The sequence below is a fragment of the Syngnathus typhle genome, linkage group LG16 (genome assembly GCF_033458585.1).
Source record: "Syngnathus typhle isolate RoL2023-S1 ecotype Sweden linkage group LG16, RoL_Styp_1.0, whole genome shotgun sequence".
Taxonomy (NCBI): domain Eukaryota; kingdom Metazoa; phylum Chordata; class Actinopteri; order Syngnathiformes; family Syngnathidae; genus Syngnathus; species Syngnathus typhle.
In genome coordinates, this window is record NC_083753.1 from 10,744,649 (window position 1) to 11,014,913 (window position 270,265).

General features: G+C 42.1%; 34 protein-coding genes across 60 annotated transcripts; 16 read left to right on the forward strand and 18 right to left on the reverse strand.

Moving 5' to 3' along the window:
- Positions 1-2,960: 2,960 nt before the first annotated feature.
- LOC133169682 (intraflagellar transport protein 43 homolog A) lies at positions 2,961-15,148 on the reverse strand. 2 transcript variants are annotated; one of them, XM_061302076.1, is made up of 10 exons: positions 14,912-15,148; positions 14,307-14,375; positions 11,515-11,585; positions 9,835-9,870; positions 9,211-9,257; positions 6,250-6,322; positions 5,583-5,658; positions 4,926-4,988; positions 4,596-4,727; positions 2,961-3,131 (listed from the first exon to the last, which is right to left on the reverse strand). In XM_061302076.1, exons 1-9 carry the CDS (start codon positions 14,954-14,956, stop codon positions 4,599-4,601), a joined length of 609 nt encoding a protein of 202 aa, XP_061158060.1. In that variant the 5' UTR covers positions 14,957-15,148; the 3' UTR covers positions 2,961-3,131; positions 4,596-4,598. The 2 variants fall into 2 exon arrangements, with proteins under 2 accessions (XP_061158060.1, XP_061158059.1); XM_061302075.1 differs by lacking the exon at positions 2,961-3,131 and having other exon boundaries at positions 4,479-4,727.
- Positions 15,149-15,928: 780 nt separating this feature from the next.
- On the forward strand, positions 15,929-26,376 carry tgfb3 (transforming growth factor, beta 3). The gene is made up of 7 exons (XM_061301761.1): positions 15,929-16,644; positions 20,799-20,962; positions 22,474-22,603; positions 22,735-22,842; positions 23,686-23,842; positions 24,632-24,785; positions 25,152-26,376. Exons 1-7 carry the CDS (start codon positions 16,299-16,301, stop codon positions 25,308-25,310), a joined length of 1,218 nt encoding a protein of 405 aa, XP_061157745.1. The 5' UTR covers positions 15,929-16,298; the 3' UTR covers positions 25,311-26,376.
- An 83-nt stretch (positions 26,377-26,459) lies between these two features.
- On the reverse strand, positions 26,460-65,194 carry ttll5 (tubulin tyrosine ligase-like family, member 5). Of its 4 annotated transcripts, XM_061301751.1 has the most exons (31): positions 64,918-65,193; positions 64,458-64,576; positions 63,253-63,359; positions 62,814-62,896; positions 62,034-62,140; positions 61,787-61,917; positions 61,479-61,561; positions 60,245-60,314; positions 60,073-60,157; positions 59,279-59,380; positions 59,125-59,216; positions 58,946-59,053; positions 51,358-51,439; positions 51,164-51,225; positions 48,965-49,056; positions 47,964-48,056; positions 47,764-47,855; positions 47,308-47,370; positions 46,619-46,767; positions 46,123-46,378; positions 45,452-45,569; positions 44,918-45,064; positions 44,737-44,825; positions 44,485-44,633; positions 43,711-44,214; positions 43,463-43,644; positions 41,958-42,088; positions 37,291-37,483; positions 34,556-34,737; positions 31,507-31,589; positions 26,460-27,598 (listed from the first exon to the last, which is right to left on the reverse strand). In XM_061301751.1, exons 2-31 carry the CDS (start codon positions 64,514-64,516, stop codon positions 27,552-27,554), a joined length of 3,741 nt encoding a protein of 1,246 aa, XP_061157735.1. In that variant the 5' UTR covers positions 64,517-64,576; positions 64,918-65,193; the 3' UTR covers positions 26,460-27,551. The 4 variants fall into 4 exon arrangements, 3 of the variants coding, with proteins under 3 accessions (XP_061157735.1, XP_061157737.1, XP_061157738.1); XM_061301753.1 differs by lacking the exons at positions 64,458-64,576; positions 64,918-65,193 and having other exon boundaries at positions 62,034-62,100; positions 63,253-63,294; XR_009718419.1 differs by lacking the exons at positions 26,460-27,598; positions 31,507-31,589; positions 34,556-34,737 and adding an exon at positions 37,774-37,829 and having other exon boundaries at positions 37,345-37,483; positions 64,918-65,194.
- A 152-nt stretch (positions 65,195-65,346) lies between these two features.
- Positions 65,347-67,211, forward strand: erg28 (ergosterol biosynthesis 28 homolog). 3 transcript variants are annotated; one of them, XM_061301767.1, is made up of 5 exons: positions 65,347-65,554; positions 65,638-65,781; positions 66,215-66,305; positions 66,393-66,511; positions 66,599-67,211. In XM_061301767.1, the coding sequence occupies exons 2-5, from the start codon at positions 65,649-65,651 to the stop codon at positions 66,685-66,687; spliced, it is 432 nt and encodes a 143-aa protein (XP_061157751.1). In that variant the 5' UTR covers positions 65,347-65,554; positions 65,638-65,648; the 3' UTR covers positions 66,688-67,211. The 3 variants fall into 3 exon arrangements, with proteins under 3 accessions (XP_061157751.1, XP_061157752.1, XP_061157749.1); XM_061301768.1 differs by having other exon boundaries at positions 65,644-65,781; positions 66,644-67,211; XM_061301765.1 differs by having other exon boundaries at positions 65,349-65,554; positions 65,644-65,781.
- flvcr2a (FLVCR choline and putative heme transporter 2a) lies at positions 66,925-77,760 on the reverse strand. 6 transcript variants are annotated; one of them, XM_061301758.1, is made up of 12 exons: positions 75,184-75,269; positions 72,723-73,373; positions 72,154-72,295; positions 71,511-71,651; positions 71,286-71,353; positions 70,957-71,060; positions 69,744-69,854; positions 69,446-69,551; positions 69,271-69,382; positions 69,027-69,091; positions 68,058-68,178; positions 66,925-67,832 (listed from the first exon to the last, which is right to left on the reverse strand). In XM_061301758.1, exons 2-11 carry the CDS (start codon positions 73,335-73,337, stop codon positions 68,104-68,106), a joined length of 1,539 nt encoding a protein of 512 aa, XP_061157742.1. In that variant the 5' UTR covers positions 73,338-73,373; positions 75,184-75,269; the 3' UTR covers positions 66,925-67,832; positions 68,058-68,103. The 6 variants fall into 6 exon arrangements, with proteins under 6 accessions (XP_061157742.1, XP_061157741.1, XP_061157743.1 ...); XM_061301757.1 differs by having other exon boundaries at positions 68,058-68,190; XM_061301759.1 differs by lacking the exon at positions 68,058-68,178.
- Positions 77,761-77,910: 150 nt separating this feature from the next.
- On the reverse strand, positions 77,911-81,097 carry LOC133169511 (jun dimerization protein 2-like). 3 transcript variants are annotated; one of them, XM_061301763.1, is made up of 4 exons: positions 80,927-81,097; positions 79,479-79,654; positions 79,154-79,258; positions 77,911-78,700 (listed from the first exon to the last, which is right to left on the reverse strand). In XM_061301763.1, the coding sequence occupies exons 1-4, from the start codon at positions 81,039-81,041 to the stop codon at positions 78,509-78,511; spliced, it is 588 nt and encodes a 195-aa protein (XP_061157747.1). In that variant the 5' UTR covers positions 81,042-81,097; the 3' UTR covers positions 77,911-78,508. The 3 variants fall into 3 exon arrangements, with proteins under 3 accessions (XP_061157747.1, XP_061157746.1, XP_061157748.1); XM_061301762.1 differs by having other exon boundaries at positions 79,479-79,675; positions 80,927-81,092; XM_061301764.1 differs by having other exon boundaries at positions 79,479-79,714; positions 80,927-81,059.
- A 200-nt stretch (positions 81,098-81,297) lies between these two features.
- On the reverse strand, positions 81,298-84,017 carry fosaa (v-fos FBJ murine osteosarcoma viral oncogene homolog Aa). Its single transcript, XM_061301769.1, has 4 exons — positions 83,798-84,017; positions 83,004-83,219; positions 82,632-82,739; positions 81,298-82,558 (listed from the first exon to the last, which is right to left on the reverse strand). The coding sequence occupies exons 1-4, from the start codon at positions 83,948-83,950 to the stop codon at positions 81,884-81,886; spliced, it is 1,152 nt and encodes a 383-aa protein (XP_061157753.1). The 5' UTR covers positions 83,951-84,017; the 3' UTR covers positions 81,298-81,883.
- A 578-nt stretch (positions 84,018-84,595) lies between these two features.
- On the reverse strand, positions 84,596-90,409 carry mlh3 (mutL homolog 3 (E. coli)). Its single transcript, XM_061301585.1, has 12 exons — positions 87,973-90,409; positions 87,623-87,724; positions 87,455-87,534; positions 87,278-87,382; positions 86,899-86,968; positions 86,747-86,815; positions 86,568-86,676; positions 86,189-86,348; positions 86,047-86,070; positions 85,520-85,598; positions 85,293-85,444; positions 84,596-85,193 (listed from the first exon to the last, which is right to left on the reverse strand). The coding sequence occupies exons 1-12, from the start codon at positions 90,173-90,175 to the stop codon at positions 85,122-85,124; spliced, it is 3,225 nt and encodes a 1,074-aa protein (XP_061157569.1). The 5' UTR covers positions 90,176-90,409; the 3' UTR covers positions 84,596-85,121.
- A 77-nt stretch (positions 90,410-90,486) lies between these two features.
- Positions 90,487-91,559, reverse strand: acyp1 (acylphosphatase 1, erythrocyte (common) type). 2 transcript variants are annotated; one of them, XM_061301586.1, is made up of 3 exons: positions 91,475-91,559; positions 91,230-91,311; positions 90,487-90,844 (listed from the first exon to the last, which is right to left on the reverse strand). In XM_061301586.1, the coding sequence occupies exons 2-3, from the start codon at positions 91,308-91,310 to the stop codon at positions 90,629-90,631; spliced, it is 297 nt and encodes a 98-aa protein (XP_061157570.1). In that variant the 5' UTR covers position 91,311; positions 91,475-91,559; the 3' UTR covers positions 90,487-90,628. The 2 variants fall into 2 exon arrangements, with proteins under 2 accessions (XP_061157570.1, XP_061157571.1); XM_061301587.1 differs by having other exon boundaries at positions 91,424-91,558.
- A 127-nt stretch (positions 91,560-91,686) lies between these two features.
- On the reverse strand, positions 91,687-98,597 carry LOC133169465 (serine/threonine-protein kinase Nek9). Of its 2 annotated transcripts, none has more exons than XM_061301701.1 (23): positions 98,142-98,597; positions 97,605-97,782; positions 97,485-97,540; positions 97,302-97,372; positions 97,133-97,238; positions 96,881-97,012; positions 96,678-96,788; positions 96,519-96,583; positions 96,333-96,383; positions 96,065-96,257; positions 95,715-95,859; positions 95,441-95,641; positions 95,274-95,320; positions 95,036-95,197; positions 94,846-94,954; positions 94,613-94,774; positions 94,375-94,542; positions 94,238-94,291; positions 93,962-94,149; positions 93,711-93,869; positions 93,302-93,406; positions 93,178-93,231; positions 91,687-93,033 (listed from the first exon to the last, which is right to left on the reverse strand). In XM_061301701.1, exons 1-23 carry the CDS (start codon positions 98,325-98,327, stop codon positions 92,851-92,853), a joined length of 2,886 nt encoding a protein of 961 aa, XP_061157685.1. In that variant the 5' UTR covers positions 98,328-98,597; the 3' UTR covers positions 91,687-92,850. The 2 variants fall into 2 exon arrangements, with proteins under 2 accessions (XP_061157685.1, XP_061157684.1); XM_061301700.1 differs by having other exon boundaries at positions 94,232-94,291; positions 98,142-98,596.
- Positions 98,598-100,276: 1,679 nt separating this feature from the next.
- On the forward strand, positions 100,277-101,680 carry LOC133169456 (CD209 antigen-like protein E). 2 transcript variants are annotated; one of them, XM_061301685.1, is made up of 6 exons: positions 100,277-100,417; positions 100,487-100,588; positions 100,690-100,953; positions 101,020-101,183; positions 101,258-101,394; positions 101,462-101,680. In XM_061301685.1, exons 1-6 carry the CDS (start codon positions 100,321-100,323, stop codon positions 101,619-101,621), a joined length of 924 nt encoding a protein of 307 aa, XP_061157669.1. In that variant the 5' UTR covers positions 100,277-100,320; the 3' UTR covers positions 101,622-101,680. The 2 variants fall into 2 exon arrangements, with proteins under 2 accessions (XP_061157669.1, XP_061157671.1); XM_061301687.1 differs by having other exon boundaries at positions 100,294-100,417; positions 100,490-100,588.
- A 144-nt stretch (positions 101,681-101,824) lies between these two features.
- Positions 101,825-103,850, forward strand: LOC133169685 (C-type lectin domain family 4 member M-like). Its single transcript, XM_061302081.1, has 6 exons — positions 101,825-101,933; positions 102,039-102,155; positions 102,515-102,766; positions 102,849-103,012; positions 103,115-103,251; positions 103,582-103,850. The coding sequence occupies exons 1-6, from the start codon at positions 101,828-101,830 to the stop codon at positions 103,721-103,723; spliced, it is 918 nt and encodes a 305-aa protein (XP_061158065.1). The 5' UTR covers positions 101,825-101,827; the 3' UTR covers positions 103,724-103,850.
- Positions 103,724-107,050, reverse strand: ttc8 (tetratricopeptide repeat domain 8). Its single transcript, XM_061302079.1, has 14 exons — positions 106,853-107,050; positions 106,407-106,527; positions 106,278-106,341; positions 106,047-106,206; positions 105,876-105,965; positions 105,754-105,798; positions 105,582-105,667; positions 105,379-105,466; positions 105,173-105,283; positions 104,967-105,106; positions 104,713-104,887; positions 104,519-104,641; positions 104,346-104,429; positions 103,724-104,220 (listed from the first exon to the last, which is right to left on the reverse strand). The coding sequence occupies exons 1-14, from the start codon at positions 106,964-106,966 to the stop codon at positions 104,104-104,106; spliced, it is 1,518 nt and encodes a 505-aa protein (XP_061158063.1). The 5' UTR covers positions 106,967-107,050; the 3' UTR covers positions 103,724-104,103.
- A 611-nt stretch (positions 107,051-107,661) lies between these two features.
- On the forward strand, positions 107,662-132,142 carry eml5 (EMAP like 5). Of its 2 annotated transcripts, XM_061301785.1 has the most exons (44): positions 107,662-108,188; positions 112,632-112,791; positions 114,162-114,260; positions 114,574-114,642; positions 117,352-117,537; positions 117,908-118,043; positions 118,540-118,741; positions 118,850-118,987; positions 119,077-119,333; positions 119,409-119,621; positions 119,687-119,854; positions 120,251-120,357; positions 120,421-120,539; positions 120,617-120,803; positions 120,895-121,000; positions 121,478-121,571; positions 122,883-122,983; positions 123,080-123,273; positions 123,416-123,527; positions 123,636-123,763; positions 124,459-124,600; positions 124,679-124,831; positions 124,898-125,029; positions 125,120-125,208; positions 125,609-125,785; positions 125,855-126,056; positions 126,127-126,253; positions 126,425-126,439; positions 126,915-126,923; positions 127,032-127,110; positions 127,317-127,446; positions 127,514-127,612; positions 127,783-127,803; positions 127,879-128,052; positions 128,124-128,332; positions 128,509-128,666; positions 128,738-128,852; positions 128,930-129,118; positions 129,305-129,477; positions 129,543-129,705; positions 129,789-129,892; positions 130,080-130,233; positions 130,315-130,415; positions 130,500-132,142. In XM_061301785.1, exons 1-44 carry the CDS (start codon positions 107,992-107,994, stop codon positions 130,534-130,536), a joined length of 5,925 nt encoding a protein of 1,974 aa, XP_061157769.1. In that variant the 5' UTR covers positions 107,662-107,991; the 3' UTR covers positions 130,537-132,142. The 2 variants fall into 2 exon arrangements, 1 of the variants encoding a protein (XP_061157769.1); XR_009718420.1 differs by lacking the exons at positions 126,915-126,923; positions 127,514-127,612; positions 127,783-127,803; ... (9 more) ...; positions 130,315-130,415; positions 130,500-132,142 and adding an exon at positions 126,804-126,848 and having other exon boundaries at positions 127,317-127,338.
- A 208-nt stretch (positions 132,143-132,350) lies between these two features.
- isca2 (iron-sulfur cluster assembly 2) lies at positions 132,351-133,506 on the reverse strand. Its single transcript, XM_061301786.1, has 4 exons — positions 133,399-133,506; positions 133,077-133,230; positions 132,875-132,990; positions 132,351-132,801 (listed from the first exon to the last, which is right to left on the reverse strand). Exons 1-4 carry the CDS (start codon positions 133,458-133,460, stop codon positions 132,627-132,629), a joined length of 507 nt encoding a protein of 168 aa, XP_061157770.1. The 5' UTR covers positions 133,461-133,506; the 3' UTR covers positions 132,351-132,626.
- A 369-nt stretch (positions 133,507-133,875) lies between these two features.
- On the forward strand, positions 133,876-135,947 carry LOC133169039 (NPC intracellular cholesterol transporter 2-like). The gene is made up of 5 exons (XM_061300865.1): positions 133,876-134,008; positions 134,247-134,336; positions 134,847-134,954; positions 135,024-135,196; positions 135,523-135,947. Exons 2-5 carry the CDS (start codon positions 134,258-134,260, stop codon positions 135,604-135,606), a joined length of 444 nt encoding a protein of 147 aa, XP_061156849.1. The 5' UTR covers positions 133,876-134,008; positions 134,247-134,257; the 3' UTR covers positions 135,607-135,947.
- A 48-nt stretch (positions 135,948-135,995) lies between these two features.
- On the reverse strand, positions 135,996-138,326 carry gskip (gsk3b interacting protein). Its single transcript, XM_061300866.1, has 4 exons — positions 138,071-138,326; positions 137,356-137,486; positions 137,023-137,268; positions 135,996-136,862 (listed from the first exon to the last, which is right to left on the reverse strand). The coding sequence occupies exons 3-4, from the start codon at positions 137,263-137,265 to the stop codon at positions 136,704-136,706; spliced, it is 402 nt and encodes a 133-aa protein (XP_061156850.1). The 5' UTR covers positions 137,266-137,268; positions 137,356-137,486; positions 138,071-138,326; the 3' UTR covers positions 135,996-136,703.
- Positions 138,327-138,460: 134 nt separating this feature from the next.
- Positions 138,461-150,723, forward strand: atg2b (autophagy related 2B). 3 transcript variants are annotated; one of them, XM_061300861.1, is made up of 43 exons: positions 138,461-138,562; positions 139,073-139,465; positions 139,548-139,710; positions 139,802-139,954; positions 140,047-140,149; positions 140,558-140,705; positions 140,789-140,968; positions 141,085-141,181; positions 141,271-141,435; positions 141,532-141,683; positions 141,784-141,886; positions 142,005-142,248; positions 142,429-142,591; positions 142,683-142,775; positions 142,874-143,062; positions 143,210-143,483; positions 143,563-143,671; positions 143,739-143,937; positions 144,016-144,158; positions 144,309-144,466; positions 144,583-144,758; positions 144,842-144,992; positions 145,061-145,263; positions 145,454-145,534; positions 145,615-145,721; positions 145,785-145,877; positions 145,946-146,016; positions 146,090-146,166; positions 146,234-146,404; positions 146,492-146,624; positions 146,701-146,900; positions 146,984-147,213; positions 147,303-147,420; positions 147,529-147,720; positions 147,803-147,904; positions 147,971-148,049; positions 148,133-148,340; positions 148,427-148,496; positions 148,577-148,659; positions 148,883-149,004; positions 149,150-149,304; positions 149,586-149,735; positions 149,805-150,723. In XM_061300861.1, the coding sequence occupies exons 2-43, from the start codon at positions 139,304-139,306 to the stop codon at positions 150,033-150,035; spliced, it is 6,201 nt and encodes a 2,066-aa protein (XP_061156845.1). In that variant the 5' UTR covers positions 138,461-138,562; positions 139,073-139,303; the 3' UTR covers positions 150,036-150,723. The 3 variants fall into 3 exon arrangements, with proteins under 3 accessions (XP_061156845.1, XP_061156846.1, XP_061156847.1); XM_061300862.1 differs by having other exon boundaries at positions 146,764-146,900; XM_061300863.1 differs by lacking the exon at positions 142,683-142,775.
- Positions 150,724-151,012: 289 nt separating this feature from the next.
- On the forward strand, positions 151,013-154,167 carry tmed8 (transmembrane p24 trafficking protein 8). Its single transcript, XM_061300864.1, has 6 exons — positions 151,013-151,173; positions 151,475-151,586; positions 152,087-152,168; positions 152,247-152,337; positions 152,627-152,920; positions 153,195-154,167. Exons 2-6 carry the CDS (start codon positions 151,477-151,479, stop codon positions 153,410-153,412), a joined length of 795 nt encoding a protein of 264 aa, XP_061156848.1. The 5' UTR covers positions 151,013-151,173; positions 151,475-151,476; the 3' UTR covers positions 153,413-154,167.
- A 548-nt stretch (positions 154,168-154,715) lies between these two features.
- zgc:163014 (uncharacterized protein LOC100038766 homolog) lies at positions 154,716-158,256 on the forward strand. 4 transcript variants are annotated; one of them, XM_061301486.1, is made up of 13 exons: positions 154,716-154,838; positions 154,916-155,083; positions 155,159-155,264; positions 155,737-155,856; positions 155,930-156,037; positions 156,118-156,286; positions 156,346-156,474; positions 156,565-156,752; positions 156,816-157,012; positions 157,102-157,193; positions 157,290-157,344; positions 157,419-157,516; positions 157,629-158,256. In XM_061301486.1, the coding sequence occupies exons 1-13, from the start codon at positions 154,777-154,779 to the stop codon at positions 157,838-157,840; spliced, it is 1,704 nt and encodes a 567-aa protein (XP_061157470.1). In that variant the 5' UTR covers positions 154,716-154,776; the 3' UTR covers positions 157,841-158,256. The 4 variants fall into 4 exon arrangements, with proteins under 4 accessions (XP_061157470.1, XP_061157472.1, XP_061157471.1 ...); XM_061301488.1 differs by having other exon boundaries at positions 154,725-154,838; positions 154,971-155,083; XM_061301487.1 differs by having other exon boundaries at positions 154,745-154,838; positions 157,445-157,516; positions 157,629-157,769.
- Positions 158,208-159,923, reverse strand: gstz1 (glutathione S-transferase zeta 1). 2 transcript variants are annotated; one of them, XM_061301494.1, is made up of 9 exons: positions 159,758-159,923; positions 159,403-159,454; positions 159,261-159,328; positions 159,109-159,189; positions 158,905-159,030; positions 158,757-158,832; positions 158,628-158,680; positions 158,494-158,543; positions 158,208-158,385 (listed from the first exon to the last, which is right to left on the reverse strand). In XM_061301494.1, exons 1-9 carry the CDS (start codon positions 159,785-159,787, stop codon positions 158,259-158,261), a joined length of 663 nt encoding a protein of 220 aa, XP_061157478.1. In that variant the 5' UTR covers positions 159,788-159,923; the 3' UTR covers positions 158,208-158,258. The 2 variants fall into 2 exon arrangements, with proteins under 2 accessions (XP_061157478.1, XP_061157479.1); XM_061301495.1 differs by lacking the exon at positions 159,758-159,923 and adding an exon at positions 159,544-159,709.
- An 8-nt stretch (positions 159,924-159,931) lies between these two features.
- On the forward strand, positions 159,932-164,322 carry aldh6a1 (aldehyde dehydrogenase 6 family, member A1). Its single transcript, XM_061301491.1, has 12 exons — positions 159,932-160,217; positions 160,396-160,440; positions 160,531-160,605; positions 160,801-160,962; positions 161,030-161,108; positions 161,590-161,892; positions 162,043-162,164; positions 162,504-162,693; positions 162,948-163,129; positions 163,196-163,375; positions 163,962-164,060; positions 164,132-164,322. The coding sequence occupies exons 1-12, from the start codon at positions 160,179-160,181 to the stop codon at positions 164,234-164,236; spliced, it is 1,581 nt and encodes a 526-aa protein (XP_061157475.1). The 5' UTR covers positions 159,932-160,178; the 3' UTR covers positions 164,237-164,322.
- An 83-nt stretch (positions 164,323-164,405) lies between these two features.
- On the reverse strand, positions 164,406-174,867 carry LOC133169358 (basal body-orientation factor 1-like). Its single transcript, XM_061301490.1, has 12 exons — positions 171,112-174,867; positions 170,415-170,601; positions 170,090-170,342; positions 169,959-170,024; positions 167,907-168,050; positions 167,755-167,835; positions 167,553-167,623; positions 166,760-166,904; positions 165,800-166,281; positions 165,635-165,739; positions 165,095-165,142; positions 164,406-164,907 (listed from the first exon to the last, which is right to left on the reverse strand). Exons 2-12 carry the CDS (start codon positions 170,456-170,458, stop codon positions 164,811-164,813), a joined length of 1,536 nt encoding a protein of 511 aa, XP_061157474.1. The 5' UTR covers positions 170,459-170,601; positions 171,112-174,867; the 3' UTR covers positions 164,406-164,810.
- Positions 174,868-174,928: 61 nt separating this feature from the next.
- entpd5a (ectonucleoside triphosphate diphosphohydrolase 5a) lies at positions 174,929-181,090 on the forward strand. Its single transcript, XM_061301492.1, has 13 exons — positions 174,929-175,455; positions 175,719-175,798; positions 176,965-177,108; positions 177,387-177,462; positions 177,577-177,612; positions 177,968-178,056; positions 178,143-178,222; positions 178,309-178,370; positions 178,453-178,554; positions 178,950-179,093; positions 179,175-179,231; positions 179,730-179,845; positions 179,918-181,090. The coding sequence occupies exons 1-13, from the start codon at positions 175,023-175,025 to the stop codon at positions 179,999-180,001; spliced, it is 1,503 nt and encodes a 500-aa protein (XP_061157476.1). The 5' UTR covers positions 174,929-175,022; the 3' UTR covers positions 180,002-181,090.
- A 2,072-nt stretch (positions 181,091-183,162) lies between these two features.
- Positions 183,163-190,249, reverse strand: coq6 (coenzyme Q6 monooxygenase). Its single transcript, XM_061301707.1, has 12 exons — positions 189,850-190,249; positions 189,611-189,745; positions 189,203-189,261; positions 187,439-187,565; positions 186,390-186,520; positions 186,209-186,316; positions 186,066-186,128; positions 185,879-185,986; positions 185,143-185,345; positions 184,287-184,402; positions 183,832-183,998; positions 183,163-183,308 (listed from the first exon to the last, which is right to left on the reverse strand). The coding sequence occupies exons 1-12, from the start codon at positions 190,049-190,051 to the stop codon at positions 183,279-183,281; spliced, it is 1,449 nt and encodes a 482-aa protein (XP_061157691.1). The 5' UTR covers positions 190,052-190,249; the 3' UTR covers positions 183,163-183,278.
- Positions 190,250-190,312: 63 nt separating this feature from the next.
- On the forward strand, positions 190,313-194,137 carry fam161b (FAM161 centrosomal protein B). Its single transcript, XM_061301708.1, has 9 exons — positions 190,313-190,492; positions 190,830-191,047; positions 191,172-191,578; positions 191,749-192,047; positions 192,524-192,642; positions 192,816-192,983; positions 193,054-193,153; positions 193,225-193,351; positions 193,585-194,137. Exons 2-9 carry the CDS (start codon positions 190,860-190,862, stop codon positions 193,596-193,598), a joined length of 1,422 nt encoding a protein of 473 aa, XP_061157692.1. The 5' UTR covers positions 190,313-190,492; positions 190,830-190,859; the 3' UTR covers positions 193,599-194,137.
- Positions 193,588-198,473, forward strand: ngb (neuroglobin). Its single transcript, XM_061301709.1, has 5 exons — positions 193,588-193,671; positions 195,330-195,550; positions 196,506-196,614; positions 196,768-196,887; positions 196,955-198,473. The coding sequence occupies exons 2-5, from the start codon at positions 195,453-195,455 to the stop codon at positions 197,105-197,107; spliced, it is 480 nt and encodes a 159-aa protein (XP_061157693.1). The 5' UTR covers positions 193,588-193,671; positions 195,330-195,452; the 3' UTR covers positions 197,108-198,473.
- A 2,413-nt stretch (positions 198,474-200,886) lies between these two features.
- Positions 200,887-216,686, reverse strand: tmem63c (transmembrane protein 63C). Its single transcript, XM_061301356.1, has 23 exons — positions 216,587-216,686; positions 211,727-211,946; positions 210,122-210,201; positions 209,635-209,722; positions 209,489-209,526; positions 208,736-208,878; positions 207,933-207,984; positions 207,733-207,841; positions 207,505-207,578; positions 207,311-207,391; positions 207,126-207,246; positions 206,860-206,993; positions 206,654-206,776; positions 205,872-206,025; positions 205,694-205,800; positions 204,886-204,972; positions 204,749-204,814; positions 204,492-204,654; positions 204,300-204,405; positions 203,763-203,930; positions 203,581-203,693; positions 203,439-203,513; positions 200,887-202,794 (listed from the first exon to the last, which is right to left on the reverse strand). The coding sequence occupies exons 2-23, from the start codon at positions 211,928-211,930 to the stop codon at positions 202,564-202,566; spliced, it is 2,517 nt and encodes an 838-aa protein (XP_061157340.1). The 5' UTR covers positions 211,931-211,946; positions 216,587-216,686; the 3' UTR covers positions 200,887-202,563.
- Positions 216,687-218,008: 1,322 nt separating this feature from the next.
- On the forward strand, positions 218,009-218,998 carry zdhhc22 (zinc finger DHHC-type palmitoyltransferase 22). The gene is made up of 2 exons (XM_061302074.1): positions 218,009-218,564; positions 218,638-218,998. Exons 1-2 carry the CDS (start codon positions 218,009-218,011, stop codon positions 218,907-218,909), a joined length of 828 nt encoding a protein of 275 aa, XP_061158058.1. The 3' UTR covers positions 218,910-218,998.
- Positions 218,999-220,360: 1,362 nt separating this feature from the next.
- cipca (CLOCK-interacting pacemaker a) lies at positions 220,361-223,814 on the reverse strand. 2 transcript variants are annotated; one of them, XM_061302073.1, is made up of 4 exons: positions 223,616-223,814; positions 222,856-222,973; positions 222,198-222,367; positions 220,361-221,611 (listed from the first exon to the last, which is right to left on the reverse strand). In XM_061302073.1, exons 2-4 carry the CDS (start codon positions 222,959-222,961, stop codon positions 220,883-220,885), a joined length of 1,005 nt encoding a protein of 334 aa, XP_061158057.1. In that variant the 5' UTR covers positions 222,962-222,973; positions 223,616-223,814; the 3' UTR covers positions 220,361-220,882. The 2 variants fall into 2 exon arrangements, with proteins under 2 accessions (XP_061158057.1, XP_061158055.1); XM_061302071.1 differs by having other exon boundaries at positions 223,635-223,813.
- Positions 223,815-224,217: 403 nt separating this feature from the next.
- Positions 224,218-231,355, reverse strand: pgfb (placental growth factor b). Of its 2 annotated transcripts, none has more exons than XM_061302066.1 (7): positions 230,928-231,355; positions 226,153-226,189; positions 225,295-225,503; positions 225,147-225,226; positions 224,883-224,912; positions 224,729-224,791; positions 224,218-224,652 (listed from the first exon to the last, which is right to left on the reverse strand). In XM_061302066.1, exons 1-7 carry the CDS (start codon positions 230,994-230,996, stop codon positions 224,631-224,633), a joined length of 510 nt encoding a protein of 169 aa, XP_061158050.1. In that variant the 5' UTR covers positions 230,997-231,355; the 3' UTR covers positions 224,218-224,630. The 2 variants fall into 2 exon arrangements, with proteins under 2 accessions (XP_061158050.1, XP_061158051.1); XM_061302067.1 differs by having other exon boundaries at positions 225,295-225,500; positions 230,928-231,348.
- Positions 231,356-245,018: 13,663 nt separating this feature from the next.
- On the forward strand, positions 245,019-255,510 carry slc35f4 (solute carrier family 35 member F4). Of its 2 annotated transcripts, none has more exons than XM_061301093.1 (7): positions 245,019-245,259; positions 252,210-252,510; positions 252,574-252,793; positions 252,868-252,993; positions 253,057-253,249; positions 253,396-253,485; positions 253,812-255,510. In XM_061301093.1, the coding sequence occupies exons 1-7, from the start codon at positions 245,019-245,021 to the stop codon at positions 254,051-254,053; spliced, it is 1,413 nt and encodes a 470-aa protein (XP_061157077.1). In that variant the 3' UTR covers positions 254,054-255,510. The 2 variants fall into 2 exon arrangements, with proteins under 2 accessions (XP_061157077.1, XP_061157076.1); XM_061301092.1 differs by lacking the exon at positions 245,019-245,259 and adding an exon at positions 250,179-250,599.
- Positions 255,511-257,475: 1,965 nt separating this feature from the next.
- ap5m1 (adaptor related protein complex 5 subunit mu 1) lies at positions 257,476-260,056 on the reverse strand. The gene is made up of 8 exons (XM_061301091.1): positions 259,791-260,056; positions 258,884-259,541; positions 258,592-258,819; positions 258,373-258,512; positions 258,142-258,227; positions 257,959-258,071; positions 257,795-257,891; positions 257,476-257,721 (listed from the first exon to the last, which is right to left on the reverse strand). Exons 1-8 carry the CDS (start codon positions 259,856-259,858, stop codon positions 257,645-257,647), a joined length of 1,467 nt encoding a protein of 488 aa, XP_061157075.1. The 5' UTR covers positions 259,859-260,056; the 3' UTR covers positions 257,476-257,644.
- exoc5 (exocyst complex component 5) lies at positions 260,031-267,281 on the forward strand. The gene is made up of 18 exons (XM_061301090.1): positions 260,031-260,248; positions 260,537-260,631; positions 261,451-261,598; positions 261,693-261,887; positions 262,963-263,027; positions 263,391-263,419; positions 263,503-263,612; positions 263,728-263,772; positions 263,850-263,990; positions 264,076-264,158; positions 264,221-264,430; positions 264,495-264,642; positions 264,751-264,859; positions 265,031-265,151; positions 265,393-265,479; positions 265,557-265,665; positions 265,745-265,960; positions 266,190-267,281. The coding sequence occupies exons 1-18, from the start codon at positions 260,222-260,224 to the stop codon at positions 266,376-266,378; spliced, it is 2,127 nt and encodes a 708-aa protein (XP_061157074.1). The 5' UTR covers positions 260,031-260,221; the 3' UTR covers positions 266,379-267,281.
- The last annotated feature ends 2,984 nt before the right edge of the window (positions 267,282-270,265 follow it).

The following is a 270,265-nucleotide window of genomic DNA, read 5'->3' on the forward strand; positions in this document are numbered from 1 at the left end:
AATCGACTCATTGTGTCCTGATTTGGCAAATAAATCACTCTGGAGGCGGCTGACTCCCCCCCCCCCCCCCCTCTCTCGTCCTCCGCTCTCACCCCACCTCACTCTTCTGTCTTTCCCTGCCCTCTCGTCTTTTTCCTTGTCCAGAGGTTCAGTGACAACGTTTTCAGGCGTGCTATTCATTGGAGCTGACAGTCTGAGCAACGTCGGACTCCCCTTTTTTTCTTTTTCATTCCTCCTCCTTTTTTATTCCCCCTGAAGAATGAAGAATAATTTAGCGGCTAAGGCAAGGCAGGCATGTGGGTGTCCTTGTCCTACAAGGTTAGGAATGTATTCCATCTGAGCAAGAAAGGAGAGAATTAAAATAAATGATGGCCAGATATTTATTGTGAGTTTGTAGATGAGAGCGAGTCATTGTTGGGGACCGGCAAGGCCTGAGTAAGCTGAGTGACTCTTCTACTGCCTAATTCAATGTCAGTCATGAAATGCATTTTGATATGACGTTTATTTATACCGTATTTCAATGCATGCATTAGCTTCTTCAAATGGGATAAGAAGGACTATTCAATTATCCAAATAACCTGGAATTTGTATAGTTATAGGTCAGTGATGGTCAATTTAAAAATGCTGAAGGGCACCACGATTTTTCATCAGTGCTACTGGGGGGCTCTGATCCCTACTTTTCTCTGGGGGGACTAACAGGAACCATGAGTAACATTCAAATCATATTTTGCAACTTTAGTATGTGTGTGGATAGGTCATTCGTGTCTGCTTACACGCCTGTCCAGCTGGTCGATGACGTCTGATGTGCCGCTCGCTGGTAAACCACGGCAAGACCCCCGTGGCAGAGTCGCAGATGCCCGGCAACTCTTCTCCCCAGGCAGGCCGCAGAGGCTGTGGCAAGCCCTTGGCAGATGGAGCCTCCAGCAAGTCTCGTCTCCTGCAAAACAGTAAAAAAAAATCTGCGAGAGAGATGAAGGCGACGAGACCGGGCCTTGCCTCAGCCCATCACAGATGCCAGGAGAAGAGAAGGCAGGGATTTTGTCGAGGCCCCCTGCGGGGCGGGTCCAGTTGGAACAGGTGCAGTGTCGTCTCCCTCGGTCGCTTTGTCAGCACCTCAGTGGTGGAGCGCGTCCTCTCTTCCTGTCCCGGCTCCTTCTCATTCACACACTTGAGAGGTGTTGTGGGACTACTTCCAGCTTCTCCTGAAAGCCAGACAAATATCTGTCTATGCATCCTCATTTCTCCACGCCAAAATCTCAACCCCCCTCTGCGTGGCGTTGTGTTATTCCTTTAACATAAAAAAAAATAATATTCAAGCAGAAGTGAGAGTTGCTGACCTTCACAGGTCAAACAGTTGAGTTGTGTTGGCCTCCTCTGCCTCGCCGAGATACAAGGTCCACGTTGTGTGATGGAAAGCGTTTAAGACAGGCGGCGAGGCCCGACGGGCCACCTTGACCTCTCCACGCTCGGAGGACCTTGGTGAGCCCTGTCCCGTTGGCCCCGGAAAGCCCACCCTCGCACCCCCCTAACCATTTTCTACCACCTCTGAGTTATTATCATAATTTCCCAGAGAGTCATTGCAGGGCTTCCACTAGCAGGGCGAGGCATCTGTGTTTTACAGAATGTTTGGTGTTTTATTGCCTTTATGTCACTCCTAGGCCAGAGCAAAGGGGCCCTCCAATGATAAGAAAAGCAGCCATGTGAAAAATGAAGGCCCTGGCATACAGGACTGAGAGGTGAAAAGGGAAAATAATAAAATACAAGACAAATGTGGAGCTCGACTGTATTTCATGGTCAAACCTTTGTCTCTGCCGCCACTAAAGGGGAAAGGGTGATTACGTACCGTATTTTCCGCACTATAAGGCGCACCGGATTATAAGGCGCACCTTCAATGAATGGCCCATTTTAAAACTTTGTCTATATATAAGATATATACATTTGGCTGGCGGGCCGGACTTTGGACACGCCTGCTGTAGTGGCTCAATATTGGTCCATATATAAGGCGTACCTGATTATAAGGCGCACTGTCGGCTTTTGAGAAAATTGGAGGTTTTTAGGTGCTCCTTATAGTGTGGAAAATACGGTACTTGAATTCAGCTAATCACTTTTTAACTAAAGAATCCTTTGAGAATCCACCACAAGATTTAAGTTTAAGTCCAAATATATATATATATATATATATATATATATATATATATATATATATATATATATTTTTTTTTATATATATATATATTTTTTTTTTTTTACAGTGTATTATTCTTCCTGATTCAGAAATTTCACTTGTCATCCTAAAGCTTTCATTCTTGTTTTTTTTTTTTTAAGACTACTAATCAGGCCTTCATGACAGACTTGTGTTTTGGCCGGTTCCGAGCGCCTGAGTGATGTCGTGCTGCCCGGGTCACTGACAGCGAACTTGTGACCAGCACGTGGCCTCTGATGGAATAGAAGTGTTCCTAACATTGCACAAGGTTTAGCATGTCTGTCCTCACCCGTCACTCTGTATCCGAGGGGCCCCAACAATCACTAAATCTCCCCATTTTCTTTAATTACAAAAAGAGCATATTGCTTTTGGCCCATATTGAAGGCAGATATTGAGAGCTGATAAGATACATGAACTTCTGTCAACACCGGAGAATATTAAGCAGAGCTCAAAGCATATTAGCTCTATTCTGGCTTTCCAATTAGCACTCAATCTCAAAATATGTGCGTAAAAGCTATAATAAGAGGAAGTAAAACAAATGCGAGTTGTTGTTGGTTTTTTGGGGGGAGGGGTCAGTTCTACCATGTAAGTTTTCTGCAATATGCATGGGAAATTTTATATGGGAATCCAGTTTAATATTGATAAAAGTTTATTTTAAAAACAGGATTCCATTCACACTTGTTTTTCAAAAATTGACAACACACTAGGGTGGATGGAAAAAGATCTCCACACCGGTCTGTGTAGCATCAAGTGATGATCAACATGGCCTCAGTCTCACTTCACCTACAAGTGACACCGTGTTCATCGGAAAGCTTCTGCCATAACTGCCGTCTCCCTCGCAAGAAATATTGTTGTTTTGATGTGATTGAATTCACTGCACCCAGACAAGAGGAGGTCATTCCATGTCCTGCCGCAGCATCCCAATACACTGTAGATAATAAGCAACATGGGGAGAATAAAGGAGAGCATCAGGATGAGAGGTCACTTTGAGAACCTGGATGAGAGCACATGCCAAACAGCATCTCTGCACCCCCCCCCCACCCGCTCACCCCCGTCCTCTTCAACTCTCTAATCCCCTCTCTGATCCAGCGATGTTCGCGGCAGTCATTGGAGGCGTCCCGCGACCACCAGGACCTAATCTGAGCCGTCGCCGCGACCGCGGTCCACCTCTGACAGCAGCGGCCGGCTGCCAGCGTTGGAGTGGCAGGCTTAGCCTTCTCCAGAGAGACAGCTAGAGGTTGTCTCTACATGGATGGGCACTTCGCAGCTCGGCGGGGGCGGGAGGAAGGGGCAACGTAGCAGCTGCTCAGGACATATGGGCAGAATTCATTAAGTCTGGCAAAATGAGCCAATTGTGGAGGTGGCAGGAGTGAACGTTTGTATGTCTAATAGGGAAATACTCGCTGCATTTCAGCTCCAAGTATTCCATAGCGCATAAATATTCAGAGCACAAATATCGCGGTGATAGCTTTATCCTGAGTAGTTAAGATTTGATGAAGCAGATTCAGGCCGAACAAGTGGGCAAAAAAAAAAAAATAAAGAATCTGTTTAGCTGGGCAGTGATTGAGCTGTTAGATGCATAGACTACTTGTCCTTGAGGTGTTTTGCGGTGCATTTTCAAATGTCAGGAGAGCGCTCCGTGTCACAGAAATAAACCTAATCACAATCTGTAAATGTTACAACTGTTTCCCTAATAGACGTGCACCCACGTTGGAGGCCTGCATTGAAATTCACACGCATGAACCAACACCAGACTAAACTGAATGCTGATAGACACGGCCGGCAGTACACAACGCGTTTCATCAATTACACAGAATTCCACACGAACGTGTCGTGGTAAACGATGTCCTTGAACCTTCGCTGTCCTCATTATGTCCTTTTTTTTTTTTTTTTCACTTAAAAGAGCAGTTTGAACAAGAGCCATCTTACATCTGTTCCTGTTTGTCCAATATAAAGGTATAATGTATGCTAATCCACCTGGTGTCAATAAGAAGTGTGTTCAATGCATTTGAGATAATAGTAAAGAAGGGGTTGCTACTATCGAAGAGCTGCAAGATAAAGTCAATGGCGCGGTCAATAACAATAAGGTTGTAGGCCTTAATGAGGAATGTTAATTTGAACACAATCAACTGGATTTCAGCTTAGCTGATTATCAACCTTGGACTTGTATGAGGGTGATGATAATGACGTCTGTACAGAAGACAGGCCCTCAAACGAACTCTTAGCGGAACTCCAAAAACTGTGCTTAAGTCAGTGACAAAAAAGCCAGCAGTGATCACTTTGCGGTGAATTTATGTAGAAAATGCAAGATAAACTGTACAATATGCACAATTTAGGAAATACAGCATAGATTTAGGATCAAAATGGAATTAATGAAATGAACATGATTCACTTGTCAGTTCCCGGCGTCCGGACTTTGTGCATGTTTTGAAGCCTGCTCGTCACTCTCCCCTTGATCCCATTCCATGAGCAGCTCTGAAGACACCTCTGTAAACAGATGATCCCAGTCCCAGAGCACATCTTCCTGCAGAGCCGCCAAAGAAGAATTGGGGCCAGACGGAGGTGTGCCGAGAAAGAGAGAATGAGGAGAATGAGGGGGAGATGAGGCTGTTAATGTACACATCATAAATCTTGATTAGCTGGGAGGGGAGGCAGGGTGGACAAGAGCTGGACGCTTCTTTAGTAGGAGCTCAAAGACGATATTTGCTAAAAATCCACTCACCTCCTTCACCTCCTGCTCCGGTGATAAAACCTTTGTGAGGAGCTTCAAGTCGATCTCTCCATCCTGAAGAAACAGTCCAGTAAAAGGTGCATGGCAAACATGGACTGTATATGTATAGGTATAAATATATGTACTATATGTAATATAGGTATATAAATATATGTATAAGCATATGACCTATATGTACTATATGTATAAGTATATGTATAAATATAGATAACATAAAAGTATAACTATTAATACATGTACAATCATAAGAATAAATATAAGTATATGTGTAAGAATATGTACTATATGTATGATATGAACTATATGTAGTATATGTATAAGTATATGTACTATATATACTATATACTAAGTCTATCTATCTATCTATCTATCTATCTATCTATCTATCTATCTATCTATCTATCTATCTATCTATCTATCTATCTATCTATCTATCTATCTATCTATCTATCTATCTATCTATCTATCTATCTATCTATCTATCTATCTATCTATCTATCTATCTATCTGTGTAAGTACTATAAGTATAACTGTATGTATATAGGAATATGTATATGTATGTATTTGCATAAGTATATGTATATGTACATGTATATGTATGTATATATGTATAGATGTATGTATGAACGTGTATATGTGCTGACTTACGAGAGTCTGGAATGCAGAGTAATATTTCAGATCATTGTCCAGGTCTCTGTAGGTCATTACTCGGTTGACTTGAACGCTAATTACAGGACATAAAAAGAGAAAATCTGGCTGAGAATTCTATTCAATCGACTTTACGCAAAACAAGAGTAAGAAGAACAGGAGAGAAATGTTGAGGTGTGATGACTTCAAGCAAAGAACAAGAGAAAGCAGGAGATGGTTGCCAAGTGGCAAACGGCTGAAAGTGAAACCCAGCTGCTTATCTGCGGGTCGGAATTAAGTGAGGGGGCTCTGAAAGTGGCCGGGGCCTCGCAGCGCATGCCAGTCCTACTTATTGCACATTACACGCTACATTGCCCCTGCAATGAGTTCAATGTGGATATTATCTCGCACAGAGAGCGAGCCCCGGCCTAATAACCTCCACCGCTGTCATAGCCTCGCTACATATTCGACACGTCGGCGTGCATCTCGCCGCCCTGTAAATCAAAGGACTCGTTTGGTAAGGACCCGGGTACCACAGTTGCATAAATCACACCCGAGGGTTATCCCTCCATGGCCGCCAGATCAAGTGACACGCTACGCGCGGAGGGCAGGTGATCATCTCATTGTTCGGAATAAGGCGTTTGACATGTGACCTGTATGCGGACGACGGGGCGCGAACCCGGCCTACCTCGGTGGAGCTGCTACTTGCATGTTGAGATCTTCTTCCTGCACTTCATCCAAATCTGGAATGACTGGAATATCTAGAGACAAGAATATTCAAATGAATACAAATAAATGTATTTGTGTGTGCCAGCGTGGCACTTTGTCCCCCTCCCTCTCTGCCGCGCAGACGAGCGTGCCTGTCACAATAGCCATGCGGCCATGAATATTCAGCAGTTGAGGCGGCAGCTCTTCCCGCTGTGAGAGGGGCTCTGGCCAGGGGCTCCCCAGTAAGCGCCCCCCGCTACCTTAGCATTTGGGCCCTGTCAGCGCTGCCCACCCCTAGGACCCGCGGTGGCCAGTGAGCCGACCTCTGTGTCCACTCTGCCACTCCGACTGGGGCGGGCTCCAGCCACGTGCAAGAGTGTTTGCTGGCGAGCCCATCTGTGTGGGGTCAGATGTCACCGCGAGGCTTGGCAGGGGCTGCGGCGCGGAGAGCCGCCAGCCCGCTGCTCAAACAGTGGGAACCCGCATTAATTGGCAAAACGCAACAGGAGTGAGGATGGCTCCACTCCCAAGAAGGACAAGGCAAACTTTCACAGGCATTGCGCTTCGACGTTTGTTGGAGCAGGAAAAAAATATATATGAAAGGAGATAATGAGACATACGGAAAGACAAGCAGGGAAATGAGCTGTTGTTGAAATGCCTCAGCTTGTATTACCAAAAGGTTAATTTGTTCATTGTTGTCAGAACATACAGTGGCATATCGATTTAGCAAACTAACTGCGCCCATTCAAGCCTTTACGGCAAAGTACTTTCTTTCATGATCTAAAATTACCCATACATGTAAAATGATAATTGCATGCTTCCTTTTTTTCCCACCAGTGTACAACCAAATTTTAAAAAATGCATGTTTACATGTCTCATCAGGAGACGTGTACAAGACTGGGTAAAAAAAATAATTCAGTTCAATTTAAGCTTACAACAATGCAAATATAATGTCCGCGCTTTCCATTAACTCTGCAGCAGCATCTTGTCACAGACTTGAGACAGAGACAAGCGTGAGAGTAACAGTCACATGGTGACAGAGAAATGTTGACTTGGACTGCGCAAAGAGGGCTGTCAGTAATCTCCGGCCGCGGTACGGCAGCCTGAGGGCAAAGTCAATCGATGAGCTAAACGGCAGAAGGAGATGGAAATGCGCATCCTCTGACGTGAGGAAGTATCGTGGCGTGTACGTCAGAACAACTCCGGAAAGTAAACTGGAGTAAGATGGATCACGGGGCCTCCGCTTCAGTTTAGTACTCGAGGACGTGGTGATGAAGTAAAAAAGAGTCAACGTTTTCCATTGTGATTTAAATCTCATCCGTGAATAATTCTAGGGACTCATTTCCCTGTCAACTTATTTTTTTTGTCATTTTGAGAATACTTCCCCCTTTTTTTAATTAAACCCAATTAAAAATGCCAAGCTCGTTTATCCGCTGACAAGATTCATCTGTGTTTCTGATATCCAAATAAATGCAGGCGCGGGTATTTCATATTCATGAGGCCCCAGTGACACTTTGTCCTCTCATTTACAAAGCACAGCGTTCAGCAGAATCCGTCCCCCCTGGACCCCCAATCAAATTTAATGGTCTTAGTGCAATGACATCAAAAAGCCTCGCCATCCGGCACCTTACAAATAACATCCCGGCTTGTCTTTTTGTCCACACCCACTCCGACACCACTTGAGCCTGTTGTCTATGCAAAGTGTGGTCTACGTTGGAAACAGACATTTGGAAATGAGCTGCACGTTCGGTCTCGAGTGGAGGTCAAGCAGGACGAGAGCCCGGGCAAGCTCCATCATGAGGAGCGCTTTCATCTCCGCCGCCCGCCACGCCCACCACCTCGCCTGGACCTCGACAGGCATCACATCAGGGCCCGAGCAGATCCTTTTTACATGATCACCTTCTTGGCTGAAGCATGTAAATATCAAGAGGGGATCATTTACGGCGGTCAGCGACTTTGAACAGCGGGCCTCTTATAACGGACATGTCCAGTCAAAACGATCATCTGAGCGTAAAATTCATTTTGAAAAGGGTTATGGGATGATAATATTCAACATCAGTGAGACATGATGATTGTGTTTGCAGTAGCGCGACTATTTGAAGTGAGCGTCCGGGAGCTTGTGGGGGGTGGTGGAAGGGGTGATGGGAGCTATGACCTGGGCTCCCCTCTTTCTCCCAGCTAGTAGCCAGTGGACACAAGGGATAAGCGTCATGGACATAATCAAGATGGTAGGGGCTATCTCACTACCCCTCGGCACTGTAATTTCCAATGCCCCTGCCTCTGGCTTTCTTCTTCTTTCTGCCGGTCTAAGGGCATGAGAAGTGAAACGCTTCAGTTTGAAAACTGAACCTTTCTCTGGAACCGGTGGTTGGAGACACCAGTGCTCTGAATGCTGCTTTGCTACTTAACTCATATTCAACAAATGAAATATTAATCAGAATGCCGTCAAGTATTATTGTAAAAAAAAAAAAAAAAAAATAGGTTTGACTTTTATTTTGGTCATTTCACACCTCAGCCCAGACATTGTTTTGTTGTGCACAGAATTGGACCCTCAGGTGAGTGTGTCAAAGCAAAAGTGTTCCTCCGAGATCTGTTCATGTGCGTGTGTGTGCGTTGATTAACTGTGTCGCTCTTGGGATTGTGTGTGTGCACCCACTGAATTACCCTCAAGACAATTTGGTGGCAAATCGGGATCTAATTTTTCTTAATGAACATGTTCATGTTTATCAAAAAGGTGAGTGTTGATTTAGAAGGCGTCAGTGGTCAGAGTCAGCGCTCTACATTCAACATAGAATCCAAGGAGAAATGTCGCCCGCTACAATCTTGACGGCCTGCTTATCTGCACTATTGCTCAGAATAAATGTGCCGGGGAGGCACCAGAGGGTTCCTATCTGCCCGTGAGGAGAGACACAAGAGTGGGGGACTGTAAAGGGGCACTTACCTCCATCATCATCTAATCCTTGGGGAGTTTGTGGTCTCAGCCGGCGGCTGTGAAAAGAGAGAGCGTGAGACTATTATTGAATTCTTTGTAAATGCAGCCTAAATAGTGTGCAAAAAAAAAAATGGTTTGAATATTATTTTACTACTAAGACAGAAGCAGTGAGTCATACTTTATTTTCGACTGCTAACTGGGCCAATCTACCTTAAAGCCCTTTTAATAGAAAGCACCAGCTGCCACCATGTCACCAAAATAGATGCCTGCATGTATCCTCTACCTGCTCGCCACATGACCGTGTCTATTCTAGTCACAGCTTCACTGTTATTCCAAGAATAACAGCAGAGCTTGGCTCCTCGCGGCAATAAAAGTGATGACAACTCAGTCATGCTGTGTTGTTGTTTTTTTTCAATCATGTTAAGTGATTGTTCTAGGAAGGTAAGGATTACGTGCAACCAAGGACAATCTCAATGAGCGCCAATTTTCAGTTTACTTAGGGTGGGGGGGGGAAACATTTACATTTCGAGACATATATTTATCCACACGCAAAACTATAACTGTCATTGAATTCAATCGGCAGCTACAAAAGTACTTTGAAGGATGGATGATAATGTGGCTGAGTCAGCTTACTCTTCCAGGTCGTCTGCAGCGGCTCTTCTGGAAGATCTGTGCACATGCGGAAAGCACAATAAATTGTAAGGCACTGTTCATTTAACTAGTGCAATTTTCTCATGTAAAATACCAGTCTTCATGTGTATTTTATGATAGTAATCCGGCTCTCAGCGTGGGCCTTCTTATTGCACACGGTGCGAAAACTAAAAAGTGTTTTAATAACAACTATTATTTTCAACACATGTTGTCGGTTTTAAGACACATTTTTGCAGGGTTTAGTATATCTTCATTAATAAGGATAAAGAAGTCTTGGGAGGGCATGTAAATCCTATTTCACTTTCTAAAATGTTTGTTTGTTTCCTTGGTTACATAGTGCCCCCTATTGGTTGCAAAAATGATCTTCGTCCGGCACAATCTTTCCACTGATGTCGTTTGGAGAATTCCAGATTGCCAACAATTTCAATAGATGTCAAAGTTTGTGATTAATTGTTAAATTATATCATGTTGGTCTTATGTTGTATACAAGTCATGCACTGCAACCTAAATAGAACACACTAAGTGACTTTTAAATAATCTATTGTAAGCATCCAGCAGCCTTTAGGAATTTATTATATGCTACTATTTACCAGCTCTTGTAATTAATCAGTGTGTCTTCTGACATTGCAAAGCCAACAGTGAGGAAGCAGGTGTCCAACCAAGCAGGGCAGTGAGGAGCAGAGAGCCTCGTGTACCTGCCTGCCCTTGGACTGTGTCCTGTCTGGGCGGGGGCGGTTCAGCTTCCACACTTAAGACACATTACTAGCTCCTTGATTAAGACTCATGGAAGGCAAAGCGATAGATAGACATGGTGAAACTGTCTGGAAAAAAGTTGTTAGGGATAAAATATATTGTGACAACCCGGTTTCAAAGGTTCATCAATAAACTGACAGATCATTTAGTGTCAATTAGAAGTGATAGATCGACAAATCCCGGGATTTCTGCGCTGGGATTAGTGGGAGGAGGGCGGCGGTGATTGAGCATGAGGGGTGACATTGTAGGGAAAAGTCCTTGCCGGCTCCAGGGGGGGCCATTACTTACTTTGTTTCACGGAGGATCAATGCACGTGCAAAACCCTTTTACACCTCCTGTGTTTCAATGGCTTTGAAGCTGGGAATCAAGTTGGGGTTAAGAAAAAAAAAAAAAAATCAGAGAAGCGACACGCTTCTGGTAAAAGGTCAAAGGGGTCACGGACTTTGCTGGCCGGCTTGCTTTTACTGACGGCGCAGTAAACGACGGATAACCTCAAATTTGCTGTGTTATTGCTTCCGACAACTCACATGGTAGGAACCCCACCAACATGACACATTAACATAGAGCTTCTGTCCTAAATATTTAATGACTGTCTCCATGTTGTGTTGTGCTCCCCATGTACAGCAGCTCACATGGGGTGATAAAGTGGCGAGAACCTCGGTGATGGAGGAACCGGCTGGCTAACAGTGCCCTCCTGTGGCTGATGTATTGACCATGTCAATTAGCACCTTGCTAGCAGATGAAGACAAATGGACGAAGGCCCGCTCACATAGGCTCACGCTAACCTTGTTGATTCACAGCTCCAGGCCCAAATATGCACTGATAAATAAACTTGTTCCACAGAATCAGAGTCCATTAATAACATGCACAGCTCGCTGCCTTCAGAGAAGCCAATGGAGAAAGACGTACTTGCCAAGACCGGATCCGGAGACTTCTTCTGCCCAGCCGCCTTGCCTCCTGGGTGGTTTGGGAGGAGGTCCCTAGAGGATGAAAATTAAACTTTAAAAACTCCTATTTTAGTTCATTCATAAATATCTCATGTATTCATAGAAGACCTTTAAATAAGCTTAAAAAGATTCAATAAAAATTGATTCATACAGGTCATAGGTCGCATTAAAGGCAGAAAAAAATATGAAATGTTTTATTTACTCTCATAATTGCAAAATAAATGGAATTGGCTGGCGACAACATTTTCTGAATGACCTGCGTGTCCAGACTAAGACCAGCAAAGTTTTCCCAGCAATACCAGTAGAGGGAGAGCTTGTCTGCAAACACAGAATCCAGATGTCCACAAGTGAAACAGAACAGACCTCAAAGCTTAATTGAAATGTTGTTCTGAGGATGCGATAAGCACGACTGCACTCGAATAGTTAAGCTGCATTCATTTAGTTTCCAATAGCCTCATGTCTAAGACGGCAACATATGGAGCACAGAGTGTGGGAACAGCCAAGCACCCTATGTAAGTCTGACCTTAAAATAGATTAACAGGGAAAAAAATGACCTTCTCCCTATCGTTCTTTGATTCTGAAAATAGTAATGCAAGTATGCATCTTGATCCTGAGAGTGGGACCCTGAGAACTGCCCTTGAATGAATGCATTCCTCCCAGCTCACGAGCGGGGGCACGAGACAAATGAATGTGGAAAATAAAAAAAAAGAAGGCCACAACATTTCTCATTACCAAATTGAGTCTGCAGAGGACATGAGGAATTTGTTTCATTTATGATGAAATAGGAGGGGGTTTTTTTTCATAGTTGGCCCTCTTTGCCCAAGCTATTTTTAAATCTGGACGTCATTGTTGGGCGCAGGATGAGGGAGGGAGCCACACCAACGGATATGATCACTTATAGGGAGACTTGGGACTCAACAAGCTCATGTAGTTCTAGACAGATTTTTTTATCTAAATCCAGTGCAATTATAAGACAAACAATTTAAGAAATATTGAAAAATGTATGTCTGCTTTACAAAATGATCTCATCCTGATTTGTGTTTTGTTTTTAATTCTCTTGTAGTAAGAACAAAAGACAATGACATTATTCAAAACTTGTTTAGGCTTTATTATATTTTGTTGTTGTTTTCCAATTACTAAAATGGAAAAAAAACCTAACTCCTGTGTAGTCATTTTCTTAGAGGATGCTTATCAGTAGACACACATTACTTTAAATAAAAAAATAAATAAATAAATACAGAAATAGCATAATACACATTTTCTAATGAATTCTTCGAATGCCCATTAAGGTAAACTATCACCAGATTTGCAGATGAACACCAAGTTTTGTTTGACTTGTAGGTCATATTTTTCCAGAAAACATTGTGTGGACTCCAAATGATTTGCCTTTTGAAGTGTTCTGCATTCCCAACCATTACGTACCTTGAATGGACTGGCTTTCACTCAAAACAAAAATATGTGAATGCCGTCAGCCACATGTTACTGTGCCTCCAATTGCTCATGACCAAATATGTTAGGGCTGTTTTAGAAATTAGCTAAGCCCTCGTGGTTTCTAAATTAGGATTCGGTGATGGTCTCCAGGGCAAGGAACTTGTCGTGTCCAAACCGTATGAGCCCAAAAGGCAGTGGCGTCTTTGTTTAAAAGGATGCCAGGAATGCGACCAATCAGTTGGGTATTTCAGGCGGAAGAGGCCAGGCTTGATAAACGATGACTGTAAATAAACCCACGGCAGGCTGGAAAAATGTATTGCGTTTACTGAGCGGGTCAGAGGGGGCGCGAGAATATCGGTCCCCACGTTGAGGAAGTTGGCCTAATTTGGGAAGATTAGCCTAAAGCGACGGCATTGCTGGGATGTTTCTGCTCGGGGAGTGCTGGCTGCATGACAATTTACCAATGCAAGGGAAGTGACTGAGTCCAAAAATGCCAGCGATGAAGTGATAGGAATTGCTCTCTTCTAACTGTCGGTGCTGCTGTGACTTGTCTTGCATTTTTTTCGTCCTATATTTAGACGCATACTTTTGTATCATTAAATAAAATACTAATGTTCTAAACTGAGACATCCCTGGTAAAATTTTTATAAATTTTGAATCGTCTACTAGTTGATCATTAATGTGTTGCTTGTAAAATCAATGTATTTTTATTCACACAAAATTCTACAGTCCACTAAAATTTAAGTTAGAGACTAAAGATGGTAAGTGGAAAAAATATGTGATTTTTTTGTTGTGAAGTCTGCAGATTTTTTTTTCTTTGCTTTTTCCCCCAATATAGTGTGAGACTTGAAAATAATTCTGGTTCTATGTCTTGAGTCTCGCATTAGAAGATAAACACAAAGATAAACACAAAAAGGGCAATTATTAGCAAAAGGTTTTGGAGCATTTGCTTAAAACATGGCAAATGAAACATTTTAAGCATACAAAAAGGAAACAAATCACTCCATCAAATCTTTATACCATTTACGTCAAGATGGTGTTCAAGTTGCATTCTGCAATTTTAGAAAAGCAAATGAATTTAATAAATGAAAAGATATCAATCAAAACAGGTGAAGTGGGATTAAGATGAACCTTGACTGACACAGTGGTATAAAGATGATTGTGGAGTGTTTGCTACAAAACCACAACATTGTTCATGCAACCTACCTCATCATCATCCTGGATTATTGCATACAATCGAGAGATAATACATTTTGTGGTTACTGCAATAATTACTTCCTGTATAAAATGCAAATAATCTTTATGTATAATGAGATCACATACTTCTCCAGCAGAAGCAGACAAGGAAGACTTCCTGGAGTTGCGGGCATCTCTTCGGCCAGATTTTACAGTCTGTAAGTGACAAAAGAGAACTCAAATTAGTATTGGAAAAAGATGAGGCTAAAAAAAATCCATCAAATAAAACAATTAATGGCTGTGATAATAGAGCTTATTTTTGTTTTTTTGCACGTGTAAATCTGGAATTAGAAGTAATTACTGTATTTGTAAATGCCATTTATGCAGATTCTCAATTTTCTATACAGTTTCACAATTAAAACTTTGAAATCTTCCAACAGCAAGCAAAACAACTTGCAAGTCTCCTGATGCAGATTTCAGTGTTAGCATAGTTATCTTAGCTTTCGTGTCTTTGGCATAAACGCACTTTTCCGGTTGCTGTTTATCATAATAGACAAACAATGTTGCCTCTTGATTATCAGGGGCTGCACCAAATGATGATCGATCTTACTAACATGCAATTGATGACATGCATTTTACCTCAAGCTCTATCTAACGTGGCTAATAGCATTAGCTAAGTCGTAACAGTACTTCGATGTCACAGACGAAAGAAGCCCTCTAAGTTACTTTCCCAACGCCACAGTAACACTCACGTTTTTAACTGGCCCACTTTCACCCAGTTGCACGCCATCGTCCATATCGATCTTGTTTTGGTTTAGTTTAAGCTTCCATCGTCTGCGCCTGGATATCAACAAGCGTCACAGCCGGGCAACAGTCGCCATGGTAACGCACGGAGGGGATCGATATTTGTTGACTGAAATAAAGTGAAAACAGAAAGCAAAAACATTGTTTAGTGTTTCTGACTACCCACTGTTAGCCTTGTTAGTTATTACGACATCAGTTACAATAAAAAAAAATAATAAGAAGAAGAATAAATAACGGTGTCAATATCCACTCTTTTACACTAGATGTCGCTGTTGTAAGTCTTTTGAGTATGCACAAGCTTTTACCAGCATTTAATTGGAGTGTCATACCAGAACCACTTGACAAATGTGCTTTATTTTTTCCACAAAATTTGTTTCTTCTGCTTTTATGTGTACTATTGATTATTTCTTTAGTTGCAAAATTGGGGGTGGTACGATGCACAAAGAAGTGGATTAAAAATCAGGTCAATTGTTCCATGCTATAGCCATCGGCTCAGTTCTTAGGTACAGAGTCATATGAAGGGCTTCCAGTTCCATATACATTTCCTAAGTATAAAACGTGTAGGCTACTTTTAACTCAATAGTATGTTATTAATAATAACAACCACTTATGTGAGGACTTTGAACCTGTTACTGATTTCTCAAAAACAAATAATGATTTAGTATAATAGGAAACAGATATGCAACATTTGACATAGGCAAAACAGCTGTATAAATAACAATGATAATCACATTACTAGAAATATCTACTATAATTTCTAATGCCACTTTTATAATATGCTGGGAGGGGGGGCTACATTAGTAACCACAGGCACCAAATTGGTGACCACTGTATTAAATCAATCTCAAATTGTTTGATTTAAAATGACAGTTTTGAATTAGGGACCGAGACGGACCTGTATGGTCCCAGCTGGGTCTACAATCCGCCCCTCCCTCGGAGACGTCACACTCGGAGAGTATAAAGCGTGTAGAGCGCAGCAGTCGGTGCACTGAGTAGAAGAATAAGTCTGCATGCAGCATTGCCTACCCACCCAAGTGGAAGGATAGAGCGCCGTGCAATGGAGAGAGTCACCCGCGGTGCACAGTGTGCGATGCCCTAAGGGGAATGAAGAGTTGGACCACTAGATTTAATGAAGGCTTGAGATTCTTTTGCACCATGGCAAGGATCTGCACACGCGCAAAGGCGCACTTTGCTAAGATGTCATAGCGCTCAAGATCATGGAACTTCTCCAGGAACCAAACTCACTCACAACGTGAATGAAAAGAGGAAAGGAATTTGCACTCAGCGCGGTTGTTTCGATCTTTTACCTGGGCGGCTGTGAGCAGAGTGTGAACTATGAATCTGGCCAAAGCGCTTCTGTTGCTCCTGCTCTCCTGTTGCGTGACAATGGTGCTGTCGCTCTCCACTTGCACCACCGTGGACATTGACCATATCAAGAAGAAGAGAGTGGAAGCGGTACGGGGACAGATCCTCAGTAAACTCCGATTGACCAGTCCGCCCCAGACGACGGGTCCGAGCCAGGTACCGTTCCAGGTGCTGGCCCTCTACAACAGCACCAGGGAACTCATTGAGGAGCTGGGAAGAGACCGGCAGCAGAGCTGTGGGCAGGATAACACGGAGACCGAGTACTACGCGAAAGAGATTTACAAGTTCAACATGATCAATGGACCGCCTGAAAACAGTAAGTTTACTTTCAATGCGTTGCCAACCATCCATCATTGCCTCTCCAAGACGTCAGCAAAGTGAGCAAACTCCAAGTCACGTGATATCTTTCGCATCCACTGTACCAAACCATTCTAAATAGGATTAAACACAATTAAGTTTATGAATGAAAGTGAATGAGTTGAATAAATGCACATTCCCAATCTTTTCTGATCCATTTACATATTTGAATAGAAAAATATGGTCACAAAAGTTGATCAAGTTAATTGCCATTTTGCAAAAGAGCGTTTTGTTGTTCAAAAACACATTTTGGGGTAGAAATGACTTTTTTGGGTCAAGTTAGAATAATGGGGTAATTTGCCAAAGCAAACGGTTTGGCAATCACTAGTCTAGTAGTTAGCATATTTGACTCACATTTGCAAAGTCTTGTGTTCCAATCTCCTCTCCAGCCCATTTAGGTGGAATGCCTTGGGTCAACAATGACTGAGAAACACCCGTCTATCGTGTATGTGTCCTCCGACCAACAGGTGACCACTAGAGGGTCAACCATGCCTTACGTCCAAAGTCACCTGGGATAAGCTCCAATTGACCCGCGACACAAATCAGGACAAGCACTATAAAAAAAAAAAATGGATGACTGAATGGATGTAGTATTTCTAGGAAACGTGGCAAAAGATTTAGGATGTTTGGAGCTACTGAAAAATTGAGGATAGCCCATAATCCAGCCATCCATAAAGTATTCAGGCAAGAGACAGGGTACCAATGGCCCCTTGTAGGGTTACCTACCTAAGGGTAAATGTTTATTCCTGTAACAAAAAAATATGGCACGTGCATGAAGCCTATCGCTAAGACCTGCAATAAATTAATGCACGTACAAATCTCAGCTACCTCAATAACACTCTCCAGTCATTCGTCATTTGTCAAGCCAGAAGGTATTCATTCAGCAAATAAAAATGTGGCCAGCAAATGAATAATTGTGGACTCAAGTCCATCTTTTCAAATGCTGTCATTTGTTTGAACGTTGATTTTACGCGCGTGCAAAGGGGAGAACAAAGTAAACAGTCTAATTGGAATGAGCGCCATTCCTCATACATACCTCACACCAAAGCCATGGGAACTCCAGCCTAATTCTGACACATTCCTAAAAAAAAAGGGGAAAAAAAAAGGTGTGGGGGGGGGGGGGGGGGGGTGTGACGGGGGGTTCTCAGGCAGTCAGCTTCTACTATCCAATGCCAACTCCAATACCTCATTTCCATTTTCAGACTGCCAGTTTCCTAATATTTTTCATCCTCCTTTATAACTTTCTCACTCTTGTTAACCCATTCATCTTATAGAATTTAGCGGCTGAAGCTATCCTGGTGTTTTTATCCAATTCCCATCCACACTGGTATTTCCTGTGTAAAACCTGCTCCATTTATTGTTCCCGACAGTAGGGAACAAAAGTCAACCCCCAGATGTTTTTTTTTTTAAAGGTGAAGGGTGCTTTCGACCAATTCAGTGCAGATCAACAAGTGTTTACGCTGGGCTGTTGACGTTGAGTAGAACCCACCAACCATTTAAATCCAATTTGGGTCCCACCAAGTCATCCTGACATTCCAAACTTGTAGCTCAGAGGTTTCTTCACTGGTCAGAGGTACAAGCACAGCTCCCAAAACAAACACATGAGGTCTATAAGAAGCAGCTTCTGGACGTGATAATACAAGACATGACCAGCGACATAAAAGCCCAAACTGCGCCAACGGATATTAAATTGCAATTTTCTCCTTTTTTCCATGATATAATTTTCAAGAAAGCCGGACATGTTTGGGCACGTTAGAACATAACGTCTGTCATCTTGATAATTCAGTTCGTTTTCATTCCCGCTGGATATAATGACTTTTACATTCGCTCTCTTTTGGAAGGTGGGACTATGTGGGAATATAGTCAAGTTCTTCACGCCCTTTTAAAAAGTTAAACAGAACCTTTTCTCTCATTCTTCAGGCAACTTTTTCCTCTAGACACGACTACCAATGTCAAATATTTGCTATTTATAAGTAAAAGCTTTAAAAGTCTTATGCAGATGCATCCAGGTTGGCTTCCACATCGTTTTGCCGTTCAAGTATTTTTGAAAAACTTTGACCTGGGTGTGTTGGGTCAGCAAAAGTGGCTTGTTTGGATCTTTTCACAGCGCCTTAATGCGAGTGCATCTGATTTTTTACAACTGGAGGTTGTGTAACAGAGTGGATAATCACATCTGCACTGTCTTTTATGAGGTCAAGGCACTTCAGCAGCTGGCGCGCACCTGCAGCCTCGTGCTTCCTCTTTCCTTTGTTTACCCTTGCAAAGCTCTGGAGAGAATGACATCACAGACAATCCTCCAGGCGACAGGGGAAAAGAGAGGAGATTCCCAAGTTCTTTCCTTCATTCCTTTTGCTTTATCTGATGTCAGACGGAAGGCAGGAAGATCAGGACCAATTTGACCCTAAGACGGCCTTCGTTGCTCATTAAGTAAAACACGTAAACAATTTAAACGGTCGTTGAGCGTTTGAGTTCAACCTGAAGCATCTGCTTTCATTGAATTTACTTGGCTCTTCAATCTTGGAAGTTCCACTGTTAAAATAGTTGATGTGTGATCGTTAGTTCACATAGTTTGCTTCAAAAGATTGTGTCAGCATGTGACTCATTCAAATATTGGGTCATAAAATTAGTAAATACGCTCCATTTTAATTATGTAAGCTATCCCCGCCGTTTGCCAACATGGAACAAATTACCTTTCAGACCTTTGGCAAAAATAAGCCATAATGTGAAATCCACCTAAAACTGTTGCAATGGGAAAAATGAGGTCATCTAAAAGGAAACTAAAGACTTGATTAGAATTTCAAATCTGCTTTTCAAAAAAAAAGGGGGGGCTTTTTGCCTCCAGTGGGGGTTCGAGTGGGACGACTGAGGTGGGGAGGGGTGGAGGCAATGAGTGAGCAGCTACTGAGGTTTCCTCCTTGTAGATTGCGTGGAAACACTGGGCAGATATACGGCCTGGGATGAATGCAGAAAAGGTCAACTATAAATAGGATAACGTTTGTGGAAATATCACATAATGCCTGGGAGGGCGCTGAAGTAGGATTATGGGTCAAATGAAGTAATTGGAGATGTTTGCATGATGACATAAGATACACAGCTGCTCTTATGAGTTTCCATTGTATGAAAACAGCTCGAGGTGGGAATCAGCTGAGGGTGTGATAGCCTCGCTACGGTAAAGCCTCTAATAGAGTTGAAGCTGAGGGTAATAAATTAGCCAGAGCTTGGCAGTAAATGACTGTTTCCACTTGCCTCGTAAAATGTTTGCTATGTGCTTGTTTAGCTCCACACTGCATGCGCCTGACTCGTTAAAATAATAAACTATACGTTAATATAATGAAAAGAAGGGCGAGCCTTGGGTGCAACAGGAAGCTCTTCAGGTGCAAGCACAATGCGGCCATTTATATCCTGCTAAATGTCGCCGTGCTACTTTATCAAATGTGCACGCGTCAGCGTTGTCGAGGTAGTTATAGTCGACTCGGGTTGTTGTCCTGTTTCTGTATCTAGGACCTCATATCCCTGAATGCTTTTTAGGAATATTTGAATTATTGTTTGAGCACCTATTGGGCTCCAAAATTGATGTGGGGGCATTTTAATCTGTTTTTCATTTCATTCTATGGACCTAAAATATATAATTAGGGAGGAAAACTAGATTGGTGAAAGTAGTAAGACTTGTAGTGGAGATTAAAATTTAAATAAAAAAATTAAAATATTTCAAAAAATCTTGCTGCACTAGAGAAAAAAGATGACATTTTTTAGATCAGCATCAAAAATATGTTATAAAGTACATTTGCACAAGACAGTAAAGAAAAAAAAAAAGGGATCAATACCTGAGTGGTGGAAGTGGACAACCCACACGATGCACGGCATTTTCTGGAGGGAAGCCATGCTGCAAAGCTACATCTGAGAAAGTCTCTGAAAAAATGATATAAATCATCACAAGATAAACATGTTCATCCCTGTAAGAATATCTGTGGAAAATAGCTTTTAATAATAATATAGCCAATGAGGTAAGAAGGGAATTTATGTTTCACTGAATTCTGCCAAGAGCAACATTTATCCTTGGGAGTCCCACATAAAAAGCTACCGTTGAGTCATGCTTTTCCATTTTACCTGCAGATGACCTACCCTACTGCCCAAAGGGAATCACCTCTAAGGTGTTCCGCTTCAACGTCTCTACAATGGAGAAGAACTCCACCAACTTGTTCCGGGCCGAGTTTCGAGCCCTGCGGATCCCCAACGGCAGCGCCAAGAAAAACGAGCAGCGGATCGAGCTCTACCAGGTGTGTCAACTTGCTCTCTCTCTCCCTTTGCCACGAGAGCCAACAGTACGAGCTGGCGAGGGGGCGGTGAAAACATTTATATTAGGTCGTCCAACTCCCCCCAGAGTCTTCTCATCTCGAGCACTGATCTTTATTCCGTGTGCTTGTAGACCAAATTAGAGCACATTTGAGAGCCTGCACGTCCATCTTTTGGCAGGATGAAATTACTAATCTTGCTTTTTTTTCCCCCCCCCCAATTGAATATTGGAATCTGTCATTGTTTGATTGACTGACGGCTACAGTTTTTTCCGGACTATAAGGCGCACCGGACCATAAGGCGCACCATTAATGCATCATGTTGGATTTTTAATCCAAATCAAATCATTCTCCATTTTATTTCAACTTCAAATGCAACAAATTACTTTATAATCACAAAATAATGATCCATAGTCATGTTTGATTCATTCAGTGGGCCACTTATGATTGATTTCATGACGTAATGCTTCGCCAGTTTAAATTTAGGAATTTGGTCCATATATAAGGCGCACCGGACTATAAGGCGCACTGTCGGCTTTTGAGAAAATTTTAGGTTTTTAGGTGCGCCTTATAGTCCAGAAAACACAGTAATTATTGTCAGCATTGAAGATATACAGTGTGAATTTTTGATTTGGCAGTCTTAAATTTACATATATGCTGATGTATTTTTTTTAAGTTAGGGTTTGAACATAATTTTATTTATAATGTCTCACTTTTGAATTATGTGGGTGGGTCTGGAACTTATCCCCCCATGATAAACAAAGGTGCATTGTACAAAAGGAGGCATGTTTGTCAAGCATCAAAGATTTTCCTCATTAATCTCCCATGAGAGACTCGGAATAATGATCGGGTTCCTACATTTCCTGCCGGGGAGACAAGTGGGGAGACTGCATCCCGCCTCTAAGGCAGCCGCTGGCCAGCTCTGAATGCAAACTGTCAGAGCGGCAGATTGTTTCCAGGGGCCCGCGAGGAGATAGGGACAGGGTCACCCACCGGGGGAGTAAATAGAGCTTGTCACTCGTTCGGCCACGCAGTCTTCACGCCAGAGCTGGTTGGCAGAAGCCCGATACTGGCAGGACACTTGTTCCCACAGGAAGCAAGATTAGATCCTGACATTGTTCAGGAGCCTAGTTATGCCTCGTGCCTCATGCTAATAACCTCCAAGGTGAAACACAATCCGTTACAGGATGCTGCTCGACCTCTTGATGTGTTCAGATTGCAAAAACAAATTTTGGATTGAGATCTTTGCAGGTGGCAAACCCAAATCCTTCATTTGTCAATTTGGAGATAGCTACCAGGTTCACATTGGCAAAAGGGTAACACGCAGGCATTAACTTGCAAAATGGGGATATCAACGTAGCCAGTCACTTTTTCCATGAAGAGTAGACATTTGGCCCAAGGCATCCCGAAGAGTCTGGCTCAGACAGACACTTCTGCTTTCTCTGAGTGAATTTTGCCTTTATGCAGCTGGGTCACATTTTCATTCTGTCTTGCAGATCCTCCAGAAAGACGACCCTAAAGCCAAGCAGCGTTACATCGGGGGCAAGAACGTTCTGACCAAGGGGATGCCCGAATGGGTCTCTTTTGATGTTACGGAGACAGTGAGGGAGTGGCTCATGTACAGACGTGAGTGTCAATTCTCTCATGCAACCGGATATATTTCATTCAGTGTGTTGTAAACATGACAGTAAATCATAAATCAGTTTATATTGGTGTAAAGTTATGTGGGAACTTATGTTTTCCTCCTTGCCCCTCAGAAACTAATCTTGGCCTGGAGATCAGCGTGCACTGTCCATGTCACACCTTCAAGCCCAACGGGGACATTATTGAGAACGCCAACGAGGTGCTTGAGGTCAAGTTTAAAGGTAAATACCCCAAAAAATCAAATTCGCCACCCAGGGAGATTTTCTACAATTGACAAAGAAAATACACTCGTTTATATTTGTTTTAAGATCAAGATAACAAAGCAGATGGCTTGATTTGTCGAAACATCCATTGTTTGTTGACCTACACTGCGCTAGTGACGAGTACGATGATTTGTTATTATACGAAATGTGACCATTACTTGGTAGTTTTTGTGCGATTGGAACAAAAAGGGCCTCTGTGGTGTTGTCACATATTATAAATTGGATCCATATGTTGCCTTTAAAGAGGGCAGTGGATTGAAAACCATAAATGAAAATTCTACATGCATAAAAAAAAATCTTGTTTCACTCCTCTGACATTCCCTCATCGACGAATGAATGATTGAATACTCATCATTACAGTGTCTTTGATGAAGATAACGTCTCCCGCTCCGCCAAAGAAGGCAAGCCGAGAGCATGGGAATGACATCGATCTGGTATCTCACTTAGTACGAGGGGCCCCCGGGCCCCGGGTCCTGGGAAGGCTCCGGAACGGGCTTGGCCACAAGGAATGTGCTGCCATGGCGCTCAGACATTTGGCCCTAATTAAAGCGGGGCCAACATATCCACCAGCAGCATCTCTCTTGAGATATGTGCTGCTTTAGCCATCAGGCCGAGAGCGGATGAGCAGACAGTGGGAAGAAGGAAGTCGGAGAGCGACTGCTATTGAAGAGGGATGAAAAGTAAAGCCCGGTCCGGACATAACCTGCCTGTAAAAGCCAACGGTTGATTATGAATATCGTTAGTTGTGGCTGGCGTATGTTTTTTTTTCTTTTTGTGTGATCGCCTCGTTCCGTCCCGCAGGTACGGAGCCAGATTTTGACGACATGAGCCGGACTAAGAAACAAAGGGAGCAGCTGTACCCCCATCTCATCCTCATGATGCTGCCCCCACATAGGCTGGATGCGCACTCCTCATCCCGCAGGCGCAAGAGGGCACTTGACACCAATTACTGCTTCAAGTAAGCCACGTTTGCCCACATTGTTGTTTTTTATATTTGAGGGCCAAACTGGAAGATATGAACCTTTAGAGCAGTGGGTCTCAAATTGGGGTCACAGTGGATACTTAGGGATTTAAAAAATGATGCTCCTCTAAGGCATTCAGCAATTACATTTTGGCACTGGTCTTTTATAGAGTGTCGTTCGCTAATATGGTCCGTGCGGGAACTCTGTATGTTACAAAGAAGAACAGAATATAAATACGTTCACTGACACACCCCAAGTATGAACGATTCACACATTCTGGTCAAAATGACGTTTGTTTTTTCCCCCAAAATGGCAGACACGATGCAACAACGATTAAGTCGAAGCATGCACTAGAGCACAAAACACACAATGACATCATTTTAAGCCATTATTCACGTCGCTGTCTCCTGTATACGATAAGCGGCATGTGTGTTATCGCGATCAAATTCTACGAGCTGCGAGCCAACATGCGGGATGGCGGGCAGGAAGGAAGACCTCGCGTGTTAATCAGCGAGACGTGATGACATGATACAAGTCGGGATCTGTCCCTGCAGCTACTAGAAAATGCTCGCCACTCTCACATGCCAAGCATCTCCTCGCCTGCCATATCCTCTTTCGGGCTGACAGACACCTGGGCTCACTGGGAAGGGAAAATAAGGGCACACCTAAGAGTGGAATTTGGGAACTTCTCTCATCTGTGGCAGCAAGGCCACAGGGAGGAAATAGTTGTGCTACATGACCTTGTTGTTAAGAGCGCTAATCTCCTCCTCCCTCCTTGTGTGCAGCAATTACGAGGAGAACTGCTGTGTGCGACCACTTTATATTAATTTCCGCCAAGACTTGGGCTGGAGGTGGATTCATCAGCCTGAGGGTTACTACGCCAATTTCTGCTCTGGTCCTTGTCCTTACTTACGCAGCGCTGACACCACACATAGCACGGTGAGTCATAAAACGGCACAAGCTGGAGGATTTATCAGGGGCCATTTCAGGTTTTAAAAGTCTTTCTGATGACCTATATTTACAACAAAACTATATATGTTACATGAAACTGCGGAAATTATTATAATTTTTTATTATTCTTAACTCACTTCTCAACAGTCAGTGGGTTAATTTTTCACTATGTAATTTCGATTTAAATTTTGCATTGATCAGCATCTCTGGTGAGCTTGTATGATGTATCACATCATCCAAACTAATCCAGAAAATGTTCTATTACATTGCCTATTTGCATACAATAGTTTTGATATGATTTAAAAGGTGGATTCAATTGTATTCTTATCTCTGGCCTGTTCTCTCCACTTAAAGCTGCTGAGCCTCTACAACACCCTGAACCCGGAGGCGTCGGCCTCACCCTGCTGTGTACCCCAGGACCTGGAGCCCCTCACCATCCTCTACTACGTGGGCCGCTCACCTAAAGTGGAGCAGCTGTCCAACATGGTGGTCAAGTCGTGCAAGTGCAGCTAAGAGGCGTCAGGGACCTCAGAGACACCTTCCTGCACTACTCAGGAGCGGTCCAGAGGGATTTGGGGAGCCTCCGTTGCCCCACTACTTCAGTCTTGTCCTAGCTCCATTTCACTATTGAAAGGCCTGCAGACATTGGTAGCATCTGGCCCAGTTTGACTGATGTGGGTGCACTCTCAAACCCAACAGACCTCTTGATGACCACCACCTTTTTTTTTTTTTTTTTTAAACCAACTTTCTTATGTTTTTACTTCATATTCCAGCATTTTTGAACAGCTCGTACCTCAGCGTATTCTCATCCTGTTTTTATGTAAAGAGGAATGGAACAAAAATTGTCTTGGAATGACCACTGCATTCTTAAGGACAAGAGAAGATGGAAAAAAACAAAAAAAAAACTGCCGGAGAAGAGAGACTGAACTCAGCATGACAGGACACATAGGACACGTTTGGATGTCCGAGCTGGAAAGCGATGCTGTGCTACACTGTGTATTTAGGATTAAATGCCGTTAAATAAAAAATGATTTTAGGAAAAAATGTTAAAAATGCTGGAAACCAATCTAGTTAAAGTCGTATTTCAACGGTGATGTTATTACCTCTGCATTGCAACGGGATGGTGATTCTAGGGATTCTTCCAAATGGAAGTGAAGCCCTTCTTTTATATGAGAGCCAGTCATACTTAATCGACTGCAGAGCGGAGGGGTGGGGGGTGACGTGACCAATTCATCAATTATTATTATTGGAATGGCAGAATCTTTGCCTGTATGCTCTGAATTCAATCTTTGATATCAATGTTGCATGGCGGAGGTCTGCATGGATGTCAACAATAACTTGCATCATATTTTTTCTGAAGTCATGATTGAATCAACAGCGTTTGCTTTGAGGCAAACAATCAATCAAATTCCTAACGACTTATAAATATGCCGCTCCCTAATGATGACATTGATGTCACTAAGTGAACGATTTTCAAAAGATCCCAAACTGTAAATTATGTTGTGCTTACTATTGGAAACACCCTTTTTTTCTTTGATGATTAAAATGACAGTTGACTTGAGCTGTTTAGTATTAGGAATGTGGCGTTGTTTTTATTGTTGACTAATTATCCAGCACATTCATTTAAAGGGTATGATAAAGTGCAGCGAGGCTACAAAGAGCTCATCAAATTCCACTTTATTTACATGAAGTGTACATTTTGATATGATCGGCATGTATTTTACTGTCTCCTTTTGCTACTAACAGCATCACAGATTCCCGAAAAGAACAGCTAACATATCCATGCACGATTGTTGTAAACAGTCAGAAATTGAACAGATTGTCTAAAAACTGTGGTAGCGCAGTAGAACATACACATTCAATTTCCTTTCTTGCAATAAAGCATACCTTTACCGTAAAAAAACAAACACGTTTCACGTGACAACAATGCAATGAAAAGTACCAAGATAATCCGACAATCACGATCTGTACAAACTAAACGCAACATATGAGAATGAAAACTCGAGTTTATAATTTAAAGTGATCACAAAAATTCATTACGCTAAATGAATCTACAGCTTTATCAACAAGATGCCCTGAGTTACTTTTCCATGCATCCATTAGGATGCTGAGCTACCTGTGCACAATCAACTTTGATGCTGGAACAATGGCCCAATACTTGGAAAGTTATAACAGCAATAATTTACTTAAAATATCAAACAAGGTCCATCCATAAAAAACATCCACTTGTCAGTTTCAGCAACAGTAGCTATAATTAACCTCATCCATTTGGCCAGAAAGGATTTGGTAACTGTTTGTTTTCATCCTGGACTGGGAAGTCAGTATCTACTGCCAGGAACTTGTCTGCATGCTTACCATTCACGGGATGTCTCCAGTTGATGGTGGTGGCAGGCAGGGCTGGCTTCATGTGCTTGCATACTAAATGCCAGCGAAGCATCTGTTGAAAGCTATCTGCCTGTGAAATCTTTCCGAGGCATCGGTAGCACGGAGAGAATGAAGGGAGGGAAAGTGTTGGCGAAGAGAGTGAACGCAGGCTGGAAAAGGCCATCTGATATTAGGCTGCACGACCAAATCCCAACCTGCGTCAAAGCTGGGAATTCCGATATGCCACGTCTGCGGCAGCACGACGGACAGTCATAAGACCCCGGCGCACTTTTTGCTGTTGTTCTTTCCCAGAATACTCCAGTGTGGTTACATGCAGAGACACCTGTCAGGCCAGCATAGTGGCAGGATGCGCCTCTGGTCACCTTGGTGTCATCTGGGTTCCTGGGCCTGCAGAATTTTGCGGTACACCGAAAGTCCTGCATGGGAAAGAAACAGAAATTCAAATGTACAAGAGAGGCTGCAACAAATTTAATAACCGTCTTTCAATGATATAGCATTTCTTCTTCCTCTGATTGGTTGATCAAGAAAACAGAAGTTACAAATAATCATAACGTGTGGGGGATTACATAAGAGCAAGCCACCTGAGGTGATGCTGAGATAGTGCTTGGAAGCCGTGTCATGACATCATTCCTTCGATGAGCTCACCTTTTTGCTTCTGGTTAAACAGTCAACTGGTTTGGGTTATGATTATTGGAGGGGGCTGACAAATACCTCACTACAATGAAAAACATTAAATGAGTAACTTGCTTTTGGCGACGTGGGGTTGCTGGTAGCTATTTTACTGATTTATTTTTTTAGAATGGTGTCAAATGAGGGTTAGAGGACACCCAAAATGCTTGGGGCCCCCAGAAAGTGTTCACATTACCCTCTCCAGATTGATCCCCATCATCTTACAGACCGTGAAGCAGTAATGTAGTCAAAATATTGAAATGTTAGACATTGCCTGTGGACAGGGGGCAGTCAGAAATTTGAGGCTCTGTCAAATACATCACTTGGGGCCCAACCATTTTAGTACCATCTAGAATTTTTTATTTGTTGGTAGGGCGGGGGGGGATTATTGGCAAGTAAAATAAACAAATTAAATTAAATTGGGGACAATTAAAGTAATGTGATGTCCATGCAGAAAAAGAGAATCATAGTCACAATGTACTTTCAGCCAACATACAAATTAAATATGCAAACATTTACAAGAAGCTGCTGTAGGCCACAACTCACACCCAGATGCTCACAGGCAGTCAAGGCCATGCCCATGTAGGCACAACTCCAGCAAATCCAGATCATTACTGCATTGTGATTCTTCGGATATTTCACCACAATGCTATTTTTTCCTGATTAAATAAATGTAACAAAAATAGTAGCGTACTAAATTGATTTAGTAGCTTGGTCACGGAACAAATTTAACTGTCAAGGTACCACAGTGCTACTTTCTAAAGCGGCTGTCAGTCATTGGCCCTTAGAATCACATTTTTCAACTTTATTGCAGCGCTGCCTGTGGAGTTAAGAGAGCTTTCACAATGATGCTGCACTCCAGAGCCTAGCAAGAGAGGGGGGGGGGGGGTACGATTCCTTTGGATGTGGCCTCATCCTACCTATCATCTGACGTCCAGTAAAAAAAGGCATTCTGAGTACAGTTTGAGCTGCCGTGTGCGTTTGTGCTCCCAAACAGTATTCCCTTTCATTCCCTCTCTGCGCAGTCTGTTTATTTTGGTGCTCGTCTACCCCGCGAGGCCTGACTGAGATGGAAAACTGACTTCCAGGCCGATGACATGACAGCTGGAAGCGGCTTCCTGTAGCTCAGCGAAAGAGATAAAGGAAAAGCATTCGCCTTTCCGTCTCATTCCAGGCACCTCCTTTAATCACGCAAGTTGCACTGAACGTGTCAATGTACATGCTGATGAGACGGATTCGATTGCCAGCCAGCGTCCCAATACCATATCAATAAAAATGAGTGGGATGCAACAAGAATTGGGTAAAAACCAGTCCCTGAAAATTGGCTAATTTCAGCATGACAAAAAAAAGAAGTACATAAAGTATGCTGAAATTTTGATTTGTGGGGTAATTTGATGAAAGCATTACAGATACATTATTAAAACATCCCGGGGGACATTTTTATTCTATTATTCATCTGAATATGTCTCCTTCATTGGATACCTTTGTGGTCTTATGATCAATTTACATTCCAACAACACACCTGCACTGGCAACGCATGCAAGATAAGACGAGTTGAACCAAGTTGAACTCTCCTTCAGGTCAACATGGCTTCCATTCACTGCTTTGGGTTTTTCAGTAGCTTGCACCTGAATGAAGCGATGGCAGCCGGCAACACGCTTCCTTTGCCTGATTCTGATAAAGAGTCCTCGCTCTGACACAATCCGACACTCACTCATTTCCTCCTCAGACTGAAGACAATAAATCTCCTCTCAGTCAGCGGCTGCAGAAGCTTGAGAAAGCTGAAGCGGCGCAGCTAGGCCAAGAAGAGGCCTGTACAACACATGCGACTCATATTTCCCCCCTTCAACTCGACAAAAAAAATAAAAAATAAACAAAAAGCCCGCCTTTGCTTTCATGTCACCAAAATTGACAAGACTAACACACGGGAGAGGCGGTTCGATTGAAGGTGCACAAAAGGAGCGTTGTCTGAGCAAATAGAGGAAGAGATTAGAAGAGTTTACAAGAGAGAGAGATAAAGGGACCGTGTGATTAATGGCGACTGACAGCTGATCACAGAGAATGCTCTCCATTTGCAGTCGCTGTCACACTCAATCAGTGCGGTGCAGTCATCTCACTGCAAAAGGTAAACCGGGCAAGCACAAAGGCTGCGGACCTTCTAATAACACCCTGCCCCCTCCGTCCACGCCTCTTTCCTCCGAAGCACCAAACTGGCTCTCTGTTTCTCTTCTCTTTCATTGTCAATGGATGGAGAGATCTGCGCACTTGCTGGATCATTCTCCCTATTTCTCCTAAGCGGATAATCTTGCTTAGTAAAATAAATAAAATCAACTAAAAGTACTAAAATATAATAATAAAATAAATATTAATTATAATAAAAGGAAGCAGCTCATTGCACATTGTATTTATTCCTGCTGCTTCAGTAACAGTAACATTACTTGCTGAATAATTCTCACCATTTCTCCTAAGCAGATAATCTTGCGTAATAAAATAAATAAAATAATAAATCAAATAAAAGTACTAAAATATAATAATCAAATAAATATTAATAATAATAAAATAAAAGGAAGCAGCCCATTGCACATTGTATTTGTTCCTGCTGCTTCAGTAACAGTAACATCTCATTTGAATTATTTAGGACTGTTTGTGTTCAATTAAAAAAAAAAAAAAAATGGTGATAATTGGCTCTCATTGAAAGCAGAACTTATAAAGTCCGGGTCAAAGGTTTTGGCTGTTTTTCTTTAGGGTTTTACCCTTACGTGTAACATCTCCCTCGTGTGCCCCACAGAATGGAAAAAAAGTGTCTTGTAAAATGCCGAAGCTGCTCCCAACTGATCCAGTTCTAGGAATTGATGAATTTATAAGATGTTTGTTAACCAAGACCAGTTTTCAATACTTTAAGGAAAAGAATGGAAATAAATGTTCTGGTCACAAACACACATTCACAGTGACAGTTACACACATGCACACACACTCCAGACACACAAACTCATTTTTATTTTGTGGGCGGCGCACAGCTAGCGTATTTTTCCGACAGCTCAGTTTGGACGAACGCGGGCTGATCTCTGCTTGGGCTTGACTGTGACACTCAAATGAAGTGATGAATGGTATGATTTGCTAATGTTAATGCTGCGATGGAAAAAGAGCCGTGATCAGACAAACAGATGTGCGGTGCATCGGTGAAAACTGCTTAATATCACCGGTGCTGCAATAACCTCAACACTTCTCCGGGCCGCCGGTTCGTGATGGAAAGAGCGGCTCAGATCCTGAAAGATGACGGGACACACGTGAGTGCAGAAAGCCACAAGTGCAGCACATTAGCCGCAATAAACCCCGGAGCTGGATTTTTTATTCTCTCGGTGCAAGTGAACAAGCTTTTGGCAAACGGAGAGTAAGTGGAACTGGGGGGAGAATTGTCCAACAGATGGGAATGTCCTCTCTCTTTCAAAATGCCATCATTGCTCAGCCTCTTTGATTCATCCTTCAGCCATGACATCACCTCTGCTAAGTTATTCTAATTCATCTAACTGCTTTTACACAACACCGAGGTAAAAATATCCCATTGCGCTTATCGGTCAGCCGTATCCTGGCTGCCATCCTTCACACTGGCAACGGAAATGTGTGTGCACGTGCGGAACCGCAGGATGAGACTCACCTGATTTAGCAGAGATGGCTTCGTAGACCAAATGCTGCCCGTTGGTCAAGCCTCCATATGGCAACATCTGATTGGACGGCTGCCTATAAGGAGGTTAGATGCAAAATAATAAGGACTAAGCATTCAAGATCTTAATTGATACTGAATGGAGTTACTTTTGCATTAATGGCGATATAAGGCTGTTTAATGGTAATAAAGTGGCAACTTATACACACACGGCCATCTGTCTTCCACTGAATAGTGAATATGTGGCCTTTTACATGCTACATTTATATCAAAGCGTTTCACCGAGATCCCTGCAGATTGCAGACATGGCACGAGCTTTTTTCTTTTTCTCCAAAAAATCAAATAGCAAATGCGATAAATCATCGTAAATGTTAGCGAGGCGTGGAGCGGGAGCAGGCATGTCTGTAACTGTATACATTCAGTCTGTTAAGTATTTTTTGTTTGGAGCAGAGAAGGGAGGCGGGCGGGGGGGGGTCAATAAATAAAGCTTAGCAGGTATTAACCTCTCACCTCATGGCAGCCGCATGCCAGAAGAGCATTAACCAGGTAATGAGGGTACACACTGCCTCCTTGTAAGGGGCTGCACAGTTGTTCTTTCATACCATTACACAACCACAAATAGAATTGGCCCACTTTAAGAGTGGCATACTTTGACAGGAAGCAACTCCTTTCATATGGAGAGGCGGGGGGGCGTAGTGACCTCAGGGGGTTTCACATCACTTTGACTACGTGCACACCTTGTAGCACAAACAGGTAACCTGTCAGAATGTTATTCAGACCGACCAAAAGGGGATGGAAGTGAACCATAAACACGTTTTGGGCAGCTTCGGCGTGTATATACGGTATCCTGTGCAACCGTTGCGGCTGATTAATAGGGAGTGAAAGCGGCAGCGAGGTTGACATTAATGGCACTCCTGTAATTGTCACCCTATTAGTAATGCCACACGACAGCCGGCGGTTTCCGTAGCTACAGCTGCGACTCGGCAAAGCGTGCAAACAAAATACCAAACAGGCCCATTTATTTGCGCTACAAATTGCCGCTTTCAAAGACTTCAGTGAAGTCATCCCGCCGTTAAGACCTCGCAGCCGAAGGGGTTGGCAGCTGCGGTACGTTGGTAGGACGGAGAACCTTGCTCAACCCGACGTGATACCAACTTCTGCCGCACACGCGTGTGCCACATGTTGGCAGAAATGTCAAAAGGCGCTCTTCTATTCACAATTTGGGCTACTTTCGGGGAGATTAGATTTTGTTGATTGTAACTTCATCCTCAAGCGGGGGTCATGTGATGGTGCCTTGGGTTCCTCATCCCCGACACCCAACTACTGGGTATCTACATGCCGGAAAAATGGGCGTATTGCATCAGCGAGGGCATCCGGCGTGAATAATAATTAAAAAAAAAAAAAAACATGACTCATTTTGAGCAAATGAATTGCGGCATCTTGACGCAATGGAATAACGTTCGATTTGTCTGCAACCAGTTGAGAGGGCAATTAATTCGAGCCTATCTAGTTTCCTGCATAAATGGGCTGTGTTAAATGCGTAAGTAAACAGGAAAAGAGCCAAATTTGGTTGCGGAATCACGTAGAATCAACTCATTAAACACGATTTGAGTCAAAGGAAAGGGATTTTCTCAACTGCTTTGACAGGTACTTCTCATTTTCTTTTCCCACCCGTCCATTTTCTATCCTTCTTATCTGCACTTTTTCACGATTATGAATGGAGCTCTCGGGACTTGCTCCACATTTATTCAGCCTATCGCTCTAACTGACTACACCTTTGTGCAACAATCCCACAAGTGGAACATTCCTCTGATAAACAGATGAAATGAGCCAGTGTCGCAGTGATCAGTGGCACGTTTGTGCCGTACGGCGCGGCGTGCAGTTCAACTGCCGGTGAGAGGAAGGTGGATAACCTTGAAGTGGATGAATAAACCAAGCACAGTGATTCTATTGTAAATCAGACAGGCTCAGGCGTACACCGGGATGAATATCAGATAACAGAAGGATAGGGTTGCCCCTAAAATGAGCGCTCGAAGGGAAGCAACTTATTATCCCACCGTTCTCTGCAAACAATCATCTCCATTCCCCTGGACAGAGTTGAATTTTCTGTCACTCGTTTCCATTCTCTTTCTTCTTTCATTGTTTCCATCAGTGCTTTTTGGTCCTGAAGCTTCCGTTTTTCCCACACTCTCCCCTGTCACACTGGTCGACCACAAAAATGCAGGACGGAGGAGAGTGTTGGGGAAGGAGAGGGGAGGGGGGGGGGCGTTCTCTGGAATTCCACATGCAGTGGGTAAACACGGCAACTGCCAGGAAGAGACACACACATACACACACTCAGGCGCAAACACGGCACCTAAGCGGCTGCACTACAACCCCCGGGTCGCCCGTTTAACTATTAGCTGGCCGACCCTCGGACAGTCCGAGCAAGGTGTATGAATGGACCACGTCAGCCAACAGAGCACTTCCGTAATATTAACACACTCCCGTCAAGCCTGCTAACATCCACGCTGGATGTAAACATGGAGGAATACATTGTAAAGGGAAAGGAGCACAGCTGGAACTTCACGCACGGATTTTATGAGCGTGATCAAGCCCTCGCACCTGCAGAAAGCATTAAAATAACATCGGAGTCCGATCACAGCGGTTTGCCTTTGTTGTGTAATTTGGCCGGATTCTGTAGTAATAAAGTCATAATGTGAGTTGGGGAACTAGCCGTTAAGCACCGTTTGACTTTTTTCCTTTAATTTTCCCTTCTGTGCTCTTCAGCTTATCTCCAAACCAAACAGGATTTAAACGGTGCTCCGAGCCCAGGCCCTTCCACTGAACCAAGTTGTGTTTATGGTTCAGGCAGAAATCGGGCCCGTGCGGAGGTTGTTTACCGAGGAGGCAGATCCACCCGGCAGCCAAAAAGACGTGGAGCACAGCACACATGTTGGAACTCTCATTAGAATTACATTTGTCCTCTTGAACTCCACGACGCTGGACGTTCTCACGCCAGAAGCAACACGAAGAATCGGACGTATCAAAAGGCGGCGCTTACTTGACGAGGCGTGCTGTTGCCGGTTTCCTGATCGGGCCCTCTCGGGCCTCGCTGGGTGGCTTTGGGGAGAGATCGGGACGATCGCGGGTCTTGATGTGACTGTGATGGGGTGGTCCCGGAAAGCTGGAAGTCTTTGTGGGAACCTTAGCGTGGGGAGTGCTTGTTTCGTCTGAATGTTGATCCTATGGGACGAGAAGTTTAAATTAGATACTCGCCCTCCATTTTGTATACCAATTATACCGCGCAGGAAGGGAGGATCCGAGCAAACCTATACACTTGACTTGATAAGCCTAAAAACCTTTGAGTGAAAGTTGGCAGCCATTATGTAAAATTCATATATGTCACCTTATTTTCCTCTACGTGGAATAAGTAACTGTGAGACTATTTTATCAGACTTCTCTCCGTTCGTATGCAAAGCGAGAGACCCCTGGGCAAGAGTTGAAAGCTAAATTCAAATTTACTCACAGCTATTTCCAAGAATGTGTCCAGCCGTGTGTATGGGGTGTCGAACTACTGCTAGCAGCAGGGAAAAAACTACACTAGATGTTTTGGGAGTCAACCAAGGAGGAACTTACAGGGCGGAGTGATTTTTTTTTCTTTTTTTTTTCAAGTCAGCTCAATATAATGAATGATACCGCTGATGTTACAGTTCAAATTGACGTTATATATTGAAAGAGAGCAAGATTATCTTTTTTTTTTTACTGCAATTGGCTGCACTAAAAAGAAAATTCTTCCCAGTATTTGTTTGCTTAAAAGGAGTACTTCAAAGACTTGGGTGGAAGAGGTTATTTCTGACCTAATATTTTAGAGCTGCACTTCAATCCATCCTTACAGCGTTGGTTGAAGTGTTGCATGAATTCCAGCCCAATCTCAAGTCGGTGTTATTTTCGCTCTAGCTTCATATGGTTACCTAAGATGCTGATGGTCTTCCAGCTTCGCAGTACAGTAAGAGGTTCAAAGCACCGCAAATGGAATTGAGAATATCTGATGTAATTTCTGTGCTGATAAATGAGAATCTGAGTTTCCAGGTTGCATGGCCTATGGCTGCGTTTCAGCGTGAGCAAGGCCAGGAAGGGCACCTTTGTTTGGCTGCCAGGTGGCCCCGGGCCAAGCCCACGGAGGAGCCGCACAGTCTGCACCCAATAAGTGAAACGTGGTGTAGAGACTCGGAACAGCCCCCTTGACTATTTCTCCCTCCCGGAAACCCTACAAATATGGACACTCATGAGAGCCAGGAAGGTGCACTTGGGTAGCCAAATTAAAAAAAAAAAAAGAATGAAGTCATGTAGTTGATGGGATGGTCTTGCACAATATTCCTGGACAGCCCAAGGAAGAAGAATATATTTACCAGGCAGTGAAGAGGTTGTCAAGACTGACTGTCAGGAAGTCGCAGATGGTTCTAATGAACAGGAAATGATTGCGAAGATTTGAGTGAGCGGTATTAAATATGGTGATAAAACTCTCATAACTAGATTCTCTTTTTCTAGCGACTGGTTAGATCCGGCATTTCATTCCTAAGAGCCATTGTCACGATTTTGTGGGCCGTTTTGTTCGGAGGACAAAAATGTAATCGGCTGAAAAGAGAATGATGAAAGAGTGATCCCATTAAAGTGCCCAGCATGGATCTTGTGAAGCAAGCCAAGATAAATGTCACCTACATTGCATGAATTAAGACTCGGCTACGAAAATGAAAAAACAATGAGGTGGGAGAAACGGCATTACTGAGAAGCGCTTGGAAAAAAGTGCTTGCTTCCAGTCATTCCACACCGTAAGCTGTCCCATGGCACCCTCCTGTCTCCACTTCTCTCCATCCCTCGTGTTGACTCCACAAAATCCACTGGAAAATGAATAAATACGCTCCTCCTTGGGATCATCTTTCAGAGCCACTGTGCAGAAACATGGCGGGGAAGACTACGTGTTTTTCCCCCCTCAATAAGTAAAATGTCTCACATCTTCAGAAATGTCAAACACAGGTGGGTAGATTCGGGGAAATTGCTCCGTGGTGACACGACAGTTTCCATGTAGAAAATAACACCTCAGTCACTCATGGGTAGCATTCCTTGATTACTTCAAATACAAGCCTGGCCGTGCAACGCAGCCAAACAATGTCGTTTTGAGTGAGGAGGCACGTTTGGCTCTTCAGGAATGAGCTTCTATGAGGCGGGATGTTCCCACTCAAGACCAAGGGAGATTCTCTGAATAGCTTTGGAAATGCTAACATAAAAGCTTCCCCTTCATGTGGGCGCTTCCTGGACAGCGCGGTGCTTAGGTAAGGTAGTGTTTTTATTTTATTCTTTTTTTGAAACATGAGGGAGTCATAACTCAGCAGTTCACGGGCAAGTCACTGGGATTTCATCGATGCTGACCATTTTGGTCTTAAAGTTAATTCAACATTCATTTGAACAAATTCTGATTTCGTCATTAAAATGAGCATCGATAACTTTGATTTAAAATGCTGATAGCCACCAAATAATAATAAATAAAACTAAATATAATTATAAAAATATAAATGATCTATAAAAATAGAATAATAAAAATATTCTAAAATATTGTATACCAAATGAAATCAGAGAAATATTGTAAGATGATGTATTAGTATGTTTATATTTTATACTATTAATAAAGTCAATTAAAAATATTTCTTTTTTTATCAGTTACGCAGTTTTTTGCTATTACGACATATGCACTATCAATATAGCAAGGGGTTACGATAAAGAGTTCTTTTCTGTACGTACCTGCTGTCCACAATGGCTCTGCTCCAAGAATAGTCGGGGTGGAACTCTTTGAGACTGCAGTTGCTGTGTGGCAAACGGATTCTTTTTTCTCACAGGATGGCAACCCCGCTCAGGATTTGTCACCATCATGGAGCTGAAGCTGCTGTGACTCTGCCTGTCACTGGAAGCCTCTCCACCATTCATCTGACCGTGACTTGAAAGCAAAACAGAAGTCGTTAATTCATTTCAAACTTAATTTCAATCTCAATATTTCACCTAACGTCTGATTACATTTTCTTAATGTTTCCACTATAAATTGCATTGAAAAAGAAAATATGCAAGGGTGAGGCCTAAGAGGATTCTCTCACCTTATTTAAACATTTTAACCTTCCATTAGCTAAAAAAATGATCTAGCAGCTCATATCAGGCTATGAGAGAGATGTGTACAAATCAGAGTCAAAGTCTAGGGCAAAGCTTGTGGCAGCCCGTAGAGCAAAGTGAAACCTTTTGCTTCAGTACTCCCAGAACTTCACGTTCCATTCACGTCACAAAGCCACAACCTGGAAAGAAAACCATTTGACAAGCACCATGAGTTTGTAACTGGATTATCTGTTATTAGAACTAATCTGCCTTCATTTCTTTTCTTTTTAACCACTATTGCAGAATAGAGGAGACCGGCCGCATCCTCAGACACACTTATATTGAATCAATTGCTCCCTTATGACCCAAAGATTCCAGGAGCAATGGAACTAATTTAAGGAAATTTCATTTTACCTCATCTGTGGAACCCACTGGACCATATGTGGATGCACGATGACATCAACACCAAGAAAAAAACAAAAAAAAAACACTATCACTGTCTTTTCGGCCTCTGTGTTTAACCAGTAATGTTTTTATCGAGATAACAGAAGGAAGGGAAAATAATATTATGCTAGTTTAAAATACAAATAGATGTCAAATACACCAAAATATGGAATAATTTGTTTTTAGATTTTGGACAATACTATGCTGCCATTTTGTAGGAAACCATACAAGGCAGGACCTGAAATATAAATCAAGTTCTAGTTCCCTGAATGAGTCGACCACATGCTTGCATTGTGATTCTGTTTTTTATGACAATTTTGAAAAGCCTAATCCATCACAGACAAAACAGCCTGTATGTATGGTGTGCCGCAATACTTTGGGCTGGCTGGCTGGCCCCTGCTAAAAATAATGCCCTAAAGAGCTCTATCGGGAGAAGTGAGGAAAGATTGGACAAAAATAGAGAGTGAAACTAGCCCAGTTGAGGAAATTAGATCCCAAAGGGGTCTTATTGAGAAAAAAAAAAAGTGATTTAGAATTCCCCCAAATTCATTTTTCCACCGGCCAACACACTTTCACAATAGCCACAGTATCTTTAGAAAAAGAAATTCAAGTACAGTAGTTGCATTGATTTTGGAATAACAATGTATGATAGCTATCTTGTGAAATATATTCCTGGCCTTGTGTAGCCAAAAGAAAACAAAACAACCCCCCACCCAAGCATTTCTCAGATCACATAATAGGACCTATTTTTCAACAACGTGTGAACAAACATGTGAAGGTCAATTTGTTTTGTTTTTTCACTCCTGGAAACAAAAGCTTGTCTGTGAACATTTCAAGGTCAGAGGCCAGCGGACAAAACAAGAACCCGTTCTTTGTTTACAGCAGTCCTTTTTTTTTTTTTTTTAACTAGTTAGTTGGACCACAGAGATCTGCAGTGCCACAATTTGACTCCTGACAATTTATCGACGATTAATTTTAGCTGTTTTGTTGAGATCCAAGGATAAAACCAAAGGGAGGGAAAAACAAATGAGTGAAAAGAACAGCTCTTGTAAAATATCCAAGACTTCCTGCCTGACTCCCTGCTGTGCTCACTAAGCTTTACAGTATGCTGATATGACTTCTGGTCAAACAATACAGCAGTGTCAGTCGAGCACATGTGTCGCATCAATCTAACTCAGTGCGAATGTGGGAAAAAAAAAAGGACAATGTGGGATGACGTTGTGCCACGGCATCTCAAAGTTCCGCCCGGACGAGCGGTGGTTTGTTTGAGAAAGCGCATCTTTTATTCATTTAAAAGACAAACTATTATTGACAACAATCATGAAGTGTGGCCCTACATGCATGTAGTAACACGGCACGCTGAATAGCATGAAACCGCCCGCCCTCCTATTACAACATCTGGCTCTAATCAGTCGCGAATAAAAACATCTTCTAAATTCAAAGGCAAGGAAGACATCAAGCCAATTTTGTGGAACTTTTGGTGAAAACGTTGAACTTCTTTGATGGCAGACAGAGTTTTTTTTTTATTAGTCGGGTTTGTTAGTTTAGCCAACTGGCTGATAAAAAATTCTCCGGAATTTCCCGACAATATTCGTCAGAGTCAAACAATAGTGTGACAAAGCAGGCGGACTAAAAATACAGCGTGCGCAAAAAAAACAATAGTTTAGATGTCTGTTTCTGCGGCGAGGGTGCTAATGCAAGCAGAGACGAGCAAATGTGTTAACATTACACAAGGGGACGGCTGACTACAAGCCACTGTTGATTTGATACAACTGTCATCTTACTGGGCAGCCATATTTGTTACATGCGCAAAATACAACTATGCTCAAGCTAGAAATATTGGATGAAATTTATGATCACTGATCAGAGGTCAACCAGCATGTGCCAGGTGAAACACTTGCCGGAAATAATCCTGAAGTGGTTGTAATGGGACAAGCCGTGTTGTTACCAAGCCAGATGCCGATCCGTCCTAAAGAAGCAGCCGCTGTTGAGAAAGCTGATGCAGCATACCTGCTGGATCCTGGCAGTGGTACTTCAAAGAGCCACAACAGCTCTTTGGACCAGATCATAATTCACCCCTGTGGTTGCCTTAAGAGCCAGTGCGCTTAACGGTTTCAGTATGTTTGGCACAAACGGTCGGGTCGAGCGCAGGGGGGAGGGGACTCGGGGAAATTCTGAGCGGCAGGGAGGCAAAATCATCCTAATATCTGGACTAATATCTGATTAAAGCTTGTTCGGATCTATTCATAGCAGGAGGAGGCCAAGGGGACTCGACAACAACGGAGCTTTGTGTGGCAGGCCACTGTACTAGACAAGCAACCTGTGGTGACATTTGAAGTGACCTTTAACAAAAGCACTATATCTGGGTCAAAGACCAACCAATGAACTCAATATATTCCCGAGGATACTTTGAACAGTCTAAGAGGGAAGGCAAGAGTCAAAACAACAATCTCCTTGATTGCCTGGCAGCCACGTGACCCCCTGAGTCACGTCATTAGAGTAGTTTGCTTCGACTGGGGATCAAACCCGGGACATGTAAAGCAGATGTGATGACCACCACTACACAATAAGAGCCCAAGACAGGTTCTCTGCATAGCTTGTCATAAATTAGTGCCGTTTAAATGTATTTCTAAACTTTGACATAGTAAATAATATTAGAGAAACATTCTGAGAAGAATTATAGCTTGCAGGTAAAGGCATCCTTCTAAAAAAATGTTTGTTTTTTTGCCTGGATCCACAGACATCGTAACATCATGCTATCGGCCATAGTAAAAAAAAAAAAGAAACAAACTCATTCATGATTTGTGTGAATAAAACATTTTAAAAGGGAAAAGCCAAACATTCTTGGAATTCCCTCACAGGTCCAAAACTAAGGAAGTGCTGGACAGGAAAAACAATCTGGATAGAGCAACACGATGAGGTCGAAACTCAAGTGATTAATGGTCAACTACTTTACAGGATCAAGTCAATGAAACAGTGAGCATTATGAAATCATGTGTTCACCATTCAAGAAACAGTGGAACATGATGACCTTCTGTCTGTCTGTCTGTCACTATTTAGGAAAATGAAAGGCAGGCGGGCGGGCAGTCTGCTGACTTCCCCCACTTTACGTAATCGTCCAGCAACATTAAAGTGAGACAAAAACACATAAGGATTAAGTGTCAATTCAAAGTGGCCTGCCCAGAGGGCGGTGTCCACTCTACCATCATTATCCTGGCATTTTTCAATCGACAAGTCCATGTAAGACCACTGAGGGAGATTTTAGCTGCTATTGAGTGTGACCAAATATACTCATGGGCTCAAGCGGGCTCCAAGTGTCTGAAGTAAATCACACAAAAATGTCCTCGGGACAGGAATTTGGAGAAAGGGAACAGTATTTGATACCTGAGCAGCTCCATTGAATGCTTTTTCTCGCCGGCGCGGTGGAGTGAAAAAAAGGCAAGCTCTTAAAAAGTTTAACGCTCTAATGCAACACTTTAGAGGCTTTGGGCCTGGGAGACACATTTGGGTTAAATAAAATAAAGAAAACTAAGAACAAGCAAGAAAGTTTTAACACAAAGCACAAATAGATTCATTGTTTAATCTTACTAAGTTTTTCCTACTTTATAAATAGATTTTGCAAGTTGTATTAAACAGGTAGACACGTAGTTCTATTTAAAAATTTAAATTTAACAAGAGTGACTGGGAAAAACGGATGGGGGTGTTCATCCAGTTTGACGGGCAAATTGACAAATCATTTTTAATGGGCATCAAAAGAAGGAATAAATCAGGTGAATATTCCCATCTGTCTTTTTATAATGCAAAAACTGGTAAGGTATGCCATTCATTTTATGTGCAGGCCCATATTTAGTAAATAAGTGTTTGGAGCATTTCTTTGGACTTACTAGGTCTTGTTTCTAAGAGGATCAGTTGAGGAGTGGTCCAGACCAACGGATCCTTGGTTGTTGACAGACGAGGCCGGGATCTTGGCGCTCTCCCCGTTCAACATCCGGCTCGCCAGGTTTAGCCTGGTCAACTGTGGAAGGAAGAGAAGAGCTGGAAAAAATCCGACAACAGGCCATGTAGAATGAATATCCCAACACCTCAAAAAAGTAATTATCATGACTTCCATGAGTCCAAATCTATTCTCAACTCCATCGATGCTGTTTTACAGGACGTTAAAAAACCATGTCATCTTTTCCCTACACCGAGCAATGTGTCACATCACTGCGGAGGTCTTTTGCATCTAGTAATTGGACTAGTTTATTATTGCTCTGCCACTACGGCCGCTCTAGACTTAACATGACGGATTGTCGAGTTAATTACATGAGTAACTTGATGACATTATAGGGTAAGGACACACACAGTGTATTTTCTGTTTCCCATGATAAAAAGGAAGGATCATTGCGGGCCTTATTCCACAAGGATTACCCATCGGATATTTTAAGAATGTTTGACAACAATCTAATTAGCATATTTATCTATTGTTGGGCAAAAGTGTGGTGAATATTTTTTTGAGTGAAACCTTCCATGAGAGCGAGTAATCATTGAGGTTACGCAGTGCAAGCTGGATTTTTTGCTATGTTTACAAAGTTCTTCTTTTGCTTCTGCTAGTGATTTAATGACTTATAATGTCAGCCTTAAAAAAAAAAAAAAAAAAAAGCACACGCAAAACAAATTGCTGCCATGCCCTGGACTCATTTCTCAAAGAGAATACAGTAAACACCTTTTAGATAGTCCGAATAATGTTGAAGGAGCTTAACCGCAGCTTGTGTGGTCTTGTGTCATCCGAAGAAATCCTGACAGAAAACATCCAGTGAAGCAGTAGGAGGAAGAGCAGCCAGAGGTGGTGTGAGCAAAAGCCTGACGGGCTTAACGCACCAAGTGACCAGGATAATGTGGGAGAAGTTAGCGAGGAAGCTTATGCGAAAGCTCGCTTCGTCACATTCCTGTATTTATAAGCATCAATTACCGCAAAATAGCAGCTTGTTGAGTATCAACAGAAATCACTCCCCCATGGTGCATCTGATAATGAGACCTCACACAGAGGCGGGACGTGATGCTCCGTTCAGCCACTTTCAAACCCTGAACCAGAAGCCGCCCCCGCAAAAAAGTCGACAGGCAACCGAGGGGGAGGAAGGTGCGCCGCTCGCGGCTGCAGACCCTCCGGCTCCGACAGGTCTGCTTGAAGAGTGAGCAACTACATGACGCCGGTCAGCAGGGGGTCAGGAAAGAATTAAACATTACCAAAGAGAAATAGAAAATACCTCACAGAGAGAGCACCGCCACATTTGTCTTCCCTTCCATGAAACTTTGTTTATGAACGCAACATTCTTATTTGAACTTTTTCTCGCCCCAGGTGGGACCATTTAGTTTAAAAAAAAAAAAAAAAAGGTGCAAGTGAACTCACATGTCGCGTCAGAAGGTTGATGTGACTGGAGCCGGCAGTGCTGCAAGTGACCTGTTTGTCGGCCAGCTTCTGGAGGGCTGAGATGAAAGCCTGCTGGTTGGACCGGGCCTGGGCGGTAAGAGAGTCCAACTCCCTGAAGCCTCCCTCCGAGTTTGACTTACTGGAACTGGACGTTTTTGACACTGCAATAGAGATAGAAGAAATGCGTGAAGATGTGAAAGTGGACAAAAAGCATATTGAGTGTTTACCTTTTCCTGCAGATGTTGGTCGAGAGAGTTTCTGGTTATATACGTGTACCGCACCGGTGATGGACGAAAATGATCTGGAGCTAGACGGAACCGCTGTAGATGATGGGATCCTCCAGAGAACCTGAGTTGGTTGCCCCGTTGACACAGGGGAAGGGGTGTAAACAGGAGAGTCGCTGAGGGAATCACTTTGACGGGATTGAGACTTTGCCAAGGATTGAGCATAGGATGGAGGCTGAGGGGGAAGCGGCAGCGGTGGAAAACGAGGACGGGACGAAGAGGGGATGGGGGAGCTCTGTTGATGAATATGGCCCATGTCTGAAGTCACGGGAAAGTTCGAGCAGCGTTTGGGATGGATTTTTGCATGTCCAAATCCGGTCAGCTGGCCTTCAGACAAACAAAGCGAGGCTTGACTTTCGCTGGCCTTGCCGTTTATGTCAACGCTGATTTTTCCTGCGGAGGGCGTTGATTCTGACAAGTTGGAATCGTTTTCGGACACAAGCAGAGCTGTTCAAAAGAAGAAAGAAGCCAGAGCTCCTTTATCACCAGTAAGCCATTCCATGGCTCTGACATACATTTGTTTTCTCCAAATGAGATCTACTCCTTTGAAAAGTGACCCTGGCTTCACCCTGGATGACTCAATCGTTTTTCCTTTATTTTGAGGGGTTTACAGCTTGAAACAGCAAAATTCCTGTTTACTGTGCTTGAATGACACAATATTAAACATAAACCAGACCAAGTGTAAGAGAAGCATGAAAAAACATGGATTGGACTCACTTTTGGAAGTCTCACAGTTGCCTGGGTCTTCGGAGGCATGTATTTCATGAAAGGCTTTTTTAACACGCCTGACTTTTGTACCGAGAAAGACGGTGGCTGATTTATTTTTCTGCGTGTAAAACGTCAGTACTTCCTCCAGATCACTTTCACTGTTTCAAAAAAAAAAAAAAAAAAGGGGGGGGGGGGGAGATGTGTTTTGCAGATTGCGATCACTCCTCCGAACAGTGGAAGGCTGCTTCCCATTTGACTAACCTCGCCGTGGTGATGTAGTCATGAAACACGTTGGCGGTAACACACTTCTCCTCTGTACTGTTCTGCTGTTTTTTCATGTGCTCAGTTTCCTGGGAAGATAAGGAAGCATAACAGAACAAAAAAAAAAAAATCACACAATGTCTCTTGTGTTGAGTTAAAACCGCACTTTTGGAATAGGCACCTTTTCGTAACATTGTATAAACTCTCCTAGTTGTTGGGAGAGGATGCGTCTGCGGTCTTGGACTGGTAGCTGGTGACTGGGCAGAACCACCCTAACGTCTTGCTGGAAGTTACTGGCAGCTTTTCTCAGGAAGCGAACTACGAGCTCCTGTGCACAAGCAACACACAAGTATTTGGAATCTATGACTGTCCTAAGTGTGAATACAACATTACGGTTTCACTCTCAAGTCAGTCAGGGAAATCTTTACAAATCGTCCGAACATCACAAAGATGTTCCGAAAAGGTCTGAGGTTGCTGCTGATGAAGATAATGATGATACATGCCATAATTCCAGCACAGCAACATAACTTTCCAATAAGGCCCAATTTTCCTCCATGTCTTCAATTTAACCACAGCCATGGTACAGATGAGTAATAATAAGGGGAAATCTGGCATACAATGTTGATACATCAATAGAAGACAATGTTCCATCTAGCGTAATGTATGGCACGCCTGTTCATTAAGAGAGACTCTGAGATTTTTGGAATAGTTGTACCATTTGGTCATTGTCCTTGTCTTTCCAAGCCGGAATGCCTTCGACCCTGCTCTCTGCCAAAAGTCTTTGTTGAACCCGCTGTAGGTAAGATGAAAATGTCATCCGGGCTTGCACTTTACTGGAGAGAAGAGGAAAAAATGGAAAGAAATCAATCACCCAACGACAGGATTAAATCCATTGTGTAATAATCGTAAAAAAAATAAGGGGACCTCAAATGGCGCCGTGCCAACGTGCGGCCAATTAAAACCATAGAAACATATTAACATGACAGCTAGGTTTAGTGAGTTATTTTAAAATTAAAATATTCAGTATGAATTTTCTGGACCGTTTATCCTCATCAGTCAAGTCACATTTATTTATAACTACAAAACGTCTAACGGCTTTCCCACACTTGACAAATATTCAATTATTAAGTGTTGAAACATAAAATGAAATAGAAAATGGCATAAAACTAAACATTTGTTTGACTTCTACTGTGTCACCAGCTCTGTTCTTTTTCCAGCCCAATCCAAACATAAGCCTGCAGGTAAACACAGTCCCGATTTCTGCCCCTCTCCGTTGGTGGGAGCAAACGTGCCCTCCGTGTCAATTTGCAAGGAGGTTTGCGTGAGAAAATAAAGCGAGGGAGCATGATGAAGGAGCGTGAGCAACCGCCTGGAACGCACACTGACCTGATGTCCCACCCCTGCTGGAGAAAGTGAAGCAGTTTGACATGGGGCCCGCTGTTGCGTGTTGATGCCTGCGAGCTGGACCGAGCGTCGCTGTGAGAGCTCCGCGCTGGTGAAGCCACTTGTTTTCTTTGCTCTGCTACCAAAACTTTGTGTGAGACTGGCTTGAGCACACGTTTCATCTCTTCTCTTTCCTCCCGTACGCAGTCCTCTCCCTCCGGGCTACTGCTCTCCATCGCGGAGGCCTTGGATTCCTTCCCTGAGGTATGCGGCATTTGCAAGGGGGAAGACATATGTCAGTTGCATCATCAAACTTTCTTTTGGCGAAAATACACACGCATACACAGAGTACACTCAAAATAGGCTTTTTTGTTTTTGCTGCAATGACATCAACTCATTCAGAGCCATATTTGGCTAACCTTAGTGTGACACATGGGAGTTTTTTTATTGGAACCAAAAGTGCAGTTTGCCGAGCTGAAGCAGCATACATCGGGCCTACCCCATTTCTTCTTTCCAGCGGCAGAGCGATGACTCAGGTGGTGCCGTCTCCGCTTACGAGCCTCCAGAGACGGCAGCTTCCTCTCGTACTGGACGGCGTGGTAGTCGTCAAGTGTGTCCATCTGCAGCTGCGCATTCCCGTGCGCATTCCTTCGAGACAGAAGAAGACAGGTCAACACAAGCGTGGTGACAACAACAATACCAATGATTTATATGGAAATTAGCATTTCCAAAAAGACCTTGCAGAGAAAACTCGGAGAAGGATTAGTAAGTTGGAGTGTTTTTTCCAGATGTTGACATGACTGACAGTGATGGTCCAAAGGAGAAAGGATAAATGTTAAATAATAACAGTCACTGAAGCATTGGAGCATTGAACGACCTCTAAAAGGGGGACAATGAGATGTCACGAAACAATGCCAATAAGCTAACGCCGTTAATTGAAACAAATTTGTGCATTTTTGTAATACACAATAATAGATGTTGTTTTGCCGTCTTCCCTTGCTCTCCCCCTAACCGATGCCACATAGACAGTGGGCACACTGGAAAAGTTGAGTGTATATCCTCATCTCAGCTGTTCCTCTCACCTACCCAAGTCAAAGACAAAACAAACCCCATGCTGGAATCCAACTGCTTCCATAAACTAAAAGAGAGATCCAGCCCCCTGATCCTGACCACAATGGAAATGCTTACCTTCCATGGAAAAGTCTGTTTGCCAACATTGAGTTCAATGATGTCTTGCACTCCAGATATCCACTGAGAAATGGGAGATAATAAGAACAAACATAAAAAGCTTCAATTTTGTTATTAGGGGCAAATAACTTGGAAGGATGGAAGCAGATGGCGCAAAATACATGCTGCAAAATGGACATGTATTTAATCAAGCAGCAAATCCTCATATGGGAGTATGAAATGTTCGTCTAAAAATGGATTTCCTCGTCTAATAAAGGTTTTGATGGTATTTTAACATAAAGCAGTGACTTGGGTGGATACCTTTTAAAATATTTTGCACCGTCTACTTTAAAGAAGTCATTTGAGCCGACTAATCTGAGCAAAGTATAATAATGAGTAACATAATGGACAGATGGGGATTTTGGAATTATAAATAATCATGCTTTTTTTTTTCTCCCCCATCTTGGCTCAGCTTACCCGTAGAGCGCCCATGTGTCTTCAGTGGGGAATATTCGAATGAAGCCTCCTCTCCTTTCATACTCCTCCCTTGTCCTCCTCAACACTTTGATCTACCACAGTGAAACGAAACAAAACATATGTTTTAAGACGTGCGGGTCTTCCGAAAAGGCTGCCTGAACAAAAGCGTGACACACACATGGCACATAGCGAGACTGTACCTGCTCAGCAGTCAAGTCCAGAATGCTGTCTCCTTCTGGTTTGTTTTTAAAATCCACTGGTTCACTGGGAGTGACGACTGGGGGCCTCTGCCACTACAAAAAAAAGTTCAAATATTAATTGTGCTTTATTGTACATTAAAATGAATATTTTTATTATTTTTATTTAATAATATTTTATTTTAATTTATTATCCAATTTTTTCTTTACATGTAATGATTGACAGCTTTGGCAAGCAATTGAGATTAGGAAAGCGGAACAGCGCCCCAAAGGATTGCATTCAGAGAATGTCATCTAAATATCAACAGGATTACTTTTAATTGATCTGACGTGATCCAAAGGCTGCCAAGAAGTGAAAAGGCCTAAGCGCTCAATAAAAGGCTCAACTGTTGCCCCAGTCAAAGTAAAGGAAGACGACAGGTTCTCTCAAGGCGATTCGACTTCTTCAACTATGACAAGTCTGATTTACAATCAGGCTTGTGGGTTTGTCACAGTGAGCCTATAAAGAAAAGTTCAGAGCTTTTTACCCAAGTGATGCATTGCTGTATTTCAAACATAGACTTATGTCGGCCACTTTGCTAATGTAATGAGAAATCTCCTAAAATACTGCATTAGAAAGCCACGCAGGCCATTTGCCCGTCACGGTGAATAACTGTAAAAGAAATATAATCCAATCAGGAAAAAAGCAAAAGCAATTTCTTACCGGTAATGCAGGAAACATCAGGGAATCGCAAAGGGATAGAAGTGAAAGGGAATTAATATGGATGGGGGAAGGAAAAGAAAATGTCAAGAGGCTGTAAAAGCCTGCTAGGAGGCAACAGGTGGACTAAGTCAGCTATGGAAGGACATCAGCAACAACCCTGACCTTGGCATTTCATCATGGCACCATGAAACCGTTACAGTGTGTCTAAGCACTCACGGGAATAAACTGCTTGCAGTGCTTGACATGACTGGCGAAAGTGAGAGTATGAGTCAGTGCGCTCGTCTGAAATGTGGCTCGGTACCTGTGTTCTTTGGGCTGACTGCTTGAGACTGGGCTCCAGGACGACTCGCTCCGAGCGCGGCTTCCTCATCAGGGGGTTGTGACACACCAAACCTTTAATGAGAAAAAGGACGATTACATAACTGTGACATTGTATCGCAACTATTTGATATTCACTCCTAGGAGATGATGAAAAATTTGCTACATATAATCCAACAGTAAATCTTCCAAGTGAATAAAACCATTTTTATATTATACCACTCAAAGTGTGATTGAAAAAAAAATAATAATAATAGCAACAAAAAAGTTAGATGCAACTCAATGGGATTTCATTTTAGAATAGCAACACACACAAAAACAGAAGCATCTCACTGGTGAGCTATTTTTAGAGCCGGCTACTCATGTGGTCCTCGGGGGGATATTGAACAGACTACTCCTGATAGAATTCAGAGCAATGAGTAGCCTGAAGTAGATCCTACAGGACATTCACACCATAAAATACTGAAGTAACAATTTCCAGTGAATAAAAGCAGTAACTCAGGCGAGAGTTTTCAGCAAATCATTATGAAATAATATTTCTTTTGTCATTTTAAGAGTCTGTGGCAAAGTATGATCTAAATTGTTTTTCAGAGCGAGCAATAACTCTTGACTTGGTGTGGAAGGCGAGAACGACTTCTTGACAGTTTCTAATGATATACTTTTATAATCCCCTTGTGGAGATTTTGTTTAGTGCAGTGATTTTCAACACGGATCTAATTTGAGTGGTTGCGGACAGCTAATAAAAAATGTATTTGCACTCGTATTCTTTCCAAACAGTACTAAATTTCCACATTTGGTAGAACGACTCTGTAAACAAATACAGTGCAGCTCAGCCTCTGGCTAGCGGACATCATAGCTAGCAATATAATTTTATTTTCAGGGGCTATTTTAAAAAAAAATGCTTTATTACTCTTAAATTCTACAAAATCTGAGTATTAGTCCAAATTGATTGGGATTATTTAGTAAATAATAGATGTGCTATGTTTTACAAGCCACCACTGATTTTCACTTGGCTTGGCGAGACGTCGCATTCCAAAGACGCAAGCAAATATGATTCCATCCCTTCATTAATGACCCGATTTCATTGCTTGAAGGCACGGCACGGTTGACTCATACTTTTATATAGGAATGCACAGGCACAAAGACATATTTCCATTTTATATGATTGGGAGAGAACCACAGATGTATTAAACAGATGGGTTTGATTGACACCTAGGCGCTCTGGTAGGTCGGCTCCGGTTATAATCTACAACATTCTCAAAAATGTATATAATGAGCTATCAGACTTTGTCTGTATGTGTTGTGGATGAGGAAAAAAAAACACGCCCGATCAATTATCAGGGGAGGAGATCTCTTGTTCGAACACATTTAAACCTTGTTTACGCCGCTTTGGCTTCAGGCTACTATTTGTTCTGTCTACGTGCTTAAGATTCATTTGACTTTATTGGTAGGCTGATCCAGCTTGTCGGGACACACAATGGGGAGACGATCCATGCATAAGCTCCGCAGAGTGACGATATTTTGAAGTAATTAACCATTTTGGTTATCAGAAGGTCAGAAATGCGTTAGGGCATGTCACATATTGCAGTAGCATTTCATTCCAAAGAAAACTTGCACACCCTAAACAGCAAAGAGTCGACCACAAACAATTCAGCATGACTTCATCTCACAGTGGAGCAACATCAATTTGATGAAGGATTGGCACATTTTACGGGCAATTCATCCAAGTGTCTCCACTGACACTGGCGCCTCAGTGAAGCTAATATTTGTGGTTTTGAGCAAAAAAAAAAGTCTCGACTGGACCGCTATTGATTGATTTGCATGAAATCGCGGGCTTGTCTTACTGAGAGTGACTTATCATCAAGTCATTATCTTTATTTGTGATTTTTTTGACGTGTTTGCTTGCAAGGTTTTGGTTTAAGGCCACAAAAGTGACAAGTTAGCCAACAACACTGCTGTGGCTTTGTGTTCTGTGCTATTTAGCGAATGTAAATAAAGTTCCACGAAAAAACAAATACGCTCCCGAGTAAAAGATGTTGCGAAACAAGTTGTGAGAATTGAATGAGATTGATCATAAACAATCAGCACCATTCTTTTTACTATTTAGATCAATGAGGATTTGTTTGCCAACCGTTTTAGTGGTTTTCAAATAATACGTCAAATGGCTCGAGATTGCACTAACCCACAAGTGAAAGCATGTCTGCAATCATGCTGGCCTTTATCTTCAAATCCAAGGGGGCATCGCTGCAAATAATTAAAAGTTACACAATTAAATTAAGAAGAAAAAAAAAATACACAATCAAAGAACAAACAGACCCTACAAAATCCCACTAACACATCAAGTTCAAGATGCACAATTTGTGAAGTGTCACTCACCAGGCCAAAGATGGCGAAAGGTTCACCTCCAACAACCAGGGTTTTAGATCGGAGTCGATGAGCACGTCAAATCCATAAAGTTCTACAAATCAAAAAAAAAGTCAAACGCTTCAGACCGCACACTTGGAAAGTCCGCAAAAATAAAGCCCAATTGCTTCAAATAAAATTTGAGGAGTATCAAAGTCACAAGCGTTTCCAGAAGTTTATCAGAGCCTCATCATGTGGCATTTGGCAACACTGTCCTTGTCTCTCTGCTATAGATTACATGCATGTTATATACTCCGTCACTCAAAAGAAAAACGTTCATCCAGCGCTACTACTAGAGGCCTTGGCTCTACTACATCAACTAAGTGCATACACATTTCATCAGTCGTTAAATGCTTATGTAAGGCAGGGGATCAAAAACAAACTGTGGTTCGTGAGTAGTTTTGTAGATACAGTCAAAAATGTCCTCATGGCTAGGAACAGTATGTCCGTCTACATGTTGTCAGAACTCATTAACAACAAGAGCAGCGCTCAGAGGAGCTTCACCCCCTCATCATTAAATTTACTATCTTGTCCACTTGGAGAAAGTTCTTGTTTCCCACACTGCAGTGTCCCCATTTGTATGGAACCCTTAAAACATGTGCGGGGAGCGTCACAGTGGACCCAAGCAGGCGATTTTATAGGGTCGACCGAATTATAAGAGAAAGAAAAGAAAAAAAAATGGAACTTCAAAAGAACAGATTGTTTCGAGAACACACTGGTGGTTTCAAAGCGGCCACAACTTGTGTTGTTTGTTCAAGTGTCTTAGGTCAATGCCAGTGTTAAAAAAACAAAATACACAACATACGGAGATTAAAAAGAATGGCCGTGTGTCCCGAAAACATCGTGTATATTAGTGTTGGGGAGAAGAATATTGGTTTGGGAGTCTGGAGAGGCTCATTGGTGGCACCACAGCAATGAGGGGAAAATGGGGGAGGTGTTACACCCCCCGACAAGCTGACTCCATGTGCCACACATTTTTCCCCCAATTAAGAGCAGAAGCCGCGCCTGCCTGCCCGCCGAGCCACTCGCAACCAGACACGTTGATTCTGCCGTTGTTAAACGGGCCTGCCGACGAGCATCTTCAACAAGCCCGTTAAAGAGGGAGGGAACGAGAAAACGGGACAGAGAAAAAGGGATGATGAAGAGTTTTTTTTTATTATTATTATTGGATAGTCACTGCTGGAAACTTTACCACAAGAGACAAAACAAACAAAAAAAAAAATCTCTCCACCCCGGCCACAATTACACAGAGCAACTTCTTCTTGCATCACCGAGTGACAAACGATCAAAGTCCAAATGAACAGCCGTCAGCTTTATTGTGATAGCTGGGCCTGATCTGGATCAACCTGAGTGTCATCCAGGCGGTGAAAACGTGGGCGTGTCTGGCCAAGGCAAAACCAGGAGACAGCGAATCCGACCGCACTCGACACTTAATAAGGGACGTTCAGTGGAACACAGGACCAGTAAGTGGAATGTTTTGTGTGTAACAAAATAGGCCTTTGGCTTGGCTAATCAGATCTTAGTCAAAACATCTCGTAATCAGCATCCCTCAGCGAAAAAAGCCCGTCCATTAATCACACGCCAGTGGTGAGGAGCGTCATGGGTGGCATTTTCCACTCACGACTGACACACACACGCCCCACACGCAGGCGATTGTCAAACGAAAAACCTGTTGTTTTTATTTCGGCCCACATGAAACACCGGAGCGCTATAAAAAGATTTGGTTACACAAGTCTCTTCAAGATGCAGAACAGAAAAAGAAATCCTTTTTCAAAACAGTAAACACTGCACCGAAGCCGTGACTAGACATTAAATTGTCAGGGAGCAATTTGTAGTAAACTAATATTATAATGTTCTTCATAGTCTTCCATGGCTCCTTTCTAGACAAGCTAGGGAATGTGTAAAAAAAAAAAAAAAAGGGGGGGGGGGACAATAAGTGCTTTTATAGGTACCGTCCCTGCCTGTCTCCACACATTTGTATGTATGCATTTGCTCTGATGCTTTCGGCTTAAAAGCATATTAAAGCTGTCAGTTCGCAGATGAATGGTAATGGGGGCTGCCAAGATAGAAAGGAAAGTCAGTTTGAGAGTTTTTTTATTTAAGGATTCTCGAATAGAATTTTTTCAAACACAAGACCCAGACAGGTGGGGCAGAAAACTTTGGGTGAAAACTTGTACCAGTGCCCAAGGCTCTCAATCTATAATGGCTGACAGTCAAACAGCAAATGTATCAAACTTGCATTGACACCGCCTTAATTTGGTGGCCCTTCACTATATTTGAATATCCTACAACAGCAGCCCCCCCAATTTGATCACATTAAGTAGGAAACATAATTCTCTATGCAAGACTGTAACGAATTTAATTGGATTGCTTGAGGGAATCTAAATCAAACAAAATGGCAGTAAACTAAAAAAAGGATATGTCCATCCATGTCTGGGCATTTAAAAAATGTGCGGATGGTCAAAAGATTTTATTCTTTTTTTTCTCGTCTGAAGGGTACATATTATCCTCGCCATTTCTCAATGTGTTCAAAGAACGAGATGTGCAGTTAAAGTTAACTAGCGCTAGGCTAGACTCCCAGCATGCACATAGCTCCTTGTGTAGACTAGAGCGTGATAGTTTGAATAGTGCGACAGTACACATAAACGCACTTTCTACTGGGGTAGTAGACAAATCCAATCACTCCACCCCGACCGGTTTTGCTGAGGAAACGGTGCCGGTTTCAGATAATTCTATACGTGTAACAAATATTTACTATCAGATTCCCACGGTCGTATCAGCCCACCGCGCTAACAAACATTTGAGAGGTGATGTCAGGCTTAGAGAACACAATCTTACTCGCATTTCGTATAAATATCCTTCGATAAATACGCACCCGGATCGACCAATTACACTTAAACTTGGTTTTATGAATATTAGATCGCTTCATACGAAAGCCATTCTCGTTAATGATCTCATCACAGAACATAATCTAAACGCTTTTGGTCTCTGCGAGACCTGGTTAAAACCTAATGAACTGATGCCGCTTAATGAGGCCTCGCCTCCAAATTTTGTGAGCTCGCATGTGGCGCGTCCTCGAAAAAAGGGTGGGGGTGTCGCCCTCATCTCGAATTCCGAGCTTAGTTTTAGGCCTCGTTCGATCAACGTATTTAAAACATTTGAGGTTCTCATTGTCCGATCCACCGCTTTACCGTCATTTTATCTTGTTGTTATTTACCGTCCACCCGGGGCTTACTCTGGCTTCCTGGATGAATTTTCAGAATTTGTGGCTGATCTAGTAACCAATGCGGATAATATAATTATCATGGGCGATTTCAACATCCACATGAATTTACCGTCAGAGCCACTTACTTCGGCGTTTCAGACTTTAACTGATACCTTTGGTTTTACGCAAGCTGTACAGGCAGCAACGCATAAGAATGGAAATACCATAGATCTGGTATTATCCCGAGGACTTGCAACCTCAAATATAGCAGTACTGCCATACACTACTGTTTTGTCTGATCATTACTTAATAAAGTTTGAAATTATAGTTCCTTGTCAAAGACAAGAGAGCAATCAGCATTATAGGAGCCGTCATTTCAACTCTATGACTGCAACTGCGCTATCTGAAATACTGTCGCCGGCAAGCACTAATTTTCTCACATACGCCGACTCTATTGATAATCTTACGAATGAATTCAATGCGACATTGTTAAATGCCATTGACTCTGTGGCGCCGTTACGTCTGAAAACTCGCCGTAGAGTGCCTACTCCATGGTTCACAGATGAAACGCGTACGCTTAAGCAATTATGTAGAAAGCATGAGCGCAGATGGCGTCTAACCAAACTTGAGGTTTTCCATCAGGCATGGCAGGATAGCCTCCTGAAATATAAAGATGCGCTTATCTTAGCAAAAACTCGATATTTTTCGCAAGTTATTAATCTCAATAAAAACAATCCGAAACACCTATTTGATACAGTGGCAAAGCTGACTCTGCGCCAGCCGACCTCCGATAGTTCCTTCCACTCAGCTGACGAGTTCATGAAATTTTTTGCTCAAAAGATTGAATCCATTAGGGATGAGATCAAGAATAGCATTCCAATCGCTCGGTCGAGCACGCCGTTTACCAACGCTGATGATCATGCAACAACCCTCTCAACTTTTAAAAGCGTGTCTCTTGAAAGGCTTACACAAATTGTTAGTGCGGCTAAACAAACAACATGTTTACTCGACCCTCTTCCAGCCAAACTACTTAAAGAATTATTTCAAATTTTAGGACCGTCCGTCTTAAATATAATCAATCTGTCTGTCTCCTCTGGGATAGTGCCAACAGCCTTTAAAACCGCTATCATTAAACCGTTACTTAAGCGACCAAATCTTGACCCGGACTGTCTCAGTAATTATAGGCCAGTTTCAAACCTCCCATTCATAGCAAAACTTCTTGAAAAAGTAGTAGCGCAGCAGCTTATTGATTACATGGTCGCCAATAATCGATACGACACTTTTCAGTCTGGTTTTAGAGCTAATCATTCCACTGAGACAGCACTTGCGAAAGTGACTAATGATCTCCTCGTAGCTATGGATTCAAACATTTCGTCTGTACTGTTACTACTCGATCTTAGTGCTGCCTTCGACACTGTAGACTTCGATATTTTATTAGGGCGTCTTAAAAGTTGTGTTGGTATTTCAGGGTCAGCACTAGGCTGGTTCCATTCCTATCTATCAAACAGGACGCACCGAGTGGTCCATGGCAATGCGTCCTCGGAGCTCTATAATGTTACATGTGGTGTCCCACAGGGATCGGTTCTCGGACCAATTCTTTTTAATATTTATATGATTCCGCTTGGGGACATAATACGTAAATATAATATTAGTTTTCAATGCTATGCGGATGACACCCAATTATATATGCCGTTATCGATGACAGATCCGCGGGATTGTTGTAATCTTGAGAAGTGCCTTGCGGAGATCAAGCAATGGATGTCTCTCAACTTCCTTCGTCTTAACCCAGATAAAACTGAGATGTTGATAATTGGTCCAGCTCGTTATCAACACTTATTCAAGGAAACCGCTATAACTATAGATAACCGTACTATCACTCAAAGCGATACTGTAACTAATCTCGGGGTAATATTTGACCAAACTCTCTCCTTTCAAAAGCACATTAAGAATATAACCAGAATTGCGTTTTTTCACCTTCGTAATATTGCAAAGATTCGTCCGATCCTCTCGACCGGTGATGCGGAAACTATTATACATGCGTTCGTCACGTCGCGCCTGGACTACTGTAATGTACTATTTTCGGGTCTTCCTAAGTCCCGCATCAAAAGTCTACAGTTAGTACAAAATGCCGCTGCAAGGCTGCTCTCTCGGACAAGAAAATTTGATCACATTACCCCAATACTAGCCAACTTACATTGGCTTCCGGTCCATTTAAGATGTGACTTCAAGGTTCTTCTATTAACCTATAAATCGCTGCATGGCTTAGCGCCTTCATATCTCGTCGACCTAGTTGTTCCTTATGTTCCGTCTCGTAACCTTCGTTCGCAAAACGCTACCCTTTTAGCGACACCGAGGGCTAAGAAAATGTCTGCAGGCTCTAGAGCATTTTCTATTCGGGCTCCAGAGCTTTGGAATGCCCTACCAATGGATATTAGGACTGCTACCTCAGTAGAAACATTTAAGACACGTTTAAAGACACATTTCTATGACATGGCCTTTAACTAACCTGTAGTGGCCGATTCGGCTGGAGTTTGTTTTCTCTCCCTCTACACCCCCTCCCTCCCCCCTCCCCGGCCGGGGAGGTGGTTAGGTGGTACCCATGCTGACAGCGGCTATCTGGATTCTCGTGGCCAATTCAGGATAGGGGAACTGCAGCTCAACCTCCTCGAAGAGCACTGCCAGGACAATTGAGGGCTCCTTTCGGCAGCCCTCTGCTGTGACATGGACATCCACTTTTTATTTAATTGATTTTCATGTTGTATCATTTGTGCCCTCTCTGCATCCATTTCAACCTGGTGATCCTGAAAGGGGGATCCTTCCATCTGTGGTCCCTTCTCAAGGTTTCTCATTTTCCCCCTGCTAGGGGTTTTTAAGTTTTTCCTTGCCCTTTTGGGAGCTTAAGATCAGGGGATGCTTTGAGAATAATTGTCAATTTCTGTCTATGTGAAGCCCTTTGAGACTGCTTGTGATTTAGGGCTATACAAATAAACTTGACTTGACTTGACTTGACAGTTCAAGTCGGGAGGGACTTTGCTCGGTCCAAACGCTTTTTGGCTCCGAAACAGGGAGAGTTCTTAAAAGCAAAATGAGGGACTGCGAGAAAAAGGAAACCTCCCTTTCAGTCAGGCATCCCAAAGCGCTGCATCAGCTGGTTGGTATTGTGAATGAAGGCCAGACTGAAGCTCAATAAAGCTAATACCCACATGGTCATCCGTCACACCCTGGCATCTTAACATCAAGTAAAACTGCAGTGGTGTCAAGATGGTGTGATTTTGTACATGTGAAGTGGCCATGTTGGCACGACAGCCCACAACCAGAATGAAGCGGTGGTTATATTATGTCTACAGAAGTCAACTTTGTAACGTCTCTTACTTTCCTAAGAGGGAGACAGCAGTGAGGGGGAGGAGGCGTACTATAAGAAGTAAGAATAAAAAATAAATAAAAAAAGACTTCTGACTAAAAAGATTGATCATCTTTGATCACAAAACAGCAAAGGGTACAGGAAAAGTGACCAGTTAATTATGCAAAGACTCCAACCTCAGTTCTGCTCAGTAACCAAACATCACTGCATCAATACGTGCCTTTACAAAGTCATGTGACTCGTGTAAACAGAAAGCTATCATAAGGCAGCGTTAGGCTATATTACTTTACATAAATAGATTCGACTTTACTCGAGTATTTATTTTTCAGACGACTTTTTACGTTCAGCGGCTACGTTTGGAAACAGATGTACTTTCTACTCCGCACTTTGTCAAAATAAGCTTTTTGTTTTCAAGCTCAGCAGATGACGGCGCAAAGTAGAAAATGGCCTTATTTGAGAAGAAGCATGAAGAATCGTCAGTGGTGAATACAAATGAGAAAAGTCTCATCCGAAAGAATACATAAAAGTACATTTTGAAGTTGTCATTAGCTAATATAGCACATTTCTGTTAGTTGTCGGTTCACAACTTTAGCAAAGCAATGAAGTTAAGAAAAGGGACTATATTTAACAGTCTTTTTTCCAAGTAATCCAAATCGGCAACAATAAAATTAATTTTTATTTTTACATATCGTCAACCACAGAGCATCATTTCCAATATTTTTGGAAGCCAAGTAAAAGCAATTTTTTTTGTATGTTATAAAAACAATTCAAGTAAGCAAAAGGAAAAAGAGCCAATAAAAAGATGGTAAACCGTAAAAAATTGTTTTTTTCTTGTTTTCCAAAAAGACTGAAATATGACTTGGCTGACGATATGTATCTTGTATTTCTGAGTACTTTTGCCACCTATGTACAAAGCCATACTGTGCCAAGTCAAACGTTAGTTGGCATGTGTTCTACTTTCTGCCACTTGCATTTGGAGACACAAAAATGCATACCAAAGCAGTTGGTCTGGTGGGGAACGAAAGTCTTGCAGGCCATGGCGATCTGCATCTGAGCACTGAGCACAGCTTTGATGATCACATCCTCGATCTGTCTCATTAACACTTGGAGATGAAGAGATGATTGGATTCATTGGAAGACTCACAGAGCAAAGACGATAAAAGATGGGACTCACGTCTGGTGTCCTTTCCCTCTTCCCTCAAGTAGCGCAACACCGCACTCATACTCCACTTGTTCCCGTAGTCCTCAACTTCGGGGTCATCACAACTAGAAGTGGAGGCAATGCACTTTGAATGAATGAAGATAAATGAGAATATTGTGATCATTACCTGACGTAGTCGCTGCTTTTTTTGTTCACGCTGTAGTTGGTGAGATGCATGAAGGTGTTCTTGATATTCTTTGCGGTCCTGTCATACTTGACGGTGGCAAATCTGAGCAAATAAAAACAAAAATGGAAGATGCCATTAAAAGAGGAAAAACTCATTGGACTTCTATAAATGATCAACTTCCACTTGACATTCTTGTGTAGTTGTCTGCAAGTGTTTCAGCGGCACAGATGCCACATGTGCAACGATGAGAATTCCTTGGCGCACATTAGGTACCTGAATTCCAACACAACCCAAAGGAATGTCAAGAGATAAAAGTGGGACCAGGAATTTAAGCCCCGTTTATCGCTCACAGTTGTTAATGGAGGCAAAAAACATCTTCTGGTTTGCTGCACATACGAACATAAGTAAAAATAACCTTGGTATCTGTACTTTATCGACTGTGTATTTCTACCTGTACATGATCTGTAACTACACCTGGAAAAAAAATAAAAATAGAAAAGAAATTATTTGCCCCTAATAGCTACATGCACCACCAGTCGCCCATTGTATGATTATATTTTTATACATAGTGTTGAACAATAGAGAACTTTGTTACAAAGTCCAAAACCCACTTCTCACTTGAAGACCAGTTTTGGTCTGGCATGTTTCACCTGCTCTCTGCTGGTCAATGAGGGAATAACAGTTGAGGTTCTTATTAATGGAGAATTCTGAAGCCGTTCAAAATTGAACGAGCGCATATAAAAAGCTAAAAGCAAAACTCATATTTACACAACAAAAGTCTTTAGTGCACTCACCTGGCAAGGCCTTCCTCATACACATAGATGAGAAGTGGATCATAAGACGTGACCAACACATACAAGCGAACGTCAAATTTGAATTCTGTGAAACAAAAATGAAGGCAAATCGTAAATAAACTTGGTCAAATGTGTCAGTGGTGCAAATTGAAAAGGATTGGAAAGAACTTACCATCTATCAGCAGAGGGTTAGGAATATAGCGGGACACCAAAATGTTCTCATCCACTGAAATCTGATTTGGCTGTGGGGGATTAAAGTTATTAGACAAAAATACTCAATAATCCTATTTTGTACAAAACACAGGCTCATCACTCTTGAAAAATATAAAAAGGTACACTATTAGTGTATTGCCTTTGCACCCTACTTGTAAAGTTATGTTTTTCGGAATAATATCTATTTCAACATTGATCATAATGGTGGTAATTAGGACAAAGTATTTTTTGAGGTCGTACTTGTAAAATATTCATGAACCACGCTCCTAAAGTAAACAGATACCAACAAAACACGGAAAGTGACGTGAGGATGGTCGACATGAGTTCAAATTGTCGTTTATGAGTTGGCTAAAAATCTTAAAGTGTGTTTAGCCTCAAATCTGGCTCCAGTTCTGAGAAAACACACAGCAAAAAGTGTACTTACTGTAGATCTTCCATTTCTCCAAACATCACTCTGACATTCTTTTCATAAAAATGCCACAGAAGAAGAAGAATTGTGCAAATGTTTTCAGACAGTGAAAAGTTTGTGGAGTTGCTCCAAAAAGCAAAAGACCTTGAAGTGTGTGATTTACGCCACCAAATTAAGTCATGTTTCAAGTTGGAGTTGATAGCGCTTTCAAAATAAAGTGCACGCCGTCCCTCACACATAACATCTGCTCGGCCAACTGTTGAGTGCTGCGCAACTCACACAGGATTCTCTCTGATAATTAGCTACAAAAGATTAATTACTAGTCGCTCTCACACTATTTGTACACCAGTGAAGAATAATGAGTTACACGTGTCAAAACCATTCATCAATTTTTTTTTTAAACTACTTATCTAGTTGAGAGTTGTAATCTCAGTGCACGTAATCGTCACATGTAAAATGTAAACACCAAAAAAAAGGAACAAAATGTAAAAGTCATTTTTGGACCAGATTAAAAGGAACAAGAAAAAAAAATGACTGTGCATTTATTATTATTTCAGTTCAACTGTCAGCTTCACATTTGGATTTGAAGCACAAATATGAAGAGCCATCATTCTCAAATTCCCACAAGCTTTTCAAAGAGCCAAAAAATGACAGACAAGATTGAATGTTTTCCTTGCCACTGCTTGGAAATAACTTGGAATTCAGAATTGTGTCTATTTTGGAGGACTTTCTTCAATTCAGTGCCATCACAGCAAAAAGAATCCAAATGGAACAATTAACTCACATTGCTGACTAAGTAGATGCCTCGTCCTCTTGAAGATGCAACTGGTTTAATGATCCACGGGCCCCTGTCTTTGGCAAAACAACCTGAGATGCGAGAAAAAAATAGAAGACAATACACGATTAGAAGCATCAGAAAATATTCGTGTGCTCTTACTTTTTGAGGTTTGCACAACGTGAAACGAAAAAAAGAAAAATGCAATGAAATTACTGTTCGATTTACATCACAATGCACTGGACGTCATTGTAATGTGCAGGTGTACCTCATTTTGTGGTTGTCTGGTGTCTATGAAAATAGCACAAGCAACTTACTGCAGAATTCCTGGTATTCCGACGGAAGCACGAAGGTTTGTGGAACTATGTGGAAGTTTTTGAAGCCGTGAGCCTCCTGCATTCGTTGGATGTTTTTATAAAGCCGATCTTTGCGGGTCAGTTCGTGAGATCTGCAAACGGACATGAGGGATAAATAAGGCTCGAGTCGAATTGTGTTCAAATGTGGAGGGTCCTATCTCAAATGATTTGTTTTTAATTTGATTTGAAAGATCAGGATTGAACCCACCTTGGAAAATGGTTGACCTTTTGGAAATCTTGAAGGTTTCGCAGTAAGTAAGGCTTCAGGTGGGATCCTGTCCACATGATGTTAAAGTCATTGCTATCAGATTGAACCTGGATAAAAAAAATACTTGTTTCCAATAAGCAGGATGGAATTAATTTGGGTTAGTGTGCACCTGACTAATGACTGATTTTAGCATAGTGACAAAACTGGACATGACAAAATCTGCTCATGAACGTCAATGTCATGCTGGGTAGGACATAAGACAAAGCCAATGCCGGACAAACACTACAGGCTCTACTGAAATTAGGACAAAATGATTGCTAAATCCCCATACTCATTCTGGTTAATCTGCTTTGCTTGATTCCAGCCATTCATTAGGACGGAGGTTGTGTTCACATGAGTGCTCGGTGTCTAGAGGAGACACATGTTTGTAATAAAGCCTTGTTAAAGTCTGGCTCGGGCCATTCACTGTGGTAGACACTCGTCTGCCTTTGATGATGTCTTTCTGGGAGTCAAGAAGCATTGAAATGAAATAAAAAGAGAATTAATTGTAACTGCTTGGAAGGAGCAATGATGGGGATTGTATGGCCTTGTGAAACCAGATTAATGCTCTTGAGGTAATTTTGCTTCTTTCCGTGCATGTGTTCCCAGGCTTTGACATCGTTATTATTTGGGTGGGGGGCGGGGGGGTCTAGACTACACAGAAGAGGTTCACATAAATAGCATAAATGGTCATTTTGAAGCTAACCTTTTACATTCGCCTCATTTTGTGGAGAATATTACCTCATGGAAACCATGATTGGTCAGGATGCCCCGCACCAGGCGACTCTCTGTTCGCACAATCTTGAAGGCCATGTTGTATCGCTCTTGAAAATGAAACCAAAATTGCACAACTGTAGTTCAACAAGGCCTCAATAAATAATAAAGCTTGGAGGTCATTAGTATGACATCACACAAAGCGTAAATCAAGAGACTTCGGTTAACTAACAGTGGACAAATAATTCTCCTTTTTCAAAAATGCTTTTAGGTGACACCTTATAGTTCCTTCTTCGTTGGTATCGGAAATCTTGTGCGAGTAGTTTACTTAAATTTTGTTTTATGATAGTGGTTAACTTGTATGACTATCAAAATGTTAGTTTACATAAAAATCAACCCAATGTTTGACTCTTATATAATCTCTTTCACAACTAATTCTGAAATCAGTGTAAACTTTTCCAAGTACCTCCGCCTGCGTAGATGGAACCATCCTTTGAAACAATGGCTTCCGGGAAAAACAAGAAGACTGGGATCATCCTGCTGAGGCCAGTCCAGGCAATGCACGGATGGTCTCTAAAAAGAAAAACAACATTTTGATGCCACACAATGGAAGACAGATTTTTTTCATCATCATGACAAGCGCAAAAACCCACGCATACTGTCCTAAAACATGATCCTTCACTATCTGAGTGCACCAGACACAGCTTGCTTATCAAGCTGAAAATATGATAAGACAGCATGTTGATGTGGAAGAACTCAATCAGCCATGGCTCCTCCCGATAAGACTGGGAGGCATGTAAATAATCGCTGCCCCCAGCTTAGGTATCCAGGTTTGATACACTATAGATCAGATATCATCTTCACTTTTGTTTATTTTGGACAAAACCATGATTATGACCAGTGAAATATCATGTGCTAGCGATGTGACTGAAGTCGACGAGTTAAAACATTTCAGACTTGAACACATCCTCATTTTTAGTTGTGTTTATGCTGCAAAGTTTTTGGGTTGCCATGCACACACTTTTAATTCGGTACGTGTGTTCGATTACGCACCTTTTACACTGTTATCAGGAATTAGTATCGGGCCAATACGATCCTGATACCCATTCACCGATACTGACCTTATTTCAAGGTATCGGGTTCTCATGATAGATTCCGATACCAGCCACTGATACTTAAAAGATTTTTTTTATCGTTTTAAAAGGTCTTCTTAATTATCTGGCATTGTCCTAAGTCACACAGATAATATATCCTTCGTGTTCTTCAAAAACAACATTACAGCAGCTGAGTCATTTGTGAGACTCATGTCTGGCTTTGAGTCTTTATTATACTGCTCCCTGATGGCCATGGCCCACATAGCAGATGGAGCACAATGTGGGACTGGAACGAATCAAAGGCATTTCCATTTATTTCAATGCGGGAAATATTTTAAGATATGAGCATGGTCACAAGAAATCAAACTTGCAAGTCAGAGCAAGGTGATTTTCAGGGATATTTTATATTTTATTTATATTTATTTATTTATTTATTTATATTTTATATTCAATTTGTGGACGGACGGTTGGATACATGGCATGCATGGATGCATGGATGCATGGCTGCATAGATGCATAAATGCAAAAATGCATACATGCATAAATACATAAGAGGGACATACGACTAAGAACTCACTCATGTTCATCCTCAGTGGAGGAATCAGAGTCCTCCTTATCCCGAGCAACAGCTGGCATCTCCACAGAGATAGAATTCAAATCCTGCTGGGATCATGTGCCTGTGATTGTAGCTCCCTCCTGAGGCAACCCAAGACAAATACAATATGGGTGAATCATTTCTTTTTTTTTCCATCTTTGATTCCAAAAAGAATGCAACTCCAATAAGAACGAACATGCCATAACAGATGGTTTGTAGATCTATTTGTAAAATGATCTTCCATTTGACGTGAATGGATAACAGTGCCTGTCTTTACAAATAGTAAATCCAGACAGACGCACATATGTTAGCCACGAGAAATTGACAGGCAAGTAAATAAAATCAAAACAGTCGTCGTGTGCAATGCAAAAATTACTGAATGTAAGCTAATACATGCAGCGTGTTGTAGAGGATGGAAAAACCCAGAATACATTCAACTTGCCTTGATTTCAGGTCGGCCGCTCAATGCTAACTAGCGCAGTTGTGCAGGGAGAGTTGATGACAGATCGCTGCTAATCTTCCTTGTTACTACAACAACTTTGTAGCAACACGGCGCATGCGCAATTTCAGATTTCCTGTCGAATTAATTTCTTTCTGCACCATTTTCATAATATTGTGATGCACAATGACGATCCCTTATCCAAATTTCAAAAACAATATCACAAGAAACCACATAGTCGACTAAACCATAATTCAAGACGTCACGGAGAACTATCTTGTTCTTCATAGTAACTCTTTGGTAAAACCCACCAACCCCGCCTCCAACCAACCCCATGAATTCCTTAAATGCGATTGGCTAAAAATAAAAGTGGGCGACACCAAGATGTACAATCTCACCAATCATATCAATGGCACGACTGTCAACAAACATTCTGTCAGCTTTGTCATTGGCTATTACCTGGTCAGTGAGACATGTCACAATATAGTGTTATTTTTCCTTCTGTGGAGCATGTTACATGTTTGATGGACGTCGCTCGGAATTATCACCATTAATGCCATTTGACCTTGTCTATAGAAATAGTTTACGGCAACATTAGACTCTTTTCTCAGAGATCCGTTCTCTCAAAACACTTGACAAGGTAACACATCTTGCAGCCTCTTTGCAACATGACCATATACATGCATTTGTATGGATTCTAAATGCTGTACTCTAATATTGGAGCTACAGGAAAGATGAGTCGCTTCCTAAACGTCCTGCGAAGCTGGCTTGTAATGGTGGCTGTCATCGCGATGGGAAACACCGTGCAGAGCTTCAAAGATCACAGCTTCCTGTCGGAGAAGCTTTACACCGGCACCCCAGAGTTTGGTTAGCAAATTGCATCTCTGTGGTTTTTGTTATTTACTAACCCAAATAAACAGTGTGTAAAAAAACGCAATATAAATTTATTCTAATGTGCATTTTCTAGAGCACAGGTGCCAAACCTAAGGCCCCGGGGGCTAGATCTGGCCCCACACTTCATTCTATGTGACCTGTGGAAATAAACCTTGTTTGTCAGCTTCTATGATCCTTGCTAAAATATTTACCAAAATGTTCCACTTGGGAGTAATGGTGCCAATAGTTTAGTCTCCTTTTTACCATCAACCCTTTTGCTGATGGATTTGAACTAATTCCAGCCTTGGTCAGGTCCACATCTTTATTTCACATATCTTAATCTTTGTAAATAAATAAACTAGCAGGTTCAACAGGGGATCAAATAATTTCTCTCACTGTCACTGTTTACGTCTACACTTTTATTCAGTCAATGGTCTTCAAGCTCGAACATTTGGCATTTGGACGCTGCTGTCATCCATCATTCGCTGTGCCTGTGCCATTGATATTCACAACAGGACGTAAGATGGCTTGTTTATTACGTTTTGCATTTCAGTGCCGAATACGAGTCAACTTCATTAGATTCTCACATTGTGTGTCACTGGCAGGTTGTATCACATCACTTTGTGGACATTTGTCCTTGCGCTGGGTCATTTTCTATCTGAAGCCTTCATTTACAAAACTGCACCTCTCACAATTGGGGTCATGGCACCTCTTATTGTGGCCAGTAAGTATCTTCTGTTGTTCATTATAATTTGTATATATGTTGAACGGGGACTGTAGCATGACGCAATTGTGGCATTTGTTTTTCCAGGTTTCTCAATCATAGCAATGCTGATTGGATTCCAGTGTTTTCCAGAGTCTCCAGAGGAAGTGGGAGCGCAGCGAAAGAAACGGAACTAAATGTCCTCATGTCCAAGGGTCCACTAGACGTGTTTGGATTGATTGTGGTGTGCTGCTTCCCAGATGTTATTTTACAGTATTTCCTACAGTGAATCAATCTTTCTCGGAACTTTACACGTGGATTCTCATGCTTTCGACATGTCTAAGATTGGAAAACATTAGATTTATTCATTTAACAATGGAACAGAAACTCCACTGAGCCCTCTTATTCATGTCATACAAGACACTGGACTCCGGTCAAGTTATATGAGCAAGAATTTATTTCATGTGTTTGAAATACCAAGGAGTGTCAGATCTTCACAGTTTTGTAAAATATCCTAAAATTCCATAAAATGATCAATTATCACCTTAGAGGAATTGCGTATTCTGTAAAAGAGAAACCACAACACAAAAAGCCACAACATGTGCAACAAAACAAATTAATCTCAAACTATGCACATTATGCATTCCTCTGTTGTGACTTTACAAGCAAAGCATATTTTTGATTAATAAAATATTGTTGTTCTTTTCTTGTGCAAAATCAATGATTGGATTCGCCTCCCTCTTCTTCCATATCGACAAAAATATCAGTCTTCAAGTTTCCGTACGCCAAGTCTGGGGACGGACAAAACTGCCCTTCCAAAGTATACATAAGACGCACAGCATCGACTTATTGCAGTCAGTAGAATTCGGAGGTAATACTGCCACGTGATCGGGAATGACTGGCGGAAAACGTTCCAGTTGCCGTGACATGAAAATGAAAAGCTTTTACAAAGCTTTAAAGCAAATACAGTACTAATCCACTGACATAAGTCAGTTACTGTAGCAGTGTTTGTCATAGTTGAACAGTAGTTTGTAAATTTTGAGGTAAGAGGATATGAAAAGGTCACGCTCCATTTGACACTGACAAACTATGAACGGTAAAGACATTTAAGATTCTAAGTGCGTTGTTCTTGTGCATGACTGATTTCTTGTGCTTGTTTTGGGATCCCTGTGTGTGTGTGTGTATAGTGTCCTCGGGGTACAACAGTCGCACTGTTTTACTTGGTCTGTGCAGCGGCCAATCATCCTCACCAAGGCTTTCACAGCGGAATGCATCGCCGCTACTTCTTCATGTATTCCGACTTAGCTTCTTTATGGCTTTCATCCAGAACAGTGGTCATGTCCTGGTAAAACACAAATGAACACCAATCACTATATATTTTGACTAAGGATCTGAGTGAGGCTCTTACTCCAATAATTCCTGAATATGGAACATTAAAAAATAAATAAATCATGTGTATCAAAGAAACTGGACCCAGTCCAACTTGTCTTGTTGTTATTACCGCTGCTTTTTTAAAAATAGCGTCAAAGCGTCAATGTTTTTATTATTTAACAGAACGTGTCCCTACCTGGGTAGGTGTGTGTTTTGTTTTTTAGCGAGCTTGTAAGTTTATGTCAGGACGGCTGCTGCCAGGGGCTGCTGCAAGATGTGCCCCCGTAGTCCTGAACCGATGACTCAGAGCCTGCACGCTGGAATAACAGCTAAGGGGGGTCATGTCTTTGAGAGGGGCCCAAAAAACCCTACATGCAAACCCACTAGCACACAATACAGTCCAGAAACTCCTGCACACCCAAATAACCGTAAGCTGCCTGCTTGTCTACTTAAGTCGTATGAAATGACCTGGATTTGTTTGCTTTGAGAATTCAATCGACTATTTAACAAGCAGGAACTGACAACTCATGTGTGTGAAGGATTGCTGGTACTTGGTTATATTTTTTATTTTTGAGGCATTAGAAAGGAAGGTAGAAGTTGTTTTGATAGCAATCAGTGAGTTGAAATGGTTTAGCAAAATGGTGTCATGAATTTCAAAGGTGATATTGAAAGTTTTATTTGCTGTTTCACTGAAATACTTTAATTGAAATGCATGTTATCCCCTGATAGGGACCAATCAAAAGTCCCCAATTGACACGATTCCTCCAATAAAGTGTTTTTTTTAAAGTCAATTTGTGGAGTTCTCTTAATATATATCACAGTGAAACACAAACCAAAAAAGCTTGCTCCGCATGTTTGCATAGCAGAGAGGACGACTACATTCCTGTTAGCGAGACTTTTCAATATTGAGCTCCCACTTGAAAGTATATCAAGTGCATTCTTGCATGTTTTGATCCAATATTGACATGTTAAGTTAGCTTCCAGGATAAGTAGCAGAGAATGTTTGTTGTGGGCATGCATTCATCTTGAATTTATTCATGCCTGCAGCAGTGCAACGCAGTGTGTGGACTGCAGCCTAAATCAACCAACAGTATTTGTTGCAGAACAAAATAGAGAGACCAATCCTTTCACAGAATTGTGAAGATACCGTTGACGATATACTTACACTGACTGAATGCCCAGTAGCATGTAGGTTGGCATTTTGCCTCCGGAGCTCAGATTTAATGAATCCTGTGATGCAGACAGCAGAATAATGTTTCAAATTGTATGTATGGGTAAGCAGGTGAAAAAAGAGAAATGAATCGGTATTTTAATTCCACCACTAGATGGCAACCTCATCCCTTGGACAATATGGCTAAATTGCCTTGAGAAAAGTGAATGTTGTTCTTTGTTTCAAAATATTTCTTTACCTGTCATTATAGATCCTATCAAAAGAAATATACACAGGAAAATGTTTCCTGCCAAAGTACCCCATCCATCAATAATCTTCCCCTGGGCAATGGTGAAGATGATTCCAAAGATCTGAAATGAATGAAATCAGATTGGTTCCCAGTGTCATATGTGACTGAACTTGTGCCAGCCAACCTGAGCTGAACAGTTGAGAAGACCAGATGAGGTTCCTTCTGATTCAGGGTAGGTGAGCTCTACTGCAAACTCAAAGCCCAAAGGAAGGTATCCAGTCATGAAGAATCTGCAGAAACACATTGATGCTTCAATTAAAATGATCCTGTAAAACTAAAGAATAGGAAAAAACTACACGATTTTTGTGGGGAATCTGAATGAAAATTTATCAAATATAATCAAGTGATTGGGGGAGCTGTAGTCCTCCTTTGTTGTTTGTGCAACTATGTGCGAGATTTTTTGCCGTGTATTGATCACCCACCCTAAAACTCCGGCTGTGAGAAACACCACCCACAGGTGGCCCAGGTTGAGTGTCGAGGCGTATATCAGCATCCCGACCAGGGAAAGCACATACACGGCCAGCGTGGTCTGCCTGATGAGACGGGGCAAGAAAGTGAATGGTGTTTAAAAAGCCAAGGTCCTTTTTTTTTTTCCTTCCTCTAAATCCAGATTAATCAGATTTGACAAAAATGTAGATCTGAGTCTTGTGAGCTGGCTTATATTTTTGAGGCAAAAGCTGCTCAGATGACCTCAATCCTCCAGCATACTTCCGTAAAAACCCGATGACTTTTTAAAAAAATTATATAAAGTCAAAGGTTTCATGTTAACACTTGTAATTTTTACATTATTTATCTACATTTTCAATTCCTTGTGTATCTTGGAAATCTCCCATTGAATAAAAACAAAATCAATCTTATATCAACTTGGATTGTTGAACAATGTTAAAAAATAAATAAATAAAATGAAATTGACCTGTTGTCAAAGCAACGACCATCTGCACAAATAGGATTATTCTGGTCTAGCGGGTTTTTTTTGGTCAACCATGCGTCAAATACTGGCTTTGTTAACACAACGTCATCCTCCGACTCACTCACGCATACTTTAAGACAACAGGCGCGTGTCAACAAGAGCGATCTGGACTAGGCTGCTTGGACAGCTGAGCATCCAATTGGTATGCGAGGAATTACATCAAAAGGATGGCCATCGGTGAATTTGAAGTTTAGCGCAGGAAAGAACAAACCGTGGGATAATACACGATAGGACGACACGAGTCTTGTCTGTCAGTTTACTCATGCAAAGTGGGACATCAGAACAAATACCAAGACGACAGTTCCACTTTGTGCAGACATTTCCAAGCTCAGCTCCGTGTGACCACTTAACATCCGTTGAAAGAGACTACCGCAAATAGCACACAATGTCTTGTTTGTTTGAGCTTCAGGCGAATTCCTGTTTTTTTCATTTGTTTCATTGTTTCATGGCAGCAGCAATTGTTGATTGAGAGCAGTTTCTAGTTGACCTGCGTCAGATCATAACAAAACTATCCGCAGGTAGCAAACTGGAACCCTGCGGAGAAGTGGAACTGCTGCCTTGAAGCATTTTATTATTATTATTAAATAATATTCGATAATGACAAATGTAGAATAGTTAGAATTATTTTTTGTTTTGCAAAGTTGGAAGAAAAAAAAAAATCTTACTTGTAGGTTTTAGTCTTGTCCAGCCAAACTCCACAGATGAGCGATCCCACCATGCCTGCGATGACAATGGTCAGCCCAACCCGACCTGCATTCACCTCCTCACCCTAAGAAGAAAATCATCATCATTGGTAACTGTTTTCAATCTGCATTCACTTGTCTAGGGGGTTTCTGTCAAGGTCATCTTTCTGGCAATTTTATAGGGCAGCAAAAGTCTAAAGCAGAGTATAAAATGTAACAAAGCATGGAAAACAAAACAAAAATAGGAACTAATAGCTTGATCACTATGAAATAAAGCATACTGTATATGAAAGCAGTAGTGTGAGACTTACTGGATAATGTTCAATGATCATTCGGTTCAGAAGTGTGGACACCGCGTAAAAGCAGCCAACATTCAGTCCTGCGAATAAACCACAAAATTACTTTGTACCGACACAACATTCACACTGGGAGACACATTACTTCTTCAGTATAGATCTAAGGATTAAAAGCAGAACTGGGCCAATAATCTTCTTATAAAATTGTCTACATAGTGGTCGTAGTAAATAAGAACCCACCGTAGCTGACCAACAGCAGCATGAAGGGCTTATTGCGCAGCAGCCTCCAAATGGAGGCCAGATAGGAGTAGCTCTCTGGAAGGATGCACCTAGCCTGAGCCTGGGCCTGGGTGGGAGGGAGCTCTGGTTTCTCTTGGAACACTAAGACACAGTGGAGACAGACGAATGAGACACTAATGCCTTAAGATGGAATCAAAAATTACATTATCTGTCAATAAGCATTATCGCCAGGCTTAGTCGATAGACAACTATCACTTCATTTAAACGAGAACACGACCAACAAAATTCTCGAAACAGTTTTGAAACTCAAATAAACAAGATCAGTTGGAGAGGTTTTGCAGTGTTTGCCTGACTGTCACCGACTTTGCAGATCTTCGCTGAGTTCGAGTGGGAAATCGGGTTCTTACAACTATTACATAACTTGAGCCCCTGTTTGTGTTTCACACTGTGTCAGAACATATCCATCAATGCAGGATTCAATTATTACTGGTTGGCTGAGGAGTACCGCGGATCAAATCCAACAGTGTTATTGTACTAAAGGCTTAAGGGGAATACTTTGTTGACATTAATCATTGATATTTACTGGGCAATATATCGTGCCCATCTTGAAGCATTGACCGCGAGTCATCCATTGAGGGCTTACCTATGATCACAAGGATGAAAATGATGGTGGCCACACCGGCACTGATGTAGAACATGATCTTAATGTGGTGTGCCAGCACCTCCACATCGTCGACATTAGGCACGAGAATGGGGGGGATCAGGAAGCCAATAGCGATGCCTATCTGCAGGCGAGAAGCAACACGGATATAAAAAGAAAATCCCAAACATCATATGTGAGCACATTTCTTGTAGCATTACTTATTTGATTAGAGACTGCCAAACATAATGAGTTCATTGTCGAATGCATTCAAATCATCCCAAGTTTCTTTTGGCACGTAGTCTGTTTATGCACTAGATGATCAAAGTCTTTTGGTCGTGTTTGTCTTGCTGGGAGCTTTTCTACTCAGGAGAACATGTAAACTCCACGCCCAAGCTGCAAACAGTAGATTCGCTCTCAACTGTTTTGCACACATTGCTTCCAAACGCAATAAAACACATTTGTTCATTTTAATTTAAAAATATCCACAAATCATAACTGCTGCCACTCTCTATCTCGCACATGACCCATCTGCGTTGATGTTGAAGCCCAACAGGCGAACCTGGACACACCTGGTTTCCCAGAACACCAATGGCGCAGGCCGTGGACACTTCCTGTTGTCCAAACCACACAGAAGCGAGTTTGGATGGGATGCCGAGGATGTAAACAGTGGCCACTGAGCACACAAACTGGCCGAGGAAGGTCATAGGGAACGAGTCGGGGTGAGCCGTGCTCGTTTTGATCCAAGCGCCGATGCAATTCAAAGCGGAGCCCACCACCATGAGTTCTCGGAGGCCTCGGTTGTCCAGCAGCCACATGACGGGCACGATGAGAGGGATGTAGGTCAGGAAATAAATCATCGAGAGCCAGTTGATGGCCTGGTCGCCAATACCGTAAAAGTGCTTGAAGATGTTGCTGATGATGCTGTATTGCAGCCACATCATAGCGTTGCTCATGGAATAGACGCAAAAGATGAAGAGCATGACCCAACGCCGCTTGTACAGTTTGGTCTCCATGAGCGGGAAGAGCTGCGTGTTTTCCTGGATGGAAGAGTCCGTAATGAGGCCGGCGTCACCCGGAGCAAGATGGCGATTGAACCCTCCGAAAGTGCCTCTGTTTTTTTGAGACGGAGAGGATCCATCATGGCTGTCCATCCAGTCATGACGGAGCTCCTCCTGACTTCCCATGTTGCTTCCCCTCCTCTTTCAGGCCTCTGCGTTCAGCTGGAGAGAAAAGCAAACAGTTCTCCTTGGGTGTGTAAACAGAGAGGCCATTTACCTAACGCTCCCAGTCAGCAGGCGCGGCACCTTTTTTCTTAATATAAAAAGAATTAAAATAAACAAGTTGGCCTCAAGCAAACTTGACTGCTGACTTTGAATCGGTGCTGTAATTCTAGGTTGAGTACCTTCTCGCCCAAAGTCAGCTGAGGCTCCGGCTCGCCCACCACCCGGTGAGAACAAGCGAAATTACAGAAGACTACCTGGGTACAAAAGATTTTCCCTCTTTGGTCATGTGAATGATTTCTTTTTATGTGACTCCTATGGCGTAGCTCAAACTCCAACCTTCCAGTTGCATCACTCCCCACACTGGAGGATTTGTCTCGTCTGGGAGTTCAATTTAATTGTGTTGCTAAAGCATAGCGCATGACCCACGCAGATAGAGAATGACCCATACTGCAAGATCATCACAATATGGCCAGTTAGAAAAGTTCAAAGTCTAAAAGTATCTCGTTTCTTGTTCAAGTTTACTGAGGTTTCATTAAGGTCACAGTTAGGATGTGACCAATTTACTGGCCGGGCAATACAATTGATTGAGATTAGTTAAAGATGATTTTCTGGGGATTTAAATTAAGACATTAGAATGTAAAAAAAAAAAAGAAAATGGCATTCAAACATATTCCACCATGAAAAAAAATTCCTGTTTTAAAGTTAACAGTTGCAAAACGGTCAAATGTTCTGCCTGTAATTTAGGGGCACCAAAAATTTTATTTCATTCATTATGTGTTTTATAAAAATAAAAATAAAAAAAAGATTAACCAGTTATCGGAATTTTACTCGGCCAAATACTTTAAAAACGTATATCTGTGTGACGCTAGTCAATGTGATGTAAACTGCAATGATATTTCCACAAGCCCTGAGGTACACCACATTCTATGCTAAACCTAATATTTATTCTGGATTATGCATTACATTTTACAGATGTCATTTATAACGTTCTTGTGTGCTTTTCGGTGCTTTTTTATATGATTGTTTAGCATCCAGGTATTTATTGTCATGTTAGCGAAAACAACTGGGCGTAACGTGTAAATCCAAGTTACATCGCTGTCGTAGAAACGGGACTGCGTCGTAAAACGAGGACCACCTATGACGAGCAAGGGCGAGGCTTCTGGTATGCGAGTTGCACAAATTATGGTAACTGAATAAATTGATGTATCATCATTTGGTACGGACCCAAAAACTATCGATCCATCTAAAAAGCTATTAGGATGAAATTAAGCAAGTATTAAGGCATGCAGATGCAAATGTTCGCTACTATAATGCATGCGATAGTGCAGTGACAATTATTTTATTTTATTTTTATTTGATAAATTGTAGTTTTGTCTAACTGCAGCCACTTTGCTAGTACGATGAGCAAGATTCTTGCGAAAATATTGACACGGTTTCATTCACGTTCACGCAACTAAGCCAGCAGAGAACTGCCGTTAAGTTCAGACTCAAGTTTGACGCGTGATCATTTCTTCGCCGACCAGTCGAGGCTTATTTTTATATTTTATTGCCAGCTCATTCCCTGCGATGAAAATCCGAGTTACTTGGGGTACTTGTCACAAGCGGATTAACTAAAGAACGCTTATTAACACTGTGCAAGCTTTAAAGTTTGCTCTTTAACTTTGAGTTTCAAGTTCAACAGACTGTTACCACCCCAAGATTCCCGAAGAGACAAAAATGCAAGCACGATAAACACAATAAGCACAATGAACCGTGAAGAGTTGCACAAAAAACACTGCAAACGCTCAAAGTATTCGAGTTAACCTACCTGGAACGGACCTTTTGTTTTATTTTCGCCCACTATACTACTGTACTTACTGTACACTAGCGCCGAGTAGGCACAAGATGGCAACCTTGTGCAAACATGAACACGTCATTTCTCATTCGAGCGTCAAACCTGAAAGAATTCTTTTAAACTTCACTGTAATATCAGTTTGTTTGTTTTTTACTATATGTAATTTTTCGTGGCGTTTACGACATAATATTTTTAAAATATCTCTCTAAATCGACTCTTAAAACACAATGGAAGCCCAGTCAGATTACAAATAACTTTATGTACTAATAAAACGGTACTTCCTCTGCCATTTTTGAAATAAAATTATATTTCAGTAGTATTACAGTTACAAAAGAAGTATTACTATTTGTAAATTAGTTGTTAACATCACAGAATGCATGATTTTGTTCTGTAATTGCATAATTTACTATATATTTAATAAACCACCCTAAAAACCCACCTCTTCACATTAGCCTTTCCTAACTGACCCTGCCCTTGGTGTTTCTTTGTTCTTCTTATTTTCTTTTTTTCTTTCTTTTCTTAGTTTTCTTTCCCAATAAAGTTTTTCTTTATCCTCCCTCCTCCCCCAGCCCCCCCCCCCCCACACACACACATGTAAAGCGACTTTGGGTATCTAGAAAAGCGCTATATAAATCCCAGTTATTATTATTATTATTATTAATTTGTTTTGCTTTTACCTGCGCAATCAATTAAAAGAATGCAGTTACAGCCAGGTAAATTACCACCACAATATCCGAATTACACAGTATGTTTACACAATTTAACTTTATATCAAGAATGATTCTAAAATCAGAGGATTCAGGATGCTGAGATTCTGGCCAATAAATATATTTGAACCACAGCAAAAGAGGAATGTAACTGATTTATTAAATTAATTAGATTTAATTATATCTGGGAGTATTTGAGCACCCTAAAAAATATTGGTACATATAAAAGTTGTTTTTGGCAGGTTTTGAAGATCTAAATTTATTTAAGCAAGGTGTTCAAATACAAGAGTGCATTAGAAGAAGGGTAAATTGGGTTTATCAAACAACATGCATGCACGAGAACATGAAAAGAGCATGCAAAGAAAGCCATCAATATAAAAGATCCATGTTCCAAACTGCCCAAATAAAAATTGGGATGTCCATGCAAACAATGCACTTGATCGTTGCTGATGATGTTCTATTGCGGATACATCTGTGCGTTGCAATGCTACATGGACAAGTTTAGAGGTCCAAACTTGAGCTCACCTGATTCCCAAAGACTCCAATGGAGCAGGCAGTGGAGACCTCATCCGCTCCAAACCACACCGAAGCCAAGCGAGAGGGCATCCCGAGGATGAACACCTGAGCCAGGGCGCTGATAAACTGGCCGAGCATGGTGACCCAGAAGAGATCCGGCTGGACACTAGCCACTTTAATCCACGTCCCCACGCAGTTGAGCAAATTGGCCAGCAGTGCCGTGACGCGCAAACCCTTCTGGTCCAGCAGCCAGGTGACGGGGAAGATGAATGGGACGTAGGCGAGCATGTAGATCATGGAAAGCCAGTCCACGGCGAACGCGTCCACCTGGTAGAACTTGACGATGATATTGCTGATGATGCCGTATTGAATCCATTGGTAAGCATTGCTCAGCGAGTAGGCACAAAATAGAAAAACTATCAGCCAGCGCTTTGAGTACACGCGAGTCGTGGGCGCAGCGTCGCTCTCGCCGTTCGGGATGCTGCATGACTGCGATAATTCATTCGGATCTTTCGATTCTACGGGAGTGCCTGCCACCTCAACATTTTTGTCACAAACGTTAATATTAATATCTCCCATGTTGACAGCGCGCAGTATGAACAAGTCAGTCTCCAACCTACACACGTGCCCAACAACTCTCCTGAACCATCTGAGCTCACAGAAGTTCAGCAACTGAGCACAAGACCCGACCTGCTGCTGAGTTTGGAAACCCAAATGAAATCAAAGTAGAAAACGGCATGCATCCTGCAGGCAAGCGTCTTCTCGTGCATGAAAAACACACTTGTGGTGGTGTTGCCCTACCTAGTGGTCAGGTTTGTACAATACAGTTAGATCAACTGACAAAATACCGAAATTTGATCACATTTGACGAACAACTGATAACAAATGTTAAATATGACACACTGTATTTGTGGGGTAGAATAAACGCAGAAATTAGTCTGAGTTAAAGCAGGGGTAGGCAACATATCATCCGCGGGTCATATGTGACGCGCTCCGAACTTTACATAGGCCCGTCAAGCAATTAAATGTTCAAAAATTAAAATGTATTCTTTCTTTCTTTCTGGAAAATAATTGCAGATAATTTTGTTTACAAAACATTTGGTGTTGTTCATGTATTTGAGTCGTTAATTACATAAGACAACTAAATCACAAGAACATAATTTTAGCAAAATAGACCATTTAACAATTTCTTATTTTAACCCAGAGAACTGGTCCATCAGTCTGTTTTAAAAATGAAACGTGATGCTTTAGCACCCAAGTTTGCCCCACCCTTGACTTATTGATGAAAGCACTATTCTAATTTTGAGCCCATTAATGCCATTACATTCTTGTCTCTGTCGCCAATGGTAAATATTTTCAATGGCATGACTGTGCTTACATAAAAAAAAAAAAAAAAAGAATGGAGCGTGTGTGTTTTTCTATCCAGCCACTAGACGGAAGTATTTACTACAATAACACCCTCCAAGCCAATAAATGCTAGTTTTAAAAAAGTATTTCTTAAAGGGATACAAATTGCATTTCACTTACACATCACAAAAAAGTACAAAATTATATATAAAATGGTAACAAGAAGATACATCAACAGTACATATGTACTGTATATTTGATATGCAAAATACATGATATAAATGACGCCTGCGTCAAAATATGGTAAAGAAATCACAAGAAAAGCCACTTAAGTGTATGCCATTAAAGTCGACTCAAAATGTGTCTTTAAAATAATATGTTCTATGCGCCCCCGCTTGTCTAAACACGGCATTCTGATTAATATTGCGTATATTAATCAGTAAAATACACCCATTTTTTTTATCCATTCTGCCAATTGCTGTTGACTGAAAATGACATCACAGGTACTCAGGGCTCAGATCACGACCAATCGCAGCTTACCTGTTTTCTGAGTTTGCCCATGTGACATTGGCGAGGTGAGCAGTAACAGAGGAGTTAAGTCAAATGTCACACCAAAGTTCAATTCACATCTTGCGGTGCGACATCCCAAGGGCTCAGCAGCTCTTCGTCCATCTTACAGCTCAAAGCCGAGTGCTTGTCGTCGTTTTATGTTCGTGCAGGACATGCCTTCACACGGCCTCCGACTGCTGCAGCAGCAGCAGCGGGTTCGCTTCGCTATCGGGCGTCTGGACACTGTCCGTCCGCACGATGCAGGTGGGACGATGGCGGTTAAGCATGTGGATCAGTTGCTGGCGTTCAAGTTTCAGCTCCTCAATCTGAGCTTTCAGATCAGAGTTTAACATTGCTAATCTTTCCGATTCCTGCAGGAGGACAAAGGCAGAGGAAGTTAAAGGGTCAGGGATGACATCATACATACTGCACTTATGAGGTGGCAATACCAAGACAGAGCGACTGGAAAAACAGGGAAATGGCAAGCTGATTTTTTCCACCATCATACCACGGGCTAAATGGTTTACCAGTGAGTATATATACATAGCAACAGGTAATCTGATTAAAAAAAAAAAAATTTAAAAAAAAAAAAAATGTGGAAATTAAGACATGGTTAACACGACTGACACACATATTGTTTTGATGAGCACTGATGTTAGCTCGCAGGCTAGGAAATAATGTTTGCTAAATACAGTGGAGCCTTGAGCTGAATTTATTCCCTGACCACGCTTGCAACTCAAACCACAGAAGTAAGAAATATTCTGAAAATATTTATATGGAGAAGATGGAAAATAAGAATGGAAGGCTGAAAAAAAGGTACCCACTTTTTGTAGATAATCCGTCCTCTCTTTCTTCTTGTTTCGACATCGTGCTGCAGCTACCTTGTTTTTCTCTCGCCTTCGTTTCCTTCTATCATCATCTTCATCTCTCTAAAAAGATAAAAGGTATGTACAAATGTTCATTTTGGACTTGCATTATATATCAAAAGCTGAAACTGCCTGAAAGCACAGAAACTACGGATATTATTAGTATAATAATAGGTTTGCAGCAAGTTAACAAGTGGTTGGCAAGAAAATTATTTGTATCCATACAGTTGACATGCACACACACACACAAACTGAATAAAAACAATATTTATACTCTCTATACCTCTGTTTTGATGACAAGGGGCCTTTTTCCAAAGCTACCGATGAAGTGGAGCGGCGACAACATCGTCTTGAACTCATGAAGCTCACCAAACTTGAGCGTGTCGGTAGCCGGGATGCCAGCCAGAGGGCCCAGACTGGGCAGGGAACCCGCCGTCACCGAGGGATCCGGAATCCGTCCTGGCATGGTAGCACACTCGGCTAAGGAGATGTACAATGGCAGACATACTCAGACGTTGCCTCATTCAAAAAGAAAAAAAAAAGGAAAAACAACTTCAAATAGGTCTTGTGAATTGGAAGTCAGTTTCTTAGAATGTCAATATTTATTTATCTACTTGCGCTCTGTTTCCTGGAACAAATGCAATTTATAAATTCCAAGAAGTTATGTGAATAACATTTGAAATGACCTACTCTAGGTAAATCAACAAATTATTCTTAATTCAAAGCAGGACCAAAATATTTTTTTACCAAGAAAGTCTAATTGATGTTCTTTCTGGACTTCATGTCAGGGGACTGGAACAAAGTGCAATGTAGATAATTTTGTAGCATTTATCAAGAGACTTTTTATGCATTGAAAACGGATATTTCAATATATCTATAGACAAGAGGAAATGTAAGCATGAGGACAATAAGCTGGCAAAAGCAAAGGAAATTCCAAAATCACATGATGCCCCCAAGAAAGAGCTTCCGAGGTCAGCAGTTCGGAAATAGGTAACCTCAGTATGACAAAACAGGAAGAAATAGCTGATCTATTCTTTTGTATTTATGTTACTGTAGCCCTTAAAATTCACCTTTTTAAAATAAATTGTCCAAATCAACCTAATAAAGACAAGCGCATTAGAAAATTGATGAATGGATGAATTATCATTTGCCAATGTGACACCGTTCCAAAATGTCACTAGTTTTTGCAAAATGTTGCTAACAAATTTACAAACAGTAAAAACGTAAACGTTGGCCATAACAAAATTGATCACCAAGCAAATTTGGGGTTATTTTCTGACATACTTACCGTTTTCCATAAGACTGTTTAACATTTAAAGGCAAAACGTGTTTTTTTTTAATGCAAATATTTACTGCAAGTTTGCCTTTTTCTGACTGCACGGAGTTCACCGCTCAAAGTGAAAGCGGAAGTTTTCTTTATGTGGACATATCACCACCCCCGTTGCAAGTTTTGTGCGTTTACGCAACTTTGTTTTCGTAAGAGGCTCCAAGCACCAATCAAAAGTTGCAATGTCGACACTGCCTTTAAAAAAAAATCTGTGCAAAGGGTCCAGAACACATCGCCATGATAATATGTTTGATCGAAAAAAAATCGTTGTTGCGCAACTAGGCAATATTTAAAATTACCATACAGTACTGTAAAATAATGGCAGTCGCGATTGCAAACTCAGAGCAAATGCAAACTTCTTTTTTTTTTAGCAAACAAGTCGTCTTTAAAACATATCTACTAACCTGACTTGGAGCCCTTCTGGAACAAATGTGCTTTCTTCTGGTTGGCCGTGGGTCGAGTGTAAATTTTATAAAGTGGAGACCGTTGCATCAGCCCGACTCTAAACGTGATCCCCATCTGGGAGGATTCGGGAATGCGGAAATGAGGAGGCCGATGCCAGCAACAGGGATGTTTAAAAAAAAGAAAAGAAAAAAAAAGAAAAAGTAGTTGGAGGGGAAGTCACGCTCCTCCTCCAATCAAGCACCGATGAGCCACAAAAGTACTCAGTAATGGGAAATACTTTACTGTACCTATTGCTAGATTTTTCAGATATCTTTATTTGTACAAATTATTTTATCAACACCACTTCAAAAATCAAGTTTTGCACATAAAACTCAGTCAATTTCTTTTTTATTGTTATTCAACAGTATAGATAAGCACTCAATGCTCAATCTCTCCTTTAACAAAATCTGACAGGTAGAAAAATAAATCATAAGTTACATCTCGATAGATATATAGTATATAGCACTGGATGTTTTCATGGAAAACTTTCTCAACAATGAGGTCAAAACCACAATCGGTGACATTGAGGTAAGCATGGATGAAAGTGTTTTGTGTGTGTGAGTACGGCATTAAGAGTAATCAGGACACTAAAACACAAAACCATACAGACACGTTAAATTCCACATTACATCCTAGATCTAGTAACGGATCATATATACTGATAGATATGCTGTACAGTATATAAGTTTTGAAAATGATCTGGAGACTTCTCCGCATGCATTTGAATGGAGAGCTCGCTTCTGTCAAACTGGACGCCGCGCGACATTAGCACACTGTTGGATATGTGTCTTTCTTAAATGTAGTCATCCTCAAAGCCTTACCGCTTACACACGGTTCCACATGTAAGTTGCTCACTTCTGGTCTCCAAAGTCCAGAACCTGCAAGAGAGAGAAACAAGTGACACGCATCACCTCCCTTTATAGGGCCAGCAAAGTTGGAGAGTTGAGATGATCGACAGATTCGGCTTTTCCTCCTCCGCCTCCTCCTTTATGGTTGTCCAGTCCTTCTGTGAGCAAGTCCAACTCGGGACAGGAGAAGGTAAAGACGGACAGATAGCTGCTGCAGGTCGGAGTGGAGGTCACCACGGGAGTACTGAGGGGCTCCAGGTCGCTGGAGACGGACTTGTACAGGGTCTCCCAGTCGGAGACCCCGAGAGAGCCGCTCAAGTCGATGTCCGGAACCGACCGGGCCGTCTCCATGGGTGGCTTATCCCCGAAGGTAGGTAGCATAGCATCCAGAAGCCCCGACTTAATGTCCAGAGAAGGCTCCAGATCGCAGATGCTGATTTCAGCGCTGGCACACAACAGGATGTTGGAGTTCCCTGAGATGGCTACGGACGGATCGTTGGGGACGTCCATGTCTTGAAGCGAAGGAGCTTCCTGCACGCCGTCGTCTGGGACCTGGTCCTCCTCCGGACTTGGTGGGATTTCAAGGGATCCGGCGGAATCCTGGAACACTGACTCCATATCTTCGGACACTTGGCACACGGGTTTATGTGTGGCCAGAATGATTTCCAAACGCTCCTTCTCTTTGAGGAGGTTGGCGATTTCTGTCTCCAGGGATGCTTTTTCCTCCTCCAGCTTGTCCGTCTCCTTTTGGCCATACCACATTCACACTTGAGTGAGTGCGAATGACAGTTGAGTAAACACGTACTTGTTTACTTACAGCTTGCAGCGTATCCGTCAGTTCCCTCCGGCGGTTGCGGCACTTGGCAGCAGCCATTTTATTCCTCTCCCTCCTGATCCTCTTCTTCTCCTCCTCCTCTGGAGACAGCTGGTACAATGAGAAAACAATTGAGTGAGAACCTCCAAGAAACCAGCCACTTTCATCCCCAAAAGTCTGCTCTACATCTCAGTGCCAATTAATGCAGCCTCTGGAGAACGGCACGAAGCATGTTTGGGTAGCCACGTGTCTAAAAATAGACCAATGTTGCAGACTCGCTGTGACCTGAATATAAATGGCGTGCCTATAAGGAAGAGCGTGCACAATGCCGGGCACGAGGAAATGTGCATTGCATGCTGTGAGTTGACCCGATACCTGCTCTGCTTTTGCTTTCCTCGCTGCATTCTTTCCCTTATTCCTGCTCTCTCTTATGGGTGTTGCCTGGCGAGAGCTCTTCGGCTCATTGGCTGGCTCGCAACCTGGAGACGGGGAAACGGATGTGATGATTGTAGGCTGGACCATCCACTGGAAATCAGGGCTGGAGGAGATTGCAGTCACGGTCGGAACAAATAGTGGGTCTTGGCAGATGTCCTGAGGTGGAAAAATAAACGGAAATATTTACCAATTCGATTTTTATTTCATGCCTTGACAGTGTAAGCTGAAAGAAAGTCTGGGGAAGATTTCATTGTCAGTCAGATTTTTTTTTTAGAAGACGACCTGAATGGAAAAATAAATAAATAATCTATAATGAAATCGACCCTCATTTAGAATACATGCTTCAATTGATCTGGCTGTAATTCTGAAGGACTAACTGTTCCTTGACATGCAGCCAAACAGAAATAGCCTTCTCCCCCGATCAATATTTGACTTTATCATTGCCGATGACGTCAGAGCTGACGCAGGGATGCTGTGGAGTCTCCTGAATGGATTTATTTTTTTTCTCAATGAACCTCTGCATCGACGCGCTCGCATCTGGCCCACAGCTTGGGAGCACGCACCAAAATAAAAACAAAAGAAAAGCACGACCCACAATTTGCCACTTCGATCATAGAAAAACAATAGATATAAAAATGTGTCAAAATGATTTAATTAGAATTTGTGCCTCAAACAAAACAGCGACTTAACACGAGCTGCGTGGTAAACGCTCAATCAAATGAGCCATTTAATACCTTTGCGTTGTCCCCCGAGGAAGAGGAGGATGTGGAGGAGGCAGGAGAGTTCGCCCCCTCGGCCGTCTCCTGGCACCTTATCCCGGCGGGAGAGTCCGCCCGGCAGGTGGGGGACTCTACTTCCATGTCTGGCGTATTCTCTTTACGAAGCATCACGAAGACACACCAAAATAGTTGACAATAATTTCAAAAATAAAAAGAGAAAAATGCTTCTTGGGAGCCAGCCGAGGTTCAGTCGTCCAGGTAATAAAGTCTACCTGGTAACTGGACGAGCTGGATGCAAGCCCCTCCTTTAGAGCCCTGCTACAATTTTATGAATGAACCAAGACTGTACCATTGTCAGAGTTGCGGGGGGATTCCGATTGAGAATCAACAAAGGGTCCCGTGTTTTTGACGATGGGGCTTTGTCTCAAGTTTCATCATCATACGTCTGCAATTGGTGATTGATAAGATACGTTAATGCCGATTGTAAACGTAAATGACAGCTTTATATTGGGGGGGGGGGGGGGCGTGCATTATTAATACACACGTGACCATACATTTCTTCAGGAATGTCATTGAGTGCGTTTTGTCATTCCATCCTCACGTTTCCCAGCCATCATTTACAAGACAATTATGGGGGTGGATTATACTGTTTGATAATGGATTCGCTTTGTTGCTTAGTTTCAAAATGAAAAATAACTGAGAGATTGTTTTTGTTTTGAAGTGAGAAGAGAAACGTGCACGAAGGAGTCACGTGAATGGAAGACAGGCGGAGGAGGCGAGCATCCTCCTCCTCCACAAGGACAGACTGCTGAGTTCATTCTCGGTAGACATATTTAATGGTTTTTGGAGGCAAAGTGTGTCGTAAAATAAACAAGGTCATAAAATAAACAAGATCTGCGTGTTTACAAGTAAATAAATGGCCAGTTTACCACAGTGTCTTTATTGTATCATGACCATAAATGGACTATTTCAAATTAAATTGGCCCACCAACATATACAATATTTGGTACGCCATTATATTTTCCGACATTCTGAGATAATTAAAGTTATGAGAAGGGTATTCATTTTTAAAATATGGTTATTACAGTGCAGTGTCATATCCAGATTATTTTAAGAGAGGTGACACTTGGTGACCTTAAGTGCATGCACGTGTATATTCACATGCTCTTAAGACACTCTGTAATTTTGATAAGTTATTGTTTATCATACCATCTTTTGTCAGGGATTCATAAAATGCACAACCTTGCTCAACACACGCAGAATACAATCTATACACACACACACAAATATATACACAAATACATTAGGAAAAAAAATATTTCATGAAGTTGCCACAAAATTACCTATTCCCATAAAGTACCCATGCTTTGTACATTCTTCTTAACTTTCCAAGGTTGGGTTTCTGAGGTTCCTGTGAGGAGGAGGGGGGGGGGGGGGATCAAGAATGCCTAGTCATCGTCAAATGTGTCTGGCGGGCACACTTTTTAAGAGCACTTCTGCAATCCAGTACCTTCTGGTTGGGCTCCAAATGGAGGACATCGACGAGCGGCGCGATGGATGGGCGGCCGTGGGCGCATTGGAAGGGCAGCTGGCAGGACGACAAGGACGCAACCAAGCTTTGGCACTCGTCTCGATTCAGGCTGTCGTTGAATTTGATGGCGCCTGTTGGAATGCGTAGGGCTTTTCCAGTCTGATGCTTGGAGCCAAATGATGATGAAGACGATCATTTAACCTTACCGTGACACGCGAGCGAGGCGAGGACTTTCAGCACCGTAAGTGGTAGGGTTCCTTTCACGCTACCTGTGGAGCGGAGTAACTAACACAAACAATACAATTCAACCTCTTAAAGGTGATAAAAGTCTACACACCCCTGTTTGAATGCCATTTTTTTTTTTTTTTTAAAGATTTGGTACTAACACTGACTACAATTTCAAACTGTTCATAATTCCTTCACGTGTTGGTGAGATTTTATTCCGGTCTGATAAAATCAAGGTTGAACTGAATGGTTATGTCATAATTTTAAATGGTAAGTTTGGCACAAATCTGCTCATCACAAAAAAGAGCAACATGCCTATAGAAAAAAACTGTATTTTCTCCTCAAGGTGAAAGGCATTATGAATAGTTTGAGAAACTATTGAGTGACAGCACAAAACTTTCAGGCATCTAAAAAGAAAAAAGAGCTTCATTTGGAGTAATCAGTTCAACCTTGGGAGGTTCAACAGTCCTTTTAATATTTAAACAAAGTGTGGATGCTTCAATCTTACCTCCATCTGCTCTTGAAGGTAATCCTAAAAACACACACATACACAAACCCTGGTGAGTCATTCATCTGAATGATTTTTCTTCTTTTTTTTTTTTTAACACTCTGGTGTTAAAAAACACAAATGCCAAACACAAATGCCATACCTCAACAACACGCTTGATAACCGACGGTCTCTTCCGCCGAAGCTCATTATTTTCTTTTTCCACGAAACAAACGGGCACCTTGCCTACGAGAACGTGGTCATCATGCCCAAGTGTGAATGTCACTTCCAGGCCCAAGCTCCGCAAATGAACCTGACAAGACCTGGTTGAGAAAACAAACGTTGCCTGTTAACATGTAGCGTTGACCCACATGCCCAGTCGGAGTTGGAAATCAAATACATTTTCTAAATCCCTAACAGAAGGATTTTCTTTTTCGTTTAAATTGAGCTCCCCCTAAGGCCATACTGCCCAGCCCTATGAGGTTGGCATGTGTACCTAATAAAGTGTCCCTTTATTGTGTGGCACCTGTAGAAATATTCACCTGAGCAGCCTTTGTTCCTCTTCTGTCACGCGGATGTTCAGAGGCGGTAAAATTGTGGATGAACACAACCGTCTCTCGCCGGGTGCGTTTGGGTCGCCTTCAAAGGAATCTGAAATGGCAGCGCTGGAGTATCACTTACCTGCCGTATATTGAGCGTAGTATGTTGTCTTGTTCCGTACCTGCTATTAAGTTTTCAAGCCGCACTCTCTCATGTGCAGCGTGCTGGTCCAACAGTACTAAAAGGTTCCCTGAGAGTTCAAACCAAATAAATATGAGAGGAGGAACAATAACAACAAAGAAGCATTAAAAAAGCTAAAATGATCTTCCGTACCTTTGCTTTGCGTATCATCACTTGTATTGATAAGGCACGCAAGAAACTTGTTGTCAACTTGATTGAGTACCTGCAAATGTAAATTAAATTGTTTGCTGGATTATTTAGGGGATGTTACCCAAACCCTCTTTTTTTAAATTAACTTGTAGTTTATTTTAATTGATGTATTTTGATTGAAGAACAACAAAGACCTTCAAGACACCAGAGAACTCTTTTAATTTGTTTTTAAGAATTCAGCCATTTTTTATGCTATTTTATGTCTGTACAGCGACCTTGAGTGCCTTCGAAGGCGCCTTATAAATAAAATGTATTATCATTATAATAAATTGTGGTGGATAAAGTATTTACTTGAGAATACATCCTCAAATTTAGTACCTACCTTCATAGAGTGTATCATGTCTTTGGAGAAGCGGTACGGAAACAGGATGTTGTGGATCTTAACGGCAAGCCCACTAGCTTGTCCCCTTGAGATATCCACTGCGACCTTTGATCACAAGACACCACCGGTATTAAAAATAAAAAGATCCAATGCAATCAGAAATAGACGCCGGCTTACCTCTGGAGGACGCACAAACACGGGGTTGCTCCACTTTGAGTACAAAGACGAGAGCGAGTTGGAGGTCTTGACATTGTCACCTGACAAAAAAAAACAACAACAACAACAAAAGCACACTTATGCAGCACAATACATGAGCACTCTTTCTTTGACTCAGTGGTTCAGTACCTGCGTCATCTGTCCCCGCGATGAGCACTCTTTCACCTCTGGCTTTCGGCAAGAAGGGAAGAACTAGCTCTGCTTGGAACGGGTAACACCTGTATTCCGTCCCTACAGTACCATACAGTAAATACAACAAATAGAAATAAAGATGATTTGAGTTGTTTGAATTTTACTTAACCTGTCAAAAACGGACTTGTATAGGTCATAGGTCACATTAATGGTGGATTTTTTTTTTAACATAAAAAAAAACTCTTATTGGAACAAGGATGTCTAGACTTTTTATATCCTTCATATCTATCTGTCTGGTTTTCTGTCAAACAAGGATACTTTGTACTGGAGCTCCATTAGTGACTCACCCGTTTCAGAGACGACGCTAACAGCCATGTTGGTGATGTCAGATGTGCAGCGGGCTAGCGTTTCTTCCATTGGCGGTTCCTCGTATTTGCTAAGCCCTGTCACTTTGTTGATGTACACCATTTTTCCCATTTGGGTATCAAAGTGACCGAGCCAGTCGGTGGATGTTGCCGTCGTGGTTTCATTACTGGGCTCGGCGGTGGTGTCCACCTCAGGGTCATTGTTAATGCAGTCTTGGGTACTGGTGAGGCCAGAATTATGTGGAGAAGCACAACTTGGTGCTGCTGTGTCTTTTTTTTTCAGGTGGTTAAGTTTTCCCGCTAAAGATAGTTTTTCTGAAGTGCCTTTTTGCTTGGTGTACACCAACTGAGCTGAGCTTTGGGGGCCATCTTGTCTGCATACTTTGGTTTCTTTGACATCGATCTTCAATTGTTGGTTCCGGGAAAGAAAACCATTCTGGGCATCTTCGACTAAGTTTGGCTGACTTATTTGGGCATTAAGCTGGCTCTCAAGCAAGGTAGGATTTTTTTTCACAGATTTTCCATAAATTCTTCTGAACTCATCAAGCGATCCAGACTCCTGAGCCACCACTTTGGGAACTTTGGAGGGGACGGCATCAGAAAAGCTACTTAGTGAAGATGCATCATGCAGTGTGTCAAGGGCGATTTTGTGTCTTGAAGGCTGATGATGAAACTGCGTCCTACTGTTTTGGGGAGCCTCCTGCAGACATTTGTGAATGAATGGAGATAACGCACGAATCTTTCTGTTTGGCTTTTCTTCTCCCCTTTCATCCTGTGGAACAAGAGTTGTTTCACTGTGTGACAAATTAACACCTAGAGTTGTTTGAGATAACCTTATTTCCTTTTCAATGTCCAGAGATTTACTAAACGTGGGCTCCGCTTCCTTGGCAACATCAACAGGGTCGTGTCGAATCTGATCAGCATGTCCTTCATTTTCAGTTTCGAGCACATTGGATGCAATGCGAGTCTCGTGCTTGCGACGGACGGATTGCGACGCCAGTGTCGGGGCCGATGGACAAATGGAGGCGGGATTAACATAGTGGTCAACACGGGTGTCGTCTTGCGCCACGCTATCCACTTTAAACAACCTTGGCGATGCATTGTGCAAGTCATCTTGGAAGAGAACCAAGTTCTCCCTGCAGAGGAAAGCTTTTACGGCCTCTTCGATGCATAGCAAAACACCATCCCAGTCTTTGAACTCAATTAGGGTTTTGGCGGGCTCGAGACTAATATCATACTCCGAATAGGAACATTTAATATTTATTACATATATTCCGTGGAGGTCTTGGCAGCGTTTCTGCTTGGGGCTCCTGACGGCGGACTGTTTTTCTGGGCTGTCATTCCTCTGAGTTGGACTGCTAAGTCTACGTAGAAGCGAGTTCAGCAGCGTGTGTATGCGTGTCTTTAGAAGCAATCTGCCATTTATATACAAGAACTGCAAGCTAGCATTATAGTGGCCCTCTCTGCCAAGGTAACCCATCACTTCAAACTGGGCACGCGCGTGCTGGATCTCTCCCAGTTTCTGAGCTCGAGCCAGGCTGTGGATCTGGATAAACCTGTGGTAGGTGTCTCTGGCTTTGGGCAGCTGCACTATCATGGTGCCCGTGCAGTCATTGCGCAAGGTGAAGGACACAGAGGGATGCATCAGAGACATGGCCTCCACCCGGTGTTTGACCTTCTCACCCTCCAGGACGAGGTCCATCCTTTTCCTGCGCACGGGCGTGTTGTGGAACAAGTTGCAAATGATAACTGTGGTTCCAGCAGTTGGTCGAGTAATGTCCTTTTCGAACACATCCATCGCTTTGCCATCCTTGAACATCTTAACAAGTGTCCTGCCTGCGTTTTTAGTCCGGGATGAGATTTCTACAAGCGTAGCCATGGCAACCACACTTGCGATGGCCTCACCCCTGAAGCCATAGTACCTGAGATCATCCAGGTCACCAAGTGAGTGACATTTGCTTGTGTAATATCTGTTGCCAACACATGCCATGTCCTCTGCGCTCATCCCGGCGCCGTTGTCGATAACCTGCACCTTGAACGCCTCCAGGTCCATCCGGACACCCACACACGTCGCCCCGGCGTCGAGACTGTTGAGGACGAGCTCCTCGACACATTGCTGAAGAGAAGGGACGGCGACACCGGAGCGAAGTTTCACCCGAACGTCTTCAGACAGACATTTAATCATCCCGGTTGCACATTTTCACTTGTTTTCAAACGTGACATTTCGCCGTCGCCATTTAGCTTCCTCTAGTCTATTTAGAGTCCTCTAGTCGTGACCGTGGCGTATTCATGCTGCTGTCAAAAATTGGTAATTAAAAATATAAGAAACCCAAAATATAAACAACTCACGGAAAATGAAACAATGTCAACACCGGAAGCTAAACATTAACCGACTGCCATGCTATTGTGGAAGGAACCAATGGCCTCCCTGTCCTAGCGCGCCACCTACTGCACGGGATGAATAGTTAATTTATATTGAGAAATAAAAAAACAAACTGCGTTTTTTGTTTTATTGATGAAAGCTTTTCCAGATACTGTGGATGTAAGGAATATTCACCTTTTCAATACACGATAGATAATGAATTTCAACAAAGGCCAGACAAAATAAATAACTGTTTGTAGACTAATAATGCGCATGTCATTTTACAATGTCAAAAGATGAGTGTTCAAGACTGACAACTGTTTTCTCATTCTTGAACTCTGCCTTGGTAATCTGTGATTTGGGACTTCCAGTGGATTTGAGCCAATGTTTCATTTCTATCACCTTTTTGCGTGGGCCCTGGATCTGCCCTTGCACAGTTCCCGCACTTGTGTTCTGGACCCAACCTACAAGGCCGAGCTTCTTGCCCTGGGTCTGCAAAGTCCAACAGAAAAAAAGATCATTTGACAGTCAAATAACATGACCACCAACTTTACTACACGCGAAACATTACTTATGAAATGTAAGTAATACTACAATCCTCTTGATGAATGTGATTGTACATAAACAAATGACATCAAATGACTTAAAATCTATGTATTCTTTAAACTTATTTGACAATTTTACATCCACTGTAAATCGTAATGACAGTCAATATTTTTGTCTATATTTTCTTTGAGGTCAGATATTTATATATTTATGTATATGTGCAAATGCGTGAGGTGGGTGGGCGATGGAAACGTGCATTCTTGACGAAACGTGACAATGCATTTGTGAATCTGTCTACAAAATATAAGTGCATAACGCACAAAAAAGGTACCTGTGTATATTTCCGGAAAAACACCCCTTGCACTTTTCCAAACACTTCATAATCCACAGAAATCAATTCTCCGTCTGTCATGCTGCATATAGAAAAACACGACACTGATTGATATTTTAACCATAATACATAGGTTGCAGTGCAGCGACATGTTAGCATGCAATATTGTCTAAAATCTGAACAAATGTCTTTACATGGATAAACACGCAGAATTCGGGTTGCTTTGTTGCTAATTAACTATTCACCTGAAAGTTATTCGAATGGACTGGACGTTAAAAACAATTGAGGAATTTGCGGTGAAATCCACTTCCGGAAGTGACGATTATGACGTCAATCAAAAGCGACGGTATCCTAGCAACAAACGTGTGCACAAGCACGTAGTCGAGACTGAACCGCATTATTTGGTCAAAAACGACGTTTTAATCTCCAGTCTCCAGAAACACACGCAAGGCCCGTGTTTGGTTGAATTATTTTTATGTATTTTACACAGTACATATACTTGAAGACATATGTATACTTTCCGGGACATTTTAAAGCTGTCAAAAAAATATGTCGTAAGACACAAACAGGTTATTTATACAGGTTTTGGTTTCAAAAGCTTAAGACACTGCATTATGCCAAGACAACACATCTTACAGTGGACAGTTAATTGACCAAGTGTACATTAAATATAGATCTCGTGAGTTTATACAAAACAACTGACTAAAGATTGCTGACTATTTCAGGTTGCAAATAAAATGAAAAAAATCTTCCCCTTCTAATAAAACGATTCAAGTGTTTGCGTCATAAATGTGGCAGATTTAGCCAGCCACACAAATGGCTAAGAGAAACTGTCTACAGCTACCTTGTCAGTAGTTTCACCAGATACATAAAAAGAATACATGCACATTTTAAAAAACATATATTTGCATAAGAACTGGGGTTTCAAATATTGCATATTAGTAAGGATAAGGCAATTAAATAGTTTTCTTTAAAACATTCTAATAAATGAACGGAGATGACAGTCTGACAGTGACACACAACTTTGGTAATTTTGTAATGACTTTCAGACTTCTACAATTCTTTTATCTGTTGAGTACGGCATTTTCGCTATTGACAAGCAAACAAGTGCACTCAAGAGTGAGCGCAGTCTTCTGCCAAGGTCCTGTTTCAGGTTCTGCTCTACAAAGTTTTTTTTTCTGCCTAATCATAAACAAACCCACTTAACCGATCTGGCTCATAAGTTTTCTTTTTTGTTCTGCTGAATGATAGCCGCCAACATGCGAGCACTAAAGCCTCAAGGTGACATCACTTTAAGTAAACAACGGTCGCCAGTAAAACGAGGACTCGAGATTCACATTGTGGACGGAATAACACTAAGATTGTCTGACGCCTCATGTTGAACCCAGTCAACGTGTCAGTCTGTAGGAAGCCTGTGTGCAACATTTGCACGAGAACAATTGTGCGTATGCAATAAAATAACACACACTTTGTTAAATACCGTATGTAACAACACGAGAGGCTTGTTAAGGTATGTGAGGCAGTTGTTTTCTATTCTAACATTCACCACCGGCCTGATGAATTCCGAAAATGCAGAGTTTCGTCACATCCCCCATTGAGAAGGGCATTAGCAAGCTGGACCTCATAAGCTGGACCCTGCAGGTCTGCCCCCATGCGGTGTGAACCCAGATGCTCGTGCTGCTCCCCCATCGCCAGGTACGTGACCGTCGCAATGGTTGCCGTTATTGTCACACCTAGTTTCCAGCAGCGATAGCCGGTTGAAAGCTGCCAACAATCTCTCGTTGTCCTTTTGCTGGTCACTGACCTACAACAGTGGTGGGAATAACACATCAACCTTATGATGGTGGTCACATCAGATACTCCCTGACTTCCCGAGACATTTTAGGATGGCTTTTTATTGCAGGCAGCCAAAGGCACATCTATGCTATGATGCAACTTGCAGTCTTACCTGCTTCTCCAGCATCTGGATCCTCTTCTCTTGCTGAGTGACCATCTCTCGCAGCTGTGAAAGAAATTTGATGTGTTAACAAGGCGACTTTGTTAACACACTTTGTCGCGGGCTGGTGCGTTACCTCTGCCACCTCGCTACTTGCTCTGCAGCACGTGATTGAGTCCCCTTGGCTGAAGAGGACGGCCTCCTCGAGGCCGTAAAGTTTGTCATCGCTTGTTCGCGTGCTCTGTGGAAAGAGTCCACCTTGACATTATGACGCCTCAAAAGGGCACACATTTAATTTTGCAGTTTGAGCAGAATAGAGCAACCATTTTTTTTTTTCAATAGGGGGACGTCATCAATGGCACTGGAGGATTTTTCTTGTGGCAAAAGAGCCTGGCTGTCAAGACAGCATTAGAATTTTTGAAATTGCATTTGAAGATTTTTTTTTTTTTTTTAAATGTCTGGCCATCTTCAGACTTTCCTTCAAGTTGGAGATAACAATGACGAACAGTCAAAGAGAGAGTAAAGAACATGGTCATTCGCATTACCGATAGGTCATGCTCACTGCTGACAGCTGCTGCAACAGCCTTCAGGTCCTTCAGCTCATTAGTATACGGCAGAGTGGTACTCTCTGAGAAAGATGGCAGCTCGTCTGGAGGAATATCTGACTCATCAGGTATTGGGATAAACTCCGCATCCTCAAGCTCCTGTAGGAGGCATAATCAGGAATAGATGCTTCATGTGAATTTATGCGAAAGACAAAAAGAAGGGTCACGTACAGTTAGGATTGTGAACAAACCTTTCTCAGCCAGAGAGGACACGAACTGTCTCCAGTCTGATTTGCCATCGACATCATTGGCGTTTCCAAATTGCAAGCATCAAGATCAACCTCCACAGTACCCCCGAGGCCCCTGTCCTGACACTCCGTCTCGGAACCCGGCTCCATTTCCAGATCCACGGTGGCTATGGAACCATCCTGTCCAATCCCTACAATTGACACACAAGCAAACAGTGTTTACCGTATAAGCCTCCACACAACGTTAAAGCGAAAACTAAAAAATCTATTTACCACTACCAATTGACAATCCACTGCTGTTCGAGCGAATGGTCTTGGAGTTGAGCACTTTTTCTGCAAAGAGGCAACAAAAAACATCAGACAGGAAGCTAGCAAAGCCATTGACACCACCAAGGCGATGATCTGAAATGTCGAACCCATGATGATGATGGTATGCCAGTTACGACAAGAAAGGTCTGGCACGTGGTGGAGGGATCCAAAGATGGGCCTCGGCATGGCGGGACAAACCTCTGAACCGAATCCCTTGTCAGCAGGCATTCCGAGTCGCCCGTTTCCTGCATTTCCCCATGCGAAGATCTGATTGTCTACAAAAAAAAAGATGGCAACTCTTCACAAACGTCATGTCGGTAGTATTGTGCAGGTATGTGCTCTTACCTTCCGTTGCTGCGATTGTGAAGCCGTCCCCACAAGAAACTAATTTGACGATCTTTCCCCCAAACGGTCCAACCAGGACTTGCACACCTTGGTGTTTCTTAAAATCTTTGACACCTAGCTGGCCGTACTTGTTACACCCGAATGTGAGGAGGCGACCACGTTCTGTGAAAGCCGTTTTAAGGATGAGCCTTCAACAACGACAGATACAAATTTGTGTTCTTTTGTCACAGTACCGTCAATGGCGGCTGTATGGTTTCTCCCTGGAGCTACAGTATGGATGGCAAAGCGTGACAGCTGCTTTGCCAAAGTCAGTGTTGTGGTATAAGGGATGGCCTGGTAACCCTGAGGTGAGAGTGAAACAAATACGTAGTGCTCTGAACATTATCCTTATCCCAAATAATTGGTTGGATTGCACCCCAGTACCTCTCCAGGGTGGTGTTTGAGACCGGAGAATTCCTGGTTCAGACCTAGCTTGTTGAATTCATTGTTCCCACAAGCTAGAACTTTGCCAGTGTCTGTCAAGAAGAAGGTTCCGTCACTGCTACATGACACAGACGAGATGGTGGCGCCTTTGGGGAGCTCCACCTGAGGAAAACAGATTAAATGTCAACGCATGCCAAAACAGCGATTACAGTCAGGGACTCGCTCGCGCCAGTCTTACTTGCATTGGAGAAGAAAAATCATCCTCACATTCCAAACCTAATCGCCCTATAGATAAGAGAAAGTATTGTATATCAAAGAGGCTTCTGTCGCCATCTAGTGGTTACAATAATAATTACAAAAACACATTTTGATTGGTGGAAATGTAACAGTATCACTGGTCCATACCATACTCTCCACAACCCCAGGAAAAGATGTCTCCACTGTGGGTGAGCACCACCACATGGTTGTCTCCGCAAGAAACCTGACGGACCGGCCGCTCCTCAAAAAACTCCAGAAGCACCGGCTCCAGGATCTGCATGCCCATGACACCCTCCACACCGATGCAGCCATAATAGTCTGAGCCAAACGTGTACATTTGGTCCTCATCTGCAGAAGAGAGCCGGTTATTAAGCAAGTTTGTTCATTTCTAATGCCCCCAACGGGTGGGTCGCGTGCTCACCAGTGATGCAGACAGTGAAGTCAGTACCGCAGGCCACCTGTCGGATGGCCTTTCCCTGCAGCTTCTCAACCCTTTTGGGTTGTCGATAGGAAGCTTGATCTCCATGCCCCAGTTGGCCCACCATCTTGGTGCCGCCTTGAACGTTCTGAGGAGCACATGATTTTAAGGACTTCACCTGAATGAGTGCATCTGCTGTTTTTTTTTTTTTTTTTTTCAGTGCACAATTTCCGTTAGTCCCCCATTGGCGTTTTGCATTATATGTTAGCATTAAGCTAGCAAACGTTCATCGGATGATACAGGTATCGCTTTTTTTTTTTTTTTTTATACAGGGGTTGACTGTTCAAACTTACCGCCCAAGTGTACAGTTCTTTTTCCACCGTCACCACTGCAAAGTGACTCTCTCCAGCACATACATGTTGAGCACCGCTGCCCCCTTTAAAAGTGTCCAGTTTCTGGGGCGTGAACTTGCCTCCGCCCCAGAAATACACCTCCCTTGAGCGTGTGGTCACCACGGCAACAGGGGTCTCGGTGGCTGTACTCAGCCTATAGACGAAGAACAATCAATTGGAAACTCCTAGGATGATGGTTAGGTGATGACGGAAGACAAGATGAGCTTACTTTGGTTTCTTCATTGCAGAATTCAGCAGGGCGACTCGCTCTGCAAGCTCCCTGCCAGAGAGAAAAGTTGTCAGATGTTTGTTGTGCCGTAAACTATGGGCAAACTATACCACAAAAGTTACAATTTGAGAAGAAGGCAAATACTTCTTCAAAGTATTTTTTATATAAAACATAACTCTCACTCACTGTCGGCAACAGGAGAGGACTGGCTGGTCTAGAATCTGCTCAGCTGTTGGTCTCTTTGCAGGATCCTGTCACAGAAAAAAAAAAATAATTGTAACATCCAAGAAAGCGAGGCAGACTTTTTTGTACAGCTAATTTACCATTTTAAGCAAAGCCACTCACTTGATTAAGACACTCGTAAACTAGCTTGATCAATTCAGCTCCATAAACATCCCGGTTCACATCCATAGTCCAGTTTCCCTGAACTATTTTTACACACAGGTTGAGAGCATTCTGCAAAGACACAAATTGCATCACCATCCTGTCAAAAACTAGACATTGGTATTTGTAAAGCGTTTAAATAAGTACATGCACGTGAGTCTTACCGTAGCATCAAATGTTCTTGTAAGAGTTAAGACTTCAGAAAGCACACAGCCCATGGCCCAGATATCAGATTTGAAGTTGTACTTTGCTCCCTGGCACAATTCTGGCGACATATAATATGGAGTTCCCACGCACTGCACATACATATAAGTACATTAGAATTACACGCAAGTCACCCCAACCTTATCTTTTTCGTAAAACTCGTGGATTGTTAATCTCCAAAGAACTATAAATCTAGCGTGATACAAACGCACCGTTTCTGCCATCGAAAACTCTGAGCCGAGTTTTTTGGCAAGACCGTAATCACCGAGCTTGATGAGGTCAGTCTTGGTGAGGAAAATGTTGAGCGTTTTGATATCCCTGCAGGGAAACAAGGGTGATGATGGATCTTAAACAACTCACCGTCTTATTTTAGTATCTCACCTGTGTAAAATGCCAGCTTTGTGAATGTGGGCCACGGCCGAAGCAATCTGGTACAGGTACCAAATAACCACCTGCAGAAAATAGAATGGTAGAGATGAAATGTGTGAGATGCTTTATTTGTATTTGTGTGTGTGTGTGGAGGAGGAGGAGGGGGGATTTTTTTTGTATCTGATCTGCTCTTACCTCCTCATTAAAAAGTTTGCCCTTCTGTTGGACGATTTTGTCATAAAGATTTCCACCTGTGGCGACAACGTTATTTAGCCTTCGGTCAAACTTGGTGTCAATAAAATCAGCATCTCTTACCATTGCAATATTCAAGCTCAATGAGCAGAGTGTTTTTGTCTATGAAGTGATTGAAGTAAGCAATGATGTTGTTGTGCTCCAAGATGGATAGTATCTCGATTTCATTCATGACATCCCTGCGCTCACGTTCAGAGAGAGAGTTCAGGTCCACCTCCTTCCATACAACCAGGGAGTTGTCCTGAGGAACAAAGAGGGAGTTAACTGCAAATAACGCTTATCTCCATGAGCATTTTTTTTTTAATCACATGAGTCACCTGTTAATGTTTAGTTCTTTATTTGCTTTATAATGTGACATCTATCACTTTGTTTTAACAGTACCATTCCTCTTCTATGAGGACAGAACAATAGAAAATAAATTGATTGAAAGCAGGGATGAATATTTACTTTTATCTATTTGATTAGAATCATTTAAGTTTTCCCCTAATTCCATGGAGTCTGGAGGGGGGTATTGTTGCCTAGCAACGTGATGACTATCTTTCCTCCAGACAACAGTTGCTAAGTAAGTAAAGTGGAGTGAAGTAGAGAGGATGAGCTCACCTCGGTTCTTCTGTACAGCGTCGCTTCACCGAACGCCCCCCTCCCGAGGATCCGGATGGGAATGTAATGCAACTTCTCCTCTTCGCCATTAAACGTGGCTGACGTTGACCGCTCGCTCAGCACAGACCCGCTGGCCAAATCGGAACTGAGCGAGTCGAAATGTCGCTCATACTCGGCCAGTGACATTTCTGTGTTAGCCACCAGCTGCACTGATGGGAAAGAACACAAACAGGCCTGACTCGAAAACTCTTTCGGCAGACTCCTTTCCTTAAAGCGTCACCAGTCAGACATGTTTTGCCCACAGAAAATGAAAAGAAACTATTAAATGTGTAGCGACTACAACCGGGGAGCTAATATACCCGCAAAATGCACAATATTGGAGGGGAAATCAACCGAGAAGGCAAAAATGCGTGCAAGTTCTACAAGAGTCAAGCGTCACGAATGAAACAACGAATTCGACCAACTTCATTTCAACTTTCAAAATAAAAGTCTTCCGTTTAACTTGCCTGTTTTTTTATTTTACGACGGAAATAGAGAAACGTATTTCCTGTGAATCCGGTCGCGCATTTGTATAGCGTAGCGCGTGCCAGACTTACAGCGCCACCAATTTTAAATTGTGGTAATGTGTTTTTGAAAGAAGAGGAATGTGTATAGAGCTCACACTTGCTGTCTGAAAGGAAAAAAAAAGTAAAAGTAAAGAAACTCTTTTACTTTGGTACCAATAAAAAATAAAAATAAAAAGAACAGATTCTGAAATGTATTTTGCCAAAAATCTTTTTTGGAGAAGACTCTGCAGACTTTGAATACTCCGTCAATCAACCAATCAATCCATCCATCCATCCATCCATCCATCCATCCATCCATCCATCCATCCATCCATCCATCCATCCATCCATCCATCCATCCATCCATCCATCCATCCATCCATCCATCCATCCATCCATCCATCCATCCATCCATTTTTTTTTTAAATAAAGCCATGTATGGGGAATATCTTGCTTTTCCAAATTTGTCATCATCATCAATAATGTTCCCTGGTTTGTGTTTACTTTTTAAAAATGTTTTGTCATCATCAGCATTGAGTCTATTTTAACAAAGGAAGGAGGAGAACGTTTTCAAATGTAAAAAAAAAAGTGAGGTCTTTTTTTTGGTTCCATTCATCTTAAATCAATGGCAAGTGAAGATTACCAGTAAGTGAATCCAAATATTTACACATCTTGAACCAACTAGTAGACATGTGTCTCGCACAAATCCCATCCTTATCAAGGATATTGAACAAATGCCGAAACAGCTTTCCATGAAGCGGAGGCAAAATATAAGAATGTTTACAACTGGATCATCCTTTTTAGCCCTGATGGAATTTTTTAAAAAATAATTCAGGGTAGCTAAAACATCATGTAAATGTTGCAGTTACACCACACAGTTGTACTTCTTCTTTATTCTGACGTTTTTCATTTTAATAAACGGATGTTATGCAAGAGTCTAGCGTGCTATATTTGCTGATGTGCAATATTAATCTGAATTACACAACAATACCAAAAATACTAAATGAATCATAAGTATTTTTGTCTCTCAATTCTCCCTAAATTTAAAAATACATACACAATACCTTTATTCATCTCTTGAGGCAAATTTCTGAGCCCAAAGCATATTCATAAATTAATTATATATCATACTTTATGCACGGCATTATAATGTTGCCATTTGGACATTATGGCTGGAGAAAAGGTTTGGTTCCCTCATGAAGTCTGCATGTTTCCCTTTCGTGCTTGGATTAGTATCCACTGCACAAATGTGGCCAAATGGATTTGTGAACAAGACCCAAGTCCCAACCACCTTTGACATTACAGTTTTTTAAATATGCAACCTTTACAAAAATCGAAACGTTTTAAAAATAAGGAACCAACTAAAATTAGCACAAATAAATGTTCCCAACATTTTGTGTTTACTGTAACTGTATTACAAAAAAAAAGTAGAGATCACTTAAAGTCTGTCAAAAATGCAAAAATCAAATGGTGCTAACAAAGTGTTTGCAGATTTTGTTCATTTCACCATACAGAAAGTTGATCATGTTTTCTACTGTTGCTTTAATTGAACCTGTGACTCCACAAAAACACACACACACAAAACCTTATCACTGGTTGACCTGATCAATATGCGCCACTAGCACAACCGTACAATGGAGAACATTCAGCCAGAGCAAGTTGAGGAAACTCCAGCGGAGCAAAACATTTCAGAAGCGTTTCGCACTAATCGCGCTCAGAAATTTCATCAAGGTATACATTTTTTTTTCAATTTGCCATGAATCTTTTAGCAAGAGCAAGATTATCACAATGTGTTTATAGCAGGAGCCGGATCTTCGATTCTACACCACAGGGTGACGCTTGTGCTTCTGGGCTTGCTTAACGCAGTTCTACTCATAGTCGCAGTTGTCCTCGCCATTTACTGTGAGTAAAACAACACTTCAGATGGACCTTTGAGGAACACCATGAGTCATCATCAAAAATCCGATCTAGAACAATCTCATTATGTGTTTCGTGAGCCTCAGGTGCCAACGCCAACGAAGGTCACCTCCTGACTCCTCATTCGGCCGTCTCGTCCCTCATCATCGAGCGTAATTATCTCCGCAACCGTAGTTACATCCTCAAAGCGCAGAAGGATGCTGAGGCAGATTTAGTCAGGGAGCAAACCAGCCACATTCAACTCAAACTGCAGCTGAAACAGCAGACCACAATGGCTGACACACTTTGGAGCCAGATTAAAATACTTCATACTGAAAAGGAGCAGCTGGAGGCCACAAGAGCTCTTATTGGTAAGTATCAAACTGTCGTTCAGTATCGAGATCATTGAATTAACCATTTATCTACCCTTGCAACAGAGCAAAACTGCGGTAGATGTCCATCGGGATGGACCCTTCTTAAATCAACCTGCTATTATTTTTCCCTCCCCGAGTCCAACGCCAAAAAAAACTGGCCAGACAGCAGAGCCGACTGCATCGGTCGAGGCGGAGACCTTCTGGTAATCGACAATTTGCAAGAACAGGTAAAAAAAAAAAGAGAGATATCATTTTTAATATTACAATAATAAATGATAATTTAACTCTGGTTGTCTTCCAGGTGCTTATAAGTGAAAATGCTCCAAAGGTAACCAGCAGTTTGGTATGGTGGCAGAATGGCTTCTGGATTGGGTTACGGGATATCGAGTCACAGGGACGATGGACATGGCTAGACAACACGTCTGCCATTGAAACCGGGTGTGCACCTCGTTGATTTATAATGCATTCAATGCAGTTTTGTATTTTAATTGATGATTTACTCCAGGTACTGGAGGAATAACCAGCCAAGCACCACCGGACCTCAGACTGGCAACTGTGCAGTTTTATATTATTTTAGCGACACCAGAAAAACATGGTTCAATGGGAACTGCCAGAACCAACTTTACGGCTGGATATGCGAGATGGTGGCAAAGCCCCCCGAGTAGACGAAACTAAAATTTCAAATGATGTCAAATGTCAATTAAAAATAAATGCATCCATAAAACTTCAGTGTAATCAATCCATCTAGTTTTTTTGATCCACTTAAAAGTCCATGTCCTGTGTTAATATTTACCAAAAGGAAACTTTTCTGTTTGTAATGTTGCGCACACGGGGCAATGTCCTCCCAGATATTCCCGTTCCTGCGGCTCTCATGAGAACAGTCAACATGGAGGAGAGCGCCTATAACAAACTAATACACCAGGAGGACCCGAGCAGGGAAGAACCGCCGCTCCATTCAAACCAGGAGAAACCACAAGGTATATGAAAAGATAAAACACCCATCTATTTCTAGTTCAGTGCTTTAAATGACACAGCAGTGACAGAATTTTTTTTTTTTATGCTTTCTTTGCTTCTCTGTGGAGTTTCTTTTTCAATGGTGAGACCCGCTTCCAGTTGGACCTCTCACAGAGTGCTTGGAATCACGCTGGCTGTGCTTGCCGCTGTTTTGCTAGCAGTGGATATTGGCCTGGGAGTCTATTGTGAGTCCCTATGAACCTGTTCATTTGATTGTAACAACCTGGAGGTAACCAATAAAGGGAGAGCTAAGTAAAAACAGAGCGGTTAAAAGTCATGTGATCAAACTTTCATGAGCAGACCGCGTCGTCCCTTTAGCACTTTTAAGTCTTAACTTATTCGAAGGAGTTGTTTTTACGATCTGTCCAATCTTATTAATTTTGGATTTGCGTCAGATTAGTTGCTCAATTTCAGAGAAAAGGTGAATTTAATAGGAATTTCAATTGTTGTTGTTTTTTTAATTGTTTAATAATAATCAGCCCTAATTAATTTATTGGACACTATGTTTTGTGATTAACTGCAGTTTTTTTTCTATGGTGACAAGACAACAACCTCACGGACGAGTCTTGGGCAGTGATAAGCATCAGCCGCGAGGTGGCCGCGCTGAACACGGCCTACGAGGCCGCCTCAAAAAGACGTGCTGATGCCCAAATGCGTTTGACGCAAGCGATTAGACAGCATCAAGTGATCAAGTGGCAGGTGGAACATCAGACTAAAAGAAGCAGTGACTACAAAAAGCAGGCGGATATAATCCAAACAGCCATTACTGTCTTAAAATCCCACGTACCGATGATAAGTAAGTATGACCTATTTTTTTTTTTTTTTTTTTAAGCGACTCTTCATCACCACAATATAAATGTAATCATATCTTTCTGCAGGGGAGGGATGCAGACACTGTTTACCAGGATGGACTTTAATCAACTCGGCATGTTACTTCCTTAGCCTTTCTGACACACACTTCCGCAGTACATGGCAGGAAGCCAGGGAGTTTTGCAAAAAGCAGGACAGCGACCTTGCTGTGCTCGACAGCTCCGAGAAGCAGGTGAGATAAATGTTTATGCTGTCAGTGCATCAAAGCGACGTTTGTTATTTCTGGGAGTAATAGAAACGTCATGTGTATTTTTAAATGCCATGGCCCTTTCAGCTGACAATAAATCAACTGATAAATCTTCATCAAGACCCGTTGAGATCCATTACCCAAAGCGGCTTCTGGATCGGATTGCGAGATGTAGATACCGAAGGAGTTTGGAAGTGGCTGGATGGAACGAGACTGAATGAAGGGTAATGCTTATGTAATGTGTCCAATCAAAGTCAAAAATCGGGTGACATCGTGCCATTGAATCATGTGACCGTTCGAAGGTGACAGCGTGATTTGAATACAAACGGTGCAGCATAACCGCAGCCCAGTTAAAAATCCAATATTGCCCGTGTGAACGACTTTAAGTTTAAAGCCATTGACTTTAATGAGCTGAAATAAAAATGAATTGTTTTATTAACACAGGATTTAATATCCTCTTATTTAATAGACCTATTCGACCCTAAAATTAAAAGAAAGAATAGCTAGCTATGAAATAATTTTAATGATGAACAATGTGATGTCATTTGTTTCAGCTACTGGGATGATGGCGAGCCCAATAATGCAGGCGATGAGGACTGTGCAGCCACTTACCCCAGGATTAATCCCTTTAAGGGCTGGAATGATGCACCGTGTTCTCACCACCTCAAATGGATTTGTGAAATGTCAGCAAGTTAGTGTGTTTTTCCTCCATCGATTTATCTGTATTTGTTAAGAAGACAGAAAGTCAAACATTTTTACAATTTATCTGATGTATTAATAAACTACAAAAGGAGATCAATCAATAAAATACTTGTCTCTACTACATACACATTGCTTTACATGTTTGTACATTATGTTGCCAGTTGCTTTAAAATACTTTTTTAAAGGAGTTATCCAAGTTATACACAGGGCAGCAACGTTAAATAGTTACAAAAGTCTGAAAATTTCAATTTACAGTTTTGAGCAACAGCCGGTTAATGAATCTTCTGTTTATAACACACATGAAAAAAACATTTTTCAAAACTCAAAACGTTTTGAAGACCCTTTCCATGCAGTATTCAAATCAATCCGACAGATCACAGAGCCGCAAAATGCTGGCGAAGTTGCACCAAGAGCTGCTGAGTGTCGACGTGCTCGGGGAAGGCGTCTTCCGATTTTTGAGCCGCCATGTAGCTGGTCTGAAGGTCTCCGATCTGGACACGCAAAAAAAAAATAATAATCCAGAGTTGTTTTCTGATTTAAAGAAGATTTTTAATAACTTAAATAAATGTCTAAATTTAATTTTTAAATAAATTAAAATATTTTCTAAATAAATTACCTTTTCAGAGAGGATGGACAGATTGTAGTGCGGCTCATACATGTGAGGTGATAATGTGGCGGCCGTCTGCAGGAAGGCTTTCGACTGAAGGATGGTAAAATAATTCAAGTTATTACAATTCTAAACACTTAATTGCTGCTTCATTCAAGAGAGCTGCCTGGGATTCAGTTTACCTGTTCAACACGACCTTTGCGGAGCTCCAGCACTGCAAGGTTGTTGTAGGCTTCAGCATGGTCATTACTGAAAGTCAACGTTAGTTTAAAACATTGGTAGGCCAAAGTCAGGTCTCCTATACCCTGCAAAAACAAAACACTTTGGGTTTACATTTTGGCCATATCCTGTACATTATTTTATCAGTTCCACACACCACGGCGACTTGTCCGATGTTGTACCACACGTCGGCCAGCTCTTCGTCGTTGGCCGCCAGCGCCAAAGCTCGCTCGAAAGACGACAGCGTCATGTCGTACTGCTGCGCGTAGAAGCAGCACAGGCCCAGGTTGTTGTAGAGTTGACAATTATACACCCCCATCTGGAGAAGCCGCCTATGAAACAAACAAGTGGGTCAACTCTATCTTCACCATCATCGTGTAACGTTCACGACGTGAAGATGTTTTATCCGACCTGTAGAAGCGCAGCGCGATCTCCGGTTGATCTGAGTAGAAGTGATTGCTGCCTATACAAGCGATGGCCTCCACGTGCGTGTTGTCCTGCTTCAGGACCTCCTTGTAGTACTCCGTGGCTGACGCCATGTTGTTCATCTCCTGTGACAACACCGTCCGGCCTCATGGAGATGAGTGGACCCTGCGGTTCACGGCGACGAACCGTACCTCGTGTATGCGAGCGATTCCCGTCAGGAGGGTGACCTCGCCGGGAAAGTGGTCCAAGCCATGTTTGAAGAGGTTGAGGGCTGTTATTGGTTGATCCAGGCGCTGATAGAGCTAATGAGGAAATGTAAAAGCACAATTACTGATTCAACTCATTTACATACTTATTAGTTACCCTTGGCTGAGTGTTGCACATGATTTATTTTTACCTTGGCGAGATAGAGGTATGTATCCACCATCTCTTTTTGGGTGAGAGCTGATCGGAACTGTTTTTCCGCCTCTCGGTACAAACCGAGTCTGCAAATGTGAGACGAATTCAAATTTAGATAAGGCAGGATCTACAATTAAGAGCATAAAACACAAAATATTTGAAGTGGCAGCCTCAATAAAAGCAGCAAAGACAAGAACTTGCCTGTAGTAACATTTTCCTAGCTGGACTTTCCACCACCAGTCTTTGAACTGAGCCTGCTCAGTTGCTTGGGCGGCCAAATCTAGTGCCTGTAAAAATAAAAATCATCAAAAATATCAGAAGACAACAATTTGGTTGCTGACCAGTTGACTAGCAGTAAAAGTTCACCACTTACGTTTTTTACATCATTTTCATGATGGAAGATGTACTCAAAGAGTGTCTGAGAAATGGAAATTGAGGTTATTTAAATAATAATAAAAAAGGCTTTTAGGCAAATGTGCGGAATATACATCATACCCTGGACAGATTGGGCTTTTGGGAATACTTTGCCAGATTTAACCTTGACAGGTTTATAAACGGTCCCTCTGGATTGGTTAACATTGAAGCCTACAAAAAAAGTGAAACACAAATATTACAATTTAAAAACCTGCCACCCCCCAATACATCACACGAGTCATGTTAACCCACTGTTCCCAGACGAATGAATCGACCCGAGGCGCTGGTGACGGGCCGAGCCGTACTTGCGGTGCGTGGCATCTTAATGGCCTGCTCCATCGTGCCAGGACGTCCAGACTGCGTGTTGGGCCTCACAAATCCTGTAACTGGACGTCCTGACTGAGTCATAGGTCTAGAGTTTGGTGGAAAAACATTTGATCACATGATATTTATTCATAAGAATCTGATTTGGACTGTTTGTACCTGACAGCAGGTGTTGGACCGCCCCCGTGACTTGTTCCAGGCAGTCTCAGAGAAGTTCCAGGACCTTGAGAGGAGCCAAGTTAACGGAGAATAGTTCCCTGTCAACACAGGCTCTGAGTTGATACGCACGTGCAACCTGAGCAATGGCATTTTCATCCAGCATCATCTCAGCGATCCCTTCTTGATCGACATCAATTTCATCAATGTATACCATCTCTGTAAGAGCTCGTGTTTTTAGGCTCCATGCAGCCTAGGAGAAGAAAAACAAAATCACATGAATACCTCGTTACCAAACACTGATCGGACTGATGCTTTGATAGAAAAGGGATGTTGGTGATGATGATGATGATAAGGTAGACAGTTATTGTTACCTCAGAAACAGAAACAGAGTCCTAAGAGAGCATGCATGGAGGGTAAATATAGAAGTTTGGAGGACAGACATGAATAAAGAAATACGGATTAGGAAAAAAGGTGAAACGTGAACAATGTTGACTAATTAGGCTTTAGTCGCATTTCCTGCAAATTAATAATAGAAGAAAGCAAGTAGGGTTGTGATAGCTAACTGCAACACAGACCTGGTCATATGGGCTGTCTTGCAATATTTTGGAACAAATTTCAGAACACTGCTGCAGTTTTCGCCTCCTGAAGTAACTGCACGCCAGGAACAGAGGGTCCATCGTCACCTCCATTGCTTTAATCGGTCGGTCAGTAGAAATCTGTAAAGCGGTGGGTTTGGAAGGTAGAGGATTATGGCGGATCCAAAGCTTCCTTTGTTGCTACGATACGACTGACACGGGGCGGGTCTTTATGACGTCATTTCCTGTAGAAACTAAGAGAGCATTTATCAGATTTTTTTTGTACTCGAAAGTACATTTTGCCATATATTTATATTTTATAATATATTTGACCGTCTCCCTCTTTTCTCATTACGGTATTAATTTTTGCCTTTCTATGCAAACGAGAAGGGCGTGTCTTAGTTACATTAACCTAAACAGGGATGGCGCTACGCAGGGGGCCAAGGGGGGCTGAATTCCCGTCAGGGATCTGTTTCGCCCCAGTTAAGCACCCCAAGCATTTAATTAGATATTGTAAAACACATTTATTTATTCACATAACATATTCATTTATTTACAATTATTTTGTCATTCATTATTTTATGTGCTCAGAACAATCACTCTTTCCATGTAGTTATAAACAGACTCAGATGGGTAAAATTGGTTGTAGGTGTGCTAACATCTGATTATTATGTGTGTAAATTGTAAACAACAAATAGGATGCAAATAGCGTTGTCCTTGCCTGCTTCTTGTTTGTCTCTTGAACGATTGACAGACCCTGATTGGACAAGAAGCTTGTCCGTTTTCTCTGCAGGCGGAGCTTGTGGAATAACAGCGCAGCTCCATCTTTGTTGGAAAAGGATTTGACAGGAGCTTTGACCTGTGTGGATGAGGAGGATCGCGACACGGAGAGGAACAAGTATGCTCCCACTCCCACTCTCACAAACTCGGCTTTCTAAACTGCTTCTCGAATAGCCAAAGAGTGGTTGCACCCAGTGTGAAGGATTATTGCAACGTGCAAAAATGGCACATTTTACGCTCGCCCCGGACTGGTGAAAAACACCGGGGAACTGATGGGAGCCACGGACTTAAATTAAATCCTCCTCGGTGAATGCCACTGAGAATCTCCTACGTGACAGAAACCGAGACCAAGTGCGGATATGGCTGACAGGACTGCTCCAAACTGCCACCTGAGACTCGAGTGGGTCTACGGATACCGGGGACACCAGTGCCGCAACAACCTCTACTACACAGCCGCCAAGGAGATCGTCTACTTCGTGGCCGGCGTGGGAGTGGTGTACAACACCCGAGAGCACAAGCAGAAATTCTACCTGGGGCACAACGATGACATTATCAGGTAGAGTGCATTTCATGAAAGAGTTGCTTTTTGCATAAAAAAGCTGGCGTCACCTTGCGTAATGCGAGGAGACGTCAAGGTGCAAATAGTAACGTGCGCGTCAATGGGTGGGGGGCTCCGGTGATTTTGCTCAAGGACACTTAAGCACAGCATCCTCTATAATCATCTGTCAAAATCCTTCTGGATGATTCCATCAAATTTAGCTGGATCTGTTCAATAATCTTCCTGCTCTTAAGAGGATGTATTGGTTAAGCAAAATAAATGCATGGAATTTGAATATTTGATAGATGAGTAATATTTGAATTTAATTGTGAAGAATTTGCTCTTCCGATTTTCTCACCATTTCATCTAAAGCAACTGTCAGATGTTTTAATTTGACTTTCAGAACACCCTAGATCTACAGTAGCTTATCTATATCTAGATGTCTATCAATCAATTGAACTTGTAAGCTTGTTCAATTCAATTGTATTTTACATCCACTTTGTCAAAAAGTCATTGTGAACTTATAACACACATTATCCAAATGGTAGGAAAGTGGTTCGATAGGTTGAGGGTTTGACAGGTTTTTTTCTTTTGTTAAATTTGCATGGTCACCCCTTGATTACCCTGAACAAAATAAGGAAAAGCAGTTTGCGATTGGCTGGCAAACAGTCAGTTGCCATAAACTTATTAATTTAGCATTGTTCATCCATCTAAGGTAAAGCTTTTACATTCATTTTAGCCATTATGTCATCAATGAGATTTGGGTGTGGTCATTGAAAATGAATTTCAATAAAACCCTAAGAGGAGCTGTTTCAAAACAATAAAACCAAAAACAAACAAGCACTTGCCCCAAAATACTCATGATTAACAATAAACATCCAATCATTGCATAATTTTTTGATTTACGGTTTTATGGCTTTCAATGGATTGCATAAAAACTGAAGCGAGCCCCTGAGAAAAAGGGCCTGCATTTGTCTTCCACAAACTCGGAGTATGTTGTCATCAAACATTGAGGCACCTGCTTTTTGATCAAATGAAGATAATGCTCCCTGATGATATTCGCGGCTTTCCCAGCATGCCACACGACAATAACATGTGTCCAACGCTCCAGTGCTCGTGTTGATGTACGTGCGTGTTGGCCTGGAGATAACTAGCACTATATACTGTACTCTGTCGTTCCTCAGCTGGGCTCCTGCTCCATTATTCATTGGACTATAGCGATACCAAACGCTTGCTGCCTTGTGGGCGAAGGAACTCACACGGGTGGTGACTGAGTGAAATGTGTGAATTTGCATTGGCGGTAGAAGCAAACATGTTGGACTGGGAAAATAAAAGTTTCTTTATATTACCTCGTATACATAAGTTTACAACATGACTTCAGCATTTAAAATCCCCAAGCATCACAGAAATGACGATTTTAGACGTAAATCAATCTCCTGAAGTTTATTTTCAACATCCTTCTGAAAGTAGGACACAATATAACAATGCCAAAACAAGTGTGTCAAGGACTCGGACTCTGGGAAACAAAAACGACATTCATCAGACTTTTCTTTGCAGGCAAAAAAAGATACATCTCTTCTTTTATTGGTGGATGGGAAACTAAAAGTTTCGTTTAGTGTTGTTTACAAATCTCTTCCCATGCTTTATTTTATTTTATTTTATTTTATTTTATTTTATTTTATTTTATTTTATTTTATTTTATTTTATTTTATTTTATTTTATTTTATTTTATTTTATTTTATTTTATTTTATTTTATTTTATTTTATTTTATTATTACTCATGTGTTTTTGGATGACCCCACCCAAAAATGCCAAATCAAGCATTTCTCCTTCCGTCTTTTGTTTATTTAGTTGTCTCCGGATCAATGAGTTTTCTCCTACTGGTTTTAACTCCTACTTATATATTTTTATTTTAATCTCCCTCTCTCTGTTTTTAGTTTTAAGTACCTAGTGCACAGGCAGGTGTCTCAGATGAAGTTTGGTGGGCAGATGGATTAAAATGTGGAAAAATCCCATACATATCCCCAGAAATGGTTTAATCCTGACCTCCTTTTAAAATCACATGAAGGCAAAAGCAGACAAAGCCAAACATTGCTGGAGAATGTGACTCAGTGTTTTGCTTTCATTTGTGCTTGGATGTCACAAAGTGACAATGTTGTCCTAAAGTGGATCAATAAATAAATGTCTGGGTGATTGATTGTGCCATGTGTCTGTCGGGCTCAGAATCACCTTTCTGTGCACAACTGGAGTGTAATCTTTGATGGTTTTATTGATGCAAGATTTATATGCATATGCAAAGTAGCTGCATGAAACAAAGTAAATCAGAGCTTCAGAACATTTTCCGCTTCAAGCTGTTCCATGGACAGTAGGGACATGAGTAGTCTCATGTTTGGGGGCAAAGGAATGCATTTGCATGCAATTAAAAGTGCTATTTTCTTGTGAGTTTATCCTAACGTACTTTGTAACTTTTAAGGTTGAAGGGAAGGATGCTGCTCTTTTGTTTAGAAACCATTCTCCTCTTAAAAAATAATAACCATTGCCATTAAATATTAAAATATATTAAAATAATGTGTTCCATTGTTTATATTTTCCGATCAAATAAAATAGCAAAGGCGACATGACGAGCCGCTTATGTTCGTTATTCTGCTGAAGTGAGAATGATGCTGAATCGCACTGTTTTTTCTTAGCAATATATTTGGAAAAAAATTAATCAAAACTGGATTTCTTCTTTCAGAGACTCTTCAGGTTCCGTGCTCACCTTTCCCTGATTTTACCGCATCTTATTGTTCCAGTCATTTGTCTCGGTGTCTGAATCTTATTTTTAACAACGTGGCTCCGATTATGTAATTTTATAAAGAAGTGAGCTGAGAAACTATGCCAGGTGGGTTGAGAGGTTCTACAAAGAAGTAAAGAACAAGTGCTGGGTGATAGATCAAATCGCATCATCTCACCCAGCTTTAACCTCTTTGGAATGTTCCACCTCTTTTAATAGAATAGTAAATCAAACAAAAGTGGAATTAAAAATAGCTCATGATGTGAACGATAAAGCGCAAGAGTAGGTTCGGTAAAGATATAAAAAAAAAAAAAATCTTGAGCTGGTTTGTACTGACTATCTACCTCGTCAGCTGTTCTCCCTTGTACATTCTGTCAGGTCTGTTTCTAAATTCGAAACATTCTGTAGGGCTCTTGGCTAAACAGTCATTCTGATTATAATGGATACAGGCCACGAGGAAGAAAGCAAAAGGATGAATTGCCCAGTGAATCTGGAACGTGACCGGCGGCTGTGAAAAGCTTGGGTGGGGCGGGCGGATAAATGGGTGGATGGATGGTGAGAAAGCTTTCTGCAGCATGCTGTTGCTCAGCTGTAGACCAGGAGTGCTTCAAGTTGGGACGATTATGTAAGAGCATATGCCTGGTTACACGAGGACCCCCACCCCCCTGGATACAATTGGCTAGGTGAATGTGATTGTTCAGTATGTTGGACAGCTAAAGCGCTGTGCAAAAAGTCATCACTAGCTTAGTTAGTGGCCAACTTTTCACATCGTCATTGGGTTGAAACTGAAGCCGCACTGCTGTCACTGTGGCATTTTAAATTGTGTTAGCATCAAACTAGCTGAGACTAAGCTATATGTTTGTAAGATGAGTTAGGTATTCGGTTAACTATGCAATTCCTGTAATTCTCTTTATTGTGTGTGTTTTTGTTTTGTTTTGACCACTTCAGGCAAACCGATATTGACTCTTTATGAAGAACTGTTTGTTATCGGCTAAACTGGCCTTCCCTTGCATGTGAAGAGTAAAAATATACATGAAAGAAATAATAGTGATTATATTCAATTACTTTCCATTTAAATTCTCTGGTCTGTCCGTACTTTACATGGATTTTTCTTTTTGATCCAATAATGTCAATGATTTCACCATTAAATTTATAAGGCATGAGCGAGCCTTATTTCAAGGTATCGGCACTTGCGACAAAAATCGATACAGGAATTGGCTGCTCTTTTGTGGCCATTTTACGATCAGAAATAGAACATAAAATTGCCAATAATTTCATGTCATTTTAAGGATAATTACTAATAGGATGGGATAATGGTGGTCCAAGATTTTTTTTTTCTCAGCGCTGTTTTAACAAATGAGACGATATGATTCCTGAGAGTGAAACTGACTGCTTCTCGGCAGTCCCTTTGAACATCCTGCAGGCACACACTAAACTAGGTTATGTATGTATGTGTGTGTGTGCATGTGTGTACGTACACGCACATTTGTGTTAAGTCATCCATGTCACCTCATCAAGCTGCCCCTCTCCTTCGCCGTTCAGCCCCAACACGGCCTTAATGTGTTCATCTCATCATAGTAGTTTCCGCTGGAAGGTGAATCCGTCTCGCAGCACACACAGACAAACAACAAGCACGCAAAATGGCTTTGCTAATTGTTTTGTTTTCTTTTCTCCCAATTTCTTTACAGTTTAGCTCTACATCCCGAGCGTGTGTTGGTGGCCACGGGGCAGGTGGGCAAGGAGCCGTACATCTGCGTGTGGGACTCCTACACTGTGCAGACGGTGTCCATCCTCAAAGATGCCCACAGTCATGGCGTTGCTTGCTTGGCCTTTGACCTGGAAGGACAGGTACAGTTGGGAAATTATTATGACATGAATATATAAAGTAAGATTTCACTTGGATTTGGATTTGTTTTCTATATGATAGATTTATTAGGCAGTTTATAATGGACAAAAATGAAATTAGATTTATTTAAAGTGCTTTTGCCTACTTATGTGCATATAGTTGTGTCAAAATAAGCTCATCGAGCTCTATTGCAGATCAGAAGGTGAAATTGAAGAGGTTTGTCTCTGGACTTGATTTTTTTTCCTGTCAATTTCTGGATTTGAATAGGTGCCAAATGTTTTTAACCTTGGCAGAGGACCGCGCTCTTTTTGTTTTGCTACGGTAGGCTGTCAGAGTGTCAAAAAGGCTGAGCGCAGATAATCTTCGTTGAAGGACGAATCACAACTCATTTTAAATGACAGTGATTACGACTGCAGTTTTGTCTGCAAAGCTGCACTCAAGCATGTTACAATTATGAGACAATGACAAGCGTAATTACACGAAGACCAAAAATAATAGACTTTGCTATAACATTGATTTAACATAAAACAACTATTGAGAAATAAAAGTCTTTTACGCCCTAGGAAACAATTTCATGATTTTTACCTCTACGTGTCTCTCATGCAAACGCTTGTCGTCAAGTTATACCTCCTGCATTTTGCCGTGAGAAATAACCCCATGTTCTTTTCCTGCATGGCTAACTAGCTGTGGATTCAGATATAAAGTGACAGTATTTAAAGCAGGAGGAAGCTGCGTCGCTTCCCGGTGAGGTCCTTTTATTCATCGCTCGGTATTCAAAAGAAGTCAAGACCATCCCGAGGGAACCGGCGTCGCCATTAGCCGGTCCAAATATAAAAGCAATTAAAAAATGTGGACAGACGTCTTCTCAGTGTGGCGCTAACCAGAGGAAACATGAAATGGTTGTTGTGATATTTCTGGAGCCACCAGTAAACTCTTCACCCTGGAGCCTTGCTGGAAAATAGGAATGTCATTTTGAAAATGGTGTGATTGTGTTTGGAATTACACGGCACATGTTTTAAGAGCATGGCTGAAATATTGTTAGTGGATCAAAATGGACATCCCCTGCCATGCAAAGCAGGCAGCGGAGTGTATTTCCATAAGAGCGGGCGGCTATGTTCACTTCTGCTCGGCTGCTCCTGCCTACTCACTCGGTTCACTATAGGAGACTCCTCCAGCAAAAAAAACACTCCAATGAGCTCACTGGAAACGCCAAAGGCCGGACAACTGTTCTGCTCTGCTCTGTTAGCCATTATTATTATTCGCTTTTTTTTATTGTGGCCTGCCATGCCAGAGTGGAGGTAACCGAGCCGAGCAGCTTTGGATCACAAACTGTAACGCGGTTATTTTATGTGATGTGTATTTCTGTCTGCAGTGCTTGGTGTCCGTTGGTTTGGACTCTAAAAACACAATCTGCGTGTGGGACTGGAGGAGAGGGAAGGTTCTGGCTGCGGCGCCGGGTCATACAGACAGGGTAAATAAATTCTCTCCGCCAACACCATCATTTGCAAAATTGAGAAACTTCTTCCACTTGATTGTGAGCTTTGCAGAGCCTTTTTTAGCGAATCAAAAGGGATTTTCTTTCAAATGGTGATGATGACACTACTGTTGTTTTTGAATCCAACCCACATAGTGTAACACAGTCCACTCAAACGCTCTCCTTTCATTTATCCGCTTCAAATCCGACAAGCATAGCTGCAAAATAAGAGATTGAAGAATCAGCGCTCAATATGTGTCATGTTGAGAGTCCATCTCTGATGTGTCTATCGCCTTCTCCTCCCCTGCAGATATTTGACATATCTTGGGATTTGTACCAGCCCAACAAGCTCGTAAGCTGTGGAGTCAAACACATCAAGGTAAAGGTGCTCCGTGAGCTTTTCTCTCTTTTTTTTTTTTTTTTTTTAACGTCACAGTGTGAGTTTAATGTCGATTTGGGCTCCATCTAGAGCTCTCAGATGACTCACTAGAATTTGCAGCAATGTCGAGAGAAAAGGATGTTGTCTTTGGATGATGCTTTTCACAGCGATCCAAAATACAAGCTGCAGCTGCTCTAGCATCCTTTATGTCCCTGCCAAAATGATAGAGGCAATTAAAATGTCAATATGGATGATTATGGGCATTGAAATGACAATGTTTGCCACTTCTACTATACCAGAAATATAAATGTGCTGCATTTGACCTCCTGCATATGTTAAGTATAACATCCCTCATCTCAATCTCATCTGCTTTGAACTCTTCCTACTACTGCCATGGCACAGAAACCTCCGCCGGCTACCCCCCACGTCACAATGCCAGCTTAGTCCTCGCCCTCCTCCTTCCTCCCTCTACACTGGTTTCCCCATGGCAAGGCAATCCAGCTATTGTCCCATATAATTCCCCAGCCTTTACCCTGCAGACCATGTGACATCTGCTCCCTGGCCCTGCGTTTGCTCAGTGATTATAGCATTCAGAGCATCCAGGAGATTTACTGGCAGTAATCCACTCACTCGTAGGCTGAGGGAAACACAACTTCTGTGACAGATACCAGGGCTGCGGACAACCTACTCGTTTTTACAGATTGTATTGTTTAGCCTTTTTGTGTGTTGGTTTGGTCAAAATATCTCAAGGTTGAACCTCCCAAAAAAATTCCTTCATAAACATAATAATACTCTCTTTAGAAGACATGGATGAGGAATGAATGAATTAATTTTTATTTCAAACGTGATTTAAAGAGTAAAAAACAACAAAAAACAAACAATATTCATCACTGTTCGAAAAGGAGTTGGAATTAATTAAATGAATTAAATTATTATTTATCTTAGCGTAATTAGCTATACCACAGTAAACTACAGCCAGAATAATTAACATTGTTCAATCAATAACTCGTTGTCGGCCTTGAATCCAATTTGGTTGTGTGACTTGATTGATTGATATAAAAGACTTGACTGATGTCAACTCAGTACTGTAAAAGAAACCATTTAGGTGGTAATTATAGAAAACTGAATTGCAAGAGACATTGAGATGTCAGAATAGTCTTGGAAATGAAGTGTTTTCATAGCACTGATGTGAATCGCCACAGGATTGAGTTTGACTCAATGCGGATGGACAAGAACTGTGCGAAAACTACCTTGCAGCAACGCTCATCTACTCTTTCCGAGTGCTCTTTGCTGACCCTCGCTAGCGTAGCACTTAACACTCTGACATGGCTCAGGGTTACTGTAGTGTGACAGAAAGAAAGTGGCCCCGCTGCTGAAGTGCATTCCCCTCCATGGTCCCGTATTTTCCGGACTATAAGGCGCACCTAAAAACCTCCAATTTTCTCAAAAGCCGACTCAAAAGTCCGGTGCGCCTTATATATGGACCAAATGGAGAATGATGGATGGTTGGAACTTTAACTTTTAAAGTTTACTGATCTATCTGACTGTTTTGTTTTGTACTTATTAAAGTAAGCTTTACATATTTATTTTGTGTGTTGTGTGATATTAACATTAGTGATATATTGTTATTGTTTTCACTATTTCAAGTTATTATATCGTGATCGGATTAATGGTGCGCCTTATAGTCCGGTGCACCTTATAAATGGACAAAGTTTTAAAATGGGCCATTCATTGAAGGTGCGCCTTATAGTCCGGAAAATACGGTAATTACAATAAGAACATTGTCTTAGATTGTAGAGCAGATATTCCAGTCTTATGTTGCCATATATAAATATTCTTGAATTGTTTAGTAGAAATGAATTGTTTTAGCATAGCAGCAGATTTTTTTTTCGCCACCACTCATTTCCACTTTCCTACATTGCCCCACTGAATTTTCTGCTTCTGTCGCCGTCCTCATCGTAACCCCTCTTCGTCTCCACTCAGCAATTCAAATAGCAAAGGGATTAGCCGCTGCCCTACTCTCGCTGCCTTATCGGTCGTGGGCAGCCAGGGCTGTGCAGTCACGCTGCATCCGTCCTTGCAACCCATGTCGCGTGCTGAAGTACAATCCCATCCCACCTTCTTCAGAGCTACTCCTACTTTGTTGCCTCTTGTTAACATGACATCTTCATCATTCAGGAGGCAAATTGTGATTTTCCGTATGTCAGGTTCTTTTCATCAAGTCGATTTGTCACCCAGTTAAACATCGCTAGACTATTAATAAACCGACACATAGATCAATATTAGCCTGCTGGTGATGAGTGTGTCTCCCCGTGCCGCTAGTCGTGTTTCAGCATTTGAGAAGCTCATTTCGATCTTATCTCGATGCAGACAGAGCGCCTCCCTTTTAGCTCTCACCACCTCTTTGATGGATTTAGCCCTCAGACGAGGCTTCGCCCATGAATCCCGATGACCTTACTTATAAATAATAAGCATGCTGGTGTCTGTGAGAGTGCGCCTGTGTCTGTGCATGTTGATCAGATAGTTAGAACACCAACGTGTGTTCTTTCACGGTGGTGTGCACGTGTGAGTCAAACCATGCTGATTTTCTGATTTACTCATTTTCTCTTGTACCCAAACACTCAGTTATTGTCCACTTGCTGTGTCACAACAGGATTACGGGAAGCATTATTAGCCGCCGCCACCTTTCACTCTTTTCTGTGTGTGTAGTTCTGGAGCTTATGCGGCAACGCTCTCACGCCCAAACGTGGAGTTTTCGGCAAGACTGGGGATCTCCAAACCATCCTGTGCCTGGCTTGCGCCAAGGATGAGGTCACGTATTCCGGTGCCTTGAACGGCGACATCTATGTGTGGAAAGGGATCAATCTGATGAGGACTGTGCAAGGGGCGCATGGGGTAAGTTGAAACTACATTAAATGACAATAAAATCATCCAGAGGCTGAGAAAATCAATTAAAATACACAGCATAGGTGGAAATGCACATGCTTGCTTGATTCTGCTCAATAGTGAAGGATCAGTTTTTTGCTGCGTAGGATTAAATTATATCTATGGGATCAACAGCTTTGTTAGGGAATGTGGGGGAGGGGATAATAACGACAGTACATTTTTTGTACCGCCAAATATTTTACCGGGGGTGCAAATAAATCGATAAAGGCAAACAACTAAAAGCCGTAGTAACAAGGTGTGTTGCTGCAAAGGCAACCAGCCGCCCTTGCTTCTGTCACAGCTCATTTCTCGTCCACTAACAGCCTGTCATTTCCTCCAGTCAGGGATTTTCAGCATGAACGCTTGCGAAGAGGGTTTTGCCACCGGGGGACGAGATGGTTGCGTCCGCCTGTGGGATCTCAACTTCAAACCAATTACTGTCATTGATCTCAGGGAAACGGAGCAAGGATATAAAGGTGATGTCAAATAGCCGTCAATCAGTAAAGGTCACGGGGTAAATTAGGTTCACCTCACCAAGTGGCATATCTACACCATGCTGCTTTAGTCATTCTGTTTTTTGTTCTTCCTACTAATACGCCCTTTCTTTTTTCTTCCATTTGCTTTATTTTGTGTATCTTGGATAACAGTAGCTAGAAGCGAAAATAGCAGAGGTGGGTAATGAGGGCGGATTTAACAGCTGTCTTGTTTGTAGCCGTCCCCGTATTGGTCTCTTGTGCTTAGTGAATTTGTTTTACGACATATTTTTAGATATCAAATACATACCGCATATGCTCCCTTCATCCAGCGACTTATTAGCTTGGCAACATGCCGTCATGTATTTCTGTTCTTAGTAATTAACCACCTACTGATGGCTAATTACAAACCCTGTCTTCCATGTTGTGTCCCGGAATGCAAATGGGAAAATACTTGGACTGTATGATATTGATATTTTTACCGTATGTGTGTGTCTAGGGCTGTCTGTCCGTAGTGTTTGCTGGCGGGGAGACCACATCCTGGTGGGCACGCAAGATAGTGAGATCTTCGAGGTGGTGGTCCACGACCGCAACAAGCCTTTCCTTATCATGCAGGGTCACTGTGAGGGCGAGCTGTGGGCGTTGGCCGTGCACCCCACCAAGCCTCTTGCTATGACAGGCAGTGACGACCGCTCAGTCAGGTGAGTTGTAATATTATACGTATCAATAATTAATTGAGGTCTATAACATCAATGCATAATTAATTATGCGAGAGATGTTTAGTTAATTTGTTTTTGCTCCTCCACAAGGATCTGGAGCCTTATCGATCATGCATTAATAGCTCGCTGTAACATGGAGGAGCCGATCCGCTGTGCCGCTGTCAGCACCGATGGCATTCATTTAGCCTTGGGAATGAAGGATGGCTCGTTCACCGTTCTCCGAGTCAGGCAAGTATACAATTCAATAAAAGACTGTGTCAATTTTTTATGTCTGACCATTTAGGCTTTATTGAAGATTTTTTTTTATGGCCCTACAGAGATATGACAGAAGTGGTCCACATCAAGGACAGGAAAGAGGCTATCCATGAGCTGAAGTATTCCCCCGATGGTGCCCATTTGGCTGTCGGCTCCAATGACAACTCAGTGGACATTTATGGTGTTGTGCAGAGGTACAAGAAAGTAGGAGAGTGCATTGGCTCCAACAGCTTCATCACGCACATGGACTGGTCTACGGACAGCAAGTTCCTCCAGTCGAACGATGGCAGTGGCAGGCGGCTCTTTTATAGGATGCCAAGTATGTTCTAGTTGCTTCCTTATTCAAGCTGCAAAGTTTATTTCTCGTGGTATAATATTTGTATCTTTTCTTCAGGTGGTAAGGAGGTCACCAATAGGGAGGAGCTAAAGTTGGTTCAGTGGGCATCATGGACATGTGTGCTGGGCCCTGAGGTCAATGGAATCTGGCCCAAATATTCTTCTGTCAATGATATTAACTCAGTGGATGCTAACTTCAACAATCAAGTCTTAGTAACAGCCGATGACTACGGATTAGTCAAACTTCTACGATACCCGTGTGTAAAAAAAGGTAAAGAAAATATCCGTCATTCGTATCGCCTTGTTGAATTTACGTTCTATTTTTCTTTATCTTAGGTGCAAAATGTAAAAAATATTTAGGTCACTCGGCTCATATTACCAATGTAAGATGGTCACATGACTACCAGTGGGTGATAAGCATTGGTGGAGCGGATCATTCGGTCTTCCAATGGAAGTTTGTTCCAGAGAGAAAGTCCAAAGAAGTTCTGCATATTGCACCACAAGGTTCGACTCTTTTCAACTTCCACAATCCTTCCCCATTCCATCACATTTAAACACTAATTCAATTTAATCCATTCAATATGAATGAGAGTTGGATTGTATAATTGCATTGTCATCGCCAAGTCATTATTTTTCCACAGACAGAGTGCAGCTGAGCTCTCTATAATTAAAACACACCCTGAGTGTCTTTGCTTTTCATTTTCTTAATGGACCTTGTGAGAAGCTTTTCTTAACTCCAAGTCCAGTTTATTGCCATTACTTGGCTGAGCATCAGTGTGCAGCATCAGCATCCTGAAACAGCTTTCTGCTTAATATGATGGCTTTTCACGTTTATTCGAATAGCACAGTTTAGATTTTTTTTACCAGTGAGGTATACTCAAACTATGTTTCCATTGTTAGAGACTTTGGCAGACTCCAACAGCGAAGAGTCAGACTCTGATCAGTCAGATGTGCCTGAGATGGACTCGGAAATCGAGCAGGAGACTCAGCTTACGTATAGAAGACAGGTTCGTAATGAACTGCGACGCCATCCATTTTGACTGTATTAAGCACACGTGCTCCCGTTTCAGGTTTATAAAGAAGACCTACCTCAGCTCAAAGAGCAGTGCAAAGAGAAAGATCGAGCAATCGCCTTGAAGAAGAGAGAGCGAGCGCCTGGGAGTGGATTGAAGCTGCATTTTATTCATGGGTGAGATTTCACTTTAATATGGCCAATTAGTAACAAATTGTTTTTATCTAAAAAGTGTATTATTTTAATTTCCACAGCTACAGGGGCTATGATTGCAGAAGTAATTTATTCTACACCCAGACCGGTGAAATTGTCTACCATGTGGCCGCTGTTGGAATCGTGTACAACAGACAGCAGAACACCCAAAGGTTCTACATGGGCCACGATGATGATATTCTCTGTCTGGCCATCCATCCCCTCAAGGACTTTGTAGCAACAGGCCAGGTATGCGGAGAGACGATTGCATTGCTTGTTCTCTAGTCTGTACTTTCAAATGCAACAGAGAAACTTCAATTGACGATTTATGGTTGTCCAGGTTGGTCGAGATTCCTGCATCCACATATGGGACACAGAAACATTGAAACCGATGTCTGTGTTGAAGGGTTTTCACCAGCTTGGAGTGTGCTCTTTGGACTTTTCAGGTAATGAATCAATGTTATGTTATGTTATGTTATGTTATGTTATGTTATGTTATGTTATGTTATGTTATGTTATGTTATGTTATGTTATGTTATGTTATGTTATGTTATGTTATGTTATGTTATGTTATGTTATGTTATGTTATGTTATGTTATGTTATGTTATGTTATGTTATGTTATGTTATGTTATGTTGTTAGGATTTTTTTTTAAGAATAAAAATGAATTAACCAATCAGACAATGTGTACGCAAAATATGTCCGTATGCTAACAGGGTAGACAGTGACAGGGTGGCATTTTTTTTTCCTAATGTTAGCATTTATTAAGTGGATGGAAAAGCATCATTTAGCAATGTATTAGCATGCAAACTGTTTACTGGTATCAATCACCTCACTTGAGTTCCACCACGTTTTCTATATCCTGCTAACAAGGTGGACATTTTAACACTGCCTTGATTTATGTCTTGATTTCCACTCCACAGCGGATGGCAAGCGCTTGGCCTCAGTGGGCTTGGATGACAATCACACCATTGTGCTTTGGGACTGGAGAAAAGGGGAAAAGCTCTCAGCTATGTGGTGAGTGATGGTCCTAACATTGCTTACAATGATGCCGCAATCCGGAAACAGAAAGAGCTCTGACAGTGCTTTGTGTTCATTTTAAAGATTATTAGAGCTTCTCTCTTTAAATATGGACGTGAATAAATGTGGATTCAATTGGAGCCACTTAGGAAATGCATGGATGACAGTGTGATTCATGGTTCGCAGAAGGGGAGAAAGGGAATTGCCTTTTAGATTAAGGGGCTGCTCCACTGCGACACTTAAGCCTGCCAAGGTTTGAATAGTTTGAGTATGCCCCGAGGCTCCAGCTGTATCCATAATGAATGAGAATTAGTTTCAGTGCTCGTCTTCTCGAGTGCGTGATATGTCAGATTTTATTTTATTTTCATATTTCCATGATAGTACTAAAACGTTTTGCAAATGTGATCATTTGTCCCAATAGCAATTACATAACCACAGTGCGGGAAATATTTTACTGGAAAAACATCTCAAAATATCTTTTTTTTTTTATTTGTTGCTCAGCCCACTTGATGTTCATATTTAGTCTCAACTCAATTTAAACTGACCCTGACGGGTTTGGAGCATTGCATGTTGTTTGCAACTCAAAGTGCAGAGACAGCTTGGAGCACCACTAATCTGCTTTGCAGACCTTGGTGGAGGCTGTGCAGTGCAATGGTGAGGAAAAGGGCCTGAGAGGAGTCTTCAGATGGGAGACAAAGAGTGGGTGCGGGAGGATGAGGCTTCAGGGTATACCATGAAGAACATGGGCAAGGAATGGCAAAAATGGATTCAATAAATTGTACTTTAACTTCATCGTAAGACAAAAATAGATTCTATTAATCTATCCATCGAGTTTTACAGACTTGCCTCACCCTCATGGGCAATTTAAGTAGATTTGTCAAACTCAATTTTGTCAAGGGCTACATAAGGGTTACTCAAACCATATAAATGTAAAAGCACATTATTATTTAATAGCTTCATCACATTATATACAACAAACTGATCGATTAAAAGTAACTACTTATCGCTGATATTTAATTTGATTTATGTGCCCTGCAAAATTCATTGTCATTTTTGTAGCATCAAAACATTGGATAATAATTGTCTCTCTATATAAATAAGTATATGAATTATTTGAAAGTTTTGAAATGAAATGTGTGCATCCCGTTTAATTTTACTGCCATGTTCGTCAACAGGATTACACAAAATTAAAGGGGTAATTTGCATAAATCTGAAGGAGGGCACAGGAAGAGCACATTTGATGTACAATGTAAAATTCGGAACACATCCAGTCGGCTTCATTAATTATAAACCATCTTCTGTTTTCAGTGGAAGCAAAGACAAGATCTTTGTAGTGAAAATAAATCCCTACCTGCCTGACAAGCTCATCACCGCCGGTGTAAAACATATGAAGTTTTGGCACAAAGCCGGTAAGAGTTTATTAATGCTGACAAGCGGCCACGATAACGAGCTGAAATCTGTCTTCCGAGCGATCCATCTTACAGCGTCTACGCTCGCTCTCTCAGGTGGTGGACTAATTGGGCGCAAGGGGAGCATGGGCAAGACGGAGACGATGATGTGCGCTGCCTACGGTTGGTCGGAGGAGATGGTCTTCTCGGGCACGTGCACGGGTGATATTTGCATCTGGAGGGACATGTTCTTGATGAAGACCGTCAAAGCCCACGACGGCCCCGTCTTCAGCATGCACGCTCTGGAAAAGGTAATAACTGCACATTAGAGCAATTTCAAATAATAAACCGGCCATTAATAATCTTCCTAGGGGGTGCGCTGTGATATTAATTTGATGTCTACTACTGACATGTTCATTCAGCTTTGAATATGTCATTGCACAATCTCTGCAGGGATTCGTGACCGGAGGGAAGGATGGTATAGTCGCACTCTGGGATGACACGTTTGAAAGATGCCTCAAGACTTATGCCATCAAGAGGGCGGTACTAGCTCCAGGCTCCAAGGGTAATATAATCATTGGTATCCATTCTCTCCAAACACACTGAGTACATTCAATGGGTCTTGCCGAAAGGAATTCTTCTCGTGGTCTAGCGTGACTTTTCAATTCCGCAGGCTTGCTTCTGGAAGACAACCCATCCATACGTGCCATTTCTCTGGGCCACGGCCACATTCTTGTGGGAACGAAGAATGGAGAGATTTTAGAGGTGGACAAAAGTGGGCCTATTACTCTGCTGGTCCAGGTGAGATGGCAAAGCTAATATTTCTTCCAAACACCATTGAAGGGGTCACCAAGTTACTTCTTTGGTTAAGTTTTAATGCAACTAGCTATTTGTTCGAAACACACTTCTGAAATGACATCAGGCTAATTATCACAATAATTTAAAATAAATCATCTAACAAGGGAAGAACCATTTACTGTAATATCAATATGCAACACTTTTATTTTTAAAATCTAACAATTTCAAATCACTTATACAACATTCCCAGGAAATCACAATGTCCAGAGGCAGCAATGGCTGTATTGTTATTTGGGTTCACACATACAAAGCTAAAAAAAAAAAAAATCCTTCCATGCTACCGTGCTGCCGGCGGTATTTTACACAGCCCAAGGGGATTCCTATTGACGAAAATAAATCGTAGCCATAAAGACTCGATCGTTAATATCCCGAAGTGGCTCGGCTCTGTCTCCGAGTGAGGGCCCCGTTGTCTTTAGGTTGTCGGAGTGGTATTGATCGCCCGTTTTAAATGCTTTACAATTACGACTGTATTCTGGCTAATGGGATCAATCAATCAGGGAAGAGTCAAGTAAAGGTCGATCACATCTTTGTCAGAATTGAAGTAGCGTTCTTTCAGGTGGTTTGAAGCCTTTCCTTTATTGAACCTCACCGTATATCTCGTACTATACACCTAAAAATATTCAAATTTTGTTATGCAGGGTCACATGGAAGGTGAAGTCTGGGGTCTCGCCACCCATCCCCATCTCCCCTTGTGTGCTACTGTCAGTGATGACAGAACCCTGCGTATATGGGACCTCTCCCCCAGTCACTGCATGTTGGCAGTGCGTAAGCTCAGGAAAGGTGAAGTATTTCCTCTTTTTCGTCACGACCCGACAAAACGTGCATCGGTCCCAGGTCATTAACAAACACCCTTCACAGGTGGCCGCTGTTGCTGCTTCTCCCCTGACGGCAAAGCCTTGGCGGTGGGTCTCAACGACGGCAGCTTTCTCATCGTCAATGCAGATACTTTGGAAGACCTCGTGTCCTTCCATCACCGCAAGGACATCATCACGGACGTTAAATTTTCTCCAGGTTTGTGGCTCCTTTGTGATTGACAAAAAAAACGTCAATTTGTGACTTTTTCTTCCCTCTGTTCAGTTTCTGGCAAGTACCTTGCGGTGGCATCAGCAGACACATTTGTGGATATTTACAATGTGATGAACAGCAAACGGGTTGGAGTATGTAAAGGGTGCCTCAACTCGATCACCCACTTGGATTGGGATAGGCGAGGTAAACATCTTATTTACTGTAAATGACCCTTGTGCTGTCTTGTAATAACTGTCAAACCATGGTGGCCCCCGTGGGTGCTTTCATTCTCAGGGAAACTACTTCAAGTCAATACCAGTGCCAAAGAGCAGTTTTTCTTCGAGGCACCTCGAGGCAAGAGGCAGACTATCCCGGTCACTGAGGTAAGCTGGGAGAAGAAACATGGCGGCGTCTGAAGCAGAACATGATGTAATGCAGAGGTGTCAAACTCAAGGCCCGGGGGCCAGATACGGCCCGCCATATCATGTTACGTGGCCCGCGAAGACAGATATTTGCATAGACTTTGTATCATTACTAAAATTACAAATTGTCTTCACTTTGCTTGCAATTCTTATTACCATTTGTTAAAATATTTGATGTTTTTACTAGTCTCTAATTTCAAAGCTCGTTATTGATCAATTTGTTTTGTAGCCTACACCGTATATAGAAGACGTTGACAATCATAACGGCCCTCCGAGGGAAACTATGATTATGATGCGGCCCGCGACAAAAAAAAAAAAAGAGTTTGACACCCCTGATGTAATGCATACTTGTATGTCTTAGGTGGAGAAGGTCGACTGGTGTTCGTGGACCTGTGTCCTCGGTACCTCCGTTGAGGGCATCTGGCCTGTAATCAGCGAGGTGACAGAGGTGACCTCCGCTTGTCTTAGTCATGAGAAGAAGGTGCTCGCCACAGGAGACGATTTAGGATACATCAAACTTTTCAGATACCCCGTTAAAGTAAGAGACGATGCTCGGCGCACAGGATAGTGTACTCTGGCAAGTTGCTGAGATATCTTTCATTCCTAGGGCAAGTATGCAAAGTTCAAACGGTATGTGGCACACAGCACGCATGTTACAAATGTGCGGTGGAGCCACGAGGACAGTCTATTGGTGACGGCTGGCGGCGGGGATACGTGCCTCATGATCTGGGCCCATGAGTCTGAGACCCACAGGGAGCTCAGACAGTGTGACAGCGAGGAGTCAGACATTGAGAGTGAAGATGATGGAGGTGTGAGAGCAGCTTCTTTGGGAAATTTCCCGGCCGTCGGCATCTCTCGCTCACTCGTGCTTTTCTTCAGGTTATGATAGTGATGTCACAAAAGAGAATGAGATCAACTATACCATCAAGGCCTTATCCACCAACATGCGCCCCATGACTGGTGTAAAACCACACCTGCAACTGAAAGAGCCTTCTGTGGATGAGAGGTAATTTCAAATTTTCAACATATAAAAAGAGAAAGTCCTCTTTTGTTGACGTGCTTTTCTTCCCTATAATTTCAGCTCTATACTTTGACCTTTAAAATAACTTGCGCCTCATCTGCTCTTCTGCCTTGTATTCTGTCATTGCCCTGATTCCTTCTTTCATTCCATCTGAAGACAAGGTGTGGTCAGGTAAGATTTTAAGTTTTATTTTTGGGGGAAATTGCATCCAAGATAAATCCTCAGTAGTGGTGATGATGATTTATTTTTTACCTTAAGTCCGGTCTCAACCTAGCATATCGCTAAATCTATCATATAAAAATATGTTTCAGATAGAACAAACTATTCAACCTACAATGCTTCAGAAAGATAATGTGCCTTAAAATAACAGAAATCATGTGATGTTTTTATTGTAATCAAAATAAATTTGCTTTTCTGGAAGAGCTAAAATGGTACGATGTAGGCATAGAGACTCCACAAGGCAGCAGATGTCCTTGAAATGGACTTTGGTTGTCATGGTTACATGGTGCTGACTTCTTGGTTTTACGTTCCTCAGTGGCTGAGGTGTTTTTTTGAAGTGCAAATCCAGTGAGCAGCATCAGTGAGTACCATGTAAAACATTTGAAGTAATTATTATTTTTTATTTTTTTTTATTGCTGCCATGCAGAGGTTCCAGGTAAGCCAATAGTTATTTTTACAAATGTGTACAGAGAGCTGTCTATTTTGTGGACTGGTGTGTATCATCACTATTGCAATCGGTGATAAGCGGCCGTGTGTTTTTCAGACCTCCTGTTAGCAGAGCCCTGCCACTGCCCGAGAAGCTGCAGACCAACAATGTCGGCAAAAAGAAGAGACCCATTGACGTAAGAGTGACTTCATTTTTGTCACTATAAATATATATAAATAAAAATGCTCTTAACTTGACGTAATTTCATTTCAAGATTTGTGAGCTGCTCCAACAACCTCTCTCTTAAATCCAGTGATGATTTCAGCTATGAGCTGGCCGTCGACGTCGTCATGGCAACCACTTTTCTGACTTTCTGATTGCCTGCTTTGACTTTCACCGCAGGACCTGGTGTTGGATCTGGTGTTCGGTTACCGTGGCAATGACTGTCGCAATAACGTGCATTACCTGAATGAAGGGGCGGACATCATTTACCACACGGCCTCGGTTGGCATCGTGCTCAACTTGACCACCTGTAGGCTTCACCGATGTTATTTTTTATGACGCTGTCGCCAGAATAACAACATTATATTCTCTCGCAGCCTGCCAAAGTTTCTATGTTGAACACAGCGATGACATTCTGTGCCTGACAATCAATCAACACCCAAAATTCCCCAACGTGGTGGCAACTGGCCAAGTAGGTATGTTTGTGAGACGTCAGCAGCTGCTCGCTCCTCTTTCCTATTTCTCCAAGTAGCCACCTTTCCCACTCCCCGAAATATAAAATGTAACCAGAGTGCTATTGAGTGTCTTTTGAAAACACGCTTATAAAAGTAATGTAATCAATAAAAATAATTTTCTGTCCTTTTAGGTGACACTGGCGATATGTCAGGTGAGTGTAAAAAATGTGCCTGAAGGTTTGAAAAGAACAAATTTACATTGTCATCACCCTCTGTCGCTCGCTCAGCCACGTCTCCGTCGATTCACGTGTGGGACGCTATGACCAAGCAGACGTTATCGGTGCTGCGCTGTTTCCATTCTGGAGGCGTGTGCTCCGTCAGCTTCAGCGCCACGGGAAAGCTTCTTCTATCTGTGGGCCTGGACTCGGAACACACCATCACCATCTGGAAGTGGCAGGAAGGTACAAAATTGAGAAAATCCCTCTGACTGTCCTCGGTTCACCTTATGTGACCTCTGAACTTTTTCTCCCAGGTGCCAAAGTGGCCAGTCGGATCGGTCACACGCAGAGGATCTTCGTGACTGAGTTCCGTCCAGACTCGGACACTCATTTTGTCTCGGTGGGAATCAAACACGTGCGCTTCTGGACACTAGCCGGGCGAGCTTTGCTTAGCAAGAAAGGAGTGCTGAGCTCCATCGAGGACGCCCGAATGCAAACCATGCTGTCTGTCGCTTTTGGAGCGGTAAGTGCCTTCAAATCGTTATCAATCGGCATGAAGTTGGCTCGCTGTTGATCTGAGAAAGTATTTGTGTTCAATCGCTGCTTTTGCTATCTAATTTGAAATGCTGCTGAAGTTTGTGCATTGCTTGCTCTGCTGTCTTAGACCACTAGACTAGTGCAGATTTGTTTTCTTTTCAGAATAACTTAACATTTACAGGTACCATAAGTGGAGATGTATGTGTGTGGAAAGATCACATTCTTGTAAGGATAGTGGCCAAAGCTCACACGGGCCCCGTGTTCACCATGTACACAACCTTGAGAGATGGCCTCATTGTCACTGGAGGCAAGGAAAGGCCGTAAGTTACGCGTCGTTGTTACGGATTTTGGGCAAGTCGCCCGGTTTTATTGGAACTGTTTGCTTTCACAGGTCAAAGGAAGGAGGAGCTCTCAAGCTCTGGGATCAGGAGTTGAAACGATGCCGAGCTTTTCGATTAGAAACCGGACAGGTTATTGATTGTGTGCGGTCTGTCTGCAGAGGAAAGGTAGCTATAGAAAACAGAATGCTTGAGCAAAGAGCCCATCGTCATTGGATTTTTTTTAATCCTCTTTTTCCTATCAGGGTAAAATCCTGGTTGGAACCAGGAATGCAGAGATCATTGAGGTCGGGGAGAAGAATGCGGCATGCAATATTTTAGTGAACGGTCACATGGACGGGCCAATTTGGGGATTGGGGACACATCCGACTAGAGATGTCTTTCTGTCTGCTGCGGAGGATGGGACCGTTCGACTATGGGACATTCCGGAGAAGGTCAGTCCTGTCCTGAATTAATTAAAAATCAAACCATCCGAATTTAATTGGATTTAAATTTAACATGAAGTTGAGTCCGACTGTAGCTGTTCATCCTATCTTTTCAAACGGTGACATGAATTAAGCTTCAGTCTGTAAAATCCATGATTGATTCTTAAGGCACTTGTTTGACTTCTGGATCAACAGAAGATGCTGAATAAGGTGAACTTAGGTCACCCGGCATGCACCATCAGCTACAGTCCTGAGGGAGACATGGTGGCCATCGGCATGAAGAACGGAGAGTTCATCATCCTGCTGGTTGCGTCTCTCAAAATCTGGGGCAAGAAAAGAGACCGCCGTTCCTCTATCCAGGATATTAGGTGAGATCAGTAGAAAAAAAAGGTTTGAAGTGATAAGTCGGTCAAGAGCTTTGTCTCGCTTGTAGGTTCAGTCCAAATTCCCGCTACCTGGCCGTCGGCTCTTGCGAAAGCGCCGTGGACTTCTACGACCTGTCACTCGGGCCGCAGTTAAACCGCATCAACTGTTGCCGGGACATCCCCAGCTTTGTCATGCAGATGGACTTCTCTGCGGACAGCATGTACATCCAAGTGAGGAGCACTCAGCAGTGCGAAGAACCTATTCGTCCCGGGCCCGGTCCACTTTATGATCCTACTTTGACTTTTTGAATTAGGTATCCACTGGTGCTTACAAGAGGCTGGTGTATGAGGTGCCGTCGGGGAAGCAGATCACGGACCAAACCCACATTGACAGAATTACCTGGGCCACCTGGACCAGGTCAGAGAAGAATCACGATAAAATATTTGTGGTTAACTAGTCACACATTTGCCTTTTACATTTTTGTTTCCTGTTCACCTATTTATTGTTTTTGTGCTTTTTTTATGGAACGTAATAAGATTCCACAATATGAGGCCAAATGTTGTTTTTTTTTAATTGCTGAGTGGTCTTTCTTCATTGTGTACAGCGTCCTCGGCGACGAGGTGGTCGGCATCTGGTCGCGGAACACAGACAAAGCAGACGTCACCTGCGCCTGCGTGTCCCACTCAGGCCTTAACGTCGTCACAGGCGATGACTTTGGAATGGTCAAACTCTTTGACTTTCCATGTCCGGAGAAGTTTGTAAGTACCTTCAATCCTGCTTCTTATGTTCATTGTTAAAATTGTACCTCTAACACATTCTAGTGGCTATTTTTATTTCAGGCAAAACATAAACGCTTTTTGGGCCATTCGGCTCACTTGACAAATATTCGCATCACAAATGGAGACCGCTTTGTGGTGAGCGCTGGTGGAGATGACCGAAGGTATGACTTGAAATCCTAATTCTCCAACAAATTCTAATTCTCCAACAATAAAATGTCAACATTGTCCGATGTGTACTTTTGTAGCCTCTTTGTGTGGAGGTGTGTCCACGCCCCCCATTGAAGGTGACATCCAGACCAACTGGCCTGTCGCCTTCCGCCGTGTCTCTCCAGTCAAGCGTAAAAGCTGCATTTTAAAAAAAGCAGGAGCAGGCCCGGCGGGCCCCAACGTGAGGAATAAGTGTGACGCTAACTTACTGCCTCAAAACATGCTGCATGCACATGTGCACATTATGGTGTGAATTGTGAACAAAAGTGGCGTGCATTCAAACCAACTCCCATCATTATTTAAATAAATTTAAAGTTCATTTTATATGTACTTATTAACTAAAGCAGTGGTCCCATTTGGAACATTTGATGTTAAACTACTCATCTTGGCCACGTTAAAAAAAAAAGAAGTAAGCTTGCAAGAGAGCAAATTACCACAGACTGATGAAACGGAGCCTAAAACTTCAAAAAGACAGATGCGTTTAAAAAACAGTTCTGAGGGATGAGTACCGTATTTTCCGGACTATAAGGCGCACCGGACTATAATGCATCATGTCAGATTTTTAATCCAAATCAAATCATTCTCCATTTTATCTTTTTTATTTCAACTTCAGACGCAACAAATTACTTTATAATCACAAAATAATGATCCATAGTCTTTTTCATTCATGATTCATAGTCTTCAGCGGGCCACTTATGATTGATTTCATGACAAAATGCTTCGGGCCAGTTTAAATTTAGAAATTTGGTCCATACATAAGGCGCACCGGCACACTGTCGGCTTTTGAGAAAATTGTAGGTTTTTAGGTGCACCTTATAGTCCGGAAAATACGGTAATCTTATCCCGAAGTTGAAGGCCTATTGTTTACTAACGATGCCATTTAAAAAAAAAATACTTGTAGCAAACTCGATTCGCCTTAATGTACGTGTTATGCTTATGAGGTGGTTTTTTTTTTTCATTTTGGATCACATGGTCATTTGTATGTGTGTTGTTTCTTTTTACTGGTAACTCCAAATTGTGTGGCCTTCCTCCTGAATGTAACATCCACTGTTATGTTCTGGATGTCAGCATGCCAAAGCAGACTATGCACTGTACACCCGACCCAGTCACTGTGTCACCCTGATGGTTTATTTCCGTGCTTGTGTTGTGGTGCTGGTGGTTGTTATTGACTGGTTAATCCCACTCATGACTTGTTAATGAGTGCAGATGTGTTTAGTGTTTGTTCGGGGGTGCGCATGGAAGACGATCTGTCTGGAACACCCTTCTCCTCCTTACCCCGGAAAAGAAAATAGCTGTAACTTGATGTTCTAAAATGAATGCACCCCTAAACTATTTCACTCACTTTACAGTGCGCTGCTACAATGTATTATCGTGACATTTTCATCGGTGTAAATAAGCGTTTTGTGTAATTGGACATAATACTTAAATGGAATGTCTTATCTGAAAGGGAAGAAAAAAAAAAACAGCTAAATATTTTGCTCGGTATATATAAAACGACATATTTTGATTTATACCAGTGTAAATATCATTTGTAGATATTCTTTTTGTATATTTTTGTGAGATGTTTCTTAAAGTCCGCTTTAATAAAAATAAAAAAAATGAACATGGGTTCTAAGCTGTGAGTGTATGATGTTATGATGTGTGCAAATAGAAACCTATTTAACCAATGTGATCAAACTATTGGTGCTGAATTATTAAATAAATTTTAAAAAAGATTTCCTGGTGGCTCTTTTTTCTTAGTCAAACATTTTCTTCACGATTTCCTGACCAACTGCGAGGAAAATTATGGTGATAATCTATAATCGATACCAAATAATAAAATTTGCAACAGTTAATCCATTATGTCAAATCATGCATGAAATAGGTTCAACGACTAAACCCCAGCAATGTACAATTCCATATTTTATTTTCAGTGATAAATAAAATGTATTTGGGCTATTTACAAATTTTACACGCATGAAGCAAAAACACAATACAACTGAAGCTAATCTAAATGAATTCTGATAGCAGTTCATAAAAATTTAAGAGCAGTCTATGCAAGATTTTGCACAAAAAAAAAAAGATAACTGTGGCAATAGTGCTCCAAAGCTCTTCTGTCTTTTTACACTGGCCATCTTGTGAAATATACTTTTGCTAAATGAAGTAGACTACCAGTGCCATGTCATTTAAAGTTTGACAGAGAAGGAACTGCCACAAGAGCAGCCGTGATCAGCCAGAGGATTCTTGAGCACCTGGAATGTGGCGCGGATGAGTTCTTGGCTGAAATCCACCGTGGCTCCTTTCACAAACTCCAGGCTGTCCTGGTCCACAACAATACCCACTCCATCCTGCTCAAACACTCTGAAAGCACACAGATGTGGACAGAGCGTATTTCAAATACATTCAATGTCAGGGGAAAAAGAACATGCCATACCTGTCATCTTCACTCCGATTAGAATCAACTGAGAACTTGTACTGGAAGCCAGAACAGCCTCCTCCTTCCACACATATTCTCAGGTACTCTCCTTTCACCATGATCTCACCAAGTCTCTGAAATACATTGGCAATGAGATTTAAAGGGACATATAATGGAATATTCACTATTTTATTGATTTTTTTACTATGCAGTTGCTTACCTTGACACATGACTCAGTGAGATGGACCTTTTCTTCAAGTTCTGACCTCTGCTGGCTAACAGCCTCACTGAAAGGTCGAAGGGTCACAGTGGAAATGCGCTGAGGCCGTTGAAGGCATTGTTTTGTTGTGATGTTACCGAGGAGAGCAGAAACCCTGCAAAACATCACTGTTAGCTTAGGCTGAATACAAAATACTGCGTGAGTTAATAGAACGACGAGCTAGTGAATTAGCGAACGTCAGCCTGACGTTCAAAAGTTAAAATGCTCAGATTATTAATAGATGTTTTTAAAAAACAAGGGAGGAAAAAAAGCAAAAAATTACCTTGCAAGGCTCAATAATTTGGATTTTGCCGCAGATAACATCGCTTGTGCACCGAGTGACATCTTCCATAACAAACAAAACGGAAGTAGAATTTTTTTCTTGCCATAAACTTTATTAACAACACTACAGATGAACAATACAAGGACTGAGTCAGAACATATTAATATATCTGATTTCTTTCTCACCATTTTATATTCATCTTATTTCGATGTTGTATTGGTATATTACGTGTTTGTTGTATGAATAAAATTTATTCATCGGTTCATCAAATTTGTGATCGGTTGACCTACATTTTCGTAAGACCTTTATTTTGTCTGTAAGGCACAATAAATAGTCTAACCTTATCATCACACTATCAATAATAACCAACTGTTGACTTAATATTTACTTTACATAAACTGTAATTTAACATAGTATAATAATTCGTATGGTTTGTTTCTTTTACGTCCTGTCTGTTTCATCTCTGCACGATTTTGTCAGACTAAACATTGGGAAAACTTGACTCACAGTGCGTTGTTTTAGTCTCGTGACATGAGGAAATAAAATGTGCCGGTCGGTTGTTTGCTACTATTCATCACTCTTTAACCACCAGGATAACTTCTGAAAAAGGGTACTGGTGATTCTATTTGTCGTTCGTTTTCTTTTTTTTTTTCTTTTTCTTTCAAACATAAAATGCTGAATTGCCTGGAGGAACACAAATGCCGTGTTAGTGTCTGTGATTGGGTACTTAGTTGAACTATGACTGACTCTTGATTGACGAGAAAGAGTCGCAGATTGCAACGTTTTGTGCTAAAAGATTTCTTGTAGTTCCAATGTATTCCCGATACTTCAATATCTGTTTTCTATAGATCGTCTCAACATGGATTTGAGAGTTGGTGTTGTTTTGCTCTGCGTGATGGGGCTCACCTGTGCAGAACTGGTCAAATACATAGACTGTGGTAAGTCACTACTGTTCAACTACCTAGAATTGATCTGATAGATTGATACTTTATTGATCTCCTGGGGAAATGTGGATTTCACGAGTTACTTTAATTCTAAAAAATATATTTGAAAAAAAAAAAAAAGCCCACCCTACAATCTCCAATGTTGTTGTTTTTCAAGCATTAAAATCGGGCCTATTTGACCCTTAACAAAGTCAAGTTAATCAGTTAACCTAAAATGTTAAGTGAGGAAACTGATGTTAAAATAAAAAAAAAACAACATATTTTACACATTCTAAATAATTTTTTTGGAGCTGTAATAGGGATAATTTTGACACATTATTAAATGGGGTCAATGAATCAAAGGCTAGGAGGGGGAAAACCCACAAAATAAATGCAACAAATTAAAAATTACTTTAGAAAACTATTGTAAATATTTGGTGGTCCAGATTGTAGAATAATGTTTTAATCACTAAACCTCTCGTTCCCCCCCCCCCCCCCCCCCTATATGATTTCTCTTATCTTTAGGCTCTTCTACAGGCAAAGTGATGACTGTGGACATTAGTCCTTGTCCCTCTCTGCCTTGCCAGCTGCATAAAGGACAGTCCTATAGTGTCAATGTGACATTCAACAGTGGTGAGTACTCCTTAATGATTTTGTAAGTCTCCTCTCAGTCTTATCTTCATTTTTGTTTGTTTTCTGTAGCTGTGCAAAGCCAGACAAGCAAAGCCTTGGTCCACGGTGTCATCGCCGGAGTACCCGTCCCCTTCCCGATTCCTATCGAGGATGGCTGCAAGTCTGGAATCCAATGTCCCATCAAGAAGCAGCAAAGCTATCACTATCAAAACACGCTGCCCGTCAAGACTGTGTATCCTGCGGTAAGCACCGATTTCAAGTATTGACAGCTTGATTTTTCTTTTCTAATGAAGGTGAATTGCAAGTGCTACTAAATTATTTGTTGTAGGAATTACAATTTAGTGTCAAAGTACCCTTCAAAGTTTTTTTATCATAATATGTATTTGCCTTTGAACGGTTCTAATTGTAAGGGTCCTAATATGGTTGCTGTTTGAAGGGTGCAGTAGGAACTGCGTCAGGCTTTAATAAGCACAGGCCATTTTCACTTCCATTAATTTTTAAAAACTACCTTCACAAAAGGTAACCGGTTTCACTTTGAATTTTTTGGTTTCCTCTTTCCAACTTCCAGATAAAGCTGGTGGTCGAGTGGGAACTGAGAGATGATGGAAACCAAGATCTGTTCTGCATTAAGTTTCCTGTACAGATTGTTTGAAATAATTAATCTGCACATTTTATTAAAAGAAAAGGGAATTTTGACCAGTAAAGGATTCTACATAGAAATACTCGTTTTACTCATTCTGCAAACTGGTTTTATAATGCTTATTTTTGCACAATTTGATTGTAGCTCACCAGTATTTAGAATAGTATGTTGCAGACAAGACTCGGTAAACGTTTTGATTTGGAAACTCTTGATTCAGCCGCTACATTTTCCTAATGGCTGCTATGTAGTCTGAATTTACACAGCGATCATTTCAAACTGCTTGGACCTTTGTAATTTCTTACTATTAAGAACTTGGAAACTGTAAATGTAATGAAAATAAAGAATTATCTCAATGTTGTGTGCAGTTGACTGGAAAATACAGTAGAGACAAAAAAACAACATTCTTTGAGAAACTTGTATTGGTCAGCTCAAAGGCCAGCAGCAAGAAACGGAGACACAATGAGACCTCCTCAATCCATATTTGATTTCAGAAAAAGAATTCACACAAAGTAGGAAAAAAAAAAAAATCATACTGAAAGCCAAACCGCTATTCACTGCATTGTGCTATATTATGTTACACTGTTAGATCAACAAAACTCTGACTACATTTTGACATGCCTTTTCTATCTTGGTAAATAAAGATAAAGAGGTATGTTGTACTTATCTAACCAAACGGTCATTAAGGCAGAATATTTGTGGAATGAGGAAAGAGATTCCGCTTTGGTGCAGGAACTACTTTGGGGAATTTGAACAGAGCAGTCACCAGGGTCACAGCATCAGTTGGATTTGCATTGCAAGGAGTACAAAAGATGGAGAAGTCGTGTGCACTGCATAAAGCTGGAATAGTTTTCCACAGCAAAGTCAACAGCACAACGTTGAGCCCAAGCAGCCAGTCAGGAATGAACTAACAAGAAGTCAATGGATGATAAGGAGCAAAAGATAATCGATAGGGCAAAGAAACTGCAAACTATATCTTAGTTTTGAGCAATTGTGAAGCACTTTTGCGTTATATTGCCATATATGAAAAGCGTTTGATGGATTATAACAAGGACAGGTGGCTGCATTGCTCCTTTTCGAATTAGCTCATTACAAAGAGACCTGCTTTGTTGTCACTGTCCATTTTGTTTGAGACTTTCAAGCCGCTGCAGCAAAGCATTCCCAAAGGCTTCCCTGTAGCCTGGACTCAAGTTGTCCAGAAGTGAATAAACTGTCTCATGGTACTGAGTACTCAGGTCCTCGTCCACTTCGTTAAAAGCGTAGCCCACCACCTATTTGGACAGGAGAAAAAAAGATAGTGTGGGATACATGCATAATTAAAATTATTGTTACCGTTATTCATGTCATGGGGAATCACTGAATAATTTAATATAAATTGTATGAAGTAAATAATATAAAAAGTGAAATGGACCCTTATTAAAGAAATCTTACTCTTAGTCCTGCTTCTGTGAGCTCCAAACAATAGCGGTTTCCCTCTCTAGTCTCCACATTGATATAAGCCACGTCGGATGAATTGTTGAGGTTTTTGGACACGTGCATTTGGGCCACAGCGAAAAGGACGTCGTTGACCACGGCATCCGCCTCCAGTCTCATGTCCTTGACGTCGCACAGCTCTACACATTCGTCTTCGAAGGCGGACACCATGGGGTCCTCGGGCTGGCAGTCTACTTCCATTCCCTGTAGCGTACGCACATTCACACACACAATGAGTCACTGCAGTGTCATTAAAACATAAGTTCTGCTTTACAAGATAAGAACTATGACCTGTGCAAAGTATTTTTTAAATTGATGTGGTATGGTCACAAGGCTGAATGGCTCCTGTTGAGGGATTTGTGGACTATTTGCTGACGATGATATTGTTGGAGACTGGTTGATTTGGTCAGTGAATGTAGAAACTATAAAAACAAATGGAAAAATGGTTGGTTAGAAAAGTGTTTTATGATCACATTGAAAATGGCTCAATATGAATATGAACCTGCTCTACTGATGAGTTTGGAGACACGGCTAGAACGACACAAAAAGCACGTTTTTGGAATGTTTTGGAACTTTTACAATAATTTTGTGTACATTATTAAAATGGTTATTTAAATTTTGACAATGTTAGGTATCTTGCTTTAAACCTACTACTAAGTGACGTCATTCACAACGGAGAGTTCCGATTTACGAGGTTACAAGAAGGCAACATATGAGTCCAATACTCTGCACACATTAGAAATACTGTCGTGTTAATGTAGTAATTTGTCCGAACGCAACTCCAACGTTTTTAGTAACAAGCATTACATTACTAACCATCTATCAAATTCAAAGTGACACTTTGCCTCGTTTCTCACGTCTCGAGCGATCAGTAAACAAACCTAAACAGTGTAGGCCACAAGTGCGTTTGCATAGTGCAGCACATTTGTTTCATTTTATTACAAAAGAATGGCCATGCAATACGTATTTCTATTCTAAAACAAAAACATGCGTGCATTATAGTCACCTCGGGTTGTGCTCCCGTGGAAGCTTCCAGTCCACAGAGTGGGCACTACGTGCGGGTGGCTGAGGTTGATGGAAACCCGTCGATCGTTACTTTGTAGAAAATTAAAACCACCCCATTACATACTAATACCGTTTTTAGATGTCCAAATTTGTATCAAATGGAATACGTTTTAAAATAAAAACTCAATAAAGTAAGTGTGCCATACGCGATACCGCCATGTTATGACGCAATTTGTCCCACCCCATAATATAAGGTTAGATTCAATGGAAAGCAATCTATTGGTTGGAAAACGCGATAGGCGGAATTTTACAGTACTAACATCATTCGATTGGCTTATATAATTGATTGAAAGTTAGATAGGCCAATCAGACGTGACGTCTCTCAATGTTACTTTGTCCAATCTGCAGCTCCAACCTACCATCTTGAGAAGTGTGTGTGAAGGCTCAGTTGGTGCGGAGTCATGAGAGTGTTTGTAAACAACACATTTAGAAGGTAATTTAACAGTCACGCTATTTCCTTCAACTCTGCTAATTAACTTCGTATACCTGCACGCCCTATTTCTTTACATGACTCGGTGACACTGTTGTGACATGTAATGGTAAATAGTTGAACCAATAGCGTATTTTAAGCTTTTCAGGCAACTAAGCAGCGAGTGCAGTGCTTAAACCTTAGCAACGTGTTAGCCGGTGTGATAACGTTGACGGTACAATAATATTTTAGCCAGCTTGATCGCCTTCACCCTCGTTAGCCCGGACGGTTAGCAAGTAACCATATGCCTTTGTCTCCTGTCGTGACAGCACTGCTCCAAGCAGCTAATAACTAGCAGTATATATCGGCATGCTAAAAAAAGCTAGTTGACAAGTGCGTTTGCCCCAGTTACGATCAATAAGCTATTAACGGTCGTGTGGCGCAATAGGGTGTATGCGCTTTTAAGTTGCCAAGTAATTGAATAAGTGTGAGGTAAACGTGTGTCAAAGAACATCGTTTGCTTATTTTGTGCAGGAAACTGGAGTCTGAGCCCTGCCTTCATACATCTTTGAGTACCATCATATCCTCCATTATTGTGGGATGTGAAGGATGTCACAACTCGTATGGTTTGATTTCATTCAGTGGACGGGATGGCACAAGTGATTCATTCCTAACAGTCATTCTGTGAAACACGTTTTAGCCAGAGGGCTTTAAATAGACCTTCCTTTTTATCTTTGCACTTTACCGCTCACGGGATAAGTCAGGATGCCTTGGCCATTTTCCGAGTCCATTAAAAAGCGGGCCTGTCGTTACCTCTTGCATCGGTACCTTGGCAACTTCCTGCAGGAAAAATTAAGTTTGGATCAGCTTAGTTTAGATCTCTACCAAGGCACTGGATCACTGGGACAAGTTCCCCTGGATAAGTGGGTATGTTCATTTTAAGACAGTCAATAAACACACAATCTACACTGACCAGAATTGAATATTGAATATATATTTTGCCTTTCAGTCACTCAATGAGCTCCTAGAGACGGCAGATGCTCCCTTTGAGATTATTGCGGGCTTCATCCAGACGATCTCACTAACCGTACCATGGGCTACCTTGCTGCATGAGAACTGTGCTCTTGAGGTCAAAGGTTTGGAGATGGTGTTTAGACCAAGGCCAAGAGTAGGTAAGCAGGTTTGAAGACAAAAGTTGAGAAAAGCATGACATTTTTTGATTCATTTCTCTTTTTGAAAACTTGAATGTGTATTTCTTTTCAGCATCTGGCACTGAGCCCATGTACTGGTCCAGTTTCATGACGAGCAGCATGCAGCTCGCCAAAGAGTGTCTGAGCCAGAAGCTCACCGATGATACGGGAGAGAGCTTTCAGCCATTTGAGGGACTAGAGAAGTTTGCTGAAACGATAGAAACCGGTACATCACGTGCAGGGGAAGCCTCGGGGAGCGCTTGCAAAAAATAGCGAGAATGAATCAAGTAATCACTGTTTGAATTCTCTTTCTTGTAGTTCTCAGAAGAGTCAAAGTGACATTTCTGGATACTGTTCTGAGGGTTGAACATGTTCCAGAAAATTCCAAAACTGGAATTGCTCTTGAGGTTCGAATAAACAAGTAAGTTGCCGCACGTATTTCAAACAACAGTTGTAGGGATTTAGATAGGCTAAGCGGAAAAAAAAATAAATTTATTGAACTTGTGTTGCTTCTAAAATTATTTTATGAACTTTAATTTATTTATCTTTTTATTATACAGCTTTTAATTATATATACTGTAATTAATTTCATTATTATCATTACTTTCTTGTTGCTGATTGGCTATAAGAAATAATTTGATTCTGCTCTTTCAGAGTGCAGCATTTAGTAGTACTAAGTTACCATATAAGGTTCCTACTCGGTTCCTTTTTACACGGTTGAGGAAGTCCTTGCCTATAATATTTATGACTGAGATCAACTGTTTCAGTGCTTGTTGTATTTTTGTGGATTTTTTTTTTTTTTTAACTTTGTCCTGCTTTTTATGTACAGGATTTTTTATTCCGATGAAACTGGGGAGGAGAGCTCAAATGTGAACGTGCATCAACCAATCACATTTGCGCACAAAAAGCTACAGATGGAAGGCATCACTGTATTTTGGGATGAGTTCACTGATTTTAAATCTTCACCACTTCCAACGGTTTGTCTTTTTACATTCCGGATTTACCTGTAGCCAGTCAATGAATGAGGTTTTCTTTTTTTTTTCTTCTTCTTTTTTGACAGGAAACTGAGCCAAAACTCTCTCCCAGCTGGAATCCTAAAATCATTTGCGAACCTCATCCACAGTTCACAGAGACTGTATCCTCGACAGTACCCTTTCAACCTGTGCAGGTTGGGAGTCTCGGCGGTAAAATTGAACTGTCCCTCACATTGAAAAACAATCTAGCCATGCCTGGAGCAAAGGTGAGTCAATGAAAGTTTGTGTTATATACGTATATATATCAAAAGGTTCCGATTTTGGATGTTGGTATTGATGTTCACAAAGACAAGAGGGCAAGTAATGTTTCTTTGCTTCACAGCTGGATGTTGCCGGCCACGTTGACACACTGCTCATTTTGCTCTCACCGCGCCAAGTCCATCTACTTCTCGACTTGTTTGGAGCGTTTTCCTTTGAACGTGAGTGCTTGTTAGTAAATGAACAGGCCTGCCGTAACGTCACTGAGTGTTTAATTTAACTGTTTGAATTTCTCTGCTTTTGCCTGAAGGTGCACAGGAATGGGCCAAGGACAAAAAGAGTCGACCAATGCAGCAAGAGGATGAGTACCGACTCCACATGGAATTAAACCGCTGTCTGAAGAAGGATACCGGAATGGCAGGAGCAGAGGCAGAACTTTTTGAGAGCCAGACGACTCGTACTGTCTCTAGTCGAGGTTTGATTGAAATGATCCTTTTTTTTTTTTAAGGATGTCAAGTGTCAGCTGTTATATTGGATTTTTTTTTTTTCTGTAAACCTGTGGTCGGAGCAGATGACGTCTTCTTCTCCATGGCTGACATGGACATGTCCCACAGCTTGTCATCCCTCCCTCCTTTGGGGGAACCACCCACTGTGGATTTGGATTTGTCACTCAATAGTAACTACTCCGCTTCTCCGGGAGAATCGCCGTCGGGAAACAAAACTGTAAGTCGGGCTCATCACTTTCATGGATAATATCAGATTCAGAGCCATTCACTGATCTCAGTTGTGTATGTATTCGAACCATGTGTTTTTGTGACATTAGGCTTTGTGGGACGATTACATGGACGTACCACGACAAAGAGAGAAGCAGATACCTGGAAAGTCTCGCGACGCTCAACTCCCTCAAACGTTATTGCGACAAGCTTGTAAGTGTGGGAAAACACAGGATAATGTTGTGTCGACAGTGGAAAAAGTCTTGCGTGATCATTTTGCAGAGTGAAACTACTGAAATTGAGTCATCCTGATGATCGTGTTTGCTTTCAGCACATCCGTCCAAAACCCACAGTGACGAGTCAAGACCAGAGTTGGTTTTAAGTCTGACACTGAGCAGTTTGGCAATCTCAGTCCTCCACATTGACCCGTTACCACCACTAGATGTGTCTCCGGGTCCGCTGGACCCTATGACTGCACATTTCTTCAGCGTGCTGGGGCCGAGTCACCTCGACCCAGCTGCTTTCCTTCAGTCTCGATCAGTTTTTAATCACGCATGTCCCCAAGATCACCTTAGGTGAGCATTTTTTTTATTTTTTATTGCCATGTTATATTTTGTTAAATAATAATAAATAATTTGTAAAAGTAACACCACACATGTGGACTGACCGATGTTAAAGATTTGTAAACCAATATGAAAGGAAGCACTTGAGAAGGAAGTCCAGGAAAAACTCAAGGTAACATGTTGCATTTGTAGGTTTGTAGGCCAGGGTCTGAAGATAATCTATGAGCACTGTCAGGGATCCAGCCTGCGGACTTTCAGCACCGACATCTCCCTTGACCAAATGGAGCTGCTGGAGTGTCTGTTCCCTTCAGAGCCCAACACGTCTGGCTCTCAGAGAGGCATTCAATACACTGAGGTCAGCGAGGCAACGCTGAGTTCAGCACATGCTCTGCATGCATTTGTTTGGGGGTGAATTCACAGCATGACACGTTTCTGTCACAACTCAGCTCCTGACGTTTAGCACTGCAGCCAGCGGCAGCGCACCACTTAGTACCTGCTTTCACCTGCTTTACAAACAGGCCGAGCGCAGAGGGCCCCAGGTAAATGCAAAATAAAACAAAGCAGCCTTCATAGTTGGTAGTCACATTTGCAGCGCACTTGTCAGAGTGGTCGCTTAGCTTGAGCTTTATCTCTGCAGGGTGGCCAAGTGCGACTCAGCACCATCCCCAGAAAAGCTGATGTCCTGGTCGAACTGGGCTCCGTGCGCTCCGAGCTCGACATCAGTATCGTGGACCGTCTCAATTCTGTACTGCAACCTCAGAAGCTGGCCACCACAGAGATGATGACCTCGCACATGTACACGTCCTACAATAAGCATATCAGCTTGGTAAGATGAATGAAAATCTACTGAAGATTTCAACATTTTTACCCCTCTGACATTGATAGTCTTTGTAAAGAGGCTGAATTTTAGATTCTGCTCTGTGTTGGATGTCAATCGATTGTGCCGATCGCGCTGTGGTTTGCATCTTTGCAGCATAAGGCCTTTGCAGAGGTTTTTCTCGACGACAGCCGCACCCCATCCAGCTGTCACGTGTCACTGACCGTCAACGCACCAACAGTGGGCGTTGCGGTCCGGTTTCCCATTCCCGATCTGCGCTCCGATCAGGAGAGAGGTCCCTGGTTTAAAAAGTCCTTGCAGAAAGAAGTCATGTACCTGGAGCTGGAAGAACTGGAATTTAAAACTGAATTTAGGGCTGGGAGCACACCAGATCAAACCAAGATGGAGCTCACCTTCAGGGAGCTTATTGGTATGATGAGGTCAAGAAAGTTGCTATATTACTCCCAGAGTCCTCCCTAAGTGTGTTTGGCTTCAATTGCCTTCCACAGGAAGGTTTCAGGAGGAGCTTGATCAACCAGCCGCCAGGTTCCTCAGAGTTTCCCACACCATGGACGGAGACATGACAACATCTGAGTGTGCGAAGTTCGATTGGCCACGGTATGTTTGTAGCTCGACATCCTTGCCTTGCACGTCACCTCCAAATAACGGCGCACGTTCCCACCAGTGTCGTGTTGAAAGTGAACCCCACGGCGGTGCACTCGATCCTTGAACGTGTGACGGTCGAGGATGAAGAAGGGGCCGAGGACAATTTCCTTGAGGAGGAAGAGGAGGGTGCTGCCCACTCACTGAAGGATTTCTGTGACTTTGGGAAACCAGAGCCGTCACCCTTTTCTTCTCGGAGGGTTATGTACGAGAACGAAGAGGTCGGTACTACATTCGTGAAACATCAATGTTCAAACAGCAACATTAGCATCACTTTGAAAACATTTTTTTGCTTCCAGATGGTCATTCCCGGTGATGTTGGCGAGATGACCGAGTTCCAAGAGAAAACCATGAACAACTCTCGTTTTGTCCTCGACCTGTGTTTCCCCAATGTGCAATTATCTTTACCCAGCAAAGCTTTTTATGAGAAGCTACACAATAGGTAAGTCCCCAAAAAATTGTTCATCCTTGTAACAAACCCTCCAGATAATGTTCTGCACCTATCACAATAACAAAAGTTGATATTTTTAATGCTTGTTAAAATCAATGTTTATTATTACACAATAACTGGACAGACTTGACCACATTTCAGAATCAACAATGACCTCCTGCTGTGGGAGCCCACTGCCCCTTCGCCTGTGGAAACGGTAGATAGCATGCCATATGGCGTTGGACTCTCTGTCGCCAGTCAGTTGATCAACACTTACACGGAAGACAGCTTCACCCAATTTCGCTCGACTGGACCTGAGGGTGAGACGGCTCATACCGTCACCCCTGAATATTGTGTGCAGTCACTCAGTTTTAAATGAGATATAATTGTTGAACGCAGGCTGACATTTCGAGATTTTCTTTGGTTGTGCTTGTAGAAGATACCAGTGGTTCCGATGAGGAGTACATGCACTACAACTCTGCTTCCTCTGACCGAGGATTCAGGTCTCACAAGAAAAAAAATCCCAAAGTTCAGAGTAAAAGCTCCCAAAGCCTGTTCTCTGTCATTATCAATGTCAACCATGGCTTGGTTGCGCTTCAAACTAACGCTAAGGTACATTGACGGCAAAATCTGTTTTGTCATACTTTTATTTACATCATACCTTATTTATAAGTTTTTGACATCTTTTTTCCTAGAAGGAGAATAAAACACTACTGAAAAATAAACATGGGGAATTCTGGCTGGAGGTGAAAAACGCTGTGCTGTTCAGTGTTACACAGCACCAAGGCTTTAAAGATCAGCACTATGTCTGCTTCCACACCACCAATAGTTCCTTGTATCACCAAGGTAACCACCCGCATTTTTAAACGTTTCACCGAAATGTAGCGGATCTCCAGTTTCGCTTCTGTACGCAGGAGTTGTAGATGGAAGCCCCGCCTCCTCGGATATAAAGTTGCCATTCAGGTCACATCCACACTGGCTGGAACCAACCATCTACCAATCGGAGTCACCCTCGGAGAGATCTTCAACGCCGTCAGAGGGTATCGGCTTGGAGGCCCGCAGTATGGTGTCCGTTGCCGTCAAGATCTCGTCGCAAAATGCCGATCGCAGCTTCAAGGTAGACTGCCAGGGTTAAGTCTTGAAACGTTTTCAAATACTTCTCTGGTTCTTCTATATCAAACATTGTTTGTAATTGAAAAAGAAAAAACAAGATGAACCTAGTACAACGTTTTCAAATAGTTTTCAAAAAACACTGATAAGCATATTTCAAGCGTTACTGCTCGATTGGGATTTATTTTTACACACAGGAATTTTTGGTTGCTATTGGAGTGAGAGGAGCAACAGTCCAGCACAGAATGGTTCCTCCCAACCTGGGCTGGTATGATCAGGTAGCTCCTCCACTCTCACATCTCGATGACTTGATGTCATATATACAGGTGAAAACCAAAGGTCAATTTATTTGCTCCAGATGGTTGACTTTTTGAATGTGTCCGATGAGCCTGTTTTGGGTTACGCTCCTCCCACGTCTGTCAGCACCCTCCATCTACATTTGTGGAACTGCTCCCTGGACTACAGGTAAAGGAGATGCGTGTGTCTGACTCATTTTCCATATTCTAATGTGTTTTTATTATCGGACAGACCTTCTTATTTACCTCTGAGATCGTTGCTGGTGGTGGAAACCTTTAGCATCTCCAGCAGCGTCTCTCTAGACAACTCCTCCTCAACGCTCAGGTATGGCATGATTAGGAAATTAAAAATTCTGATACTGCAGCGGAGTGAAATCAGTGACTTTGTTCCAGGATCATTTTGGATGAAGCCGCTCTGTTCCTCTCAGACAAGTGTAATGCCGTTTCTGTCAATTTAGCACGCGGTAAGTCGATCCTCGATGAAAGGAATCTTTGAGAGGATTTTAACCAGTGCACGTCTTGTTGTTTTGGTTCCAGACTATGTCCAAGTGGTAGACATGGGAACTCTAGAACTGCGAATCACTGCTGTCAAACCTGGCGTGGATGGCAAACTGGTAGGAGGGTGACATTCCGAAATGACTTCAAGGATCTTGAATTTCTCACCCTTTTCTTCTCGCGTAGACTGAGCCGAGATTTGAGCTTCGATGCTCCAGTGACGTCATCCACATCAGAACATGCGCCGACTCCTGTGCTGCCCTCATGAACCTAATCCAGTACATTGCCAGCTATGGAGATTTGCTTCCTCCTGCAGAGCCAGAGGCCAAGCAAAGCAGTTCCACACAAAAAAACAAGGTGAGCATACAGGACAGCATTCATCCCGACCAAACTACACAAGAATCCCAAAGCCGAGATGCTTAATCCGAGTGTCTGGCCGGACAGGCAGAGTTTCCCAGCCGGCTCGTCGCTCAGACTCCGCTGCTAGCTGAGACCGAGCAGCAGATTTTGCAGGATCTGATGAGTGAAGCGATGGAGGAGACTGATGTGCAGCATGCTCCCGGGCTGCAACAGAACGGTAACGTTTTGATTCAGGACAATTCTCCCTTTTCACTATTTGATGCCATACTATTCATATTTGATCAAATCTGTAGGTGCCCGGGAGGAGAGGAATCGCAATTTTGAGCCCCCTCGCTCTGACTTGTTCCTGTTCCCAGATGAGAGTGGGAATTCTGTCCATGATGCCAGCCCCACCTGCCCCATTCTTCACTCTCCTCTCATCACGCCTGTTTCCAACCTGGCACAGGAGACTGACGACTTCTGTATTCTGGAGACGCCCAGTTCCAGATTGCAGGTCAGCATGTGTTGATTGCATTACAGCCAAAGTCAACTAACCTGAGGTGCCTGATGACTCTGAACAGCAACAATGTGTTTCAGGATGTGGATCAGGAGCCCGTCGTAAAGGTGCTCACCTCCGAGCCGGTGCAAATTCGCTACGATCACTTCAATCAACCTCTGGATGGAAGCGATTCCAGTCGCGGCGCCTTGAATTTTCCCATCCCGGAGGTGCGTTACCTCATCAAGGAGATCTCCATTGTGTGGCACCTCTATGGTGGCAAAGATTTTGGCCGTGTTACCTTCACAGCTTCCCCTGCCAGAAGTCGGGGGTGAGTAAAGAATGTTTTTAACTATGATTTTTCTTTTAATTCCAAAGATAAAGCAACAGAAACCTGTTTATCTTTTCTTTGCAATTCAGTACTACTCCCCACAGTTCCCCCTCCCAAACACCAGTTCGACAAGCCAGAATTTCAGGACGCACTGGAGGAGGAAAAGGAAGAAACCCCGATGTCCTCATGGAAATACAACTCAGCAAAGTAATTTTTCATCTCGGTTATTTTCCCCTTTAGAGAGCTAAATAACGGGACTCAGTCAACATTAGCACCAAACACCGCACCAGTGACCTACCTTGATTTCACCCTCAGGTGAGATTTCAACACGAGGTGTACCCACAAGAGCAGGAGGCTTCAGGATCACCAGCAGAGCAGCCTGTATCTCGCCAGGTGTTTGTTGTGCAAGATTTGGAGATCCGAGACAGACTGGCAAGCTCCCAGATGAATAAGTTCCTCTACTTGTACTCCAGTAAAGAAATGCCCCGTAAGGCTCATTCCAACATGGTGAGAGGAAGCAGCACACGTGTGTTCACCTCTTGAAGTCTCATTGTAGCCGATGATAACTTATTTCCTTTCTGTTGCTTAGTTGACAGTTAAAGCGCTGCACATGTGTCCTGAGTCCGGCCAGGCTCCACAAGAATGCTGCTTATGTGTTTCCCTGATGCCTCTTCGCCTCAATATCGATCAGGTAAAGCATCTTTTTTTGGAATGACAAAAAATGACATTTCAAACATTTTGTTTTGTTTCCTTCAAGGACGCACTCTTCTTCCTCAAAGACTTCTTCACTAGTCTTTCCACAGAAGTGGAGTTTTTCTCCCCACCTAGTCAAGATGGTAACTAATTCACTTTCATCATCAACAGCCTTTTTTCATATGATTTAAAAGTTGCCTGACTAAATCACTTCATCCCACCACAGTGAGTGCGTCCGTGAAGAAAGCTTCTATTCCTGAGATCTCATGCAGCTTCTCCAAGCATGCTGCCACTAACCAGATCCCAGCACCTATCATCTCTGTGCCCGCACAGAGACATTTGAGTCAAAATGGATTCGCCGTGTGTAACCGGGAGGATGTCGGGGACGGTGACGCATCCGCCGCTTTGTTCTCCGACCAGCCCATATTCTTTAGGTTGCAGCCAGATAAATTGAATAAATCATAGAGAGATGAAAGGGTCTTTACAGAGCCGCCTAATTGACTCTTCTTTTATGCCACAGGGAGTTCAGATTCACCTCTGAAGTTCCTATTCGCTTGGATTATCATGGAAAACACGTCTCATTGGAGCAGGTACTGACCGACTCTGAAGGTTTTGAGTCTATTCCAGTCCTTGTTAGTTGACTGATTGCCATTCACTGTTTTACTCCCAGGGAACGTTTTCAGGCATCATTATCGGCTTGACACAGCTCAACTGTTCAGAGCTCAAACTGAGACAGCTGTGCTACCGGCAAGGGTACGTATGTTCTTTATTTTTAATTAGAAAAAAAAAAATAGAGTTAAAATGTAAGGTTTCACATTAGTCAAAACTCAAGCAATTCAAAAGAAGTGAGTAATTGTTTATTATCTTTACTTTTCTGTTTTTAATTCCAATTAGAAAAGGTCAAATGTGAAAATGCATTCCATTCCTGAATTCTTTTTTAAATGGTTTTTATCCCCCCATTGGAACTGTCTTGCAGTTTATTAGGTGTGGATAAGCTCTTTTCCTACGCAATTAATGAGTGGCTTAACGACATAAAGAAAAACCAGCTTCCAGGCCTGCTGGGCGGTGTGGGGCCCATTCACTCGCTGGTCCAGCTGGGTAAATATTGCCTTCTATTGCATGAATGCACCGCCGTTCGCTTGTTGTTATAATTAATGAAAGCTTTGTGCTCTGGTGTCAAACAGTTTTAAGTACATGTTCTTCCAGATATGAACTATGTTAAGCCCAATGCATAAATGTTCAGTTCAGGGATTCCGGGACTTGGTGTGGCTCCCAATTGAGCAGTACAGGAAGGACGGTCGCATTGTGCGTGGCTTTCAGCGTGGCACCGCCTCCTTTGGAACATCCACAGCTATGGCCGCCCTGGAGCTTACCAACAGGATGGTGCGAACCATTCAGGTAAACTGCTAATTCTGCTCTTCACACTTCCGATGGTCTAAATCGGACCTGTTTGACTGTTTATTAACATTAACAAGGAAGGAAGTTTGATGAAATAGTGACACATCTCAATTAAGAGACATTCTTTGAAGGTCTGGGACGAGATTAGTTTTAGTTGCAGGGTAAGTAGTGAGGGTACCTACACTGGCCAGAATTGTGTCACATGCAATTTAAATCCAGCCAAAAACTCACTTTTGTTTGAGCATATGCTTTTATAATGATAGTTTGTTTCATTTTATTAGGCTGCAGCGGAGACGGCCTATGACATGGTGTCTCCGGTGACAACCGAGAAAGACACAAAGAGGGTAAAACGGTTCTCGCACTACGGACTGGCTCATCAGCCCGTTGACCTGAGAGAAGGTGTAGCCAAAGCCTATACTGTAGTGAAAGAGGTAACCAGCTGAAGTTGAGTACTCGTGTAACAGAGTTGTTTCTTAACGCCGAATGCTTAACCTCTCCAGGGAATCACAGATACAGCCCTGACCATCTACGACACCGCCACCCGGGAACATGAACAACGCGGCATGACCGGAGCAGTGGGCGGGGTTCTCCGTCAGTTGCCGCCCGCAGTGGTCAAGCCCCTCATCATGGCCACGGAAGCCACCTCCAACGTCCTGGGTGGCATGAGGAACCAGATTCACCCCGATGCCCGCCAGGAGGAGTCTCAAAAGTGGAGGCAAGGCGAGGAGTAATGGAGGAGAACGTTTTCCCTGGTGTAAATAATGATCATCTCATGACGGTTGAGCTCACTTGTTCCTTCAGCAGTGCCTTCACGATCATGCTTATCAAACTCTGTTGAAGCAAAGGGACACATTCAAGTCATATCTTTACTGGGTTATGTCAACTTGTGAGGAAAATGCAGCATCTAAACATAGAATTATTAGGATGACATGTTTACAAGTTGTTCCGTTATTTTAGTCTGTGACCCTGGATTGAAAGTACATATGTTGTACGTGGACTTTGGTATTTACTGTAAATAGTATAATTTGTACCATTTCATGCAAATTTATGAAAAGGAATGTAGGATGTGGTACAGTTATGTGAAGTTACAGCACTTTGGAGGAACTTGAAGGGTTACTGCTTGTCTAAAATGATAAGGCACAGGATAGGGGCAGCTTTTTATTTTATTTTTTGGTGGGTAAATATCCAGCCGTCAGGTTTCCAGTAGTAGCTGCTTTAACTGTTCAAACCAAATTTGGAAATGTCTTCAATTGTCTTGATCCAAAGTCTTAACATATTGCTCTATTTTTTAGGTCTTTGAATTCTGTATTTTCTCCCCATGCCATGGGCTGCACTTGATTTATTTGAAAGTAACTATTGTACATATATGTACAGTTCATTCTTGACTTTGTATTAAAAAGCATGAATGGAAAATTAAAATGGTTAATTGTGCCATTTATGGCAATATAGTAGTCCGCATCCAACAATGTTGCGCTGACACTGCAACTCTGTTGAATGGAAAATTATGTTGCCATAGCAACAGAGGGACGCACACTGAGCTCGGTAGAAACGCTGTAAGTCTCGATATTAAGATTGTTTACGTGAGATGCGTCAAACTCCGAATGACTAAAACCACTGATAGTCCTAAATAATTTCCCCTAAACGTGACTAGTTGAGTACTGGTTTAGCGATCCCAAATTATCGCGAGAAGACCCTCCGAACGGCACAATCTCTTACTGAGCTACTTTCACCGAAGCACGGAAGTGTACATTTCCATCCGACTCGTCACATGACATCACTGATATGAAAGTCTGTTTCACGTTGGCCTGAGTCAGACGACAGTCAAATCGTTCACAAGCGTCACGTTTTTAGTTTCGGCGTCGCACCGTGGTAAGAACTAACTGTTTTTATGCACACCAACTGCAGCCGTGACACCTTTTTCCTGTTGCGCCAGCTAACGTGCGCTAACTAGCTAGCATCCTGTCAAAAAAATATCATCGTGGCGATCGAAGTGTGTGGCCGCTTGATTCGATCGTGCAATACTTCCGTTTAACAATGTTGGTAAAACAGCCGCTGTATTTTTCAGTTTCTGATTCGCACTATCTTTAGTTGGCCCTCCCTGTCATCCAGGGAGGGGGCGGTGCTTCATCTTTCTGAGCCTTGCATACTACCCTGTTTGTCGTGTTTCTAGTCATGGAGAGATTGGAAGAGACATCAGAGCTCCAGTCGCGACTGTCATCGCTGTCCTTCACGTCTTTCCCAGGAATAACATCCAAACATTGCGACAGCGACCCAACGGATAGGTGAGCGATGGTTTTGTTGTTATTGTGATATGTCAGAACGGATCATTTGACATTAGTTTTTGTGTAACTTAATTAAACTGTGTTGCTTGGTCCTCAATTGGGAAAACCACACTGAGTTTGCCAACCCATATTGAGCCATTTAACATTGTTAGCAATGTGCACCACCCAAAAAAAAATAATCCCCAAAAGCATGCATACTGATCTTAATTTTAAAATAACATACTCTGCATGAAACGTTGGCATGTTTAATTGCAATTGGATCCCATAGCAGTAAGCCTTGTATACTGTTGCATGAATGGCAACAGGTGGATCTGCAGGTTATTGTACTTTGACCCTATCTAATGGATGCGAGGTATAGAAATATGTTTAATGCCTCTGAGCCAGAAGGTTGTCCCGATTCCTCTCATGTGACCTCTATGCAAAGAAAATAAACTCCACAAGTTGCTTTGTCTCCAAATATTTATTCCATGTATTCCCCCCCAACAACGTGTTTACGTCAGACTCCAAAACACAGACCTCTCCATGAACTTAAGCCAGTCTCCAAAACAAACAAATATGGATGCATCTGAGCAGCGTGAAGAGGTAGGTTGATGTGCATGTCAGTGAAGTCCCCGTTGATGGAGGTGTTCTGCTATAAATGTCTTGTTTTTGTATTTTGAGGCTAATGACGAGGCCCCTGCTGAGCACACCTCAGGGGACCAGGGTGAGAAGAACAGCGCAGGGAGCCCTCTGCCCTCCACTGAGATTAAAGGTTCGTATGTCATCATGATTGATGTTTTGATCTATGCAGGGCTTGGTTCAAGTGGCAGTTTGTGTCTAGGGCTGGATTTAGGATCACGCTATATATCCACATTATAGTGTCCTTTTACATAATAGTTGTATTGCTATTAGACTTGTCAGCTGCACAAAGAAAATTAGTTGAAGCAAGCAGTTGTTAATATGTGATAGCGAAAAGTGCATACAAATAGCTCGTCTGATTCCTAACACATACTCTGAAATTATCATCAACACGCCGCTGTTATTTTTTGCTCCCGCTGCAGCTGAGACACCCCCCTTGAACCCCCCGTCGACGTGGACATCTGCTGCCCTCAAAGAGCTCAAGGCCAAGCTTCGAACGGAGAAGGACAGCATGGTGACGGTGTATCGAGGCGACATCATGACTGTGCACGTGCCCACCATGCCAGAAGCCAAGAAGGTCTGCTGGGAGTTTGCCACAGATGGCTACGACATTGGCTTTGGCATCTATTTTGACTGGACTCCCGTCACGAGTCGAGCCATCACTGTGCACATCAGTGAATCGAGTGATGATGAAGATGAAGAGGAGGAGCTGGAAGGTCGGCAATCGTTAAAGAACACAATAGAGTATTTTTCTGTTTTAGGTATTTTCAGGTTGGTTTTTTTTCTACAATTTCACACGTCCCCCATAGGGAACATAGAAAAAATCTTTATCAGTGCATTCTGAAGTATTTTTGAGTGATGTTTGAGGTATTCCTCCCCTAAAGGAAAAAAATCTCAATTTTTTTTATTTGAAATATTAATGTTGGTGTCATTGTTTTCCACTTTATGTCACTTAGTGGTTTACATCAATGTGTTTATTTGCAATCGCAGGCCCGCTCCCCAATGGCGATGTGGAGAAGGGCTCCAAAGCACAAAGCAACTCCAACCTGGTTGAGCTCATACCCGTGTACCGCCAGGACAGCCACATGACCGTCTTCGCCGGCAGCCACGACTTCCCGGGCGAAGGCACTTACCTCTTCAAATTCGACAACTCCTACTCTTTATGGCGAAATAAAACACTTTACTACAGAATTTATTACTGTGCCTAAAATGCCAAATGAATGTATGCTTTAAAGAAGGAAATGACACTTAATTATGAGTGCAAAAGATATTTTAAATGATCTAAAGTACAAACAAAGAGGTTACGTATAATAGGCATATCTATTTTCTACCACTCAGCTTGTGTTGCCAAATGTAACATTTTGAAAAAGCCTTTCATTTGTAGCCGTCCTGTTAAAATCCAATCTTAAAACACATACTGTGAGATTTGTCAAGTAGCGGCTATCAGGGACGACCTCCACATCATCTACTTGCTAGATGTTCCAAGTGCTCTCAATTCATGTATTATTTGCTGTTACTTAGAGTTCTTTCTTTTTAACCTCACCTCGATCCGTTGTAATGTATCGTGTGTCAGTAGAGATATAAATCAAGAATGTACTCAAGCAAGCGATGGCTGATATCCAGTGTGTGCTTTTTATATTTTATGACACAATTTGAGCCGCTCGTTATGACATAAAGCTCTTATTATGTAATAGTGGTCAATATTTACATTTGTCCAGTCGCTGGCTTTAATTTGTTGTCGTAATGTTTCATCTATATGTATTGTAGTTTGTGCACAGGTCTATATGTGAGTGAAGGTCACAGTGGATGTTCTGTGTTAAATAGTTGTGTTCGGCTGCATTCCAAACTACCTTATTTCACATTTTACGTACTTTAAAAGCTTTCTATCGTTTGTTCTGTATCTTTAAGTTATGATGCTCCTGAGACTTTATAATTCACAATAAAGAGATTATTGTCTACTTTACTGCATTGCAAGAGTACAATGACTTCAAAAGTACATGAAAGCATGAATTTAACTGGAAATGTGTTTCACAAGAGTCTCCAGTATGTGCTGGGCCATAATTACAAAAGGTCTCCTGTGGTTCCATTAATTGCGGTATTAAGGGAGTGAGTGATGTAACCGTTACCAGGATCCCGGTGAAACTTATTTTCCACTATCCCCACATGACCAGGTTTACCCAAGTTATACTCGATTTATAATACCTTAAGTATTTTAGACGTTTGTATTTATTACACTTTTAGACCATTTTTAGACGTGTTAAGATGTTTGGGTCGTCTAATAGACGTCTATTAGACATCAAAATGCTCGCAGTTATTAAAAGTCTAAATCAGATTGCATAAGAAGGGAAATATGCTTGGTTTGAAGTTCATTTCAAATGTGCAGACACAAAAGAACAAAAGAAAAGAAAAACTGCTTGGTAAATATTTCAAAAATGAACAATATAATGAAGAAACAAGGGAATATAGGTAGCCAGGTAACAGGTGCGACATATTGTTTACTTCCGTGTTCTTAACCAATCAGGTTGCAACAAGAGCGAGTTACATTTCTGAGGAGTTGTGAGTCTTAAAAATTATGGGACTGCTAAACTTCTACGTCCTTTGGTCCCTGCGTGACGCGCCGCGACAATTTATTAGGTACGTCAACATATATTGCATATAGTATATTGTTTTGATTGCAATCGATTCGAGGAAACATGTTGGTCGTTGTGCAGCAAATCAAACCGAAGATGCTTCCACGTCCACGTCCCACTGCCTCTACCCAAACAGCTGGTGATCTTCGGCCTCGGTGACTGGGGTTGTGGCGAGAGCACCATCTCCGCGGAGGTCGTGGTCAGCGTTGACGTGCGGCAAAACATTGGCACTCTCACTTCTCAAATCAGGTATGTTTGTGTTGTTTTTGCCTCATTGCGTGGGGGATGACGTGGGTGGGTGCTCTCCTCTCCTGTTCCCTGCAGGTGTTTGACGTTTGAGGGAGGCTGGTGCTCTGAAATCGAGATGGTGGCAGCACAAAAGGGCAGGAGGGGAGTTTATGGCAAGATAGTTCTCACCGTGTGTACAAAGGTGCTTGATTCCTCTGAATATGGAAGTGGTGGGTGGCCAGGGCCAGCCAGGCTGATATGCTCAAACTTTTACTTTTCCGTCTCTCCCCCTTTTAAAGAAAATACAGTAATCCCTCGTTTATCGCGGATGATTGGTTCCAAAAACCACCCACGATAAGTGAAATCCGCGAAGTCGCCAACAAGAAGTACTGGGCAGGCTTAGCGGAAAGATGCTAATTCGCGATCGTACTAACACACGAAAACGGACTTCTAGAGGAATGTAAATGAACATTTGGAGCAATACTACATTATCGTAAAGGTTAGACCTCTTTCCTCAATTTAGAAATTTTATTTTGACTTTTAAATGTTTTTTTTTAGAAAAAATCTGCGATGTAGTGAAACCGTGATAAACGAAACGCAAAGTTGCGAGGGATCACTGTAGTCTCCTTTTCCATTATTGTTAATGACTATATGTCTCTCTGAAATTGTTCCAGGATCAAGGCAACACCTTAAGCAGCAGTACTCCTCTGCCACGGAAAAAATGTCTGTTCCCAGAACAGCTCGGCACCACAAATCTCTCATGCACTTCACTCCAAAGTGTTGCAGAGGACATGGTGAGATGACTGGCTTGTAGATAGTTCACATGTGCCACTCGAGTCCAGTTTACACACATTTATTTTTTGGCAGGTAACCCCCAACTCTTCGCAGTTGGCCGACAGTGTTTGCGATATCCAGGTTAATAAAGTTGATACCGGCACTTTGGACACAGGATATAAACCTTCACTTTGGCCTACGGTAAGAGACACTTTCCTGTCTTTAGGGACTAAAGGTATAATTACAAAATTATTGTGAGGGTTTTGTGACTTCTTTGAAAGGACAAGACCCCCAGACGGACCGTCATCAGCAAGCGAGGCCGTTTAACATGGAGCTCCGACAGTTCTATCGAGGGCATCGACCGAGCGTCGACTGCCAAGAAAATGAGGCTGACCAGGATGAACAGCCAAGAAGAGATAACTGAGCAGATAAAGACAGAAGATAGAGAAGGTAAGTTACAAAGAGGGGAAAAAAGGATTAAACTGCTTTTTGACACAGATCTGCTATAGTTTTAGTGTGTCCATCACGGCGCTGGAGCCATACGATGTGCCTCAGTGACCCTGACACTGCCATTCTTATTGGTGGAGAAACTTCAGATCAGAATTCCTGCAAGGATTCCCTGTGGAAGCTGGAGTTAGGTCACTACAAACATTTGTTAAGTCACAAATGCAGGGTATATTTTTTTTTGTATTATATTTATATTTAATTTATAATTTTCCCTTATGCAGACAATGATTTCTGGTACCAAATGAGCTCCTCCACATCCGGACCTGCTCCTCCTTGTGCCAGGGGACACTCGGCGACTTATGACCCCGAATCTAAGGCCATCTATGTTTACGGTGGCTTGAGGGAAGGCCAACGCTACAGCGAACTGTACATCCTTAATACTCTGACCTGGAAGTGGAAGCTTGTCACGGTGGGTTTTTATTATTATTATTATAAAAATGAAATGCAATCTTGAGACTTTTTTTCCATTTAGGCTCAAGGAAATGTTCCCACCTTGGCGTATCATTCCGCTGCTTTTTATAAGAAGGAGCTTTTTATTTTTGGTGGGGTTCATCCGAGCCAGTCTTCCGGGGAAAAGTCATGCAGTAATGCTCTGTACATCTTCAACCCAGAGTTTCAACTGTGGTATAAGCCCATAGTGGATGGAGACAAACCTCTGCCTCGCTTTGGGTTAGTGTCCGCTGCAGTTCACTCCACCACATTCACGACTTTATTATTATTTGTTCTAATGTCAAACTTGTTTTATTTTTGTTCAAAAGCCACTCAATTACGCTTCTATCTCACAAGTTGATCATATTTGGTGGTCGCAAAACTGCCACATATCTAAATGACCTCCACATCCTCGACCTGGGTAAGATTACGAATGAATCGACTGTACTTGGTCTATATTTATGTTGGTCAATACTGATGTAGGTTCCCCCCCCCCCCCCTTCTGTCCTGGGTGAAGGTTTGATGGAGTACACAGCTGTGAAGTGCGGGAACATACCACCGCTGCCTCGAGGGTAAGTGTACTTGATAACCTTGAATTTAAAAGAGGAGTTAAAAAATAAAAATAAAAATCTGTCTACATGAACAGGTTTCATGCTGCCCTCCCAATTTCAGACAACAGGATTTTAGTGAGTGGGGGCTGCAGTGCAATCGGAGCCTTGCGAGATGTGCATATCTTCAATATTGGTAAATCGTTTTATTCATCTAAATACCTCAAGTTGAATACCACATTTGAAAAAACACGAAAGCATTCAATTTCAGATCTTCCTCTGTATTCATTGCTTTGCTTCCCCATCAGACACCAACCTGTGGAGTTCAGTGCAAATGTCCGAGTTGAGTTTCAAGCCTCGCGCCGGACACAGCATGATACATTTCAAATCGTCAGACTCTCCGACGCAGAGGAAAGATGAATCTGCCAAAGTCCACTGCACAATACTCGTATTTGGTGGCTCAGACTGCGCTGGTACCTTCTACAATGACACAGTTAAGTGCACAGTTAAGATTTCCTAATAATGATTTATTGTCTTTTTTAATCTGGAAAGGACTTTTCGAAACGTGCATGTAATGTTTGCAAAAAGGCTGTTGGTTATCTTGCATAATTTAAGCCAACGTTTGCAGCTCAGTCTTCTTTTAGCTCCTGACATCCCATAATTATCTTGTATTATATTGTCCTTTCTCCAAGCAGCTAATATGCTGCAAGCTGTGTGATGTCACACTTTGCATAACAAATCAGTAATTTTCACAGAAGGTCAATTGAACCGTGTATATATCAATCACAATAATGCTGAGCTTGGTTGTTTAATAATGATATTAATAAATGATAATGTTTTTACTAAGAAAGACTTTGCTTGTTTCAAATTACAGCCATAGGCAGTGGTCATGTTCAAAGTATTTTATTTATAGGTGTAGAAAGTTGGGGCAGTTTCTCCTAAGCTTGCAGCTCAACTGGCGTGTCAGGCTGGCATGATGGATGGCTCACTTGGAAAGCCTCAATCTTCATTAAGGTTTCATTTAGCCTTTGGATAGTTGGATACAAGCTCAGATCCACTTTAAACCTGAAAGATAGAGTAAATAAATCTGATGGGGGTAACAAAATTACCAAAATGAAAAGGTCAAGGTGTCGTATGCATTTTGTGGACGAGCATAGTGCAGTCAAAATTTACCTTTCTGCATTGTAGACTTGTGGGACCAGACAGACGTCAGCCATGGATATCTCCAAAGTAAAAGGGCTCCAGTTAAACAAGCCCACAATATTCCGTGCTCTTCATTAACATTCTGAATATTTTAAAGATCTTACCTCATCGCCTACACAGTATTTTCCCGCTGTTTGCTTCAGCAAAGGCTCAAGAGCTGAATGAGTGCAAATATCCACGTGTTTAATATTCAAATATTTTACTGCCAGGGGGTTCTGATGTCAGCGACTGACCTTCAAAACCTCGATTAATGAAGTATTGCGCCCACTGCACCTTCTCCGCGCCAATCTTTTGGATCACATGTAAATTCTGAAACAGCCAACAGGTCATGTAGTTTACCAGTGATATAACTTCAATCATGAAGAACTACTAAATACTTACCTGCAGAGGTTGAATCCCGGATGCAATGAGATCACTTATCATCCTAACGTGGGCCCTTTTTACGGGGTCTGAGGGCAAGAGGCGCGGTCCGGGCCTGGTCTCATCAATATACTGGATTACTGCCAACTGTGTTGTGAGCCAAACATTATTAAAATGTCACAGAGAGAGAAGAAAAAAAAAATGGGGGGGGGGGGTGAGGCTTACCGACTGAGAAAGGGTGACGCCATCAATTTCAACAGCAGGTACTTGCTGCATTGGGTTTAAAGTCTTGTAGTCCTCTGTGAGCTGCAACACACATTTTGTCACTAAAAATGACTAATTTAATTTCTAGTTTTAATTGCTCATGTCAACTGTACCTGCTGACCTCCATCTTTGATCAGGTTGACTGGCACTTGGTCATATTCTATACCTTTTAGGGCGAAAGCTAACGCACAAAAAGTTTAATCTTGATGATAACAAGTGCAAAAAGAATGCTAGAAATGTAAAGCAAGTACTTACCAATGCGCACCCGCCATGAGCAAGAACTTCTGAAATATCCATGGAGGACAGGCTGAATGAAAACAGAAGGACATAGCGTTATTACATATGAAAACGATCCCGAATGCTCCAAATGGTCTTTTTGCATTTCTTGTAGTTCACCTTGGTTTGCTCAGACATTGCTTCTCAGTCGAGTTTGCACAGTGCAGAAAAAAAAAAAACCCAAAAGTTCTAACGAGTTGACCAGACACGTCCGCGTCACAGCCAATCGGATGTGCTCCTCGCATCCCACCTACCCACTTTTTGGTCCATGACTAAGCAATATTACGGTCGCATCTCGAAACTCGCAAACAGTAGCAAATCAGTAATAAAGTACCTTTGCCAGGAGAAGACAGGACAATCGCATAGTGGGGGCGAGTTTCCTTTTTATTTGCTTATGTTGAAAGCGCCTGTCATGCGTTCCAGAAGCTGGATGTGCCACTTTAACGACTTCAATTTTAGACACAAATACATTGTTTTGGTCGCATAAATTAAAAACAGAGCTAGGAAGTGTTTTGCACGTCGATTGGTCAAAATCTGTTTTGTAGGCGGGATTTCGTAAATTCTCTACTGATGATTGGCCCAATTTCTTTCCTGTCAACCAATTAGGCTGCCTGTTTATAGACCAATAGTGCGCTTCATATTTGCTTAAGCCCCGCCTATGTATAAGGACCATTAGAGCGAAAACTGAGCGCGGTCGTCCTGAGGTCATCCTCGACTCACCTGGGAAGTGAACTTACTAGACATAGATCTCCACCATGGCCTCCTTGCATTTAAGATCAACACTCAAGACAAAGGTAAGAATGCAAGCATTATAGTATGTGCAACTTTGCCAAACTGTGAGGGGTCATCATGGCTTAGACTTGTTTACACAGGTCTCCCAGACAGGATTAACTTCACTTGCAAATTCTCCAATGCATTCATCTTGTGGGAATACTTTGATATGGTCTCACATTAAATTGTGTTTCTTTACAGGTCCTGTTTAAAGCTGGACGAACGTGCTGCTACTCCACCTCTCGGGTCAATTTTCACCTTTTATTAGCCTTGCGCACTCCAGTTCAACCTAAAATCTGTTTTTAAATTATTATTATTATTAACCTGTCCTCACAGCCAACCACTAAGCTGTTCATCGATGGAAAATTTGTTGACTCCAACACATCAGAGTGGCTTGATATTCACAATCCTGTAAGTATTCTTTCATAGCAGCAACATGTAATGCTTCAGTCCAAACTTATTTTTCGTCATCCCATCAGGTTTTGCCCCAGATTTGCAGTTTGATTGATGCAAATATATTCCCTTAGTACAACCGGTGTCCTAAATTTAAAAGGTCCCTGCTGACATCAACCACTCAAATATTCATGGAGTTAATCTGCACTGCAGGCGACCAATGAGGTGATTGCCCGTGTACCGAAAACCACGCAGCAGGAGATGTCCGCCGCCGTCGACTCCTGCGCCAAGGCCTTCCGCTCCTGGTCCGAGACCTCCATTTTGGCTCGGCAGCAGGTCTTTCTGCGCTATCAGCAGCTCATTAAGGACAACATTGTAAGAAAGCCTTAAATACGTGACTGGTTACTTTTCAAACTGATCTGATGGCCATCTTGTGTCTTAGAAAGAACTTGCAAAGTCCATCACCGTGGAACAAGGCAAGACCCTTGCCGATGCAGAGGGCGATGTGTTCAGGGGATTGCGTAAGTAACACGTGTGTGCGCATGTGCGTGTCTGCACTTTCATTTCTGGTTACACAAATGGTTAATGAGTTATGTTGGCCACTCAGAACAAAGGGCACTTTGCACCATTTGACCTTTTCGGTCACAAAATATCATTAAAATTTTGAGTGCCAATTTAGAATATGTACTCAGAATATAATTAGTGCCGGAGAGGCGAGGAAATGTTGACGTTTAATTAATTCTTCCAAAAATAAATAGTGAAGTGGATGAAGTAGTGAGGAAAGAATGCAAATTAGTTTTGGAAGCTCTGTTAGCAGCATATCAAGTTGGAGGTCCAACAAAGGCATATTCTTTGTCATTATGAATTATTTTGTCATTTTGGATATGTGTAGCCATCTTACTCTGGACTTAGTCAGTAGTTTATACTTGCATAGAGAACGATGATTTGTGGAAAAGTCTGCTCGATAAATTGCAATCAAGTTGATTTCTTCTCTGACCACAGAGGTCGTTGAACACGCCTGCAGCATCACCTCACTGATGCTTGGTGAAACTCTGCCCTCCATCACCAAGGACATGGACACGTACACATACCGCCTGCCCCTCGGCGTATGCGCCGGCATCGCCCCGTTTAACTTCCCTGCCATGATCCCGCTTTGGATGTTTCCCATGGGAATGGTGTGTGGCAACACGTACCTCCTGAAACCTTCCGAGAGGGTGCCGACGTGCGCCATGTTGCTGGCCAAGCTGCTGCAGGATGCTGGAGCTCCTGACGGGACCCTCAACATCATCCACGGACAACATGATGGTGTGTATTTACTACTTGTACTCAAAGTAGCTGCTTGAGTGTATGACACAGTATGATGATGATGTCACAATATGACTCCTCGTCATTGGTCATGCCTCTGCGTTTTTGGGGGTCACTGTGTCAAGTTTATTTCTATTCTTCCTACCACAGCTGTGAACTTCATTTGTGACCATCCATCCATCAAGGCCATCAGCTTTGTTGGCTCCAATCAGGCAGGCGAGTACATTTATGAGAGGGGATCCAAAAATGGCAAGAGGGTGCAGTCCAATATGGTGAGTGCTAAAACATGCAATACAGAAGCCATGCCATTTTAAAAATGAACACTAGGTGGCAGCCTTATACAACACATTCGTCTTGATTGTGCTACTAGTACCGATAGGTTGAAGGCTGCTGGATGCAATTCACTTAGTTTATTTGCAAGCGTGTTATAATGACCGTATTTACAGTAGTTGTCTTTTCTTTTTTTTAATAGGAGTAAAATCATAAAGCACTCGAATAGATGACAAGTAGAAAAAGCAAAGGAGGACTTTTGCATGGAACTCTACATTTGTCTCACATCTTGATTTTACAGAATCAACCAAATCTAAAAGTCAGCTTTCATGTACTTTTAGGGAGCAAAGAACCACGGTGTGGTGATGCCTGACGCCAACAAGGAGAACACACTGAACCAGCTGGTGGGGGCCGCGTTCGGGGCCGCCGGTCAGCGCTGCATGGCTCTGTCCACGGCCATCCTAGTGGGCGAGGCTCGCGGCTGGCTGCCTGAGCTTGTGGAGCGCACCAAGGCTCTGCGTGTTAATGCAGGTAATCTTTAGGTTGAACTTTATCCAGAGCCACTGGTTTCCCTGAAGGCCTTTTGACCAAGCGTAACTATCTAAGATTTCCACCAATATGACGCACAGGAAACCCTCATGTACAATTTCTGAGGGAGTTCCTCAGGCTGCCCCGTCAGTTCAGTTATTTGTGTGCTTCATTTTGGAATGTCGCTACCACATCATGCGAGCGCCGCCGGCGTACATGTAACAGTATAACCGCTTGTTTTCTGGGGGCCCGCTCAGGAGATCAGCCCGGTGCAGATGTGGGGCCCCTGATCTCTCCGCAGGCTAAGCAGAGAGTGTGCAGTTTGATCCAAAGTGCTGAGGACCAGGGCGCCAAGGTGCTCCTGGACGGGCGACAGGTTAAAGTAACGGGGTACGAGAACGGAAACTTTGTTGGTCCAACCATCATTGGTGAAGTCACGGTATGTATTTTAGCATTTAATTAGCGTTCAATTGTTCCACCTATAAGTCATGTGTTGCTTCCACAGCCTCAGATGAAGTGCTACACCGAGGAGATTTTCGGACCCGTGCTGGTTGTCCTCGAGGCCGACACTCTCGACGACGCCATCCATTTGGTCAATGGCAATCCCTACGGCAACGGTACCGCCATTTTCACTACAAATGGCGCCACAGCTCGCAAATACACTCACGAGGTGGACGTGGGCCAGGTGAGTGTGGGTGACACTTTGTATCATCGTGGCTCTATAATATTTTCAATGGGGAAACACCTCGTATTTAAAAATGATTCATTTCCATGGAATGTTTACCCTTGACCAAAATCTACACGTGTTCAATCAAAACAGCAGGACGTGTTCTATTATAGACGGAGTGATTCCGACGGTCTTGTTTAAGCAGGGCTTGGCGTCGCCCTGTTTGTTTGCCGGTGGAGCCCAGTCGTGCCGTGTTTGCTGTTCACATGTCGGGGAATGCTGTGCGGGCCATGTGCTCGACTCCTCTCCAACAAACAAACATTTTGCCACCTCTATCTTCTTTGCCAAAACATTTCCAAACCTATTTGTGTCTTCTCCAACATTCTAAGCAACCGTGCCATGTTTCGCTTAAACTTGTAACAAAGATATCCCCCCCCCCCCTTTCCCTCCTTCTTCCCGTTCACTGTTTCCAACACTGCAAATTTAAACCACAAGTTATCTTTGTGCTGGTGCTTGTCCCTGCAATTTTGGCCCCAGGGGGACTTTTATAAACCTCCCAAACATGGAATTGCCGGTAAAACACAGGTTTTTATTTTTTCTTCAGGTCGGAGTCAATGTTCCCATTCCCGTGCCTTTGCCCATGTTCTCCTTCACTGGCTCAAGAGGATCTTTCAGAGGCGACATGAACTTCTACGGAAAACAAGTGAGCAAACAAATCCTGGAAAGCAAAACAAAATCACTCTTGTTGACAAACAATGTTTTATTTGTATCCAGGGCATTCAGTTTTACACACAGATCAAAACAATCACTTCCCAGTGGAAAGCTGAGGATGCTACACTCAAGAGTCCTGCCGTTACCATGCCAACAATGGGCCGCTAGAATAACCCGTACTGACTACTGGACGTGGAAACTTCTCAGATAAATGACGACTCAATGGTACTTAATAAACCGGATTTATTCAAGTAGTCAGGCACTCTATATCGCTCCAATCCAGTCAATAGTATTGGGACACTTGCCCATTACAGGAACTGAGGATGTTGTGCAGTGACGCTCACCAATTCATTATTCATGAGTAGCTGACTCAGAATGTAACAATTGACAATATTTTCCTGAAACAAATTCACCTATTTAATATTTTTGTGGGTTACGAAGCAGAAAGTCAGCTCGGTTAGAATCTCTAACTCACTCCAAAAGTTACCGTTAAACTTGAGTCGGGTTGAGGGATTTTGTTTCCGGCGGGCTTTCCCCAAACTCCAAACACAAATTTGGAAGCATAGAACACAAAGCAAACAGTCCAAAATATCTTGCTATGTTAAAAAATTAACAGGGTGAACAAACCCAACACTTAAGGGCTCAAAATACTGTAAGAGGGGAAACAAACCTAACGTGTTAACTATGCGGTATACGGCGACCGATCCAAAACTTAATGATGGACAGCAAGGCCACACGGAGATCATGTGGTGCGTTTCTCTGCCAGGCAGTTGGTATTGGTGGGAAGGAGGGAGTCAGGGGCCTGAGTAATGAAGGTTGACAGGGCGCAGTGCTCCTCTCTAATTCAGAAGGAATTCACAATCATTATACATGCAAAAATGTAACACACTCATCACTCATGTTCTCACAGCACAGCGTCCTTGCAACTAAACATGGAATGCGGGGCCCAGTAAATCTATGTAAGCTTTATAATTGCAAGGATGAGGCATAACTTTTATTTCCGGAATATTTCATTTGGTGTCTTACCCAGCGACATGACTGTCGGACGAGGCTGCCGCCAGATTGTTGGCTCTCCTGTCAGGGGAATGAAGATTCGCAGTTGAAGCTCATTACCTCGTATGCATTTTATCGTCTCTGAGCTTCACAAAGATGCTCAGTTATTCCATTGGAGTTAGTGCTTATGTGCTCTCCAGCCATACATCCAGATACAGTCCCTCTCAAATCATGTTCCCAGCTGTTTGCTAACCGCAAACGTTCAAAGGACTAAATAAACTTAAGCGCGCACGTGACGAGGAGCTGAAAACGAATTGACGTGACCAGATGTTTGTTTCTATTTTTACAATTGTGCCCAGACACTTTTCTTTATTCTTTTTGAGCAACGGGATGGAAAAGAAAACCGAATTGATGTTTTATGGTATCCTCTTAAGCAGAGAAAATGACTGTTAAAAACATTCAAAAGAGGGAGGACTCACCAGAAGTTAATATACGAGCTGCTGCGCTTTGTTCCTCTGAGTTTTCATTTTGGGTTAAGTGATAAATATGCAAGCTCTGAGTGAATTATTTTACCTTGGCCTTTGTCTATTCATTTTCGCAAACAGGAGACGGAGAACTTGTTCCTTTTGCTCCCAAGTGAGATCTGAAATTTCCACTTTACTTCCCGGTTGATGAATCCTGAAAGAGAAATAAAGTTTAGTGATGAAGAATGATCTCATGGATGGGAAGATGACGTACCACCGTGCAGCTTCTTCCAAGTCAGAGTAGACTGAGTTGGTGCTATATGGAGTGTTCTGGAAGGTGCGGATGGGCGGGAACTTGACCTTTCCTGCCGTGGCCTGTTTGAGCGTCCATTGATAAGCCTGCTGTGTCTCTTTTTTATACTGAACCCGAGTGGCCGCTATCTCCTCCTTCACCAGAGCCAGAGCCTCATGGAAGAAGCGCTCCAGCTCAGACCGCTGCTCCATGATGGCGCCAGCTAGCTTCTTGGCATGCTTTAATTCTTTCTCCCGCATGGAGAGCACACTTTGAAGCTTCTCCAACTCCGCTTTGTCGACTTGCGAGCTGAGCAGCATCTTCTCCTCACGGCGCTCATGCTCATCCCTTTTCTCTTCCAGAATCTTCTCCAAAGAAGCTATCTTTTCTTTCAAACGGGTCAGCTCTTCTTTTTGGGCCACCATCTGGGCTACGTTTTTCTTTGCCAGCAGGTCCAGTGTCTTCTAGAGGAGTAGACATGAGAAAGATCTTTTATGACCGACATACACCCAAAAAGAAAAGTCAAATGAAGTGTAATAATTCATTTTAGGTTCATTCTGAAATTTCATCCCAAAATTTTATATCACTGACTCTTTGCGGGCCATGTAGATGGAAGAAACAAACAAAGGATTGTATCCAAAACTTGGCTGCTGAGTCTGGTTTGATTCCCAACAATTTACTGTCATCATGTCAGAGACGTATGCGAATGCAGCCAATATTTATTTGTATTAGAAACCGCCGAACCTAGTGGAAACTCGCCACAACCACAGAGCATGGAGAGAAACTGCGTAGTAAATACACAGAAGCAGAACAAGCAAACAACAAGGAGAGAAACCACCCGAATTAGACGTTTCATAACTACCGCGATTGGGAAAAATGACTAGTCTTTATATCGAAGCGTTACCTAATAATAGCAGCCATGCCTTTGGCCCCGAACGTTACCTTGTCCACTGCCAGGGCCGTGTTTTCCTTCGCCATTGAGTTTGCCAGTTTGTGGAGCTCCTCTGCCTCCTTCATGTGGTGCTTCAGTGTCTCATTGAGACGGACGTTTTCCTTGAACACACAGCGCGAGGCGTCGTCCAGCTGTCTGAAGGAGCGCCAGCGCAAACAATTTCACCCAATAATTATTCATTTGGAGAAAACCTTTGAATGGGATGCATAATTCATTTCTTTATAAATAGTTTATACCAGGGGTCAGCAGAGTGTGGCCCACAGCCTCATTCAGTTTTTTATTCCGGCCCAGTATTTGGTTGTTGTTTTTTCTACATTGGTGTCTATCCAAAACTTTCTGTCCAGCTCCAAGCTGATTTTGTTTCTTCTCCTTCCAGTTAGGCACGCATTCTTTTTATGTAAGCGGACATTAGATTGTTTCTTGTTCCGGCCCATCATTTTTTTGGGACCAATGTTAGGACATATGACAAAACAGTTTTGAACTGATTAATAGACATTTGTGCTATACAGTAAAATAGGTGAGGACAGTTTTTGCAGATGTTTTTTTTTTTTTTATGAGGTCAAGTGTTAGCTCACTGACCAAACTGGGCTTCAAGCTCTCCTCCCTGAAGGCCTGTGTGGGATGTGATTGTTGGCTTAGTTCACTATCTAGCACATGACTGACCAGTGTGGCTCAGAAGCAACATTAAGTTCAAAATTATATATTGACAAGGCCAAAAAGTTGTTCTTCGGTTCTGAACATGCAGTAAAAGATTAAAATTAGGCCATCAGTGGGCGCACTCACAAAATGGCTTCATGGTGGGCTTGCTTGTCCATCTGGGCTATCGTTTCCTCAGCATCCTTCTCCAATCGAGCCTGCGAGGATGTTTACTCTTTAACGCCATCATGACCAAAATTATTGCAATTAATACAGTAATAATATGTTTCAAATTTAAAATTATAATTCTGAAAAAGGATCAAACGTTACCGAGAAACTGTGATGATACCTTTTCTGTGAAGAACCGGTACTCCATCTCGATTCGATTTTCCCTGTGCTCCTTCTCAGCGAGCTCCATGCTTTTTCTTATCTGTAATGAAGTTATCATATAAGTCAAAGCCACGGGAAACAAGGATGAGAAAAAAAAAAAATGTTCCGCACATCACTGAGCTCCTGCTCCATTTGGGCTTTTCTCGTCTGGAACTCCTCAATGGTCTTCATTCCATCCTGTATCGTCTCAAATTCGCCGGCTCGTTTTCTGAACAACTCCTTCATCTCGTTGATTTCAAGCGTGTAATGTTCAACCTGTTGAAATTATTTTCATGTGAAAAGGTGTCAATCCACCCCGTGGACAAAATAAATCTCTCCATGATTGGGAGAAGTTAGAAAACAAGTTCCCAGCGTCTTCGAAGCACGCCAACCTAAGGTCATTTCAGTTGAACACAATCCCTCAAGATGCCACCAGAGAAACCCAAACTGTATAAGAAAAATGTAACGACATGACCAAAATCATAAAAGGCTGACAAACATGTACATGCTGATTACATGAGAGGTTATCATCACCCATTTGATTACATCTTTGGGCCAAATCAATCTTGTTCACATAACGTTTGGCTACATCAGGGCACCAATCTATACATAAAATATGGACTTAAAAAGAGATTTACATCTGAGTCTTCCACAAGCTATGCGGTAGCGCCATTTGCAAATGTCTTTTATAGAGTAATTGTTTGGTTGAATCCATCAAAATTCCAAATTTATGCTGTCTAAGCCCTCAGGCAGACGCCTGTTTTGATGGGGAATCATTTCACTGCCCAAAAATGGACAGAAGCGGCGTCTTCCAAGTCGACACCATGACATTCAATTTTCTGACACATGTGACCGTCGCATGCATGTTTAAAACGGAGATGTTTCCAGACTGTGCCTCATTTTCCGCCGCCATTTTACTAGCATTAAGTAAGAGCTGTGAGATGGAAAACAGATGCGGGTTAACGTTGCCTCTTTGTCTTGTAAAGTTGCTTGAAATCGACTTGTCAAGTCCGTTTGATCGCTCATTGTTTTAAAGACATAAAAGTGTACTTGAAATCTAAATGGATAAAAAAAATGAAATATCCAAAAACACAATTGGAAGCAGAGTTTCCAAGAGAAATGTTACAAAATAAAGAAAACTGGCAAAAAAAAGACTGAAAGGACTATTGGGGGAGTTAGAATTGAGTACTTTTGTACTTCTGTTAAGGCACAGATGTCAAAGTCAAGGCCCGGGGGCCAGATACGGCCCGCCACATCATTTTATGTGGCCCGCGAAGACAAATTGTGCAGCAAATTCGTGTGTCATTACTAGAATTGCAAATTGTCTTCACTTTTAATATCTTTTTTAAAAATATTTGAGCAGTTTTTACTCGTCTGATTTGAAAATGAGTTATTTGTCCGTTTGTTTTGTAGCTTTTACTGTATGTAATATGATGTGCTCATACCTTTATTTGGGTTGACAGTCATAATGGCCCTCCGAAAGATGCTATGACTACAATGCGCCCCGTGAAAAAAATAAGTTTGACACCTCCTGTGTTAAGGCCAGCAGAGGCCTTGCAAGCACATAAATGACATTTGAGGTGTGGCGAACACACTTGTCACTGTCCATTTCCCACCAGGCCCTTTGAAATGATACTTTCACACAAAGTTTAAAATAAACGAATCCCCTAGCGGGAATATGAGTTCGCTTTAGCACCATGATGGCTTTGTTTTGTTTGGTCTTACACAATAAATGTCAACACAATAAATCATTGCTGTACAATGGGCTTCGGTTGCTTAGCTAGGCTGGTTTAAGACTGGTAAGAAAGCAGCAGCTGCATTGTTTCATTGTGGTTATTGTGATCATGCCCTCTCCATTTATGCTAACTTTGTATTTTTGTTGCTAAATTTAGCACATTTTCAGTCTATCCTTGCAACCATTTTCCCCCAAAGCATCTAGCAACAATTTAAAAAAGTAGATTAAGTTTCAGTGATTTATCTTTAGATAAATGACGTAGTTGTACGTATATTTCCCTCTAAATAACTTTAATTCTTCAAAATGTTTTAATTTTATTAGATGTTTTTTTTTGTTGTTGCTCAATTTCAGTAACTGTTTAATGTCGTCATATTTTTCATGATTATAAAATGACATCACACAATGTTATTTGGCAATTTTTGACAACAAATGCAACTGCTGGCACTCACCAGTTTGTTCTGCTGCTCAAGAGCGTGCGCCTCTTGACTTTTGAGCGCATCATGAAGTGCATTAATCTAAAAGAAACAGATTGTTAAAATGTTATCATCCTTGACATGGTGCACATTGGATATTTATTTACATTCTCATCTTTGGCAGCATCCAGCCTCTGCCAGTGAGCGGTGGATTCAAGGATTTGTCGCTCAGCATGTGCCAGCTTGTTGCCAAGGTCATCGTTGACGCGTGCCAGCCGGCCGCAGCTCTCGCGATATCCCGCAAGAGTCTGCTCTGTTAGTCGAAGTTTCAGCTCCCACAAGGTAACTTTGGCTTTGGCATTATCTAGGTCAAAGTCTTTGTCGGTTTTGGACTCCCGTTTTTCGCTCTTCTTTCCTTTTCTGGGTGGAAGTAGTAAATGCCGGTTAAGTTTTGCAATGAAACTGGCTTTAAAAAAAAAAGTGTGCACTTACCCGGTTTTTATCTTTCTCACTTTGACGACTTTCTTCCTGTGCATTTTTTTCCTTCTGCAACTATAAAATGCCAGATAGAACTAGCACAAGTACGCCAGTGGTGGTGACAGCAACCTGCTCTGACTAGTTGTGTATCTGTGTCGCCATGGAGACGCCATGGTGGCTCTAGTTTCTCGGCTACATGATCCTGCAGAAGTGGTCGGATTAAGTTATGCCAGTTTTGCAGGGAGTAAAAAACAAAACAAAAAAGTCCTTAGAAGAATAAGTGATGTGTGATCTGGGAAATCTGTCTCATGCAAGGCATGCACATTTGATTCAGAAGCCGGTGAGTGTTTGCCAGAAAAGCAATTTCTAGTGATCCATCTGGGAATCCAGTGAGGTTAGATGATTTCCTCAAGCCGCATTGTCAACACAGTTTATTTCTTTAGCAGACCAAATCTCCTAAAAAGTGCACACAGTGTGTGTAGATGCGGAATGTGCACAAGTTGAAATGCTGAAAGACAGCATTGAATCATCAAATGGTTTTACAAAACCAAAATGACTCATTGTTCCGCATGACACATCCCCCAAATTAACTTTAAAGGCAAAATATCACAGCAATGACAACGTTTCATGAAAACCTTTCATATTTCAGGCAAATTTGAGAATTTACAAAGAAACAACTGTCATTTCTAAGTGTTTTTAATAACCGACTTACGTTCTTTAATTTTTTTTGTACAAAATCCTTCAAAATGGCCACTATCATTTCTTTATCCAGGTCACAAAACATTTTCCACTTCCCATCCCATTATGTCTTCTCATCTGTGTTGTGGCTCACTGCAAAAGTAAATTGAAATTAAATCATTACATGCCATTTTTCTTTGAGTGCCTTGGTTCAGTAAAGACTATGTAGTTGCTTATAATTAATTGCAAGCCGACCTCGTCATCGAATTCAGAGAATGTTAAATGTCACTCACCCACCGGCCGTTCATCAAAAACCATGCTCCAGATATTGCAAAAAGTGTTGGGCGTAGCTACAGTTAAGTGGATCATATAGTGCTCTAGCATGGCGAACAGAGTTTGAAGACTAAATTTAAAGGTAATTACTATGACAGTGAGGAGAGAAAACTGAAATAACCCCCAACATTTCAAATCTGTCATTATCATTGGAATTGTAATGACAAGGTTTGGACCTCTTCAGTGAACCTTTAGGGGTAGGACACCCACAAACATGGCATTCCTGAGGCCAACCTTGCAGCATATTAATGATATATTGCACTGTGTAGATTACAAAGCTGAGGTCCCTTCTTGCGCTTTACGGTTTCACTTAACTTGAATCAAAATACCAACCCTGGTATTGAAACGACTTGTGCTGTTTGTAATATGCTGTGTCATGCCACGGCGGTGCACTTTTATAGGGCATCCGAACATGATTTACAGTCCGTAGTGGGGCATTTCTAAAATTACTGGTGTAAATCTGCCCTCGGATGACATTCTAGTTGGAAGGGCAGCTCTATTACATGACTTTATAATTGAAACAGCAGCGTCGGTTGAAGCAGCCTATGATTCAAACCTGTCCCCCCCCCCCCTCAATTGCCCGCTAGTGGATCACCGCTAACCAAACGACGTATAGTATTTATTGTATAGGCACATTCCTCGCAGCATGTCTTGTGAAATATTCAGACATAATTCAACACAGCAAGTCTTTGACATCTGTTTTTGCTGCATCATGCAAAAAGACATATAGCGGCAAAAGATTTTGTGTTTTTTTAACCACCTTTGTGTTGTCTTTTTGCAGGACAGTGGAATCTTGAAATATGCAAGAAAAATTTGCATCAAAGTTGGAATTGCCATCATCCGTGACATCACATGAGACCTCAGTTTATCTGGTGAGAGCATCATAGTCTGCTTTTTCTTTGCTATCGTTGATACTTTATGAGAGAAAAATATAAGAAAAGAAAATTGCCACTTGTGTGACAATTCGGAATTTTAAACGACACATGCATTTTTCCACAATTAAAATAAGTAGGGATGGGCATTTGTACCATTGTGGGAGTAAACACAGCCAACTTGTTTCTAAGCCAATTGACGCAGCTTCTCTCGTTTCTTTTAAATTCAGCACAGGAGAGGCGCCCACAGTCTTTGGCATTGCGGTCCATTCAGAGGATGAAAATGTGCAAAATGCATTTATATGCAACTGCAAGCAGAGTTCCACTTATGGATCAAGTGGAGTTGACCAGAGTGATCATCTTCCAACCATGTACGTTGGACTGTTGTCATATCCTCAAATCCAAGAGGATAATTTAAAAAAGCAGAATCTCCCAAGCAGAACACCCAAAGAAGTTTCACATAAGGAGCTGTCATGGAACCCCCAATCACTGAAAACATGACTGTCTGGACAACAAATCAGACTTGGCAAGGTCTGACAACTGCTGTGTTCGGTGATGCAGAGCAGATCGTTCAGCTCGCAGACGGGGAAAAAAGCGGAGTACCAAAAAGATATTCTCATCTGAGCGCTATCATGTTACATGTTAACCACGATCACAGCGCAGATGTTGTATTTCAATGATATGTATGGAGACGTTGTCAGACGATGTCGCGGTTGTACATCATATTTTTAGTCGATTGAGGTTTGGAGATGACTTCCAGTTCGTGTTCATGGAACATGTTGCAACCTATATGCCTCTAAATATCATTTGGACCTTCTCAGCGGAAAACTTTAACCACATTTATGATCTTTAAATGATGACTATTCACATTTAATTGAACGTTGCCTTTTTTGGAGCATATTTAATATTGACTGTATGACTCTTGATGTGCTTTTGAGCAAGGCATCAATATGCAACAGAGTTGAATTTCCCTTGAGGGTCTATAATGAGCATACTCAATGAAAGAACTGCATTTTGGGCCTGTGCCACGATGGCAGTCAAATAAGAGTACATCATCGAGAGGTCCTGCATATGTACGCTTTGATAGCGGCGAACGACCACTGCGGTGAACCACAGGCTTGAAAAAAGTAGCCACAGTATTTAGAGAAAAGGAAGGAGGAAGAGAGTCCAATATTTTTAGTTCAAATTACAGTGTTGGAACAGTGCTTTGCACAGTTGACTGTCCTGGGAGGGGAATGGCATGATGGGGGAATGCTGATGCCAAGCCCCACCCCTCCCCACATATTGTCCTCTCTGTGGACTTCCTGCATTCTATGTACCCATGCACTTTGCCCTCCCATTACCTTTGATTGCACACTGGCTGCCTCAGTCACCCCACCACATGAGGTGAAAGAGTGAACCACATGTTAGGGTTACTGAGGTTGGTAGAGGGGTCACTATGCTGGGAAGCTTCCATGGAATTGATTTTCACTTTCAGCGGGTTAGGAAAGAAAAATAGAGTTCAAGTGAGGCATCTGGGTTGTTTCGAGTGTGTAGCGGGTAATGTTTGGTTGATACTGATACTTGCAGCTCGGTTTGTGACAGCGTTCCAAACACCCACCTATAACTTCACTCGGACTGCTCGGTTCTCTCGTGAAACGTGCCTTGCAGCCCAAATATGTTGCCCTAGTAAGGGGGAAAAAAAATCCTGTGGCTGATCCAGATGAATGGGAGTGAGATTCGAACATTCTTTCAAATGATGTGCCAGCTGGAGTGCAGATCACATTTGCATATTTGAAAGTTGGTAAGACTGCTGCGTATTTAATGTGGTGATTACTGCATGACTATGAAAAAGAGGTTAAGTGGGGTTTGGAAAATGTGTTTGATACAAGCCACTGAACAAAACCACAGACTAGAAACTAGTATATTTACTCACATCTTATACATTTATCGATTTATCTTTATAGCTGTCAGGGATTTGGCGTTATTGGGAGACAAATGCGGGGGATGCAAAATAAGCCATTAATGGGGAACCCTGGAAAAGAAATGAGCGCCTGAGGAGCTGATTGGATGATACAAGAGACCAGCGTGATGAGAATAAGTGGAAAGACCTGTCAAACAGGACAAGAAGAACAAAAAAAAGCAATTACAAATCCAAACATAGACAGTAGCCGTCTTTTTTTCTTTCCAAGAATCATTCAAGTCTTGCAATAAATGAGCAAAATGCACATTCTCTTCATTCCACTACAGTTATAAAATTCATCCACATGTCCAGAAAAAAAAGTTACACTCTCTTAAAATACTCACCAGAACATCTATAAGGATGGAATTTCATACATATAAAATGTAAATATAGATTATTTTGACATCTTTGGGGTGTTCCCCCTTATTCATTCAAACCTGCCTCTCCTTTCCTAGAAAGGGGGACCTCAACATCCAGTAAAGATGAGGAGGGAAAACATAGCCAGAAATAAGCTCCCTTCTCCTCAACTTCCATGAGAGGAAAAAAAAAAAAAAAAACAGGGAGGCAGGTATTCTCCAGCTTTGCTTCCAACAAGAGGGGGACTGGATGGAGTGGGGATGGACCGCCACAGGATTGGAGGATTGCTGGTCTCGGTGTGGCCCCTCGCCAAGCCCATATGTCTTTATATAGTGTAAACACATCAGGGGACAGTCCTGGGTGTGCATCCACTCTGCTGAGCACTCAACTTTGTGCAGCATCTTCCACTTCTCCTCACCTCTCCTCTCCTCTCGTAACGCCATGGCTTCGCCGAACCATCTCCTCTCGCTCTTGCTGGTGCTCCTGGCGGGGAGCCTCCTAACCGAGGCGACCTACTACCGGCCCCATCGCTACTTTCCGCACTACATCCGTTTCCGTCAGCCTTCCGCCCACATGTCGAACCACCTCCCGGAGGTCGTGAACCCGGCGCCCGTTCCTCGTCATCCCGGCGTGCCGAGGCATCCCGTCATCCCGCACGATCTCCACCCGAGACCCGATGACATCCAGACTTTACCGGAAACTTTCCACCCGGAGCCCGAAGTCGTCCATCCGGAGCCTGGGTCTCACCACCGATCGGCGCCTGCAGCTCCTCTCGCCCTCGCCAACACGACGCGCGTCTTCTACGGCGTCATGTTCGATGCGGGCAGCACCGGCACCAGGATCCACATCTATAAATTCATCCAGAAAGACCCAGGTAATCCCCCGGCTGTGCCCCCTCTGCATGTGCGCGTCAGTTTATCCAGCCCCGGCAAGTGCGCTTCTAAAAGTAGCTGAGGTTGACTTTGTGGAGCGGATGGACGTGACGTGATGCTGTTTAAATATCACCAGCTGTAAAAGTCATTCTAGTGTTTCTCGCTCTATTTCCTTTTATACTATCTATAGCCACATGTCGGTTCTCTGTTTTAATGCGGTTGCACTCATGTTAACTTCATTTTAAAATATTTATTTTTCCTGTAGTTGAGCTGCCAGTTCTGGACAATGAAATGTACCATGCAGTGAAACCTGGACTTTCTGCTTATAAAGACAACCCTGAGGAGGTATGCAGTATTTTTGTTTGCAATATTGCTTTTATACTATATAATGTAATCAGAATTTCATCATAAGTTGCATAGAAAAATTCAAATAAATGATGCTCAGGTTTTATTTAATATTATTGTGATTATTTGCAGTAGTGGAGAAGTGCGTTTACATTTTCAAAATGCAGATGAAAGTAAGAAAGAAAATCTAAATATTGCTATTCCATATTGAATAGTGGAGTGTTGACTGTCTGAAAAGGAGTCGGAAGAGTTTATTATAAGACTGAAAATTGAAATACTAAACATTCACCTATATTTGAGAAAAATTGGCACTACAATAATATACATCTTTGTATTTTGCCCTGCACCCTGTGTGCAGTCTATACATTAAATAAGATATTAGAAACTGCTTTAAGTAGAATGGGAAAAAAAACCTGCAAGATGAGACAACAATTGTTAAATGCATTTGATTAAAAAAAAAAAAAACTGCAAAATTGTCTCCTGAAGTCAGACAAGTGTTTTAACTGCTCTTGTATTGGATCTCATTAACCCGAGTTTGAAACCCTAACTCTAGTATGAACCTTAGTTTGAAACCCTAACCCTAGCTTTAAACCCTACTTTGCAACCGTAACCCTCGCTTTAAACCCTACTTTGAAACCCTAACCCTAGATTTAAACCAGGGGTGTCAAACTCTTTTTTTTCGTGGGCCGCGTTGTAGTTATAGCCATTATGATTGTCAACCCAAATAAATGTATGAGCACCTCATATTGTATACAGTAAAAGCTAAAAAAAAAACTTGTTTTCAAACCAGACGAGTAAAAACTGATCAAATATTTAAAAAAAAAAAAAAAGATATTATTAAAAGTGAAGACAATTTGCAATTCCAGTAATGACACTTGAATTTGATGCTCAATTTGTCTTCGCGGGCCACATCAAATGATGTGGCGGGCCGTATCTGGCCCCCGGGCCTTGAGTTTGACACCTGTGGTTTAAGTGCATATTATTAGTGTATGCATCGCAGATCCCTTTTTATGTCCTCCGGGTTGGGTTAACACACAAACGGTAATTACGCAAATGAGACCGGCTGCGGCATTCACCAACCCAACTTTAATATTCTGCAAGTGACCTCGTTCTAATCCGGACACATGCTGTTGCTTCTGTTACTATAATTGCCATGTGCTCCACAGGGCGGTGACACGGTGCGTCAGCTGCTGAAGATAGCCAAGAAGACGGTGCCAGAGGAGGAATGGAGGAGGACCCCGGTGGTCCTGAAAGCCACGGCGGGCCTGCGCCTTCTGCCCGAGGACAAAGCCAATGCTCTTTTGAACGAGGTGAGGCACGCTCTCCCGCTGCCCTCAGACACTCTGGCACAGACACGAGCCTCTCCGCCGGGGAGCGGGATAAGAAACCACTAAGTGCTTACAAGTGTCAGTGGGAAAAAGAAGGAACAACTCTGCCCATTCGGCGGCTATGATGTTGCGAAAAACAGCTGTTGTGGTGTTGTCATTTGAAGTATTCAATCTGCTACTGTTTCAAGCTTGGCTCTCTGCTTTCACTTTTTTCACAGCCTGCCAACTATATATAACTGTAGATCAATCTTTCATCACAGGTGAAACATGTTTTTGAAGAGTCTCCCTTCTACGTGCCGCACAACAGCGTCACCATTATGAATGGAACAAACGAAGGTATGTTCTATATATTGCATATTTTTGAAATTCTCATTGCACATCTAAATGCGCCACTGCAGCCGTGTCGCAATCACAACTAACGCAGGCATTGGCACCCTCGTGTTGTTCCAGGAGTCCTGGCTTGGGTCACGGTGAACTTCCTAACAGGTAAGACATGGTTTGTGTTTTGCTGTGTTAGTGTTAGTGGTCACATCTGAGCTTCTAGTGTATATACTCAACCCCGGGCAGCCAAAGATGCTTGTCTCCAGTCTGAGGTTGGCAGATTTCCAAACAGTGATGGACAGACATTTTTTTTCTCGCACAGCCAATTTAATTTCCAAAACAAGAGATCATAAAATAACTTTCCCCTGAATGAGATATCATTTGGTGCATCTTTCCGGACCTAAGATTTTTCATTTTTTATTCGACATTATTAAAAATTAAAAAAACATTCAATTGTTATTGTGATAAGAATGGCATCTTATATTGTCTCCATTCAGTGAAATTTGTGTGTCTACTTTAGGCCACTTGTATTCCAACACAAGGAGGACAGTGGGGATCCTGGACTTGGGTGGAGGCTCTACACAAATCACCTTCCTTCCAAAATCAAAGGTAAAAAATGATGCACTTGACACTGAAAGCTATTAATTAAAAAAAAAAAATCATCACACCACTAAATGTATGTTTCTGTCCACCAGAGAACTGTTGACTTTGCTCCACATAGTTACATCGCCAAATTCCGCTTGTTCAATAGTACATACCAGCTTTACACACACAGGTATGTGGCCAATTGTATCAATTTACTATGTTTTGAAAATAAAAGTTACAAATACAAGATTCTCAAATCTTACCATGACCATCTAGCTACCTTGGAAATGGACTGTATGCAGCTCGGCTGGCAACTCTCGGAGCACTAGGAGCTGATGGTACTGTATCTAAAAGCCCTTATATAAAATATGGCAGAGCTTTTAATGTAACATGTGCTATTTGACCTTTTTGACATCTTAGGTCTCGATTGGAAAATCTTCACCAGCTCCTGCCTCCCAAAGAAGTTCAGAGAAGAAGTGACCTTTGGTGGAACCACTTACAAAGTCAGCGGAGTTCCAGATGGTAAGTCCGGTTAAATTAATTGTGCCAAACACATGTTGCGTCTTCTGCCTCATAGTTAAAATAAAATAAAATATATTGAGTTACCTACACAAATAAGGCAGTCAGTCTCATGCCACAGCCAAAAAAGCCAAAAAGACGCTGGGCTTGTCCCAGAGAATTTGTTTTCTTTGTTGTGCGTGTGAACGTAACGAGTGGCTCAATCTGGACCGCGCACAATTATGCGGTAAAAATAGACAGGTCGTCATGGCAGCACTAACTGCTGCTCTTGTCAGCACACGGTCACAATTGCTGGTGACTTTGGGGCTTCCCCTCATATATATAATCTGGCGGAGCCAAAACTGAGGTTACCGTACCTCCATTGCATACCGTTGTTTATATTCTTACATTGTTTCCAGGTTTCGCAGGCTACAAGTTGTGCTACTACGAGGTGATGAGGGTCATCAAGGGCATCGTGCATCAGCCATACGAGGTCAAAGGCAGCAGCGTCTTCTATGCTTTCTCCTACTACTTTGACAGAGCTGTGGAGTCTGGTCTCATTGGTGAGTTGGAGCTCAACAAAAGTGTCACTTTATCTGACTTGTAATTATTTCTTCAAAATGCACTTTTATTTCGCCTTACAGATGGAAGCCGAGGTGGCGCAATCGAAGTCAGGGATTTTAAGAAGCGAGCTAAAGAGGGTAAGTGGATGAGTGTCAACACGACTGGAAGTAAATCATCTGATCTCGTGCATGCAAAGACGTGGCACGGCGCTTCCTGTCAGACTAAATTTACTGCTGTCAAGTCAGACTTGCTAAAATAAGACAGAAATGTGCTTATAGTGTAAACAATTTAAACATTCCTGCACAATGTGAAGTATGTGCAAGTGTAGCGGTTTTGTTTGGCAGATTGAAATCCCCCCCCCCGCGCTCGCATGGTCACTGAGTGTGGCACCTGACAGCCACACACCAACGCCGCCCACTCTCAGCCTTTCGCCGACCCCCAACTCGTACACTCGCACCCTTCTGTTTAGTGTGACACCAAACAAAATACAAGGTCATCTTTTAATCATGTTACGGCGGCGCTCGGTAGTCTGGCTCCTTTTTACAAATAAATCCAGAAAGTTATGAGAAATCAAAAGTGTGTCCAAAGGGATCGTAGGAATATTGATTTAATGAAAAATCTTCATGCGTTTGCAGTGTGCAATAAAATGGCCAAGTACCGTGCCGTCAGCCCCTTCCTGTGCATGGACATGACATACATCACCTGCTTGCTCAAGGAGGGCTTTGGCTTCAAGGACAACACCGTGCTGCAGGTACGTCACGCCAACGTGGACCTCCACTTGCAAAAATGTCAATGGTATTAACTCGATTGATTTCGTTGCCAGCTGGCCAAGAAAGTGAACAACGTGGAGACCAGTTGGGCTCTGGGTGCCACCTTTGACTACTTCAGGAACCTCAACATTCAATAAAAGTGGCTCAAGGGTAATGCAGTCAGCACTGAGAGGGACACTTATGTCACTGCGGGGCTTCCCTCCCTCAGCCCACAGACACACCCAGTTCCATCCTGGCCACCCTCCTCTTCATCATCGCCCGCCAAACACTCCCAGAACTGTTTCAAATCATTATATTTTTATAAGGCCAGCTTTTCTACTGTACGTTGAGCCCCCTGACTGCTGGGCTGACTTTATTTTTGTAAAGCATGATGTCCTCACCTCGCTGTCCAGTGTGGGGGGCTAATTTGTAGTCATTGCCCGGTTGTGGGCTGCGTGTAATGGAAGTCACGTCTGTCTTAATGCTTTCTTTTATTGTAGGCGCTAACAATTTCACGGGAAATTCCTTTGGACAAGGTCGACGAGCAGTTAACAAGCGCTCAGCTTCTGTTATGCAACTTTGCACGCAACACTTTAATTGTAGACATTGTAGCTATTCTTTGTGACTCAGGAGGTCAAAGTTCACACTCACAAAGCGTGTGTGGCGAGGTGTCACACGCACCAAATGAATGCTTTGACTTTAGTGTTTCCTGAACTGAATAGTCAGCATCAATTGTGGTGAAATTGCAAAGGAGCCCTAGAACAACCTCTCATGAAGTGGACTTAACAACATCATTAAGCTTAACTATTTCAAAAGTAAACACAAATTATCAAGCCAAGGATAAATATGTGGCTTTTAAAGTTGTAGGGATGTCGCTGATTGTTTAACAGCATTTTTTTACCTGCTTCTTGTGAACTGTACAAATATTTAAATACCTGAAAATCTATCTAATGTATTTAACAATGTTTGTTTTGGGCTTTTACCTGACTCTCTTCCCACTCTACAAAATGTACCATAACTACTGTTGTATGTATATATGCCAACTACACTCACCAAGAGCCGCTTTCAATGCAAAAACAAACGCTAAACATTTTCTGCCATGCCACAGTTGCTTTAAATGCGTATTAGCTGATTAACCTTATGCTTTTAGTATTTAAATTGTTTATTTCTTACTCAGTGAAATGCTTGTTTTACTTAAACAGCCATGTGAATATGTCTTTTCCTGTAATAAAAAAAAGAAAATTACACTGACTGTAGCAAGAACTCAATTATTCAAGGGAGGAGGGTCACATTTGCATATATGTAAATTTCAGATTTTGATTGATTGATTGATTGATTGAACATTTATTTAATCATGTTCCATATGATGTGGGTGATGAGCTGCTCCTTTGCTTATCCTTCACTTTCTATCCATCATTCTAGCACAAGTTTAATAAAGTAGTTCTTGGCAAAGAACACCATGAATTGCACATATACAGTAACCAGCAGGCAGTCAAATGATCTATTGAAGGTGCGTATTTTATTCTTTATTAGGGAAATATCATGGTCAAAGGTCAGAGGTGTCAAGCTCTAGTCCTCGGGGGCCGCGTTCCAATATGTTTTCCAAGTGACCCTCGTTAAGCGCACCTGCGTGAAAAGTTTTAGCCACTTTCACGTTCTGCAGGAGCTAAAAGTTTTCACGCAGGTGCACTTAACGAGGGAATCACATGGACACTCCATTAGGTACACCGCCATTTTCAAGTGTCCCTAATAACAGGCCACTTTATTAGGGAAATATCATGGTCAAAGGTCACAGGTTTCAAGCTCTAGTCCTCGGGGCCGCGTTCCAACATGTTTTTCCAAGTGACTCTCGTTAAGCGCACCTGCGTAAAAAGTTTTAGCTCTTTTCACGTTCTGCAGGAGCTAAAAGTTTTCACGCAGGTGCACTTAACGAGGGAATCACACGGACACTCCATTAGGTACACCGCCATTTTCAAGTGTACCTAATAACAGGCCACTTTATTAGGGAAATATCATGGTCAAAGGTCAGAGGTGTCAAGCTCTAGTCCTCGGGGCCGCGTTCCAACATGTTTTTCCAAGTGACCCTCGTTAAGCGCACCTGCGTGAAAAGTTTTAGCTCTTTTCACGTTCTGCAGGAGCTAAAAGTTTTCACGCAGGTGCACTTAACGAGGGAATCACACGGACACTCCATTAGGTACACCGCCATTTTCAAGTGTACCTAATAACAGGCCACTTTATTAGGGAAATATGGTCAAAGGTCAGAGGTGTCAAGCTCTAGTCCTCGGGGCCGCGTTCCAATATGTTTTCCAAGTTACCTCGTTAAACGCACCTGCGTGAAAAGTTTTAGCCACTTTCACGTTCTGCAGGAGCTAAAACTTTTCACGCAGGTGCGCTTAACGAGGTAATCTCAATCTCTCAAAAACATGTTGGAATGCGGCCTCCGAGGACTGGAGTGAGACACCCCTGCCTCATACAGTAAAAGCTACAAAACAAACCGACAAATAACTAGTTTTCAAATCAGACGAGTAAAAACTGGTCAAATATTTAAAAAAAAAGATATTAAAAGTGAAGATAATTTGCAATTCTAGTAATGACATGAATTTGACGCACTATTTGTCTTCGTGGGCCACATAAAATGATGTGGTGGGCCGTATCTGGCCCCCGGGCCTTGAGTTTGACACTTGTGATGTAGGATGAGCTCCTGACAACTCCCGCGGGGTACGTGATTTACATACCGCTGACAGATTTAAGGAAAAGCCAAGATGCAATGTGTGAGTGAGGCGTTTGGCCCACCGTGATTTGCAGCAACACCTCAGCATAGATTCTTAAAGTGCCTCAAATATTTGGAGATTAGTGGAGTGCAGTGTTGGGAAAGTTCATTTTCCACACAAAGTAGTTCAAAATTCAGTTTACAAATTTTAAAATGAACCTGTTCAGTTCATAGTTCATAATTGAAATTTTATGAACTAAGTTCATTGTTATTTTCTTACCCCCAATTAAAAAATAAAAAGGTTTCTGCAAACTGTTACCCTCTGGAATATCATCCCACAATCTCAAATTGTATAGTAAGACTTTTTTTTTTAAATGATTATGTATAGTAAGGGTTTTAAGAAAAACAATATAAAATGTATAGTAAGGCTTTTTTAGATGATTTGTATGTAAAATGTATGTACGTAAACCATCCTATAATAAATGTTGATCTTATCAATTGCAGTAAAAGCACTGAGATAATTCACTTCTCCACAAGGAGGAATTTCAAGGTCTTTATGATTGAAGACCCTGTTTTTAGACACATGATTAAAAATAAAAACACAAAGAAGAAGAAAAAAATATATCTTTATTAAATTTAGTTACCATCCAACATTTTTATACACTCACAAATGGAAATAAATTGCAAATGCAAAGATGTAACAGATCCTTTGACGGCTGACGGGCTCACTTGCTTGCAAACGCCATGATCTGCTCCTGCACAACCAAAACAGGAAAAATATCTTCACAATGGAATAAAGGTCACATTTTCTGTCATAGTGGGTGTTAAATAATTAGGAATATAATCATCATTTATAAATCGCATTTAATATTTACTAAATTGTCTTTGGGAGAAAATAATATTGGCTTGCAAAAACAACAACAGAAATAATTTGAACTCGGGAAGAGGGCAAATACTTCAGGGCTTTGTAAGTGTGCATCCTCCTTACAATTTACAATTTTGGTCTGAATCACTTAGTAGCGAATAAAGCCGTTTCACATGAGTGGTCGGTAATAAAAAGGGTGCGAAAACACAAGCCACCACCGCTGTCCAATGCCCTCGTGCCAGCGTTGAACCCCACCCACACACTTTTGGTAACACTAAATTTGGGGCTAAACTTAGTACTACATTCAGAGCCTTGGAAATTACAGGCACTGGCAAAGTGAAGCTCCGTGTAATCACAAAATAGCGAAGAGGCGGAGCTTAGCTTGGACAGGTTGACGATCGGGTTGAGCTTACTTTTAGTGTTGGGAGCATGTTGGTAGCCTGCAGTCCGAAGGTCCGGAGGAGAACCACGGGAGCAGTATTGGTGGAATAGAGGCGCTTCATGAGGTCGATGGCGGCCATCATGGGCAGGTTGTGCCGCTGGCGCTCACTTTCGTATTCTAACAGGTGCTGCATTGCTCCTGCACAACAAAAAACACTGTAGGTGAAAATCTGACGACGTGGCATTGCGTCAAAATATAATTTTAACTTGAGAGGGGGGAAAAAAAACAACAACACAATATCCCCAGAAAAGCAATGAGCATGGAATTGTTGGCAAACTAAATGAAGGGAGAAAAAAAAAAAAAATCAAACATGATGCTTTTTATAATCCAACAGCGTGCACGTGAGATGGCCTTTTGGAAAATAGTTTAGGGGAAACCACCGAGCTTTGGTTGCAGTGCTCGTGTCTGTTTGGAGCTCTGACTGACCCAGGTCCTTCCCGTTAAAGGCGGCCTGGCTCAGTAGCTGTGTGAGGCAAGCCACATCCCCGAAACCCAGGTTGGCTCCCTGACCGGCGAGAGGATGGACACGATGGGCTGCGTCCCTGGAAAGACAAACATATGCCTGTCTCCCCAAATTCACCACATGCATGCATAAGCCTATTTTATCTTCTTCCAAATACAAGTACAACAATTTCTGCCAAAACCCTACTTTAGATTCTGAAACAATTTTCCTAGATTAAATCAATTGTAATAACGCATTAAAGGGTAAAACTGTGAAGTGTTCCACCAAACGATGAAAAGCGTTGTGAGGTGATTGGTCTTCCAATAATCAGCTTGTCACTGACGACACGGCGCTGTTCTCAGAGATTCCGGCTAAAACCACAGTGGCCCGGAACTTGGCATATTCCCACTTGCCACGTAATTGCTTGGGTTTTTGCTCATTTCAAAATGATGCGTGTTTAATTGAAGACTTTACATTGTCCGTAGTGTCTATGCGCCCTGTGATTGACTGGCTACACGTCAAGGGTGGACCCTGTGGTGCACCCAAAGCCAGCTGGCATAGACTCCAGCTCACGCATGACCCTGAACACAATAAGCAGGAGATTGTCACGTAACTGTAGAAAAAAAAAAAAAGTACTCGGGGAAAAATCCATGGGAAAGAAATAAAGTGGTACCTTGAATTGTAGTAGCTCAAATTAAGAGCCTTTTGAGTCACTGTCAATTTAAAGGCACAAATCACACAAATTCTAGGGTGTGTTTGTGAGATTTATGTTTCATTCAATTCAATTATCCCCAACTCTGATTTTCAGGACCTCTAAAACTATCATTCATTTTCTCTTACCCAATGAGCGCAACTCTGTGCCTAATGTACTCCGATGCGTGGCCCATGCCGAGAGGGAACATGACGCGAGATTTGGGCCCGATGCTCGCCACACTCGGGGGCAGCTGGCGAGGCGAACCCGCAGAGGGCATGATGGTGGCGAGGGCGCTCCGGAAGAGAGACCCGGCCGTCTCGACCAGCTCCGACTGATTTTCGTTACTCCACTGCGAATAAAAAAAGAAGAACGTATGAGAGAGAAAACAGACGATATCGTTTACAGTGGACAACGAAATTAGCCGACATTGGAGCAAAGCTGAACTCCAGGCAAGGGCCTTTATTTGCCCTCCCTAACTAAAGGGTTTGGCGAGGCCCGGGGAGTAGGTCTAATTAAAAGAAGATGCAGGCCAGGCAATACAGTTGGATTAGCCCCGTTTGAAAAACATTCCATGCAGTAATGGTCGACACTGGGAGACCGCAAGTTTAATTACCAAACCAGAACTGAAACCAAACATGACTCAACCGTAGTGACCCCATCCTTCAACAGGAAGTAAAAATAGCCGCTTGGGAAAAAGGCGTTCCTCTAAACACAAGAAAGGGATAGGTATGTCATTTGTCCAAAGCGCTATAGCTATTGTTTCACATATGGTAAAAAAAAAAATCTGTTTACAACAAGATTACGTGAGGAGGAGACACAAACCACACAAACAAGCTGCGACAATGACTTGAGGGACACGCCATCATTTTAATTGCCACTCACAAAGGCAGAGTTGATTGCGTCGACAAAGCATTCGTCATCCAGCAACAGGAGCTCCTCGGCCAGGTGATGACTGGTTGACCACACGAGAGAGCTTGCGGTGTTTGACAGCTGCAGCATAAAGAGGATGCAGCGACAGATGTTGATCATACAACAAATGTGCATTAAAAAAAAAACATGACTTCATTACCGGTAACATTGCAATGGGTCCTGTTGGGAGGAACCTCTGCCATGCGACATTGTTCTCTGTGGGCTGTAACGGTTGAAATAATATATTAACTGGAAGCATAACAATCAAGGAGGTCTGAAGAAAGGAAGCGGCTCATTCTCTACCTCTGATAGATGCAGCACAGCAACCACAGCCGATTGGTCGTAATTCCACTTGACTGTGGGGATGCCTAATTCCCGCCTCACCATAGAGTTGGGTCCATCTGCTCCAATCTGACACGCACAGAGCAAACAAAAAAGATGACGCCATGTAATATTAGGAATTTGAATAAAGAATTTAACTTACAAGTAACTTGGTGTGGAGCGTTTCCCCGCTGGCCAACGTGACCTGCACCCACGGGATGGAGCGTAGCGTCTGGTGCGGCGTCGGCCATGTGTACTTGATCACTTTGGACCTGTACTTGACTTGCACGTTCTCTGACAAACAAGCAGGGAGCAAAACAAGGAACAAAAAAAAAGCATTTTATAAAGTGTAAACAAAGCATTCCAACAAGTTTTATGTAACACTTTCACTATTTGTCAGCCCGAGCGCACGCAAACACGCAGGGACTCGTTGTAAAACACCGTGGCCTTCTCCCTGGCACAAGAAGATCTTAATGGTCTCGGTCTGCCACACGCCATGGACTAATAGTGTTTATCTACAAGCTAACCACGCCACGCTTTGCACATGCTGTCGGTCGGCTCTTTGGATATTGCATCCAACCTCCTCCTGCACCTCCTAAAATACCGGCAGCTGGTCCTCCAGAACATGAAAGCGGCCCGAGCCCTGCTTGGAGCGGGAGCCATCCGCAGATTGGCTGCTGGTTACCGAACAGGGATGTTAAATATGGGGTTTTGGTGATTGGAGAGGGAGATTTCATTGGAAACAGCTGGTAGGCAGCAGACTTTTCATGTACTACATCTTTGAGTCCAATGACAGGAAGACAAACGGCAAGCACATGAGGGCAAAAAACGCGCGGGAACCACACGCCCCTTGTTTGGCCTAAAAGCATTTATAAATATGCCACTGAAACTGCCAAGTACCATTGCAGGGCTTCTTATCATTTGCAACGTTTTGGTTTAATGTCAACAGCAATCGAGCGCTGAAGGCAGTCAGCGCTTTAGAGCCTGGGGTGGTGGCGGCAAGGCTTTAAATAGGTCACTGGACCACTTCACGTGTCCTCATAGGCCCCGGCCAGCCTTGCCAGTTCTTAAAATGTGAAGTTTTGATTGAAATTGACGGAAAATCATAAACGGCTCATGGCGGGAATATAACTAAAAACACCAGTGGTTGGAAATACTAATGTGGTGGCGTGGCTTTCGTGCGACTGACTGACTGAGCGATGCTCGGCTCACCAGACAGACTGTCCAGCTGTTTGGTGAGTGCAGCCACGACCACGTCGTTCTCCACGATGTAGGCCATCACCTCCTCCAGATTATCCTTATCGAATGTGATCAGGGCATCGGAGCAGGCATCCCAAACCTAAATGAGAGAGTCATTACGCCTGCGGTCTCGCCTCAAGTTAATCCTCCCCGTCTCTAAATATAACCAAAGATGATCGCGTCAAAGTTGCTGTCGAAGATAGGCCCGGTCTGCTAAATAGATTAGGACATCAGCACGGCATTCATCTAGAACAGTGGTTTGCAAACTTTTTATACAAAGTACCGCACCCTTAAAAATTGGACCGACCCAGGAAGTTGGGTCAATTTGAGCCAACTTTGGGCAAAAAAAAAAAAAAACTCAACCCACATGAACTCATCGTTCATTTGCCTTTATGTTAGCATAAACTTAACCAATCAAATCATTCATGTATAATAAATTTGATATATTTTATTGTAACGCAGATAAACATTTTTAAACAGTATGGTCGATAATATTCCTAAACTTGATCTAATTCCGAATTTGAATCCGAGTTAAACATGAGGGGGGTGAAAGTGTTTGCTTCGTCCTCTTCTGGGTTGTAAATATGCTGAGGTAAGCCATCAATCAGCCGTAAGACGCTACTGCTGCTACGACTCTTTCTTTCCAGCTTACCATAAAGTAAGGGGATATACCCTTTAAAATACCCACTAATGGCGTTTTGGGTTTGCAACTTGTGATAAGTGGTCAGGAGACCAACCCAAAAATTGTTTGGGGTTTGTTTAACACAGGGTGACGCGATGCAGCTTCTGCTTTCCTTGCAACATTTAAGCACTTGCTTGTGACCTTAAGGGAAAATGAGCTTGCTCTGAATTTAAACTCTTAGGCGGGGGAGACTTTAAGCATGGTGCAAATGTTATTTAGACACGTAGCGCATATTTTCCCTTCTACGGCTAGGATGGGAATGACTATGATCCAGAAGGCAAAACAAACAAAAAAGTAGTAGAATAAAGGTATCTTGGGTGAGGTACGCTGCCATAATCACTCTAAATGGCACGCCATGATGACATCTTAGCCCTGGAGTGAAACACTGCGGTCGAGGCTTTGGTACACAGCGACCACATCTTACAAGCCGGGCCGAGCCTTGCATCCAATGCCATGAAGCGGCAAACAGCCTTTCATCTTGCTGCACTTGTTCACATGAATCTTCATAATTAGAAGACACGGACGGGGGAGTGAGTAGCAATTTGCAAATGCCAAAAGTACTTCATCCTCATCAAACATACGGTTTTAAGAAGAAAAAGAAAGTAGGTCATCCAACGTTCATTTGCGTCGCATGAAGGTATGCTTTTTTTTTTATAGGGCTTCTAATAAAGGCAGACTTTGCATAACGGAATGACGAAATTACATGTCAACTGAACCTGGCATTTAATGTAAATGACTCCATACTATGTGCATAATTATACACACTGCAAATGAGTTTTTTGTTCATTTCGCTGTAAGACGGAGTACAAGCGGAATGTCAAAGAAGTTGCTCTCCGCAAATTGTATAGTATTATGATTATTGGATGACAGAAATAAATGGAGAATATCAGTGTGCAGTACCTTTCATGTTAAAAACAGCAGGACTCAGTTAAATGATAAAAAAAAAAAAACTGGCAACGTTGCAAGAAAAAATATGAAAAGAAGAATAAGCATCAGAGATACGTACATTGATTGATAACAAGCAACTAGTGTAGTTAAAAGAATGATAATCGTACCTGCATCTTTTTATAAGGCTTGTACCTCAATTGTGTGATATGCTCCCATGCACCAATGCCTGCAGAAAACAAAAGTATTAGACAACAATGGTGGGACAAATCAAAAATATGCCTCTAATGTTAACAATGCATTTTATTATTATATTTCATTTTAGAACATCAGCTTCTATGCACTGGATTAATTATGCAATTCAGAACCTGATTACTTATTTTATTCACTTCCTTAATTACTTAAAAACTTCTCCATGGTAGTAGACGTGTTTAATTGTACCTTCTGCCATCTAGTGGAGGAACATTTAATTGTTCTGCATATCACTATATGTTGCTGGCATAAATAGATGAACAAAGCCGGTACATAGTGGTTGAAATTATGACAGGGTCAAAAAAGGGTGATGTAGTCTACTGCACCAGTGAGGAGTGTAGCAGAGCCTGGACTGATGGAGCTGACTCTGGTACTGTAGCTGTCAGGAGCAGTCTCCATTACTTTCTTGTTTCCTGCTTCTAGGAGAAGGATCTTCTTCTCTGACAAGTTGGGATCCATGCCTGCCAGGAGAACATTACGTGTGACAGTGGCTGCTGATTTGTATTCTCGTTTATTTAATCATACACAATCTTTTGGATGTTGACAGATGGATGTGGTCACTCACCGAGGGAACATGCCATTGCAGATCCAACCATCCCTCCCCCGGATATAATAACATCATAAACCTCACTGTTGCCACGATCGTCGCCATGCTGTGCACACACTAATGCACGATGGATACTTTTTACAACAGAAAAGCGTTTTTCTGCCAGGAAACTCCGCCCGAACTCGTTTAGGGCTATGCTAGCCCTTGTAAGGTTTAGCATTATTCGGTATTTAAACGAAACGAGCCTTGCATTAAACAGGGATGCACATTTCCTCGGCGAAGGCTAACCGCTGAAATATGCAATGCAAGTTCGGGTTTCTCCTTGAGCGCGTCCTAAAAAGAGCAGTCGAGTCACCTCAACACTACAGCCATGTTTTGTTGACAGCACGGGGAAATCACTTCCGGCTTCTTAGCCAATCAGGGCAGACCTCTGAAGTGGTTTGCGCTTCCGCTTTTGACCACACAAAACGCTCAAGAGAAACCGAAGCTCGCCCAATAGTGGTGCAGCCACTTGTCTTTTTTTAATTTTTATTTTTGGTTAACTTTATCTTCTTTGCAAAAAAGTCCAAATGCAGAACAGTATACTTTATCGACGAAGATTTCTGTACAGGGATGAAGCCTTGATGCAGGGAAACTCCACGTACAGTTTGCCTTTTAACAGGTTAGGAGCTGTTTACGCTGTTAAATATTACAACGATGGCTTGCACACTGAAGTTGAAACTAACAATAAATATAATTCAGTTTTCAATCTCACTTCTTAATAGTTCACTCTTTAGCCACATTACGCGCTCAGCGGAGTGGATTGTTTGGTTGCCATGGTAACACGTCATACGCAGACTGGTCCTGTGGGTCATGTTTGATTTAGTGGCCATCTAAGAAAGGGAACAGGCTTCATCAAAACTTTTTTTCTTCTTCTTTTTTTTAACTTCAAACAAGAAAGATGGAGAAAAAGAAAACATACAGATGGATGACTGATAACCTTTTACTAAACATTTCAGATGACATCACAACCATCTTGACCAGCAAATATGTCAGAACCAGAGATGATGCTTACAGATGGTTTGGAATCAGAAGAAATCCTCCATCAGAGGCTGCGGTCCCTGAGCGAGACAATCCAACGACAGCTGCAAGAGACCGAGAGGAGGCACAGAGAGCAATTAGAGAGCAGGATTCATCACAACACTCTCCTCTCAGCAGAACTGTCTCCAAGGACCAAGTAAGTCTCCTCAGTCTGCTTATTTTTACTTGAACTATAAGAGATGTGATTTTTTTTTAAAGATTCATTCTCGACGGAGGACATCTGCTAGTTGGTTTGACAGTAATCTATCAAACTATTTTAGGCTGTTGGGGTTGTCTGCTCCAGTTTTGGAATCTTCATCTGAGTGCAAGAAACACTCCACTCGGCCTCCCACCCAGACGCAGCAATGCGAACGAGAACCTTCATTCAAAACAACACAGCAGAAGAAAGAGGAGGAGGCCGAAGTTGAGTGCAAGAAAAAGTTCACTGCCCTTCCTGTCCCCATTCAAGTCAAACTTCCTCTCTATCAGGAGATGATGGAACGGCGGGACAAGGAAAGAAAGCAAGGGTTAGAGCAAAGAAAAACCTTCCTGCTTTCTGTTCAGAAACCTTTCAGCTTCCAGGAGAGAGAAAAGAAGAAACAGGAGAAGCTGGTTGAGCTGCAAGCAAAAAAGACGACTGTACAGAATGTTCCGCAGTCGTGTCCCAAACAAGTTAAAGCGCCAGCAGGTGTGAGAGCTTTTTTTCTACACAAATGAAAATATTTGGAAAAATTGACATCATACTTAATATTTTTGGATTAAACTGTATGAACACTCCCACAATAAAATTAAATCATTACAAAATAAAGTGCCAGATACTTTGTGCATTCCAAAATCTTCTCTGCAATGTTTTTGCAGAGCGGGAGCGTTGCAGGAAAAGCCACATCAGTACTACACAACAGGAGAATCCAGACAAACCCAAACTTCGCATTTCAGATTGCACCAGAATGGAAAAGTTGGGATTCCTTTACGAGAAGCCGAGCTTTCAGCCCAAGATCAACCAGCAGGTGCCCGATTTCAACCGGTTGCACAAAGCCCTGCGGGCAGAAGGTCTGAAAGCAACACTAAGTAAAGATCTAACCAAGTGTCAACCCTTCTACCTGAGAACATCCGCTCTTCCTGCCAGGCAAAGTAGGATGAGTCCTGAAATCTCACAGGTAAACATTGTATTGCGTTGTAGAATGAAAATATATCCATATCTTTAGTGTCTCCCATATTTTTTTTGTGCTGGCGTTAAAATAGAACAACCTAATGTTATGTGAGCCTGGTTTCTCATCGCAAGATATTTCTAAACCTCCCAACCATGATGTATGTACCGTAACCTCTAAAACTAACCTCAAAATATGTTGTTGCAAAGCCACGTTGCATGTCATCTTTGTGGGAAGGGTGGTTTTCTCCAGTGGTTCCTGTACCCTATGCACATAGTATGTAAAGAATGCACCCAATAATTCAGCTTTCCTCCTGTTCTATTTTTGAGTGTGTTCTCCTGAGGATTCAGGAACATTGCAATTTAGTAACAGGTTAGGTAATATTTGGAGTAACAAAGTCACCATTAATAATTTGAATGTGCTTTGGCTGTAAATTTGTGTTTATAATTTGAGGCTACCCTTGTTTTTTTTTTTTTTTTTAACAGATACCCAGTCAAAATAATATGAGGCGGAGTAAGTCATGCGGTGCCATAAGGTCATTGTCTGCAGACACACTTCCGACTTACATCACAGATGCTACCAGGAAACGTTGCATGGCCATCAGGTAAGCTCATGAACTGGATCTTGTTAGGCTTATGAATGAGTGAGCGAACAAGCAATTCAAAGAAATCTAGTCTAAGTGTTCTTTTACATCATTTATGAATTCAATGGAAGTGAATCCCACAATTGATTTGAAAGCTTAATAAATGATGTACCTCACCTAATTTATATTCATAGGAAATCCATGGAGATGAGGGATGGGAAGAATCAGGAAAGTGCAGACTGGGCGAGGAAATACCAGAGCAAGTCGGAGGCCTTGAGGAAGACGGTTTCCCTCCACGCCAAGTCGATGGACCCTCACAAAAGCTTGAAAGAAGTCTACGACGAAAGACTGCAGCACCATCGGTGAGTGCTGAGCAAGCAAGGCCGTCATTCTTCAGTTTGTAGCCATTTTTGTAAACAATGATCTACACAGGGAGACGGATCGACAAAGGACAAGAGATTACATGCGGCATCTACAGGACATGAACGCTCGCGTTCGAGAGCGCCCCCTTTTGTTTGAACAAGTGAAACAGGTGAGGGACGCGTTCGGCCGCATCATCCTCCGCTTGCATATACCGCCATGATGTCGTCTTTGTTTCATCAGAGATACGCCAAAGCTCAAGCGGAACAGGTTTACAAGAACGAGTTGAGGAAAGCTGGCGTCGAAGAACGTTTTGTTGAAGAAAAGGGAAGCGCGTTCACCTCGTCGTCCATCTCATCACCAGCTAAAGGTGACACGTGCCCCAACGTCCACAACACTGACAAAAACAGCAGCGACGCAGAGTGAGGGTTTTTAGAAATTGTTGATGTGATCCCACGATGTCCAGTATTATGAATAGCATGGACTTCATGTGGTTTTACATCATTTTCTAGGCCTGCCCGGAACACAAAAAATATAGTAGCCAAGTAAAAATGAAATATAATTACAATATAGACATTTTCTAAGCCAGCATGTCTGATTTAGGGAGGAAAATGTAGACGACGGTGAAGAAAATTGAAGACGTGGAGGCGAACAGCGGTGGAGTCCGAAGGGGATTGTCATGATAAGACGGTACAATGTTTTTGTGGCCTCTTGACTAGAACACAACACTGTATTCAAATATGACTCATGTCTACTCAACCGCACCAACAATGGATCCGCCAAACATGTGCAAGTACAAATTAAGAAATCTCAAAACATCTGAACCAAAACAAAAATAAGAATTCCAGTGAGAAAACATGCAGCAATAGTACAAATAACCATGTAAATGAGCCACAAAATCTTTTAGATAGATTTACGTGATAATAAATATTTTTCGTGGACACTTGGTTATCAAAATAAATATTTTCAAAACTAAATACAAAACGTGCCCAGCTCCTTCCATCTGTGACATTCATTTGTATGAAGTACCAAACAGTTTTACACAAATGCACGCAAAGGTCTTTTCTCCCATAGCGTGGTTCAGATTGCAAGTCACTGGAGCCGCTCTGCCACCTAAATAAATCCTCGTGTAGTCACCCTGACCAGCTTGGTGGTTTTTGCTGCGGGCCCACAGACCCACATCAATTACTCTACTCATGTACACTGGCCTCCTTTGGAAGGCTTTGCTTATACAGCTGACAGCTTGGAATTTCAGATCTTTTTTTGAAAGAACCACATGAGAATGTCTCAATATGTATTCGATCATAATGAAAAGCTCGTCGAGCGCTTCCTCCTTTTGGGCGAGTGTCATTTCCCCTCAGCGACTAAACTTTGGATCATATGATTATCGAAAATCCCCTCGAAAATCAAACGATTTTGCATTTTATTGAACAATATGATGTATCCCTTTGGAAAAAAAAAACAATAGCATATAATTATCCACTGTGATAAAACAACTATAGAATTCCCAGCTGATCAATGCACATCGCTTCCATGCGATTTCAAACGTCCTCGGCTACATCCTCCCGTGTTGTCATGGGAACAGCGTATCCCAGGGATGCACCATTGATTTAGACGGGGCGCGGCTAAAAACAAACCCAGGCCTCCCTGACCTGTTTGGTAATATTTGCAAGAAATGTTTTCAAGCAATCCTGTTGCACCTCCAGAGTTTGAACAAAAGCACCATTGAAAAAAAAAAGATTGGAGACAGGTGAAGTTTATGTCCTAAAACTGGTGTGTTATTCTCATGGAGATAGAAGCGGATATTTGATTCCCTAATAAATCGACTCTTGAATCATATCATAACATCATATTAACATAACTTCTCATTCCCGAGCTCACCTGCAGGAGGAGCTGCGGCTTGTGCCACCGAGCCCCGACTGAGCGACACAAGCCAGAGATGCCGTTTCATTTTTTTTTCTCTCCTTCTGTGGCATGAATAATAACTGGTGAGAGAGCGAAAGAGAGAGTTGAGCAGGAATGGGGGGGACGGGGGGGGACGAGCGGTGGAGATAGCAGCCTTGGTGACAGATGAGAGCGTGGCACAACTTGGCATCTTGTCTGCACGGTGGGCTGGGGGGGAAACCAGAGAGCAAGTGCATCGGAGTTTGAAGCAAAGCTGCCGGCCACACACACACATACACACACGCTCGAGCACTCTCACATCAGCAGACCCCCTCAGCGCGGCTGCCGCACAACAAGTTCACAGCTCAGACTTACCTTTTTGGGAAGGTACGTGTGGATTTGCGGATGTCTTCACCCCCCGCAGCTCCTTCCCGCATAACTTGATGCTCTACTTTGTCTTGCAGGTGCAGAAGTTTGGTCTTGAGGATCCCCACCGGTGTTATGGCTCTGCCAGAAGCGAGCCATCTTACGCTGTAGAGGAGCTGTGTCTTTCCCCTCCAGAAGAACTTAAAGCCCCCTCGAGGAGGATGGAGAACCTGTCAGGGAAGGACAAGGAGCTGATCCGGAGCAGCTGGGAGAGCCTGGGCAAGAATAAAGTTCCTCATGGTGTCATCATGTTCTCCAGGTAAGTCTCGAAGGCATCATCTCGTTTTGTTTCCAAGTCCAAGCAGCATCACCTTTCTAACCGCACTTCCACCGGAAACCAGAGGTGGCTTGTCTTGTTGCTTGGCGACAGCCTTCAATGTTATTATCTCCTAGGCGCTTCATCTGACACGTGCACGAGAGATTCACAAATGTTAGTTTGTCACGGAAAATGTGCGATGCTGTGAATTGTAACATTAGAGGAGTGATTTCTTTTATGTCACAACAACGTGGGGGAAACCTTGCTGTGCTTTCTCTCATGCTGTTTCTCGGTCTAATTGACTGTGTCTGTCTGTATGTCTGCATCATTCTCACATAGGGGAGTTAGAACAAGCTGCATGAGTTACTTTATCTTCCGGGATTCATTGAAGGTATTCCCTACAGCATGGGTCAGCTCTTTGAAACCGACGGCTACTTCACTGATTAATCCGAGGGGCTACAGTCTGATATAAACTTGCAAAACAACAAATTTGCTCAAATTACCTGAGGTCTTCTTTTCGAAAGCTACTTTTGTCTTTACCTTGCATTTATTTCTAAATGTTTTTAAATGTACTTTTTAATTTGAGAAGCACACTGAGTATGAAATGAGCTTTATTGCCTTGTCTAATAGTTAATAGACACTGATTGTGCTAATTAATTTGAATAATATGATTTAAGATTGATATCAGGTATTATTTCTATAACTGTGCAAGTGTTCGATATTAAATTGATGACTTCTACAACATTCCTAGTAAATCACAATGTCTCATCGCCGATAAGCTACTTTTCAAACCGGCCCCCAGGCTACCCATGTGACCCTTGGGGGTGACCGGGTGACCCCTGCTGTAAAGTATATCCATAGGAATGTTTTTTGTTAGTTTTTTTTCAAAACAGCTAAAAGATTGCAATCCGTGTATCACTGCAAAAAACAATGTATGGTTTGTATCCATCCCTGTTAGGCTTTTTGAGCTAGACCCAGCTCTTTTCAATCTTTTTCACTACAACACAAACTGTGGCAACACACAAGACTGCCTCTCCAGCCCAGAGTTCCTGGAGCATGTCACCAAGGTGAGCTTCTCAATCACAGAGTGTCTCATTAGTCAGAATATGGGATTGATTAGCAAGTGAGTCAAAAAGTCTCCCATTGCATGAGAAAAATATAAAAGAGTAGTTGATGGAGAAAAACGTATCCGTAATCATCCCTCGTCTGGCTGATCCCAGGTGATGCTAGTGATCGATGCCGCTGTCAGCCATCTCGACGATCTTCACTCCCTGGGGGATTTTCTTCTCAACCTCGGGAGGAAGCATCAGGCTGTGGGGGTCAAACCACAGTCGTTTACTGTAAGAAAAATTTACAGCAGCAGAATTCTGAAGCATCCACGTTGATTCGTGTTTGGGTTTCTCACAGGTGGTAGGGGAGTCGCTCCTCTACATGCTTCAGTGTAATCTGGGCCAGGCCTACACGGCGGCCATGCGTCAAGCCTGGCTCAACATGTACAGCATCGTGGTGGCCGCTATGAGCCAAGGATGGGCCGGGAACGGCGAGGACAAGGCAGACTGAGGTGCCGGCGCGTGAGACGTTGAGCTGTTGCTGTCCTCTCACTTATTGTGGTTGCCATGGAACGAGGTTGTGTAACTTGCAGCATTGTGGCTTTTTCTTTTTTGCTGCTTTACATTTGGGGGGAGTGCCAAGCGTAGACGAACGAATATACGGCGTGGCCACTGGCAACACTCCTCCGATCACAAGCAAAGACAAAGCATGAAGGTTAACTTGTATATAATGCCTTTTAGTTTGTCTTCTGACCGTAGTAAAACGTGTCGTATGTAACAGCGTCGCCCGGCGATGAATATTTTACGCTACTCAAAATGGGCAGCTCTGGGTCAAACGGCGACCAAAACAAAATGTAATCACTTTTTGTTTTGTGTATCTTATCCAATGTTAAATGGATTTATGAAAGGCTAAGCTTCTTTTTTTTTTTTTCAGCTACTGACAAGAACTGTTATACACTGATAGCTTTCTACTGTAATCTCCGACTGTTGCGGTGTCTTCGTGCACCTTACTGTACACGGTAAGTGAGACCGTGAGCAAGTATCTCAATAGTTTTCATCTGACTGTTAATAAATAAGACTGTTATGTTCAGGAAAAGGGTATATTTTAGGATTTTGTGCTCAAATTTGATGTTAATCACTGTCGTTTTAATGTTGTTGTGGCAATAAATCTTGGAATAGGGATGTGAACGCGAACCATTAAATAATTGATGGTAAACGTTTGTAACAAAAATGACCTTATATGTTGCTAAGGGTTTGTACGCATCATGTATGTGTATTATTATACTGGTCAACAGCTAATTTTAATCAGAGATATGTCTATAAACATATTTGTGACATTGATGTTTTTCTTTTGGCACATTGGGTTTCTGAGATTTCTCATTTTTGGTTAGAAGTTTAACTTTTAAAGGTTTGCACGATACGGATTTTACTCTACTTTGTAATTTATATCTTTAATGCTTGAGAAAGTAATTCCACCTGTTGCTGAACCTTAACTCATAAATATTACAAAATATATGACTAAATTACATAATATATTATCGTTATTATTCTGAAAACCTGATGTTGTAGAAAGAAAAAAAACAAAGGCAGAATTGGAGTCAGTGCAAAAAAATATCTCGACAAGTTTACTTGCATCTCTGATTTAAAAAAAAAAAAAATGTAAAAATGTGTTGACCAGTGTTTTTAGCATAATTGTTCTGAATTACTTTCAATGCCAAGTATTTTAACAACAGTGTGCTAACACCATACAACTGTAAATCCAAGTTGCTGATATGTGGTTATTAACGCTTTATCCTGAGTTTACATTAAAAAAGTTTATTTTTATATTCTGAAATATAGATGTATATGACCTAGAGCCATTGTTTTACAGTCGCTATAGTACTTTGTGTGGATTTACAGGAAGTTCAATCTACAAAATAAATGTTCTATGAATATACTCGCACTGGTCATTTAATTTTCCATGCTACAGTTTCATAATTTGTCTATGCGTGTCTCAATAAAGTGATTTCTTGTGGACATTCTACAGCAAATCCAGGTCAGTGTGTTGTCACATTGTCCCAACACAACGGCGGCCACTTGATTTCAGTCACACGATATCTTTTACATTGCTGGTTACGTAAGAGCCACGAATGGCTCATCGCCCCGAGCGGCAAATACGAGGGTGACTTTAGGCACATCAGGCCACTTACTCATGCAACATCACAATATCACATCAAGAGCATTAGAAGCAACAAATATTTGCCAAAAATCGACAAATCCAACCAACGTCTTGCAGATAAATCTATTCCCGTGAGCTTGAATATCGGTTTGTGCACGCATAAGTGACTGAGTGAGGATTGTATCATCCATGAGCAGGCTGTCTGTTCCGCTGTTGGATCTGTGGCTGACATGGCCTTAATTTGTCTCCGTGCACGCTGCCAAAACTCTCCCCACTCGCTGAGTGTCTCCAGTATTTATGTTGCTTCACAACAACGTGCACTCGTCTAGCCACTGGGATGGAGACGGATGAGACGCTGACCCGAGCATCTCTCAGGTCACCTAACAATACAGAGTGACCGCTACAGTGAATACGAGGCCTGAAGAAAATAAGCGGCAATTAATTTATAATTTGTCACTATAGCGCTACTCAGGGTTTTCGCTCTGAAGGTTGCCGTCTGCGAGAAAAGATATTATTTTTAGAAAGTCTGCAATGTGTTTTGGAAAGAAGGGGTATTGAATGTTGTCATGGCAACTGTTAAGTGCTGTGTGCAAGAGTGTGTGTGTTTGTCGATGCGCTCGTGTTTTTTTCTGATGAAAGAGCAGAGCAAGGGATCAACTCCATCGTCCTAAATAAGATGAGAGAGACCATGACCGGAGCAGTTTTTTTTTTTCTCAAAGGTGCCTTATTAAATATGGCTTGGGCTTGCTTGGCAACTCCACGAACAAAACTCATAATAGTTGCACAGAATAAATTCTGATAGATTTTGTCTGGCAATTTACAGAAAATAGAGAGAATCTTTCATGGTGCAACAAAATAACACAATGTCAAGTGCCAAGACAACAAAGGAGAAAAAATGCAAGGTCTTAAACTGGCCTAAGTCAATCACCGGACCTTAACCCAATCATGAAATTCACCTCCTGAAGAGGAGACTCAAGGGAGAAAGCCCTAGAAACAAATTAGAACTGAAAGAGGCTGCAGTAAAGGTCGGGAAAAGCATTTCAAATGAAGTGAAACATTTTATGGGTTGCAGGCTTAATGCAGTTATTGCAAATGTCAGAATCAGTGTCAAACGTCTATTGATCATTCCACATCATATTACTAAAGTAATGCAATTCAAATACTGAACCGCTAAACTTAATGTAAGAAATTTGCAAATTGGAAATAAAATCATTGCAACAACGATTGGATTGGAGTGGCAATAGTTTCCTGCAGGAGGTAAAGGTCTTTTCTATTCTAAGCATCTGGCCAGGAGAGAGAGAGGAGGAGAGTGACAGGTTGCACACTCAGAGGAATTCACCTTTCATGGAAAAGCATGTTGCCACGGGTGACAGAGGAAAAAAGTCAGGGACTTGACAATGTTCTTGTTAGGAACTCTTAGCAATGGAGATAAAAATACAAAGTACATACAAGTGCAGAGCACTGCAAGATCTTGGTTAAATTCATATCTGATACTTGCTATACTAATGATCTGAAAGAAGCATAAAAAAATTATTCTTGCACAATTGGGAATCACATCACTCCCAAGAAGAAACACACATTAAGCATAGAAAAACTGCAACATGGTGTTGCATTTTGGAATTAAGTGCTCCATCCTTTCATCTAATGTGGCTCTGGGAGCCAGTAAATTATTCCACAGCATGAGCTGAGGCTAGTTCGTATGCAGACGCACTTCTTCAGCCATTAGTTTACATACTTTTAGATTCATTAATGGGGCGGCAACAGCCTGATGGGTATTCTTGGTCAGGGGCACTTTGTTTCATCGGCAGTTTACGCGCCGGGAGATTTCAAGTATTTTTTTGGGGGGCGAGAGGGTCGGGTGAGGTCAGAATTTTAGGCATACTATCCCAGACATAGGAAAATGACTGTATATGGTTGAAAAAGTTTTGAAGTTATTATTTTTTACATCACAAAAACCTGGCATTTGAATGGGGGGGTGTAGACTTTTTTTTTTTTTTTTTAAATACCTTCTGGATCTATCTGTAACATCTGATAGGTAGTTGAACAATGTAGAAAATTCAATGGCCTAGTACAAAGAGAATGGACTGAGCCAAATGGAATTTTATTTCAGATTACAGCACTTAAGACCGTTGACAATGGTAACAAGACTAAGAAAGGATTCTTCTTCTTTTTTTTCTCTCAAATGATGCTGTTTTTGAATATGGCCACGCATACAAATAGGATGAGCAAGAAAGAAACATCTGGGTAAGGGCAGGTCCATTCGAATGCTCATCAATTTGACCAAATTAAAATACACAATACACATTTGATCTGGGAAAATGTCCACACAATGTCACTTTTTGCAGAGGTTGGACTATTTCACTTGATCTTCATCAAAAGATACAATTCATTTGTCATAAATATACACGGACTCCAAAAGCTTTGGGACTTTCTTGTCCATACTAAGGCCAATCAAACCCAGTATTGCCTTAGTTGCAAAGTTATCTGTTGACATGCTGCATTTAAATAGTTGAGGACAAATGAGTTGGAATCTGGTTGGATAACTTCATTTTGTCTGAATTAGCTCACAACGACTGGTGTTTGCTGCCTAAAAGAACCATAAAGCCACTGACTTTTTATTTTTTTATTTTAAACAACATTTTATATTAGTTTGCCTGCTCTGTAGTCTTCAGCTCATGCAGCATATTTCAGGCCATGCTAGATTGTCACAAGGAAGGGAGTGGTTCTTCAAGGCACAGCAAAATGAGACGATTGCTGGGTGGGGCGGCGGGACATATTGCAATCATATTACATTCGCGCCAAAATTTTTGGACGGCAGCACTGTGTAGCCTACGAGTGGTTTGCACATCTGCCTTCTGAGATTTGGGGTTCTAATCTAGGGTCCGGCCTTCCTGTGTCAGAATTGTTCTTCCCTTGCTGCATGCCACATTAGTGAGAATGGGATGGAGGTCTAAGTACTGATTGAAGCAAACAAAATATGAATAGAATATTATTATGAATTTAGAGAATAGCAAATTATACATTTTCAATTAATTCATCCATTGATTTAATAAAAGAAAAAAAATCCATCTATCTATGCCAGTGATATGTAGTGGCAGGAAAAACTGACATGCTCTTCCACTAGATAGTAGACTTTTCGTGACATTTGACTTTTTTTTTTAATGAAAAAAAACATGCCTTGGCCTAATGAAGGTTGGGAAACATTGAACTACACAATCAAAAGAGAATAATCAACAATTCAAAAAGCCAATAACAGCAGTAAAAATAAATGCTGAAGTAAATACGACGGTTGGAGAGTGTACATATCTTACAGTACATCTCTGCGTTACATTGCACCCTCCGTCTGTCAGCTCTCTCACCGCAGATGGCTTTGCAACTCGCTGCACCCTCGTCGTTCTCTGGCCGCCATCAACCAGATATCACTCCAGCCCAGACCGCTCTGTCAGTCTGGCAGGGCGAGCCTGCTCACACTACCCACACTGGTGGGATCTTTCACCTCCACTCGTGTGTAGCGTTTGTGACAGATATCCAAACACAGTTTGCTTTGAATCGCTTGAGGGTAAAGAGTCATGGAGGAGGATGGAATTTACCGCGACTGGCGGGTACTTTGGGTGTATGAGACATATTCTGGATATGATAAGGTGGATCCAGTCTTTTCATCACTCCAACTCCCATCATTTGAGTAATCTCCATTCTTGTGAGGGAGCAAAGTTGGAGTCTCAAGATCAAGCGGCGAGAGCAAACGTGGCTTTGAAGCAACCTCAGGTGACATAGTACATGTGGGAACCAGCTCTAAGGGGAAGGTGGCATTACTGGTAGCCCACTGGGCTGTCCATGAGCGGGCTGGAGCGGGAGGTATCGGGGGGGTCTTGGAGCCGAGTCTCACGGGTCTGGGTGTGTTCTTCCGCTCCTCCCTCTTCTTCTGTTGGGCCATGGGCTGAATTTTGGGAGCTGGCCATAGCGCCATAGCTGTGGTGGGCCGGGGAGGGCATGGGGGTCAACGCAAGCTCTGGCTCCAGCAGGACGGATGCCACAAACAGCTGAAGGCACAACAATATATACAGGAGCTGTGTTACTCAGTCGATGGGGTCATAGGGGTCATGGTTTTCAGTGGAGTGGGAATTCCTAAGTGCAACAAAATCGCTACCGTAACGCTTTGCTGGCTTCCAAGTTGATCCAAATTCAAAACTCTTTTCGCAAAAGTATAATGTATACTCTTTCTGTGGCCCGTACAGGCAACATTTCAACATTCCTAACGATCATATTTTAAAATGTAAGTGCACACTTCATCCTGTGGTACGAGTAGGGAAAAGTTAATCACCATATAATAAAAGAGAATTCAACTAAATAAAGTCAAACTTCGTAAGACGCCCAGCCAATAAAGAGGGAACTGGAGAATGTTTGCAGAGCAATATTGTCACTGAGTGGGAAGTATTGGTGGAATTCAGTGTCGGAAGTTCATTGTTCTCTTGATAAAATAATTATGCCTGGAAAAGGTTTGAAGTGCAAGTTTTGGTTAACAATTGAGGCATATTTTGTTTTGGGGGACACAATGAGTGCACACGGTGGAATCCTTTCAGTCGAAGATCGACATAATTTAAAAGTAAAACTTAATCATGCATATTACTCATCAACTTTAAAACATGGCAAACTGTAAATAAAACAAACAAAAATGTTACTTTACATTAGACGCTGTGGTCGAAGTGACTGCAGTCCTCTCTGTATCAGGTAGCGGTCTCTCTGCTGGTTGATTAGACATCTGAAATCAACATAACCTACAAAGTTAAAATCAATTATTAAAAATAACTAGGTTTAATCAGGCTGACCTGGTAGCTTGTTGACTTGTCCTGTTGCTTTTTAAGGCACAAGCGGAAAAAGGAAACGGCAATGGAGGAGAGCAGGGACACCAAAGTAAACAAGGTGATGGGATGCACTGCACCTGTGAAGTAATAATTCATAATATCACCGTGCAATCACGGCAGGTAATAACGGAGGAGCGGGATTATACCTAATCTGAGAACGGAGAAGAAGAGCAGCCAGAAGATACAGAGGATGGGAGCCAAGATGACCTGATGGATGGCGGCTCGATGGATGTGCTGGTTGAGCTTGGTGGGAACGTATGCATAGTAGATGTTGTAGCGGTCAACCATGTGTTTCAGGATCACATAAAGCAGACCTGAAGGGGAGCAGTTGCACATATTTGATCATGAGGATCGATTCAAAGAAATAAAAATTGCAAAAAAAAAAAATCAACATTTTATAATGCATTCACTGTAGAGTAGTTGTAAATTCTAAAAAAAAAATTATATTGCTTTATAAATTGATGTCTCCCATTTGATTGCAGAAGTAAATTGACGGTAATTGTTTGGCTCCCGCCATAGATAGGAGAGCGAGTGGGTGTCTGGCATTTGAAAAATATGGCGCGTCTTAGTGTCTGGGACGAGGGCAGCAAATTTGCAGTCTGCTCTGGACTGGCAGGCAGAAGCGGAGAGTGAGGCTTAGGGATTGACAGACACAAACACCAGGCTAAGTGTGTGTCACTTACCAAAGGGTGTAATAATCGGACAAGTGATACTGTAGGTCACACTGACGGCAAAGATACACATGGTCCAGGCGTACTCCAGGCCAAATTGGAACTCATAGGTTTGACTCTGTATCATTACACATAAGCACACGAGAAGTTGAGCACCAAATCTGGAAAACTCCAGAAAGCCTCCAGAAGAGGCAACCGGCTCACCCGTTTGACATGAATCCGCTCAGCCTGAGATTTTGCGAAGCACAGGCGAAGGCCATACACCGTCAGCGCCGGGATACGAAGCAGTTCCATAGCGGTGCCGATCAGCCCGGAAGTGATCACATAGTTTACAAAGAATGCGCCGTTGTCGGGGAGAAAAACACACCTGGAAAAGACACAAAAAGATGAGATTGTCACTGATGTTCCAGAAAAAAACAAAAAACAAAGAGTACATATGCATGACACGTTCTGCATCTTACTGGAATTTGATGTCCTTTTCATCTAGGAAATTGATATCAAAGAGCCAAGTGAAGAATAAATCCAGACTAGAGACGAAATATAGGATACAAAGTGGTTAAAGTCCAAAGTGCAAGCTTATTTGTTTCTGTGGACGTACCTGGACAGACCAAGCGATGGTAGGATGAGGACCATAAAAACCAGCAATAAAAAGCACTTGTGCATTGTGACTTGGTTCTCCCCGGATCTGAGAAAAAAAAAAATCCATCAGGGCCTTAATGTGCAATATAGACAGATTCCTCAGAGTCATGAGTATGATGGAGTCCATCACATCTAACTTTTGATGAGAGGCACACTGCAGATTATTTTCCAGCCAATCGCGGCTATTTAAATGAATAAAGTGAAAGCGTTTGTTGCGGGCTTGCAAAGTGACAAGATGCAGCACAAACAAGCACAATGATGAATATATTCTATTTAGATTTCACAAAGTCCCCCCCCCCCCCATGTCATTAAATTTTTCAGCTGTACCACATGTGCCCAATGAGTATACATCAATACCTCTGGAGCGCCATTAAGAATGATTAATACATAATGAGAAATCACGCCATGGCGTATCAGTTGACTTGTTATGGAGCTGGCGGGCTCATTAGCACGGGCTAGGCTTTTTCACTTCAGTAAACAGTTGATTTGCATTCGGTCCTTCGCACATCACGCCTGCACAACACGTTTGTGGGGGTGGTTATGTAAAGACAGGGTGCTCATAGGTGTTGCATGAGGTTGTCTCCCCGTATGCGGCTGCTCCGCTCCGCCTCCCGCCGCTCCTCTGTGACTGCTGTGCGTATCGCTGGCCTCGCATGAAGATCTCTATGACAACCTTCCCAGAATAACAGTGCGAGCGGCGGCAGAAGGAAGGAGAGTAACGAGAGCGACGGGGTGAAAAGGAAATGGATGAGAAATGACATGAGTACCTGGTCCAGTGGGACTCAAAGACGGCCGAGTAGTAGACAATAAATGGCAGCAGGACTGAAAACACCCACAGGAGGAGGGTCGGGAAGAACTGAGTGATGATAGGACTCTGTCGGGCAGAGAGAGACATGTGTTTAGACAAGCGGCAGCTTTAATCACACTTGGCCTCCTAAATCTGACCTGCAGACTCTCCACGGGCCTGGTGACATTAAATTTGTCCATGGTGTTGACGATGATGGCGGGAGTGGTGAGGAAGAAGAGCAGCAGAAAGAGGAGGATGTTGAGGAGGAGGCAGCGGAGCCACCAGCGGGATCCACACACTGACAGGTTTTCCCTGAGTGGGGAGGTGGATGGATAATGAGCTCAACTTGACTGTATTTACTAAAATAGGCCTAAAATTAGCCAATATAAAAAAACAAAAAAGGAAAAAAAACTCATACAGATAGATAAGGTCCATCTCTCTGGTAAATGCAAAAAAAAAAAGTGCAACCAATCAACAAGAAGCATAAACAGTCTTTTCTTGATTGCATATGCATCACTCTGGTGTTATATAATTTGCGTGGGGCGGCTTCATTTGCTGTTGGAGATAAGGAACATTAAAGCGAACCCAATCATCAACAGTTAGCAGTGAGTTTGATGTTAACCCTAAGAGAAGGCAAGCAAAAAGCCAGTTGATGTGAATTGCCTTTTTCCTGAGAGCTGAGCGATGAAACAAACAATAATGAGATGTCGGAATTTAAAATTGCTCATTTAAATTCACAGTTCCCAATTATTAGGAACATTGCCAAAGTTTCTCAGATTAAAATGATGCAGTCATTTGCACCAAGATGGCACACAACTAAATTAACATATTTCAAATGAACACAAGACAGAAAGTTGATGAGTTTTTCAGCAAATCACTGAAGATAGATTCCTCAAAAACAAATACACAAGGGTTGACAGTACTCAGCGCAAACACCAACCAGATGATGTCACTGGGAGCCGGTGCGTAGCTGATGCCCCACTGGTGAGACTGAACCACGGTGGTGATGCTGGACTGCTGAGGTCGTCTACGGCAGCGCACGCGACTGTAGTCCTTCACAATTCTGCAAAACAAAACACCGACTACTGCAATCAATCACTATCAGGCCAAAGGGGGGATTGCTTTGATGGCTTCCAGTTAACTCACACAGCAGTCATCCTCTCATCTCGAAAGGTCACAAAAGCGACCCCAAGCCGCTTCATAAAGATGTGGTTCTTCTCAGCATTGAACTCATCCGTCCATTTCTCTTCTAACTCGCTGTAGTATTGTTCTGCATCCACCTGCAAAGTTACACTTGCTCCATCAAGACCATCAGAGAAGCAGTTGCACTACATTTGAGCTGCAGCGCCACCCAGTGGAAATCTACGGTCAGTGCAGTAAAATCTATATCATGCAACATTTATGTAGTGTACCTTTTCAAAGCCACAAATGTCACAGCAGAATATCTGAGCACACGGGTGGGTCTTCATCATGACCTTTCCCTCCTTTTGGGATTTTGTGGCAAAGTACAGCCTTCCTTTCATGGCCTTGCGCCTGTAAAATCAAACACGTCATAAAATTCTGGAGTGGGATTATACATTTTAAACTGGGACTTTACCTCTCTAAATCCAGCCTCATTAGTTTATTGATGTCAAAGCAGAAGCGTATGTCGGTGACAGTGCAACTGGGGTAAGCCTCACTACAGGGAAAAAAAGGAGACAATAGAACAATCATTTTTAATGTTACGCAGGGAAATTCAACTTTTGAATTGAGATATATATTAAAAAAAAAAAAAAAGGAGACTATGCTTACTGTAAGTGTTTGGTAATCAATCCTGGGTCGGAAATTTCTCTGGGTATGGATGTGATCATCAATGTTCTTGCAACCTGGAAATCCAAATAACACTGAGTATGTTTGATTTTTTTATTCAAATTTCAGTCTGCCATGTCAATCCAATCTGTCCTGCCCCGATATTCCCGATGGCCATGACGCCCTTGTCTGTAACAATCTTTAATAAACATCTAATCACCAAAAACTGACCTTCTCATCTTCTCTGTACTGCAGCCGTACGGCGTGGTGAGCCATACATAGGAACGTGATGACAAAGTAGACTAACGCAAATATGGCGTGCAGCCACAGGAAGCTGTCCCTGCGCGGCCAAAAAAACATTGTTACGGTCTCAACTATCCATTTCACGGTTTACATAACATGAGCTGTCAAGCACGCTGCGTTAAACTTACTTTGCGCTAACATTAGCCAGTGTTGTTCTTCCAAAGTTCTCAGGACTGTCTCCTGTAAAAATAATGAAACGTGACAGAGAGAAACAATTTAATTGGACCGAAAGGAAACCTCCTCGTTTTGGTGAGTTGACCTTTACTATTTTCAGATACTTTGTGAAAGATCTCATCATCTAAGTGACAATTCTCACAACATTTGGTTACTCGCACTTATGCCCAACTGGGTTAATTTGGTCGCTCTTTGTTTGCAGTTGCTATGGTAGTGTCAACTACCGACGGTTTGTTTAATGACATGGGTGGCACGTTGCTCTGTGAGATGACAGTTAGCGGCAATAAAGTGGTTCTGTGGACTGCCCAGCTCCGCTTAGACCCCAAAATGGATCCTGCCTTCATCCTATTATAAGAATGGCTTGCTCAACACTTCCAATGAAATAAACACACAAGTGCCGAAAGGCGTTTTCGCTGCTATTTAGCAACTCGGTCGGGTTTGTGTGCCGCCCAACCTTTGATGCCCTCGTGTATGTTGAGAGGAAACTAACTCTAACCCTAACCCAGCTTTTCAATTTAAATTCTCAAAATTGTGTTCCATTAAAATTGGGCTGCTAATTAGGGCCTCAAGCAATATTTTATTTGCATTCCCGGTGGGTTTATATTGTTACTGATGAAAAAATTAAATAATCTGAACTGCTCCAGGAGATGTCTACTGCATTTTTGAACAGTTATGTTGCTTTATAATTGCCAAAATGGTGCTACTGTCTTTGAAGGCCCAGGTATCAAAAGATTCCCATAAATGAGAGCCAAAATACCCAAGAGATTCCCAGAAAAGTTGATTGGCAGGATCACAGCCAAAGACAGCAGGCACACCACAGTCATGAGCAGGATGATGTGGCGCTGGAAGGACAAATAAGTTACGGCGTCAATGCCACACTTGCTGCGGATCTCCTCATCCCTGCAGAAAAAAGAAAAGAAAATATCTGTCAGGGGCGGGGGGTTATTAGAAGGAAATCCCAAATATATTAGAGTTTTAAAATAGACAAACGTCAGTCATTATGTATTAAGGTATTGTCTATTTTCACTCATCCAGTGTAAAGCTGTGGCACCACTGGTTTGGTGGTTACCAGACAGGAAGTTTGGAAAAACCAAGAATATAAAATAGGATTACAAAAAAAAACAAGAAGGATGCTGGTCTCACAACAGCCCACACACAAGAAAAACTTACAGGGTGGCTTTACACTTTTCCCAGGGATCCCAGAGTTAGCCACTGGCACGAGAGCTAAAAACAGGCAGCCAAACCCTACCATAATACTATGAAAACCATTGGACACCATGGAAATTGTTTTCTTTTTTTTTTTTACAACCCTGAATCTTTTATGTCAGTCAGAGTCAGAGCAAATACTCAGTGGGAAGCCTCGGCACCAGTGGTTACATGAGGCCAGACGTGTTTGTTTTTGCTCATCAATGAGAGAGAACATGACTTTAGAATTTACGATGACATCAGCTTTGAGGACAGAGTGCCATGTCAAAAAAAAAAAAAAAAATCAAAGTCAAGGTCAACTTACTTCATCTGGTAAAGAGAAGTGAGCCATGAACAAAACCCCTGGAACAACAGATGCATGCACAAGATTAGTTTTGAATGCAGTGTGCCAATGACACTAATGTTCACCTTAGCAGCTACTAAAAATATCACCACTAAAGCAAAACTCACCATGTCCTTGGTCTCGGTGTCAGAAGGGCTGGACTCTGAGGGAGACTTCTCCTTCTCATTCGCTTCTCCATAAAACAGGGAAGACAGGCTGAAATGTGAAAACAACGAAAATGATGAGAAAAAAAAAATCCAATAAGCAGAAATGTCACTCCAGGCGAGGTTTAAATGATCTCAATTTGCAGCTATTGTGAGTATTTCTTGGGTGGACCATGGCAAATTAAGCAACATAATTAAACTACAATATTCCATTTAATATTTAATGCATTTCCATCGAAATCACTCTTTTCGCCAGGCCTAGATGATTAGAATAAAACAAAAAATGGCCATGCGTTGAAGAGCGTCTTATGCAGTACTGTATCCAACCAGCAGAGAGCGCTAGTGGAACGTGCGCTTTCATGGATTTCTTGTATGCCTCCCATGTTACATTTTCCCAAGGCTTACCAAGGAGCAGCTAATATCCCCACATTCAACAGAGACATAAATTCACCTGTCGTTGTCCATCAGCAGAGCCAGGCGGCCATAGTCCCATGCAGCCTTCCTCAGACAGGAGAAGATGAGTAAAAGCAACTGAGAACACAACCACACGTGCAAAATTCATTACACAAAGACATGTTTGCAAGAACAGCACAAAATGTCATTAGACTTGCATCATCTAATGATGCTAAATTGCTAGAAAATACCTTGAATGATGTTGCAGTCTAATTTGTCCCAATAGTACGCTCTAAAAGTTATTTGACCCCCATAAAAATGATGAAATGGCCACCACTAACCATTTCACGTCTTTGCGATTACTATTAATAGAGTGTTCACTCTACTATAGCATCAATTCCTCTGAGGGAAGAAAAAAAATGGCTAATGAAAATATAACAAAACATGATGACGTTTGAAATGAACCATTAATTGCAATTCATGTAATATGAGCACAATAACCAACTACTATTACAAGACGTGCTCCATTTCAGTACTATACGGTTGTCGTGGAAACAGCCAGGTCAATTTGCACACACAAATATAGTAACATGGTGTGCACTCAACCGATACGGTCAATAGCTAAATTGAAAAGGCTCATTAAACGAGTAAAAAAAGAAGCAAATTTACTCTCCTAAAATAGGATTATATAGAATTGGGGATTAAAAATAGATCATTCAGGTGGCTTAATCCTTAATAGTTCTGTCTGAATATGAAACAGAAATATGAATGAAAAAGGACTAAAAATGCTGATGGAAGTCCAATTTCAATGATGGCCTTAAATCATTTACTCTCGAGGACATTTAGGAGAGATGATGTCAAAATTAGCTGTTTCGTCACATCCATCGACTATCTGTTGTTTTATTTGGCTTCGTCTTGATGTGTGGGCACACGCTCCTCCAATAACCTCAGATGATTTATTCTGTATGATGATGGAATTGATGCAGAGGCGTGCTCCTGCCACCTAGGGGAGAGCATGCTTTGACTCATGCTTGTCATTAACAGACAGTGCTGAAGCCTCTGTCGTCACCTTGACAACCAACCGTGATGAAATGAGCCAATTAAAGCATGGAGGTAGCAGATTGAGAGTGATATCAGAACAGAATGGATCCTGACAAGTCCTGAAAGCAGAAACCAGTTAGCTGACAGCTGAGAACGGAAGACTATTATTATCTGGAGGAGCCTTGTGCGCACTTATAAACACTTTGTATTCCAGCTGGAAAAAAATAATAATTTAAAGATGTGACTGTAATTACTGTGGCACTTTGAAATGTGTTTTTGTTCCTGTTCACGCTTTTGTACATTAGGCCTGAAATACTTTGAAACAAATCTATTCACAGCAGCAACATTTGTCAGAGTTGAGGAGCCCCCATTACCGAAGGAGTCAATTTATAGCTCAGATTTGATTTCAGAGGCTTTCTCTGAGGAGAATGAGCTTAGCAAGGAATACAAAAACTGAATAGAGATATTTTTAGATACTCAGATTTCCACACCCCACAGAATCAAATGCATCAATCTGACGTTCAGTAAAACAGTGGATGCTGGTACAATTTAAATATTACTAACCGGTTACCCATAGCAACCTTATGGAAGTGTGACTCCTTTATGAGTATGCAATGCTCACCATCCACAGGACCACATTGACGGCCAAGACGGTGGGTATCCCCCCAAAGGGGAGACCCTGGAGGACACTGCTGCGAGAGTGTGAGCGGTAGCATCTCTCAGCTGTGCTGTTCTCGTCTTCAATTAAATCCAGGAGGCCCGGGATACTCAGCACCACAGGCCTCCCTTCTACAGGGGGCGCTCTGGATATGAACAGCGCAGCCATCAGCACTGGACCATACCTGGACAAATAAAACACAAGGAATGAACAAATGACTTCTAGACTGTTCTGAAGAAGTAGTGAAAAAATATTTTTATTTGATTTAGTATTTTATTTTCACGCACCACGTATTAATATCATTACCTAACATGAGGGGCTATTGAAAAATGTTTTAAAAAAAAAGTACTTGCTAATAATGATCTCTAAACCTGTTATGGGCATCTCCAACTGAGATCGGATGGTTCAGCCTAATGATCATTAAATTCTATTAGCAGCCATTGATTTGTCTTTTTCGCAGTCTGATAAATTCAATTGAGGTGTCACATTAAAAAAGGGACAAATCAATATGCTAGTCTTGAAAACCTTGTTTGTTGCAGGGCGATGCCGTATTGTTGTCGAGAAAACGAAGCGGCTTAGTTGAACTATAAAACGGTTTGTTTACTCAACTGTATATTTGAACAGCTGAGTCCTGCCTTTTTTTTCTAATACCTTCTTCTTTCAGACACGAAGCAGAAATAATGCACGGGCACACACAAGATCAATAGTCATAGTTGTTCAGTTTGTGTCGACTTTCTGTAAAAATACGGCCGTAATGACAAAGCATTGCTTCGATATCACATTTCCCCTGTGCACAATCATTGAATGAGAATTTAATACGAATGATATTTGTTACAACCAAACACAACAAAGAAACACCATTCGGGAACTAAATATGGTGTAGAAATGATAAAGATCTGAAAGAGCTTAGTAGTCCTCCACCTCCCAAAAAAAAGAGCAGGATGTTGACCACCGTGTGGATTCACGCAACATTTGGCCACCGGGTGACTCAGCATTTTCCACACTGTGGAGATCACACGCTTCTAAACGGTCCAACACGCTCGCTCTCATCCCGTCCTATCCATTTCTTTCTCACCCTTTTGAACTTGAAGTTTATCCAATCCTCTCCCTCGTGCATTTTCACCAAAGCCGAGGCAGCAGATGTTATTAATCTCGCAAGGCAGCCGTGAGAGGAGTCTGTGTTGTGCTCAACCCAGGTGCTGGATGTAAGTTTGTATCTGACAAGAACAAACTGCTCTGCCAACTGGTATGCTCCCCCCCAAATAGTAGGAGGTCATCTCCTAGGTGACAGACAAAACGAATGCGTGACTCAGTGACACCCCGCAACTCTGCAGCTTAGTGTTCCAGTAAAGCAGTGCCTGCTGCATACATTATCTCATTTATACTCATTAACAACCACTGAAAACACAAAGTCACTCCTCATACTAGCAATTTAGCATTGTCAGCAAAAAAGCTCACACGCGGGCAAAAAAGGTACGCGGTCATTCTTGTGGATGTACACAAAAGCACTGCATGATGCTCGACTAGTGGAGTGAAACAAGGTCACCAATTTATCAATCATTTTCCTTGCAAAGGCAAAATTGTCGTCAAAGCTCTTGCATTAGACCTCAGAAGAGTATCTCAGAAAAAATGAAGCTTGATTAAATGATTACTGGAATCATTTGTTGCTTAGAATCGGAACTGAAATGGCTCCAAGAAAAAAAAAAATCCCTTTTTGTCATGCATGAATTTAAAGTGACATCCAAACTACAAATAATCCAGTTATCGTATTAAAAAACATGTCCCAAAGCAAGCACCAATCATTAAGTTCTTGGACGGATCTAGACGGACTCTGTTGTCAAACAAGATTCATGACCTGCTTGGAAGAGATATTAGCTTGTTTTGCCAGAGAAATGAACCGTAAATAAAATGGACGTCCGTGTGGGCTCTCAAGCCTGTGCACCTAATCAAGTGCCAGTCACTCAGAGGGAGAGAGCAGACTACCCTCGGGGCCATCTTGCAATTAGCATAAAATTACAGAGCGTCAGAGCTGTTGTTCCCTCTGTGACAGCCCCGACTGTAACCTTTATTTAACACTACGGCAACTGAGCAGTAATTATTATTTTTTTTTTTAGATCAATATAAACTCGGTCAAATGTACCTATTATGAGTCGATACAAATTTTGATTGACACTGCCAGAAAGATATTAAGATCACAGATCAGAATGTTTATAACCGTGGTAGTGTTTTAGGTCAATTTGACAAGATGAGTCAAAAGTACGACACATGTATCACTCAGTTTGTACTGTGGCTGCGTGAAATGGGCGGGGTTAAATGATTATACTGCATCAGCCCGAACGAGCTTCGGCACCACGATGAGGAATGACTACTCACTCGAGCCCATGCAAACAAACCAAACACCTGCTTCCTGTCTGGCTGCACATGCTCAGTAGGGCCCCAGGGGAGTTTAGTGTATCTGCTCTGCTGCTGTATGGACAACACTCATTAGAACCCATCTGGCATCTTGGTACAACTTGATTCCAGCATGCATTGAAATTGCAACCACAACATCTTAAATGCTGTAGATCCCTTGACAACTCACAAAGCTTGCGCGAGCATATCTGGAGAAAATATGAGTCACATTATTGTTAGTGCCAAACACTATCACTGCTCATTACAACAGACAACACCTCTGAGATGTCTCTTCTATTCAGAGGTAAAACACATCCCATTTATATGTAACACATCACAGCGTTATTCAAAATCCCCAATTTTTTATTTTTATTTTTTTTTAAAAAACCCTCCAGGCAACCTTAATGTCACATTTAAATAACATTCAGTGTCATATTTATTTAGCTTGTTATTCTCCAGCTGTCTGGGATAATCTCCACTCTATTCACCGAGATGGGAAAATGACTTTAAAATGAACAGACTGGCCTAATTGAATCATTTTCTGTTGACTACTGCTGACTAATGCACTAATACAGCTGATTTCATCCATTCAAACCATTTCAGGTGAAAACTCATACAAAACATTTGCAATATAATGATAATGTTAATTTTTGTGTAAAAAACACATAAACCAAACCGCCGCTGTCACAGGACCAAAAAGAAAAAGCACTCGGCTTACGTATGTCGCATTAAGAATTGAACTGCCACGACTAATTGCCACTTAACTCCCGCAAATTGTAGTCTAGTCAATATATTTATCCGCATTTTGTGGACTCAAAACCATAAAAAATGACTGCAATTCAGTTTGAACTCGTTTACAGCCTCTAGAAAAACAACATCACGTTAGCTGTACTGTGACAGCGCATTATTCTCCTCACTACAACACTGACATGGGAAATAGGAGATATTTATTGACTAACAAATAAACCCCAATCTCTATTCTGGCTCCCTCCACTTGTCTCATCTTGCTGAAGTGCAACTGGAACTGTTCACATACTTGTGGTGCTGAAGGATGACAAGCGTTTAACACAGCAAGACACAGCCAGCCAGTCAATAACCATGCACAATGTTTGAATCTTGAAATATTCATGTTTGTTTGGTGCTTGAAAATGACCAGCGTAAATATTGAAACTCTTGCGTTACATCCTTAGATTAAATATTAAAGCAATACCCTGAAAACAACATAGTGTATAGGTTAAAAACAAGTCTCTGTGTCTCTGTTTAAATAACAAAATGCGAATCAAATGTTTTACTAGTTCAAGATTTACTGTACATTTCCATATCCAGATATTATTTGCATTACATATTAGACATTCTTCCCACAGCAGGAGCAGCAGACGAGGCACTTCCGAGAACAAAACAAATCATCAAATAAACAAATAACAATAAATGACAACACATCAAGTATTGAATTATGGACGATTTTGCGCATCACACTCGTTGACTAATCCAGCACTTTTTTTTGTGATTGATCTTTCATTGCCAACCCTGTCTGCACCTTACCAAATCATCCTTGTGGTTCTGCCAGGAATCCCTTAATCTTTTTGTCCCCTAATATTTCTTCCTTAGTATGTGTGAGTTTCCCCTTCCTTCTATCTATGGATCATATATTATCATCATTATATGTCCAGGGCCCTGAACCCCACCCAAATCTGCACTCTCTGTCTGGACTCCCTAATTTGTTACTGGTGCAGTTTTTTAATGGTGTGCTGCATTTGGGTTTTACACACACACACCCAAGTCATCAGAAAATGTGGTATATTGCAATTGGTTCCTATAGTTTCATCATCAAATGTGAGCAGAGTGTTGACATGAAATGCAATGCAATTAGCTTGGATTCAACAGGTCAAGCTACTCACCAAATGATGTCTTTGTGCGTGCATGTACGTGACTGCAAACAAGACAGATAAAGGGCACAGCGTGGTCTGATGACTAAATCACAAAAGGCTTTTATCTTCCGAGGGGGACCAGGCAGATAAGAAGTGAATGGAAAGCAAATAATGAAGTGCAACGAGGAGGTGGCAGGTTGTATTAAAAAAAATAAAAATAAAAAATAAACAAGAGCTTGTTTGGGGTGTAGCACGTTGCCAGAGACCTCTTCACCCTCGCCATATGACCACACACGCATTCAAAAACCAAACACTGAATATGATGTCATCGCGTTGCAAAAGTCTAGATTCCATCAGTAGTCTTTTAAACGGGATTGTGTCCGATCTTTGAAAGCGACCCCTCGCCCCTTCTCCTGCTGCAACGATCCCAACTGTCTACACAACCGTCAGCCACCTACCTCAACTTGATGAAAAACGGTTGCGACATAAATGGCGCAATTAAACCCACCGATGCGCTTTTCTAGTCAGACTGCGTACAGAGAAGATCCAAATGAAGCTCACTCACCTCAAAACGCACGCTTGTGGGCTGGCGTGATTGGAAGGAAGGAGAAGCCGCTGTAGTGTTTTTGTCTTCTCCAGCCAAGAAACACAAGAAACTCCCACCTTCCCAGGGACCGTCTAAAAGTTCATCACCTGCCAGCGCGTAGTTCTAAGGGAGTGTCAAGAAGCAAACACATGAAGATCCCAGGATTCTTTTTTTTATTGACTCTTTGAAGATGGGCGAATTAATCATAAAACATTGCAAGCTGGAGGTGGCAGACCTACTCATATTGTGTACCAAAGTAGAAGTACAGATACTTGTGTAAAAGGAGTGGTAGAAGTAGGCACCTAATTAAGGCACCTAATAAGTGGGAAGTACCGAAATGACTTATATCCTTTATTTCAGTAAAAGCCAAAATGTAAATCCTCTGTAAATGTTTGTAACAAAAATATACTATACAGGCAATTATATACATACAAGTTATTCTAAGACTTCAGAGAGGCTACAGTGCTATCTGCTGGAAAATAGTCTACATTGCACGTTCAGAGCAACATTAATAGGGGGAGGGCACACTTTGGTGATAAAAGGCCTTATTTGTATGTGGGTGGGTGCTTTTTAATGTGATCAGGCCAGCTAATCATCAATGAGGCTTAAAATGAATGAGTGTGTAACATATGTAGGCCAATATAATTTATCTTTGAAATAGACACCTTTGCAAATATGGAAGAAAAAAGGGAAAAAGTATTAAACCGAGGCATCCCCACCAGCAGGAGGCGATGCAGGGCAATGGAGGCAGGCGCAAGCGTGCCGCGAGTAGTTAGAGGTCTGCGAGGCTCCGCTGCACTTTACGTAGGAAGCTCCGTGGTGCTGAAAGGACAGCTCCCCACCGCTGCAGGTATAACGACCATTCTTATCCCATAATCGCCACCATCATCGCGCTTCTCTTTGTCCTCTACTTAAAATCACACTAATGACGTCATTACGATGTTTAAATAATTAATATATGGTTGAAGACCATGTTTGTCAGTGTGTTAAGTGTGGGTGGTGTTTTTTTGAAGAGGGCATGCCGTGGGTCATCCCCGTGTTTCCATGTCGAGTCTCTGAATCACGAGCAAAGCTCTCACCTTCCACGCAAACACAATTCAGTTGTAGGTTAGCAGAGCACCGTGCAGAGGGCGAGTTATTTTTGCTCCACTTGTGGCCTCTAAGGGTTCAGGGAACCCAATTTGGTCCAATTAGTTTTTTTCCTGCAGGAGACTTGACTCGCTGACTCACTCTCTCTCCCTCCCTTGTTTATTTCTTTAGCAAACTAAATGATTTTAAATTCTAATCATTATATTCAAATTAAATTTGGAATTATTTTTTAAATTTTGCAATCAGAGGTTCCACTAATGAAAAACAGTAAATCGCAGAAACTAAGATGAATGACTTTTCTCCGACGCAGGCATGTTCACCCGGATGCTCAAACTGAGGCTCCTCAACGCCGTGGCCCCTGCATACTTTTTCACAGCGACAGTGGTCACCTTCATCCTGCACTTTGGCTTCTTCATGCCAACCATCTTCCCCGGCGCCGACACGTCGCCAGGAGGGTCTGCAACTGTTCACACTTTCCTGTTCCTCTTCCTGATGTTCAACGCCCTTGGGAATTACACAATGACTATCCTCTACCCTGCTGCGAGCGCCACCGAGACGGCGGTCCCGGTGTGTTCCCCGCACTGCTCGGACAAAGTGGACGCGCACTACCTCCTGAATGGCCGCCACTTCTGCAAACTGTGCAAGAAAGTTATACTCAAACGTGATCACCATTGCTTCTTCACCGGGAATTGCATCGGGAACAAAAACATGCGCTACTTCATCATGTTTTGCATCTACACCTCGTGCACGTGTTTGTACTCGCTGGTTCTTGGTGTGGCCTTCCTCACAGTGGAGTACTCCATCTCTTTTGAAAATCCGCTGACCTTCTTGACCCTTCTGCCTCTCTCCACTGGCTACTTCTTCACAGGTGAGTTTTTTATTTTCCATCAACAAATCCACTTTGTGATGCCGTATGACGGAATTCCTACCTTTCCATCCAGGAACAATCTCCGGCCTGCAGCTGTTCCTGGTGCTGATGCTTTATGTGTGGCTGGGCATCGGGCTGGTGTGCGCGGGCTTTTGTTGCCAGCAGGTGCTGCTGGTGGCCCGGGGCCAAACCTGGTGTCAGATGCAGAGGGGGGAGCTCGTGGACAACCGCAGCCCTTGGAGAAGCAACCTCACGGATGTGTTTGGCTCCAACTGGGCGCTGGGCCTCATTCTGCCGGTGCACACAGCCCAGATGTGCTCTGAGGAGGCGCTCAAGCAAGACTGACCAGAAATCTTATTATTCATTTATCAGCAGCCAATAGATCCAATAGATCACACGAAGAAAAAAAACAAAAAAACATGTTGGAATAAATGTAAGGCGAATTGTATACATGCAAAATTGAGTGGAACCTCTCCAGACTTTTGCAAAACCTGTAAAATTGCACAAAAGCAGACTTTGAAAGGTTCTCTGGTGTCACAAATTGACCCTGGAACAGAATTCTACTATTTCCTAGATCAAAAATACTTTTCTTGCTGAACAAATTTACTAGGATTGTGCTTTTCTAATATCATAACAAAAAGTAATGTCGTATTTACAATAGAGATTAATTATTAAATTATCCAGCTAAGATAAATCAACACTACTCACAATTTAATAAGCTGTTTTAATCCATTAGTCAAAGCTAAGTGTTGTACTATTGCTTTTTCTTTAAGTGACTGAGGAGCTTTATTTAGACAAAAGTAAGCCTTTGCCACCATCTTTTGGCATGTATAGGCAATTATGACTTTTTGGGGGGGGGGGGGTACGATGTTAGTACACAAAATAAAATGTGCCATTTAAGTTTCTCTAGACATTTTCAGGCTATTCATTAGCCATTATGCTTACGGGTACATGCTCTTTATGTAAATAACTGCTAGGTTAATTAATAGTGTTTAATCTATTGTACTGCCGATATTGTACTGAGCAGTCAAACATTTGTCATTGTCAGTATTAGGTTTCATTACCTATTCTATGTTTATCATCACAACATTTAAAAAGCAAAACAAATTTGCTGGTATTTTTCCACTCAACTTCAGAGGTTCCATTGTATTTGCGTGTATTTCTTGCCCTACATTCCTTTAAGGAGAGGAGCCATACACAGTGAGCATAAAAGTATCCATTTGTCTTTTAAGGTGCGTTTTAGAAGGCAATATTTAAATTAGGTTCACAAACATTCCTTGCTTTGCCTATTCCTTGAATGCTCCTCCACGCACAGAGCAAAGCACATTCAGGAAATGTATTTTTACAGTTCTTACATTCGGTGTCAAGGGCTAGCAGGCGAGAGTGATCCTCAAACATCCACGCAACATTGTTGTCTGCTCTTGAGAATGTGGCAGCCTGGTTGATGATGGGCTGGCTACACAGTGATATTATCCAGGGTATTAATCACAATGTGCCATAATATCATGTCATACTTATGTGCTTCATACACAATGGCTCCACAGATGAAGCAATTGCTGTACATTGCTAATACTAAGGACTTTCCATTGGTATAAAGCAGCTACTGTTTGACGGTTTAACATTTCATCCAATACTTTTAAGTCTTACAAAGGTTTTTGTGTGTGGTTGGTAAATATGTAAATCCCAAGTGCTTATAATATTGTCTTCAATTTAACAGCACTCAGGAGATACACCATGTAAGGTTACATCTTGAATTTAATCGAGTCGCAGATGAATCAAAATGGACAGAGAATAAATGACTTTTCAAACCAAGTTTTATGACCAATGGTCAAGGTGACTTTTGAACAAGAGGCAAGCTTCACAAAAAGAAAAGTACAATTTGTTTCTATTAAAAACAGGACAGATTTGTTTAGGACAACATCTTAATGCAACTGACTGTCTAAATAAACAAAATACTGTATAATATATATAAAACTTGCCATTAAAACTCACCCATGTACCGTATGGCTTGATGTTTACTTTTTGACGAACTAGGACACTAATTCAAGCTCTAATAAAGCACACACATACGAAAGGCACAGTTAGCCATTCGGTTTTACATATTAAAAAAAGCAAGCAGATAGCAAGATTCTAAAGTGCACAGTCTGATATGCTTTTTAGCTATAATAGTATGATGATGTCATTACATTCAAAAACAAGCGTAAAAAAAAAAGAAATAGCACAAATACAGCAGTAACAAAATAAATACAATTGAAAGCGTACATAAAAGGCTGGTGACATTCTGGCTCCTCACATTAGCAAATGCTAGCCATGTAGCATTACTTATTAAAGTCCTGCAGACAGAGCTGGAGTTTAGTCCACAACTGAGGGTCTCCACTTCCCAGCGCTTCCAGCAGGAGCGCCGTATGCTCCTGAAGAAGCTGCAGTTGACTTTGGGTGCGCTTGTTGTCCTTGATCAGCTGCTTGGTGCGCAAGGTGATGCCCAACAGGCCGGAGTTGCTCAAGATGTTGTAAGTATTGCTGAAACGTTTCGATTTATTGCTCTCTGCCAAGAAGCCGTCCGAGTTCATGTCAGGACACAGCTGGTTGTCGTCCAGGTCGGTCCTAGAGTGGTATGTGCTGGGGGGGACGGAGGTCCCTGTCACTGGGGAAAGACACTTCTCATGAAGAAGCTCTGAGCTCTCTGATGGCACAGGGCTTTGGTTGTTTGATACGTCAAACTTGGACAAGGCGGATTTGCTGGGAACCTGAGGTTCTCGGTCAGGGGTGGCGTGCTGCCTGTTGCCATGTTTTCTGTGTCGCTGGTCGTAAGCCCAAGATGAATTGCCCCTCATTCTAGAAGATCCTGACCTCTTTGAGGGTGTGTCCGCTGGGATCGGGGCGATTCTGGGGTAGGTCTTGAGGGTGGACATTTTGGACTGCGGGAGATTTTCAAGGGTTGTTTTTGGTGACATCATAGGTTGAAGGAGAAGCATTTGAGATTGAGGCATGACATCAAGAGATGAGTGGAAGCCCCACTGTTTCTCAGCTGGAGTCACTTGCGATGGCTAAAAACAATATGAAAAGATTATCGACTATGAGTAGAAGAAAAGATCATACGACATTTGAGATTTAATCAACTTTTGGAATCGGATGTCAAATGTCTTCAACAACGAAGGTTGTGTTCACAGTTTGGCGCTTTTGAATTACACGCTTCCTGATGTGGTCCAGGATCCAAATGGTAACATGCACACTATACCAAAGAACCCACACGGTCAGAGAAATCGCACCAGAATCCATTTCAAGCTGGTAAACGCACACCACCAGGAAGTCCAGTGTTGCTGGAGCAATCAAATCACGGCTTGAGGATTTAAGCATGAACTGCTTGATTGAGAATCGATACTGACATAACAAAATGAACCCTCCTGTAAATGATTATTAGGTCATCGAGCGGCAGTACGGAAAGACAAAATATAGAGATAAAATTATCAATAAAAACTGAGACCTACATAATAAATATCTCAGTTGTGGCAGATGGACAAGCATAAAAGTATCAAATAGGTCAATTGAGTATCAGTCTTCACAATACAATGCCAGTTTGATCCAAATCTGCTGCCATAGGTAGATAGATACTTGTGGTCATGCTGCTTTTACCTGATTGAGGACAAAATTATTCATAATGAGCATCGGGGAAAGTCCAGCGTAGGAGCCTCCCATCACGGCAAGCTGCAGTCCGGCCGTGTCCTGGCTGACCGTGGACCTTCTCCTGCCTGCATCCTCGCAGTCAGTCCCATCAACCGCACTCAGGTACTCAGAGCTGGCATCTGGAGGGGATGATAAACAAGTCAGCTCGTCACATTTGACTAGGTTAATGTTACCACTTTATGTGGGAGAACCCTAATCCACTCTCGGCAGATGTAGATTAGCATCTTGAGGCTTTCTGGGAAAAACCAACGCCAACCACCAACCCAATCAGGTTTCAACCAGTGCAGGTGATTGCTTTTCGTTATTTAAGACCGACCTCACTGACCTAGCACAAGACACATAACGTGTCCTTGATCTCCCGCTCTGATTGTGATTGACCTTTTTCTTTCCTTTTCAAAAACGTACACAAGTGGACACGATTGGTAACACTCTGTTGATGAAAGCAAAACCTACAATAATTGTCACAAGAACTTTGTCCCATTGTGGCTTGTGCATTTCAGTAAAGTGCGGTCTCTCTCAAAGTTACTCCAGATTTTGATGGTATAATAACACAGAGCAAAAATATTGAATAATTGTTATCTAAACAAGAATACAACAAAATTCTAACCTGAGAATCCCGAATCTCGTTCCAAATCCTGTTTTGATGTGGCATGGTGTGTTACCCTGGTGATGGAGGATGTCCGGTGTTGAACGGGTTGCCTAAAGGTGCTCATGTTTTTCTCACCCTGTAGAGAATAAAATTGAATTGAATAAAGTTGATGAACATAAAACATTGTTATGACTTTTGGCTTGTCTCATCAGGAATCATCACTGGAATCATTCCCATGATTTGTTTGGTAAATAAAGAAACAGTAATTGATCAGCAAAACAAAAAAACAAAACTCAAAACAATTTAGTTTGGTAATTATTTATAAGCAGGAATTAATTTTCAGATTCGTCGAATATTAGAATGACGCTGATTTTAAATCATGCAAATTATAATGAGTGACGTCAGTGACATAAACAGAACATGAACATTCATCATATCGAGGAAAAACACAATCTGGTAAACAAACGCAGTATAATTCATTCGCATATATTCACAAAAAAAGCAATTTTACAGTCACGTGTGCTACGATTCCAAATTGGGGGTGTGCCAGCGCGTTGTTGCGACGTTTGCTAACGTTAGCGAGCAACGCAAACTTCAGGCAAACCATCAGAGCCACCGCAATCGCATGCATTAAACAATATGTCTATTGGACATTATTGGCTTTGCAGTTGAACTTTTTTTAAACTATTTGCAACGCACGTAGGATAATATTAGCACGTATATAGTTGGCGTGGCAACCAGCGCGTCGATGGACAATAACATCTATGTAATCATGTACCTCAAATTATAAGCCTTACCAATAAGACTCAGGATTCGAAGCAGACACGCAATAGACCCAGGCAACGTGTGTATGTGTGTGTTGTTGTTGTTGTTGTTTTTATTGAGGTATTGTTATTCAGCCTTTCCCTGTTTTCTTGTTATGGTAGAATGACGTCATGCGACGGAGTTGCTCCGGTTCTTCTTCTTTGCTCTACATAGCTCCAAACTTTACTATTGTGTTTCCCTGCTGCCCCCTGTTGGAAGATAGTGGTTACTTTTTTATTTTTTTACAATAACTAATAATGTTGGATAATAGCGGTTACTTTTTTACAATAATAATAATAATTAATAGTAATTATAAATAATAATAAGTATTATTATTATTATCATTAATAATAATAATGATAATTACTATTATTATTACTATTATTGTTATTATTACTATTATTATTATTATTCATAGTTCCCCAAAAAGCCACAAGGCAGAAGATTAACCCTCAGTGCGCTGATGTGTCTTCTGTCCATCTCTCTCATCAGCACTGAAATTGTTCTTACGGACACTAGAGGGAAACATTTGACTTATAATGCAGTTATGAGTCAAAGCAGGTTTGGACAAAACAGTATTTTTGGTCCATTTTTATTCTGGTATTTCAGTCAATAAATATAGATATTAAACACAAGTAACAATTTTTAAATACCAAAGAAATGTAACATTTATCATACCTGATACAGTGATAACAAGTGTAATCAGTCTGTTTGTTCCAACATTGCACTTGGCTCCCAGGTGTGTGTCCTTTGTGTCAACCGTGTGTAACAGCGTGCTTTCCAGCAATGAAAGCACATTTTCTGTTGAACTTTGTCATCACAAACACTGTGCTCATCACCAAATGGGTATGCCTTCACAACAGCCCCAACTGTTTGGAGTCTCCTGCTGCACACTCAGCATTGAAAGAAGAGCGAAAAGAGACGCTTGATGCCGTCAGTGGGCTGGAAAGCGAGCGACACTGCAGCAGGGCTTTGGCTGGCTGCTGCAGTTACCTTCGAGGGATGTGGCACCTGAACGACATGACATGAGGCGAGTCTTTTATGGAGATCAGCCATCAGAATTGTTTCTATTGTTTTGGGCCTTCACCTGTCACAGTCTTTTGTTTTTTGCTTCTCCTTTCTCCTCCGTCCTTTTCCTCTTTGCCTTTTCCTGCAGCAATGAAACATTTATTTAAACTCCCTAAAGGAAAAAACAATCTTTAAAAAAAAATGTTTTTTTTAAACCGTATTTATTATTTTACCTTTCGACCTTCCCAACAGGTTTTCTGACTCTGAGGAACAAAATTCAAAATTAGTATGAAGGCAAAACATCAAAGTATATGTTTTAACACACACACTAGTCAGGCTACTTCAACAGCTGGATACAAAATGAAGATTCAAAATTGTTTGTAAATGTGAATAGTTATTTGTCTATATGCACCCTGTGATTGGCTGGTAATGATCTGTCCCGTGAGAGTATATTTAAAAAATATATATATAGATATGATGTTGCCTTTTTTTCTTACCTACATTCACATGTCTGATGCTCCACAAAGGTCATCTCAACATATTCCTCGCCAAGCTCTGCCGGCCTTATTTTCAGCAGCTGGAGAAAATAATGGAAATAAGGAGTAAAGAGGACAGCCACCATTCTTTGTTGAGCTCCGGTCCTACCTGCATTGTAACATTAGTGGTGAGGGTGGGATGGCACTCGAGCTTCTCATCCCCGCAGCAGCCTGCACACCTCACCAGAGGCACACAAGCAGGACTGTAGAGGTGCTCCACCTCTGATGGGTACTCCTGCACCACCTCCACCAGCTTCTCAATGGTTCGGCACAGGCTCCGAGCCCACACGTCTTGGAACAGCAACACCGTGGGTGCTGCTTGCACAATTACAAACAACGCTAACATTAAGACAATTCGACTTAGACCCTGTTCGAACATATTGCCGTCATCATTTCAGATCACACTGTATTTAAACTTGACTAGCTTGACGGCAATAGATTTACCAGTACATACAATTGATCTTTTGCAGTTTAGCTTAATTACAAATTAAGAAAAGCCAAGTAGTCAAATATTTACATAACGTACAGTAAACAGTCCCATGAGGTAAACGTGTGTAAAAGTGTCCCAGTTGCAGAGTCACAGGGAGAGGAACAGGGTCGACTATAGTTGACCAAACAGAGAAGGGAGCGAAAATAAACATGAGAAATATGGCCATGAAGGGAGCCCTGCTGGAGCCGAGCTGCCCCGCAGGCACCTCTGGGACTGCTTTGACCTCCGAGGTTACAGAACCGAGCCTGACACTACAACAGCTGTTTATAAAAGCAGACATGGGGGGAAGGCTGGAGATACATCCGGGGATGAGGGAAGGCATGAACTTCAAAATCTTAAGTCAGTATCACATAAATCGAGTCATGAATCCTTACACGTTGATTATCACTTAATTCTACTGTTTATTGACTATTAAATCGTCTAAGGTGTAAAAATATTTCACTGAGTGTGCATTTAAAACAAGTAGAAAATACTCACCATTGGTTGTGCTGTTTACGCTCAATGCGGGGAGACTCTGGAAGAGAATAAATTATAATTCAAAAGATTGTTTGGATGTATATGAAACAATTAGGCAACTTTCTCCTCTATGCCTAACGATAAATAAATAAATAGATAAATACATATAATATGATCAAGTTTATGAGTGGATTAAACTGAGATTTTTTTTTTTTCTTCTCATTCATGGTCCAAGCCATTTATGTTCCCAGCATCACACGATAAACAAATTTCATTTTTCATTTGCTTGTGAAAACACAGATCCCCTGGCTGACGCCATTTGGGGAAGAGAAATCCCCTCTGGGTAAAATGGGACTCTCTGGACTGGCTAACCTGCTTTCACTATCTTTTTTTTCTGCTGAACTTGACTATCAGGGCACATAAATACAATTACTATAGAGCAAGTTATACAACAGTGACCAGACAGACAATGAATTTCCGTGATGCTGCTGCTTTTGACACCATCTGTCCAAAATGCTTCCTCTTCCTGTTATGAAGCAAAATTAGGATAGCATCTGTCAGTGCAGCGCATTTTCCTTAGACAATGCGATTAAAAAAAGAATGTCCTGCTGCCGTAACACTGTTCTTTACAGAGCAGGATTTGACAGGACCCCTTGTTAAACTACAGCCATCATCTTGATGAGTTCCAGGAAGGTCCATTTATCGACAACTCATCTGTGATGGACGTAATGTTCGAATCTACAAGAGGATCCAGGCAACCACTTAATCTCAGGCCTGCCTGTATTGACAGAGCTGCTCTCTTCTTGCTCATGCAGCTAAAATGCAAAGTCATCAGTGAGGCTGACTAAGATCTTGACAGCTTCAATTATTGTTAAACGTCAGATTCACTCAAGCTGATGTCTAAAATCCTTTTCCAGGGTTAATTAGCATATGATGTGCTTCGCTCCTTTTCAGGAGATTTGGTTGAGACTCCGCCACATCACAAGAACTTTTTGGCTCTAGTCCGCAGCGGTTGTTTTGAATGCGGTGAGGATTTTCTGACCTTGGTTACGGGTTAAGGGTTGACATGACGAGGAAGAATCGTTGGCACCTCCCGTGGCTAAGAGCAGAGGAGCGGCCCACAAAAAACTGGCAGATTAAGAAAGTTGCATGAGGAGCGTCACGTAGACGTTTCGGTTTCTCCTAACAGCATTTACTGTATTTATTTGACTAAGTGTGAGAAGTTCAAGAGTACTAAAAACATTTTTAAACACTTGTTGACTTTCTTGGTTTCATGCGTCACTCCACTATGAACTGCCTCACAGCAACCTTCTATTATTGGTCCAACATTTTTGATTATCTAACCTTTAAAACAAATTTGACCTTGCCCATTTTTAAATCAAAATAATAAGATCTCTATCCAGCCATAATTTCACAACCTGTGTTTACCACTCTGTTATTTGTACAGTATGTAATCACTAAAAAAGGGAGAGTTGGCTGGATAACATATTATTGAGACTAAATCTGTCAGACAAATGATATACATTGTCAATGTGAAGCAATCACAAACTGGGATCCCTCAGAACACTCCATCTGACTCAATCTTCCCGCATGTAGTTCTCAGACTTGGTGTTTGTCAGCTCCAGTGAAGCAGATGGAAGGGTTTGCAGAAAATGTCAATCACAAATAACAAGAGCAGGCCTACCCATCAATTTACAGCACAAATAGACAAAGAAGGCTTTTAGTTAAGGAGTTACATCATTTCTTGGTATCATATGAGAAACTTGCATCACTCGGACTATGTTCTGTCCGTCGCAATAACGTCGGTGCAACCCTGGACTCTTTCTGGCCATCACGCTCCTCTCCCACATAGTTAACCTGTAATAGCTTCTCCATTTTCTAGATGGTGACCAGCAAGATAGCCACACCAAACTGCTTTAAAAACCAAACCCTTTTGAGTCTTTACTCATCAGACCACACAGGAGCAGAAGCACTAAAGCAGAACAAGTGAATACAAACAGAGGGGCCGTTAGATGAGTGAGAAACCGAGCCCCTCCTCACTCTTCGAGAAGCAGATGCCAGATGAGCGACACCATGACCATAACATTAACTCGAAAGGCTCTCGTAGGGGCTGCAGGCCGTCGACTGCATCCATTCACTACAAACTGGAAAAGGACAGTGATTTCTGTTGTGTAGACACAAGGTGGGGGCACCCAAGGTGACAGCAGGACCATTACAGGTCTGACAGTGACCAGATGGATCTCTCGGGGGGGGTCGCTCCATGCTTTGTGGTTACAATGTGGGGCAGCTAATGCTAAATGCGCAAGTCGTCTGGTAAAAAGAAGTCAAGCCACGAATGGTAACACTAAATATAATCAGTGTTATAACGTCCTATCTTGAAATAAAGCAATCTGCATCACTGCTTTAAAAACAATCATTTTCCTTCAATTACCTTGAAAGCAATCAGTGGATAAGCGACAGAAAGCGGTAAAATCCACATAAATGTTTTTTATAAACACAATTTCCTCAGCCTAAGTCCATTAATTCATGTACAGATGTTGAACACAGACCAAAGCGCACCGCACTGTCCGATTGAAACACACATGCACACAAACACACACGACAGGTCTCCAGATAAGGCTGAGCAGTGGTAATTGTGGTCTCCATTACAGTAAACGCTGCTCTCCCTGTGTAAACCACACTAAATTACATCCAGATGGGAGATTAAAGCCTGCTGAGTAGACGGCTGCCCCGAGCGCCACCGCTCCATCTTCTCTGCCGGAGGAAGTAGAAATCCATATTTCCTGATTGCGACTGTCCCCAGGGTCGAGACATTACAACTGTAGAGAAATACCACAACATTGCCACTCCTTGCAGCTTGTAGGTCACTGTGCAAAAATCACAGGCAGGAAAACAAGACACTCGTAGAGATGTGTTGCTTATGCAGATGTTTAAGAAAGCTGCCTCTGCCAAAGGACTGGACTACAACTTGTGCAACTGTGATGTCACACACTTGACATGAACAAGACGGAGGGAAAACACAACATCAACACAAACAGACACGCGTGTGTAATTCAAGTGTTGTTTTGTGGAAAGGAAGCGGCTGTTTCTTGGGAGCTTGTTATTTAGATTCAAACTCAAGTGAGGATTTAGAATCAAATAAATAGATCAGTTTGGATTTTGGTCATATTTATCTGATTAATATAGTTAAATATTGAATGCACTGTAGGAACCTCTTCCTGTCTAAAGTGCCTTTTAATTTTTGTATAAACAATAGAAATCATTCAAGAGCCATTATAAAACGATCTAACGACTGGATGATTTTTCTCTGCCTCTTGTTGCTAGGCAGTGTTCGCAGGTCTCACAGGCCATTGGAAATGTCGGTCAAGTCTTGCAATTAATTTGGCCGTTCTGTATTAAATATAAATCACTTATTACGAAAAAGCAACAACAGCACCATCTGCTGGATGTGGTGAAAATTGCCACCTGTCAGAAATTCACCACTTTCTGCCTCTTTTGATAACCCAATAACTGCATGGTAATAATCAGAATAAAATATTTATATATCATTGCAGCAATTATGGCAAATCTCCTCTATTGACCCTATCAGACCATCCCGCCTCTTTCAATACTTGTCTTTTATATCTTGACACTATAGAACAGACATTCTTTCCCTCAACAAAAACAGCCAGAGGATATTGTGGCAGTCAGGTTCATAAGTGACCAGCATGACTGATTAAAAAGAGCTTTGAGTGAAGAAATAACAAGCAGTCTCTCAGTGTGATCCGAGCGAGATGTTGAACCACTTTAAATTTGCTGTCAATCATCATAGTAGGCGGGCCGTTTAATCTGCTACATTCTGAGGCCGCTGGATTTTGTCACTTGTGTTTTGACTATAAGCAGGCTGTGAGCTGATTATCAGGATTAGAGGCGATGTGCTGATTCCACTCCCACTCCCAGGACCGCAACAGCTGCACTGTTTCTCGAGAAGTGATTTTAACTCTGTTCTTCAATGCACTCTAAGTCTCTTGATGGAGCCTCTTGAAAGACTACTCCCTTTCAGCATGGGATACGTTGTGACGACCTCACACTCCCACTTACCGCCACAATCACTTCTTTTCTACCAAAGACAAGTACCGACAAGAAAACTATGACTTGACTTTCATTTCATGTTTTGAAATACATGAAGAAAAGTGAGAAGGAAATCGAATTTCAATTGATTTTCCCTGAACAAGGGTGCAGCTGCAGGTGCAACTCAACCAAAACGTTCATGTCAGTTTGCAAATGCTTTAACACTTCATGGTGCAAAGGAAGAACTATAGTAGTGCAAACTTTGAACCCACCCCAAGTCATTGTGGAAACACCATGCAACAAAAAGATAATATATTCCTGATATTTTTCAGCCAGTCCAGCAAAATAGTAATGATGTTAATAAGAACAATTTGATAAATACATCGACGAAAATTATGTATTATTAATATAAACTCATGTGTAGTGAAACCGAATTTAAATTCTGATTATCATATCATTATATCATAGGAAAAAAAAGTCCAAATAAGAGTGGCTTATAAAACACGCACGTCTTATAAAAGACTATTTTAATTTGTTTGTATTTGTTAAGCCTTGCAAAATTCAAAAGTGGGTCACTTTTTTTTCCTTCTGCTTCAAGTGACTGAGCACCGTGCAATTAAGTTTGCATTACTCACTGGATTAAAACCCTTTTTTTTTTCTCTTTACAAATATCACCGACACAATGAATGAACGCATTATGGTTCGCAATCAACTTTGCAAGTGTAACGAAACAGGAGTCGCTTTACCTGTGCAGGTGCAAACAGAAGATAAAGAGCCAGCGCAGCCTCGACCACCAAGCGCACTTTCATGTTCATGATGGATCCGCCTCAAAAGCAGAATAAATCAATCCAAAACAAACAAACCCCCAAAAAGTGGTGTGACGCTGAACGGGGAAACTTCTGACCCATCCAAGTAAAATTCGCCGTCGTTACTCAGAATGCGGTGCACAAATTGAATATAGGTCGTAAAAACGGAGGTGCCGTGGTTATAGAATAAATCCGCACAGTGATTCGTTTTGACCAATCATAGTCATTGGCGATAATATGATGATTAATAAATCGTTCGGAAATCAGTCAAAACGCTGAAGCTGCAGTCCTGCAACCTGAAGACTCTCACGGCTCTAATTGGCTCTCAGTACCTTATTCACCGACTGACCACTTCTATCCCCTCCCCTTCCTTGACCACCTCCTTCTTCTCCTCCTCCTCCTCCTCTTCTAGGTTTTGCACAGCCCCTCCATGCAAACTGCCACATGATGAGCTATGGAAACACACCCGATGCTGCAAATGAGGATTTTTTTTTTATTCCTGATTTCTAGACTACACAGCAGGTGATTTACACTGGCTGGCTGACTATGCTAAGTGTCTATTTAAGAGAGGGAGGGGCATGTATGGGGGGGTGCAGGTAAACATTTTGAAAGCCTCACTGATGACCCGTGGCTCCGGGATGCTCAGTGATTTTGGGCTTCAGAGACAAAAAAAAAAGGGGGGATTCCATTACTGTTGACACATCGAGTTAATCTTCAGTGTTTGCACAAACCTTGGAACGAAACGAAGCCTTGTGGGCTTCCAGGCATTCCTTCAACGGGGCCGAATAGCTCCATCTTCACGTGTTATTGAACAGATCACACTCTCTAAACATCTCACATAGTCGAAGCGGCCACACGAGCTGCAAAACAATCAGCAAGGAAAGACATTTTCTTTAATTACGCTATAAAAGTGCTCTTCTCCTTAACTGTTCTTCAGCACTTAAAATTCAGTGTGAAATTGGATTTTTTTTTTTTAACTCAACCCAATTACTTTATGGTTACTCACTTTGGGCACGGAATTAAGAAATTGTGCAAAAAAAAATGGTTCATCCTCCCCCTGCCGCCTCTTCCCCTGCAGGCTGTGTTGGCTCAGTGGACACGGGACAGACTCCTACTTGGTGATCTATCTATGTTTTCAAAGGTGCAGACACTGATAGGGTCTAGGAAGACCACTCAAACTGTTTGCACAATAAATATGGAGTGACAACCTGGATAGAGTGATGGCATAAACAAGGAGAAACGGGTCACTGTGCTGACAAGAGCTCACTAATCCTTTCTTCTAGTTTGTAGCAACCACGTACTTGGAAAGGCGCTTAGATGAAGTTGTGCAATTTTCACGAAACTCCTTAAAGGGTGGGGAATGGCAAAAACAACACATTACTTTTTGGTGTTGATAGTTGTAGAGTCCAGTAGGTGGAGGATTTCTTTCTCACTTTTTTATTATCGGCCTCACAGACTTGAAATTTGCGGTTTGAATGTCAGATTAATTCTTGCTTGGAGTTTTTGTGGGTTTTCACTAGATAGTCTGACTCCTCCCACTTTTGAACAACAGGACAACTGAAAATTCAAAATTGCCCAGTGCTAAGATTGGGAATGTTTGTCAAAATATATTAGATGCTAAATTGATTCAAATGAGAAAATACTTAAACATTTTTTTATTTATTAATCCATCATGGAGTATGAAGAGAAAAACGTCATTATTCTAAATTATTTTATATTTTAATCCCGTGGCGTCAACCAGTCCACAAGCGATGTCTGACATATTTTGGCGGTTCTCTTGATGTGGTGAGGAGCAAATTGGCTGCTCTCTGGAGCAGCCGTGCCAAAGTAAACACATTTCCTTTTTACTGTTGACCTCTGATTTTCCCAGATTGCCGAGTAAAGAGTACGCAGATGAACATCATTAATGATGTCCATTCATCATTGTTGGAAAGGCTTTGCTGTGCTCCACTGTGGGGCCCTCGGGGGGGGAAGGTGGTGAGCCCCCTTGAAAGATCCCATTAACTAACTTTGAGGGCTTGGAGACAGACCACTGAAGACTGTCAGTCATTAGTTTTGTATCACTGGCTAATTGAAATGATTTAATTGATTAAGAGCCAGCAGACTGAGAAGAAGTCAAACGTGACTTACAGTATGCGAGCACCTGGACACCCAAACAGGACATGACAATATTGCACACTTCCGTCTTTCCTGTCATTGATAGGCTGTGAAAGATCAAGTTGTATTTTGAAAAGCTGGTAAATAGGAAGCGATTCATGCATGAGTACAAAGCTGCTTACTGTTGCCTAAGGTGATTAGCACATGTTCATTCATAAAATAAATAAATAAATAAAACTAAGCTGCCATGCTGCATTACTGTATTTTTTTTATCCCAGACATTTGTTTTGTTCCAGGCTTGTCAGGTGTCATCCTGTTTTCATGGCAAGTCCGTTCCACGTGTGAGCATTGTTTTATTTTGTGGGAAAGCCAACATCTCAGCGCGGGAAGTATTTTGGTCCGGAGGTGTTATGAGTCACTCAATGAGAAGGAATTTCCAGATAGTATTAAGTGTGATGCAGCTGTGCAGCATGTCATTGAAGATATCCCTAACCTTCGGGTAAATGACTATTTCTTCCTGTTGGAATCATTTTAGGTGGATGGAATATCATTTAGGGACTGCACTCGTAAATGCTTACAAAATACAGGAACAGTAAAAGTAGTAAAGTTTGTTTTTTTTCTTTCCTGTTTTTAAAAGGTTTTGCCTAAACACAGTCAGCGTTTAAACTGGCTTGCACAAAACGACAAAATGCGACATTAAGAGTAGTAAAGACAAGAACGACAGCAAAACTGTTTTATAGGAGTGACTACAACATTTAAAGGCAAAAGAGTTTAAGAGCAAAGTACAGAAATAAAAATTAGATTACTAAACTTCCTTAAAGAATCTACAGCGCAAGAATAAGATTTTAGAAAACCTTTCTTTTTACAAATGCTCTGAAAGACCTTTCTCAATGGTATGTTGGGAAAAAAAAGTAACTAGCTAACCTTTTTGTTAACTTGTTGCTTACTTCATTTTTACTGGCAGCTTATTTAATTCATGTGCAGCATAAAAACTAAATACTAATACACCATGTTTGCATTGATCTCTGGGCTCCACTAATTGCTACGAGTCTGGAAAATAAAATGAAAAAAAAATTGCCACGAGTCCGCTGACCTCAGAACCCCACTGGATTAAACTCCATGAGCATTTTTTTAATGTAAATATTGTGCTTCCCGAATCACAAAGCCCACCTAATTAATATATATTAATTATATCATTGCTATACATCGGCTCAAAACGTTTTCTCAGAACATCGGCCCACAAAATAACTACATCCTGTGCATCATAATACTGTGTCCTGTCAGCTAATATAACACCTGGACCACAGCAGGAGAAAGACTCTCGGAGGAATATGTCGAGTGTTTGTTTGAGATAAAATTTCATCACGTCCACAAGCTTGCGGTCACTCATGTCGGTCTGTAAAAACAGCTCCGAGAGTGAGTTATCGCCGGCTATGTCAGTACCAGTGGTGAAAAGGGTGTGCTTTCCAAATGAGCAGTTGGGCCTGAGTCATGGACGCCCCGCAGTCGGCGAGCAGGTTGTAACTCACCCCTTTGACCATGTCCTCCAGATTCCATTAAGAGGTCCCACATGTGGAGCACATTGGCACATTTCCGGGTTGACGCTATAAGTGGTGATTTGGCTCAGGCTATTAAACAGACAAATTTTAACATCTCTGGTTATATAATCATCATTTTAAATGATGTAAATATAATGTATGGAGTCCAACAGGTGTGTTGCTGTAAAGCATCAGATTACACGGTTGGCGCTCTGTAAAAGATTATTTTCATCCTCCTGATATGTTATTAAAAGCGATCAAGTATTAACTAATGGAACACATTTTTTAAAATTTACATCGACTGCTACTGAGATTACATCGAGTTAAAGTAGCGGGAGATTCTTAAGTACCTGTGAATTTAGTTAGTCAGCAATATTCGATATTTGGTTGCTGCTATTTATTTTTTGCAGGGTGCTCACATTTGTTTATTCTCACTCGAGGGCCACCCAAGTAATACTAATCATAAGTCCATATTTTTTAGTGGAAATATGGATTTAAATATGAATCTAACTGAATTGACTCCTTATTGTGGCATAACTGTTGACATTCGTTGCATTTTTCGTAAAAGAGTGAAAGGATTTTTGGCAATGATAATAATCACACAAATATTAATTTCCTTTGCAATAAATACTGTGTGTGTGTGGGGGGGGGGGTGATGTAAAGAACACGGAGGAAGAAAATAAGTGCTAGCAGAGGAGGTGAAGTGTTAGGTGAAGTTCGTCAGTGCGCTGTTGTTTACACAAATGGCAGACAAGCAAATTGTGCGTGAAGATTTATTTATGTGTTGAAATACATCCACTCAAGTACTGCAGCTTGTCGAACAAGGGAAATGGGAGCAGAGCGGAGAAAACCAGGGCGTCGGGTCAGAGTTCTGAGGGAACTTGAAATAATAAAGCGGACGGATGGGAATTTGGCAGCCGTGCCATTTGTGATCATCATCAGTTGATGCTCAGAAAATGGCTGAGCTCATTGCTTTGTGGCTACTGTGCACTTGGCGGGACAGACGCTCTGTGTCATGACTCGTGACAATGTGTATGTTATGTGGCTGCCATTGAGAGTCGGCTCTTGAAGTGTTGCTGCCAATGGGGGGTTGTAGAGACAACCGATCCCAGATGGCGCTCTGCCCAGAGGGGACAGACAATTGAGGACCACCAGAGTGGATAAAACACTAACCTTGATCCTGCAGCATAATAATGATACTGACAATGGTATTTTTCAATTACAAAATTAGGGTCTTAGTAGTGTAGAAAAACCCTCTGCTAAAGAAATTACAAAAAATTTGATTTTATCTCTGAAGAGATCCCTGCAAAGATCGATAACAGATCCAAAATATTCATGACGCAATAGCCATCGGTTACAAAACACAGGACATCTATCTTCTCTGTGGTTCTGTAACATCCCAAAAATATCAAACATGATTACAGGAATGATTGATGTCAGACCATACCAACCTTTTTGGTGAATGTCTTCAATCCCCACAGGTCAAAAAATGATTAAAAACGTGTGTACCATTGGTAAAATCAACAAAGCCTAAAAATGGGGGGGGGGGGGGTAGATCTAAAGAGTTTGGGGGTTTAGAAGGTATCGTGATAGAGTTGAATGAACACAGACCACTCACTAGCGCCCCACACCCCGAGCCGTGAAGCAGCGTTAATCAAGGGAAAATAAACAGAGCAGAGTCCCGGGGCCTCAAGGTAAGAAGACTAAAGACAGCAGTAGTGAGGCCTGCATGAAACACAGCTAGTTCGTCCAATGAGAAGATAATTATCATTCATCCGATTTCCTGGTGCTTGTGCGTATAGTTGCGTCATTGCATGTAGGAGTCACGCACTAAGTGCCTTACTCTGGACCTTAGCCAAGTAGCTCCAAGAACTCTGCTCATGCATGGTGAGCCTCCAAGGAGCCAACACGCTCCGTCCGGGGGACTCCGTCCTAATCTCCGAAATCGAGGGAATTTTCCCATCGAGATGAGAAGCAGATGTCTCTTTTTTTTTTTGTGTCTCTCTGTCGCGCCGCCTACGTTTCTGTACCCTCCCTCACTGTGTCAAACCTGGACCTCCATCTCCTCAGGGACAGGAGTGGAACATGAGCACCATGGGAAGGGTGGCCGTCCCCGAGGAGATGACGAGCGAGCCTTTTTTTACTGCCTTTAGGTGCAGCGCTGAGAGGACATGGAACCGATCCAAATGCATGTAACTTTCTCATGGAAATATGCAAACAAGTCAATTTGGTAGGAAATGTCATGTTCCGGCACTGGCTAGCTGGTTTAGGTGGACCGCAGCAGTTCAAGCTGGACTGCCTGGTTCCCAGCATTGGTCCAGGGTGGGACCCTTGGCAGTGAAATGAAGTAAGGGAGTACCAAACATAAAAGATTGACTCATTCCCGTTTTCATCATCCATTTGCTCTCCTTGCTTCATGCACCTGCAACTCCGCCGATACCCGAACTAGCGTCCCTCTGGCCTTCAAGCAGAAAAACAACGGCTGGCCAACGTTTTCAATTTGTAAACAGAATTAGAAAAAGCAGCTACCAGTGGAGACGAGACTGACTGGTTTTCCCGAGACAGCGGAGATATAAGGCTTACACGGATGCCTGCAAAATGTCGAACTTGCCATGCTATCATCCGAGATAAGCATGTTGGTATGCAATTGTTTGGCTAACTGGGATTGCAGGGTGGCCTAATGGGTGGAAGATGATTCCTCAACTAGAGGATCACGGGATTACAGAAAGTTGGACTTCTGCTTCCTTGTAGCTCTCTTCTTAGGAAATATGATGATGAACTCTCAGTTGCATCATTTAATTTATACTAGCAGAGGGTTCATCAGGAAACACAATAAAACACTATGACATAAAAACAACACTCAATCTCATTTAAAACTTTGCAAAAATGTCCAAACACAGGGGGAAGTGTCTAATTTGAGGTATATTAAAAATCAAATCTATCAAAACTTCTTGAACATTGATTATAATTTTTTTTAATGAGCAGCGCACAGTGCTCGTACTGAGGGCTGAAGTCGTGGCTGAAGGTGACTGGGTGATATTAATGCAGCAGACTTAATAAGGCTCTGTTTACATTCTGTGGCCCCGTATTTTAGCAGACTTCAATGACCTGGGATTAAAAAGAGCCTAGAGGCAACTTGATGGCACGCACGCACGTGCACACACACACACACACACACACACACACGGTGATAACAAGCAGTGCAGATTAGGGTTTGACGTGTTTGGGTTGAAGGTTACCTTGAGTGGTATTCAGACACTGTTTTCGCATTGGATTTAATTAAGTTAAATTGAGTTTGGGTTAAATAGAATTTTGATTAATTTTGATCATCTTGACATATTTTCAAAAAGCAAACAATGGCCATACGGCCTCTTTAACGTTCCACTGTGCCACCTCTGGGGCTTTCATTGGTGTACGGCAACACCTGGCTGGAAAGACACAGCAGCCAGCAGGCACCTGCACCGCCTGCATGCTTGCAAGTGGAGAGATTAATCACACGGCCGGTGAATGCCGGTGATTTATTGCAAAACGTGACAGTGTGGTCATAACACACAGAAATGACATGTGGGACGACCTGCAGTTTAAACGCTGCAGCGGGAGACCTAATGGGCCATTATTTGGAATTCAATGCTAGGCATCAAACCAAAGGGGTCCCCCCAACTGCCACTTAGCAAGGGGAAATGAGGGGAAGGGCCCATCTTCCATCTGCTTCTTTTGATGGTGCTGTTACAAGGATTCCCATCTACCCCTCCTTTTCTCTTCCCTGTGGTTTCCCTCTGCCTTTTCTTGTTCCTTTCTCAAAGGACACATTCCCACACTGTAACCAGAAAGACTCAAGACCCACTTTCCCCCCGAGCAGCTTTATGGCTCGGCTGGGGGTGGGGTTAGAGGGGCAAGGCGCTGGCCACCCCAAGGGATCCCCCCCCATCCCCACCGCCACCCCCACCTGTGTCCTTGCTCTCTCCTGTCTCTCACAAACTAGATAACAATCAGACAAATGGATTCTGTCAAGTGTTTTTACTCATATGATGCTGTGGGAGTCAACAATTATAATGGTACTCGAGTGCTCTCGCCGCCTTCTGGGACGTCTCTTATCAATGTGAAGAAGTCGCAGGAGGAAATGCCAACTTAACTCGAAGGGGCTTGCACGCTGCTGTTTATCTGCCATCTGCAGCGAGAGGGGATTTGAAGCAGCTAAAGGGGCTGGCATGTCTCGTAACTGCTAACCTTGTAGTACTCTGGATGGCGCACTCTGAGATCTTTGCTCGGGATCTTGTTACAGGCCTTGCAGGAAAAGGGCACGGCGCACGCAAGCAAGCAGCGTCGGGCGGAGCACGCAAGCATGGGAAATCGAATCGACGGGCCTTTTTCTCTCTGGGCAGGAAACCACACATCTGCAGATGTCAAACAGCTGCGAGACATCAGGATCGACAGCATGAGAAATAAATGCTCGTGACATACTTGTTCGTACTGCTGACTTTTCAGTAAGGTCAACTGTGTGACAGAGCGCTACTGTGTCTTTAATGAGCCAATTCAAACTGCTGAGCGGAACTGTTGTTAAGTGTTCTTTCTGCTGAGAGAATAATGTGTTTTGTTTCGGAGCATTCCCATTCCTAATCAAATGTGTATGATGGGAATGACATAATCAACAAACAAATAATAATAAATAAATAAGTAAGTAAATAAAATTACATAAATAAATAAATAAATAAATAAATAAGTACGCATCTCTTGAGGAAAATGAAAAAACTCCAAATTAACATTACATGATCTGTCATGATCTTTCCCATGGACTGCTTCATTTCTTTAAGGAGCACTTTTATAAACAGCAATCTTGTTTGTATATTTCCCACCTCATTAGAGATGGTTTTATTTCATCAAAAATGAAAATAGTATAAACTGTACAGGAATGTTGGCTATCAAACATCTGTTCCATAGCAAAACAGGAACACAACATTCATTCATTTGTATTTATATGGAAGTAATCTCTGAAAATGAATAAATGGCTTATTTATTATTTAGGTTTAGTATCAAAATCCGTCATCTCCAGCAACTCCCTTTGGGCAAAATGAACCATGTGACCTCAAATAGAATTGAAAACTAAATGAAAGCGAGCAGCTGGAATGTCATCAAAGTGTCGCTCGATATGATCAAATTGTCTCTCTCAACACCTCTAAACATGTTTTCACGACAGAACAATCAGATATGAACACTTGTTCGGCGTTCACTATTGAGAGGCTCATTTTATAGCGTACAGCTTGGTAAATACACATTGACATTTTGAAAATGGTTGGAGGGGAGCAGATGAGAGATCTGATGTCTGTTGTCTCACTATATAAATGTCAACTGATGTTAGACTGAAGCATCTTCAAAAGTGTCTTCTTGTGTTAGGCCTGGTAGGCAGGCTCAAGATTCGAAAAACTATACTGTGGAGCTGATTACAGCTTTTGATTTTGGGTGTGTTTGAGTACAATTCATGTCAACGACCTTGGATAAAACTGTGGTGCGTACTTTTAGATGAAGGGCAATCATCCCAGTCTGTCATAAGCAATATAAATCTTACCAGTTGATTTCTTTTGTGTCATGCTCTCCAGACGAAATAAATTTATTCCCAGGACCGGAATACCTGGCAATCACTTCAACAACCTCCTCATGTCACTTCCTAGAAAAACAAAAGAAACACAATTTCAAAAGGAATTGTCGGAACAGTTTGACGTCGCCCCTAAATCACACAGTTTATTTGCTTCTTGTTGTAAGATTTGGCTTTATTTTTGAATGTTACAGATCAGAGTGACTGGAACATTAAGGTCATCATGTCCAAGTAAGGTCATCTTCATTTTTTTATGGAAATACTTATTTTGGCTTCAGGAATAAGCCAAACGATAAAGTTCATTTAAGGACCGGGACCGTTGACAAACAGTTGAAAGAAAAATATTTATTCTCTCAAGAGAAGATGTCAAAGGCTGTAAAAAGATTGAAGCAAAGCGCTTAGCATGGATTGTCTTGAACCAACAGAAATGCATGACTCTCTTGTCCCCCTAGTGGCAGATCACGTCCCCAGTAGCAAAACAGTAGCTTCATTTATTCTTATCACTCTAAAATGAGATTTAATAATTTACATTTGTTATAATTAGTGCAAATGGATTCAGTTGAGGACAGTCACTTTCATTATTTGCACACACTGCAATATTTATAAACACTGATTTTACAAATGAGTTCCATTTATGTTTAAATATCAGAAATTGCCTAATTAAAATTTTACAACTCTGGGTGCAAAACCGAAATGTCTCAGATTTACCAGACACTGTGGTAGCAGATGCAAAATTAATAAATACAATTAATGTAAGAACCGTGTACCCTCGTGAGGATATGCGGTACAGATTATGGATGGATATATTTTTCCTGCGTGCAGCAAAACCATCAACCCCCTCTTCCCCTGGAGAATTTCATTCAGATTTCCAGTCAATACCAATCAGGGACCTTGAACATCCAATGAATAATGAACACTGAATAGAACCTCCTGACTTTTTTTGCAGCTCCTCCACCACCCCTGGTAAGTCACCCAATTCCATTTTAAATTAAATTTAATGAAGGATGGTGAACATAACTTATCTTGTAAGTCTAATGGGCCCATTAATCTGAATAAGGGTGTTATGCGTGACAGCTCCTTAGTTAACCTCCTCTGATGGAATAATTCAGCTACAGGATTCTGCAAACTTTGAATTTTCCATCTATCCGTCCGAGGCAGATATGCTAACCATTATGTCGCAACTTTGCATATTAAAATTATGTCACAGGAACAATATTTATATAGGTGTGAATTATTGTTAGTATCTCCAAAATTATACAATATAACAAAAATTTGCTTTTACTACATTAGATTCTGAATTTACTACTTCGTTTAAATTACAATGCCATTTAAAAAAAGCTGGGATTCATCCAGAAGACACAAAGACTTTGATTTCAAAGGATGAACCCTGACTGAACTCGCAGTGTCGTCCATGTAGTACCATCCACAAGGGAGGATATTGATTTACTTTTTTTTTTCTTATTCACTTTGAATCATTACCCCCTTTAGAGCAAAATCCAATCTCACACTCACACTCTGATGAAGGCGGAAGATTCCGCCGAAACATGTCAGGTAAATGAACCTAAAACAAATTTGTTTGATATAGAAGAACCAGAGAAGTAATTGAAAAAGAAAAAACAAGATGAACCTAGTACAACCAAAAATCCAATCTCAGTTAACCAAGCTTAAACTCCTCAAAAAGATTTAACATGTTCCTGCCATGGAGTCTATAGTGAAATTATTTGAATTAAATGTCAAAGATTGCTCAAGCGGCATTTGATCCCATGAGTGCCGTTCAACTACATCCACAATCAGACTTTTTTTTTTTAAGACAGACTCTAATAGAACATTGACATGAGCATTAGTCTCACTCTCATCTGGTCAATCAGGTTAAATGTTCCATTTCTTGCTTTTGACCAGCCTTTGCTCCACAGAGGCAAACTAATCCATCATCCTGACTGCACTTACCCTACGATCGAGTGTGTGGAAAACCCTCACTGAGGGAATTAACTTCATACCGGAGGCCATAAATCTCTTGGCATTTCTTTCCATCTTCCTCAGATGAGGCTAACCTACTCCATCATCTAACTTTTGTCTTAATTTGACAAATAGATCAAAATATGTAGGAATGCTCACAACAAAGTATTTAAGTTACCAATGCATAGTGATTAACTTATTGTTACACTTGCATTTAAGAATGTAAAAATATTTTTGCCTGTTCAGCGTTTTGTCTCTCCTCTCAAAAATAGTTACTGTACATTATATTCACTTCAGAGTATTGATTGCCGTTCAACTTATAGCTAAAGGTCAAAGGCTTTCATGGAGAGGTCATGTTTGAATCATTTCGCTAATGGCTACAGTGCGTGACATGACAATGTGTGCACGTGCTTTACATGCAACACGCTACATGGTGAGATGTTGCCCTTCAGAGTAACACGGAGACACACACTTATAAAATGTTGATGCGCAGGCATGCTTCCAGCAGTTACTGATGCTAATTGGCACATGTGAAGATGGTAACTACCTGCTGTAAGTCGTCTACAGTGCTGGATTGTCTTCCTCCAACGATATGCTCAAACAGGCGTAAAACGTGGCAAAGTGTGACTCGGCATAATCGAGGTGTCTATTTTTAACAGCGCCGTTTGGACATGGTATATTTTATTCATATGTAGGCTGTTGACTCAACAAGCCCGCAAGTTTGTTTTTGTGGAGCGAGGAGGAGGAGGAGGAAGGATTTCATGAACAGATCATTGTTTCTTTGCAGAAGGCAACAAAGAAAGGTCTCAAAGGACCGCATTCTAATTTATACTGAGCACTCACGTAATACTCGAGACAGAGCAAATTGGCCTCTTTTTCTAAAAGCCAGACAGACCTTGTTCTTACTCACTGATGCATCATCCAAGTTATCTTTAGTACACATCGAATATTTATACTGCAGGTGGCTGGGTGGAGGGGTCAGTCATTGATCTTAAAGGTGACCTAGGGGGTCCTGGTGGGAGAAGTCACATGGGACACATTGTAGCATCTATTAAACAAATGATGATGCTTGAATGCAAATACATGAAGCATTCACGGGTGGTACAACAATTAGGCAAATGATTGCAAGGCTGATCATTAAATCACATTACAGCTCAACATATGTCAGCCGATATCTAAAAATAGATGTTGGCGTTTGCACACACCAAGCGCGAGCTGCAGGGAATAAGATGCGGGATCCATTTTTTCTAATGGGTAGGTGAGAGGGAAAAAATGTTCATCACCCACAGAGGATTTGTATATGGAGATGCCCTGAATGTTAATCATGTTGTGTGAGATTGAAGTCAGCCTTATTGCACTCATTGCTGGGGGACAATTAGAGGTGATATTAAAGAGGACGTGAGGATGGATTTTTTTTAATGATAGCTTCTAAGCTATTGCTCCAATGATTTCTTTCAGTCGACAAGGAGACTTTTTGTCTCCACGCCTCGCAGTAAATATGCATTTAGAACGTGCTCAAGCTTAAATCCATAAAGTGGGCCAAAGCTGCACAGACTTCAATGTTTGTGCATTTGATAGGAAATATAACTCAAGACATGAAAGTGAGCCAGTGATAAGCAGACAGTTTCAAAGGAGCACAATAAAAGGACTCAACAGAGGAAAACTTCACTTGGACTGCAGCAGCAAAAAAAAAAAAACTTTTAAGAAAGTGTTCGGTGATACATTTTCAAAAGATGGGGGGGGGGGGGGGGGGGGGGGCTTTCTGAGTAATTGTCGTGTCCACAAAGCTGCTCATGGACTGAATATGTGAGATAAGTGTTTTGGAGCCCAAACAAAATGAAACAAAAGAACATAAAGTGGAGATTGGTTTAGTAAGCAAGAAAGGGGGGGGGGGGGGAATCACTGCTGGCATCCAAGGGCATCATAAACCTCAGCATCTGTCTGCACAATGCAGAAAGGGGACACACTGGGAATCGATTTCACACAAAAAGCGCAGCACTTGGAAAGACACTCTAGTCCTGCATCTTGCGTTATTGAATTTGGAACCCACATTTATGAGCAGCATCTACTACAAGGCAGGAGGATCCAGTCAAGATGAGCGCCAGACCCCAAAACCTGCAGGCAACTGGGGCAAAACCTTTTAACCTTAATTCGTAGCAAAAAAGTGTTTAGAAAGATTTTACATTTTAGTAGTCTCATCTAAAAATGCAAGCACGGAAAATAAAAAGGCTACTTTTCAAAAGGTGTGAAGCAATGTGTGAGACTAACAAATCCCACATTTGTTTCTTTTCAACACATTCATATGTAATTGTGAACAAGAAATGGAATTATTGCGCCACATATACAAAAACACCACAATCAAAACAACATATGGGAGAGCATGATTTAAAAAAAAATGAAATTTTGCACACGCTTCATTTAAGTAGATTTTAACTGGTCATCTCCCGTAGGCTACCGTGCTGCTATGAACTTAAGTTTGAAAAATTAAATGCTCCAAAAAAAATAAAAATAAAATGAATCTAAAAGATTACATTCAAATGTATTGTACTTAATAGTTAGATACAAATAAACGGTACTAAATAAAGGTACATCCTTAGCAGATATAAAATCACTAAGCTTTTTTTCAGATATTTTTATCAAATTGAAGACTGTGATTGTAGTGACACTCCCCCTTGCGGCGCGTGTCTGCCGCACTCATGTTTGGACTGGCTCGCTGCGCGTGCAGGAGCGTAGCAGCGCGTCACTGGAGGAATGTCAATGTGCTAATTGTTGATGCGGCTTGGACTCAGGGCGACACACGGATGCTTCATCTGACTTATTGTCGCTACATCCCTGCACAACCGACTGATCATGACCAGCGCCGAGATTGTTGTCGAAAGCTGCAAGCAGCCTTGCATCGGTCTGGAGCCCCTTGACGGCAAAAACACCCTCTTACCGGGCAAATCGACGCCGAGCGGGGGCACGGGTCGCACGGGCCCTTTAGTGAACGGCGGCCCCAAAGTGACAGACAACGGGGTGCATGACATTGAGGACCGCATCTTGAGGATCACCGGCTACTACGGCTACAACCCGGGCTACTCCAGTCACAGAAGTAAGTGCCACCACGCAAAACAATAAACTAACAAAAGTAATGCTATATATATTAATAGATCCTTGAAATATTTGCCTGTAGACGAAAGAAAAAATAAACTTACCTCATTCACTTACCTATACTATTTAAATAATAGAATTTAAATGATGTTCCTTACTATATCAATCTCTATGACAAAGAATTTGAATTAAATGACGTTTCTGTACAATTACAAAGGTTGGTTACCATATATTACTATATAGTAGCAAAGAATATTATTATAATAGAGATACATGGAAAAATATATACTCATTCATTACACTATGTCACTTACTATGTTGATACTCAAGTATATTAGAAAGGAAAACATACTTCTATTCACTTTTCTCTACTGTGTTGTACATGTATTATTTTATACTACTAAAGTTTTCTATTCTACAGCATGCTATCTATATCCAGCTCAGATCAATCATCAATGTCACCCTGATGGCTCCTTTGACATGCATGTTTTATTGAAAACGATTCAGTGTCCAAATAACAATCTAGGCTCTGTCTCCATGATGCATGACAATGCTCCTAGCTGTCTCTTGACTTTGACATAAGAGGCAGATTCTATATTTGTGATTTGTTCACATGCTTTTGATTGGTGGGGATTTTTGCTGATACAGGCATAAGAGCCTACAGGAATGGATGTCGGTGAATATAATAATGTAGTTTGTTCTAGGAATGATCTTTAAAATCTTGACTTTGACAGTTACCAAGATTTTAAAAAGGTATATCACAAGTATGCAGGCAAGGACTGCACAATGCCTTTTAGCTTCCACCACTGGTAGCCTTTTTTTACGTATGAGGAGGCTTGATTCCAAAGCTGAAATGCTTCACCCCAAATAAATTGACTTGGCACGCAAGCTCGCAAACATCTCTCACCCTGAGTGTTAAATAAAAGCTCAACTCCACATTATTTAGGCATCTACAAGTCATGCGCTCCCAATATTGAGAATTTACACCGTTTGTCAGAGTAAATGCAAAAATGCTAAATAAATCAGGAAAATGTCCACGCTAAGGGTTCTCAAAATGCTTCTCATCCCGACCATACATTTTCAGATTGCAGGCAAGGAAAAGATCCCCGTGCTCATTAACTGTGTCCTGTCTGTTGTTGTAGATTAATCATGGATGCAATCATGCACTCTCATTTGGAGAGATATCTAGCTGTCCAGGTTGATCCCACGAGGGAGTGGTCTGATTAATGAGCAGCAACCCAAACTTAAAATTGGAAACAATTTATCCTAAACAGTTCCAATAATGAGACAGTTATCATGTGTAGCAATGCAGGAATAGAAATATGATTGTTATTGGAGTAGATGTATTGCACATAAAGTATAAAATGCTCATGCAAATTCTCTTAATTGGTCCCAAAACTATTTAAAACAACTAAAGCATGCTTGTTTCAAAAGCACTGAATGATTCTCAAATGTACAAAACCTCTAATTGTTATAACACCCCAAAGCCACCAGGAGGTGCATCCATCACAATAGTTATTGTTTCATCTAAGTCCAGTCAAAGTATTTCCTCCTGTGAGTCACTTTTAAGTAACACACAGTATATTGTGTATGAATAACAGCCCAGTCAGGCAGTAATATTTGCATTGTGTAACGGGGGGGGGGGGGGGGGGGTGAATGATGGGATGTCGGCGGTGCTGTAATTTCAGGCCTGAGGAGCAGGTGTGCATCATAATAACACCCATTGCCAGCCCGTAAAAAGACGTCTGCAAGCCAAAGGGGTTGATTTGATTTGAAAAACATTTCCGATTTTCCGATAAAATATGCCATCTGTGCAGACGCCGTCTATTCATCTTTTTTTTTTTTATGAAGGTAAGAAGCAGTCTGAATTAATTAACCATGTACAAAATGAATTTTCGGAAAGTCACTCTCTTGAGTGCAAATGAGTATCACTTCCCATACACAAATATCACATAGATAAAATTCATACCATTTCAAAAAAGATCCTCTTGGCACTTTGGTATGATTGCTTCTTGCCATTTGTGTATTGCTAGAATTTGCCTTTGAGGCTCACGTACTATATTTCGCGACAAGGTCTTGGCTGTAATACATCATACCGTAATGGAGGTTTGAGGCAAAGTCAATAGTGCTTTCAACAAGAAAGCAGATAATATCCCGACCTCCATGATATGCACAAGAGGCACGGAAATCGAATTGACTTTCCAAAAAGAGGGGGGCAAAGTGCTATTCCCAGCGTAGTTTTTTGTCTCCTACCGTTCCACACGACAATAACATGCCTCCTCGGCGTCTGTTGAAAAACCATTCAATTAAGTTACTCTGGGTTTAAATGGTGAAATTAAAAAGAGGGGCAATGCACACTACCTATTGGCTGAACAAGTCTAACGCAGCATAAATGCCAGGTACTACTCCGAGATGTTATTGTCCCATCACTGCTTTTACAGCAAGACCATCTAATGCACTTAGAGGGAAATTAGAAGGAGAAACATTGTGTTTTAAAGTGCAGTTGAGTAGCATAAAGGAAGCCTTAATCATTCGGGCGACTTTTCTAATCCAAATCTATAAACAATGTTAACACCCAATCATTCTTCTTTCAACATTGAGCATATTCATGCAGCTATTTTCAAGTCAGCCGTTCCCAGGCCTTCTCTTGCAAGGCTATTTATATCATGTAGAGTGTCGAGCGAGATGTAAGCCTTGCCTGAATGACTCCTGGAGTGCTGTTAGCCTCCACAGTCTCCTGAGGATCTGCAAAAACATCCCGTATGGAACGGGTGCAATGTTTCACCTTTGGATGTTGATGTACTTCTCGTCAGGTGATTTTGGATTGTCGGACAGCTTGAACATCACTGAAACAAAAGTACTAATATTAGATTTATATTATGGTACAAGAGAGGCAAGTTTAGCATGGTTACGAGCAGACCTGAGTATTGTGAGCTGTCTTTAAGTGCCCTTGCAGACTCAATGAGTACACGGCATCAATAAAAATGACCTTCAATGTCTTCTAATAAAATTAAGAGTTTATATTTATGGATTATTTGATGCAGCATGTACAAAGCTAGGAGCAATTTTTAATATTGATTCACACTCAAGGACAGTTTATTTGTGCACAGATTTTAGAGGGCATGTCAAAAACAGAAATAATCTTCCTTCATATTTGATTAAATGGAAGATGTCTTCATTTGTAGTATTTTCAATTATGTTTCTAAACTGAACCTCCTTTCCAAAAATTTGGGTTGCCACTTTGGAGCCAAATTAGTTTCATAGACTGGGGTCAATGGACTTGAAATCTGCTATTTTCCTATTCACCACTAGATGCCGTCATCCTCCATATTTCCAACTCAAGTACTTGGAGGGCAAAGTGAGGACAGACTACTCTAGCAGTAGAGGATCGTCTTGACGGTTCAATCAGCAATTACGAGCAGTCCATTTTATCATTCTTCATTTTCCTCCTTGAGATATCTAGAGACAGACAGGCAAAAAAAAAAAAAAAAGCCTCATATGAGTGAGAAGTGTTTGCAAATCTAAATGACAAAAGGGGCCTAATAAAAGGATTTTTTTGCATCAGTAGACGGGGCTGCAGCTGTTGCTATGGGGGGCTAAGAGGGGAGATGCTTTATTATGTGTTGCTTTGATCGGCGGTATGTCCATTTGGTAGTTTTGGTGGTTACAATAGATGGAGATTTATTAATTCAACAATGGGTGCATTTCAGGCTTCATTCTACACCACTAAATGATGACAATACGTGCCATCATGATATAAAACACTAAATGCATTTTAATTAGTCAGCTATAAATATATTCATGCTACAAAACAAAATTTTTTGGAGCAACCACTGGTATTTTACTCGTCCCTTTAGTTTACATTTGGAGTGACAGTGGCAGTGCCTGTTCTGGAGACATCCCTCTTAATCAGATAGCGATTAGCATCCTGGGCTTTGCTGACTGGATGCTTCTTTTGCCGTCCCTCTCTGTCTAGCTTTTGTCTCCACTCATCAGCAAGTCTATTTTTAAGTGACCCTCCTCTCATGAGATCCATCCTCCTACCTTCCGCTTACACCAGAGCAAATGTTATAGCTTCAGCGGAACTTGGATGACACATTTATTCAATCTAATGGATGCGGGTATCTGAGTCGATTTTGTCGTTTTTATGGTTGAGGTTATGTGATACAATAAATGTTCACCGTGCTGTCCTTCCATAAAATTATTCCTTCCGTTTTTGAAATATGGCTTCAAACACGTAAAAGTCACCTTGGTGTTAATATATGGCTGTCATCTGTAAGATTCAAAAGAGTAACTTGTTCTATTTTATAAGCTCAGACACAGCACACAAAAAGAATGCTGCACACTCTGGTGCAGAATTAGAATTTTGGCTGTCTGAGATTTGTATGACATGTCAACAGCATGTTGATACCCGGGCTAAACTGTAGTTGTCTTGAAATTAAACCAGTTTTTTGTAATATTAGAAATAAGAACAAACTTTTTTTTTTAAACAGTTTTTCCCCTATAGTGAATTTTTATTTATTTTTTTAATTATAGCAAAATATAAAATTAACAGCTGAAATAATTAAAAAATCCTCTCATAACTGATGGGGGAAAAAAAAAATGTTAAAAAATAGTCATAACTGGCACCATTTAAAGTGACCACAAATTTGTACACCTCAGATGATATTCTGCTAACATGACAGAAGTGTAGAGCAAAAGACACGGAGAGAGTGCAGTGAGAAGTCTCCTGACTCAGAAAGAGGATGGGGGACCACTAGAGAAGAGGAGCAAGCGCAGCATAATCAGCCCGGGCTGCTTGGTTACCATCCAAACAAAGCTGCTGATTTGTGGAGCAAAAGAGGAGGGAGGGCTAAAGCGAGTTGATCAGAGACAAACCAAGTGGGGGTGGCAAGGATGGAGTGAAATGAGGCTAGTGATTGCGCCATGCCACACACTTGAAGCTCAATCTTCCTTGGAGACAGTGAGAGCGCTGGATCACGGCATGACATTGCAACAATAGTTTCGCCAGTCAGCTGTATCACTACAATCCAGACAGAAAGAGGAGGAGAGGAAGTCTGCAGAGAGTGAGCTGGGCCAAATTGGAGTGCTGAGGAGAAGAGTTGACAGATCCGGGAAGAGTCGTGGGGCTGGGTGGGGTGGATAAGTGAAGAGTGTGAAGAGGAAGGTGAAGAAAAGGGAGGACTAAGGATGCACGGAGCCAGGAGGAAGAGCTTCTGAGAGTGCACACACGTTCACACAGTGTGTTGAGGCCCCCAGTGGAGGATGAAGAAGCACTCAGCCCGAGTAGCTCCTCTCAGCTCCTACAGCACTCAGGTCCTGACCTGCCCCATTTCTGAAGGTAACTCCAAGTTGACGCTACTTTTACATGTAGGCTATGTAAATTTCAAGCCAAAAAAAAAAAATCTTGTCTCTTTAGGCACATGGTGAAGAATGTACTACATGTCAGGACATCAGCAAGTTCTGCTCACTTGTCCTTTCAGGCACGCTAATCCCTAAGAACATCTTGCAAATCCATTTTCTAATTTGTATAGCTTACCTCTGTTTTTAGAGATTGAAATAAGATACCCTAATCGCCTTTCCGTAAGCATCATCAGCATCCCGCTTCTCCTTAAGAGGACTTATCAAGGCTCTCTGCTCTGACATGAGCTCCAGCGGGAGTCCATCTATCAATGTCGCAATAAAATGCACAACAAATTGAAATGTTGGGTTGGAGTAGCAGAGTGCGCCACACTGGGTGGATGAGCTCCATTAAAAATAAGACACTAATGAATGACACTGTTCTATGCGGCACTTTGGGGCTGTTTGGTTAGATTGACATTTTTTTGGCCATCATTGGCCTACAGTGCCAAAATGCTTGACCCCAATTTGTTGACTTATATTAAAATCTCACTTTTCCATGCTGTATCCACCATCGTTGCAACTCGGAAGCAGGAGCAATAACACAGCCTCATATGAGAGACAATGTTGGCCATGAGAGCTGCTTTCCGGGACAAGGGAATAGTGGAGTTTTAATATCATCACATTTTGGCCGCAGATCAGCCTGTAGTGGCTTTTATACCTTAGGACAGAAGCAAAAGGATTTTTCTGTAATGACAAACACATTATGTTTGGAGGATGAAATGAAGCAGACAAGAATGGAAGCTGTTATATTCTTGCTGAATGACAGCACGCCATTGTAAAAGTTGAACAACATTACATTATTTAAAACAAACTGGTATTCCAGTTCCATATTAAATGACTTTTACTAATTGTATTTCAGTCTTAGTAAATCTGGTTTGGTGATAGTGATGGATAATAAAATATTTAATCATTCATTTCTTTTTTACCATTGTACCATAATTATGAGTTGCCTTTATAGACACGAGCAAACAAAGCATCATTTACTAGCAAATGACTTTTACTAATTGTATTTCAGTCTTAGTGAATCTGGTTTGGTGATAGTGATGGATAATAAAATATTTAATCATTCATTTCCTTTTTTATCATTGTACCATAATTATGAATTGCCTTTATAGACACGAGCAAACAAAGCATCATTTACTAGCAATCCATTTTCATTCAGCTCGTGGGTGGCTTTACCGTACTCCCGGTGCTTAACTTTATATTGATTTAAAAAAAAAAAAAAAAAAAATCCATTGATGCAATAATGAGCACTCAGATGCTGTGCTATGCTAGAAGGGAGATACTTGCAGGCATGTGCCACATGCTGAGCTAGCAGAGAGAGCTTGGGCAGCGGGCGAGTCATCTTTGATTTCCTGCTCTGGTGAAAATTGATCACTGTATGCTGAAAGTTAAAGAATGTACCTGAACTTTTTTTTTGGGAAGGGGTGGCCATTAATGACTGCATTTTTTTTTTTTTTACACAAACGAAATTAATCAGATTTCTAACTAGTGTTATGATTATTATAACGTACCACAACATAACAAAAATGTTTATCTTTTCCTTAGGAGAGGATGGTTTGGAGTCTCACGCCGAGACGCCCGGCAGTGAGACAAGTGCGGAGAGCCAGTCGTACCAGACATGCACCAGCACAGTGCTGAAGGTGTTTGGTGGCTTACTGATGGTGCTGTGCATCTCCTCCTCCTGGGTGGGTACCACTCAGGTGGTCAAGCTGACCTTCCAGTCATTCTCCTGTCCTTTCTTCATATCCTGGTTCAGCAGCAACTGGAATATCCTCTTCTTTCCTATTTATTACTCTGGACATGTGGTGACCACAAAGGAGAAGCAGACACCCATTCAAAAATTCAGGTAATCCATCCATACTTCATATCCTGTGAAGATAATATTAAGATATATGGTGTCTTTTGTTAGAGAGTGCAGCAAGCTGTTTGGCGAAGAAGGAATGACTCTGAAGCTTTTTGTAAAGAGGACGGCACCTTTCTCCATCCTGTGGACGTTGACAAACTACTTGTACCTTTTGGCCTTGAAGAAGTTGACCGCTACTGATGTCTCCGCCCTTTACTGCTGCCACAAGGCTTTTGTCTTTCTCTTGTCCTGGATCGTCCTCAAGGATCGCTTCATGGGTGTCCGGGTATGTAAATTTTGAAGTAGAGATGAAGATAGAAGGAGGTGGTCTCCCATTTCATTAATGGACCCTTCGTTTAGATTGTTGCTGCCATCATGGCCATCACAGGAATCGTCATGATGGCGTATGCTGACGGTTTCCATGGCGACTCCTTCGTGGGTGTGGCGCTAGCTGTGGGCTCAGCCTCAACTTCAGCTCTTTATAAGGTGAGACCACCTAAGGTAGCAATGAGTCCAACCGGTCCACCATGTTGTCTTCTCACCATCCAGGTGCTATTCAAGATGTTCCTGGGAAGTGCCAGCCTTGGCGAAGTGGCTCATTTCCTTTCTACCATGGGTTTCTTCAACCTCATCTTCATCTCCTGTGTGCCCCTCATCCTCTATTTGACCAAAGTAGAGCAATGGGGCTCCCTCTCTTCACTGCCTTGGGGATACATGTGTGGCCTGGCAGGACTGTGGCTAGGTGAGCCAATGACACACCGCTGCTTTTGTTTACATCCATGCTTGAAGCTTCATGGAGTTGTCCTCACTGTCCAAAGCAATTATTTTTGCAATATTTGGCCCAGCATTGAATCACCTTCTAAATGAATACTACTGTGTCCTTTCCAGTATTCAACATTCTGGTTCACGTCGGTGTTGTCCTAACGTACCCCATTCTCATCTCCATAGGGACGCTCCTCAGTGTCCCGGGAAATGCAGGTAAAGTTTCTTTATGCAGTTCAAATATTACTTTTGGTTTATAGTTTACATTCTATTATCCATATAATTTATGTTTTAAATTTATATATTAAATTTATTTTATATATAAATACCTGTTGTTAGATTTAGTGGACTAGATTTTGGTAGGACAGTAAAGTGCCAGGGCTGCAGAGCACAAAGACCGAGGGGATCAGGTGGATCACTTTTCCTAATGATAATCCGCATTTTCTTCACTCATCCGCCTATTCAACCCACCACAGTCACTTTTCTAATTAATCTCTTTTTGTTTGCTTACCCTGCTGGCCCTTTTTGTTTCTTTACTGCAGCTGTAGATATCCTTAAACACGCGGTGATCTTCAGCATGGTCCGCCTCGCGGCCACGTGCATCATCTGCCTGGGTTTCTTGCTGTTGCTGCTTCCTGAAGAGTGGGACTCGGCCACGTTGCGCCTCCTGGCCACCATTGCAGATAAAAAGTCGGAGGATCACGGCGAGGAACTAACAGAGTCCAGCATGCACACCAGAAGCCGCAGTCGAGCTAATGGCGCCGTCTCCCTTCCCTTAGCATAATATTGCGAGACTCCACCAGGAGCTGCTTTCCTCCACTGCCCACCTAAAGAGGGAAGACATTTGATTAAAACAGTCCGCAGGATTTAATAGAATATCAAGTTTCTTTGTCAAGGGTGCATCAGGCACGCCTGGCTCACTAACGGTGGAAAGCGTTTACTTTCTCGATAAACCTGCCACACTCAATCCCTCACCCGTTGACTGACCTCTGCCCTGCTCTGCTCTGCAGAATATATTCTGTGAATATAAATCATGGCAGGGACAGTCTGGCCAGACCTATATGTATTTATATTTATTTATTTAGAAAGGGAATGACGCATACTATTTATTTCAAATATTACTGACATGCATTATATATAAAAAAGGACTGGCAATTATCCAATTCTTGATGTACATGTATTTTCTGTTATTTTTCATAATGATAAGAAAGTGCTCACACTCATTTACTGTCATATAACGGAATCACACCTCAAATCAGCCACTTGTATAAGTATTATTATTATAAATACTTGTATATAAGTATTTGAAAGTTTGATACCCTGAGTGCCACGGTTTACCAAAATGTCTTAAGACAATCATCATCCATTGAGTGTCTTTTGGGAATATACTAAATGCATTATTTCTGTGTTACAAAAAAACAGGGCAGGACAAATAAATGAGCGCAATCTACAAATATTACATGAAGATTCTTAAAACCTAACCATATGCATTTTTTAACAGTCTGGAATTAATTTAAATATTCATTTGCATCAGGCTAAAGCTTCATGTCAGAGTAAGCAGGATGTCTCTCCGAGAAACTCAAGATGTGAGGACAGTGAAGATTCAGACTGATATTTTTTTTGACTGAATATATTGCATTTTTTAAAAAAAAAAAACACCAGCTATTTCGAGTAATGACTGTTGAATGAAGCTTTCGAAATAATGCATTGATGTAGACTAAATAGGGCAAGAGCTGGACCAGAGCATTGATGTACAGAGTAAGAAAAATTAATTATTAATATTATTTGGAATACAAACAGTGGAAATAGAGCTGAGTGCACTGCACTTTATCACCTTGCACAAACAATAGCGCATGCTACCGAGAAATAGAAAGAAAAAAAAGCCTAGGGGGAGTATTAAACTGCAGAGCAGAAATGATTGGCATGTCACACGCATGCACACACGCACGTCTACATTGCATTGCTGCTATGGGTTTACTAAACAATTCCAAATCAATGAGACTGAATAATACAGGCCTAATGTTATCCGATTGTAATTGCATTAAGCAAGGAATTGAAAAGTTTTTGTTTTTTTAAGCCAAAAATAATGTCAAATAAGTTCTCTTTCCACCCAGAAAGGTCTGCCAAAAGCATCAAGCTCTCTCGAGCGTTTACCGTGAAATAAATCCCTGGGGAGAGTTTCTATAGAAACATCATCACAATAAGAAAGTGAAGAACAAACGCATGGCTGAGACCGGTACACAGACTTATTTGTTTTTGATTTCTTTGTTTTTGTTGCTATGATACTCAAGTGCTTTTTTTTAAACAATGTGACAGACAAAGCTAAGAGAGCATTCATCTTCTTCCTTTTACAATGTTGGTTCATAAATGGGGCACACAATGAAATGAATCAGTAGCAGATGAATGAGCCTGCTGTCATGCATCCACTACACAAATAATCCATTTCGATCTTGAGTTGCACTACACACCATGAACAACACACAAACAAAGTAGAGACAGATATGGACTAATTTATAGCACTCTCGAACTTTTTAAGACTAATGCACTCACATTGATATTAAATATACACTTCTTATGAGGTAATTGATGCAATAATTATCTTAGGTTTGGTTCTTAGTGTTTGCAAAACGAAAATGACAACAACATGTAATCAATCAAGATTAGGCTGGAGCCTAAAGTAAGGTCATGCTGATAGCACTAGTCAGTTTAATTGTTGGGTTTATAGCGTCCTCTGTAGGCGAACATACCGTACAGCTGAAAATGAGCAGATATTTATTAACTATAATTACCTGGGAAATATTACAGTATTTTTTGTATTCAACTTAAATAAGCTCAGAAATGCGACCACATCATATAATAGGCTCTCCGTAGTAAACAAAATAAAAAGTAGGAGTAGTCTGCTATGGTTGTACAGTACAGTATTTCGAGTACATAAAACTAATTGGGTTGACCTAGAAAATACCACTAGATGGCCTTATTGTGCTGAAACGCAGCACTATACGTACTCCCCATGTTTGATAAAATAGCTTTTGGAACAATTACAATGACTTCTACCATGTCACCATGTGTGCATGGAGAACATTTATGTGAATTAAATGGGGTAACATGCAAAGTGAAGTCTCAGAAAGTATGGACAGTCACTGGAGCAAGCAACACATTAAAATAAGCCAATCCTCTAACAATGCAAATTCACCAACAAGAAGAGTCAGTCTGGCCTTATATTGAGGATTAAAAAAAAAAAAAAAACTTCTTTTCCAGCTGGCTGGCCATACACACTGGGCCTCAAAGCCAAATCACGATGGAGGAGAAGAGCCGAGAGGTCTCCTTGCCCGCTGCTCGTCGCGGACACTTAAAAAGAAGGTGAAGGATGCCGTGTGAGCAATTGCTTCCAATTGACAAGAGGATTGGTCATGGTCAGCCCTATGAGTGGAAATCCACGTGAGAATGCAGCAGTTGGACCAGCAAGGGGCACAAGAGGCCAACAGCAGACAATGGGGGCACTCAGAGGAGTCTGGATGCTGTGTAGCAGTGGAGCACAACTGCTTCTGATTTAACCCTTCATTGGCTGCTTATGCATGACACTTATGCAAGTAGCTAGCTTGTTATGCAACAGCATAGAAACCCGCTCCGTCTTTTTTGTGAATGGACTACAATAACAATAAAAAAAACAAATCAAACTCTCTAATTGAGTAAGTGCACCTAAAGAACATCAAGAGACAGCCCAACCTCATCTATCCTTGTGACTCTTTCACCAATTAGCCAGGTCCCGCTGGTTGAATGGGACCGACTGCTTCAATGTCCCAGAGGGCCAGAGGGTCAGCGCTCAATCACAGCCTGGCTGGAGAGGTTGTTTGTTTGAACTACTCACTAGTTGACAGGGCGGGGATGGGGGTCAAAAGGGGTGGGGGCTGCTGTAAGGACCCCTGCCGGCTCTAAAGAGTAGCCTTTTGTCGCCGAGGCGGTGTCCGAGGTAGCAAAGCATTTCGCTGCCCCGCCGGTCCCCCCTTCACTCCTCCTGGCCTACAACAGCTGATGACAAGGCCTCAGCTGCTAATTATCTGGCTGATGGAGAGTCGCTGAAGTGGGCCTGTCAGAGCGAGGGGTGGCCCTTGTCTGCAATGGGCTAAATGTAAGGGGGGGTGTGGGTGGGGGTGGGGGGGCAGAGCAGTCAGAAGTACTTCAGTTCTTAAAAAAACATATCTTCAATTTAAAATTTTAAATGTCCAGTTTAATCACCAAAGCTACAAATGACTTTTGATTGTCACACAAATGATGTCTGCATATATTGTGCAGTAAACGAAGCTCTGCAGTAAAAGAAATCGGCACGTGTATAACGAAATTAAATGTCGCCTTCGTTTTGTGAGTTGAGTCCATCCTAAAGCAACAACTGGCCAATGGGAGGAGTACTTGTTGAATTCCATATGAAATAGTCCTCCGATTGAAGTTCCCGAGCTATAAGCAAGAAGATATATTTCAACAAGTGTGCTTTGAAGCAAGAAATTTCAAAAAACGTGCATAAACTTACAGGTTATTATTTTAGGTTTAGCGGAGGAATACACCTGTACTGAGTGTTGGTCCACATAGCATCCAGAGAGTGTTGTGTCAGGCACTTTGAAGTACATCTGGGATGACAATAATACAGGAATAAATGACAATTCTGTCCAGTAGTGTTTGTGTGTATGAACCTACTTTGACGTAGGCTGTAAGGTCGAAACAAATGGGATCAGTAGGTCCTGCCGTCGGCCCTGAAAAGGCGATCCTCCCCTCCAATGTGACTTCACGAGATTTAGGAAACTTTTGTCCTGAATATTCGTGAGTGGAAAATAAATCATTAGCTTCTTTACAAATACTCTCACCATACCGCAAACCCACCAAGAATCCATGCCATCAAGTTCTTCTCCTTGGAAACGTCCACATGTCCAGAGCTCACTTTAACATCAACAGTAGCCATCAGAGGCCTGCACAAAAAAGATTTAATGCAGACATCATCATCATTGACTATTTTAACTAGTCTTTTTGAATATACTGAATGTATAAAACCTGTATTTAATATATGATAAGCAAAATGAAATTGTGTGAGACTAAAAAGCATCTTTTTTTTACCTGTTAAAAAAAGGTAGGTGTGCTTCGCAGAATTCAAAACTATTCTTCACACTTTCATGAAGTTTCAGAGTCACTGACACAAGCAGATGGTTTTCCTCCTCCTTTAGTTGATATGAGCCAAGGATGGGTGGTACGGGTACCTATCGGAGGTATTGAGAATCAGCAGTGGGTGGGATGCAAAGTATAATAAACTTACAGCAGTTGTCTATTAATTGTAACCTGTGATGTGTAGCCGCACAGTCGGAAGGGCTCCAGAGGTGGAGAAAATGGAAATTTGTAGGGTCCGGAAAAGGATGAGCCGTCATACTTGTCGACGCTGCATGCAGTCAAGATACTGGGATCCAGTGAGGTGACGCAATGATGCACCACGATGTCCTGCAGCGGTGACCCATTGGGCGGCAGAGTGAGGGTCACTGTAACGTCTGGGAGAACCCCCTCCACTTCACACTGTTGAAAAGAGGATGAAATCAAATGAAGGCCACTGATGCAGAAATTATTGCTTTATACTTACTTTGCACATCACAGTGCCGTACACGTCCCACGTGTCCTGTTTACTTGGGTCACCGAACTGCATGGAGCGTACAGTTTCTGTCAGGGCTGTATTCACTACAGCACGTCCCCGGTGAAAGCCCGTCTTCCAGGCTGGCTGCTTCTGGTTCCCGGCCGGAAGGGGCACAGAAGATGTGGCAGTAGCCCCGACAGAGGGCACATCTAGAGGCGTACCAAAAGGGCAAACCTGCAGAAGTACGGAGGGAAGGGTTGCCAGGCGAGAGGCCATAACCTCATTATCGAGTTTATCCCCTGAGCCCAGGAGAAAATTCTGTAATCCGAGCAGAAATGTGATGGCCTGTGAGACACACAGCAGGTTGATTAGAGGTGGACGGGGCTCTAGGGGGACGTCCACTAGACCTAGGCAAGCTAGAATGAGAGGTCCATGAGTGACAGCCACCACTGGCCAGAGGGTTTCCTGGCCAGGACCAACGCGGAGCTCATGAACAGGCGTCTTCGGACAGCGGCGGCAATCATCTCGAAGGAGGACAAATGGCTTGTGTGGGTCTGACAGGCCCAGTTCGGTGAGCAGGAGTCTGAGCACTGAGGTGTCTTCCGGAACCTCGACATACAAGGTGCCTCCAAGACTCTTAGCACGGTATTCCACTGTAGCCCACCTCCTGCGAGTGAACATGTGCGGCGTTACAAGTTGTAATTTCGAAGGTGATGCATGAAAAACATTGGCCAGAAATTTTGTGCATTTTCAGAGCTTCTATATCTGTCACAAGAAAATGATACTTCACTGGAAGATCTGTCTAATAACAGTGATTTCACACAAATCGTTTGACCTTAGAAATGTTATGCAGAAGACTTACAACGACTCGTTTATATCTATATATAAAAAAAAATCAATAATACAACATAGGTACCTTGAAAAGCGAACTGAAGCATTTTCACCTTCATCGTGTGTAATAATCCACAAAGCACGAAAACTCATTTATCCAGTTGATCCGCGTCACGGCATATAGAGGAAAAATGCAACTTATAAGTGACAAAATTCACATTTTCCTACAACAAATTGACACATTTCCGACAACACTGACAAGACAGCACACAACTTCCTGCTTTTGTTTCACGTGACATACAGCACACATCAGCTGACATACACGCATGCGCAGTAGCAAGCCGCCTCCACCCTTGTGTGTCTCATACAGGAAACAGGACTCGCTAACCAGCTAGCTGTCAACAAAGGATAAAATTGGAGAAAATTAGAAAATCCATGTCGAGGTCGGCGTCATTGCCAATCTTCCGCTCCTCCAAACACATTTTATTTCTTCACATCGCCAGCTGATCTTTACAGATGGCAACGACTGCTCAGCTTTTCGAGGTAGATGATTGTTGCTGTCCGGAGTTTTTTTTAGCGATCACTTGCTAGCTGGCTAACCATCCCGAACGCTCGCGCTTCTTCTTCATCTGCTGCGTTTAATATGATCGATCTGATTGTCGTAATGTTACTGAGGCGCTTTGCATATCCCGCGAGGCGTTTCGCAATTACGTCACCTAAAGTAGCTTCACCGGATCGGTTATCCCGATATATCCCCCCACCTACCATCCCACCCCACTCCTTAGTTCCTGCGAGATGATCGACGCTCTTGTTTTGATTTCTGCTCTTCAGGAGCCCTTTGATGCAGATGAGTACATTGAGAGATTGGCCTGGAGGACTCCCGGGGGAGGCTCAAAAGGAGGAGCTGAAGCATTCGACCCAAAACGGTACTGAAAGCCTCATTTGATTGAAAACATGTTTTTGGCTCGATCTACTTGCAGACAAATATTAAATGCATTTTTTCATGCTTAGCATAATTTCTACACCGTTATGAGCATTCTCTCATGACTGCAAGCATATGTCACAAAATTCAGCCATCGCGTTTTATTTTCTTAAAGCAAGGTATTTATGGTTTGAATAAAATGTGTTTGCACCGAGTTATTTTTTTCTCTAGTTTCTCTACACTAGTTGTGTTTTTTGCCAATGAAGGTTTAGTAAAGTGTTGTTTATGCTTGTGATAAGTTATTTTTCATTAGGAAAAATGCCACAGCACTTTAGCTGAATGTGTTTATCCTCCTTCCCTTATCTACTTCCTGCACAAAACTGTTGCCGCCACCTCTTCGGAAGCTCTTAGTGAGGAGTCAGAGACAACGTATCTTCAGAGGCTACCACATTTGAGTCACCAACCAGGAAATATGTGTCTGCTGGGAGATGTCTTTAAGCTGCAGCCGTTGCTTAGGGAATTAGTCAAAAGATTATAAACTCATCATTTCGGGATGTTTCGTGCTCTGTGAAATATGCTGCTGACTTAGAACATTTGCTCTGTAGCTCTGATGGCGGTTAAAAAATGCAGCTGACGAAGCTGCTTGAACTTCTTAAGGCAGGGGACCCAAGAATTAAGCATGTGACACTATTCTCTGCCTCATAACCACTGTATGACTGTGAGGTCAGTGGGACGAGTTTGAGACTTGATTACTTTTCCAGGCAAAGCGTAGATAATACCAGATGAGTTCTGCAACTTGTCAACAACATTTCCTCCATGCCAGGTTGTTGGAGGAGTTTGAGAACCACATTGAGGAGCTGAAACAACTGGATGAGAAGATACAGCGGCGGGTGGAGAAGTTGGAGCATCAGTGTCATCGTGAAGCTAAGGAATTTGCCCACAAAGTGCAGGACTTGCAGAGAAGCAACCAGGTGTGTGTTTTTTTTTTCTTTTCCCTTTTCCCACTTGGACCGCCTTGTTTTGGAATCATCACATCGCATGCCTCGCACTCCGCTTTCTACTCAGGTGGCCTTCCAGCACTTTCAGGAGCTCGATGAACACATCAGTTATGTGGCAACTAAAGTGTGTCACCTGGGCGATCAGCTTGAAGGTGTCAACACTCCTCGACAACGTGCCGTAGAAGCTCAGCGTCTGATGACCTACTTCAACGAGTTCTTGGATGGGGATCTGCGTAGCGATGTTTTCCATAACCCAGAGAAGGTGGGTATGATGTAACCCCCACCCCCCTTAGTCTATATGTGAGACCACTGATGAGGAATTCTGTTGTTTTTTTAGCTGGAGGTGAGACTCTAGAAAATTAAGATCCATCCTATAATAACTTGTCAAGTTTATCCCTCAGGTTGCATCCCACAGATAATTAGAATTAATAAACTGTCATTCTTTGACGGTTTGCTGATTGACTAGCATGGGTGGTATACGTTTAATGACGTTACATTGGATGGTTTTACATTAGCGTCTACAACGTGGATGTGAATCTGTGAGGGGGGGTCAATCCCAGAGTCAGGAGTCCAATTTCCAGAAAGGGATGTAGAAATATCTGTCCAGATTCCTTTTCCCATGCATACCTCCAGATGAGGTGAGGGGGGGGGAGAAAAGTTGCAAGTGAATAGCTGGAGGGGAATGGCTTTGCTAATCCTCCTGAAAGGGAGGGATGGCCCGCAAGCGTGGAGACAAGTGCTGCTAAACCCTGACTGCAGGGAGACGGCTACATTACTTACATGGGATTTAGCTAATCTTAGCTGGGGGACAGATACTTAGAAAACCTTCGCTGAGCAGAAAGGCTGGATCCTCCTCACGGGAGCAGAGTAATGATGTTAGCTGAGGCAGGCATCTGCGTGAACAGAGGAGTTGCAGACGGCGGGCCTTTCGCGGGTCCAGGGCTTTTTACAGTCAGCGTGTATGTCAGGAGGAGAGGGAGGAAGAGGCCCCCCCGTTTTTGCAGACAGATATCCCTGGCCGGACAGATTATTGAAAGCGATTTAGGATTACAGGCCATTGAGAAAAGCCACGGCAATAAAGAGCTGGATATGCCGCTAAGTCAGGACCGCTGGTGTGGAAGCCCAGGTGAGCGCCGCCCGTTTGTTATCAGCCGGCTGTTCAACACGATGAGGCGGAGGAGGTCTGCTTTAAGATGATGATCCCCCTAGTGGAGACACTGCCGGCGGCCTTCCTTCTTTATTTCACAAATGTCCACCTCTCACGGTCATGATGGGCTCTTTCTCGCTCTCTCTCTTGCTCATTTCTCCCACGCACTGACTTTCTTTCTCCTCTCCAGATTAAAGAGGCTGCTGATATCATTCAGAAGCTGCATCTCATTGCCCAGGAGCTGCCATTCGACAGGTGAGTCAGGCGTCCTGGAGGCAGCTTTAGACAAGGGCATTGGCAAACAAGGGGAAGGTGCTGTATTAAGCATGTAAACTGTTCAAAGTCTAAGCCGATTCTTACATATGTAAGCGTTTTAAATGTTAATAGGTTTTTAGAAACAAAGCTCTGACTCACAAGATACTTCAAGGTGTAGGTGTAAATGTACTTGTGTGCCTAATCTAATGTCCACTGGTGTTTCTGTAAATGTTTGAACGTTTAAATAATGTAAAAACTATATATATGGTTTTATTGCTAATAAAACAATAATAATTGTTAAACCAATTGTTGGTTGCATACCGCACTAATCATCCTCTCTGTTCAATTTTGTTTTCCGAACAGATTTGCAGATGTCAAAGCCAAAATTGCAAGTAAGTTTACTCCCATGATTCTACCTTTACAAAACTCTCCACTGAAATGGTATTTTCTGAGGGATCTTTTGAATTGTTTCCAGGTAAATACCATGACCTGGAGCGACAGCTAATCCAGGAGTTCACCGCTGCCCAGCGCAGGGGAGAGATTGGACGAATGCGGGAGGTGGCAGCGGTTCTCCTACATTTCAAGGTGACCTTAAAAAGACAAAATTCTAGTAAACATTGGCTGTCAATTCATTGCATGGCTTAAGCGAGGTCTCGTAACCTTTATTAATAAAATTTAACCTTTCTGTTTTTTTCTGCAGGGCTATGCACACTGTGTCGATGTCTACATCAAACAGTGTCAGGATGTAAGTGTGGTTTCTTTTGTTTGCAATATTTATTACCGCAGATAAATACCTGGATTAAATTCTTGTCTTGGTCCTAGGGTGCTTATATAAGGAATGATGTGTTTGAAGACACAGCAGTCCTATGCCAAAGGGTCAACAAACAGGTGGGCGAGGTCTTCAGCAGCCCAGAGACTGTCATGGCCAAACTGATTCAGAACATCTTTGAAAACAAATTACAGGTACTCGTCATGTCAGATCATTAAAGCGACCGTTCCCTAATTGGCCTTTCGTTTGTGGCATTCTGACCGGCTTTTGTGTCTGCAGGCCCACGTCAGGGAAAAACTGGATGACACGCGACACTCTGACGTGGAACAGTACCTCAAGAACCTCTATGACCTTTACACAAGGTAAGCCATTCCTCTTTTCATTTTCAATCTTCATCCTAATCATTTGTCTCCAATCACTCCAGAACCACATTATTGGCCAACAAGCTGAGCGAATTCAACCTGGGCTCTGACAAGCATACTTTCCTGTCCAAGCTCATCAAGAGCATTTTCTCCTCCTACCTGGAAAGCTACATTGACATGGAGAAAGACTACCTCCGCACTCGCGGCGCCACCATTCTCCAGCGCTACTACGACTCCAAGAACCACCAGAAACGTTCCATCGGCGCCGGCAGGTCCGTTTACATTTGGAAACTTATTCACAACTACATACTGAAGTGAAATGATGTGCCTGTGCAGTATCCAAGAACTGAAGGAGAGGATCAGACAGCGCACTAATCTACCACTGGGCCCGAGTATTGACACCCACGGGGAGACATTTCTCTCTCCGGAATTGGTGGTCAACCTGCTGCAGGGAACGCGGCATGCCTTTGAGAGATGCCACAGGGTGAGTCCATAAGTCTGAATTGACACTAGTGTTTTCTACATTTCATTTGAATCCCTGTTGTGCTTAATGCGAAATTTATGCTGCGGCTTTTTGTTCATGACGACGCAGCTTTCGGATCCTGCCGACCTGCCCAAGAATGCCTTCGTAATCTTCCTGCTGCTGGTCGAGCATTTGTGCGTGGATCACATCGACTATGCTTTGGAGATCGGCCTCTCGGGTACAGTAACCCGTTAGCTCGATGATGGGCTCAGTTTAACCTTGGCCTCCACTCAAGTGCATTTATGATGCTGATTTAAAATACAATATAAATAAACTGAGTAGAACCTGAACTGGGCAGATCGTCAAGCGCATCATCTGATTATATTCTCGCTCTCTCGCTTCCATACAGCAATTCCCTCCTCAGATGCCAAGAATGCCAACTTGTACTTTCTGGATGTGGTCCAACAGGCAAACTCAATATTTCACTTGTTTGACAAGCAGTTCAACGACCAGCTTATGCCTCTAATAAGGTTTGTTCAAGTTTATACAGTTTGCACACTTAGTGGTCACAAAAGTGCTGTATCCAAAATTCTACTCTTAAGAGAATTCCTTGCTAGCTATAGGAGGACAGCAAAGTGCTTTTTAGTTTGCACCAGACAAGTTTGAAGGACAATATTTATTTTTTTATACGACTGATCTAAGATCTAACACGCTGGTGATTTTACTCACTGGCCACCTGACTATTTTAATGACCTCTAAATTTGTTTTCAGTTCATCTCCAAAGTTGGCTGAATGTTTACACAAGAAGAAAGAAGTGATCGAACAAATGGAAGTGAAACTGGACACTGGAATAGACAGGTCTCACAACCCTCCTTTGTCTTCGGATTTTAAAAGCGCCTTATCCCTGATGGATGCTATTCTAATTTATGCTGCAGAACGCTAAACTGCATGGTGGGCCAAATGAAGCACATCTTAGCAACAGAACAGAAGAAGACTGATTTCAAGCCAGAGGACGAGAACAACGTCATGATCCAGTACACTACGGTAAGTGTGGCACAAAGGGATGAGAACCAGCAAATTACTTTTTGCTCATAAATAACTTTCCAACATTTCTATGGTGCAGGCTTGCGCCAAGGTCTGTGCCTACGTCAGCCGGCAGGTGGAACACGTGCGGAAGTCTATGGACGGCAAGAATGTGGACACGGTGCTGACGGAGTTGGGTGTTCGCTTCCACCGCCTCATTCACGAGCACCTGCAGCAGTACAGCTACAGCTCCATGGGAGGCATGCTGGCCATCTGCGACGTGGCTGAATATCGACGCTGCGCCAAGGACTTCAGGGTGAGAGCGGGCCCAGAGGTCCACGGCAAAACATGGCCTTTTGTACAAGCACTCAGCCTGTGTGTTCTCCTGAAATGCAATTTACGCATCAGGGAACTTCTCTGTTAGGATTATAGTGACACCTCCAAAATCAAGTTAGTCCTTGATATAATATGACGTCACTCATCAAGATGACCATCTTCTGTTTTTGTTTTAATAAAAATTCGATGAAATCCTGATTTGTGTGCAGGTGCCTCTGGTGCTGCAGCTCTTCGACACTCTGCACGCCCTTTGTAACCTCCTGGTGGTCGCCCCTGACAACCTAAAGCAGGTGTGTTCAGGCGAGCAGCTCACTAATCTGGACCGGAACCTCCTGCACGCTTTCGTCCAGCTACGAGTGGACTACCGTCCAGCCCGACTGGGTCGCCACTTTAGCTAATGTCTGGGCCGACCGACGCTTGACAAACGCGCTCCGTCCAGTACCGCAGTCTGCCGCCATGCTTCAATGAGTTGATGCACTTTGAATAGAGACACCTTTGCTTTAGAGGAGGTGTAGCAGTCCGCCTTGAGACACTCACGTGGGAATGGCATCAAAAGACATGGCGGCTACTGTTCTTTGAATGTGGGGAAAATGTGCATTTTACCTCTTGCTTAAAATGTGTATCATTTGTTTTTAAATACTAATCCATCACCCATTTATATGCTTCCTTTCGATGGACATTGATTTATCCGCTCATGTACAAAGACATTATTTTTGACTGTGCCAACTATGTAAATTCTCTGGCTGCTCTTGAGCACCCAGAATAAATCCTCAAGCTGCTGTAAAGGGAGACAAAAAAAAATGTGTTGAGTCAGCTTGAGAAGCATGAGATAGAGCTCTGTCTGGATAAGAGAGACACATGACCACCTCACTGACCATTGACCTCTGAGCACAAAGCAAATGTCAAGAGGCCACTGCTGTGAAGTGAGATCCAAACTCGAAGCAGGTCTGAGAACCTCTTCAGAGGTTTGGGTGGTCCTTTGTTGGCTCAGATGACTGCTGCGATGGGTCACTGAGTTTGTGTCACTGTAATTGCACAGATCAACACATGCTCAGACATCCCCAGTGAGAAGTGCACTGTTTCTGGGTCAAGGGAGATTGAAATATTGACCTTTTCCGATTTAAAGAAACCCACCAGGGAGGACCTCTTCACACAGGGCTTTAATGGCCATTGCTGTCTTTTTGCACTACAAGAAGGAGCTAGATGATGCCTGCTGCCTGGAAATGTCTTCTCCACAAAGCTGCTCCCTATGTACTGCTGTTTACCTTAACCACAGACTCATTAAACAAAAAAAAGATGCATTTCATCATTGTCCTTATCCTCAAGGAGACCAGCCGCAAAAGCCAAGTTGGCCTGGGCGCTTTATTATATGTGTGAATGTCACTTTCAAAGTGAGATGAAACCACTCTCCATTTCTATAGAAGTCATCAAATATTCATGGGAATTCTTGCCACTAAAGTAAAGTTCTTTCTTCGACTTGGGGAAGAGAGCGGCGGCAGAGGGGATTAGATATCTCTGGCTTGATGAATTGTGTGCAGTAGTCATGGATGGGGGGGTGAGGGGGGGTGAGATAGAGACGCCCGAGAGCTCGGATCCAGCTCCGGCTGGTTGGCGTTGTATAGCAGGTACACACTGAGCAGAGCGTGTTCAAACAACATCATTAATTAGGCTAATATTAATATTATCAATGCCACATAAATTCAATTCTCTCTACCCTAATCACAACCAGATAGCTTGTAAAAATTATTTTGTTAGGCTCTGATGCAAACAACGGGTCTTTTCCAAACATTTGAAACTATTTGTTTTCGGGGGACGATTAGTGTGGATGGGGATGGGAACGAGATGCCAGGCCGGTGATGATAACCGGCGGGGAGACCAAGCAAGGCAGAGGAGCGGTCTGTCCCCGAGGATGCCCAGCATGGGCTTGTGGAGAATAGGGAGGGTTGTGTTTTTTGGGGAGGAGTTTGTTTGAGCAGGTGGAGGGGATTAGTAATAGTGTCAACACTGGAGAGCTGGATAAGACTGTCCTCTCTGACTTGTCAGTTGAAGCAGCTCTTGCATTCAATTTTACATACAGAAAAGACACAAGGCCGAGGGACAGAAGCAGGAAATGCAAACCACAGTCTCAAGTTTGGACATCATTTCTCTTTCAATAGCACAATAAAAGAGGGTTGTTGATTTGGTTTTATATAATAATAGAAACAGATTCTTTTGTTCAGACAATAAAAAGTTTGGATGTTACCTGCTAACGGTTTCAACTGCTACTCCAGTTTTCTTCAGAGCCGTCATCCAACGTGCTGCTGATGTGTCATTTATCCATTGTCCGGCTCGGCAGACCTGTCAATAAAATAAAATTAAAAAAAACTGAACAAAAGAATCTATTACGAAGACATGATGAATCTCATCCAAATAATTGGTTTTATATAGTTTTGCAAAGATGCAAAGAACAAGTAAAATATAGCTTCTGTTCCCAATGTCCTGACGAATAAAGACATAAGTTACGGCTGCAAATAATTTGAAACATGATTGTTTGCTCCACCTTCTGCTCTGTCTGATTTGTAAACCGCATCCGACTAAAGATCCTCAAATAAAGAAACAGCTCACTACATATTGAACTTGTTTGGGCTCTGAATGTGACAATGCTGCCCAGATCAGGCTCAAACTTTATAACTTCTTAATCTTTAATAGAGACTTGTGATGCTAAATTGGTTTTAGTTTAACAAATAAAGATGAAAAAAGCCAAAGTGGCCTGAACATCCTGCTAAAAAGACTCCAAATTCTCATTTCCACTCTTCTTGCCCTCATTTGCTTATTCCCCTCACGCCTCTCACACTCTTCTCCACCTCTCCGGCCACACTCTCCAATATTAGTCCAGTCTTTGTGCACCCCTTCCAACTAGTCCTCCAACATCCCATAAATCCTCGCTTTCAGCAGCAGTACATCACCGCCCCAACTAGGCCGACCCTCCCTCAGCCTCCTGGAGCACTGACAATAACGCATTACAGCAGTCAATCCATGTCAACAACAGCTTTGCTTAATTCCCGCTAAACACGTTTCAACTAAATCTTCACCTAATGATGCGTAATGACTGCTCTTTAGCGTGCCTGCGGCCTGCATCCATTCACAGGCTTTATGTTGCAATTTTTGCATGATATCAAGATGGCCTTGTTCAAATTAGTCATGTGATCTCCACATTCTTTACTAATGCAATGCAAACAAGGAATGATTATTTTCAAAGCTTCTCCTGACAGACTGATGTCAGGGGTGGAGGCAGAGTGCCAGGCACTCTGATGTGATGCAGATGATGCCCGGCCTTTGACCTCCTGGCCAAAAGATGCCAGGGCCAAAATGGCACAGGTGCTGCCCCACCTTCACTCTCAGACAACCAGGAGGTGTGCTGAGCAGGATGTGGATGATGCCAACCGTCCTTTTCTCACTTGTGATGAGGCTTGAAGAAAGCTCTCTGTTCATGTGTACATTGTGACGATGACTCGGCTGCTCAGCTCAACTTAACCCCGCCCACTTTCCCCCCCATGCCTTTCCTCAACAAAATCACTATTAATTCTCTGCCGTAGTGGAGTTTTCCAGTGTGATTTGTTGGCCCGCTGCCTGTGCCTTGCTCTCTCTTGGCTGGGTTTGTGTGCTTGACTGCTCCACAGGAACAGACTGGCACTCGAGCTGAGGGCTCCAGGGTTCGCACACACACACACACACAATCCACCAGACATGTCTCTCTGTGTGTGGAGCTTCACTGCTCGTTTCATCTCAAGCCTTTTTCACTCCTAATACATTTTGTGCTTTTGTCTATTATTGATAAATATTCCCACAGGGTAACTTTTGATATTGTGATTATGTGCAAAGTGTAAAATATAATTAATAAAAAAATGTCAGATATTAAGAAGCATTTTTGACCTACCCTCCGCTACAAAAAAAAACACAATTTAGTTATTCCATACTGCATGCCCCCTAAAATGTGCATGTTAAAACACAGATTGTGCTTTAATAACACGCTTGATGTGCAAGGAAATGTTTCTTCCATTATATTGATTATGACCCATACTGAGGGAATTGTTGTTATTTACAAATATAACAATTGATAACTCCTGACTGTGCCTGCATGTTAAAATGGCATTTAAGTTACGAGAATGAATCGATTGTGATGCTTGATGCTTTACTCTTACTAAGCAGATTCAATTACAGGGCCGAGCAACATCTGTCACATTTGTAAGGCCTATGGCCTCCTAAGGACTGATGTCAAACCAAGGCCGCACACATGCCATGCCAT

Bases quoted from the DNA above. Each gene is read 5' to 3' on its own strand.
- LOC133169682 (XM_061302076.1), bottom strand. From the start codon at position 14,956: ATGGACGATGGCGTGCAACTGGGTGAAAGTGGGCCAGTTAAAAAC. The intron at 14,376-14,911 runs GTGAGTGTTACT...TGTCACTTACAG, and splicing joins AAAGTGGGCCAGTTAAAAAC to ACTGTAAAATCTGGCCGAAG. The intron at 9,871-11,514 runs GTACGTCTTTCT...GCATGTGCACAG, and splicing joins TCCGGATCCGGTCTTGGCAA to ATCTTCCAGAAGAGCCGCTG.
- tgfb3 (XM_061301761.1), top strand. From the start codon at position 16,299: ATGAATCTGGCCAAAGCGCTTCTGTTGCTCCTGCTCTCCTGTTGCGTG. The intron at 20,963-22,473 runs GTGTGTCAACTT...TCTGTCTTGCAG, and splicing joins AGCGGATCGAGCTCTACCAG to ATCCTCCAGAAAGACGACCC. The intron at 22,604-22,734 runs GTGAGTGTCAAT...CTTGCCCCTCAG, and splicing joins GGAGTGGCTCATGTACAGAC to AAACTAATCTTGGCCTGGAG.
- ttll5 (XM_061301751.1), bottom strand. From the start codon at position 64,516: ATGCCAGCTGTTGCTCGGGATAAGGAGGACTCTGATTCCTCCACTGAG. The intron at 63,360-64,457 runs GTGAGTTCTTAG...TTTTCTTTTTAG, and splicing joins TCCACTGAGGATGAACATGA to AGACCATCCGTGCATTGCCT. The intron at 44,215-44,484 runs GTGAGTCCAATC...TCTTTTGAACAG, and splicing joins CAACTGTGAGACTTCCAAAA to CTCTGCTTGTGTCCGAAAAC.
- erg28 (XM_061301767.1), top strand. From the start codon at position 65,649: ATGAGTCGCTTCCTAAACGTCCTGCGAAGCTGGCTTGTAATGGTGGCT. The intron at 65,782-66,214 runs GTTAGCAAATTG...ACTTTTATTCAG, and splicing joins CACCGGCACCCCAGAGTTTG to TCAATGGTCTTCAAGCTCGA. The intron at 66,306-66,392 runs GTAAGATGGCTT...TGTCACTGGCAG, and splicing joins ATTGATATTCACAACAGGAC to GTTGTATCACATCACTTTGT.
- flvcr2a (XM_061301756.1), bottom strand. From the start codon at position 73,337: ATGGGAAGTCAGGAGGAGCTCCGTCATGACTGGATGGACAGCCATGAT. The intron at 71,652-72,153 runs GTAAGCCCTCAA...ACTGTGTCTTAG, and splicing joins TTTCATCCTTGTGATCATAG to TGTTCCAAGAGAAACCAGAG. The intron at 69,092-69,270 runs GTAAAGAAATAT...TCTGCATCACAG, and splicing joins GATAGGATCTATAATGACAG to GATTCATTAAATCTGAGCTC.
- LOC133169511 (XM_061301762.1), bottom strand. From the start codon at position 81,041: ATGGGGATCACGTTTAGAGTCGGGCTGATGCAACGGTCTCCACTTTAT. The intron at 79,676-80,926 runs GTTAGTAGATAT...ACATCTCCTTAG, and splicing joins CCAGAAGGGCTCCAAGTCAG to CCGAGTGTGCTACCATGCCA. The intron at 78,701-79,153 runs GTGGGTACCTTT...GTCCTCCTGCAG, and splicing joins GGACGGATTATCTACAAAAA to GAATCGGAAAGATTAGCAAT.
- fosaa (XM_061301769.1), bottom strand. From the start codon at position 83,950: ATGCTTCGTAAAGAGAATACGCCAGACATGGAAGTAGAGTCCCCCACC. The intron at 83,220-83,797 runs GTATTAAATGGC...TTTCCACCTCAG, and splicing joins CCTCGGGGGACAACGCAAAG to GACATCTGCCAAGACCCACT. The intron at 82,559-82,631 runs GTAAGTAAACAA...TATGGCCAAAAG, and splicing joins TGACGGATACGCTGCAAGCT to GAGACGGACAAGCTGGAGGA.
- mlh3 (XM_061301585.1), bottom strand. From the start codon at position 90,175: ATGATTAAATGTCTGTCTGAAGACGTTCGGGTGAAACTTCGCTCCGGT. The intron at 87,535-87,622 runs GTACTGAACCAC...TTTTTTTGTCAG, and splicing joins CGCGGGGACAGATGACGCAG to GTGACAATGTCAAGACCTCC. The intron at 86,816-86,898 runs GTACGGAAGATC...TTGAACTCTCAG, and splicing joins TGATGATACGCAAAGCAAAG to GGAACCTTTTAGTACTGTTG.
- acyp1 (XM_061301586.1), bottom strand. From the start codon at position 91,310: ATGACAGACGGAGAATTGATTTCTGTGGATTATGAAGTGTTTGGAAAA. The intron at 90,845-91,229 runs GTACCTTTTTTG...TGGACTTTGCAG, and splicing joins TTTTCCGGAAATATACACAG to ACCCAGGGCAAGAAGCTCGG.
- LOC133169465 (XM_061301700.1), bottom strand. From the start codon at position 98,327: ATGTCACTGGCCGAGTATGAGCGACATTTCGACTCGCTCAGTTCCGAT. The intron at 97,373-97,484 runs GTAAGAGCAGAT...TATTTTCTGCAG, and splicing joins GCAAACTTTTTAATGAGGAG to GTGGTTATTTGGTACCTGTA. The intron at 96,584-96,677 runs GTGAGTGGCTTT...TTTCTGTGACAG, and splicing joins TTTACGAGTGTCTTAATCAA to GATCCTGCAAAGAGACCAAC.
- LOC133169456 (XM_061301685.1), top strand. From the start codon at position 100,321: ATGGAGAACATTCAGCCAGAGCAAGTTGAGGAAACTCCAGCGGAGCAA. The intron at 100,589-100,689 runs GTGAGTAAAACA...CGTGAGCCTCAG, and splicing joins AGTTGTCCTCGCCATTTACT to GTGCCAACGCCAACGAAGGT. The intron at 101,184-101,257 runs GTAAAAAAAAAA...GTTGTCTTCCAG, and splicing joins TCGACAATTTGCAAGAACAG to GTGCTTATAAGTGAAAATGC.
- LOC133169685 (XM_061302081.1), top strand. From the start codon at position 101,828: ATGAGAACAGTCAACATGGAGGAGAGCGCCTATAACAAACTAATACAC. The intron at 101,934-102,038 runs GTATATGAAAAG...TTCTCTGTGGAG, and splicing joins AAACCAGGAGAAACCACAAG to TTTCTTTTTCAATGGTGAGA. The intron at 102,767-102,848 runs GTAAGTATGACC...ATCTTTCTGCAG, and splicing joins ATCCCACGTACCGATGATAA to GGGAGGGATGCAGACACTGT.
- ttc8 (XM_061302079.1), bottom strand. From the start codon at position 106,966: ATGGAGGTGACGATGGACCCTCTGTTCCTGGCGTGCAGTTACTTCAGG. The intron at 105,668-105,753 runs GTAAGTGGTGAA...TTATTTTTACAG, and splicing joins ATGAAAATGATGTAAAAAAC to GCACTAGATTTGGCCGCCCA. The intron at 104,221-104,345 runs GTAATTTATTTA...TTGCGTGTCCAG, and splicing joins TGTCCATCCTCTCTGAAAAG to ATCGGAGACCTTCAGACCAG.
- eml5 (XM_061301785.1), top strand. From the start codon at position 107,992: ATGGCTGACAGGACTGCTCCAAACTGCCACCTGAGACTCGAGTGGGTC. The intron at 112,792-114,161 runs GTACAGTTGGGA...TTCTGTCTGCAG, and splicing joins CCTTTGACCTGGAAGGACAG to TGCTTGGTGTCCGTTGGTTT. The intron at 119,622-119,686 runs GTAAAGAAAATA...TCTTTATCTTAG, and splicing joins ATACCCGTGTGTAAAAAAAG to GTGCAAAATGTAAAAAATAT.
- isca2 (XM_061301786.1), bottom strand. From the start codon at position 133,460: ATGTCACTCGGTGCACAAGCGATGTTATCTGCGGCAAAATCCAAATTA. The intron at 132,991-133,076 runs GTAAGCAACTGC...AATGTATTTCAG, and splicing joins TCACTGAGTCATGTGTCAAG to AGACTTGGTGAGATCATGGT. The intron at 132,802-132,874 runs GTATGGCATGTT...GTGTGCTTTCAG, and splicing joins AATCGGAGTGAAGATGACAG to AGTGTTTGAGCAGGATGGAG.
- LOC133169039 (XM_061300865.1), top strand. From the start codon at position 134,258: ATGGATTTGAGAGTTGGTGTTGTTTTGCTCTGCGTGATGGGGCTCACC. The intron at 134,337-134,846 runs GTAAGTCACTAC...TCTTATCTTTAG, and splicing joins GGTCAAATACATAGACTGTG to GCTCTTCTACAGGCAAAGTG. The intron at 135,197-135,522 runs GTAAGCACCGAT...TCCAACTTCCAG, and splicing joins TCAAGACTGTGTATCCTGCG to ATAAAGCTGGTGGTCGAGTG.
- gskip (XM_061300866.1), bottom strand. From the start codon at position 137,265: ATGGAAGTAGACTGCCAGCCCGAGGACCCCATGGTGTCCGCCTTCGAA. The intron at 136,863-137,022 runs GTAAGATTTCTT...CTGTCCAAATAG, and splicing joins TCACAGAAGCAGGACTAAGA to GTGGTGGGCTACGCTTTTAA.
- atg2b (XM_061300861.1), top strand. From the start codon at position 139,304: ATGCCTTGGCCATTTTCCGAGTCCATTAAAAAGCGGGCCTGTCGTTAC. The intron at 146,017-146,089 runs GTAAGTCGATCC...TTTTGGTTCCAG, and splicing joins TTCTGTCAATTTAGCACGCG to ACTATGTCCAAGTGGTAGAC. The intron at 149,005-149,149 runs GTAAATATTGCC...ATAAATGTTCAG, and splicing joins TCACTCGCTGGTCCAGCTGG to TTCAGGGATTCCGGGACTTG.
- tmed8 (XM_061300864.1), top strand. From the start codon at position 151,477: ATGGAGAGATTGGAAGAGACATCAGAGCTCCAGTCGCGACTGTCATCG. The intron at 152,169-152,246 runs GTAGGTTGATGT...TTGTATTTTGAG, and splicing joins CATCTGAGCAGCGTGAAGAG to GCTAATGACGAGGCCCCTGC. The intron at 152,338-152,626 runs GTTCGTATGTCA...CTCCCGCTGCAG, and splicing joins GCCCTCCACTGAGATTAAAG to CTGAGACACCCCCCTTGAAC.
- zgc:163014 (XM_061301486.1), top strand. From the start codon at position 154,777: ATGGGACTGCTAAACTTCTACGTCCTTTGGTCCCTGCGTGACGCGCCG. The intron at 155,857-155,929 runs GTGAGATGACTG...ATTTTTTGGCAG, and splicing joins AAAGTGTTGCAGAGGACATG to GTAACCCCCAACTCTTCGCA. The intron at 156,038-156,117 runs GTAAGAGACACT...CTTCTTTGAAAG, and splicing joins AACCTTCACTTTGGCCTACG to GACAAGACCCCCAGACGGAC.
- gstz1 (XM_061301494.1), bottom strand. From the start codon at position 159,787: ATGCGATTGTCCTGTCTTCTCCTGGCAAAG. The intron at 159,031-159,108 runs GTAAGCCTCACC...CTCACAACACAG, and splicing joins GCGTCACCCTTTCTCAGTCG to TTGGCAGTAATCCAGTATAT. The intron at 158,386-158,493 runs GTAAATTTTGAC...TCTATCTTTCAG, and splicing joins CAAGTCTACAATGCAGAAAG to GTTTAAAGTGGATCTGAGCT.
- aldh6a1 (XM_061301491.1), top strand. From the start codon at position 160,179: ATGGCCTCCTTGCATTTAAGATCAACACTCAAGACAAAG. The intron at 161,893-162,042 runs GTGTGTATTTAC...TTCCTACCACAG, and splicing joins CATCCACGGACAACATGATG to CTGTGAACTTCATTTGTGAC. The intron at 162,165-162,503 runs GTGAGTGCTAAA...ATGTACTTTTAG, and splicing joins AGAGGGTGCAGTCCAATATG to GGAGCAAAGAACCACGGTGT.
- LOC133169358 (XM_061301490.1), bottom strand. From the start codon at position 170,458: ATGCACAGGAAGAAAGTCGTCAAAGTGAGAAAGATAAAAACCGG. The intron at 170,025-170,089 runs GTAAATAAATAT...TGTTTCTTTTAG, and splicing joins ATGCTGCCAAAGATGAGAAT to ATTAATGCACTTCATGATGC. The intron at 165,740-165,799 runs GTACGTCATCTT...TTTCTCTTTCAG, and splicing joins TTGGAAGAAGCTGCACGGTG to GATTCATCAACCGGGAAGTA.
- entpd5a (XM_061301492.1), top strand. From the start codon at position 175,023: ATGGCTTCGCCGAACCATCTCCTCTCGCTCTTGCTGGTGCTCCTGGCG. The intron at 177,109-177,386 runs GTGAGGCACGCT...CTTTCATCACAG, and splicing joins CCAATGCTCTTTTGAACGAG to GTGAAACATGTTTTTGAAGA. The intron at 179,094-179,174 runs GTGAGTTGGAGC...TTCGCCTTACAG, and splicing joins TGTGGAGTCTGGTCTCATTG to ATGGAAGCCGAGGTGGCGCA.
- coq6 (XM_061301707.1), bottom strand. From the start codon at position 190,051: ATGCTAAACCTTACAAGGGCTAGCATAGCCCTAAACGAGTTCGGGCGG. The intron at 183,999-184,286 runs GTCAGTCAGAGC...TTTGTTGTGCAG, and splicing joins CTTTAACGGGAAGGACCTGG to GAGCAATGCAGCACCTGTTA. The intron at 183,309-183,831 runs GTAAGCTCAACC...TTGGTTGTGCAG, and splicing joins ACATGCTCCCAACACTAAAA to GAGCAGATCATGGCGTTTGC.
- fam161b (XM_061301708.1), top strand. From the start codon at position 190,860: ATGTCAGAACCAGAGATGATGCTTACAGATGGTTTGGAATCAGAAGAA. The intron at 192,643-192,815 runs GTAAGCTCATGA...TTATATTCATAG, and splicing joins AAACGTTGCATGGCCATCAG to GAAATCCATGGAGATGAGGG. The intron at 193,154-193,224 runs GTGAGGGACGCG...TTGTTTCATCAG, and splicing joins TGTTTGAACAAGTGAAACAG to AGATACGCCAAAGCTCAAGC.
- ngb (XM_061301709.1), top strand. From the start codon at position 195,453: ATGGAGAACCTGTCAGGGAAGGACAAGGAGCTGATCCGGAGCAGCTGG. The intron at 195,551-196,505 runs GTAAGTCTCGAA...CATCCCTGTTAG, and splicing joins GGTGTCATCATGTTCTCCAG to GCTTTTTGAGCTAGACCCAG. The intron at 196,615-196,767 runs GTGAGCTTCTCA...GGCTGATCCCAG, and splicing joins TCCTGGAGCATGTCACCAAG to GTGATGCTAGTGATCGATGC.
- tmem63c (XM_061301356.1), bottom strand. From the start codon at position 211,930: ATGGCTGCGCTGTTCATATCCAGAGCGCCCCCTGTAGAAGGGAGGCCT. The intron at 209,723-210,121 runs GTGAATTTATGT...TTCACATTTCAG, and splicing joins CTGCTGATGGACAACGACAG to CCTGTCTTCCCTGTTTTATG. The intron at 206,777-206,859 runs GTGAGTTAACTG...TTTGTTTTGCAG, and splicing joins GATGAGAGGATGACTGCTGT to AATTGTGAAGGACTACAGTC.
- zdhhc22 (XM_061302074.1), top strand. From the start codon at position 218,009: ATGTTCACCCGGATGCTCAAACTGAGGCTCCTCAACGCCGTGGCCCCT. The intron at 218,565-218,637 runs GTGAGTTTTTTA...CTTTCCATCCAG, and splicing joins CACTGGCTACTTCTTCACAG to GAACAATCTCCGGCCTGCAG.
- cipca (XM_061302073.1), bottom strand. From the start codon at position 222,961: ATGAGCACCTTTAGGCAACCCGTTCAACACCGGACATCCTCCATCACC. The intron at 222,368-222,855 runs GTTAGAATTTTG...CATCCCCTCCAG, and splicing joins ACGAGATTCGGGATTCTCAG to ATGCCAGCTCTGAGTACCTG. The intron at 221,612-222,197 runs GTAAAAGCAGCA...TATTGTTTTTAG, and splicing joins ATAATTTTGTCCTCAATCAG to CCATCGCAAGTGACTCCAGC.
- pgfb (XM_061302066.1), bottom strand. From the start codon at position 230,996: ATGAACATGAAAGTGCGCTTGGTGGTCGAGGCTGCGCTGGCTCTTTAT. The intron at 225,227-225,294 runs GTAGGACCGGAG...TATTTTCTCCAG, and splicing joins CCACTAATGTTACAATGCAG to CTGCTGAAAATAAGGCCGGC. The intron at 224,792-224,882 runs GTAAAATAATAA...TCATTGCTGCAG, and splicing joins CCTGTTGGGAAGGTCGAAAG to GAAAAGGCAAAGAGGAAAAG.
- slc35f4 (XM_061301093.1), top strand. From the start codon at position 245,019: ATGACCAGCGCCGAGATTGTTGTCGAAAGCTGCAAGCAGCCTTGCATC. The intron at 252,511-252,573 runs GTAATCCATCCA...GTCTTTTGTTAG, and splicing joins ACACCCATTCAAAAATTCAG to AGAGTGCAGCAAGCTGTTTG. The intron at 253,250-253,395 runs GTGAGCCAATGA...TGTCCTTTCCAG, and splicing joins CCTGGCAGGACTGTGGCTAG to TATTCAACATTCTGGTTCAC.
- ap5m1 (XM_061301091.1), bottom strand. From the start codon at position 259,858: ATGAGTTTTCGTGCTTTGTGGATTATTACACACGATGAAGGTGAAAAT. The intron at 258,820-258,883 runs GTAAGTATAAAG...TCTTTTCAACAG, and splicing joins ACGGCACTGTGATGTGCAAA to TGTGAAGTGGAGGGGGTTCT. The intron at 258,228-258,372 runs GTAAAAAAAAGA...TTTTTTGTGCAG, and splicing joins CACCTACCTTTTTTTAACAG to GCCTCTGATGGCTACTGTTG.
- exoc5 (XM_061301090.1), top strand. From the start codon at position 260,222: ATGGCAACGACTGCTCAGCTTTTCGAG. The intron at 261,888-262,962 runs GTGGGTATGATG...TCTCCTCTCCAG, and splicing joins TTTTCCATAACCCAGAGAAG to ATTAAAGAGGCTGCTGATAT. The intron at 264,643-264,750 runs GTGAGTCCATAA...ATGACGACGCAG, and splicing joins CCTTTGAGAGATGCCACAGG to CTTTCGGATCCTGCCGACCT.